Source organism: Vulpes vulpes, chromosome 13 (assembly GCF_048418805.1).
Source record: "Vulpes vulpes isolate BD-2025 chromosome 13, VulVul3, whole genome shotgun sequence".
NCBI lineage: Eukaryota > Metazoa > Chordata > Mammalia > Carnivora > Canidae > Vulpes > Vulpes vulpes.
Genome location: NC_132792.1, coordinates 147251257 through 147539614, shown reverse-complemented (window position 1 = coordinate 147539614; position 288358 = coordinate 147251257). Strand labels below are relative to the sequence as shown.

The 288358-nt window shown below is 38.0% G+C and overlaps 1 protein-coding gene across 9 annotated transcripts; it reads left to right on the top strand.

Annotated features, from left to right (window-relative positions):
* Window positions 1-87543: 87543 nt before the first annotated feature.
* On the top strand, window positions 87544-285546 carry KCNK2 (potassium two pore domain channel subfamily K member 2). 9 transcript variants are annotated; one of them, XM_072733272.1, is made up of 9 exons: window positions 87544-87972; window positions 101853-102032; window positions 160071-160381; window positions 194386-194503; window positions 227377-227537; window positions 230387-230573; window positions 242950-243089; window positions 283288-283639; window positions 284172-285546. In XM_072733272.1, the coding sequence occupies exons 2-8, from the start codon at window positions 101882-101884 to the stop codon at window positions 283603-283605; spliced, it is 1386 nt and encodes a 461-aa protein (XP_072589373.1). In that variant the 5' UTR covers window positions 87544-87972; window positions 101853-101881; the 3' UTR covers window positions 283606-283639; window positions 284172-285546. The 9 variants fall into 9 exon arrangements, with proteins under 9 accessions (XP_072589373.1, XP_072589372.1, XP_025856904.2 ...); XM_072733271.1 differs by having other exon boundaries at window positions 87547-87972; window positions 283288-285546; XM_026001119.2 differs by lacking the exon at window positions 101853-102032 and having other exon boundaries at window positions 87559-87972; window positions 283288-285546.
* Window positions 285547-288358: the final 2812 nt, after the last annotated feature.

The following is a 288358-nucleotide window of genomic DNA, read 5'->3' as shown; positions in this document are numbered from 1 at the left end:
GGATTAGAAGCAGATATTTAGAATACTAAATGCTTTAAGAGATTGACTATCTCTTAATCCTTAGCATCTAAATAAACATGTAATAGCAGTTATCTCAGGTTGAGTTCCCTGGAAACCAGAGGTGGAGACACTGATATTTGTTTGTAGGGAGTTCACTGGGGGTGCTCTCAGGATCTACGCCAATGAGGGAGTGAGGGAAGAAGATTTGGGCAAAGTTCCACAGAAGTGGAACTGTGCGTAATTGCCACGGAGGCCTCAGCTAGAGCTGCAGGAGTGCTGGAACTGGCTTGGCCCTGTAGCATTGTCCAGATTCAGGACAGGAGCCAGACAGAGGGTCTGGCTTTCTATCCCCATCAAGCAGTCATTGGGTATGGATCATCCTTATGGATGGTGGATAAACTTGAAGGAGGTGGTGGTGTTTCTGGCTCAGGGAGGGTCTCAGCTGTGAGTGGTCAGGCCTCTCCCCTCATCCCATAGGATGGGTACCTTGAGCTGGGGCGGTGGGAGCAGGTGGTGGTTCTGGGTGGCATAGCACAGGACTCACCATGTCAGTTTTTATGAAATGTTTTCTCTTAGGTAGGAGCATACTTCTAGATGTTATCCTTTGCTCTTAAAGAATAGTATCTGTTAACGTTAGGCGACCAGGCAGATTATATTGAAGGAGATCTTGTTATGACTGTCTGAATAATGTATAAAGGAAGAAAATAAGATTAAAAAAAATCAAATTACTGCTGTCCTAGGGCACATTCTCCTAATAGATACGTTTCTGGACATTCAGTAATCTGTATTTATTCTCTTATACCATTTACTACAACATCTGACCCAGTGACCTGAAAGATTGAATGCAGTTACTAAATATGCCTAATTTTCACCAGGCATTGGCTGAAGCTTTGTAACTGCCAGGCTAATGTTATGCTACGCTAATGTTGCTTTCCTTGTGACTTTCAGCTTTATCAATTAAAATGTATGGCCCCTCACGTAAGGTACACCTATGATTATCATTATTCCATAAATGTGAAAATAAGAAAGACATATTCTGGAACGTCTGGAATATATTTACCTGTTGATAATGAAAGTTGGGTTAAAGAGAAACAAATTATTAGAACTGAGAAGAAATTAAAACAGCTGTTTAATTCCAATTTGTCAAATCTCACACTAGTTTTCTTTCTTTAGTAAAGGAGAAAATCCAATGGAGGACTTTGGTCCCATATAACCTGACTTCTGTTCAGTATTAGCACTGTGATCAGTCTCTCTCCTTCTGGAGATTTTCTTCTCTTGGCTTTCAAGACATTAGTTCCTGATTACTATAGTGCATTATTCCATACCGGCAGCTCCTCCTAGCTCTGGGAGGACCTCTTTTTCTCTCTCTGCTACTTATGTGTACATGTCTTCCCAGTTTTCTTGTCACTTCTCTTCTCCATTCACATTATATTGCCCCACGTTGATGTAATCTATTGTAGAGCTTCAAATCTACTGATATTCTGATGACGTTTAAGTATATTTCTCCAGAGTTCTAGACCAATAAATCCAATGACCTAATGGACAACTTCACTGCATCTTCCACATACATCTCCACTCAGTACTTTAAAAATAACATACCAACTAAAAACAATCCTTCAGTATTCTCTACCTTGGTGAGTATCATTATCATTTATGGTGGTCCCAGTTGCCCTAGTAAGAAAACAGAATTATTTTTGTCCCTATCTCTCCCTCCACAAAGTTGGTATCCAATTCATCTTCAAGTGCTGTTGTTTCTGTCTCATTATCTCTTGAAACGACCTTTTTATCTGCATGGTTACTCTTTCAGGCTTCTTATAATTTTTTTTCCCATGTATTTCTGCACCAACTATTTCTTTGGCCACTGCTCTCCTTTCAATCATTTTTTTTAACAATAAAAAAGATCTAACTCTCCTAACAGTTGTTGTGAGAGTTTCTTCTGAGGAAGAAATACTCTTTATGAGAATATACCTTGATATGTCTGCTGGGGCTCACCTGAATCACCCCAGGACAGAGATGTCTACAGGAATCAGTCATCAAAGCAGAGGTCACACTGATCAAAAGAGGGAAAGTCATTCCTAGTTCCTGGAATATTCCAAAGGAAATGTGAAAATCACAGTGGTTCCAGGGAAAAGTAGAGATAATTGCCCAATGCAAAGCAGTAAAGCTTCAGGGCAGTGGATGGCCAAGGGTGTTTTGAGTACAATGCCTCATTTTCCCATCAATTTGCATCATTGAGACGTAAATCTTTTTGCGTCTTCCCTAAGAAATCTATTCAGGTTTCAAAACCAAACCAAACCATTAAAACTAAAAACCAAAAAACAAAAAACCCCCAAAGACTGCGTAAATGAAAAGAAACTATTGTTTTTATTATGTGTTTGAAACTGAAGGAGAAAACCGGATGTCTGATTAGGACTGATGTTGAAAGAGAACAGAGGCCCAAAAGATTGCGGATGCCAAACAGGAACTCCCTGGGAAATACAAGAGGACTGTGGACTTGGGGGAGCCCAGGGGCATTTCCACTGTGTCCTTGTGCAGGGTCAATGCTGCTGACATCTGGGCTCCACACTGGTCACATTGTGATCAGTGCCATTATGCTTTCCAAAGCACAAATACATCTTTTACAAAATTCTTCAATTTCTCTGTAGCTTCCAAATAGAAAGTAACCTAAATTTCTTAGTGTGAGCACCATCATCTCCCATCATTTCTCCTCAGTCCATAAACTCTGGTTCCATACAGCTAGTGAGCATGCCCTCTGGGCATTGATATTCAACTTCTCTTCTGTGTTTAGCTAAGCTCATATTTTAATAAGTTTAAAAATACTTCCCTATCCTTTCCCTCTTCCTTTACTGTTCCTCCTGGTTTCATTCATTCAACATGTGAACCATCTGCTTCTGCCTATTCGTCAAGTTGGAAGTTGGAGAAAGGGTATCTTCATTTAGGTGAAATGCCTAAGTACCAAAATATTTGAATGAACGTAACAAAACAGATATTGGTGACATCAGATGGAGAAAATAACATCCATTGGAAATGTTGTGGAGGGAAAGCACGTATTTGGAAGAAACTCAGTAGTAGTAGTAGTAGTAGTAGTAGTAGTAGTAGTAGTAGAAGTAACTCATAATTAAAGATGGTAGCTAAGTAATCAAAAGCTAGCTAGGTATATGTAAAAAGACAATTACAATGGCTCAGTCTCCCAGGCTGCACAAATAAGAGGCCGTGTGAGAACACAACCCCAAGGAGGCTATCTGCAAGAGCTCTCACTGGGAACCATGAAAGCTACCACCTTGATTTTGGACTCCCTGGCCTCCAGAACTATTAGTAATAAATGCCTGTTGTTTAAGCCAAAAAGAAAAAAGATAATTAGAATGCAACATGGACAATGTGGTGGAAAGAGCCTGTGCAAAGTCCTAAGGGATTACATTAAAAGGGCATCTGACCCAGTTTCAAGGACCAGGGAACTCCATTCCTTCTGAACCCCAGGTGCCTGGATCTATAGGACAACTGGAAGCTATTCTCAGTATTGCGGCATAAAATAGTCAGTAGAAATGACTCATTTACTATGGCAAAGCTGCCCATGTTAATTAAAGTGTCAACTTTCTTTGCTTTAGCCTGGAATTATAATTAGTACACTGTGGAAATATTAGTTATCCCAAAGCTCATTAGAAGCTTTGATGGGGAGTTATGTCTTTGATGAATAAAACTTAGCAAATAAATTGTTTTACTCAATAAATGAAGTTTGGTTGATAAAGATCTTTGAAAACAAGGGGTCTCAGTGTAAATATAAGGAAAGAGATCCTTATTACAAAATTGTATGTCAACTATACTTCAATTAAAGAAGAAAAAAAAGAGGTCCTTGTTGGTAGACAAACTGGAAAAAAATGTACTTTAAGAACTATTTTGGGGGATCCCTGGTGGCTCAGCGTTTTGGTGCCTGCCTTTGGCCCAGGGTGCGATCCTGGAGTCCCGGGATTGAGTCCCTTGTGGTGCTCCGGGCATGGAGCCTGCTTCTCCCTCTGCACGTGTCTCTGCCTCTCTCTCTCTCTCTCTCTCTCTCTGTGTCTATCATGAAAAAATAAAAAATAAACAAAATCTTAAAAAAAAGAACTATTTTGTACCTTGGAAACCAGGAAAATGGTATTTGTTTGATGTAATAGTAGTTTGTTCATATTGGCTAGATTTTGCCTCTCCCAGAGTGGGTTTGGTTCTTCTTTCCCATTGGGCTCCCTCCTGAGCAGTGACAGAAAGCTGCACTAGCAAATCCTCCATTTGCCACCTAAAAGTCAACTGCCTCAACTCTAACCCCCACTATACACTTGGGGCCAGGGATGGGGACCTGTTCTGTTCCCAGGCATTTTGCAGCTGATTAACTTGACAGTATGGTCAAACTGCAGGAGACTACACAAAGGAAGAGACTTCTCTGCTTGGTTTAACATGCTTGAGAGTCCTCACTTTTGAGACAGACAAACGTCACTGGTCTCTGGGTCAGTGACTGTATCTTCAGCACCTGAGCCAGCAGGTATTGCTGTGCTAACTCTGACATGCATGTGAACACTCACTTGTGTGCACAACACGAGACTTTTCTCACCCCCATCCTCCACAGCTGTTGATAGAGGCTTCAATGATGAATACAGGAGTGGGGAGAAGGAGGATTTGAGGGATCACTAGTGTCTTTAGGGTAGCACTGGGGAGTCTGCTTCTGCTTACTACCTCTGTTACTGGAGCAACTCATCTCTCCTAGGCTCCACTTTCTTCTACTCTGCAGTGGGGATTCTAACATTTGTTTTGCTTGGTTGTTTTAAATCTATGTAGGTAAAGTCCCTTATAGAGATTTGGACTTTTTCTTAACATTCTAGCATGTGCGTCTACTCTCACCAAGCTCACCTGCTGTATTATCTCCTTTGGCCCCATTCTACTACTGGATCTTTGCCTCATTCACAAATTCTGTCCATTTCTCTAAAGACAATGCCTCCTTCTTAGACTTCTATTTTAACTGCTGTGATAAAGTATAATTTCAACTGATACTTCTCTATTTCCCAGTTCTCTGATTTAAGCAAAACCTGTTTCATTACCTTCCTGGTGAGTTCTATTTGCCTCTCTATAGATTGCAGGTGCAACTTTCATTTGTGACAATGGTAGTGTTCTTCCTGGGGAAATCAATTCAAAGGAACTCCAGCTGGGGAAGAAAAGAGTCTCAGGAAAAAAAAAAAAAAAACCCAGCAGTAGAGATGTTTGCTCTTTAAGGATGTTCCAGGCCTTCCGATGTTTCCTTGGGTGCTGCTTTGGATGGAAGTGCCCTCAGAGGGGACCAAAGTGGGAAATCACCTGGATCCTGTGTTCTTAAGACATTTAGAACTAGTTTGCTATGATTTGCCATGTAATGATCCATTACCAGGCACATGGCAAAATGTTTTTTTGTTGTTGTTGTTTTGGTTTTTGTCTGTGGAAAAATGTTTTAAAGATGTTTCATATCTTATATGATTCTCCTAGCAGCTCTTTCCAAGAGCCGTGAAATTCTGGGGCTGAGAGGTAGCTTGAGGGTCATTTAGGTACGGCAAAGGAAGCTCACTCTAGAAGCAGTAAGTAGTGAAAATCTGGGGCCAGATCATCGCTGCCAGCTCTAGATCTGTGGCCTTTATTGAACAACATGCTTCAATCAACCTCAAGCAGATCAACAGTCTCATATCCCTCTCTTTACCCAGTTCCCATTATGGAAGAGCACACTCTGGATTCTAGGTTAGTTCTAGATTTTCTGCAGGCAGCGGAACCAAAGCCTTTACATTTCTTCTACTAAAACAGTTCTGATTAAATAATTCATGCTCCAAGGCATGTGTTCAACACTTTGCATTTTAACCAAATGCCAGTGATACTTCACCTAACCCAGTTATACCTTGGTTCCCTCATTTGATAACTGGAGAAAGTCATTTACTGTTAGAGAAATGGAAGGAGGGTAGGTTTGGTAATCTGCCACTCATTCTAATTCCTGTGGGAGTTTCCAAACAATATACTTATTTGATGAGGAAAATAATCAAATGGGAACTAAGGAACCACTTTATATACCACTTTATCTGGAAGAGTTCTCAATAACCCACCATCCAGGACTGGTAAAAACTCATTTGGGAATGTGGCATGGTCCTCGGAGCATATATGAGGCCCCTTATTCCTTTGCTTTTGAATCTGGTTTTGATCCCACTAGCCACCCTGTCTCATCATGGAGGAGATGAAAGAGGAAAAAAGTGACACAGGTGATAGATAGACTCTGCCCAGGTCAGTTTACCACAAGAAGTCTCATGGGGATCCCATGGTAACTTTAAGGAAGTGTAATCTTTTCTACTGTAAACAAAGACCTGCGCCTTTAGTTCTGAACTCAGATCAGCAATTCCTCCTGCATAGGAGAGGGGTTAGTTAGACCAGTGTGGGGTCAGGAGAGGGGAGGCCCGACAAAGAAGCTCCCCACCCAACAGCAAAACTGACCTCAGAGAGCAGTTGTGAAAGCATTAATGCAAGCCAGCTTCTTGGGACACGATAAAAGCCCATCGTGGTTTAGTTACTATAATTTCTGGGAGTTCCTTAATCCTCTTGGGAATTGTGATAACACCAAGATTAATCCCATCATGCAAGAAATGCAAACATGTGAACTACACTGGGGAAATGAGCCCACAGGTAAGATGAAATCTTTACATTTTCTGTTAGTAGAGGGTTCCAGTCTTTGTGGGGCAGTGATAAATGAAGCTGCAAGAGTCTTTTCATTTTTCCCAACTAGTGTTAGGTGATATCATCTACCAATTTCTATAGTTTTAGCAGGTTTGGTTCAGTTAGAGTTTACATTTTTACCCCAGAAATCTTTTAAAAGGGCTTATCTCCAGATCTTCTCAATGCTTTGCACTAAAGAGCTGTTTTGTTTGTCTCTGACTAAATCATTTGAGATTGATAGAAAACTCTCCCTCTTAATGCCCCTGAGGAGTCCCTTCTAATAATGCTGCCTATTAATGTCCTCTCCAAGCTGTGAATGCCCCTGGCTTTAGGGTATACAAATGCTCTGTTAAGTTCTAGACATTTATTAAAAATTTAGGAGGTCTATGACTCCAAATATTTTCTAGATCTTGCCACAGAAAAGCATAAAAAAGTATCTAAGAGCACATTAGCCAGGCAGCTGGAGTTCAATCCAAGCTCTACTATTTACTTGCTCTGGGGCCCTGGGCAAGTTACGAAATCTGTATTTGTGTTAGTTTCCGTATCTGCAAAATAGAAGTGATAATAGTATAATCTAATAAGATTAAAAGAGTTAATATGTATAAAGCACTTAGAGGCATGCCTAATGCTTATAGTAAACATTACCATTACTATTATTTTATAGCTAAAAATAATATTAAGATGTCTTCTCTAATTCTTTATAAGAACCATGTAATTTACTGAAATATACTGTGACCTTACATCTTTGCCCTTTAGCAACATGCACTCTTAGTCTTTGGTTACCTCATTGTTGAAAAGATGCCACAAAGTGCAAGGAAATAACCAGCAGTTTTGGAAACGAACAATATAAAGAATAAGAATAAGAATATAATAAGAAATATAATATAGTTGCAGAGTCAAGGAAGGCCTAAGACCTGAAGCATATTACATGTCCATTCTAGCACATGTTCCATGCATGCAGGGTAACAGAGGAAGCTGATATGACAGACTAGATCCTGAGACTAGAAATATCCTGTTTAGAGACCTATGTCCAATTGGACTGTACTTAAATCATCCATGTCACAGTCAAATCTATTTCTACCTTCAGAGTGATAATCTGATTTTTCTTGTGGTGTATTAAGTTTTACCAAACACTAGTGAGTTTCCATGTAATGTTTTCTTAAGTGCTTCTTGTTGGTTTAATCCTATTTGCTCCCTGGGAAGTTCTCTGTGAAAATAAAGTGGTCCTGGTTAGCACCAACCACACATTTCTTTATATATATATTTAGTTTATATATTCTTTATCTATCTATCATCTATCTATCTATCTATCTATCTATTCTAATTACTTCGCTTATCTTCTAAGAATCTTTGTTCCGCTACAATCTTAGTTTTAAACTATTACTGCCATTAGCTCTCAACAGGTTATTAACTTGAGTTTGGATTCCAGTGAGTCTCCAAAAATGGGAAAAGTAAATGCTGAAAATATCGGCAACAGAAAATGTGTCATTAATGAGACCATTTGGTAGTTATGCCTAGAGCTAGGCCTGGTGGTTCAGTAGTTGGTTTTGGGAGTTAGATGTAGGAGTTTCAAATCCATCAGCTAAGTGATGCTGAGTAATTTTTTGTGGCTCTGTTTTCTCCTATCATGATAGTGATGAGACCACCTACTAGGGTAAGAAGGAGAGGTCTTAGCACAGTGTTTAGCACGAAGGGAGCGTTGCTCACCACCAGGGCATGCTAAACACAAATCAGACTCTATCCTTCCCCTACTGAGTCTACCTTCAGTGGTTTCCCATTGGTCTTGGGATTACGTCCAAACTCCTACTGTGACCCACAAGTCCCTGTGCAGTCTGGCCCCTGCCCACCCCTCATTTTCATCCTACTCCATTGCTTCACAGAATGACTTTCTGTTGCTCCAACAGCCACATTCTTTCCTGTCTTAGGAATTTTCCATGTTCTGTATTTGGAAAACCTTGATCCCTGCTCTTTGCACAATGAGCTCTATCTCACCTTCAGGTATGAGATCAACTATCTCCCCTGGGAAATCTTCATTGACTTCTCTACTAAAGAAGGTTCCCCTGTCCCATCATCCACATTACTTCCCACATCTCCCTTTTGTTTCCTTTGGTGCATACATTACAATCTGTAATCCATATTAATTATTTATTATTTTGTTCACTTGCTTATTGTTTATCTCCAGCTTCTAAGGAGGTGATTCCTAAAGCCAGAGATCCTGTCTGCTTTGTTTAGTGCTGCATCTTCAGAGCTGAGAAGTATCTGAAAAGTAAAAGGGGTTCAATAAATAATCTTAAATTAATATTTTTTGGAATATTCCATATTAAGTAAATTGTTAATTGCTAAATATTACATTATAATTTCTTACCTTAAAATGTCATCCTTTGTAATCATATTATATGATTATCTAAATAATAATTGAAATTAATAAAATGTCCTTAAGCTGTCGTAATAATGCACACAGTTATACTTATTTCCAGGGCTTAAGAAGGAAACTTATTTCCGGGATTAAGAAGGAAAGCCAAAAGTGCAAACACTTGGCTGGGTAATTATCTGAGTTAGATTGAAGTAATTGTCACTTCCAAAGCATATGAGTTAATCCAGTCAGATGAATTGCAAACTGGTATTTCCAATAATATCTAGAACTATGTAATGCCACAATATTTCTAATAACATCCAGAACCAGGTGATGCTGATATTTTGGCATGCATAGATAGAATCATTAGATAAATATTTAATAGGCTGATTTCATGCCTATTTTTAGCAAGGTATATGAAGAGGCAAGTGAATGTCTATGCTGTATTTAAGGTTTAATTTGATGCCTAAACATCAGATTTTTTTTTAAAGGTACAGTCTAGAGGTAAGAGAAGGACAGAAAGCTCTAGATTCAAAAGAGGAAGGTTTTTTTTTGTTGTTTGTTTGGTTTTTTTTTTGTTTTTTTTTTTTTTGGTATTGTCATTCTCAAGCTGCATGAAGTAAAATAAGCCATTCCATCTCTTGAAGTCTGAGTTTTCTCATCTAGGATAAGTATCATAGAATACTGAGTAATTAAATCAGACTAGGTGCGCCTGGGTGGTTCCATTGTTAAGCATCCAACTCTTGATTTAAGCTCAAGTCATGATCTCAGGGTCATTAGATACGGCCCCCGAGTTGGGCTCCATGTCAGTGTGGAGTTGGCTTGAGATTCTCTCTCCCTCTTCTCTCATTCTAAAATAAATAAATAAAATCTTTTTTTTTTTTTTTTTTTTTAAGAATTAAATCAGACAATGGGTAGGAATTTTCTTGGCACATGGTAGTTTTCCTCTAATGAGGTGACAGGAAAAATGGTGTATTTGACTTTTTAATATGCATTTCTTATTAATATTTTTTCTTCTTTCTTTGTAGTATTTTGCATGTCTTTTCCCTTTGATTTGAAATAGCTCTGGACCAAAAACAAAAGCAAAGCAAAGCTGAAATGCTGTATGAAAACAAAAATAGGGGCACTCAAGTGGCTCAATGGTTGAGTGTCTGCCTTTGGCTTAGGTCATGACCCTGGGATCCTGGAACCGGAGTTCTGTATTTGGCTCCCCACAGGGAGTCTGCTTCTCCCTCTGCCTATGTCTCTGCTTCTCTCTCTGTGTTTCTTTGTGAATAATAAAATCTTTAAAAAACAAACAAAAAAAAACCCCAAAATAATTCAATAACTTTTTATTATATCAACAATTATTACCTGTGAACACTAAATAAAGTTCATTTAACTTAAGAAGTGACATAATTCTTCCAGCAGCAAACCTGCTAATAAATATTAATGCTATAGAGATTTTCTACTAAAAGAGAATGGAGTAAACTTTGTCCATGAGTAGGAACATTCTAGAATTCTCCACCAAGCTCTCATTCATGCAGAGATTTCAGTGTTGTTTTAAAAGTCAAATGCTTTTAGTGCTGGGTATTTCCCTATAGACAGATTTTCCTTTTTTTACTCTTTAGCTTACCTCAGTGATTATTCTCTCTTTTAGTGTGCATAAGATTACTGTGTGGAATTCTATATATAAACCATGTATACTGTGCTTTGGGTAAATTGGGATTTTTTCAAAGATAGTTTTAATTATATACAATTATGACTTTACCTGCTGAGAGGCAAGAATTAACTTGCCTAACACTGATCCTTTACAGGCTGGCTTTCCAGTTAAAAAATGGCTTTTCCTTGAAGTTCCATGCAAACTAGCTTTGTTTCAGTACTTAACATGATCAACCCTAGGGACACCTGGTGGCTCAGTTGGTTAAGCATCTGACTCTTGATTTTGGCTCAGGTCATGATCTCAAGGTCCTGGGATCAAGCCCCATGTTAGGCTCCACACTCAGCAGGGAGTCTGCTTCTCTCTCTTTCTCTCTCTCTCTCTCTCCTTCTGCCCCTTTCCCTTGCTCCCACAGCCCCTCTATCAAATAAAGAAATCTTTAAAAAAGACCTCTGCCTCTCTGTCTCTCATGAATAAATAAATAAAATCTCTTAAAAAAAAAAAGTGATTCTTTACCAATTTTATACTCTAGAAGTGAGAGGGATATCCAGATCTGCCATATTACCCTAATCTCTATTTATGTCTTTTTGTCCTCAGTATTTGGGGAAGCTTACTTTACATAAAGAAGCTTATATTTTATTTTTCTTTAAACATTTGAGGAATTGCCTATGTAGTTATTGACTAATTTTTTTCATAGAAATGTTATTTCTTTTTTTTAAATAAGAAATTTTTTTTAAGATTTTATTTATTTATTCATGAGAGACACACAGAGAGAGAGAGAGAGACAGAGAGAGAGAAAGGCAGAGACATAGACAGGGGGAGAAGCAGGCTCCATGCAGGCAGCTGGATGTGGGACTCGATCCTGGCAATCCAGGATCATGCCCTGAGCTGAAGGCAGGCGCTTAACCACTGAGCCACCCAGGCGTCCCAGAAATATTATTTCTTAATACTTTAGCCATACAACAAAATCACTTTCGGGAATAAATTTATTTGAAGTCCATTTACAAGAAGACCATTCTTAAAAGCATTGAATAAACATACATAGACCTTTCTAACATGACCATTTATCTGATTTCAACGTTTGCTGTACTTTTGAAGCATCAAACGAGTTAATGGTAATTGATGGAGGCTGGCAGTGGTAGATGACGTTCTTTTATCCTACTAAAAATATAATTTTATTTTGGTTTTTATACTGTCTTAACAAATGAGGAAGGTGACAGAAGAATACCAAAAACTGATAGGAAAACAAATTTAAGATATAAGTAGATAGTTCTACTGACCTCAGGAGACCCTAGAGTGTAATTATATTGTAGTACATTATAATAGCTAATGTTTATGTTCATGATTTTGAGCCATTACATTCTATATAAATGCTCTCTTAAAAATGATAAGAACACTTTAAATATACTTTACAAAGTTTTAATTACAAGTTAAATTGAATAGTAAACATTTTTATAATTATGAGGGTAAACCCTAAATTAGAAATCCATGATTCAGAGACACATATTTTCCAGGGATCTCTACTTCAAATGCCATGAAGAACTGACTCTACCATTTAATTTACTTCCAAAGTATTTTGGAGACATTTGGTGGACCTAATAACATCAGTCTTCTCTCCTTAGGTAGTTTGACTGCCTGTTCCTCCTTTTCTTCTCTAGGGTAGGAGTGAATGGGATTTGGAGTCAGTTCAGGTGAGAAAGAGTCTCAGCACTGGGGCCTTGGGTAACATTTTCACCTCCCTTTACAAGAATGTGGTAACTACAGATTTTGTTTGTTCGTTGCCAAGCATGGTTTCCTTTCCCACTTCTTAATGGTCATTGAACTCTTCTGTGGGGACATTCTTCATATGTCAGACCATATTCTCTCACCACAGAAGTGAGCAACATGACCCAGGCCTGGCCAGAGCACCCTGTTCAAGTAATTAGTTCAGATATAAAGATATGATCCAAGCTAAAACAATCAGACTTTTCTCCAGGAATTTTTCCCTAGAGTGGTCAGAAAAAAAAAGGCACTCTTTCTCCCTGTTGGAATTACTAGCTATAAGGGTAATGTCAGCCTGGAACTCTGGTGTTCATCTTTGAAATACATGGAAAGAGCCCATCTGAAAATAAAGCCAACTCAGAGGGAAACAGCTGAGAAAGATGAAGTGCCAGAAATACGATGATTGATAACCTTTGAACCTATGGACTCAGCCAGGCCTGAAAGCAACACTGTCCTCTTTCCAGTTATTTGAGCCAACTAAACTCTCTTTTACTTAAAATAGTTGGCATTCGATTTCTGGCAATGTCATCCTAAGAATCTTTATTCATACATTCCCTAAACCTTGGTTTTCTAATTTGTAAAGTGGTGATGAAATTCACTCTGTCATCGAGTAAGATTTAAATAAAATGATGTATGTCAGTTACACAGCACACCTTGAATCCTCAATAAACGGACTTGAATTCAACAGCCAATTGTATTTCCTCTACAATAGAGCCTTTCACTATGGTTTCCTTCTGCCCGATTCCCAGATGCTAGCTGTTCTCGCCTCCCCTGGATGGGCCACTTGATGTTGGGGTGGTCTTTTCCATGGCCAGAGTTGGTCAGGGAGCTTTATCCTGCTCTTGGCAGGCGATGTTCTTAGAAGCAAAGGTCTCTGTCCTGCTGTGCCCTGGAGTTATGAAAGATCTCACCTAGAGAAGACAGAGATTTCCCAAGAAGACCACATTTAAAAGCACAGATGAGCTGATTTTGGTCCTGATTCAGGAACATCTGGAAGAACAGCTGTGAATGACAAGAACATGTTTATCTCTTTTGAAAAGAAAAGGAGTGAAAAGGCAGGGAGCATAGCATGACAAAATAGAGAACTCTTTCCATCATCCCAACTTGGGATGGGAAATAAAAAGTGAAAACACTGCTTGTTTTTATTTAATTTTTTTTATTTGAGTATCACCGACACACAATGTTACATTAGTTTCAGGTATACGACATAGTAATTTCACAGGATTTTGCATTATGCGATGCTCCCAAGTGTGGCTACCATCTATCCCCATACAAGGCTATTACAATACCATTGACTATATTCCCCATGTTGTACCTTTTATTCTCATGTTTTATCAGACCTATAAATACAGAGAACAAACTGATGGTTATGGGGGGGCAGGGACGATGGGCAAAATGGGCAAAAGGAAAGAGAGATACAGGCTTCCAGTTATGGAACAGCTTGTTTTTAAATCGAATTCTTTAATGAGTTGAGGAGGTAGAAAAGAGAACTAAAGTCTCTTAGCCTTTCTGCCTCCCACCCATAACTAGTATTAGTAGTAAGGGCCTAGAAAGTATAACAGTATTTGATCTCTAAATTTTCCCCACTGGTGAAACCTAAACTTTTTTCTTATTATTGGAAGGTTGTCTTGGGATTATATTTAGGAGTTATTAGCAATGTCCTGAAAAAGCTCCTAAAATGTACGATACTTTTGCAGGCAGTATTTTTTTTTCTTTCTTTTGGCAAGATTAAAAAGACTACATACTACGACTTATCACAAATAAATTCAGGAGTTTGGGTTCAACCTCACAACCTTATGATCATGGCTTTTAAAGGAATTTTTATTTTTTAAATTGCCTGCCTCATATTTCCCCAAACTAGGAAAAATAAAATTGAAACATTTGTGATACTTGGGGAAAAAAAAAGACTACTTGCAATTTTATGGTCTAAATTCTGATTATAGTAGCTATGTATTTTTTTTTTCTTGTAGCCAAGTTACTGACGGTTTAGAACCTGCTAATAAACTAACTGTGAAGGCATGTTAGATTAGTTATTATTATGAATTTTCTAATCCTCCTTTGTATGGAGACTTTATAGAAAACAGTTCTAGAATACTCATCAATGCTCGAGGAAAGGAGACATTCAGCTTTATTTTTAAGAGGGAAAAAAAGCCTTGCAAAACATATGGGTTTAGCTTTATAGCAAACAGTTTCTAGACAAACATAGATGAGCGATTTCACAGCAGCAGGGCACCCGTTTATGTAAATACCGAACTGTGGGACTCAAAAAAACAAATTCAAAGAAAAACATGATTTATCAGCTTGAGTTTCTCCCCCGACAACATTCTAAAAGAATAAACAGATCAACATTAAGGAATGCTTTCAACAAGAACAACAAGCAAAGCACAGTTTAGTGTTCCTTTGGTAAAATTTTTCTGTTATTTAGAGACTTTCTCTTAGCATTTATTCGTTTTGGTGCATCGTGTATATGAGATGGTCAAAAAGCAAAAAATACTGTAATGTCCTAATTGTTTCCCTTTGAAATATTTCCTATTCAACTTCTGGTTGACCCAACAAATATATTGCACCCTTTATTAGATGAAAGTAGTACTAAATATATAGCTGACTTAGAGAACAACTTATGTACCAATATTCAAAATGCTTTACTGAGAAGTATCTTTTTTTGTAGAAAGATATGATAAGGAGCCTGGGATCTTACAGTAACTAAATTTACAAAGCAAAGGGGAGATTTAAAAATGTTCTTCCGAGTAATCTAGGCCTGAAACACTTTCACCTAAAATAATCAGGTAACAGACAGGGAATAATTTTTGTTTCTTGACTTATCACTGTAATTTTCTCCACTGACTACTTCATGTAGTCAAAAATTTGTGCAAATGTAGCTGTTCTGAGAATCGCACAAGAGACTCCAGGCACCTGTTAGACAATGTTCAGCAACGCACATCTTACTAAGCAGATGACAGGGTTACTGTCTCCATTCCTCTGTGGCCAACCATTTTCCTACCATTTTTCTTGAGATAGTACTGCTTAGGGGCAAAGAAGTTCATTGCAGGGTTAAGATGCAGAGTGACTTTTTGACATAAAAGCAGAACTGTACATATTCCTAAAATAGTGCTATTGACATTGAGGCTATGGAATCTTAATTGTTGGGGGTGGGGACATGTTAATTCGAATCTGTATTTGAACATCTTTTTATACATGTCTTTGTTAGGGCTAAAGGTTGTATTTAATGGTAATTTTCAATGCTGGGATGCTTTCATTTTATTCTTATAAATAAGTATGAACACATTAAAAAGCTCACTAAATTGTAATAGTGAGGTAATTTTGCAAACACATTTTACATGCATTTATGAAGATTTGACCCTTTCTGAAAAACTTTTCTCAATAAAAAGGTTACATAAGAAATAGTTTCTGGGCACCTGGGTGGCTCAGTGGTTGACTGCCTACCTTTGGCTCAGGTCCTGATCCTGGGGTCATGGGATCAAGTCCCACAATGGACTCCCCACAGGGAGCCTGCTTCTCCCTCTGCCTGGATCTCTGCCTCTCTGGGTTTCTCATGAATAAATAAAATCTTTTAAAAAAACATAAAAAGTAATTTCTCAATGAGACTATAATTTGTAGTGTTTCAATTAAAGATCTATCTAATATAGATATAATTTTCTAGATCAAAGTCTTATATAACTCAGTATTACTAAAAACTGATAATTCTCAATGTGTGTGTGTGTGGTGTGTGGGTGTGTGTGTTGGTAAACTCAACTTTAAAAAAAAATAAACATTCCAACTGGCTTAGTTTCATATTACTTTTATATTGAATCTTTGCAACATTGAATAAGCAAACATTTTTCTACTATTACGGATTCCTAGTAATCAGCATTTTCAGCTATTGAGAATTTGTTACAAATGGCAGTTTGTAAACTATTACAGAGTAATCCTTTGGAGAATGATACTAGCTACTTATTTTTTGCTTGTATGACAAGAAACCATTAGCAACTTTCCACAGTCAAATACCTACTTTTTGAAAAGCATTTTAGTAGATATGGGCATGTGTCCAGTTTAAAGTACCATTTAAACAGTATTGTAAAAGTGAAAACAATTTTTTAAAGATTTTATTCATTTATTTTAGAGAGAGAGAGAGCATGAGCAGGAGAGGAGCAGAGAAAGCGGGGCAAGAAGATTCCATGCTGAGTGTGGACCCTGATTTAGGGCTTAATCCCATGACTCTGAGATCACAACCCCAGCTGACACCAAGAATCAGATGCTCAACCCACCGAGCCACCCAGGTGCCCCAACTGTGAAAAAAAAATTAAAATTATTTTATTTACCTGCAATATTCTCTTTTCTACAAATCAAGCTGCATTAATTTTTGAATTTTCTACTCATTCTCTACCTGTTTACCACATCTTAAGTAGTTTTATTTACACATAATGAATTTATAAGGAATATATGTATACTGTAAGCCACACAAATTACTCCTGTTATTATTTACAGTTTGCTATTGTATTTCAGCTTTGTTTTTTATGAAGAGCTTTAGTCTGTGCTTTTTGGATATCTACCTCTGCAAATCATGGAAAGTAAATGCAGGTCTTGGGCTACTAAAAAGTTTTATAGGGGTACCTGGGTGGCTCAGTCAGTGAAGCACCCAACTTTTGATTTCAGCTCAGGTCATGATCTCAGTGTTATGAGATGGAGCCCTGCACTGGGCTCCCTGATCAGTGTGAAGTCAGCTTGAGATTCTCTCCTTATCCCCACTCACACGTGCTCTCTTTCTCTATAAATGAATGAATGAATGAATGAATGAATAGCATCTTTTTAAAAACAGGTTATATAAAAAAATTTGAAAGCAAATATCTATTTTTGTTACTTAACCTTAAACACTGCAGTTTCTGGTCATAAGGATAAATATGGAATGACACCCAAAAAGTTGGCACCAGCAAGTATTGTGATGTCTGTTCTTATGAACTTCTGATAGTAACTAAATCTAATCTGAATGTGATATTATGCTGATACTATCCTTATTCTGGCTGCCCTAGGGGACACTGAAGGATTCATCATGTCACGTTACTTCTGGAGTTTCCATTCTATAGAAAATCAAACAAATATGAGGCACTAAACAGAGAGACGCTCTGCTCTTAACTTCAGTTATTTATGGACCCAGACATAGGCAATTATTGGCTCTTTCTTGGTCTCTTCTAATAACTTTCTGGAATGACTACTAATGTAGTAAGCTCTGTACCAGATACTTGACCTATCTTTTTTTCTTTAATTCTCCTAATGAGCTACAAAATAAGTCCCATTTTTGCAGGTGAAGAAACTAAGATTTTCAAAAATTGGAAGCTTTTCCAAAGTCACTTCATTGTGGAGCAATGCAGCAGAGCCCAGATTTGATCCCAGACAACTTGACTCTACAGCAGGTACCTGTAACCATTAAAACATCCTCTGTCTAGGAAGGAAATTTTTGAGAAATTCAACTGCTGAAAAAAATCTCATCATTGTCGTTGTCCAGAGATTTAAATGTCAATTTCAAGACCATTAATCTAGAGCATTCCTGAGCCATCTCAGGATATCTTAGCAGTGTCTCATTTCTCTTAATATTATGGTTTTGTGGATTTCATTACAATATACTATGGAGCCCCTTGCATAGAGGCTCATGACATGGTCCTCCAGCATCTGCTCAAGGATTGAGTTCTTCTTTCCTGGAGGGCCTTGGGTATATATGGGAGAAAATAGATTCAAATATGATTCATTTTTCTCTAAGTAGGTGTTCTAAAGATTTATGAGATGAAAGAGAAGGTAGTAGCATATGCTGCTCTCTTCATGTCGTGGCCCAGCCACTATTGCTGCATGTTCAGCCTTTGTTACAAATGATGTAGCTGGCTTAATATAGTGGAGGTCCCAGAGCCTGTGTTACATGACATATCTAGTACCAGGAATCCAGGGTGTCAAGGACCATTGTTCCCAGGGTGAGCTAATAGTAGTCAAATCATTATACGTAGCTACTCTAGAGTCTAGAGTCATTTAAAGGAACATTTTCAGCTCAGCCTCTTATGGAGTCAGTGAAGAAGAAAGCAACAATTCATCTTTAACTACTTAGAATCCCAGAGTATGTTAATAACTATTCCTACAGAGAGACATTTTACAAAAGAGTTTACTCTCCTTAACTACATTTCTTTTAAACTAAGGATTACAGTTGGCAATGTGTATTAGTATTGCCTGGGCAAATTGTGCTTCAAATTTTTTGTTTTGTTATCCTTTGTTATCTTTATGGTGCTCCTTCTTTGAGATATTATTTTGGTAAGTTTGTCTTTCATGGCTAAAGGACAGGTGCCATACAATTCTGTGAAGTCTCTTGAACTCTCTGGAGATGACAAAAGTCAACTGGAAAAGGTATCAAAATTATGAGTTAGCTGTCTTTCTCAAAGTGGAAGTCTTTCAAGAAATAACTAGTGAAAGATTGTTTAAGATGTATTTACAGATAGAACTTGAATAAATTTAGCTAGAAATGAAAATACAAATTTCTTAAAAACAACATCATGATGTTCTGCATTTATGTATTGTTAATTTCCACTTTGATTAATTGCTTTGCGTGGTTCTGTTTACATCATTTTAAAATGTGTCTAACTACAGGGGTCATAATAATTTCTTCCCCCCCCCCCCAAAATTTTTTCTCCTGAACCATCTGTCCCTTTGTGTCTCTAGCAGCAGAGAATGGCATATTTTAGTGTTTTAAGTTATTTAGTTTCTAAGTAATAAAAAATTTTAGAACTAATATAGATTTTATAGTACATTTTCCAGTCCAAATAACACTATATAAAATCATGGAACACATTTTTAATAATTTCTCATGAATATGAACACTTTGGGTAAGAGACAATCAGAAAAAGGCATTAACTTCTTGTGCTTGTGCAGAGACTTCACTAGGAAACCATGTAAGAATTTATTATGTGATTCATTAAGGATTTATTTAATAATTACAATGAATTGTCCATTTGACTTACTATCTAGAGGGAAAATAGCACTGGATTACATGATGGAAGGTTAGGAGCTGCTAGAAATTAAGATTATTTGAAATACTGTATTTGCTTTCAAATAGCTTATCATTTTAGATCAGTGAATTAAAATATCAACAAAACACAACATGCTATTTTCTATAAGAAGCCAATATCATACTATTAGTGAGGTGTGTGTTTCACAATGGTCTTAAATTATCTTGTCAACCGTTTCTTGTATCTCTGACCACTGGTAGCAGCGAGGTGTGAGACCACATACAGGGAAGATGTAAATTCTCTCCCTAAAGTCTTCAACTTTCAATGGGTTTTGAACTGGGTTAGGTTGAGTAGGAAGTGGTCAAATAGGTAAGGAAGTGGTTTAATTTTCTAGACATTCTGATTGAAACAAAGACTATGTTTTTCTCTCTCCCTTTTATTTTTCTCCTCAATCATTGTCATTGAGTGATCCACATTTTGTAATATGGAGACACATTTAGTTATATCTATATAGATTCAATACTGACATGTTCACTGTCAACACTTCACTTCTCTCTATATATTCCTTTTAATTTAGACTTAAAACTGGCTCAGTATAGGAAGCTGAGTTTGCCCATAAGAAAGAAGAAAAATACTTTCTTTCCCTTCCATGTTTGTGTTTGAAAATTAAAATAAATCTATTGTATAATGAAGTAAAAAATAAATTAGATTAGGAATTGAATGGGTATGGATTTAGTTGCAGATCTCCTTGTTAGGAGACAATAATTAGCAGGGTGACTATAGGTAAATTATTTAACTACTCTTGGTTTGGGTGTCCCTATTTGTTGAAGAGATTGGATTGGGTAACTCCGAAGACTTCTCTCATTGCTGTGATTCTCTGACCCTAAGAATTTACTGAGTTAACCCTCTGCTAGACATATGGATGATACAGAAATAGTAGTAGACATTATCTGTGCCCTCAAGGCCTTTACAGTCTAATTATGATAAAATGATAAGACTAATATCAGTAAGTTGCTAGAAAAAAATTCAAATATAGTAGATATATCTGTATTCTGCTCTTGCTTTATCTCCTAAGAGCTCTTGTAAAGAGCTCTCTCTCTTTTCTGAAACACTTCTCTTATGGCTTCCAAGACATGCCACTATCCTGCTTTTCCTCCTACTTTACCAACTGCTCCCTCTCACTCACTTTGCTGACACCTTTTTTCTTTCCTAATATTTCTATTTCTTGCCTGGGTCCTCTTCCATCTTTGCATACTTTCTCCATATATGATCTTATTGATACTCATGCCTTTAAATGTTATCTATATTTTGCTGATTCTCACATCTATGTTTAGCCTAGACTTTTCCTTTGAGCTTCTGGCTCATATTTTAAACTACCTACTTGATCTCTTCATGTGGTTGGTTTATAGAAGCTTTGATTTCAACACATTTTATACCAAACTCTTGATTTCTTTCCTCTCCCTGTCTTCTTAATAAATGTTAAGTCCATCTGTCTTACTATTGTTGTTCAAGCCAGAAATCTTATACCCCTTCTTGATTTCTTTCCTTCTTTCTTTCTTTCATGGCCAAGCTATCAGTATATCCCAATAATTCTTCCTCTGAGTCTTACCGTGTGTGACTCTTTTTACTTCTCTTTATCACTACTCTACTATCTTGGTCCAGACAATTACTCTTTCTCATTTGGACCATCACAGAATGCCCATTGGTGTCTCATGTCCACTCTTGTCATTTACAATTCTTTTTCCAAATAGCAGCTGGGGTAATCTTCTTAATATGTAAATCGGATTATGTAAGGCATCATACCAAAGCCTACACATTACTTTTGAAAATCAAAGCACTTTACCATGGCCAGTAAAGCCCCAAATAATGAAGACTTTGACCAACTCTATGGTTTCATCTTGTGGCTCTTTCCTGGGCACTTTCCTCACCCTCACAGCTCCACTAGTTTCTTTAGTTCTGTGAATAACCCAGGTTCGTTTCTGTCTTAAAGCATTTTTGCATTTTTCCTTCCCTCTGCCTGGATTACTGTTCCTTCCATTGTATGCAAGATTGACTCTCATCTTCCCAGCAACTGTTTCACCTCCTTAGGAAGACTTCCGGGGCATTCTGTCTAATATATTTCCAGTCCCTACCAGTCTTTATAACAGCATTTGTTAACCCCTTTTTATGGCACTCATTACAACTTATATTTATTTTCTTTCTTTCTCTATTTGTTTATTTTTGTGGCTAGCCTTCCTGAGGCTGATGCTAATAGAAACTTACTTAATATCCAGTCCTACTTCTCTTGTTAAGAAACTCTTGCTATTCTTTGGATGACCATTGCCCCAAGGTAAACAAAAATACTCACTTTCCTAAGCTCTTGCTGCCAGGAGGGGCAATGTCAATGAGGTCTGGTCAATGAGTCATAAACTGTGATTTCGGAGGAAGGTCTTGCTTACCTGTACGTCTGGAGAAATTCTTGCTTACAAATATCCTCCTACTTCTAGAATCTTCATGAAATGTAGATTTGGTGCCTGGAGACTGAATAGCAATTGTGCAATCAGGACTATAAAAGTCATGAACTAAACTTGATGGAACAGAAAGAGGAGAGTCTGGGTCTTTGACAACAAAAGCTCAAGAACTGTCAGCTGTACCAGGCCTGGACTAACTAACTTTGAATCTTTTGTTAAACTTGTACTCCATACGCTTAAGCCATTGATTTCCAGTTTTCTGTTATTTGACTAACTAATGCATTCTTCACAGTCGTATTATCTCTTAAATGCAACTAACTATACAAGACTAACCATGATAACCTTTAGCCCCAGCATCTTGTCAAATGCCTGATGTACAGTAAGCTCTTAATTAACATTTATTAATTTAAGTCTAGATTTTGAAGCAAGCACAAAAAAACCTACAAAAAAGTCAAAGCACACCTTAGAGAAGAATATTTTCAGCATATATAACAGAAATAATTTAATACTTTTCAAATATGAAGATTTTATAAAGCTATAGGAGAACCATTATGATTCTAGCAGATAACTACGCAAAATATATGAAAACACTGTTCACTTGTGGTAATAAGATTGATAAAGAAAAAAAGAATATTATGAAGAATTAAAATATTAAGGATCAAAGTAATAAAAATAATAAAATGTCATATTTAGCAAAATATTTGAAAGAATCGAATGTTGTAAAATGCAAAGTGAAACTGATACTTTTTTTTTGAAACTGATACTTTTTATAGTACGAGTTGGTTCAACATTTTTGGAAAGAATTTTAGTGCTACACACCAAAAACTCTAAAAGTTATTCCCTTTGATCCAATAATCCTTCTCTTGAGAAGGAAATGGTGACAAAGGATAATATTTTACACAAGAAAATCATGATTGCATCATTATTTATCATATGGGAAGAGAGGAAGCAGTTTAAACATCCAACTCTAGCAGAATAGTTGTTCCTCAGCTTCCACTAAATATTATGTGGCCATTAGATTTAACTATGAAACCTTTGTAAAATTTAAAAATGAGTACTCCAGGTACTGGCACAATTGAAGAAGTGAGCATCGCAGTCTTTTCTTTGGTAGAACATGGATGACTGTGGGGGAGGCCTCTATGGATACCATAGGTGGCGTCATCTTTTAAGCAATCAAAGGTTTTTGGAATTGTCTAGGTTGGAATTGTAATCCACAGAATATGGAATATGTAACCAGAGCACCACAGCTGGAAGGTAGCTTTGAAATTTGAGGAGATCTTACTATCTTAACAGTAGCCTAACTGGCAACAAAACATGGAACTAGTCATGGTTGGGTCAGCAGTGGTGAGTGACATTCTTGTTTTATTAAACAGAACTGGAACCATGTGGATGGTACCTTCCTCTGCCCAGTATTTCAATGATGTTCAGCTTGCTGGAGATCTTCCCCAGTGCTTCCAGCCCAGTTATGTCCTTGACACTTATACACTTCAGGCGATCTAAATAAGCCTAAGGTCCCAGAGTTGACAGTGCATAAATTCAATATAAAATGTCATCTAAATTAACTACTACAGGTGGATTTAAAATTATCATCTGCTTTCTCCATTATACGAGTTTTGTGATCAATTAGGAAGTAGCTCTTTTCTAATTAAGCATTTGAGCAAGTATTTTGGCATTGGCTTATGTAGGCACTGTAAGCAGGCAATCTGAATAATTCAAAAGTCAGTGCTGATTTCAAACTATCTTAACGCAAAATCACTTACATAGCAACAGAAAATGTTTCCTATGGTGTTGATTGGCTTTGATGAAAACATACCTGTGAAGTTGGAAAATATAGGCAGGGATGGAAGAAAAGAAAGTGGCTAAGTGAAATGGCTGAATTGCTTATTCTGTGATGTATGAATGAAACAAATAATTATCCCAATGACTCTCTGTAGAATTCGATTCAGAGAGTAATCAGCTCAACTCTATTTCCTTCCTCTGAATAGTTTTTTTCCTGTTTTGTGTGAGATCTGGTTCAGCTGAGATTGAGATTATTCTGTTCCAATTATTTTATTTTATTTTATTTTATTTTTTTTATTTTATTTTATTTTATTTTATTTTATTTTATTTTATTTTATTTTATTTTATTTTATTTATTTTTTATTTTATCACTAGAACTCCTGTTTTTGTCTGTACAAATCAAATTAAATGGCTTTGGTGTAACTGATTAATTCTGTCCATGAAACAATTTAATAAAAACAGCTTCCGTTTATTGAACACCTATTAGGTACCCATCTTCTTTTGTGGATTATATCAGTTAGTCCTCACAATAGTTCTGAAAGCTAGATATTATTTTATATTATTATTACACATTTCACAGATAAAGGGTCAGAGGCTCACAGAGTTAATTTCTGACAGAGGATGCTGGTTTATCTGGTTTCAAAGACTATGCTGTTTGAATCACACATGCAGCCTTTTAAAAGAACTTTTTTCTTTTTTGAGACCTAGCTTTGCCTGTGCAGATGCAATTTTAGCTTTTTATTAAAGACAAGGGTGAAGAAGAGTTATTACACATGTATGGCATTTGCAGATCTTAGTATCTCTGGTTTGGGAAAGAATTGTAATGCTGCCACTCAATATTCCACCTACCACTGGTAAAAGGAAGATTAGAAGATTGGAAAATTTGACATGACTTTGATGTGTTAAATGCTAAATAGTGCTGCACAGGATGAAAATTCTCTGGAAGAAGACCATGAGTATAACTATTTTTGCAGGTGTTTTAGAGCAAAAATCTGTTCACTCAGTGATTCCACATTTTTGGGAAGGACATAACTAGGAAAAATTTTAGTTTTTATTTTTTCCCAAGGAAGCATCATGAAAATGCCAGAAATATAGAAGTAATTATTTTGATCAAGATTTTTTTGTTACTCATTATGATGGCAAAATCAATTTGTACTTCATAGAATCATTTGTCAAAAAGCTTGGAAATATGGCACATTGGTAACTGCAGCAAAAGCAATTATATTTAGTTTCTTGATTAAGAAGAAAGAAAATGAGGGGCACATGGATGGCTCAGTTGGTTAAGCATCTGCCTTCAGCTCAGGTCATGATAGCAGAGTCCTGGGATGGAGTCCCACATCAGGCTCCCTGCTCCTAGGGGTACACTTCTCTCTCTCTCTCTCTCTCTCTCTCTCTCTCATGAATAAAAAAACAAAAAATCTTTAAAAAAAAGAAAGAAAATGAGTATTACCCATTAATCAAAAAAATTACAAAGAGCCTCCATTCAAATATACACTTATTTTCTTGATGAATACAAGGGGATTTGATATTTGTAAAATCCCATTGCAGTCTGGGTAGAGAAGTCTAGACTTTCTCAATGTCAAGGGAGAATACACTTAGGCTTTCTTAGTGATTCATTCAATGAAATGCATAGGAAAAAAATTAGGGGTTTTGAGAAGGAAAATGTTGATTTACCAGAACACATGGAATTTCAGAGAAGGGACTCACATTAGAAAGCATTGATATAGTTTTGGAATATAGCTTTGTATTTGGCTATAATCCAGATTACAAACGTGTGTTTAACCAGATGACAACTAGATCACAATCTGAATCATCCAACAGATTGATTCAGACCTTTGGCGAGGCCTGTTAGCCTCTGAGACATCCCTCAGCTCCTTGACTTGACACAAAGAACCAGTAGATACTCTGTGACTGCATGGGGGAGTCTGCTCCCAAATAAGGCTCATTTCTTTTAAAATCATGAAATAATTTCCATTAAGCATGTAAGCGTTCTTTTAGAAACTTTTTGTGTGGGCTGTAGCTCATTTTCATTACTCTGTGTGTGTGTGTTTCCATCACTCAGGACAATTCATTAGAAAATCCACCAAATTTATTTGAAGTAACCAATTAATCCTTTGAGATGCAACAATTAATATGCAAATTGTACCACATTAAGAGTCTCAGGAGGAATGAATTAAATTGAAAATATACAGCTCATCAGAAATTTAAAAAGACATTGTTTTACTGTCACAGATTTTCAAAATCCATGTGAATTTTCTTTTGTGGTTCATTTTATTACCTCCTTGCTTAGAAGTACTAAAACAAATGACCATGCCTGTCTTAAATGCATTACATCAGGATACTAATAGAAGGATATTAAACATGATAGTCATATTGACAAAAGACCTGATGAGGCAAATAACAATATACATAAATAAATATGAATTCAGAACAGAATAATTACATCAAAAAGTAAATAATTATCATTGCCATTTCCTTCTCAGAAATGCTCACAGGGAAAGGACTGAGGTCATTTTGAGAACATTACCAAATAGGCAACATCTTCACTCATGCATGCAAATTCTGTGGTACAATCAGGTTTTAAATGCTTTGTTCCTGACAACTGGATAATGTGAGGGAGATATGAATATTGCCAATAAAACACCTTTAAAATAGTAACCAGTACTTACTGAGTGCGTTCTATACGTAATTTACTGTTCAGTGCTTAGCATGTCATCCTCACCTCATGGCAGCTGTTGTGAAATGGGAATTGTCGTTATTGTGTTACAGCACAGGACCCACAGGGCAAAGTGTTTGACCTGGGGCTGCCCAGGTAGGAGGGCCAAGATCTGAGCCCAAAGACTAGACACTGGAGACCATGTTTCTGTGCTGTCTCTAAGAAATGTGCCAGAAAATGTCATGGGCATTTTTCTGAGGTTAAGTAGTAAATTGTTAGAAAATTAAAAAGATGAATATTGCTGTTTAGATAATTGTCATTATGGTTACTTCTTGCTACTTTTCTTCTAAATATTCAAGAAGAAATACATAATATGGATTGTGCACAAGAGCCTTGCACAAGAGCCTTGTTTTTCCGCCTAGATCAGAAAGTTTTAAATGTCATCATCTCATTATTTTACCTTAAATTTTCTTAATAAGAGATTGAAAGAAGCCACATTTGTTCTAACAGTGTAAATAAAAAATTTTGAGTTGTCTACATAGATATTGGTAGTGGATATTTATAAGAGAATTTAATTAATTATCAACATTATTTTGAAAAGCAGTTACTTTCCACAGAACTACCCAGTACTAGATTCTTTTTCTTCTCTTTTGTATCTACTGTTATTATTTATCCTTATCGTTAACATTTCTATCATCATCATCATCATCATATTCATCTTTTTCCCCCAAATTTGAGATGACTTCTTGAAATCTATCCTTCAGGCAAAGACAATTTTGGCACAAAGTATTAATTAATTAAATTAACAAGTGACTATTAGGCATGTATTCCATGGAAAACACTACATTAGATGCTTTGTAAGAATAGTTTTAAAGTTCTCTTTCAAGAGCCTGCAATTTCATTGAGTCAGTAAATCATATATGCAATTATCATCCAAAGACTTCTCAGATGAGTACTTTAAAAAAGTACAGAATTATATTGAAATTCATAGGTTATTTCCAAGTGGAAATTAGGGATAGGTAGGAGGGAACTGTGAAGTGGTCATTGAGAAGAGGGCTTTTAAATTAAGTTGAATTTGAATTGAATTGTGAGAAGAGTAAATTGTGTGTGTGTTTATGTAAATCTGTTTATCATGTCACAGCTCTGCTAATTTTTCCCTTAAAGATGGAATAGTCTGTTGTAAAAAAAATACTGTGCTAGGCAGCACAGCTTGGAACACAGCTCTGCTGCTTAGTTGCTCTGTGATCTTAGGCAAATTATTATGCTCTGTTTCCTCATCTGTAAAATGAAGATGATGGTAATTCTATTGCATAGGGTTCTTCTGATAATTAAATGAATTAATATGGGTAAAGCAATCAACACAATGGCACTATGTAGAAGTTAACTAGGACTGTTACATAAGTAGGGGTGGCAAATTCTAATCAGTGGTAGGCATTTAGGATGTATAGATATTAAGGCAAGAATTATTTTATATATTTTAGAAATAGGAGAGAAAACACTGTGAGCTAAAGAAATGGCAAAGGCACAGATACAGAGAAACAGCTCTTACTTAATGCAACATTTCCATTCTGTTTTGTTTGGAGGAAAATGTGTTTTTCCTTTGGATTTCAAATAATTGCTATATCTTATTTATCATAAAACATATTTACAGGTCAAATAAAGAACAGAGTTTTCTGAGGACTCATAAACATTAAATGTTGGATCCTAAGCTTTTGCCCTAGAAGTCTTACTTTTTTGATGAGTCTGTAAGAGCAAACTTCTCTTCCCTATGATATTGCCTACATCAAGTGGATAAAGAACTAGAGATAAAACAGTGGGTAGAATGCACTGAAACTTAATTGCTCTTTTAAGAGGATTAAAAGCAATCATTTTCTTCTGCTCTGCATGTTTATGTATCAAAGAGGCATTATTATCCTCCCTCTTTCCAGAGAATAAAAACAGTTTTTCAGCACTAATAGAACAATATGCCTGATTCCTTAAAGAAACTTTTCTTCTTTAGCAAGTATCCATCACTCTGATCATTTTGCCCATTCAATATTGTTAACCCAGGGCAAAGGGAAAATCTGTTTCCAATCTTGTATTCCCAAAGCCTGTTGATTTATTTTTATAGGACTGCTCATATTTTTTAGAGTAAAAAGTCACTTGAAAATCTTGTCTAAATACATTCAGGTGCATGCTAATTAATTTTCCTCCTGAAATTTGCACAACAAGAGAAACAGCTGGAGACTGTTTATTAACTAATTGAAAATCTTAGCTTGGGAGATACTTGGAAAAAGTACAGAAGGGGAAACCAGCATGGGATGAAAGGAGACAAGTGTTTCTCCTGACAATGAGATATAGTATTTATCCATTTGCCCATTGACTACTTCCTCTACAAAGTTTCTGGCTCAGAAATAGCCTGGAAATTAAATTAAATCTGTCTCTTGCATGATGCTCCAGAATGATAAATGCATGTACTTTTTAGGGATTTCATATTTGATGGTTGATACTTCTATCTTATGTATTTCAGAATGCTTTGTATCAAATGACACTCAACTCAAAATAGTTTAAGCCAAGAAGGGATTAATTTATTGACTCATTTAACTGTGAACTTCAAGTTCTGATTTCAGGCATGGCAGGAACTCAAGTGATATTGTATGGGTTCTATCTTGCTATATCTCATAACCTTCCTTTGTTATTTGGCCTGGGTATGCTTTCTGGCTGGTTTTCTCTATGTGGTGGGGAAGGCAGCCCTCACAAACCCAAACTTAAATCCTTATGCCTATAGGAAATGAAGGCCTATATAGGAAAGGAAGTCCCTCTCTCTAAGATACATGTATCAAGTCTGAGAGAAGACCCTGATGAGGACTGCTCATGTCAAAGTACTCTCCTCTATGATAAAAATCTACTCAAACTTTAACATATGCACATACCATATGTATCATTTGAACTTGTTAAAATGCGGGCTCTAATTAAGCTTACTTTTACATCTGTTATATAGATAACTTAATTCCCAAGGCCAGGAATTAATAAAACGTGCTTCATACCAAGGGGGGAGATGAGTAACAACCCATGAAATAAATAGAAATCAAGAAACTGAATGAGGCTGTTACTTTTTTTTTTTTGAGTCTGTTACTTAAAAAAAGATTTACGAAAATTAAATAATTGAGATTCCTGAGTAATAAATTTAAGTCTTGAGTAAAACAGCAATGACTTTCTTTTTTCCTGGGAATAAACCAAGAGGAAAAAGAGGCATCTCGGTGTTGTTACTTAATCTTATCCAAAATAACAGTTGTAGCAATTTATACTTTGTGCACAGTCCCATTATATTTTCATAACAATTCTGAGAGGAGACTTCTTTGCAATTCTGTACTGTCAAATGCATATGGGCCCCCTTACTCTGAGCAACAACCTGTTGCCTTGCTCTGAAAACCAGGAATATGGCAGGTCAGGTCCCTAACTTGCTCCAGTGTAGTGAGAGAAACCAGGGAGCTTCCGCTGGTTTAATTCTTGGTTGTTAAAATGGCTCTTTCATTTTGATTCCCTGTGTCTGGCCTGTCTCCACTTTTTGATCTTTTTTTTACTGGTTTTGGATTTCAGAGATTAGATATTTTGGTTCTGACACTGGCCATAAATCTAGGCTTATGTTCTGTGCTATTGGTTTTACTTGATAAAGTTTCCATCTCCTGAGTCTGTATCTGACAGGATCTGGAAAATCATTACTCAAGTCAGCTTTCACTCAATTGCTTCTTCCAGTTCATTTTTAAATTCTTTAAAAAAAATCTGTTAGTTCTAATATCGGTCACACCAGTTTTGATTCCAGATCCAACATATCCATGATTCATAATAGTACAAATAATGATAATAATGACGATGAACAAGATAACAAAACAAACTTTTATCGAGTATTCCAGGCACTCTTACAAATACATGACATATATTACTATAGTTAATTTTCTTAATAATCTTAAATACTTCTCTTCATTTTACTGATGGAGAAATCAAGGCACAAAAAAATGAATTAATTTATCCAAGCTCACAGTGATAAAAAGTAGTAGAGCAGGTAGTTGGTTACAGAGCTTCCTAATACCAAGGAGAAAAATATGCTCTATAGTATCTTAATATTAATGACAATAATGATAATTGTTTATTATGTGTCATACTGACTTTCCATGATGATGATGATAATGATGATGATGATGATGATGATGATGATGATATAACATAATATAAAACTATTTGGTTTCCAAAATTATTTTTCTATGCCTTATTTCTAGAACAATGTCTCTTACCTGGAATACGAATAAAGTTGGGGGTTGGCATGGGGGCCATTAAAATAAAAAGACACATGTAGACTTGGGACCAACTGTCTAACAGGTGTCAATATTTAGAGAAGACATGCCCTGTGGGAGAAGATTAGAGGAGGAGGCATCAGTTTTATCTTTAAACTGGTAGACCATGCTCTCAGCATAGGGAAGTTGTTGGGTAAACACACCTTTTATAAAGTCAATATTTGTTGTCTTTCAAGCAATTTATCAACATTTGTCCTTTCAACCGTAAAGAATATTGTCGCTGAGGGAAGTTCCTTTTTTTTTTTTTTTTTCGATGCAAACACACGAGGGTTTATTTACAAGCTCAAGCTTGGGTCCAAGTATACCCAACACAGCAGAGCCGGGACTTGGACCCTGAGACTAAGAGGTGTAGCAGCTTTACAGGGGCCAGTGGCCAATGGGATATGCAGGTAGTTGCACAGTCATGTCGGTCCACACGCAGGTGGCCAATCGAATTACACCTTACCCTATAGTATCCATTTGAGCTGGCCTATTACTTTGGTCAGAATTGGCGCACAGTTTTGACAGGCACAAAGCAGGGTTACATTGTTATGAGCCGATTTCCGATTAGGGTGTGCCCAGTGGCTTGACTAGGGTGGGGCAGCGCCTTAAGCAATAAGCAGGTCATGTGGGGGTCATACAGGAGGTGGCAGGTGTAGCACAAACTGGAGTTAGTCCTGTTCTGCTTGTCCAGGGGTAGGGGATTTTTGTTAAATTTCCTGGGTCCCACATTCCCCCCTTTTTCAGAGGATCCTATGCAGGACCCAATCATGGGTCCAGGTTGCTCTTAGAGTGAGCCAGGGGGAATGATTAAACCATGATTCTAACCAACCTTGTTGCTGTTCTTGCTCCCATTTATATTCCAGCGAAGAAGCAACATCCTACATTTAAGGCAGCACATAACCCCTCCCCACCCTTTGTTGTAAGACTAAGTCTAATCCCCTTCTATTTTGAAAGACAACCTCAGACTAGGGAGTCTTGGAGGTGGAAAATAAGTGAGAATGGCACAGTTTTAGCTTTAGGGGATTGTCCTTGTCTGGTTGGCTTTTCCATTCTGGAACAAAGTCCTTGAGAATGGTGTGTGGGTCAGCTGGCTGGATGTGGGAGTAGTGGACCCAGGGAGTAATCCCGTCGACCTTGAGAGTGTGGGAGTGGTCAGGGTCATGATGTAAGGTCCCTTCCAGCGAGGTTGAAGTGTCTGGTGTTGGTATCTCCACACGTACACCCAGTCACCTGGCCGATATCGATGGGGTCCGGGGGTGGCCCAGTCTCATAGAGGGCCCTCAGCTAAGGCCACACCTGCTCATAGGTTCGTTGTAACATTTGGAGGGAGAAAAGAAAAGTTGGTGATCATCAAATTCAGCAAGCACCTCAGGTTTTAAATTGGGGATAACAGGTGGAGGAAGACTGAACACGATCTCGTAGGAGTCATCCCATCTTATATGGGGAGTTTTTTACTCTATATAGGGCGAAGGGGAGGAGAGTCACCCAGTCCCCGCCAGTCTCCAGGGCTAATTTAGTTAAGGTCTCCTTTAATGTTCTGTTCATCCTCTCTACCTGTCCTGAGCTCTGGGGCCTATACGCACAATGTCATTTCCAGTCTGCGCCAAGTACTAGTGCCACTCCCCTTGTTACCTTAGAGACGAATCCTGGGCCGTTGTCTGATCCGATCCTAACAGGAAAACCATACCTCGGTGCGATGTCTTCCAGCAGTTTCTTGGGCACGGTCTGTGCCGTTTCATGTTTGGTGGGAAATGCCTCTGTCCATCCTGAGAAAGTATCTACAAACACTAGTAAATACCTATACTCGTATTTTCCAGGTTTTACCTCAGTGAAGTCCACTTCCCAGTAGGCTCCAGGGCAGTCCCCTCGGAGCCAGGTGCCCGGGTTAGATCCATGGGCGGTGGCATTAGTTACCTGGCATGCGCGGCAGCTTGCCACAATCTGCTCGCTCCCTGCTCGAGAGTCTTTAATAGTGATCTTTGCGTGTCCTATGAGGTCTTCCGTCTTCCTTGTCCCCATGTGAGTACTCGGATGCATTTTGGATAGGCCTCGCCGTCCCAGTTCCTCTGGCAGGAGGATGCTGGAGTCTGTGGCCCTCCGCCAGCCACGCAAGCACCGGGTCACAGGCAAGCGTTTGATCCAGTGTAAATCAGCATCAGTATAGTTGGGGGTGTCAGGCAGGGTCGGTGCCCCCGGGTCGGGTCGCGTGGTTGCTAAGACCTGGGTCACCAGGAGGGCCGCCTCCTTTGCTTTTAAATCGGCTCGCCGGTTTGCCCTGGCTACTGGCGTGTGCCTTTTGGTGCCCCGGACAGTGGATGATGCCTAGGGCCTTGGGCAGCCAGAGGGCCCTCAGGAGTTCTAGAATCTCCATTTGGTTTTTTTTTTTTTTAATTTTTTTATTTATTTATGATAGTCACAGAGAGAGAGAGAGGCAGAGACACAGGCAGAGGGAGAAGCAGGCTCCATGCACCGGGAGCCCGACGTGGGACTCGATCCCGGGTCTCCAGGATCGCGCCCGGGCCAAAGGCAGGCGCCAAACCGCTGCACCACCCAGGGATCCCTGGCGGGTAGATGTTGAGTCGTTTACCTTCCCCCATGGTCAGCGCCTTGGCCAGTTGAGCCACGTTCCGCTGCCAGTGGCCCTGCCCAGACGGTCTCCGTCTCTGTGGTTACGGCTGCCCCCGCATATTCGACTCCTCGGACAAAACAGCTGCCGTCGTGTACCAGGTGGCACCGGCATTCGGCAGGGGCTGGTCCTGGAGATCAGCTCTGACTCCGAGCACCTGTGCCAAAATGTCTTGACAGTCATGCAGGGGGGGGGGGGGGGGGGCAGTCTGGGTTAGGGAGTAGCGTTGCCGGATTCAGGGTTGTCCGTGGCTTAATAAAATTCTGGTGGGGTTTAGCAGCAGGCTCTGATAATGGGCCAGAGGGGCATTGCTGGTCCAGCGGTCTGGGGGCTGAGTACCCCTTTAATAGCGTGTGGGGTGGTAACATGCAGTTCTTCCGGACTTTTTCTATTATAGACTCGTTCTGCTATTATCACTAAGCCCTGCAAGCTCTTCTTTCCAGTCTCTCTACTCTTTGCAATTTCTTTTTAATGTCCAGAGCGGCCTGGTTAACAAAAGCCATGATAATTGCAGCCTTTGTTTCCGGGGCTTCTGGGTTCATAGGGGTGCACTGCCTAAAAGCCTCTATGGCTCTCTCTAAGAAGGCTGCTGGGCTCTCATCCTTACCCTGTCTCACATCATAGACCTTGGCCAGATTGAGCGCGGCAGCCTGGAGACCTGCCATTAGAGTCTGGCGGTGGACCCGGGGTCCCTCCTTACCTTCAGCCGAGCTGTGTGCTTTGGGGAGTAAAAAGGGTTTTAGCCAAGGAGGGGAATTCTCGATCATGTCCTACCAGGCCAAGATGTTGGGCATCTGGTCAGGGTGGCCATCTGGTTTGTCCCTGAAGATCACGGCCTTAACCTGTAAGATAATTGGTAGGTGAAAAGTTCCTTCTTGGGGCCATCCCAGGTCAAAGGTTGGCCATTCTGATATGCAATAAATTTGGAATCTCTCTCTCCGTATGTCTATGCTCAGAATGCGAGCTCTTTCCCTAACATCCGAGAAGTTGGGAGAGCATAAGAGACAAGGGTGTGGTTTGCATCTGCCCCTTAAGTCCCCCGTCCACACTAAGGCACAGATAGTTATGACAGTTAACAAATTACACAGTCAAATGCACAGTTAACAAGAACACAGTAACACAGACCAGCGCGCAGTTAACACAGACCAGCACACAACCAGGTAACACAGACCGGCCGCAAACAGGTAACAAGAACACAGTAACAGACAAACGTTCTAGTGCAGCCGCAGAGACAAGACAGAAAGTAATCCGAAGGGCTGGCAGCCCGCCCTCCTTACAGATGAGGACCCCCGTCCTCCTTACAGATGAGGACCCCTGTCCTCCTTACAGATGAGGACCCCTGTCCTCCATACAGATGAGGACCCCCGTCCTCCTTACAGATGAGGACCCCTGTCCTCCATACAGATGAGGACCTCCGTCCCCCTTACAGATGAGGACCCCTGTCCTCCTTACAGATGAGGACCTCCGTCTCCCTTACAGATGAGGACCCCGTCCTCCTTACAGATGAGGACCTCTGTCCCCCTTACAGATGAGGACCTCCGTCCCCCTTACAGATGAGGACCCCTGTCCTCCTTACAGATGAGGACCCCCGTCCTCCTTACAGATGAGGACCCCCGTCCTCCTTACAGATGAGGACCTCCGTCTTCCTTACAGATGAGGACCTCTGTCCCCCTTACAGATGAGGACCCCGTCCTCCTTACAGATGAGGACCTCCGTCCTCCAGGCAGGGGCAAGGGACGTCTCCTCAAGACCCCCGGTCGATGGCCTGCCAGCGCGTCCGCCTAAGCCAATGCCTACCTAATACAGGTTGGAATTCCTACAGGTTAGAGCTCTCAGAGAATATGCGCGCAAAAGGTGGAAAAAGCTGAGTGCACTCACCACGCATGAAACCCTCCGGATAGGGTCCTGGGGGCATCTCGGATCCCGGACGAGCCCCCAGATGTTGTGCCCAGGATTGCAAATCTGAGAAACCACCAAGGAGCCGACACTGATGCAAACGCACGAGGGTTTATTTACAAGCTCGAGCTTGGGTCCAAGTATACCCGACACAGCGGAGCAGGGACTTGGACCTGAGGGAAGTTCTAATGAGCACAATTTCCTAATTCTTTTTGCCCATCCAGGGGCATTTCAGTATTCTGTACTGATTGGCACCCACGGCCCCTGTTTTGCTGGATTGTTGCTTCATCCAGTTTTGTCCAGACTCTTTGCCAGAAGTATATCATTAGAATTTCCAGAGGTGGTTCCAGGCATAGGTATGTTTCAAAAGCCACCCAAATAATTCTGATGAGCAGCCCTGGTTAAGAAACACCGTAGTAGAATCACAGAGCCAGAAAGACTTGGGCCAGACCTCAGAGAGATGGAGTGACTGGCCACACCCAACCACAGGGCTCACTGCTGCTTCCTTCATTGCTTTTGTCTCCTGTTTGATACTAGGGTATTCCCAACAAGTGAGAGTAGAGCCCTTTCACCACTACTCTTCTCCCACTTTGCCTTGGGAATGGCCTGAAAAGAGCAGAGCCATTTGGTTTGCCAGTTGGACCAATGTCTATGTGCCTGTGAACAGTGAACCATATGCTCCTTGTGCTCCACTTCAGAACAGATTCTGGCTCCTGTCACAAGAGTGCCACTCAAGTATTGTCCATTTGCCTCCCTTGCCTGTTCTCTCTCTATTCTGGTTTACCTTCTTGGAATGGGATTCTCCTTCCCCATCATTTTTGTGAAATAGCTCACGTTTTTCAACATAAATTTAGACCCCAAGGTAGGAAGAAGTTTATCCTGAATCTGAAAACCTTGCAGTCTGCTCAGAATCTGTAATGTTTGTACCATGTCACACACAGTATTTCTCATGATAGGTGGATCTTTTCAGTGAGTCTTTCTTTTATTTTTGCCTGAATATAAATTAAAAGGAAAGTGGAGACATACTTTCTCATGTATTTTTTACTTCCACACACCACGTATCTTCTTTGATACAGAAGATCTGCCACGGGCAAAGAAGAACATGCATCTTTGAAATATATAATCTATTCCAGCTTTAAAATCATGTGACTTCCACTTTTGTCTTCACCCAAGAGGCATTAAAAGTCCAAACTTTCCAAAACTCAACTGGAAGGGGCAGGGTACCCCAGCATTTGTTAATATCAGGTATGTAGACTTGTATCTCTTACTTATATTTACTCTGGTCAATAATTAATTATCCATAAACCCTTGGAAATATTTCATTAGGACCTCAACATTAAAGTTACAAAGAAAGAAGAACCACTCTCCCTGATTCAATATAGCACTGGAAGAGAGCGAGGATGGGGTGAGGTAGGTAAAGGTTGATCATTTCAGCTAAGATTTCATATTAAGACATGCCATATTGGCATGTGGCTGCTGAAGATATCTTTAAAGTCATATTATTTTTAAAAAAGAAAGATAAAAAGAATACATGGGGGGAAAAAGACAGGTTTTTTTCCTAGCAGTATTACCTGAACAGGCATACCACTGAAAACAGTGACACATGAAGGTTGAAATATTTCATGTGTGTTGCTGAGTTGTGAGATGTTTTATGGTGAGGCAGTCAGAAATCCTTAGAAGCCAGAACATTAGTGCACGCCAGAAACCCGTGAGGCAAGTATACATTTAAGTCACTCTTCTCTCGAGAGCAAACCATAGTGCCTGTGCTAAGAATTCGATGGTCACACAAGTCACAGAATATACTCACAAAGCCTGGTTCTAAAATATACCTAACTGGAGATTCTGAAGTCTAATGCTATGAAAATAATAAGAAAGCAAAATATTTTAAAAATACGGTTGCTGAGAATTTTCCACTCAGAGTAAGGCTTTTGAATCTTATAAACCTAGGCCCTTATACATCTAGACCGTCAAATGTTTGCACATCCTTAGTGTAAGCATAAACTAGAAATAAATGTATTCCTCAGAAGGGAATAGTAAAGGATCTTGGCTATCTTAAGTATTGCAGTTAACTAATGGGGAAGAAAAGAATCCCTTGAAAATCTATAACTACAATCAGCCCTCATACAGATATGTGATCTGGATTCAACCCTATAATCGCTTCTCGGCCTTTTGGCTAAGATCAAGTGGATCCAACCCTATATGTGTGGCAAACAAAGAAACAAAAAACTTTAACTGAGATGTCAGTGAAAGTGCTCCTGGGATCATAATACTCCAGAAAGCTGCTGGCAGGAGCAAACACAAATTGCCTCAAGACAATCTTCGTTTTAGCCCTCGAAATTCCCACAGGTCAAGATTAAGTTACGTGAGTATACAAATATTGCAAAACACACCAGGACATATAGTATCGTAAGTTAGAACCAGCAGAAAAACAAACAGGCCCAAAGAGACTTTAAATGTCAACACAGAATGTTCAAGAGGGAGTTGAAAGTATAATAGGAGGACAAGAGACCACTAAAATGTTCTTTGTAGGTGGGAAAAGAAAAAAACAGACTACTAAGGAGTGAAAAACAAAATCATTAAAATTTAAAGATACATAAATTCAACAGTAGGCTTGACACAACATAAGGGAAAATTAATGGAGTAGAAGATAAATATGAGGAAATAAATTTCCCTGGATTCAGGAAAATGAAAAAAACATGTTTAAGACCCATAGAGGAAAAAAAAAAAAAAAAGAAAAAAAAAAAGAAAAAAAAAGACCCATAGAGGATTTTTAAAAAAAGAAAAAGTGTGATGTAATCCAGCTTTGGGTTCAGAAATTGATGGTATAAAGACAACTGAGAAGAGTAGAATATTATAAGTTAATGGCTGGCTGAGAATTTCCCAGAATGGATCAGAGGTACCAATCCTTATATTCAGGAAGCTCATTAAATCCCCATCCACAGTAAATTAAAAGAAATGCAAAATTAGACACATTGCATAAAATTGTAAATGGAGGAGGGGGTGGACAGAGGGAGGTGGGGAGGAAATCTCCTTAAAAAGAAGAAAGCAAAGGAAATTAAAAATATAGTTCAACTGGCATCTAAATTTTTAATAGCCAGGTATGCAGTGTCATAATAATTGTAAATTAGAACCCACTGAAACTATCTCTTAAGAATGAGAGCAACATAAGGATACTTTTAGGTAAACTACAACTGTCAGAATTTGCTTCTAATAGACCCTCATTAAAGGAAGTAGTTTGGGCAAAAGAAAAATGTTCCTAAAGTTCTAAAACATAAGGAATGGAGAGCAAAGAAATTGGTAAACCAGTGGGTAACTCTAAAAGTCTACTGAAAGTATAAAACAAAAATCTTTAATCCCTTAGAGTAAACAATAGAGTTGAAGTTAGGAACAATATGAAAATAATTCAAGGATACTTAGAGCCTATATTTTGTTAAAATAAGTATGCATGTTAAATTGTAGGGGAATGCTAAAAAAACAGAACTATAGTGCCTGGCTTCTAAGCTGGAGAGGGAAGAAAAGGAATATAAAAATCTCATTCATTGAAACTCAGAGTTCCAGAAAAGACAGAAAGGAAACTCAATATTATAGAAACAAGTCTACATAGATCAGTCATCATAATAAATTTAAATGGAGTAAACTCTCCATTTATGGGAGAAAAATTGGCAGGCTTTATTTTAAAAAAAGAAGAAGAAAAAAAATTCATCTATCAGGTAACAGATACACCTAAATCTCGGGTCACAGAAAAGTTGAAAGACTAGAAAAAGATCCAGTTATTAAGACTTCAATAAATGCTAAAGAGTTTCTCCATAAGGTCATGGCGATTAATTTTTTTTTGTTACTTTGAGCCATGATGAACATCACTGTCCCTTGTCAATTTATTCTGTTGATGGCATTGCTTACTGTGAAATAATAAACATTTAAAATACACACACATTGGGATGCCTGGGTGGTTCAGTGGTTGAGTGTCTGCCTTTAGCTTAGGGCATAATCCGGTTTGGGAACAGTGCAGGGACAGTCAAGTAGGCATGTCCCCCTGGCTCCGCCAGTCAATGGCACTCATGCCACGCTTGAACTCTGGAGCTGGTGACCAAAAAGGTGGCAAAGGCAACTGTGTCAGGTGATGGAAGTATTTGCAGCAACATCAAGTTCAAGAGTAGCACATTCACTGCTTGACTGCGGCGCCAGGAAGTTCCCCATCAGACCAGTCCTGCGATGTGATGTTGGATGTTTTTCCTGGACCGTTACCTGGAGCTAGGAGCTCTGTGAACTGGCCTACATCCTCCAACAAACAAACGCACGCCTGCTGTGATGTTGCACTCACAGTCAGCTCCTCTTACTAGTCACTGAGAATCCTGACTGATACAAAAGATGCCATCTGTCACCGCAAAAAAAAAGTTATTACAACATCATTGACTGGATTCCCCATGCTGTACCTTACTTTATAACTCCAAGTTGGTGAGAAAAGGAAACCTTGCTGCACTGTTGGTGGGAATGTAAATTGGCGCAACCGGGTGGAAAACGGTACAGAATTTCCTCCAGAAATTTTAAAAAAAAATAGAAATATCATAGAACTCAGCAGTCCCACTTCAGCTGTTTTTGTTATCTAAAGAAAACGAAAGAAGGGGAAAAATCTCTCCTAGGCGCTTGCTTCAGGCTTTGCAAACTGGGACCCCATCACTTTGATCTTTCCTGCAAAGGGAAGGCGCCTTTCTGAATTGTCCCATTTTGCCATGATTTTAACTTCTCCATTTTCCAGCAAAATGTGAAAGATCAGGATCTACGGTCAGAACTATATCAAAGGTAGAAATAAACAGAGGCAAGGAATACTCCATACAAGGCAGACTTCGGTTTTCAGAATTTTGTAAAGATGGTGTAAGAAGAAACTTCAGGGGCGCCTGGGGGGCTCAGTGGGTTAAGCATCCAGCTCTTGGTTTCAGCTCAGGTCATGATCTCTGGGTGGCGAGTTGGAGCACCTCGTGGGGAGGCACTGACTGTGTAGCTTGCTTGGGATTCTCTCTCCTTCTGCCCCTTCCCTGCTCATGCTCGCTAAAAGAGAGAGAGAAAGAGAGAGAGAGAGAAAAGAAAAAGAAAAAAACCCTTCAGCTAGGGCTAGCAATAGCCATGGATTGCCTTTGTATTTCAAAAGTGATATTCAACTTGTTTGGAGATTTTATTCCTCCTTTGTCACCTGAATTTTTTTCTGAAATTGAGTCCTATGGTTGCACCTCAACCCAGTATTAGTTTTCTTAAATAGTTATTCATGTAATTCTTTGTTTAATGCCTACCTCCCTGGAAGCCTGTAAGCATCAGGAAAGCAGAGAAAGTGCTTGTTTGTTTTCTCTAATGCTCCACATGCCCAGCACACAATAAGCAATTGAAAAAAACATTCTAAGTTAAGTGAAAAATAATGAATGAATGGAATATGGTAGGAGCAAAAATTTAAAAAAAATTTTTTTTTTACTATGCTATTGACAATTTCTTCTTTCCTCAATTTTCCCCGTTTTCCATCAAATGACCAAATCGAAGAACTGTTAAAGCCTTTGGAGTGTGGAAATTTGTGGTACTAGGTCTGATCAGTATAAAAAAGTATCTGAAAAAAAATAGTAAAATAATAACTTTAGTCTGAATGGTTTTAAATATAATGCCAGAGAAAAGAGCACTTTAAAATATAACGTAGTTGACATGGCTGATTGGGAATGAAGAATTATGTATTATGTTTCCCTATCTCTAAACCAACAGGATGACTTTTGATTTATAGACAGGTTTAAGATTCTCATTCAAAATTCAATTATTTTCACAAAAAATTGTTAATTAAGTGGCTTCAGAATGTCGAGATTTTACATCTCAAATAGGCCCTCTCTCAGGAATTTCTTTCAGGATGGCCATTAAATCTTCCATATTTAAGGATGCTGCCTTAGCGCAGTAGGCACCACATTCGTTAGTCTCATAAATCTTCCATATCTGAACGACAGATTAATTTCCAGAGCTTTCTTCTATATGCTTATCTAGCAGTATCTGCTCTAACAAACCTGCCTTTCCTTAGGAATTACTCTTTTTTCAGTCTTTAAATGAAATTTCCACTTTTTGCCAGGACCTTCTTAATTGAACAATTCATCTGTCTGGACAGTGCCTATTTCTTCCTTTTCTAGACTAATAGCTATTTGGAACATTTACTTCAAAACCTTTCTTGATATTCATGCTAAAAGTGGAAGAGTAAGTCAAATCCACAGTGGGTTTCCATGACTGACATTGTAATGAGTGTATGTGATGGTGGGCATGATGGAGACAGGAGGATTAGCCTTTGTTGAACATCACTGCAAAGGGACTATCTTCCATGTGGCTCCCCTAGATCCAGTCTCCTCATTTCGGATTCCTTCTCCAGCACTCCACTCTTTCACACTTCTGGCCTCTGCCTGAATGAACAACCCCGAGCTAGTCTCCTGCAGGACCAGAGACGTCTGGAGCTTTCTCCATTCTTATTAATCTATTTTTATGGCATAAACTTGATGGATTCATTTTCTAGGACTGCTATTAACAAGAACCATGGACCTGGGGTGCTTAAATAACAGAAATGTATTGTCTTAAAATCTGGAGGTTAGAAGTCTAAGGTCAAGGTGTCAGCAGGGTTGATTCCTTCCGAGCTCTCTCTCCTTGGCTTGGAGGTGGCTGTCTTCTTCCTGTTCATGTAGTCTTTCCTCTGTGCTGGTCCGCATCCTAAACTCCTCTTCATAGAAGGACACCAGTCATAATGAATAAGGCCCACCCTAATGACCTCATTTAATCTTAATTACCTCTTTAAAGGTCCTTTCTCCAAATGCAGTCACATTCTGAGATACTGAGGGGGTTAGGAGTTCAGCATAGGAATTTTGGGGCAACATAACTCTGCCCACAGCACTCTATCTATATCGTGCTTCTCTGGGCTTCAAGAGTTGATTTGTGAATCATAAAAAATCAGAACATTTGTTGCTTCTTCTGTCTTTGCCTTCATCAGAGAACAATCCTAATTTTCTTTGAGAAAATGAGCAATAAGATTATGCATAAAGAAGAGCAAAAGGGGTACTATTTTAAGACAGTATTTCACTACCTTCTAAAATTAATGATCTCCATCTCATAGGTGCTGACAGTGTCAGTTTATTGCAGGAGGGAGCAGACCCACAGTTTAGGTCAGGTGCACAAGGTCAGGGGGCACGAGGGAGGAATATCTGTCTCTGAAATCCAAGCTCCAATGATAAAAGTGGCCGTTCTCAGTTTAAATTGGGCAAAAATGTTTCCGTATATTTATATGCTATTATAGTCTCATACTGCTTATAGTTAATGGAAGAGCAATATCAAAAGAGCAAAATGATGGCTTTCTTTGAAATTGGCATAAAAATAATTACTCTGTCCATGGTCAGGTCCTCTTAATGCCATAGGGTACTCAGTGAAGAATTAATGAACCTCATGTCCCTTCCCTGCGGTTCTAAGGCCTTTGATAGAGCAGGTCAGAACAGGGTAGGAGAGAAAGTGTTTCCTCTACACTGATTAGAGCAGAGCCCAGGCCACTCAGATCTCTAGGCCCATTCCTGGGAGAGAGAACCAGCCACGTTAGACCCAGTATCCTTTGCCATGTTTTTCTACTCCTTACAAAACAATACCAAGAAGTAACAAAGGGAGTAGGTATATAAGCGACTGGGATAGAAAATAGTTTCAATAAATGTGGAATTATTTTCCACATTCAGGGAATATTTTCCTTTGCAGAAAGGAAAAGGAAAACGACCAATCTAATAATTTTGATGATGATAATCATAATGACAATGAAACGGTGGAAATTATTACCATGTGTTAGGTTTTGGGCCGTGCATATAATTCTATTAGTGAGTTAAAAAAAATGATCTTGACAGACCCATTGAAATGGAATAAATCACAAAATTAATTAAATCTATTTGTTGTTATTCCTGGCAGATTTTATTTTTAGATTTTATTGGTAACAAAATAAGCAAGTTTATTCATAAGAAAATAAGTTATTTATGTGAATTCCAAGTCACATAAATTACTTGTGTCTTTCTTTTGGAACAATGAAGAAAATATCTGTTGCTACTTTATTATTACCTTGTTAATAATTAAATTTTAACCAAGAGGTTGGAAAGAATACTTTAAGGCAGTGGCTTATTTGCTAGACCAAAGGGGTCTGGGTGGCTTGGGGATTGAGTGTCTGCCTTCAGCTCAGGTCGTGATCCTGGAGTTCTGGGATCAAGTCCCGCATCAGGGTCCTTGCAGAGAGCCTGCTTCCCCCTCTGCCTGTGTCTCTGCCTCTCTCCCCATGTCTCTCATGAATCAATAAATAAAATCTTAAAAAAAAAAAAAAAGCTACAGGGAGAGGAGTGTAAAATGAAGGTGAAAATGTGGGAAGGAGCCTGGGGATTCTGAACCAAGGGCTTGAGGTTCTGGGACCATTACGTGGGGGTTGATGGCTTGGGCTCAGTGATATAACAATAGGAGAGGGGAAGGGTGAATCAAAAGAATATTATGGAGGAATAAGATGTGACCATCATCTCCAGCACAGATGAATTAGAGAGGGGTTTCAATTGCAGGTTTTCATGTGCTTTAAAGAATTTTTTCCAACGTCAAACTTGCAAAACTCAGATAAAGGTTCATAAAGGAAAATAATGCATTTAGCCAAGATTTGTTGGGTGTCTCTTTTGTGTCAGCCCAATGCATGCATCCACAAATAAGAAGGAGAGAGTCATTGGCCTTATTTTATCTCATAGTCTTGTGGAAGCTGTATCATCTTCCTGGATATCCTGATGAATAGGACAGAGGTCTTCAACTGGATTACTACTCTGGGATTTTTATGTTTGAATTAAGTCAAGGAGGGGGTTTGCTCTGTTCTCTGAGGTTTGCTGTTACTTCTGAGGTGCAGAAGAGAAGAAGCACTGTCTCCAATCCCACCAGGGATGGTGGACAATAGTGCCATTCACGTGGCCCCGAATTACAGGAAGCTTTTAAAAAGAGCTCACTGGGGACACAGAACATCAGATTTAGGACAAATACCTTGCTTTTTTGGTGAGGTAGAGCATCCATTTCTTTTATGCACCAGGGAGCCAATGAGCTGAAGAAGCAGAGGACAGACAAAGGGGAGAATAGAGGAAAGCCTTCCTTGTGGTGAGGTCCTGGTCTTAGTATTTGTTTAGTATCTCAGTGCCTTGGATTTTAGCTTCCTCCTGGGACTCCTTCTTTCGTCCTTCCTCCCTAGAACCGCAGTTCCCATGACTGGTCATCATCTCCTCCCACGAAGTAGGTCCCTCTGAAGCCACTGCATCTCGGTTGTGGGTTTGCTGTCTGCTGGCACAGCCCCTGACTTCCTCCTCCATCGTACTGGTGTGCGGTTGCTGCCTGGGTTTCGGCCCTTGTTTGGTAAAGAAAGATTTAGGGAATAATCCTGAACTCATCAGAGCCCTTCGTCTTTTATATTCCATTTGTAAAGACGCTGATTCTGGCTCAGTGGGATTGTGGAAACTGTGATTAATGATTACTGTGTGTGTAAACCATAAAGCTAGAAGCTGTATTTGTATTGGTTGAATATAAATTCCCCACGTTTACCTTTAAGATCATGGGAAGCAAGAATGCTAGTTGAAGTATCAAGCAGAAATTGGGAGATGACAAAGTATCTGTAACAGTGAGAACTACCTGTCAAGGCAGATAAATTGAGTAGGTGGGTGCAATTGGGTACCTGATGAAGACTGTCAGATGCTTATCCAGGGCACAGGGTCTAAACGCTGGACCCACAGGCCAACTTGTGGTCTTAGAAGAATGAGTAAATACTGAGAGTAAATATTTGAGAAACCCTTTTTAGGATGGAGCAGCTCCACGGTCTGCTCCCTCTCAGAATTCTGTGAGGAGTCAGTGTTCCTTCCACTCCCTCCCTGCTTGAGCCCAGAAACTCTACTCTGCTGGGACCTGTCCCGCCTCCCCTGGGGGTCTCTAGCCTTTCACAATTCTAAAATCTAAGCTTTATTTCGTGCCCTTGTTAATTAGAGGTAGAAGAAAGAAGGAAGAGGCTTCAGCTTTCCCTTCTCTGCTCCTCTAAATCGCCCTAGGGCCAAACTCTCCCGTTTTGGAAGGAGAAAGGAACTTTAATTAGAGTTTTGAAATGCAAATCCAACTCACTTTGCTTGCTGCAATGTTGCCTTAATACTTGAGTTTCCTGTCCCAACGCTACCCCATGGTCTTCCGATGGCAATTTCCCCCCTTATACTTCGGACTCGAATGCATCGGCTATTTTATTCATTGATTTATTCAATTTAAAAACAAAAATATTTTTAAGTAACTGTATCAGTTGAATAGAAAAGCAGATAATGTCCTTGATTTTAGAGAAGGAAATTAGCAGATGAACCAGTAAGTGACATCAAGTGACACAGAGGTCATTAAAAAAATATATGTATAGGATAAAATAGAGACAAAAAGAAGAAAGGCCAGGCATCATAGTTAAAATGACCTTTGGGTGAGTTTTGAAAGTCCCCTAAGTCAACCTCAATGTCCTCTGAGTCCTGGCTCTAACACTGGGGCCAGGCCAGGCCAGGCCAGACTTGCTTCCCATAACAAAGTCCCTTGGCCTCTGGGATTAATTGTCCTTGTCCACAGAGTAGCAAAGAAACACCACTCCAACGTATTTGGCTCTCTTCAGCTTGAAGCTTTAATTAATCAGGTTTTTGCCAGTTTATCATAATATGAAACAAGCATCCGAAAAACATTATAGTAGAATGGAGAGGCACATTTCTTTTCTCAGAATTCACAGAAGATTGAAAGCTTTAAGAGGCAGCTTAGAACTGAGCTTTGTTTACTGAGGTTTCATCAAGTTGAGAATAAGGATGCCCACTGCCATTAAATGCAAAAACAAATGTCTGCCTTGCTACTGGCATTTTAAGAAACTGGCATTCAGCGTGTTTTGGGGGAATTGACATTGGGTTTCATTTTCAGCATCTCAGCACCTGTGCCTCTAAGGGTTGTCTGGTGATTAGACAGTCACAGTGGCTTTACTGAAATAGTTTTTCAGTCAGGTTTGGATTACCCAATACTACAGGATATATGATACTCTTGGTGACAGAAAAGAAAATCATCATACCCTGAGATTGGGAAGTAGGTCTTTTTCAAACATTTGATGCATTTGGCCTCAATATTTTCCCTGAATTTGGCAAAGCTTTTAGAAAGACAAAACAAAGGTTGTCATAAATAGACAGATGACTGTCAGTGACCCAACAATAAAAAAGTTTTAGGTCAAGAGCAAAATCATCTTGAAAATTTTTCTCAGTGCTCCTCAACAGTTAAGTTTCCCAAAGAGACATCCTGTTGGACAATTTTAAGTGTGGCTAGGTAGAGATATTTTATTACTATTATTCAAATGCTATCCTCTTATTTGACCCTCATGTGAACTGTATGTAGAGGGTGCATTACCTCTGTTTAATGAATGATGAATTCAAGAGCAAATGAAATTGGTGGTTTGTTGAGTCTCAGACAGGTGGCACGGGGCAGACCTGGGATTGGAATACCCCAAACCCACATGCTTTCCATGATGTGACACCACAGTTGTTCAATGGATATTGTAGGCCCCCTGAAAACAAATGATTATTTTTAGCATTCTTCTTTCTTATTCTATAAAATAGCACTCTGGGAGTAGATGGTTTGATTTCCTCAATTTATGGCAACTCTACCAAACAAAAGCCAAAATACACAACTATCAAATCCCAGTGACTAATATTTTATGGCTTTAGAACTGAGTATTCTCAACGACTATGAAGGGCTGGATTTTACCCTACTTGCAAGTTAGGAAGTTAGCCCCTCGCAGTTCCGTAGTTGTTGGTGGAAGACATGGATTCCTCGAAGCAATTGCAGTAGCCAGAGCATCAGTATTTTTCATGCCATTTCTCCAGACTTCGTTTCTTATTGGGTGATTCCGAGAGGACCAAGTAACACCTGGGTGGGAACTTTGAGTTCAGGTGGGAACTTTGAGTATAGAAAACACAAATCCTCCATAGTGGATAGGAAGCATGCTTGGCATTGACTCCAGAGGGAGACACTCTTTCTAATTTTTTTCCAACTATTCATGATACAAACATCCCTGAAAAGGTAGTCTATAGTGAATGGAAGGTAAGCAGCTCACAGGATGGTAAACAAGGTCCAGAGAGAATAGTCTCCCAATACACACTCTCCTTCTTTATATGTCAAGAGGGTTCTGCACTCCATCCCAATGTATGAGGAGGGAAGCTTCCCCCACATCATCTATCAGACACCAGCCGAGTGTCCTCCAATTCAACTCAATTCTCACACCATCTACCTGGAGGTGGCATCAGATTCCACAGGTTCAGGGCCAGTCCCATAAGACTGCCCCTGTTTCAGATGCCAGTCACAAGCCCGTGTTGTAACAGATGCTTCTGACTGGCTGGCTATAAATCAGAGGTTCCTATAACTCCCTCCTTGGGTTAATTTGCTCACAGAACTCAGGAAACCCATCTAATCACTAAAATTGTGAGTTTATTACAAAGGATATTAAAGGATACAAGTTGATAGCCACACAGAAAAGATGCATAAGACAATGTACGTGAGAAGGGCGCAGAGTTGTCATGCCCTGTGCAGCTGCTGGCAGCACCTCCACGTTCACCAACTCAGAAACTCTCTGAACCCCCCTCCTCTGAGATTTTTATGGGGGCTTCATTACATAGGCATGATTGGCTAAATCATTGGCCACTGGTGATTGATTTAACTTCCAGCTCCTTCCCCCTCCTCAGCAGTAGAGGAGGATTGAAAGTTCCAACCCTCTGATCACATGGTTGGTTCTCCTGGCAACCAGTCCTCAACTTTAGGTACTTTCCAAAAGTCGCCTCATTAACATGACAAAACACACCTTTGTTGCTCTCATCACTTAGGAAATTCCAAGAGTTTTTGGAGCTCTGTGCCAGAAAAAAAGACAAAGATGGAATATATATTTCTCATTTTAATCACGGTATCACATATGTTTATATGATCAAGCCCCTCCTTCCCTCTGTGGCCTCAAGTAGAGATCCTCCCAGCCTTACTTGCTCTGCTCCCCTCACTCCAGTCCTCTCTCAGCTCCTGAGTCTGCCATGCTCCTTTCCTTCAGAGCCCTGCTACATGAGTTCTCTCTGCCCAGACGTACCCAATCCCCACTATCAGCTCCTTATTCTTCAGGTCTCATTTTAAACTTGCCTTCTTCAAGGAGACCTCTGACTTCCCACCAATTCTCCCAATGCTTTGACTGGGCTGAAATTCTATCTTACGTACACGCTGCCATGTTATCTGGCCTTAGTTTCACAGAAGCTGATAGAAGATGTGAGTCTCCTTAGTCAGAGGCAAAGGTCTATATGACCACAGCCCAACAGGTAGAAGAGATATACAAGTCCCCCAAGTCTCCCTGGGGGTGATGTAGAACACTGGAAGCCAATTCTGTATACACGATGGGTTTGCCTCACAGCCAAGGAACCTGAAGCTGAAGAAACCTTCTAAAGGGGACTTCCAGCAAACCTGCCCATCCCCCACTATGGAGAGAGACACTGTCTTTAATGTATTATAGGAAACAAATCTTCCCTACACTCCAGAGGGAGGCACTATCTTTATCTTCTGAGGCTGCTTATTATGCTAACATCCTTGAAAAGAAACTATGGAGCCAAAGCTGAGGTAAGGAGTACAAAAACTTGAGAGACCCATGCAGATTGGTCTCCCAACACCTCCTCACTACCTCACTTAGAGTGTAGTAGGTTTCTTTTGTTATAAACTCTTATAAAACTCTTTTTTTTCTCAATATCACTTATTTCAATTACGCTTAACCAAGGATTAGTGTAATTACTTGTTTAATTTATGTCTTTCTCACTAGATTCTAAGTTCCACGTGGGTAGAGATTTTATGTATTTTGTATCCTAAACACTTAAATTATAGCAAAGCTTAGAATGGTGAATGAAGATGGTTGGGGCCTACCTAATGGCTTGGAACCTCCTACAAGAAGCCTTCTTCCCAGATTCTCTGGGTATTGGTTGGTGTCCTGCGAGTCCTGTCACAGCCTGTGTTTGGTCCTTTCATAGCATTCTATGCGTAATTAAAATGATATCTTTATTTCTCTAACTCATTTACTAGACTTTGAGCTTCTCCTCAGCAGAGTCTCTTTTCTTCCCCAATGGTGAGAACCATGTCTTGCATAGAATAACAGCTTAATGAATATGTGCTTTTATGTGTGCAGATCTAAGGCTCCACATTCCAACAGTCTTAAACATACATTAAACTGCTTTTTCTGCTCATTTCCTAATGTCCTGCACCATTTTGATTCAATGTGTGATCCATACTTGACCCAAAGAAGATAAAAGTAGGTAGCTTATTTGAACGGCAGCAATTATTTGGTTTGGGATTAACAAAACTTAATTGAACACAATTGCCAGCTTAAGATGTTTTCCTTATATGTCTGACATTTTTTAGCTAAAAATGATCACTGTGAGGGGCACATGGGAGGCTCACTTGGTTAAGTGTCGGACTCTTGATTTCGGCTCGGGTCATGATCTCAGAATTGTGGGATGGAGCCCCACATTCATGCTGAGCATGGAGCCTGCTTGAGATTCTCTCTCTACATCTCTCTCTGTCCTCCTCCATCTTTCTCTCTAAAAAAAAAAATTAAAAAAATGATTAGTGTGGTGTTTATAATATTGAATTCAAACTGTCTTATTTTAATAAAATTTTAATAAAATAACAGAATAGCTCAGTTGAAAGTGCATGGACTTTTGAATACAAAAACTAGGTATCCGATCCTGATTCAGTCATTATGAATTCAAGAAAGTTATTACCATTCTCTTGTTTTCTCAATTCAAAAATAGAAATTGTCATATCTATTTTATTGTGTCTAGAAATTGACATTACATTTTTATTGTTTTGTAAACACATCTATGCCCCTTCCCTTTTTAACATTTGAGAATTCTTTACCTTGTGAGTTTTGGTAGGTGGCAAAGACCTCCTTCACCTTCAAATCTGGACTGGACCTCGCTACTCGGCCACAAGGACGTGGTAAAGCATCTGCCAGTCAGATTCACCTGCTCCAGTGTTTGACTCTGTGGCTAGTGACATAATAGACGCACTCACGATCTGTCCCTTTCTGTCAACACGAGCAGGAGCCACGATTATGAGGCTTAGTTCTTGGCACAGAAATGACGGCGATGTGCCCAGGGTTTGATGGTGGCAGCAACCTTTTCTTCATCACATCACATCACATCACATCACTTCAGGTCTGAGGTTCAATTTGGGGCATTGTTCCTGGGAGCTCAGCCTCAAGTCTGCTTCCCTAGCACTCCCAGCGATTCTGGGAACTACTTGATACATCCTTAATCTCATTTTCTGTCTACTCAGTGAGAGTCTGCCTCTGGTGCTTGAATCTAAAAAACCTCAAGTGGATACAGTGCTCAGCAGACGTGGTGGCCTCAGCCTGTGTCGAGCCAGTGGCTTTGAGAGTCAGGCTGATAAGCTCAGGTCAAGACTGAGTTGAGAGGCTGCCAACAAACCCAGATTTTGGGGCCTTCCATGCCTGATGCTCTGAGCATTGAACAATTATTTGGGTTCAGAAAGGTGGAAATGAGGCAGTCGTAGACGATTCAAGCACACACATAGGTTCTTTCTCTTTACTTTTGTCTCTGATTTTTGGTCTAAAAGCTTAGAAGAGATTCTTATTTATGTATTTATTTACTTTAGAGAGAGAAAAAGAGTACAATGGGCAGAGGGAGAAAGAGAGAAAGAGAGTGAGAGAGGATCTCAAGCAGACTCCACACTCAGCATGGAGCTCGATACAGGGCTCCATCCTGCAACCCTGAGATCATGACCTGAGCTTAAACCAAGAGTAAGACATTTAACTGATTGGCCACCCAAGTGTGTCCTAATGCCCAGAAAAAATTCTCTTTCACTCATTCACCAAGGGAGCATAGATCAAGGTGTTCAGTAAGTATGAAATGGGGTTCATCTAGAAAGCAAAGGGCATTAAATAGATAAACAAATAACAAGGGGCAGCCAGTTTGGGGGACATACCAGACACTCAATTGAAATGGAGGCATTTTAGAAAAGTTCTCACATTTACAAAACTTTGGCTCCAAAGTAAGGCATTATTTAATTATAATGTATCTTTTGGTGGAAGTGTTTAGGTTCTCTCACCATAAGTATTAAACTCTTTTGTGCAGAGTTAGCCTATAATTTTGCTTTTAAAGACCTTCTCAATTTCCCTTAAGCTACAAAGCTATAAAAAAAAAAGTCCTGTACAATACAGGCTTAGACAAAAAACAAGGTATAATGTGTCTTTTAGGGACTTGGGCTTAGAGTCATGAGGGTCTGGTTTCTGCTCCCCAACCTGCCCACTCCGCAGCTGTCTGATAGATAGCTGATGATTAGACTCTCCTTGCCTCAGTTTCCCCCTTTATGAGTAAGTCATAATCCCCGCTTTACAAGGCTGTTTTGAGTACAAAACACTCAAGATCATGTATATTAAAGCCTCTGCCTGGAGACTGACACAGGAGGTTCTCAAAGAAGGTGACTTGATTTTGATTTTGAAATTATTCTGACCTAACTGAAGATGACTTTATATAATGAAAAGGAGAAATGCTAGGTTCTTCTATATTGCAATTAATGAAGATTTTCAGGAAATTGCTCTTTTTGTTCTTGATATTTTCTCATACTGTTAAAAAAAATCAGCCAAAAATGATTGTTCCCAAATCCTTATTACAAAAAGGAATCTTTTTTTTTTTGGTTTGTTTTAATAGGAGTAGTAGGACTGGGGGCAAAGGGAGTGAAGATTCAGATTATGATAAATTGGGACTACAGAGGCCTAAATTTGCTGCTTTGGGGCGGAGAGAAAACTGCGTGGGAGGTGTAGGGCAGCCAGGAGGAGGAGCAATCGTTCATTATGTCTCTGTTTTCTTCCACCAAGCAGCAACACTAAGCATGCAGCGTGTGTCTGCACTCCTTCCCTATCTTCTCTTCCACACATGCGCGGGAATGATTTGCTCTCCTTCTATAGAGCTTTGCAATTACCGAGGGTCCGAACCTGCAGGTGCATAAAGAAAGAGTGCCCTTAAAGAGCTGACTGCCTCTTAAAACTCCCCTCCTCCTTTGAGTGTGAAGGATTGAGAGATGTGGGTGTTACACAGAATGTCTTGCAGAGGAGAGGGGGGATTTGTTTGTGCTTTGATGTGCAGCCAGAGCTCTTTGTAAAGCTTATCATTGTGTGATGTTGGCCTGAAGCCTTCGCTTGATAGGGGCCCATTCCCAGCTTCTCCTGCCAGGCCGCTGGTGTTGTTAAGCACCATCTCTGGAATTGGGAGACAGCTTTGTTGACAGCAGTGCCCCAACGCACCCCAAAGTCATTCCTTCTGCCTGCCGAGTTTCTACTCAGGCTTTTCAACTTTCCTGACAGTCTCTTGTCAGAACATTCTCTTGGAGAATGAGGTTCTTCATCTCTGGCCTGAAATTCTAATTCTAAAAAAGCAAAAGTTGTCCAAGAACCTCAAGGGAAGTCTTGAGCCCCAGAATCTGGCACCAACCTTCAGGCCCATAGTTAGTACCTTGAGCGGAAGGTGTTTCAAAAGTATGTTTACCACTTACTTGTGGCCCAACCTGACATGCCTGTGGACTGACTTGCTTGTGACAGAGGTGGCTTCTCTGGGAGTCCCTCACCAACGTCAGGCAGCTTTCTGTCTTCAGGCCTCTACTGGTTTGACCTTCAGACACTTCTAACTATCTGGATGCTCAGTCAGAGTCCACACAGCTCTGGAAGAGTTCAAGGAGGAGAGATGCCTCTTTTTTATGGCCAGACCATTGAACCCACTTTGTCTGTCCCTCCTGGACAGCTCGTATTTGATTAATTTTGCTGAGCCTTGGTTTTTTCATCTCAAAAACCGGGAATAAGATTTTCAATGTTGCAGGATTGCTTTAAGGATTAAATGAAATAATGAGATAATGGTTGGAAACCACTTGACATGTCATTGGCCTTGAGTTTCCTTCTCTTCGTGTTTATAATGACTGTCACAATTTGTCATCCTTAGGGATGATCCCGCCATCTGTTTTCTGTATGGGTCATGCTGCAAAAAAATGGTGCTAAATTATACATAGAAGAATGACACTCAGGACTGCCCAGTAAAAAGCTAATGAGACCTGTTAATGAATTTTTTTTCAACCCTGTGCTTTTGCAGAACAAGAGAAATGACAGAAATTAGGACATGATGGTCGTATCAGCTGAAATGAAAAGAGAATTTTACATTGCGCACTGAGTGCTCTCAATCACATGTACATTATTGTACGAGGGTCACTAGTGACATATTTTGCATATTGACTCTGAAAGGATCTAGACCCTTAATTACCAAAGGAGTATTACATTCATTATTAGCTCTCCTGTGTAAGGGGCCTAGAAAATTATGATGATCAGAGGATTCCAGATTCTTGAATTTCCAATCATCATAGTTTTCTTAAATAAAATCCAATCAGCAATAGTAACCACTGCTTCATTTAGAACATGGAAATCAGTTGCCAGAGGTGGATCCTGACTCTTTGATAATTAAGTTCAAGACCAAAAGAGAAAACATCCAAAAGCTTCTAACCAGAGAGTAATTACTAATCGTAACCAAGATTTCATTTGAAATTTTAGCCACATTATACCTCAAACTATGTATCTACCTGATTTAAATAAGAATATTAAAGATTTGCTTGTGATTTATAGTAATGTGGGGATGAAAAAGGTAACTGATGACAAGTCAAAATTATCTGTATAATCACAGATGTATAATCATTTCTGATTCAGAAGAGCCACCTGAGTGACAATTATAATCACAGGTTTTATATTTTCTTAGATGGCCGAATTGCATTGTTGTATGTCTGTGGTGTTTTCCAATGGATCGGTAAATTCATTAGTAAGTAACCAAAGCTCTATCTCAAGATTTAGCATATTTAGTAGAAATTAGACCGGGGGTGTGATGGCAGGGAGGGAGGAAGAGGGAAAAGAGGAGGGGGAGGCAGAGGGACAAGCAGACTCCATGCTGAGCACAGAGCTTGACACAGAGTTTAATCTCATAAGCCTGAGATCGTGACCTGAGCCAAAATCAGGCATCGGATGCTCAAAAGACTGAGCCACACAGGCGCCCTTCCCCAAGTCAAATCTTGCCAGGGAGATTCTATTGGCTTTTCACATAAAAATACTTCTGCCACTAACCCTCAAATATTATAAAAGCCATTTGGGTGTAGGGTGTCTTGGAAATTACTGGAGACAGAGAACATGACAGTGCATATGCCTGAATTAATGCAGCCCAAAAACAACCCCGTGACTTGTTTCTTCTACCTTTACATAAAGGCAGGGATATGGAAGTTCTAGACTCACTGCTCTTGATTTTGAGATAAACTCTAGTGAATTAGTTTAATTTTTAAAAAAAAATTTTCACTTATTTATGATAGTCACACACACAGAGAGAGAGGCAGAGAGAGAAGCAGGCTCCACGCACCGGGAGCCCGTCGTGGGATTCGATCCCGGGTCTCCAGGATTGCGCCCTGCGCCACAGGGAGGCACTAAACCGCTGCGCCACCCAGGGTTCCCACTAGTGAATTAGTTTAATCAAATGTTTCAGGCTTCTAGCTCCTTTTGACTCTCAAACACCCAGCTAGGGTCTTGTTTCTGCTGAGCTCTCATCCCAAATTAAGGCAGGCAAAAAGTGATCTGAAAGATTCTCCTTCTCCTTCTCCTTCTCCTTCTCCTTCTCCTTCTCCTTCTCCTTCTCCTTCTCCTTCTCCTTCTCCTTCTCCTTCTCCTTCTCCTTCTCCTTCTCCTTCTTCTCCTTCTCCTTCTTCTCCTTCTCCTTCTTCTCCTTCTCTTCTCCTTCTCTTTCTCCTCCTCCTCTCCTCTTCCTCCTCCTCCTCCTTTTTCTTCTTCTTCTTCTTCTTCTTCTTCTTCTTCTTCTTCTTCTTCTTCTTCTTCTTCAAGATATTTATTTACTTGAGAGAGAGAGAGAGAGAAAGAGAGCACAAACATGGGGAACATGCAAAGGGGGAAGCAGGTTCCCCACTGAGCAGGGAACCTGATGTGGGGCCTGATCCCAGAGTCCTGGGACTGAGCCAAAGGCAGACATTTAACCAACTGAGCCACCCAGGCGCCCCCAGAAACAGAATCTTAATAAAGAAGCCAAATCTGAAAAGTGCCATCTTGAAACGTGGCAAATTAAATCTGAAATAAGCAACAGAAAGCAAAAAATGTCTGTGTCACGTTAACTCTAATTAGATAATCATAATGTCATGATTACGGAAGTAAAGTGTCCCTTTCTGTGGGATATGTAACACTAGGAAGTTTTGAGCATCTCACATAAATTGGAAAGAACTTGGACATGAGTAATAAAAATGAAGGAGCTGGAAGAATTGATTTATGGGGGAAGATGAAAAGAATTTAACAGGGATAGCTTGGCTAAGTGAAGAACAGATCCTTTGATTAATAACTATGCATTCTTGAAGTGCATAAGCACTAAGAAAAAAATCAGTAAGTTTCTGGGTGTGGAAAACATGAATAATGGAATCAATTAAGTACAGGAAAATCGGCTGAATATAAAATGTAAAATATCTATTTCTGGATTTTTCAGATGTGCCTCTTGAGGTACTTTCAATGTTAAATATTTTCTCGTAAAACGGATAAGTTCTTAATATTTTCCATCTTTTTTTAAACAAAAGAAGCGAAATCTCCCAAGAGTTTGAAGGGATGCATTTTGCTCACAGAGGCATAGTAGTTAGATTCTGGGGGTCCATGATCTTCAGAATAAAATTTCTTAAATCTCATATAGTAGTCCTACAGCCACAGAAGGGGTTCTACTTTTTCTCTGGGAAGTTTCTGTCAGGCCTCTGAGAGTTGCCAGGACTTTGACACCCACCGGTATAGGATGGACCCAATGTACATTATCAGCTCTTAAAAGGTATCTGGTTCCATTAAAATTTATCAATGAAATATGTCAGCCTGGTTATCCTAGGGGTTTGATTTCTGAGACAAATCCACCTGAGGTGGTGAGGAATGAATCCAGGGATTCCAGGAAGGCTGGCGCAGTGCTTTAACATACATACCTAGGTCTCTGTCAACCCAAAAATCTTGAAATCCACTTACTAACCATTTGATCTTGGGCAAGTGCCTAACCTTTCTGCAGCTTACTCAGTTTCCTCTTCTGTGAAATATCAAAGATTATCAAAGATTATCTTTTTTTTAAAAAGATTTTTGTGGCTGTTTTTTTTTAAGATTTTATTTATTTATCCATGAAAAACACAGAGGAGAGAGAGAGGCAAAGACACAGGCAGAGAGAGAAGCAGGCTCCATGCAGGGAGCCTGATGTGGGACTGGATCCCAGGACTCCAGGATCATACCCTGAACCAAAGGCAGGCACTAAACCACCCACCCACCCAGGGATTCCCAAAGATTATCTTTATGGAGCTCATCACAGTGCCTGATTCCTAGTAAGTTTTCAGTAAGCCTTAGTAATTATTCTTGCTGTTACTAGCTCTGCCCTTTACCCTGATTATATCCTCCATCTATGACTACCCCTCTCCTTCCAAAGGGTCAGCAGTGGGCCACTCTAGGGGGAGCTGGGAGACAGAAGATATTGTCATCATTCCATGAGAAAGCATGGGGTATTTCACATCAATATTGTGATGGTAAGGCCTCCACAGTTTACACTAAAATTTGAATAGTCTGGCATGTCTAAATTATAATATTCTGATAGAAATTCAGTTTAATTATGTTTCATTATGAATAAAATCACTTTGCTTATTTCTCTTTTCTTCTTCCAAGTCTTAATTTACCAGTTTGATTTGTTCTGTTAGTGATATTTTAAATTCTAACTTATATTCTACTGTAATGTAGTGGCTCCTGGTTTTATTATAAGCCACCATAAATCCTTTGTGTAGGAAGTAAGGATATAAACAAATAAGTGAAATACACATAGTTGAAATACTTATAAAACCAAATTATATATAATTTAGGAATATATGCTCATTGTGTTAAAGAATCAAAGAAATTCATGTCAATGAAAAATAACAAATTAATGATGCTGATTCACCCTGAGGGAAAAGGAGAATTTGAGAAGGAAAATCAGAGGGGCTGTAGCTATCCTGGGAACATTTGGAATGGATGGATATAGGGAGATTAAAGTAGAGTGTCGATTTCCATACAATGACATAATTTTCACTGTGAGTGATCCTGGGAAAATTGGCATGAAGACTGACTACTAAGACAAATAAGATCCATCCAAAGGTGATGAGAACTTTAAAGCACAGTTGGCTTTTGCATGTGTTGCTCGTGACTTGGTTCTCTGTGCTGAAAGAGCTTGTACTGTCTGATAGTGCTAATGTTCCTTGCTGGTATGAATATTTTCTGCCCTTATTATTTTATTTTCTGGGAACTTGTTGTACATACAACGGTTCTATTAACAGCTTTGACATCTAAAGTTTTTAACACCAAATGCTTACAAGTACCGTCTAATCCAATGACTACTCTCATTTCGTTATTCTCTTCTCTTAAAATCTCTGTGATTCCCTACTCAGAATCAGCAGAATCGACTTAATTGAAAGACCATCCCTTCTAGGAAGCCTACTGCCACCATCATGTCAGAGACTGGGTTTTCCGGTACAAGGTGGGGCTGAAATGTCTTGCCTGGGTTCATTGTTGTTGAAGGCATGGTTCTGGGTTAGGAAGACCTAGAAAGGGCACAACTGGAATTTAGGGCCTAGAATTGGAAAATAAGGACCTTGGGTAAAGAAGATAAAGAACGGGGAAAGAGATCAGTGACATAAGATGGAATCTCTTCATTAGGCCCACTGGGATCCATGGGCAAGGGATTAAGTTTAGTAAAGAATAAACATCAGAAGTCGGAGTCAGATGAGGATGATGGTATGAGTCACATGCTCACAGCCACACAGCTGTAACTGGGACAGCGGGCTTCAAATCTGGGTCTGCCTTACACTAGACTTCCTGTCCTTTACTTTTATGTTATGAACTTGTGTACATATTTTACAGTTACTTTTGCTCAGGTGAGCAAATGTGTAAATTCTAAGTTTTAAATGAAAACTTAATTTCTGTCTCAAACTCCTATTGTCTCTGATGCAAACATCATAATGGAGTCATTACCAAGGAAACACAGTCATGTTAAGTTGCTGTCTGTCATTTCAGGTTTGAGGTTAGTCAACTACATTCCTCTTGTGCCTGGAGTTAATATGATGCTTAGAGGGTGATGCAAATGGTGGAGAGAGGTTTATTTCATGACTTGGGTTTGTCTTGGTGGCCTGCCATTGTCCATTCATTGAAGGATCTGGCTTATCTCTACCATAATGGCATTTGAACAGCATTCTAGGTGAACCCTACCGGACAAGCCACTTTGTAGTCTCTGCATTAGTGCTTCTACCATAATTCTTCTATAATCCACCAATACTGTCTTTGGGCTGATGGCTGCACCCACTCTAAGTGACCACAACAGCCTTTGGGCGTACCCCTGCTGATTCCAGGGCCAAAAGAATCTCCTAGGTTGTCCCCAGTCCTCTCCCTTTATACTCTGAGATGGCCACACCATCTGCTGGCACAGTCAGCTGCTTTCCAAAGACTTCCCTTGAGAATTGAGGCTCAGGTTCTCCTAACTTTGAATCCAACAACTTAAACGGAGGGCTGAAGGAATTTTGGGGTCCCCGCGGAGGCTGAGGTTGAAGGAGGAAGGGGTTGGAACATAGTCTCCGCACTTCTCTCCTTAGTGGGTAACTCTCATGGCTTGTCTCTGTTCTGTGTCTACTATCTTTTCCTTCCTAGCCACAGCATTCTCTCTCTAGACTGATGTGGGGGTGAAGAATCAGGATGACAACATCTACTTCCTAATTCTTCGGCCTTATTCATGGATCTGAAATGTTTGAGCTCACTCGTTCAGCTGTTCCTTTTGAAATTCTTCCTTAGAGCAAAGTGGCCTCTGGGTTCCCAGCCTGTCAAGGTGGGTCACTTCTGAATCGGGCTGAGAGGCGACAATGCTCCAGTTTGTGCTTGCATTTTATTTTCCAACTTCAATGAAATAATTACACTTGGTTAGAGGCATCTTTTTTAGGGGAGATCCCAAGAGTTCATAAAAGCATTTTGTAGAAGTAGCTGATGTTGATAGCTGGCCTAAATAGCTAGGACTTCGTAAATTCAGTAAAAGTCACTTAATCTACTGCTTTGCTGTTACTTTGGAACAGGAACTTTGACATTTAAGACACATCAAAGGGAATAATTATGTAACTTATAAAATTAACAAGTACAGTGGCAGTTCACAAAATACTTGAGCCAAGTCTCTCTTCGTGCAGGTGTTGTTTCAAAGGTGAGAAAAATTTGGCATTGACAATGGATGTCAATTGTGTGGGCTTGCGCTACTTACACTATCAATCACCGCTGTGTGCACACAAAAAAGCTCTGTTACAATAATCTTGAAGGTACTGCCCAGATTCTCTTGTTCACTCAAATTGGTTTCATCCTAGACTCTTCCTTCAACTCCATATCTAAGCAGAAACCAAATTCTATCTCGTGAATATTTGTCCTGGCTTCTTCATCCCCATTATTACTGCCTGAGCTCAGACCTTTATCATCTCTTGTTCAGAACATTATTACAGCCTCTTGTCTCTTCCTGCCTCATCCTGTGCATACTCTGCTTACACACAAGTATTCTTTATGAGATACAAACCTGATCTTGACTCTCTCCTTTGGAAGCTGTGATGCGTATCTACAGTTTACAGGATAAAATACCAACCCTTGAGCAAGATGTACAAGGCACTTTACCACCTGTATCTGCCCCGTGTCAGCTTGCATTCACTCACTCAATAGATTTTTACTGAATGCTTTATGGGAACAAATATAAGTGGGCATAGTTTCTGTCCAGGTGAAAGTGTGAGTGTGAGTGAGGAGTAGGTAGAAAGGAAAAAAGAAATAAAGGGAGAAACTTTTACATGGGAATATGCAAAAGATACATTTCTTAGCTAAATCCTTCCAGGTAAATTGAAGGCTCACCATCCACTATACTCACGTATCTTTTCCAACACTCCTTTAATCCAGCCATTTCAGAAGCAGAATCTTTCACTTCTGCTAGGTTATGATTTTCTTGATAAGCAGATTCTTTTTTCTCATCTTTGTATTTCCTGAGTTGCCTAACACAGTTACTTGGCACATTGGCGCCCAGTACTCTATGATTGAATTAAGGCATTGTTCCAAATTTTGCCTGAAAGGAGCTGAGGCTTAGCACTACATTCGCTACTGAGGGATGTTCATTTTAATGCCAGTTATTTATGAAAAATAATGTATTTATTATTTCTTCTTAGTACACCCTTAGAATTTTGCCTTAGTATCTTTTAAAATTTTTGAACCATAGGTGAATCTACCCATTCACTCTCGACACCCAGACTCTGTACTTAGCATTTTCAAAAGACAGGTTTCTGATGTCCAGAAAAGGGAAAGCTTCCTGATTGAAAGAACAAAACCTAAGATAATAGAGGACATACTGTGACAAAAGCACTGGGTGAGAAGCTGAGAAAGAAGTCAGACTGATCATAGAAAGCTTTATGGAGGAGGTGAGCTTCTAGCCTAATTTTGAAAGAAGGGAGAGGTGAAGATGGATAGAGGCAGGAAAAAGAACATTCTAGAGAAAGGAACCTCTATGCAAAGATGAGTACTGTGTATGGAGCACGAGATGCAGATTGGTTAGGCTGTGGTGAGGAGAATATTTAGCTTTTTTTTTAAGTGCTTGGTGTATCTGCTTGCTTATTTTTTTTTAAGTGCTTGGTGTATCTGCTTGCTTATTTATTTTTTAAAGATTCTATTTTGCACATATAAGGAACTTAACAATTTCTTGATTGCCTGGATTGATAGAAAAAGGGTTTAAAAAGGCAAGAAAATTGAAATCTAGGTAAAATCTCCTAGAAAGTACATTAAATTAATTTTAAATGCATAATATTCCTTTCTGTAAAATCAGAATTTCAGAATTAAGTGGTATAGTGGACCATTATTACTATCTACCCAACTGCCTTTCCTACTTCTGGAATCCTATCCCCTTCCCTTTTGGAAATGTCTCCAATATCCACTTGTATCAAGTGCTCCTGGTGGAAGTTTTGCCACCTGCCAAGTGTAGGATGGGCAGGGGACCCAAGCTGAGCCAGTCCATCCCAGGCTGCTCTCCCTTTGGATGATGGGTGAAGCTGGGAGATATGAAGGGAGGAGTAGTAAATGGATCTGCTCTGACCCACTTAACCAAAGCCAGTCTGAAGGAAGGTTGGAACTCAAGAGAGAAGCTAACTTGAGACATTAGAGAACATCCTGGATATTCTGGGCCCCACCCCAATTTTCTCTAAGGCCACCTGCAGCCTAGAGCTATTCACAGCTGACTCCCTAGCCCCCCCAATTTCCCCTTTTGTCATGCAAGTTTAAGTTATGTTTCTAGCATTTTCAGCAGAAGCTGATCAAGCGAATTTAGTGACTTAAGATCTACAGAATCATAAAAGAAATATTATGTTATTGTGAGGAGGCTCTCAAGAGAGCAAACCAATTTTCATTTTCTACTATCATCAGTACTCTGATTCAAAAGAAGCCTGATTATTTTTGGGATAGTCTAGATTAGAACACCACTATCTCAACTTCTAGAAGAGGAGGGTCATTAAGAGTCATCTTCTCCCATCTGGGTCTGACTATCATGATGCCAGCTTTCTCAGCGTGGTGAAAAGGCATTAGAGCATAGAAAAGAGAATCTGTTTCCTGGCAACACAGAGTCCAATAGGCTCTTGTTGCTTTAGGTGCATCTGACATTCTACTGGGGCACAAATGGGCCCCTGCAGTGGCCAGATTGTTTTCGTGTTTTATCTGTTTTCTTTTGAAAAAGGTTGTGCTCTCTACTTTGTTTTGTGATGTCTAGGGATACTGTTTATGTGGTTTTTGGCAAATTCGCTTGACCCTGGATTCCTCAAAGTGTCGTTCTCTGAGGCAACAGAATGTGCACTAAAGACTCTTTTAAAAGTACAAAGGGCTTTTTTGGGGGGAGGGCATGTCCTTGATTGGTTAAGGTATAATTATTTGTTGGAATTAATATACTATTACTAGAACATTTTAGAGCAGAAGCAAAACTTTAAAAAAATTTAGCAGTAATAACTGTATGTAGGGAAACAAAGGTAGGTGCATTTTGATGATCTCTTTGAGATTCATATCACCCCAGGATCTAATGGAGAACATCTTGCCAAGGTTTGGAGATACCAAATGAATATGATATATATTTTCCAACACCTATGGGATTGCATTCTTATACAGAAATCATGGCACATACTGGTATAAATAGCCAGAGTGTGTCTGGGCTACACATAAAAACTAATTAGTAAAAAAACCAAATACCCAAGCCAGCAATACTTCTCTGGCTCATCTACTATGTATAGTTTGGCCTACCATTCCCTCCTCAAATTTCTCTGCATTGGTTCAAGAAGCTCTGAGGGAGTATCCCACTTGTGCTACCCCACATAGATTTCTTGTCTACTAGGTAGTCTGGAAGTTCTTCATCACACCTTATTGAGACAGGTCTCTTGGCTACCCTGGGACACTACCATGTTCTCTCTCCTGCTTTTGGTTCTTCAGGGATGTCTCTTGCCAGCAATGATTTGTAATGTCCTCTCATCTGCTTCCCACGTGCAGGTCGTTTAGCTTCCTAACCAGGCTTCTACGGTCTTCTTCCTTCTCACATCTCATGATCTCTGCCTCCTGGGTCACTGCCCTCCTCAGGAGAAGAAAATGCTTTCTGTGTCCACTTGATGCTATGGTCTATTGCCTGGGCTAAAGAGAAGCAGCACTTGGTGTGCTCTGGGCCTTACAGAGATCTTCATAAAGCAGCCCTTTTATTTATTTACTTTATAAACTCTAAATCCCAGGGATTTCTGTTGAGTTCTGCTAGGGCTATTGGGTAGTATGGTGATTAATGGCCAGGGATAATGGGAGCAACATATATTAGGTGGCACTTAAAACCACCCCTCTCCCACACTGACCTCTTAGGCCTGGATTAATCTTTGTTGACAAAAATTATTTTCACAAGATGCTTCTTTGGCTTTTAGGCATGTAGATCTTATCCTTCTCAACCTCAACATTCCTTTCCATTTACATTTGTTTGATAAAAATACATTCAGTACCCATATGTAACAGTTACTCTGCTAGGCCTTAGGGTTATGCTGGTTGGGGAAACATCCCATCATACATCTTAGCAGAAAGGATTATAGCCACAAACTATCTGTATATTCAGTGGATAAACAGCTTATATTAGCCTCTAACCCCTACTGCCCAACAGACAAGCAGCAGAAGGTTGCATTTGTGAAATGCCAAGGAAAGAAGCACCATAGGATTTCAGAGAAGTAACCGATTCTTGGAAAGGCTGGATTAAGCTCTGTGGAAGACTTGAGGGAATGAAAGGACTAGATGAATGGAGTGAAATGATGAATGGAAATGCAAAGGAATGCCACTCCATGAGGAATGCATATAGTGAGGCCAAAAAGAGAAAGGCAGTGTATATTTGTCCATAGGCATGCCAGGGAGAATGAGCAGGACACTATGGAGTCACACAGACCTTGATTCAAATCATAGTTTGATCACTTAGTAGGCATATGTGTGACCTTGGGTTTGCTAATTAAATTCTCTGAGCCTCAGTTTCCTAATCTGTAAAATGAGGCCATCAGGACCTACTTCATGGGTTTTCCTATGGATTCTAAGAATACAAAGTAAACAAATGTAGATAAAGCACTCAGAATCATGTGCGGCAAATAGTAAGTGCTCAAAAACTGATAGTCTTGTCGATTTGGTTGGAGCAGATGATGCGTGTAGGGTAAAGGAAGTTTTGATATTTCATTTTTTAGTTTACCCATTGCTATCGAGTGGGAGAAAATGCCTGAGGAACACTCTCTGCTTGGGTACTCACACGGGGAGAAAAAAAATCAGATGGAAAAATAAATGGAGGAAATGGACTGGTTTCTTGTACTTCTTCCAACCTCTTAGCAGATGTGTTGAGCACCTGACTGACTCAGCCCAATTCTGTCCATGCACAGGACACGTGTGCCCCAACTGGGCACTGGGAAAGGACATTCCCTTTCTTCCTTTGTCCTTTCCTGGCCATGCAAAGTAGAAGAAAATGGATGTATGAGATGGCCTGACCATATCACTGCTATGTCCTAAGATCAAGTTGAGTTGCTTTAGTTTAAAAAGCCATGAATAAACAGGGCTCACATGTTTATCCTTCCCCCTTATAAAACACCAGCTTACAAACACTCAGCTTTATTTGCTCCAATTTTGTCTTGTCCTTTGTAGCACAATAAACTTCACTGACTGATTCGGCTGGCTCAGTCCCACTGTTGGCTTCTAATCTGTTTCCTTTGCAATCAATTGAAACTCAAAATCAACGGAGTGCTGTATAAACAGAGGCCTCAGAGGGAAGGTGCCATTTTGCACTGAAAGGATAAAATAGATCAACATCTTTAATTTAGAGTCTGCACACACAAGTCCTTGTTGAAATCTCACCTGAGTTGCTACTGCAGCTACAATAAGGTAAAATTAGCAGAATCAGAAATAATATGTCTGGCTCTGTTTGGTTCTCAATGTCTCTTTGCTAAAAGAAGGCAAACTTGTCCTAGAAAATCTGAGAGAAAAGCAGAGACTTATTAGTGGGAGTGGGACGTTTAAAAGTTGCAATAAAAACAACTAAAAGAGGAAGAAAGTGAGAACATTTGGTAAACACAAAAGCATAAAAAACCACAAGTAGGAAAAAGAACTATTTAGGATAGGGGCGCCTGGCTGGCTCAGTGAGTAGAGTTTGTGATCTTGGAGTTGTGAGTTTGAGCCCCACGTTGGGTGTAGACATTACTTAAAAATAAAATCTTTATTTTAAAAAAAGAGAGACTGGGATGCCTTGGTGGTTCAGTGGTTGAGCATCTGCCTTCAGCTCAGGTCATGACTCCAGGGTCTTGGGATCAAGTCCCCAATCAGGCTCCCTACAGGGAGCCTGCTTTTTCCTCTGCTTATGTCTCTGCCCCAATCTCTATCTCTCTCTTTATGTCTCTCATGAATAAATAAATTAAAATTAAAAAAAGACTCATTCAAGAGAAGTTAACAGTTTGCCAATGAGACAAATCACAAAGAATTGTTGAAAGAATGGTACCCCCATATTGGGTGGGGATTCAAGAAGTCGTCTGGATTGAATGGGAGGGAAATAATACAGCCTAAAGGATTGATTATAAGAGAGAGAATCAAATGGAATTATACTTCCATTCCAGTGAGTGAGTCTCCTTTATTATGAATCAACAGCAGACAGAAGAGCTCCTATCATGATTTAATTAAGCAGGGCATCCCTAAATGTGTAGCCCTTGTCCTTTAGTTCCTAATCGGGCTGCTTAGCCTTTCTTCTGGTGGAGAACACCTGAGCACCATTGCGTAACAGTGAATTAAGTGTCTCACTGGGGCATGTCAATGAGAACTTTGAGGGCACGAAGCATACTGTGTCTATCCCTGAGTTTCCCATGCCAGGCCCAAGCCTGGGCACACGTCAGGTCTTCTGTGAATATTGTGACATAAATAAATGAGTGCCCCTTCTGCCTGGCTGAGCCAGCTTTCTACCCATTCCTTTGAGTATTCCTTAGATCGATTGCTTATCCTCTCCCTTCCTCTGAAGCCATGCATTACCTCTGACATCCAAGAAACATTAAAAAAAAAAAAAAAAAAGAAAGAAAGAAAGAAAGAAAAAAGAAAAAAGAAAGGAACCAGGAAGCCACAGGTCTTTGATTCCCCAAAGGGTTTCCCTGCAACACAAAGTATTTCATGTGTTTGATGAAAGAATCAAAATCACTCTGGCACCATCGTGACAGTAACTAACAGGCTGACAAGCTGTGCCTCTGCCTGATAAATCACAGAGGGCTGGGGTGTGTTTTTCATACCCTGACAGTTTGAAGTTTCTACCTGACACACGTCTGTCAGGCTGCGCCAAGAAGATTGAGCCTCAGGGAAGCCCCACGCTGCTGCTCACACGCACGACTGCCCATGAAAATTAGCCTCACTTTCACTCCTATGTGATCTCTTCCCTGGGCCTAGAACCAGAGGTCTTTTCATCATCCTAATTCAAGAAATTAGAGTCATGCTAGTTACAGAACTTGAATGTCCTTATTCTAGAGCGTGGAGACAGCCTAGTAAAAGATACAGATTTGAGAATCACAGAGACTCTTCCTTGGTGTGTGAAAGCAAGTGAGTATCAGTGGGTCCCTGCCTCCCGGTCAAGGAGAAGTGTGTGTGCTGGCTCCATAGCATTACCCTTAAGGATGCAGATAATGTGCTTGGGGTTTATGAAATGGAACATGCTAGAGACTGAAGATTTGTGTCTCTCCAAACTCATAGGCTGAAACCGAATCCCCAGGGCAATAGTATTAAGAGGTAGGGACTTTGGGAAGTGATTAGGCCATGATGGTGAAGCCTCCATGAGTGGGATCAGTGCCCTTATGAAGGTGACCCTGGAGAGATCTCTTTTCTCTCTCCCTCCCCCAGCCTAAGTGAGGAACCAGCAGGACAGTCTGTGCATGAGGAAGGAGGCCCTCACAGACACTGAACGTGTCAGGGCCTTCATCTGGGACTTCCTAGTTTCCAAAATGGTGAGAAATAAATGTTTGTCGTTAAAGCCACCCAAGACTACTTTTGTTCTAGAAGCCCAAATGGGTTAAGACAGAACCTATGGAGTAGTGGTTCTTCCCTGGAACAATTTTGTACTCCTCTGCCTCTGGGGACATTCGGCAATGTCAAGAAACATTTTTGGTTGTCCCAACTGGGGACAGGTGCTACTGGCCTCTAATGGAAAAGGCCAAGGGTGCTGTTCAACATCCTACAGTGCCTAGGATGGTTCTCCCACCATACCGGGAATTATTCTGCTCACATGATCAGTGATGCAGAGGTTGAGACATGCTCCTGGGGAGCATGAATGCTCTGGCTCAATGCAGAAGCTGATGGATTTAACTTCTAGAAGGACTACTGCCTCATTCTGCTTAAATAAACTCCCACTCAGAAACCTACCAGCTGACACTTGCTCCCTATTTAAAAACCTTTTGGGCTTTACCCTATTAAAATTAGGTTAAACTAATATGTTCTGCAGCAAATCAATTTTAGAGACTCAAAGAACCACAGTACTCTTCAGGTCTGAAGGCCCTGCCATCTTCCCATGGTCTCACAAAGTCCTCTGGAATATTTCCCCGTCCTGCCTCTCATCCTTGGACACACTCCATGTAGTGATGCGTAAGGTGTCTGCTTGTGTGTGGGATTTGCTTTCTGGCTCCTGGCTTGCTGAGATTTCTGTCACTGTGTCGGCAGAGTTGGCAATTCATTCTCTGAATGATGTCCCTCTCCAGCCCCCAAATTCGCACATGGAAGCCCTAACCCCTAGTCACTCAGAACCATGGCCGTACTTGGAGATGGGCCTTTAAAGAGGTGATTTAGATAGCAAGAGGTCATTCGAGTAAGCCCTAGTCCAATATGACCAGTGTCCTTACAAGAGATGATGAGAACAGAGATGAGTGCAGAGGGAAGACAGGCAGCATCAACATCTCTGGGGAACTTGCTAGAAATGCACATCCTTGGCCCCAATCCAGATGTGGCGAATCAGAAACTCTCTGGGTGGGACCCAGCCACTGGTGTTCTTATCAAGCCCCCCAAGGACTTCTGATGTTCTCTCAAGTTTGAGACTCTGGTCAAAGGGTCTGCAATTCTCCAAGAATTCTCTTTTTTTGTTCTCAGCACAGTTACTTCTGCCTGCAAGAACTCTCCAGTAGCTGAATCCCTCCCTAGGGTGACATCCTCTCCTTTCATTAAAACACCCTTCGGCTGCTTTACTAAGGGGAAACCAACAGTAGGTTCACAGGTTCAGTGATGCAATGTTTGGCTCTCTAATCATCCCTCCATTAAAATGAGCATGTTGGCTAGTTCTCCCTCTGAAAGTTCTTTTTCCCAGACCAGGGTTATAACATCTTTATCCCCGGTTGCAATGTTAAATGTTCTTTTGTGATATCACTGGGCTGTAAGTTCCAAATTCATGTAGTCGAAGAGGAAAGAAGGTGGGGAGCAGATCTCCTCTTACTAGTTCTAGATAAACAGTAATGTTAATAACTTAAATTCATAAAGCACCTTTCAATGTGCAAAGCTCTTTGTACATGCTGAGACATTAATTTCCTCACTTGTAGAGTAGGGATATTTAGCTTATAGGTCTTTCTTTTTTAAGATGTATTTATTTAATTTCTTAAGATTCTATTTTTTTGACACAAAGAGAGAGCAGGGCAGAGGGGAAGAGCAAGGGAAAAGGGAGAAGCAGGCTCCCCGCTGAGCAGGTCACTTCACGCAGGACTCAATCCCAAGACCCTAGGATCAGGACCTAAGCTTAAGGCAAATGTTTCACCGACTGTGCCACCCAGGTGCCCCACCTTATGCATCTTTTGAAACAAGCCCATGAGCTTGGTTTCCTACTTCCCAGATGGGAAAATGAGATTCAGAGAAGTCACATGACACAAGAGGCCTGGTTCTCTCTGATACCATCATAGGAAACTAAGAAAAAACCCATTTGTTCCCACAGTATATACTTTTTAGCACTGAACAGGAAAGGTCCACCCATCCAGGGTTCTTGCTGCTATGTGCTTGGGAAAAAAAAATATGTTTCTTTGCTCTTCCGGCTGTGGCTCCTTGACCTCACTATAAATAACTAAAATGTATAGCCCAGAGGCCCCTGCTTTCAATTCTCTTCTGTAAATTTAGAGAAGACCGAATTCTCACTCTGGGTAATTAGGGCTCGAGATGATTTTTAAAACTGCATTGTGACTAAAGCAAACCATCGGTGGCACGGTATTGTCAGCAGTGGGAGGACTTTGGTGATACTTAGCTGCAGGACACCCTGGAGGTAAGGGTGACTGTTTTTGTGATCGCTGATGCCAGCACAAAGGAGCCTGAGGACCACTGGGGAAGCCTGACGACCTCTGTCCCCAAGCTGGACAGCTATTTCTGTATGTGACGCAGAAACTCTCAGTGACGCTACAGATCATTGACAAATAATTTCCAGCAAAGCACCCAGATAGATTCATGTGAAAGACTGCGGGAAACTGGAGAATGCCTTGATGGAGTAGCAGAATGAGAAAAAGTGTGCATGTGTGCCTGGATATGTGTGTGTGTCATGCTTGCGTCTGTGTGGGAGTGCATGTGCATGGATGAGTGTGCATGCATGTGTGTGTTTAATATATTTTTGTGTGTCTTCTACAGCCCCCGCAGATGTTTAAGGGAAAGCATTTTGAATGATGTGTAAGCATGGTAGGGTGTCTTTAAGAAAACCTAAATTTCTGGGAGCCATGGAAATTGAGATGGAATTTTTCTAGGTTCTCCTAAGGAGAAATGAGTGCCAAGATTTAGGGTATAATTAGAATTTGTTAAAGTGTATTCTTGGCAACCACCTACTTAATAGGTATTTTATGTCTTTTTTTTCCCCCTTTCTTTCAAGGTGAGAGTCAATTGTTTGCCATCCCTTAGTGTGCTGGCACAGTGTTGCTCTGACCTCTGAAAACTGCCACCTAGCCCTGGTGTTTTTGATGCTGAATGTGTAAGTTATCGTTGCCCTTTGCAGCATGACGATAGAACTAAAGGTCCAAATAACTCATGATACTGATACAAGAGTTAACATTTATTGTTTACTGTGCACTGGACATCGTTCTAAAATTTTACAGGTAATATGGAATTTAACACCTATAATTTGGAGGCAGCCTGAATACCTATACTTATTTTCCCTCATTTCTGTAAGCTTATTGTAATGAGGGCAGAGAGATAGTTATTTTAAAAAGGGAGACAAACTGTAAGAGACTTTTAATCATAGGAAACAAACAGAGTTGCTGGAGGGGAGGGGGCAGGGGATGGGGTAATTGGGTGACGGGCACTAAAGAAGGCACGTGATGTAATGAGTACTGGGTGTTACATAAGACTGATGAATCCCTGACCTTTACCTCTGAAACTAACAATATACTATATGTTAATTAATTAAATTTAAATTTTAAAAAATTAAAAAATAAAAATAAATAAATTTTAAAAAGATATCAATCAGAGATTGAAAACTGGCAAACCAAGGACTGGATCTTGCCAGTGGACATATTTTGATTGGCCTTTGGAATATTTGGAAAAATATTATTTCCTGACATTTAAAAACTATGTCTCATAAAAGTTAATACTTCTGTCAAGTCTGAAAAATCATACATTTTACGACACATATTTTTTTCTCACAACAGGCTGGGGGATAGATAATGGTCACCATTTCAAACAAATGACAAGTCTTCAACAGCCTGCTACGCAGAGTTGTTTTATCTTCCTGGCCCTGGTGGTCATTTGTTTTTATAATTCCTTATTTAAAAAATTCCGTAACAGCAAAGGGAGCGGGAGAGAGCATCAGTGAATGTGAAATTTCAGCATATATCTGGAAGACCGAAAGTAAATAGAAAGTTTTGTTTTGGAAGTCATAGATTAAAATACTCAAAGGGGCGCCTAGGTGGTGCAGTCAGTGAAGCATGTGACTTTGGTTTCAGCTCAGGTCATCATCTCAGGGTTGAGAGATCAAGCCCCACATTCAGCTCTGTGCTCAGCACAGAGTCTACTTAAGACTCTCTGCTGCTCCCTACTGTGCTGTATGAATGAATGAATGAATGAATGAATGAATGAATGAATGAATGAAATATTCTCAGGTTGAACTAACAGAACCCAGGAGAAGCTACAGAGTCTCTGGGTTAGTTGGTAAATGGAGGGTGGGAGGAGGCAGAGGACTGAAAATGAAGGATGTATTTGATAATCTGTATGGGGAGTCAACCTGTCCCCCCAGGCCCATTACAACGTGTAGATGTCTTCACTCAAGTCAGAAACTGGGTTTCTCGTCTTTCTTGGCTTATTTTCTTGGCTTATTTTTTCTCTCTCTCTCTCTCTCTTTCTCCTTTATTGAGGTATTATTGACAAATAAAATCATAATATATTTAATGTGTACATCATGGTAGTTTGATACACATATACACAGTGAAAGGATTTTGATACAGGTTTCCCCTGCTATCCGCAAGCAGAGCATTCCCTTGAAAACTTTCATAAGCCAAGATAGTATAAAGTGGAAAAGCAGTTACTGTTTCGTAAAAGTGGAAATCCTCTTTTGGTGAGGGAAACCAGTTACTAATTTAGCTCTTTTATAAAGTGAAGTGCTGTAAGGCAAACTTTAGGATAGCAGAGGAAGCCTGTCTATGTGTATACATACGTTGTGAAGGGATTTCCAACATCTAGTTAATTAACAAATCCTTCATTTCACATTTGTGTCTTTGTTGGTGGTGGTGGTGTTTGGTGAGAACATAGAACTTCTATTCCATTAGTGAATTTCAGACTTTGTTCATCTTCTAGCTGAAAGTTTATACCCTTTTACCAACCTCTCCCTGTCTCCTGTGCCCCTACCTAGGTTTTGGCAAACACTTTACTACTGTTTGAATGAATTTGACGCTGTTTTAGGTTCCAAGTATGAGTAATACCATGTCATATTTGTTTTTCTTTGTCTGACTTATTTCACTTAGCTTCTTTCTCATGGCTGGATAATATTTCCTTGTGAGTGTATGTATGTAGGTATACATCCATGTACATATATATATACCACACATATATAAATATGTTCTCTATGCATTCATCCATCGATGGACACTTACATTATATCCATATCTTAGCTATTGTGAATAATGCTGCAGAGAACATGAGACTGCAGATATCTTGATATCCTGCTTTCATCTCCTTTGGATATGTACCCAGATTATATTATTTATATGGTTCTAGTGTTAGTTTTTTTTTTCTTTCTAGTGTTAGTTTTTTGAGGAAGCTTCATACTGTTTTCCATGGTGGCTGTACCAATTTACATCTCCACCAATGGAGCACAAGTTTTCCTTTTCTCTACATCCTCATCAGTACTCATTATCTCTTGCCTTTTGATGATAGACGTTCTAATAGGCGTGAGATGGTATCTCATTGTGGCTTTGATTTGCACTTCTCTGAAGATTAGTGATGTTGAGCACCTTTCCATGTATCTGCTGGTCATTCGTATGTCTTCTTCAGAAAAATGTCTATTCAGTTCCTCTGCCCACTTTTTAACTGGACTGTTTGGTTTTATGCTATTGATTTGTATGAGTTCTTAATATATTTTGCATATTAACTCCTTATCAGAAATATGATTTGCAAATATTTTCTCCATTCATTGGATTGCCTTTTCACTTTTTTAGATGGCTTCCCTTGCTATGCAGAAGCTTTTTAATTTAATTTAGCCCCACTTGTTTATTTTTGTTTTTATTGCCTATGTGTTTGGTGTCAAATCCAAAAAAATCATTACCGGGACTGATGTTAAGGAGCTTCCATATTTTCTTCTAGGAATTTTATGGTTTAATGTCTTTAATTCCCCCCTTAGAAAAGAAGCAAAACTATTTTAGGAAGAATTGGAGCAGCTGCTGTGTGTATTAGTGCTCTAGAGCAAATCTTTCCTCGTTCTACCATATGGAGCTAGAGTGCCCAGCCTAAGAACCAGCTCTGCCATTTTTCTGCCCATAGTCACTGAACTTCAAGTCAGCTAACTTGTTGTCCCATTCTTTTGTTTGTTTGTTTATTTTTATTTTTGTTGTCCCATTCTTAAATGTGAATCAACAGCCAAAGATTACCACTCACTTTTGAAAAACTTGCAAAATGAATACAAGATACCAAGATAAACATGTATGAAACCTAGTCTGGGAGTATATAGATAATCATGCACAAGAGATAAAGTAAAAACAAGCAAAAACAACTGAACAAAAAAACTAATCTGTATCATGAAAGAGATCCAAGAATAATGCCTCCACAAAATAAAAACAGAATGCTATAATAAGGGAAAATCTAAAAGCAAGAAAGATAAATTAAAAATTAAGCATGTAACTTACACAAAATTTAAAATCAGTGTTGGTAGATAGGTCTGTCAAAAATCACTCTGAAGTAAAAAATATAGAAGCATGGAAGATACAGTAAAAAGGAAAAATGAGTTGGCAGAGGATCAGTTTTGAGCTTCAATACCCAATTTATGGAAATTCCAGAAAAATGGAACAGAGAAAAACAAAGGGATAAAATTATCAAAGAAATAATAGAAGACAATTTTGTCAGGACTCAAGAATTACATGAGTTTTTAATACTTTGCACACCTAAAACCAAAATTAGATTGTATACCAAGAATACTTCAATAACAATAAAAAATAATTACATGAATTTTTACATTGAAAGGGGACCACTGATGAGTGTGTAGAATGGAGAAGACACCTAGACACGTCAGTAAAGATGAAATAAGTGACAGAAAGCTCTCAGAGGGGAATATGCAATGCAAATTAAAACAAAAAATCACATCGCCTTTCTCACTGGTAACAGTAGGCCTCCAGGTCCTGAAGAAGGATTTGAACTTTAGGACTTGATTACCTATAAAAATGATACATTAGGTATGCCAAATGAATAATCAGGTGTTCTTTTCAAACATGCAAGCAACTACCCAGAAAAAACTCTCCTAGAAAGTTCTCCAGAAAAAGCAAACAGATAAACTAAAGAAAGAACTAAAAAAGTAGGAAGGTGAATTAGTGGAACTAACCCAGGGATCCAGTGAAAATAAAGTATAACTCCGTGATAATGAGATTGGAGATGGACTCAGGGACCCCCACTGAAAGAAATCTGGGCAGGGGTATTTCTTTTCTGTTGTGGGGAAAAGGAGTGAGGAAGTGAATGCCTCTTAATGATCAGGGATTTTCTCAGTTCTATTAGTTTTGTACCAGGCCCCTGTCCTCCCCTGCCTGAGTCATCACGAATACCTCCTCCTCATGGTCACCCTGCTCCCTGTACACTATTCACAAGACAACTGCCAGAGGGATCTGTTTAAAATGCAGACCAGGAAAAAATAAATAAATAAAATAAAATGCAAGCCAGGTCATGCCTCGTCACGGCTTTAAACTCTCCCCTGGCTTCCCACTTCACCCAGAGAAAAGTCAAAGCTCTCTCACTGGCCTTCTAGGCGTTTCCTGTGAGCCTGTGGCCCAGCTTCCACATTGCCCCTCTGGGCCCCTCTGCTTCTCACCCTCTCCCCTGTCCATGCCCCTCCAACATAGACTGCCAGTCCTTGCTTTTCTTTAGACTTGCCGGGTCTGCGCTAGTCTTGGAGTCTTTTCACTTCCCGTCTGGAATACTCCTCCTCTGGTATCTCACATCCCTGCCTCCTTCATGTCTTACTGAAATAGCACCTTCTTGGTGAGGACTTCCCTCACTACCTGCCCTGTTTTTCATTGCACCCCAATCCCCCTTTCCTGCTTTATTTTTGATCTTTGTAAAAGTTATCACCACCTCAATTATTATATGTATTTATTTGTTCATTGCCTCCTTCTCTTTGAACTGGAATGTAGCTTCCAAAGGTCAGGGTCTTCTGCTCATTGCCAAATTCCAAGTACTACAGTGATGCCTGGTACTTAGTACATGCTCAGTAAATACCTGTTGAATAAATACATGAATAAATAAGAAGTCTCCAAGTCAAATATTTTCAAGATGGATTGAATAGACTCAGGAAGAGTGGGGTCAGCATCACCTGGAACCTGTTAGAAATGCCAATTCTCAGACCCCAACCCACTCTGCCAAATCAGAAACTCCAGGGGTGGGGCTCTGAAATTTGTGCTTTAACAAGTCCTCCGGATGATGCTGATTTGTGCTAAGGTTTGTGAACGATGGATCTGATCCAATCTGGCTCTCCAGAGGACCAGACCTACTGCCATTACACTTTCTTATATGTCATTAACCTTTGTCTTCTGCCTCACGTGCAAACAACATAATATTTTCCCCATTTTAAAACACAAAACAAAAATTTAACAATCTACCCTTGAACAACTTCTTCCTTCTAGTTATTGCCCCACTTCGCACCTTCCTTTTACAGCAAAACTCAAAACAATTCTCTAAAAATTCTATGTTTTTCTTTTGAACTCACTAAATCAGGCTTTGACTGGCAGTGCCCTGCTAAAATTGCTCGTATCAAGGTCACTTTGCTTTGCTAACTCCAAAGAGCAAGATTTAGGCCTCTCCTTGTTGACTTGTCAGCAGCTTGAGGGGTGATGGTTTGTCATGCCTGCTTCCTCAGAATACTTTTTCCCTTGACATCAAGCCACCACACTCTCTTGATTTTCTCCAGCTCAGTCTCCTTTGCTAGAACCTTCTCCTGTACCTGAGTATTAGACTGATTCCCTGAATTCTAGAGTTCAGACTTACACACCAATGTCTATGCACCATCTCCATTTTGTTGATTATTGGCATCATGAAAAGAGCTTGTCCAACCCTGAGCCCCTTTTTGTTCTTTTCCGGGTCTACTTCTTTACAATCTTTATTTTTTCGTGAATGGTAAACCCCTTCTTTCAGTTACAGGCCCAAAACCTTGAGTTATCCCTAACCCCTCTTTCTCTCTTGTGCCTCATCCAGGTCAACAGCAAACCCAATCAGCTCTACTTTCAAAATCCATCAGAATTTGATTGCTTCACATACCCTTCACTGCTGCCATCCTGCTCCAAACCGCGATCACATCTCGTCTGGATTGTGTAGTGGGCTCCTAACTGGTCCCATTTCCTCACTTGTTCCCCACCAGTCCATCCTCAGCACAGCCCAGGACTGATCCTGCTAAACCTAAGTCAGACCTCATCACTCCTATACTCCAATGCTTTAGTGATTTGTCCTGTCACTTAGAGAGCAAAACAAAGTATTTAGAATGATGTAAAAGGTCCTCTGTGATTAGCCCTCCATTACCTTTCTAGTCTAAATTCCTGCTCACTCTTTCTTTACCACACCATCCTCTTTACTATTAAACACTTTGGGCACATTTCCACTTTAGGGTCCTGCCCTGCATTAGCCACTTTCTTTGTCTGGACTGTCTTCATCCACGTATCTGCCACACACTCCCCTCTCTCCCTTCCCCACACCATGACTCAAAGATCACAATTCTGGTGGTCCTTATCTAACATTTAAATTTTCTTTTCATTCTCTCTCACCTTTCATGTATTTTTTTCTCTCTTTACGACTTAGAACTATGTAACATATAGTTTATTTTATGTATTTGTTGTTCATTGTCTCTCTTCCACAGTCAAATATAAACTCTTTAAAAGTAGAAACATGTGTCTCTTTTTCTCTGCCCTAGTTTCCAGAGCTGTGCCTGGCACATGGTAGGCAGTTCACACCTATCTATTGAAAAATGAATGAAAACTTGAGCTCTTACTTTCAAAAATGTATTTACACTCTGTCACAGGCCTAAGGGGTAATATAAAACTCTTGCATTATTCATGGAAAGAATTTACATATTTTTGTGATAACTTTGTTAAGGTCTATCCTTCTTTCCACTTGATTATTAGCCCCATGAGGATTGGACTTTTGCTCACAACTGTCCGGGGCCAGGACTAGGTGATGTAAGTGAGGCATGTGCTTTGGGCATAAAATGTAGTTGGGGAAGGGTACATCAAGTAATCAAGATAAGTAATATTTGATCAGTAATCAAGGTAATATTGTAATGCAATATTTTTTAAAGTCAAAATTAGAGTAAAAATCTATAATGAACAGCACATCAAAATTTTAAATAAAGACAATTCATATTACGGACTTCCTTTAGCCTCAGTTATCAATACGACTCCACTTTGGTGATGATTTTAACTTGTGGTACATGACAACCATTTGCTGAGTGAATGAATAAATGAAAGCCAGCAAGGGGTCATATAGCAAGAGGAATCTGCCTCGTGGAGGCCTTTCTTTGTGCCTTGGCTTTAACTACCAAAGAAACAAATGCTTAATTATGTGCCAGGCATTAACTGAGTGCTTTATAAATATGTACCTATAACATCTTATTTAAGCCTCCCCTCAAACCCCATAAATAGTTATTACTGTTATCATCCCCATTTTGCAGATGTGGAAATTGAGGTCTGGAAAGATGAAGTGATTTATGTGAGTTCATACATGAGGAAGTGGCAAAGTTAGCTTGATAGTGGCTGTGTGACATCTCCTTGGATAGGAAGTCTGATGAGTCTGCAAGACACCAGGAGACATTCTAGGAAGGGGGAATCTAAGCAAATTCCTTTTACTGTTATAGAGCAAGTTCACATGGACACCAAAATAAATCATGAAAACATAGGAAAAAAACAGATGTCATGATCCAAACACCAGGCTAGGGAAACTAATGTGGAATTATTTTATGAAGCATGTCAAACATATGGAACAAGTTAGAAAGCAGGGCCATTATAGTTTTTTTTTTTAAAGTACCATTGGTTTTGGAAACCAGAGTGTAAGTATAGAAGACAGTGAGGGAAAGAGAGAAATTATCCTAGCCTCCACAGTAGCAGACACAAGTTGCTCCGATAATTTTCTCATCATTACAAACCTTTAAAAAATGATCTTTTCCAATGAGAAATAATTCATACTATTCGTATGGGAGTGCAAGCAATCCAGTAAGTTCTAAATGGTTTTGTATAGAAAGGATAGGCTCACAGGTGGGGATCACTTGCTAGAGATTATTTGCAAGTCTATTCATAGCAAATGCCATTGACGTTAGCCACACTAACTTGAAATTTATGGTGCAAGGGCTCTGTTGAGGTTTATCCTCAAAAAGAAGATTTGCCATTTAAAATGTGTAAGCAAGTTTTCAGAGAATAACTAACACATTTAATAAAGTATAATGTCTATATCCTTTATAGGAGCATGATCGTCCTTTATTTTGTGCAAAATAATGAAGTTTTATTGCATGTGGTGAATGTTGGCAATGACATATATAAAAGTCTTTGGGAAATATGTCAAGGGTGAAAAAATGGGAGAGGCTTTCATATTTGCAGTCTCTATCTTAAAACAAATTGTGTAATACTTGGGGAGTGACATAGATTTGAATCACAACTTCTCAGACAACAACTTCTGATTTCCTTCTCTTCTTCTCAAACCTTGCTTGCAGAAGCAGACTCCACACGGACCCTGGAGCCACAAGCTTTCTCTCTTGAGCTCCTAATCTATCCACCCTGGCAGCTCCACCAGTACGTTTTGACAAGAAAACAATAAGAAAATAAAGGTATCTATCCTTGGGCTCCAAGGAGAAATTTACATTTCAATCCAACTTCTTTTAAGATGTGTTGAAATAAGGTAAGATGTTTTATACTCTCCTTCTACTTTTACCTGAATTTCTGGGGCTCTTTGGAGTCCCAGAGGGGACTAGCAGCCCTATGTAGTTGTTTTTACAAGACTTCATGAGTGCTTGTCCACCTGCACCATTTTGTTCTATGTGTTCTTGAGAAGTGGAAACTCAGCTCTTGGTGCATTTTGGTGTATCTGAGGAATGATTCTAAATCACTCAAAGCTCCAGTGGAAATAACAGAGGCATTTTAAAGTACTGATTTCCAAGAGTGGGGGTGGAAGAAGGGATAGCCACAAAATATCATGTTTCAGTGTATTATATAAACTAATTTGATATCTCTCAACAGGAAAATAGGAGTCAAGTAATCCTCCTTCCTCAGCACTGCTGGCAGAGATAGCAGCAGCATCTCCTACTTGGCATCATGGCTACCCTCAGACCTCTGGTGAAGCCCAAGGTCATTAAAAAGAGGACCAAGAAGTTCATCTGGCACCAGTTAGACTGATACATCATAATTAAGCATGACCAACAGAAGGAGATTCAAGGGCCACATCTTGATGCCTAACATTGGTTATGGGAACAACCAGAAAACAAAGCACATGGTCCCCAGTGGCTTTCAGAAGTTCCTCATCCACAACATCAAGGAGCTTGAAGTGCTGCTGATGTGCAACAAATCTCACCATGCAGAGATTGCTCACTATGTCTCCTCCAAGAACTGCAAAACTGTTGTGGAAAGAGAAGCCCAGCTGGCCATCAGAGTCACCAATTCCAGTGCCAGGCTGTGCAGCAAAGAAAATAAATAGACAACTTACATGCACATCGTATTTGTTCATAAAACTACCAAAAAAAAAAAAAAAAAAGAATCAGGGAATCCTATGACCAGACTTCTTTGATATTTCTTTAGTCAAGCATATGGGTTTGAGGGAAGATGCTAGCTTTATAAGAGTGCTTCCATTAGGTAATATGACAATGAATTTACAGCCTAAAATCCCAAGAAGGCTGAGGGACAAACATGGCAAACTTATTAAAACACTCTGCTATCAGGTGTATGAACTTGGGCAAGATATTTCACTTTTCTAGACCTTTGGTTTTGTTTTTCTCTATAATTTTTTCTTCTGCATATGCAAGATGAAAATTAATAAGTTTGCAGACATAATTTTATTCATTCATTCATTGAACAAATGCTTTGATCGTCTACATTTGTGCCAGGCTAATTACAAGGTACTAATGATTCAGTACCAAGAAAGATAGATTTGGTTGCTACGTTCTTAGAGTTTACATCCTAGTGTGAAGAGGCATAAATTAATCAAAAATCATGAAAATAAAGGGAAAATATAAATATAAGTATAGTGAAGGGAAAGGGAAAATGCTAAGGGAAAAATGCTTTGAACTAGGTAAGCATTTAAAAGGAAGAATTGAGCTAGTCTACCATGGGGATTATATTTTGTGCAAGGGATAGTTCAGGAAAAATAAAAGATTTATGACCACATTTTTTTTCAAAAATAGTTTTATTGAGTCGCGGAGAAAATTTCATATTCTTATTTAATGATAAAAATTTAGTAGCTTTTTGAAAACTCTTTACAGGTACAAAACCAATTTTGTTAGGAAAAAGGAAACCTCTAAGAATGAAGAACGGATGGATCTCTTTTGTGTGAGAGAGAAAATGGGCTGCATGTGTGAGCTGGCTTCAAGACGTGGAATGAGAGTGAGCATGTGGAATCTAGTGGGCAAGATGGAGGATTGTGAGGCAGTGTGACCTGTGTCCCTCTCCTGATCCCTTAAGCTTTAAATCTACTCAACTCACATAGTGCTTCAGTGGAAACTGATGTAGAGGTTGGACTCTATAATTCTCGGCAGCAGGCCAAGAAACAGAAATACTTAAGGATGTCAACTGCCAGGAATATCCACAGAGGCAAGGCTGGGAGTCTTTGGGCTCACAAAGGTATGGCATGGGATTGAAGGTTAACTTCAATAAGATTTCTGTGGGGAAAGTGGGCCCAGCAGGCATTGGAGGTACACTACAATTTCAATTACATGCCATATTAAATAGAAGAATGCTGAAGAGAAAATTGGCCCTGCTTTTTAACTACTAAAATGGTACCTGGTGTCTCTCATAGCTGTGTGCATATTCTCTTGCCTCACCTCCACGTGGGCTGATCTCATGACAACAGCATCTTCTGAGTGCACATTTCTTTCTACAGCCACTGATGGAAGCCTGCTCTCATCAAACACTTGTTTGTACATACAAGCAGTGAGGGGGGTGCCTCTGGGGGAATTGTTTTTATACAGCATTTGCATGCTTAAAATGTTTTTTAATTTATATTCAATTTGCCAACATATAGTATAACACCCAGTGCTCATCTCATCATGTGCCTTCCTCAATGCCCGTCACCTTGTTACTCTATCACCCCATGCACCTCCCCTTCTGCAACCCTTTATTTGTTTCCCAGAGTTAAGAGTCTCTCTGAGAAGGTTTGTCTTCCTCTCTAATTTTTCCCCGCTCAGTTTCCCCTGCTTCTTGCACTATTTCCTATGTTTCATGCTTTTATTTAGAATTGAGTGAGAAGAAAGATGAAAGTAAACTCATTTTAAAAGGTTGTATTGTTTTGCTATGTTGTGAAAATATACTACAAATGGCATTGTGAGTTTACCTTATCATCCACCCAATATGTCATAAAACAGCACACATGTAAAGAGCCACCAAGAGGACATTTATTTTAAAATATGTTTCTGCAACTAAATATGTTTCTCAACTGATATGTTGAGCAACTAAAGCAGAGCATTGGTTTCAGAACTCACAACATTTCAGAGAAAAAATATTTTAAGTTGAAAGTCTTCAAGGTGCTCATCTCACTCATATATAATTTTTGAGAGTCTCAAACCCTACTTTCCTAAAGATCAGTGTAACTGATCATTTCCCAAAGTTTATGCTGGTGTGTTACAAAGTTTGTATTCATTACTCTATGTAAAGCTTTTATCCATTAGAAAAAAATCGGAACAAAACCATAAGAAAACCTGTGGGATTCATAAATTCTTTATATTAATACCTTATGTTGACTTCTACTTGGGTCTCAGCAAACACACACACCCACTCCAAAGCTCAGCTCAGTGGCAGTAATGTCACTGTACAGTACTTAAGGATTTTATGTGGCATGGCATTTTATACAGAGTAGTAAAGGGAAATAAATGATTATACATGTGATAAACCATATATATCTCTATGGAACTATATACAAGCATATACACACACATATATACATACACATACACAGATGTCTTACCCTGGATTCCCTTGAAAATTAAGCTTGACACAAAGTTTAAGTGCTATTCCTTTATTGGAAAGATAATCCCAGAGTAATTAGAGCGAGAAAAAAAGAAGTGTGGCAGAGAATAGTGGGAAGCAAATGCAAGATGCTGTGTTAGCATTCTGACCGCTGCTTCACAAAGAGCCACAAAGAGACAGCCATTCCATCAGCTGTGCACCTGCTTGACCATGTGTGGCATTGTTTGGACAGACAGCATGGCAAAGTCCTGCATCTAAAAGCCCATCTGGGGGAAGAAGTGAGATATTTATCTGACAGCTCTCCTTCATCTTCTGCTTCCAATTGGTCACAGTGTGCTTCATAGGAGTTGACTCATCAATACTTAAGAAGTTCTATCACCTGGTCCCTTTGGCAGCTTCGGGGAAGCCAGATCCAACTCCATGTGATATGTGCTTCTGGTTTCTAAGTCTGGAAATAGTGGGAGGAACCAAGACTCCAGACATGTTGCTTGTTTGGCTCCAGACTCCAAGATCTCTCGGCAGCTGAGATGGAGGAAGCTGCTGAGGGCCTGGGAAACAGGTAGCACCAAGAGAATATAGACAGAAGCATACGATGTGTATGATGCAACAGGAATAAATGTATTGAGACACAACGATAGTATCAACATAATATACAGTATAATGCATTCTCAGATTTCTGCACTGAAGGAGGAAGGAGAGGTAGTATAAGCTTCTACGGAATAGAATTTAAAAATATGCTGAGCTTTGGAGTGGGTGTGTGTGTTTGCTGAGACCCAAGTAAAAGTCTGAAAACAGAGTAATGAAGATGTATTAGGAGACTTGGCTCAGGAAGCTAAAGAAAGCCACCTCTACTTGCACTCCTCTCTTTTGCCCTTGGGATTTCACTTGCAACGAAATCATGTTTATCTGGAAATAGACGAGACAGTTCTCCAAAAGATGTGAAAAATCATATGGCTAGGAAGAGATGTCTTCCCAGAGCAAAAGAAGTGGTTAGGACTTTGGGTTTCAAATATCTTCCCTGCAGGCTGCCTATAGAAGTAAGCAAAAAAAAAAAAAAAAAAAAGAAAGTAAGAAGCCAGCAATGCAAGTGGAGAAGCTAAATCAATAAACTTGAAATCCAGAAAACTGCAGTAATAATCTTTCAAATGAACAAGACTGAGAATTATAAGTGCTTAATTGTAAGTATATTTTCTAGATGCTATAGGAAGAGATCTGTATATGAAAAAGTGCATTCTAGAAGTCAACAATGTGAGGGCTCAAAATAAAGTATACTTATAACAGAAAATTATTATGTAATAAAGTTTCACAGGTAAGTTGGTCCTAAACATAAGGGGCAATTAACTTAGGGGTGAGATTCTGGAAGTATCTATTAGATTCCCATATAGAGAATGGAAGAATGCAAACTCTTGAAGCACAAAAGCTTGCAGGAGATAAAAATATCTTTGGGAGCCCTTTAACTGTGTTTGGTGCTCTAGAATGATTCAAGCATTTCTGCATTAGCTATTTATATTCTAATTGCAAATCATTTGTTCTCATTTATTAGTGTAGGCCCTGAATAAATGAATATGGAGAATCTGTTTAAGATAGAGATTGCCTCAGGGGAGTGACACCTCCACATCTGGAATTACAGACTAGTGGCGTGTGGGGGTAAATCACGACTGCATATTTTTTTAAATCAGGAAATATTGCATAACATTTTAATATATGGCCATACTAGGTGTTCAGTCTTTTGAGGCTGAAAGTGTTGGCTGGAAGTGTATATTGACTAGAAGGGTCCTCACCTTGATGCAAGCATACCCTTGATACTGGTGCTCTCTCATTTTCTCACTCCCATTCATGTCCATGACAATCATTCTTGTCTTCTGTGGGCAGATGCATTTGAAACTGCTCTCCTACTCAAACAACTATCTTCAAGAAAATTACTCTGGAGAGATGTCACCCAAGTATTCATCTTTAACTTGTTATTAGTGTTTGCTAACTTTGGTTTCATCATGCTTGGTGACTTTATTTGGCTTTTTTGTGCTCTTCATTGCTGTCTCTGGCCATATCTCCAATTCTGCCTTTGGCACAGGTGTCATGTGTTGCCTTTTCTTTCTTGGGACACTCTCCAGTTAGTCCAATTGGGATTTGATTTCCCTCTTCTTCCTTGGTACTGAAAGCATACTCTACAACTCTTATGGTTGAGGCTCCCTGATATACATGCAAGGGATTGAGTATGGCTGACTTTTTACTTTCAGGGTGCGTGCAGTTGATAGATTGCATGAATGGCCCCAATTTTCTATGCTTCCCTGTATCCACACTCTGTGGCAGTAGATGTCCAGGCTTGCCTTCTATGTTGCTTTGGCCAATGTGACCCTAGCAAGTTGACCCAAACAAGCTCTAAAATGTACTTGCACATTTCTACTTCCTCTTGATCTCTAATTGCCTTGAAAACATACTCAAGCTGGCCAGAGAACAGACCAAGGCTAGTCTCTTAGAGGGACATGAAAGATACATACAAATGAGAACACGAGAAGAGCTCAGTAGTCCCAGCTGAGGCTATCCCATATCAGCCTACGGTCAGCTGACCTTCAAACACATTAAAGATCCCAGCCAAGATCACAGAATCATTTACCTGACTTGCAGCTGATGCATACATGAGCTCAGATGAGACCAGAATTGTCATACTGGCCTGTACGAAAATTAACAATAATAATTCGGTAGCTTAAACTACCGAATTTTGGAGTAGGGGTGTTACATAGCAATGCCTAATGGATATAGTGTCACAGTGAGATTTTGGTTGAATTTATGATATAGTCTTCTCATGAAAAATGAGCCTATGGGAAGAGCTTGAGTAGTTACACACTTAACAGTATGCTAAGAAAAAATATTCTTATTATATTATGAAATGGCTCGGAAACAAAACAAAACAAAACAAAAAAGCAACCAGAAAATAGTTGAAGGGTTGCTTTGGGGTAGGTTGTTTGATTTGGAAGAATGTAAACATGTCTCATCTCAAAAATCGATCATGTTCTGGAGACATTCAAACCCAATGTTTGTGTTGTAAGTGGCATTCCAAACCCATTCCCACATAGGTAGGGGACCTTGGGCTGACATACAGAAGAAATTTCCCAACAAACCATTGCATTCACTGTAACTTTGAGGTCTCTGTGCAGAAATGTGAGTAGAAATAAGTGCATTGGGGACCTCAGAAGGTTTGGCACTGCATTTTAGATGCTTATCTGAGCCACACGAGTTAGGAATCTGGGATGGAAAGCTCCTAAGAATAACCATTCTCACGAAATTTCCAATCCCTCTTGTTTTTGGCAGAATTTTAAATTCCGTGGAAATGGCTCATGTCGCAAGACTTCTGTGTGGTGCTGGCCAGCACCAGGAAAAAGAGCGGCCCAGGAAAGGAAAACCAAACCAATGTGGCTGCATGTTTTCACGCCTTTGAAAAGGTTCGGGTTTGGCTCAAATCAAGGAAGAGCACTTGGGGTTTTTATTTTCTGCCAGTTCCGTCAAATACCATTCACCTGACTCATGGGGCTTTGAACATCAGGAGGAAACAAGGGAGTGAATAAATTTTCAATATTCCTCATGTTCAGACATCCTCTGAATGAGACTTCTTCTTACTGGGAGGAGACACAGAACACAGGAACTCCTGGAGCAAGATGTACTCATACCATCCCGAATTTGCTGAGGGGTGGAGTGGCAATGCAGTCCATTTATCAGTCAATTCATGATGTGCAAGGAATGTAGGTGATACCACGGTGCACCAGACTTAGTTTCTCCCCTTAGCTCACGTGGTCAAGCACCGGGGACAAACCTGGACCAAGTTATCTTGCCCATTCTGAAATTTCACTGGAATTTTAAGATCCACCAATGCACATCATTTGTGTTTTTGAGAATAATTTTGCCATTTTACCATTGCAGATGCTGATTCCACTTGTCTGGAATGCCCTACCACCTGTTGTCTGCCTAGCAAATTCCAATCATCTCCCACATGCAGCTCAGACATCAACCTTTATCTTGCCAAACTTAATTAACATCTCCCTCATCTTTGCTATCTCTCTCCTTTGTACAAATTCATATTAATGCATTTAACATGCAAAATTGTGTTCTTAGCACAGTGCCTGGGGGCATGGTAGATGTTTGATAAATGGAGCTGGATTGTACAATACACCTCTATACAAGCTCTCCTTTCCAAAATACAAGAGCCTCCATCAACATTAGCCTTTTCCTTATCTCCTAACGCCATGCTAATCAACCACTCATTATTCCCAACTTAATTTTTAGGCCTGCAGCTTCCACACACCTTCTCCATTCTCCAAGTCACTCTGTCAATCTCTCACATGCAAACATAAAAGGTCAGCAAACACTCATGCATTAGTACTTTTCCATCAACTGGTCTAATTCTAAGGAGCTCATTTAAAGGGATCCTAACTTCTGGACTCTAGCAACATTTAAAACACTGAATTATTGGGCATCTAATAATATGGTAAAATCTGGATTTGAAATACAGAAACACTTTCTCATGAAGTTAAAACAGGATAAGGATAATCTGATGTTCAAGTTGCCAGTGGCTGGCTGGGTACTTGATCTGATGATGGCATCAGTACATGGTACTGATGAAGCAAAGGTCAAGTTTCACATCTCTGTCTGGTTCAATTAGCATTATTATTTTTCGCATTTCCCTTCCCTTCCTCGCGATCTCAGCCAAGTCTCCTGCAATTTAGAGCAGTTGTGCAAAGGGGTTCCTGAAAAGAGGATAAGAGGGGCAAAAACTCACTCTTATTTCTGGAAAGCCAACTGACAGCTTATGCTTATTGCACGCATGCACATGTGTGCTTGTGCACGGGAGGGTCGTTGTTGGCCTGTGCACAAGGATAAGTGTCTGTGTCTCTACTCTCTCCCTCTCAAACGATTTGAAAAGCATTCATTGTTTTAGTCAGAGGGAAGGATTATGTTACTTGAATACTGGTATTTAATGTACATTATCACATTTGTTATCATATCAAAACCAGATGGTTAAAATTTGGGCTAGAAATTCCATAATACGGATTGTATTACCTCAGGGTCACCCTACCACCTAATGTTCACTGCTCAGCTGTATTTTGTTATGGCTTTAATAGAGCAATAATGTGTTTCCACAAGTCTTAGTCTGGTATTAGATGACATGTGGGCTAATTTTGGTGGGTTGAGCAGACTGGTAGGGGGTTATACAAACCAGAGCAATTTGCTTTCCCAACAATAAGAAAATACATGAAGAATTGTTGCTAAGTCAAGGCATCACTCTCTCTCTTTCTCTCTCTCTTCCTCCTTACATCCTCTCTTCTTTCTATCACCTTTTCATTATTTACCGCTTTCATTCTTTATCTTTGGTTCCTTTATTTAAAAAAAAAAATGTCATTTTTACTGTCTCCAAATGTCCCTCAGACTTCTTCCAGAAACGGAATCTACCTCCAATTACTAACTTTCTTATCTCAGAAAAAGCTATTTGAAACCTTCCTCTTATTTGCCTTTCTTCCATGGCTTCTGTACTGACAAAATTAAAACAAGCAAGCTCAGAAAACTGATAGCATTCTCGATTTAAAAAAATTATAATCAATGCTATTTAGATAAGGTTAAAAAGAAAGAAAGAAAGAAAAGCTTATGTGGAAGCAAGCCAACGATTCATCTGTTCGCATTAATAGGTTCCAGCAATGGTCCTACAGGCACGGAAAGCCTGTTTGCCACTGCACTTAGCAAGCACATGAGCTTAAAAATAAACTTTGACAATGTAGATCTCTTTGTCCTTTCAGGAATGGAAAACATTATGTACTTCAAAGCATACTAAGCCTGATTTTAAAATTTAGTTGGGATATTGTTACCGTGGCAATTGGGAGGGTCTTCAGGAGGCACACAGTACATGGATGCTTCATGTGCAATAGTACTCAAGCCACAAACTAGTGAGAATGAATGACGCTGGCAATTTTAATATGCTCCTTCATGAGGAAGAAACGTCTGTCTTTAAAGCTCCCTGGAACAACTGGGATATAGTTCCTCATTTCAATCAGGGAATTTCTGAACCAAACTGCTAAAACAGAGTATCTGAGTAGCACATTTCACTTGCGTACAGCAGCGTTTGTTCATTTTTGAGTGTTTTTGGACAGGAAATTGATCTACAGGGTAACATTCACACAAGAAAGGAAACAGTATGGGACGATGGCTTGTTAGTACAAGTGACTCTGTTTTGGAAATTACGGACAAGAAACCTTGGTGGAAGAACGGCACTAAAGATCAAAAGCATGATGACTCCTGATGAAAACATCCCCAAATTATGAACCCACAAGCAAAAAGGAACTTCTACTGTAAGTATCTTAGCAATAATCAAGTATCTCATTTGTTTTCAAAATTTCTGGAGTATGTAGAGTAGATTTTCCAAGCAAGTATTTGATGTAGGGAGTCTTCATAGACAAGTCTATAATTAAACTCATTGGGTGGTTCCAACAGAGGGTTAGTTACTGGAATTTTTTCCATGACCTTGCAACACTGAAATAAATTGCACGTTCATGTGGGCATGTTTTATATAATAGACATGTTATAGCAGGCTTTTATTGTGTGATGTATTAATTCTGGCAATGCAAAGTTGATGAACAGAAGTATCTACACATTCCATTACGTTTGGACTCTGGTCATTTAAACTGTCTTTGCTTTGGTTTCATGTTACGGTTAATCTTGTAATCAGTTTTTCCATATATAGATTGATACATATTATTTGCAATTTACTTAGAATTTTAGTTGTTTCCTCAGTGAATCTTATTTATCAACTAGGGAAGAGATGGCTCAGAATCTTGGCAATGGGGAAGAAAAGTTATGACAGTTTACACTAAAACTTGGGAACTCAGACACTTCTTTATCTTTTACATTTCCTTATTTATTTGATTAGTTGCTTTGTTTGAAAAATTGTTTAGATGTCTCTATGTAAGATTTCTCACTTCATAGGAATAGGGTTGTGATCTTGAAAATGTGGATCAAGTTCATCAACAGCATAACCCTATGTATATATTAAATATAGCTGAGCCATCTTTAGCTGAGCCTGGCAAAGTACATACTTAATAGATAGTTTTTTAATGTGGAATATATATGCTGGTGTTGGGTAATAGGACAAATGGCTTGATTGTACAGTAATCATTTCATATCAGGATTCTATTTTATTAACTTATCCATGAATGTGATTGAATTCTGTTTAATAGGAACTGCACAATAATGTGGTTACATTGCATTACTGTTTTCAATAAGGAATTTCTTTAAAAATCAGATTTCTAACCAATTTCTATTCCTGGCTATTTTTCTTTTTAAATACATGGATTTGTTCTACTCATTGTTTATTTGAAGGGATATAAAGTTTTTGGAGCACTTACTTCAGTATGTAAAATATCAGCTGATTTCCAATTAGGGTGTAATTTCCAGGTGTTAATTTGTAGCATTGGAAATTGCAATTAGCTATTTTGGAGGCCCCTCTGCTGAAGACTGTTGGGTAAGCCAAGACATTGGCCAAACCCTTGAATGGGGAAGATCAGTTTTTAGGTGTAAAGAGCATGAAAATAAGCTGAAAGGCAAGTGGATGAAGAGACTCCTGGAGTCAAACCAAGTTCCTGAGTGACAGAAGAGAAGCAGAAAACACAGAGAAAGGCACTGAGTGGAAAAGAGCTAGAGAGGTAAGGAAGATTTATTAGAGCTGCCATTTCTATCTCCTAGGATGCCAGATAACACTGTTCTAGGTCTCTAATTTTGTTCTAGATCACTTGCCATAGATACTTGTTAAACTGAACACGTGTCCCTCTGCTATAACAAGTAGCAGGAATGCTATACAGGTGATTTTATCACATCTTAGCAGAAGTGGTGGTTGGATCGTTTGGGTAGGAGCTGACAGGAACTGTAACTAAGCAACAATTATCATCAAGGTAAAATACTTTGGGGTAATCATATATAACATTTGGATGAGCTTAAATTATCCCATTAATAGTTCAGTTCTGTCTCCTACTTAGAGGTATATTTTACATATAATTTATACAGGCAGATCTGTCAGGATATAATTCTAATTAGAATAAGATATTTTACAGGAATCATTTGGAAGTTCTCTTAAGAATTAGAAGATTTGTTGATATCATCTGCATAAACACTTTTTTCAGGGTAAAATCATCTGGATTTATTATGTAGAATTCTGGGACCTCAATCAAGAAATGATGTGACATTAGAGAAGTCCTAAAGCATTGGATTATTTAAAGAAAGCCAAGTCAGTAATGTATGGTAGAATGATTAGGATTTTGAGGATTATCTTCAAAGGGAAAATGTCAGCTTAGAACCCCTCCACCCTCCAGAAGGATCAGGATGTAGTTACTGATGACAAACGATAACTTGAATTTTTATGACGTGTTATAATTTTTTTCTAGTTAGTTGTTGGACATCAGAAAGATCTGTAGCCAGAACTGTTCAAAGTTTGCGGTACCAAGAGGAACGAGCTCCCTGCCCCTGGTGATATGATATAGACAAGGGGATTCAAAATAGAGGGCAGAGCAAGTTATTTGGAGTAAGACAAATGTTTCTTAGAATTCCAGACCCTGTATTTATAAACTATGTGACCTTGAGAAAATACTTAAACTCTAAGTTTCTGATTCTTCATATATAATTTGAAGTTAACAAAGTTAAATTCTTCCTCCTTAAAATTACTACTCTAAAGATTAAATGAGACAATTTGTGCCATGGCTTGGCCTATAGTAAGAATACAATAGGATGGCTAAACTGCATGAGCTTTAGGGGCCTTTCTGATTTGGTGGTTCTAGTCATTCTAGTTGTTTAAAACCATCTAAATACCTTGGTTGTGCTAGATGCTACTCAAAGATATGACCCAATAGAAATATCTATTCTTCACTTAGGGGGCTACTAATATAAGAAAATTGTTAAGCAAAGCCACTACAAGTGCATTGAAAGAATGAGTAAGGCAATCAGAATGTACGAATTGAAAATAATGAAGTTTTTTTTAGATGATTTAGATGTTTTAGGCGGTAAAATCAATTTGGTTGACTGTCTAGAGTCCTCAATGACTAAGACAGTGGATACACTGGATTGGCTATCACTAATTTTCTCTTCCATCCTGTGTCTAATCATTCTTAGGGAACCCACTGTAATCAGCAAAATTATACTCAGCAGAAATGACTTTTATACTCAGTTTAAGGACTGGCAATGTTCATCTTCAAAATATTTTCTATGACATCTTTCTACAGTGCCTACAAAAATCAAAGTTTTATATGGACAGTGGATTTTGATGATTTTGCTTATTGTGTTCATTTGTCACAAGTGCAAAGCACTTGGCAGAACCATCATTCTTATACTACTGCTTAAAAGGGCTTAAGCATGGGGGATCCCTGGGTGACTCAGTGGTTTAGTGCCTGCCTTCAGCCCAGGGCTTGATCCCATGGTCCTAGGATCGAGTCCCACATCAGGCTCCCTGCATGGAGCCTGCTTATCCCTCAACCTGTGTCTCTGCCTCTCTCTCTCTCTCTTTCTCTGTGTTTGTGTCTCTCATGAATAAATAAAATCTTTTTTTTTTTTTTAAAAAGGGCTTAAGCAATGTTTCCACATCATAGATAGGAAATAATCTAGCTGTCAGATTCACTATGTGGAAAGTTGATATGTATTTGGGAGAGCATCAGTAATGGCTATTAAAGAAAATACTATCCTGCGTCTATGTCCTGTCATTTTCTTTTCAAAACATTTCCACATATATTATTTCATTTGTTCTCACCTTTAAAGTAGAGAGGGATGCTACACTTACTTCATTTGATGTATAATATGAATAATAAAGCAGAATGAAGTGGAATAGTCTAAGGAGAAGGTTCAATACGGAGAAATGAGACTTTGCATCTAGTATAATTTGTCTAATGGTTTTATGGCAATCTCTGATTTTTATCCAGAAATATATGATTCATCTGCTTCTTTGATGCTTTAATGGGAGCCTTAAGCTTAGGCAGTAATTATCACTTACCTTGCATTGCGCCTTCCGCAGAGACCCAATCAACCAGGTACGCACACTGAGCAGACCTAGTGCAACTAGGTTCAACCTCAGTCAGGTGTGCAGAAAAACCGGAGCGTGTGCAGTTCTGTCCTCTCCACTACCAGTATATCCCAGGCACTTCAAGAAAGCAGAAGTATTCATATTTACTCATGTAAATTTTTTATTTTACAAAGGAGGCAAGGCCACAGTTGTGATCTTGGCAACCTTCCTTGGCTGAAATGATACGGATTGGGACAGTTGGATTTTATACATTTTATATTACTTGATTTATATTACAGATATTATAAGTTAAATATTTTTTATTTAATAAACATATCTATTAAATATGTTATTTAAATAAAAAATGTATATACCTGTTAATGAGGTGACAATGTCAGGTAAAACTCTGCTCCATAGCTCCTCAAAGGCTGGTAAGCTACATCTTATAGGCATAGATTCCGAGACTTAGGGCATAGTTATATCAGTTGACTTGAGTCTAGTAATCAGAAGTCTTCTTTGGTATGACTGAAGATTTTAGCCAGCATGAGCCAAAATTTATAGGTGCAAGAGAAAAACCGAAAACTATATAGCAGCAGAGTCCAGCTATCTCACACAGTTAACCACTAGGTGATTTTGAAATGCAACATGTTGCTTTTTTTCATATTAGTAGCTCTGTCTGTGCGAGATTCTTTTAGCCCAGTTCCTCCTTTTCTTTTCATTGGAAAGGTTAACATTGCCACGTTGTGCTGTGCAATAGTTTTGGTTGGCGGTTATTTCATGAAAATGTAGACTTAAAGAAGAAATAGTGGAATAGAGGGCTTTGATGCATTCGAACTGAATAGAATGAAGCTTCGAGAAGCCCTTGTTCTGCATGAGCATTGCTCAGCCAGTATTATCCTGACTGCTCCTTCCCCCTGCGAGAGAAATGGCCTCTGAGCTCGAGTAAGTCCAGCAGAGCTAACAGAAGTGTGATTACAGGTCATTACATAGTATGATGCCAAAGTGTTTTGTTTCTCTCATGCTGTTTTCCTCCTTTTGAAACCTGAGGTGAGAGGCCAAGATGAGTAGAACGATCGTGTGCAAAAGCCACCAATTTCTTTTCACACCTTGGTAACTTAGAGTTCTGAGTAGTGCAGTCCTGAAAAAGTTCTTGCTTCTTTTCCTTCATGTTCTTAAGCTTTGTTTTATTTTGAGAAAGGTGTAGGATTCTTACTCCTTCAGGGTGAGATCATCTGCTCACTGAAAACAGATTTTTGTTTTGTATATACTCTTTAAGTCATTTAAAAACCCACATAAAGTAAAAAGTCACTATTTTTTGTGTGCGTAGTTCTGTGAGTTTTGACAAATGTATAGTCTTTTAACCACCACCACCATAATCAAGATAAAGAACAGTTCTTTCACCCCTGAAACATTCTCTCCTGCCACGTCTAGGTCCTGGGACTATGTATCTGTTTTTTGTTTTCATAGTTCGGCCTCTTCTAGAATGTCATATAAGTAAAACCAAACAGCTTGCAACCTTTTGAGTCTGGTTTCTTTCACTTAGCAGAATGCATTTATGATTCATCCCTGTTGTCATGCCTAGCAGGACTTTGCTTTTCCTATATTGCTGAGCAATATTTTATTGTACCAGAGTTTGCTGATTGATTCAATCAGTGAAGAACACTCAGGCCATTTCCAGTTTTGGGTGATTCTGAACAATGTTTCTCTACGTACAATTTGCTTTAAACATAAGTTTTTGTGTGAATATGTTTTCATTTCTCGAGGGTGAGTGAATACCTAAGTGTGGGATTGCAGATCATATGGTAAATGTGAATCTTCAGAGTGACTTTACCATTTTGCACTCCTACCAGCAACGTATGAGATTACTCTGTCTCCCTGTCGGCACTTGGTGCTGTCCATTTATTTGTTCATCTGCTTTCATCTTTTGACCATTCTAATAAGTGGGCGATGGCATCTCATTATGGCTTGAGGCGTTGAACATCTTTTCATGTGCTTGTTTGTGATCTGAGTATCCTGTATGGTGAGACGTGTTCAAATCTTTTGTCCAGTTTTAACTGGACATTTGTTTTCTTATTGTTGGTTTTGAGAGTTTTTAAAATTATGGGTATGAATCCTTTGGTAGATTCATGATTTGAAGATATTTTCCATACTCTGCTTTTCATTGTCTTAACCATGTATTCTAGAGCAAAAGGTTTGAGTTACGACGAAGTACAACTGATCCATTTTTTTTCCTCTTATGTATCAAGTTTTTAGTGTTGTATCTAATGATGCATTTTCTAACCCAACTCATGAACATTTTCTTTTGTGTTTGCTTTTTTCAGAAGACTGTAATTTTATGTTATACATTAAGGCCCATGACTCACTTTAATATTTTTTACAAAGTAAGAGATATGTGTGGAAGCATGTATATTTTGCATGTGAATGTCCAATTATTTCAGCACCATTCATGGAAAAGACTATCTTTTATCCATAGAATTGCATTTGTACTTGTATTAACAGTCAGTTCCCTACATTTTTGTAAGTTAATTTCTGGACTCTCTATTTGTTCCCATTAGTTTAGGTAAGTATACTTTCACTAATACCATACTGTCTTGATTAGTATAATTTCATAGTAGGTCATGAAATCATGTGGTGTGAGTTTCTTTAAAAATGTTCTTCCTTGAAGTTATTTTTCTACATCCTTTGCTTTTCTATACAAAATTTAAAATCAGGGGGATTATATCTATAAAAATCCTGCTGGGATTTTGATTGGGATAAGTGTTAAATCTAAATTTGGGGATAGTTGACATCTTACTAATATTGAGCCATCTAATCCATTTGTTTAGTTCCACTTCATATTTATCCTCAGTTTTATAGTTTTCCTCATATAGACTCTGCATATTTTTTGTTAGATTTATATTTGCATATTTCATTTTTTGGAGTCCTTATCAATGATACTTTTAAAAATTTCTGTTTCTACTTTTCATTGCTAGGATATAGATATATGTTATCTCATGGACAAAGAGATTGTATATGCATATACAGATATGTGTATAGAAAGCCTACAAAACCAACATGAATATGCCTAACAACCAAGTAGAAAATGGCCAAACACATACACAGGAAAGAAAGTATAAAGTAAATATAAATGATTTCCAAACATAAAATGAAGTTCAATTTCACATGCAGGAAGAGAAGGGGAAAACATTTGGGAGATCATATGGGAAATATTTGATATCTGTATTATCAAAGGTGTGGGAAAAAAGATGTTTTTATAAATTACTGGTGGCAGTTAAAACTGATGCAAACTCTACAGAAAACACTTTTGAATGCATATGAATATTATTGATGTACATAATCCCAGACCTAAAAATTCTGCTTCTAGTTCATTCTATAGATACGTAGATGGATGATGTCAGACATCCAAGGGGATTTACTGCAACATCTCTTAATATCAAAACATTGGAAATAATGTAAATGTCCATTATTATGGATGTGGTGAAGGAAATTGTTGTGTGGGCACACTGTTGTATAGTTGCGAAAAAAAGAATAAAGCAATAGAGTATGTACTTATATAGAATGTCTCAACAAGACTGTAATGGAAATTCCTCATTAGAATATAATCTTCGTAACTAAACTGAATGCTCCACAGGTGCAGATTTTTTTGCCCTTTAATTCGCTGTTGTGCCTAGAACTATCTTGGTACATAATAGAGCATAATAAATACTTATTAAATGAACTAAATGGATATACTAAGAAAAAGAAAGCAAAATTCAGACTATCTTGAGTTTGAGATGTCAGAAGTCCAGGAGGTGGAAGATGTCAACTAGGTCATTGGAAATTTGACTCTTGAGTTGGAGATAAAAATTCAAAATTGTCAGCTAAAACCATAGATGAGGCTGAGAAAGATGTGGAGAGGTAAATGTGTTGAGAAGGGGCTGGGCATTTCTTTTTTTTTTTTTTAAACAAACACATTTTCTTTTTTTTTAATTTTTATTTATTTATGATAGTCACACACACACAGAGAGAGAGAGAGAGGCAGAGACATAGGCAGAGGGAGAAGCAGGCTCCATGCACCGGGAGCCCGACGTGAGACTCGATCCTGGGTCTCCAGGATCGCGCCCTGGGCCAAAGGCAGGCGCTAAACCGCTGTGCCACCCAGGGATCCCCGGTGCTGGGCATTTCTAAGTGGGTGGCATCAATTTGTAATTGGCAGATGGAGAAAGTAGAGCCAGAAAGGAAGCTGAGAATGAGCCACACTATAGGTGGTAATCTAGGAAAAAATGGTGTATGGAGCCAAAAGAGGGACTTTTAAGAGAATGGTCAACTATATCAAATGCCATAGGTGATGTAAATATAAAGACACCCCCTCACCCCCCAAAAAAGTTAAAATATGTTCTTTGGATTTGGTAATTAGGAGAGTAACTTCAGTGGTGTGCTGGCAGCCAGAAGGCTGAATGAGGGACTGAGAAAGTGAGTAGTGGTAAGGATATTGAGGTGGTGAAGTAAAAGCAAAGTGAAACACTGAAAGTTATACTAGTGTTTCAGATGTTCAACCATCATAGAAAGGAAAGAGAAAGGGAGATGAATTATCTGATAGAAAAAATTATGTTTTAATTGCCAGAAAATTTAGCTCAATTTTTATGTTCATAGTAGGGAGCCAGAAAGAGAGATCAATTTAATAAAATGATGGATGGGCTGAGGTTCTAGAGGCACAAGGACAATACGGTCTAGCTTTCTGAAATAAATAGTTTGATAAAAGTATTGGCCAATAGTGAGTACTAGAAATGAAGCTGTTTACCCAAGGTAGAATAAGACTTTTGTGTATATGGGGTGTGGTGCTCCAAGCCTGGGAATAATGTATACTTAGGACTCATGGGACACAGTTATAATAGAAATTTGATTTTCATATTCCATAGTCTTTTTAGAAATATTCAAGGATGCTAATCCTCCTTGTTCTTGAGGGAACAAACAGAACAACCTACTCCTTCTTAGGTAATAAATGTGCCTAGGATCCCAGGAAGAGGAGGAAATGGGTTTGTTATTGCTATGGAACTCTAAACTTTTGAGTAGATGGAACAAGAAGAAAAGCCCTTCCAGACAGGAAAAAGTGCAAGAAAAAAACAAAATATTAAAAGTATTTATTTCATAGCATAATGTACTTTTCCTTTATAGCACACATGATAATTACATAAGTTTACTTATGGGATCATTTTTGTTTGTTTAATGTTTCTGGTAGGTACCAGATATATAAAGGGTTTTTTAAAAGAGATCTGTGGGAACGCCTTGGTGGCTCAGTTGTTTAATCATCCCACTCTTGATTTCAGCTCAAGTCATCATCTCAGGGTCATGGAATTGAGCCCCACATTGGTCTCCCTGCTCAGTGTGGAGTCTGCTTGTCCCTCTCCCTCTGCCCCTTTCCCCTCCCACATTGTGCTCTCTCTCTCTCTCTCTCTCTCTCTCTCTCTCTCTCTCTCTCCCTCCCTCCCCCTCTCCCTCTCCCTCTCTCTCACACAATTAAATAAATAAAATCTTTTTTAAAAGTCTGCACAAGAAGAAGCAGAGAAGAGCAATAAGTCATCTGATGGTTTTGCAAACAAAAGAAATTCAAAATAGTTGACAATAATTCCTGAAAAGCATGGCAGGCCTATTTGAGAATGTCAGATGAAACTGGAGGGGTTTTGCCCAAACTAGTAGCAGACAAATATAAGCAACTCATGAAAAGATCTAAAGGGTATAGGGCAGAGGTTTAGATCCAGTGGTGAATTCTTAAAATCAGTAAACTGGGGCTCCCTTACAGAACTGATTGTCTTGTAAGTTCACACTTGGAAACATTTCTTTTAAAAAATAAAGCACTTTATCTATTTGTTCAATGAATACCTGTGGAAAGCCTCAAATGTATTGTTAACTTGTAGAATCACAATTACATAAGGATTGAAGAGTAGAGAATACAATATGTAATGAGTTCATGCTCTGATAATGTATGTATAATGTAATTATTAAAAATATGTGGAAAAAAAAATAAAAATATGTGGGAGCACCTGCATGGCGAAGTCAGTTGAGCCTCTACTTTTGGTTTTGGCTCAGGTCATGGTTTCAGGGTTGTGAGATTGAGCCCCATATCAGCACAGAGTCTGCTTGAGATTCTCTCTCCCTTTCTCTCTGCCCCCTCCTGCTTGTGCTCTTTTTCTGTCACACTCCTTCTCTTTAAGATAAAGAAATCTTTCAAAAGATAAATGGATATTGGGGATAGTATATGTTAAACAAATTGTTCAATGTATTCAGTAATCATATTATTGGTAATATTTATATTGCTATTTTTGAGATTATTCTGCATGCAATATGAGGAAAACAAATGAAAAATTATAATATATTCTGATTCTATCATTCCCTGTGACCTTGAGAATCAGGATTCTCTTGATATGGAAAAAATTGAGATACAGATGAAATATACTTTAAGTAAAACATTTTAGTGCTGAATTTGAACTGGAAGTATCATTATTAACTCAGAAAGTATTTAAAATACATACATATATACAACACATATAGTATATAAAGTGTATTTATATGATTAAGAACATATGTACTAGGAGAGGTATGTAATACATTATGTATGATGTAAGATATAGGTAGATGTATATTTCCCAACCACCTCCACTGGAAAAACCCAGAAAAACATTACCAAGCACCCAGTAGCAATGAAAATCTTTAGCACCAATATTGTGGTCTTCCTATACCATTTTCCTAGTAAAAGAAGTCAAGACATTTTTGAGAAATGTGACTCCAAGTGTGAGCCAAGAAATGTAGAAGATGAGCATGGAACATTTTGTCCTATTATAGAGTGAAGAAGCTCTCAGGACTAATAGGGCTATGTCATTGGCTCATGACATACACTCAATCTTAAAAGGCTACTTATTAGCTAAACATGGATGATTTGAGCAGGGTAATAATTGAAACCCATCAAATGTTTAAATCCTTGAGGTCATCATGATAAGAAAATAACTAATGAGTTTCAGGGAGGGCCTCTTTAAAAGTGATAGGTAAGCTGAAACTGAGGGCTAAGTAGGAAAGAGCTGATGAAGACAACAGGAAATGTATATGTACGCAGCTGGAGGATGGGAAGAACTCAGTCTCACGTGGCTGGAAGACAGGGAGTAAAAGGGAGAGAGTTTCAACATGAGGTTGGAGAAATAGGGCTGATCACTCAGGGACATGTAGTCGTGTTAAGGGTTGAGCTTTCCTTAGAAATGTGATAGAAAGTTCTTGAAAAGTTTTATGCAGAGAAGCGACATGATTGAAGTTGCTGCTATGGGGCCCAGGGATTGGAAGAGTCCAGAGCAAAATCAGAGAGAGGCAGGGAGAGTTAGGGGTCGCTGCAAGCAAGAGATGAAGCTGGCTAGCTCTGGGAAGCATCTGGAATTCAATTCTCCTTCAACATGAGAAAAGGAATCTAAGAAAGATCTGTTGCTCTCTGGAGTAACTTTATAATCTCCTATGTCCTCAGGATCTGATAAAACCAGCCCTTTTATCCTCATTCCACTACATCAGTAACAGGATGTAGCCTACTTTTCTCCTACAGAATCTAGACTCCATGTAAGTTTTTAATTTATAATAGAAAATTAGGAGGCCCTTATTTTTAGTGAAGTGATATCACTTTGCTTTTAAAATCTTCCGAACCCATAAAACTGCTTTCAGTTTGTTTTTACCTTTTTTTGCAACAAAGTATAGACCTTCCAAAAGATGGGTTGCAAGTAGAGATTGTGTTCCTTACTGAGTTCATATAAAAACAAAAAATAAAAAACAAACAAACAAAAAGCTTTGTACAAAGGAGCTATCTCTCCCCTTGAGAAATACCCATGAGCAGGGCGGAGCCTCAGTTGAGACGCCCAGTATGACAATATCAGTTGTTAATAGTGCTCATTTGTTGCCGCATCTGTTCTGATTGGTCAGTGCTGAAAAATTCATGTTTGTTAAATATTAAAAACTCAGTCTGCTCATGGGTAGTAAAATAACATTTCCAATTGTCATTTGGAACACTTCAATTCATCTTCTAGATGGTTGGGATCAGAGGTCGAAGATAGGCAACATTCAGACATTCCACATACAATCCTCTTGAGGAACTGGGCAGAAGGATTGTTAAAGAGATTTATTTTAGAGACGTTATTTTAGATTTATTTTAGGTCATCTCTTCTCACTTCTCTATTTCTTGGTATGTTTGGGTATTCTGTGTGGAGAATACTCCAGCTAGTTTGCCTCTCTTACGCTTTTCTTCTTTGACACTACATTATTGTTTTGTTTTAAAAAGGAGACCACTAGGTCCTAACACATTTTATTAAGAAAAAAAAATCTGGGAGAATTTTGCTTAATATGAGGCATCGAAGATCTATTGGTCAAAGTTCACAGTATTAACTTTTTCTCCCCTGTTGAATGAGTGTGCATTTTCTACCATTTCCACCTTTGATAGTTCGTTTGGTGCCTTTCAGAAGTGTGATGTTTGGCATATTTTCATCGGTGGCATTCTTTAAGGATGTTTTGTGCTATGAACTCTGTTAATAATGTTTGGGACCAAATTTATTGAATAAGTGTATCAAACTTGAAATATTGTTAGTAATCAAAGGTAAAGTGTGACTTACAGACTTTCAGGCTGCTTTTCTTGAATGGCTTCAAATTGAGAGATAGCACTTATTTTCTTGTCAGGGCTCATATACTGTCTTAGAAGCCAACTTCAGAAGAGGGCTCCCAAAATTATTTTCAGCATCAATACCTTTAGATCACAATGGTCTTCTAGCGTGATTATTTCAGGATGGTACTCATTTGGATGTGTGAATTCTAAAAATTTTCTTTATACTTTATTCTTTGATCTTACCACATACACTCAGACAAATAATTGGGATTAAAGACTCTCCAATTAGGGGTTCCTGGCTAGCTCAGTTGGTAGAGCATGTGATTCTTGATGTAGGGGTTGTGAGTTTGAGCCCCATGTTGGGTGTAGGGCTTACCTAAAAAAAGAAAAAAAAAAGGAACCTCCATTTAAAATATCATACATAGGCTATTACTGCTTAATTTCCTTTATAATTCTCATGGTCTGCCTGACTCTAACTTTCCAGCATAAACAAACTTATTTCAATGGTGATGAGAAGACTGAATCATTTTAACAGTTTTAAATGATCCAAGTTGTTTTAAATCACTGGATATATATTTTCATTGATAGATGATAGTTGGATTTGGGATATTAAGAACATATTTTTTAACTTTACAGTAATTGCCAACCGTCTCTGGACAGTGAAAAAATTATGCTTGAGAGAGTCATATGAAGCGTGTATGATTCTCAGCCTATTCTCAATCTGAATGCTTAAGAAATATAATTTAATTTTTCTATAAAATGAATTTGACTTTTGTTCCAGTTCTCCATTTTCCTTGATAGGAATCTAATCTGGGGTGAATTTGGGGTTTCTTTCATGTTTTAGTCAATTTTGCCTTTTTTTGTCAATTCAGGAACTTCCCAAATCCCACATTCTCCTCTAGGTTTTGGTGCTCTCAGTGGGTCCAAGTCTTTGACATGGATGTTTTGACATCTGCGTTGGTAGCATTTGCTATGCTGAATGTGGTTACTGAGTCCTCACAACTTGTGTCCGCCTTGTCCTGAACGTCAGGCCTCATCAGGTCTGTCTGGTAGACCTGTCTGGCATCTCCTGTCTCTTCTCAGGAGATGCAAGGAATGTGGGGCTTTTTCTCTTCTATGACTCTGGGTCCACAGTGGACTCCCATGCTATCTCAGTCCCCTTTTGGCTGGACGTCTTATGTAGCCACTGCTACTCAAATGCTACCATGGCCAGCAGAGCATAGTGCATTTTAAAAACACATACAACCAGACTCAGATCTGCTGAAGAGGGTTCCAGGTTCCTCTTGGATCCCCAAACCTGTCTGGGGCTGTGCTTCGTCTCTGCCACCTGACTTGGCGTAAAATCAAGGGAATATACAGGGCCCCCTTCCCCAGGATTCAGGAGTATTTAATCCCTCATCTTCTCTCCTATTTTTCTCTTTATCCAGCCCAGATAATCTTTATGTTCTCTGAAATAGAAAAAAAAAACAAAAAACAAAAAAACTTGCGTTTCATACCTCACAAGTTTTCCAACTTTAATGTTTACATAAGGACTTTGGCTTTGGCAACTCAAATGTCAGTGATTTATTTCTTTGTTCTTCTTTCCTTCCCAGAGGCTGTAAGTCTAGAAGTGGCTTCATCAATGGGGGTAAAGTCACATGAGTATAAAAGAATTACTAAGAATGAAGAAAAAAGAGCCCAGTTACATAATATCAAGTATGAACAGTATGGTTGTGTACACATGGCTTTCCACAGCCTACAGATTTTTAAACTGAAGGAAGTGACCCTAAAATGTGAGTAGTCCATTTTAATGGAGCTCTGGCTACTGTGAAACAGCTGTGTAAATCTTTTTCACATTACCAGTCTTGCATTCCAGGAGCTTTCTCTAAGGCTTAGTTTGTTTTCTGTTGTTGCATTTTTTTTTTTCCTGGTACAGTTAGGTTAGGAAAGAAATTTATTCTTAGAAATGCATGGACTCTTTGGGCTCCAGCCAGCCCTCTATTACAAAGACATCTTCTGTGCACCCCTCTTTGACAAAGAGAATTCCTGCTATATTACCCAGCTGTGCGTAACTGAACCTGTCAGTTCAGTGACCCTTAATGAATCACCTTTTAATATCTGCCCCCTAGCCATAAGTATGTCACTTCAATATTATTTTATAGTTTGAATTGAGTTACATTGAAGCACTAAAAACGATTTTCTTTTAACATTGAAGCATTTTGAGAATGGAAAGGCATGACAGTATTTTACTTTAAATAACTCTACAGCAACTGTACCCAATAGTTGAGTGCCCTCATTAGAGAGCCTGGACATGTTATAAACAGGTTTGATGTTTAAGTGTATATATATTATAGCTAAAGTCCATCAGCCAGCAAATGTCTTTTAATGAGCACCAAATTCCTAGATTTGTCTTGACATCTATTTTCACTACCAATGGGAGTGGCGCAAAACAAATTTCTAAAGACAATTTTTGGTCTGCAATTTTTATCCTGTTGATAAAATTTAGAGAGGTCACTCAAAGCTAGGTTGAGCTGTTGGGACAGTCATGCTTGATCCTGGGTAGTTAACCTGATGTCTTACCTCATGCTCTGTTTTGCTTTGTTTTGTCTCCCATCCACTCCACCCTACTGCCTTTGATGCTCTTGCCAGTAAGACACAGAAAAGAAGTGTCAAATCTGCATTCCCGGCTCCAGGAATAGTCCTCCCGTGCCAGGAAAATCCAGATGGGGGTAGAAGTAAAGTTGTTGCCAGGAAGGGGCCTGGAGAAAGGAGAGGTGGCTCCTTTGTGGATGGAGACATTTATTTTGCTTTTGCCAAAGTAGCAGTGAGGCAAGGTACCTGAGGAAGGTCAAGGGGCCTGATGGGGTGAGCGCTTTTCTCAGGCACAGCCTCATCTGGACACCCCATGCATTCTGTGGATCAGAGGCGACAAGTGGCATGGAATAACACAGTTCCTGGATGGGGCCAGTATTTGGGCAAGGGTCCCCTGGCTGGAGCCCAGGCTGGGGCTTGTCAGGCGTCCACATGTCATCCATGTCAGCTTCTCACAGCACTTGTTCTAGTGCTAAGAGGCCTAGGGTTGCAGGTGCCCAGTCCACTTGCACAGAGAATAATATGCTCCCAGTCCTGGCATTCAAGGCTTTATACACCTACGCAGACTTCCAGGTTTATTAGCATGTTTCCATACCGAAATTCTTGTGCTAGCTCAGGCTCCTGAGGCAATCAATATATGTTCTAAAGATGACTTGTGGTTTTCTGCCCGAAGCTTTTTCTCATATTATTCCTCTGACCTCTCAAAATCTTACCTATGCGCTAGATACCACCTCCTTCATAAAGCTTTTCGTGTCTGAAAACACCCACTGAACAAATGTTACTTAAATATCAAAGAGCCCTACATGAGAAAAAAAAAAACCCTCAGTGATTCATTAATTTTTTTCACCAAGAGACTGACTGTTTATCATGTATGTTCCAGTGATAATCTAAAAGCAGAGTGAATCGCCCCATCATCGTCCTTGTATCCATCCCCACCCCCATCAGAACTAATAAACTAACAGCTTACACACAGATTAGACTCCTACAACTTTCTTCTTGCTCCAACAAACAGATATCCATAGGAGTTTATTCTTTACCAAAGTGAAATCATATTATCCACATTACATTGCAACTGTCTATCTAGCTTAATGATGTGTCCCAGACATACAAGCCAATGCATCTAGTGGTTGAGAGCCTAAGACTTTATGGTGACATTACCTGGGTTCAAGTCCAAGCCCAGAGGCTAAATAATCATGTCACTTTGGGAACGTTATTTAATGTCTTAGTTTCCTCATTTGTTAAATGAGGATAATAATAATTTGAAGCTGGGGTGGTTCTGAGGGTTAAGTAAATTAGTACATATGAAGTGCTCAGAAAAGCATACACAGTACCTTGCCCGCATAGGTCAGAAAATATGCATATCCACACAAACATAATTTAATGTAAATCAGTTTATCATAATGATTGCATTTCAGTGTGATATTTGCTTTTTTGTTTCTTCTTTTGGTCCCTACTTCTCTTTCTCCTTCCTCTCATATTTGACTCTCCTACTCCAACCACTTGAATTAATATAAACATTAGCAAGCATAAACCTACTCTTAACAAGTGTAGTCTTATATGTAGTCTTCTGTAATGCTTCTAGTGACTGTCAAACCTGCTGTCACATATGTACATGTAATAATATGTGTATATGTGTATAAGATACACATGTGTACATGTTTACACATGTGTGTATGTTTTTGTTGTGGTTTACTCTACAAAAGTGAAATCATATTATATACAGGTTTTCTTGGCCCCTTTTCTCATGGAGTAATTGCTTTTGGAAATCCCTGTGGGTTAGAAGATACGAACAATAATATTGTGTTCTATGGATTACCATAATTCACCTCTTTGTGTATACATTTTTGCCACTCCAAAGAGTGCTGTAAAAATCAACTGGGCTCACATATCTTTACTTTTTTGGGGGGGTTATATTTCTATGGGATATATACCCCAGAGAGAGATTGCTGGGTCAGAAGGCTTATGCATTTTTTATTTTAATAAATGTTCCCAGATTACTTTCTAATGGAGCTGTACCCATTTACCTCTCCACCAGCAGTGCAGAAAATACTTTTTCCACATATCCCCACTGACAACGTTACCACTATTTAAAATTTTTGTCAGTCCAGTAAGTTTAAAGTCATAGTTTATTGTTAGCTCACTTTCCATTTCCCTATTAGACAATTTTTTTTAATTACATGTATTTGCTGGCCATTTGGGTTTGCTCATCTGTGAACTGCCTATTTATATCTGTTCTCATTTTTCTTAGACTGTTGCCTGTTTATTGTCAATTATTAAAACTCTCTTCATATAATCATAGCTTTTAAACCTTTATCTGGCATCTGCATTGCAAATATGTTTTCTAAATTTGTTTATTGTCTTTATTTATGGTATCTTCTGCACACAATACTACTTTACTAGCTTCCAACTGTTCACCAGAAGTCCTAATAAAATATTAAAATTATTTTTATATCTCACACTTTATCCATTTTTTTGCATATGACATGAGATAGGATTATAAATATATAAGCACACAAATATACATATATACATTTTATATAAAGTATGCTTCACACATATATATTTTAAAAGGTATATATGTATATTTTACGTGTGTGTGTGTGTGTGTGTGTGTGTATATATATGTATATATATATACTTTAAAATGTACATGAATTCATACTGGTATTGATGATTATAATCTAGCATCATGGAGTTCATTCTAAACCTCCCCAACCTCCCGCTTATTTGTGACTTCTCTCTCTGACACATAGAAACCTGGTTCCTGTTATCACAATTTATTTACTTATTTTTCCAACTTCTAGCATACACTTAGTTTCAGAATTGCTAAACTATACCCTTGTGAGAAATAAATTTGCTAGTTTGACTTAATATTTTCAGACAACTCATCTTGTCTTTGTACCTACAGTGTCTAGTAAAGACACTGTTTTCCAAAGTTAGGTCAACAACTTTTTTCCATACCCCCTTTAGTGATGTTAAACACGTATGACATACATTAGTGTATAGGTTTTTGTATGATTTCAGTTCACTTGGAGAAATACTTAGGAGTAGAATTGCTGGTTTCTGTGATAAGTGTATGTTTGTTTAACTTTACAAGAAAATGCCAAACTACTTTTTAAAATGGCTTGCACATTTTACATTCTCAGAAGCAGTGAATGAGAGTTCCTATTGCTCTGCATCCTTAGCATTTGGTATTGTCTGGCTTTTGATTGGCTGACAAAAGTTCTTTATATATTCTAGACACTAGTTCTTTTTAGATACATGCAAAAACAAATATGTTTTTCTTACTCCACTGCTCATCTATTCATTTTTGTAACAATATCTTTTGATAAGTAAATTTTAATTTTCATGAATTTCTTTTTTTTTTCATTTTTTTATGGTTAGTGCTCTTTGTGAACTGTGCAGGGAATTTTTGCCTACTTCAAATTTGTGAAGACTCTCCTGTGTTTTTTTTCCCAATCTTATGATTTTATAAAATTAATTTATAAACATTTATAAAATTTTAAATTTTATACTATTATGTCTGTAATCCACATAAAATTAATTTTCGTATGTGGTAAGATAAAAATTGTGGTTCATTTATTGGATAAATAGATAAATGGATATCCACATGTTCCAGCTCCATTTTTAGAAAAGACTATCCCTTTCCCCATTGAAATGCTTTAATATCTTTGTTGAAAACCAGTTCTGTACATGTGTATGGATCCATATCTGAACTTTCATTCTGTTCCATTGATCTATTTTGCTATATCTACATCAATATAACACTGTCTTAATAACAATAGCTCTTATAAAAAGTCTTGAAACATTTAAGTCCTCCAAAATTGTTTTTTTCAACTTTTAAACCCATTTTGTATTTTCAAGGTTTTAGCCTTAGCTTGTCAATTGTTTCAAAATGTCTGCTTAGATTCTGAATTGGTTTGTCTTGAATGTACACATGATTTGGAGGAGAATTTGCATGTCAGCAAAGTTAAATCTTCTAATCCTTGAACATGCTGTAAATTGCAGTTTGCTTTGTCTTTAATTTCTATCAAGAATATTTTGTAGTATTTAGTGCATAGAGCTTGCAAATCTTTCATTAAATTTATCCCTTAGTATGCCAGAGTTTTTTGCATATTTTTATCCATGGTGGTATTTCCTTAATTTTACTTTCCAATTGCTTTTCACTAATATATAAGATTGCAACTGATTTTGTATATTGACCTTATATTCTACAACCTTGATAAATTCACTTATTTGTTCTAATATTTTTGCTTTGTAGATGCCTTAAGATTTGCTAAGCTGGTAATGATGTCATCTGTGTGTAGACATTATTTCACTTCTTCCATCAATTCCTTATGCCATTTATTCTTCTTCTTGCCATATTACACATGGTAGGACTCCAGTTCAATATTGAGTTAAATGGTGAAAATGGACATCCTTACTTTGTTCCTGATCTTAGAAGGGCAAAACATTTGTTGCTTCATCATTAAATACATAATTAAATACACTATTAGATGTGGGGTTTGTTTGTTTGTTTCACAGAGAATTTTTATCCGGTTGAGAAAGTCACCTATTATTCCTAAGTTGCCAACGGCTTTTTCTTTTTATTATGAATGGGTATAGAATTATGTTACATGATTTCTCAATATCTACTGTGATGACTCTATGAATCTTATTTTATCTTGTATTATTTTAATATGGTGAATTGTGCTGATAAATTTTCAAATTTATGTCAATCTCACATTCATAAGGTAAACTCTAATTGCTTGTGATGGGTTGACTATTTACATATTGACGAGTTTAACATTGATTTTGTTAGGGATTTCCAGTCTCGCTGCATGAGGGTGCATGCGTAGTGCAGTTCTGTAAACTTTTCTGTAATGTCATTGCCAGGTTTTGATATGAGTTTATACTGACCTTGTAGAATGTATCATAAGTATCGCCCTCTCAACTATTTTTTCAAAGAATTGTGTAATACTCTATTATTTCTTCTTTACGTGTTTAATAGACTTCACCTGGGAAATTGCACAAGCCTAGAGTTTTCTTTGTGGGAAAGTCTTTAATTACTAGTGCAATTATTCAACAGTTAACATATAATATATAGATGTTGTTATTATGATAGTCTGTTTTTCCCTATGTCAGGTTTGGTAATTTGTGTCATTCAATGTATCTGTCAGTTTCATCTAAGTTATTAAATTCGTTGGCATTGTAATTTTTTAAGCATGCCCTTAAAGTCTTCTTTTTTTTTCCCTTAAAGTCTTCTTGAGGTTTATAGAATCTATAGTAATTGCTTTCATTTAGAATATTGGTCATTTGTATTTTCTCTCTTTTTCTTGAGAGGTACCCAAAGTGGTAGAAAGTAGCCATGTGTGTTCAGTGGTACAGAGACAGGTAGATTGCTAATCCTTTTCTAAGACGAGAAGGTGTTCAAAACATGCTAGCTGCCCATTCTCCTTGTGTTCTCATCTTGGGGATAGAAAAAACTCAATCCTCTGTTTATCTCTTCTTCAAATCTTAGAGATGAGAGAGACCCAGCAACTCACCAGTCCATCCCTTTCAGGATTCTAAGGGTCTCTCGAAGGCCAACCTTCTCCAGGATTTATTTCCTTCAATTTCCTGCCCTAGGGTACTGTCCTCTCAGTTTAAATCAGGCCGTAGTGGATCAGGTTCACAACGCACTGATTCATGCCCTCCAGGCATATTTTGCTTGCTGGTCCCAACAGCTGCTGGTACCTCAGGAGAGGTATGGTTGCTTAAGAGTGGAAAGTGATGGAATTAGCACATGTCAAGGTGTACTTCCGTTTCAGAGTACAAACTGTGTGCTTTAAATTTAAGTTTGTGAGCATTGTCTAGAAAGGTCTATTTAAAGATTCACTCAGCATTTCTGGTACTGTAGACAAACTCCAGAGTCACTTCTCATTTTTATCTCCATATATCAATCCCATCTTGTCCCCAAAGAATTTACAAAAAGACATACACACTGAATCAGTTGATTGTACTCCTGGAGCAGGGAAGTTTTTTCCTTTGTTTCTCAGTAAATTTTAAAGAAATATTCTTTATTTACAATATCTAATCAAGAGGTATGGCTATCTTTTGACATTCTCTTTCAATATGCCCCTTCTTTAACATCACTGAAACCACCAAAAAATGTTTTATTCCAAGCACTTCTGCTTGCTGAATGCCACTTTGTTTGCTTCTATTTTATTTCCTTCTCTCCTGCTATAAGGTCATTTACATGAAAATGGTATCTTAAGATGGTTTATCAATATGTTATGATTATTTTCACCTGCAGCCGAGAATACTCTCACAGCTTTTGTTGTTACCATGGAAACAATTATGCTATCAAAAGAAGAGAATTAAGATTTCAGTTAGGGTAGAAATTAAGTTGGACAGATAATGTTGAAGAAATGAAAAGGTGCCTACAGTGTGTACCTGAAGAAAAACAAGATACAAATTAGATAGCAATCCGTCATTTTGTTTTAAGACTATCTGTAAGAATGTAAAATCAAATTTGGAGCCATTTGTGTGAGTTTTGCCCACTTAATAAAGCTAAAAAGTGTATCATTATGTGCCCTGATTGGTCTTTAATCATTGTCAACTGCATTGAGTCATGCACAAAAATTACTCTCACCTGAATACACTCCTGTTTTAACAAACTAAGCCATCACTTTCACTGGGATTCTTCCAGTAAGGCAGAGACAGTGCTGTTACCTGTTTACAAAACTTCTCGCTTAAAAACAGAATTAGCCTTGAAAGATAAAGAGTAGATTAACCAGCCATTTACCACAGTGGCCACTGACTTATACAACACTTTTCTTAAAGTTTCCTTCTGGAAGATCTTGTTTCCTGCCAGTTTTCCAATAAAACCATCCATGATTGTTTATTCTATGACATTCTAAACTAGAAATAAATAATTGTCAGATAATGTAATACTGGATATTGAAAAGAAGGTAAATTATTTTGTGAATTGATAGAGGGACTCAATTTAAATGGAAAGGAAAATCACACCACCTAACCAGGAGTTGAGCAGAGTAGGGAAAACTTATGACTTCCAAGACATTTTTTAAATGATTGTCAGAAACCAAACACAATTTTATTTAATGGAATATTTTGGAATTTTTTTCTACAAGTCCTCGTTCTATAAGTGTTCTCTCCTTTTAGACACTATGGATAGTTCATTACTTGGATTATTGTCATCACGTGCAATTTGCTTTCTAATAATTTTTTCTTTATCTTCTGGTGAACTCATCGACTCTGCGCCTCCTGTGTTTGGAGTGTTTTGGACAAAGAAGGCATGAATGAAGGCTTTCTTTATTATCATTTACTGCCTCTCAGGAGAGTTGATTTTCTGCAACACATTGTAATATAAACCAGGGACTGAGGAACCTGACTGTGCCACTTTGCAGAAACATTATGGAATGTCATTCTTTGGGCATGGTGTGTTAGAAGCAGCTCTGAGTTGAGTGTTTAATATATTCTGGTCCCTGTACCATGTGCTATACATTATGTTTCAGTAATGTAGGAGTCATAGGCTTTTGAGCCAGATAGTCTGGGGTTGAATCTGTACTACCCATACTTAGTGTCTTGGAATGTTAGGCAAGTTATTTAACCTATCTCTATCTTTCACTCCTACTGTTAAGAAAATAGTACTTTATCCACCTTAGAACTTGTTGCAAGGCACATAACCAGTGCTGCATAGTATCTGCAATTACCTTTAATTCTTAAAAATAACCCTAATAAGACAATACTATTATTACTTCCATTTTATGGGTGACAAAGGGAGGTTAATAGCTTGCTCAAGTTCATAATCCTCAGTTAATAACAAGATCAGAATCTGAGCCTAGATCTGATTCTTTTTAAAGACATAATTCTTGGGGCACGTGAGTGGCTCAATTGGTTAAACCAATTGATCTACATTCATCTCAGATCATGATCCTAGGGGCCTAGGATCAAGTCCCACATTGAGCTCCCCGCTCAACCAGGAGTCTGTTGCTGCTTCTCCATCTGCCCTTCCCTTTGCTTGTGCTCTCTCTCTCTCAAGTAAATAAATACAATCTTTAGAAAAAAATAAACAAAATCATCATTCTTTATATAGGATGGGCTTTGATTCTAAGTAACTATGCGATACTGGTAAAGACAGTTAACCCTTCAGAGTAGCCATTTACACAACTCTATGAGCCCTGGGATCCAGGGACATCACATAAACAGAAAGACTGAGTCACTTAGTGGAAGTCTTTGCTTATGAAGTGAGGAAGTCAGTGTCACTAGAAGTGAAGTGGAATGATATAGGAGGAGGCTGTTTGGGATTTTAGACAGTGTGGCTACTTGCTCGCTGTGCGGTCTTAGGCAAACCAGTTTGTTCATGTCCAACTGGGATTCAGCCAGCTATCAATTTTCAGTGCCCGCCAGCACTACACCAGGTGAGAATAATATCCACCAGACATGTCAGCTCTAACGGCTGTTGAAGGATCAAATAAGACATTTGACATGAAACTGTTGATTGCACAGTATCTGTGCTCTGCAGACAAGAAGGGACTATGTCCTGTGTGGACGCTCCGCAATCCTTCCCTGACTCAGAGCCAGCCAAGCAAAACAGACTTGTGCAAGGCTAAGACCTTTGACCCAAGGCTTGCCTTCCTTTTCCACATTTATATATATTTTTTATGTTTCTCTCCCCTATCCTCATTGCCTAGCTTATTTCTAGCTGGATTAAGAAAAACCATTAGAAGTTCAGCATCAGTGGTCAATGTTTCAGGAGCCAAATGCTCAGTGAGAAGATTATGCCTCATTCCATTTTTCCATTTTGTTATATTTGGGGAGCTTAAGTAAGTAGCTCTGCCACTTCTTAGGGATTTACTTTGAGTAAATTATTTTCCTCACGAAACCTCATTTTTCTTATCTGTAAATGGAGGATAATAAAAGCCACTTCCAAAAGTTAAATATGATAGTAGAATTAAATATGATAGTACATATACAGTGCTTAACAGAGTGCCTGGATTATCATGTGTGCTAGCTTGTAGTTAGCTGGTGAGAAGAGCTCAGAGAATATGAAATGATGTGAAACTCAGACATAAATTTTGTTTCTTGCGAGCAACTGATTCAAGGTGATAGGAAAGGGCAACTTTTTTTTTTAAGATTTATTTATTTATTTATTCATGAGAGACACACACACACACACAGAGGCACAGACACAGGCAGAGGGAGAAGCAGGCTCCATGCAGGGAGCCTGACGTGGGACTCGATCCAGGGTCTCCAGGATCAGCCCTGGGCTGAAGGTGGCACTAAACCGCTGAGCCACCAGGGCTGCCCAAGGGCAACTTTTTTCCCCCCTAAAATGGAATTTGGCAATTTTCTGTGCTTCAGGCTGTCCCTATCTATCATTAATATGGACGCTCAAGAAAATCATATAGTCAAATTTTAATATATTTTACCAAAAATGTTGGTTTTTAAACTCAGTTATTTGTTTTTAAAACTGTGTTGTGATTAGTTTAGATGTGCCTGGGGAGATAGAATTAAAGCATCATTTCTACTGTTGATGAATTTCAGATGAATCAAGGAGTTTACAAGTTTATTTTGAGATATGTAATTTAATCAGGAAGGAGCATAACCTGTACAACGTGATTTTGTCTAGAGTATCAGATTTGGGGCTTTTCAGAAGCATACTGAAAAAAATGTCCTTTTTTTTCCTGTGGAAGTTCACAGTTTCATAAACAGTATTTATGAATAAAGTCATAGAGAGGACATAAGGACAAAGAACAAGTGCTGAAGAAATCATTTAATTTCATTTGGGGGCATGGCTTGTCCAGAGAGGCTGTTTTATTGCAGCCATTGTTTTAGGAAACAAAGGATAGGAAAAGAAATTTGGGAAAGCTCCTATAGAAGCTAGAGTTTTGTAAGATGTGTCAGTGATGGAGACAAAAGGCCGATGGTTAACAGACATGAAGAAGAGCATATTCTTGTCCAAAATATAACCTTGAGAAAGAGCATCAGCAGAAGTAGAATGGAAGGACCCAGAGAACCCTGAGCTGATTTGCCTAAGAGTAATAGCAGAAGGATAGAAAGTACAAACACATTGTCTTTACATTCAGTTTAAAATTTTCTGTCAGCGGCCATCTTGCTTGATAATCACCCAAGATGCTAAGCTTAGAGTCATCTTTTACTTCTTTTTTGTCAGATTCTGAGTCTTATTTTACAAACCCTCTTGGGTTGATTTTACTCTAATCTATTCTCTCATGAATTCATGACTGATCTTGCCGTTTCCTACATGGTCTCACCTCCAGAAAACTTTTTCCAAAACAAATACCCTTTTTTTTTTTACCTCATTTACTTTTTCTAAATTCACAGTGGCTCCCGCTTAACCAATGGACAAAGTACAGACTCATCTTTCCATTCTAGACTTTCTCCTTGAATCTAATCTTATCTCTAACTATATAATAAATGTTTACAAATCATCCAGTATGTACCACATCCTTTGGTAGGTACCTATGATCATTTGGTAAACAGGTGCATGTCTTCAGGGGCTAACACAACTGGTATTTGAATTGATCCTTAAAACACATATCACTTCATAGCCACTAAGTGACTATTATAAACAAACAAAAAATAAAATAACAAGTGTCACAGAGGATGTGGAAAAATTGGAATCCTTGAGCACTCTCAGTAGGAATATAAATGTTGCAGCTGCTATAAAAAATTGCATGGCAGTTCTTCAAAAATTAAATATAGAATTACCACATGATCCAGCAATTCCACGACTGGTATATACCCCAAAGAATTGAAGGCAGGTAATCAAACAGATACTTGTACACCAGTGTCCATAGTTGCATTATCCATAATAGCCAAAAGGAAGTCAACAAGAATGTCCATCAACACACGCATGATAAACAAAATGTAGCACCTACAGACAATGGAATATTATAATAAATAATTATAAATAATTGAAAAGGATGTGTTGTTACACATGCCACAATAAGATGAACCCTGTAGGCCTACGCTCAGTGAAATAACCAGTAACAAAAGGAGAAATACTATATGATTCTAGTTATATGAGGTACCTAGATTAGTCAAATTTACAGAGACATAAAGTAGACAGGTGGTTTCCAGGGGTGGGGTCAGGGGAGGAGAAGGAATGGGGAGTTAATATTCAATGAGTATAGACTTTCAATTTGGGAAGATAAGAAGGTTCTGGAGGAGTATGGCCTTGTTGTTGTATAACAATGTGTATATACTTAATGCCACAGAATTGCACACTTAAAAACAGTTAAAATGTAAATTTTATGTTATATATATTTTACCACAATAAAAAATAAAATAAAACACACCTTGGGTATTAAACAGCAAGCTAGTACCCCAAAGTTGAGTTAAAAAGGTAGATGACAAATTCAAGATATCCATACATGATGCCAAAAAATATTAACATTATGAAAAAGACAAGAGAAAGTTAGATGAATAAGGATTCCCAAAATATGTAGAGGATAGGAGGATAAGTCAAGATAATGATTAAGAAATAATAGAATAGGGGATCCCTGGGTGGCTCAGCGGTTCAGCGCCTGCCTTTGGCCCGGGGCGTGATCCTGAAGCCCCGGGATCAAGTCCCACGTCGGGCTCCCAGCATGGAGCCTGCTTCTCCTTCCACCTCTGTCTCTGCCCCCCCCTCTCTCTCTCTCTCTTTCTATGTCCATCATAAAATGAATAAATAAAATATTTTAAAAAAAGAAATAATAGAATAAAACTTTGTTAAATTGAAGAAGAACACAAGTTTGCAAATTGTATAGGCTCTTTGAATACAATAAATCAATGAACACAGAAGAACACATATATTTCAGTGCTATTTTTCCCAAAGTACATTCAGGAAAATGCAGTCTGAGTCAGGAGAAAGGTTGACTACATATTAATACTTAGGAATTAGTATAAACAATAAGTAATTTGTACCTTCTCTTAGTAATTTGTAAACCTTATTTGTTCTGGGAATTCTGATAATGAAGAAACTGTCAATTTTTGTAAAACCCCAGCAGTTCCCAGTTTTATTTGAACAAAATGCCTATTAATATCCTAAAACACACTTTGGAAAGGGTGATATAATTGAAAGTGGATGAGATTTTTTACCTAGGAGACCTGGGTTTGAAGGCCAGTTTTCTGAGTCCCAATTTTTTCAGTTAGAAAAGTGAGCATAGTAATATCTATGGTTGCTTGGCAAACTAACCTATTAATCTACGTACTTAATTGATAACCAGTTATATCCTACTGTCACACCCATGCAGTAAAAGTAGTACCCTGAAAAGGGACAACAAAAGGACACAATTTGATGGGAAGATATGACAATTGGGCCATGCAGGAGATCCTGATTGGCCATAGTGATGTTCTCTAACCAGACACCTGGGAGTGTGTGTGTATGTGTTGATTGTGAGTTGGCAAGAACTTCTGAAAAGATGAAGCATAAGGGGCACCTGGGTGACTCAGTCTCTTAAACATCTGACTCTTTTTTTTATTATTATTATTCATGAGAGAGAGAGAAAGAGAGAGAGGCAGAGACACAGGAGGAGGGAGAAGCAGGCTCCATTCTGGGAGCCCGACATCGGACTCGATTTTGGGAGTCCAGGATCGCTCCCTGGGCCAAGGGCAGGTGCCAAACCACTGAGCAACCCAGGGATCCCCCAGCATCTGACTCTTGATCTCAGCTCAGGTCTTGATCTCAGGGCCCTGAATTCAAGCCTCGTGCTGGAGCCCACTTGAAAAAAAAAGATGAAGCATTAAACACAAATTTGGGATTAGCTAACCTATGAGGTCGTGACTATTCAAATAAATAAAATAAACCTTAGTGGTCTCACATGAAACTCAATATGGCTGGGTGAAGTAATTTGTCTGTGACATTAATTATGTCCCTGTATAAGCTGCCAGAGAGATATAATCTCTTTTCTGAATGTGACAATTTTCCTTTGCAAACTAAAATTCAAAGAGAACTGTAATCTTGCTTGTTGCTGTTCATCAAAGGATGACCTTGTGAGTAATACTTGAGATAAAAATGTTTAAGGATTATGCATATCTTGGGTTTTTTCCTAAATTGCATATGAAATAACTCAAAATATGCATATAACCTTGGCTTAATTTGATAGATAGCATCTGAAAATCTGTCCTTGAATTATTATCTCAAAGTCCTGTTCTTCCATCTATGTATAGTTTGGCCTTGAATAATTTTTAAAATAAAAAAATGCCCTTGAATAGTTTTCCAAGGTGGTCTATGTGTTCTTGATAGGTTTTCCTGGGCACTCACCTATAAATAAAATTCTCCATTCCCTTGTTCCTCATTTTGCCATGCTAGCAAATGTATGACTTCCATAAGGGTGTTGATGTGCGTTCTATGAATATGTCCCTTGATGCTAATATTGGTACAGTCAATTTGTAGTAATTGCCCTGTTGAAGGACTCACTATTGGCAAAACACACACATCCATTATGTTGTGAAAACAACTCTAGAATGTAACAAGTGGAATTCTACAGCTTTCTGTATGATTGATTATACATATTAATAGTTCAAGTAATCATGGAAAAATCTATTATAACAAAAATTAGTTACAATACAGGAGTGATTCGCAAATATTTAGATCTTAAGCTATACTCAGACTGTAAATTCTAGGTCATAGCCAGGAAAATAGAGCCTAATGGAATTGTCCCCTGGGGCAGATAAAAATCTCTTCTAACAAATGGTTTTGATTAGGAAAATACTGTTTGAGAAATACAACAGCTCTACATTTTATAGAGATAGCCTTTGGCATTTTATACACACACACACACACACACACACACATATGTATGTATATATAGGTATCTAAGAAAAATCTTTAAAAGATTAAATATATAAATATTCATGCACTTAATTTTCAATGTTATATCAATTTAATGATTTCCAGGTGAACTATATTTGGCTAAGGTCAAATTTGATCTTACATAAGAATATGGAACTTATGGAGACTGCATTTTCTGTAGAGAATACTAGTTCTGTATCTTTCAACTTTGAAAAATCATAGGCAAATAATTACATATAGCAATGTTAGAAGAAAGCTGACCTTATAATAAAAAGATATAGGTTTTGTTGAATTATTACCAAATTCATAGGCTCAGATCAGTTTTCTCAGCCTTTTAAAGCCTGTAATCTTCTATATAAATAAAATTTTATCTCCTCCTTTTATATTATATGAAATTTAAAAATACGTAAGTAACATGACTTAAAAATTAGGTAATGGTAAAATAAATTTTACATCAAAAGATATATTTTTGTCGACCTTACCATGTGATATAAATTTGAGCCTTGATCTTGCTTGCTTGTCACAAGCTTTTCTATCCAAGGAAGAATGAAGTTTGAGCAGAGTGTTTTTGTGTTTCAATTCAGTGTTTTGTGGCAAAAAAGAAACTAATATCTGTCTTTATAGCGGTTTGCTAGCAATTATCTAAGATAAACAAGTTAAACTTAATTTCAAAATTTTTTAGATAGAGCCTGGAAAAGATCGAAAATAACTAAAAATATGGCTCCTTATAAAATTTGAAATGAGAAACTTCAGCATCATGATTGGAAAATATTACCTGAGTTCAATTTACACAAAAATTAAATATAATTTAATGTTTTACTTGAGAAGATTTTTTTCACAGAATATGGGATACATTAGCATTAATTCCTATAGTAATAGTTGGTTTGCACCATAGTGATAAAAATAATACTTCATTGAACACCTATCACGTGGCTATTATGCTAAGCATTTTGCATTAATTTTGAAAGAGAACTTTGGCTTCTTTGAATTTGCTGACTTAATTTTCAAAACAACTGAATCTTTATTTTAGAATGAGGTTTAACAAGATATAGGAACTGAGACCTTGAGAGATTAACTAACTTGACCCAAATCACACATCTGGCAAACGACAGAATCTAGATTTGAACCTGGCGCTCTTTGATTCCTGAGTCCCTGATGTTGATCACAATTTCACAATACACATGGTTAAGCAATAGATGCACATTAAGCAATGATATGGTGTTTGTGTTCTCTATTAATGCACTAGAACTTCAAATATCTCTGGAAAATTTGCTAAGCTCTCTTAAAAATTGCTTTTTACATTTGGGCTTACTTAAACTTTTCTCCTTGCTTTAACAATGCAGAAACTATAGATTTTTTTTTTTTTGTCACAGATCTAATTAAACATATTTTCCTATAGCAATCACTCCAGAGTTAAATATCACAATACAGATATGTTTTCTGTATATTGACAGAAGAATTTTGTGAACATAGCCAGATCTGTATCAAATGAGGCAAATAAACAGTGGTTTGAAGGCTAGTGTTTGCACATGAAAATGCAGGGAATCTCCCAAAACATTAAATTTTCTTCATTTAATTTTACTAAGAATATCAATCACAAACCCAGCATTTTTGGAATAATGTCAGTGAACATTCCAATAATATATTTTCCAATTCAGTTTATTCACTTTAATTTTGACAAACCTTCAAATATACTCCTGGGTTTTTTATATAGTGATGTCCCTGGATTGTGACAATATGACTTCTCTTCCATACCAGGAATGAACACAGAACTGCGCATAATTATTCTTCAACAGATACATCACTACTAGTTGCAAAAAGGGTGATATGGTTTTTCCTTTTTGTAAATCATGAACTTGGCATCGACTCTAAGTCATCAGTGTAGCACTTAACCTAAAAATGAAAGAAAAATATTCTAAAAAGTCTCTTGTGTTTCCACTCCAAGCAAAGTATGGGTAACATTCACTCTACAGCCTTCCTGAGAGTCTCCAGCAGTAAGAGGTTTTGTTATTGCTCTTTGACATGCTTAGGGATTCAAAGGAAAGCTTCACATGAAATTTCCATAGCCCTTGTCGTTTCCTGCATATATATATTTTTAAAAGATTTTATTTACTTATTCATGAAAGACATAGAGAGAGAAAGACAGAGACGTAGGCAGAGGGAGAAGCAGGCTCCAGGCAGGGAGCCTGATGTGGGACTCGATCCTGAGACCGTGGATCACGCCCTGAGCCAGGGGCAGGTGCTCAACCGCTGAGCCACCCAGGCGTCCCCCTGAATATATTTCTAACACCAGCTGATCTTATATGCTGCACAGAAGCATGCTTTGCAACAAAACAAACAATAACAAGTAAAACAAAAAAGTCCCTTGCATTCTTGCATGATTTTGGATTCAAATTCTAGTCAGCTCAAATGGGCCACTAGTATTTTACCCAGAGTATATTGTATTCCCTTCTTTGCTAGGGCTGTGACTGCTGAGCACCCAACCACTGAAATCTACCTCGCTGGTCCACCAAACCCAGAATTTCTCTAGACCTGCAGATACATCCAAGTTTTGTGTTTATCAATAGTTTTCACCTTTCATTGCTGAGTATTACTCTCATACATGATGTACCACGGTTTATACTATTACAACCATTTAGAGCATTTGGGTTGTTTCCACTGTTTGGCTATTATGGGTAGGGCTGCTCTGAACATTATGTATAGATTTTTGTGTACACATATTTATTATTTCTCTGAGACTGAAGAGAATAACTGCTGAGTCATATGATAATTATATGTTTTATTTCATAAGAAACTGCCAAACTATTTTCCAGAATGAGTGTAACATTTTACATTCCCATCAACGATATATGAACGATCCAGTTTCTCCGCATCCTTGCCCACACTTGATGTTGTCACTAAGTGTTATTTTAGCTGCTCTGATAGGTATATAGTGATATCTCATTATATTATTGTGTTTTTAATTTGTATTTTCATAATGGATTTCCTAAATAACCTTTAACAAGGTTAATCATATTTTCATGTACTTATTTGCCATCTGTATATCCTCTTCAGTGAAAGGTCTCTTCATGTCTTTTGATCATTTTCTCTCTCTCTCTCTTTTTTAAGAGAGAGAGGGAGAAAGAGCAGAGGAGAGGGGGATGGAGCACCTTTTTTTTTTTTAAGATTTTATTTATTTATTCATGAGAGACACACACAGAGAGGCAGAGACACAGGCAGAAGGAGAAACAGGCTCCACACAGGGATCCCGACTTGGGACTCAATTCCAGGTCTCCAGGATCAGGCCCTAGGCCGAAGGCAGTGCTACACCCCTGAGCCACCTGGGCTGTGGAGAGGGAGAATCTTAAGCAGGCTCCAGGTGAGTGCAGAGCCTGACTCGGGGCTCCATCTCACAACCCTGTGATATGACCTGAGCTGAAATCAAGAGTCGGTTGCTTAAACAACTAAGCCACCCAGGCAACTCCTTGACCGTTTTCACATTGGATTTTTTTAAACTGTGATTTTGAGAGAACTTTATGTATTTAAATAACAGCCCATTGTCAGATATGCGATTTACAAATTTTTTCTCCCACTTTGTAGCTTGTCTTTTCATCCCTTAACAGGATCTTTCACAAAACAAACATTTCTGAATTTTTGACGGCATCTGAGTTACTAATTTTTTCATTTATAGTCTGTACTTCATGACATCAAGTCTAAGAACTATTTGCATGGCCCAAGACCCCAAAGATTTTTTTTCCCCAAAAGTTGTGCAGTTTTAGATTTTACTTGAAAATCCATGTTTAACTTTGAGCTACTTTTTGAATAAGGTGTGAGGTTTAATTCAAGGGTTTTTGGTTGTTCTTTTTTTATCCCCCCTCAGAAGTCCAATTGATCTAGCCCCATTTGATGGAAAGGCTATCCTTCTTCCATTAAATTGCCTTTAGACTTCTGTGCAAAATCAGTTGGGCATATTTATGTGAGTTTATTTCTTGATTCTCTATTCTGTTCAATGAACCTTCACTGTTTTTATTACTACAGCTTCACAGTAGGTCTAAAGATCAGAGTGATTCCCTCTATTTTATTCTTACATGTCAAGATTGTTTTTGCTATTCCAAAGCCTGTACCTTTCTACATAAATTTTAGAATAAGCTTGTTTATGTCTACAAAAGCCTTGCTGAGATTTTGATAGAAATTTTAATTAAGCCTATAGCTCAATCTGGGGAAAACTGACATCTTTACTACATTGAATCTTCCAATTCATGAACTTCTGCTTTCTAAATCCTCTTTGATTTCTTCCATCAGTATTTGTAATCTTCAACATGCACATCCTGTACATATATTGTTAAGTGTAAATCTAAGTTTTCATTGTCTTTGAAGTAAAGATAAATGGTACCATATTTTAATTTCAATTTCTACACAGTAGTATTTAGAAATGACTGAATTTTGTGTGTTGGGCTAATTTTTTAAAGTTGTGTATAATTCAAAGGTTTCTTGTAGTATAATAACTTTTCATTAGTTAATTTATTAAACAGATATTTACTGGGAGCATCTGTGCGTCAAGAACTGTTCTAGATGATGGAGTAGAACAATAAAAAAAATAGGTAGTTCTTGTACTATGCCACTTACATTCTAATAAGGGGCTAGGAAGAGAGAAAGAACATGACAAATAAATGTATAATGTTCCAAATGATGATAAATACTGTTGTGAAAAATTGCAGATTAAAGGAATCATGATTATATAATTTATCCTCCAAATTGAAACACTTTTGAGAATGAAAGATTGCATTGACCTAATGACACACATTAAACAAAAGGCTTTATTAACTTGGATTTTCCCAGAAAACTGGGTTATATGGTCATTTTACTTAGTCTTACAGATTGCTCTTTGAGGTCAGAGGTTGCTTTATTGATGTCCTCCAGGCAAAATCCACCATAAACACACCTGTAGTTGTACAAAGTTGGGTTTATTAACTGTGCAACAAGGGAAACAACACTATAGAGAACTGTGGAATGTCTCAATTACAGGTTATTAATTAAGAGGGGCTTATTACTGGATTTGAGCTTGTGTTAGGTGGCTTTAAGGAAGGTTCAAGAAAATGTGGTTTTGCTTTTGACTGACTACTGTCAGAAAGTTAAAGCAATTCTATGACTGCCTTAATAATCTTAATTTTAAGTGTAAGTGGGGCTGAGGCTGAATAGAGAGCAGCCACTTATAATTAACAGCGACAATGAGAATATTTGACAATGTTTATTCTCTCTTTGCTCACACACAATTACCGAGTAGTCTTGTTTATATCTTGATCTATCATATCACAGAGTAGCGTTGTCTAATGTTGGTGTTCTATAAAATTGTTCATATACAAAAGAAAATGCTTTTGCTGGAGTTAGGACAGCTCCAAGCTGATGGTAGACAAGAGTATTTTCTTTCTATTCTATATAAAGTAGTCAGAACTAGCCCTTCTGACAAGAGGACACTTGACCAAAAACCCGAAGGATGTGAGACAGTGAGTCCTAGGACATCTGGTATAAGCACTCAGGCTGGGAAAGCAGTGGGTGCAAAAGTTCTGAAATGGGCACGTACTTGGTATTTATAGGAATAGAAGGAATGTCAGCATATGGCTAAAGTGTTGAGATGCAACACTTTGGAAATCATGTTGGGAAGATAGTAGTGGTCTAGATCACGCGGGATCTTGCAGGTCATTGGAAGTGCTTTTGCTCTAACTCTGGGTGAGATAAGAAAGCTTTGGATTGCTTTGAGTAGATTTAATAATATAAATATTACATGTTATTTTAAAATCAAGAATATGTTCTTCAAACAGAAAGCACTTATTATTATTTATGACATTCAGTAATTTATTTATTCAACAAATATTTATTAAGTACCAATTACATTCCAGGTTACTGCTCTGGGCCACGGGAGATATAGCTATAAACAAGATGGACAAGATACCTCATGTTCTAGAGCTTGCATTATGGTAGATAAGACAATGAAGAGTAGTATCATTTCAAACAGAGATGAGAGATGTAACTACAATGAAAATTAATTCAAGGTAATGGCATACGACATTTGGGGAAGTGGAGAATTATTTACACAGGATGGTCTGAGAGGAACTCACTAAAAAATGATATGGGAACAGACTTTTGAATAGGACAAAAAAAATCATTAGAAGGAGAGTGTGTGTAAATGTCCTGAGGGAGGAAACCTGGCAATGTTCGGAAAATGGTATACAGCCAGTGAAACTAGGGATCTATGAATGAAGGGAGAGTGCTAGGAGATGATATGGAGAATAGTTCCAGTGTCTTGAGAAGCCACTGGAAGTTTTTTAAAAGAGATATGATAGGGATGCCTGGGTGCCTCAGAGGTTGAGCGTCTGCCTTCAGCTCAGGTGTGATCTCGGGATCTGGGATCGAGTCCCACATCAGGCTCCCTGCAAGGAGCCTGCTTCTCCCTCTGCCCATGTCTCTGCCTCACTCTCTTTCTGTGTTTTTCATGAATAAATGGATGAATCTTTAAAAGAGAGAGAGAGAGAGAGATGATAGAATCTGCTTGAGTTTTTTCAAAGATCACACTGACTGTGGAACATAAAAGGTACTGAAGGGAATGCAGTGAGAAGTCATTGCTGTGGCCCAAGCGAGTGCTGAGGGCTGAGCCCTGGGCCAGATGTGGATTTTGTGGGAGATATTTGGATTCAGGACAAATTTTGGAATTTCAGGGCTTACTGTTAGATTCAGTGGTTTTCAACTGGAAATGTTTCTTTACCCTCCAGGGGATATTTGAAATTGTCTGAGGACATTTTTGGTTGCTGTGACTGACTGGGAAGTCCTAGTGGTATACAGAGGCCAGCAATGCTACTAATCATCCTACAGTGAACAGGACAGCCTCTCACAACAAAAATTATCCAACCTGAAATGTCAATGGTGTTGAGGCTGAGATTTCCTGGATTAGATGTTGTGCGAGAGGAATCCATGATAATGGATAGTGCCCTAGGTTTTGGGCATCAGCAATGAATGGTGTTCTGTGATGAAAAGGAAGTGGGGGAGAACGATTTTCCACCATGACTATCACATAGAATTAAGTAGCATTCTATGGATGAGAGTAATTATACATAGTTCTCTAAGTTCTTGCCATAGTACTAGATTCCTCTTTCCTCTCTGCAAATGGTAGTTATGTTAAAGTCAACTGGCTAGATGTAGGAGATAAGCAATAGGTTACTTGCTTCCCCCAAACCCAGAGGGATGAGAGCTTCCCATGTCTTCCCTTGCAGGATTTTTTGGTTTTTGTATTTCTGGGTTAGGCCATTTAATGGTGACCTTGAGGCTCTCATCATAAAATGGAAACAAGTTGAACAAGGGGAGAGACATGGAAAACTAAACTCTCAGGCAGGAGGATGCTACCTATCTCCTGGAAATTGTCCTGGGAGAGCAGTGACAGTGACTGGTGTCTTTTCTAGATATTCTGGGTGATGGATAAGGAGGTATTAAAAATAAATTAATTGACAAGTGTCTAAAGTCCTCGTATATATGAGGGCATGAGGTTAGACATTGGAAAATGTGTTGAATTAGCAGTGGATAAATGGAAAAACAAACAAATAGGTGGGAAGATATAAAATAGACAAAGCAGGGCAGCCTGGATGGCTCAGTGGTTTAGTGCTGCCTTCAGCCCAGGGCCTGATCCTGGAGACCCATGTCGGGCTCCCTGCATGGATCCTGTTTCTCCCTCTGCCTGTGTTCTCTGCCTCTGTGTGTGTGTGTGGGGGGGGGGGGGGGGAGGGTGTCTCATGAATAAATAAATAAGAACTTAAGAAAATAGACAAGGTAAATTATAACAGCTGTACAAGATGTTAAATGTATGTTGTTGGTTTTTTTAATAGAAAATTCACCTGAAAAAAGTTACGTTTCCACACTTGAACTCAAATCACTTTAACCAGGAAATTCTAGAAAATGGAAAATGGAAAAATAACTGAATACTTTCTCTGTTCTGTACTTTGTTTCTAGCTTACAAAGGTAGAAAGAGTTAGAGAAAGATTTGTGAACTATGTAGAGCCCTGGCTATTGTGTTCTGCTTTCATGTATTGTGACTATTTTTTATCAAGACTTTCAATGCTGCCTTAGTAAATCAAAATGGCCCTCCACCTTAAATAAGTGATGGCATAAACAGCACAAAGTCTGCAATCTTTGAGCTGGAGCTATACTTTTTGAGCTTTGCCATTTCTGTTAGTATTAATTCCATGATTAAAGAAACCTATCAAAAAGAAAAAAGAAATCTATGATTGCTAAGATCTCCCTCTATTCGGAGTTGTCAATGTTACATTCTTTGGTGGAAAGGATTTGGATAGTAAGAGACTGTGAAAAGGAGATCTGAGTCTTTCTCCTCCAAGTCAGAAAGGCTCCTTTTAAATGTTAGCTCTGATGGCTGAAGCCCCCAGGCCAAATTGAAAAAAAAAAAAACATTTGAGAGGTCTCAAAGGTTGCTTTGTTTTCAGCACCATCCCTCCACCACATAATCCAGACACATAATTCATCACATGAGTATAAATGGTACTATATTCTGTTCAGTGTAACTTAATTCCCAGACATATACCAAATGCATGTTTGAAATGGTTGATTCTCCTATAGGTTGCATTGCATACCTTCCAGGGTTGAGATTTGCTGGGAACAGGAGTGCACCAACCATGAGTTAATGTACATGAAAAAAAGTCTGCAAGTTCTGTTTCCAGGTTGCCAGTGTGTCTTTCTATAAATAGCAAGTGATATAGCAAACCATAGGAAATATGTGGAGACAAGAAAACCATTACCTGACCAGGATGTTTTTTGAGTTACAAAGGAGGGCATTGTGGCCTTTTCCATACAAACCAATCAAGGCTTGTTTAGAAAGACTATTCTCAGTGCATGTGTGCTTTAAACCACTTTTCAATATTTCTAATATGTTCTTTCCACTCAGTTTGCTTTTACTTGTCTTTACCAAATACTAGGAATGCTTATGAAACCATATCTTTAAATCACTAATATAACCAAACATTTAAAGAATTAATACTAATCCTCCTCAAATTCTTCCAAAAAATAGAAGGATAACACTTCCAAACTCATTTTATAAAGCCAGAATTACCCTGATACCAAAACCAGACAAACATGCCACAAGAAAAGAAAATTATAAGCCAATATCTTTGATGAAAATGTATGTAAAAATCCTCAACAAAATATTAGCAAACGGGCAAATTCAACATTACATTAAAAGGACCATACATCATGATCAGGTGTTATTCTATTGATGCAAAGAAGGTTTAATATCCACAATTAATTAACATGATACAGCACATTAAGAAAATGAAGGATAAAAACCATATGATGATCTCAATAGATGCAGAAAAAGTATTTGACAAAATTCAACATTAGTTTATGATAAAATTCTCAACAAAGTGGGTATAGAGGGAATGTACCTCAAGATAATAAAAGTCATAAATAACAAACCCACAGCTAATATCATACTCAATGGTGAAAAGCTAAAAGCTTTTCCTGTAAGATCAGGCACAAGAAAAGGATTCTTACTCTTGCCACTATTATTCAACATAGTACTAGAAGTCCTAGCCAGAGGAAAGGCAAGAAAAAGAAACAAAATAGGAAAGGAAGAAGTAAAGCTGTCACTATCTGTAGAGTACATACTGTATATAAGAAACTCTAAAGATTCCACCAAAAACCCATTAGAACTACTGGCTGAATTCAGTAAAGTTGCAGGTTACAAAATCAATATACAGAAATGTCTCGCATTTCTAGATACTAATAACAAACTAGCATAAGGAGAAATTCAGAGAACAATCTTATTTACAATTACATCAATAAGTATAAAATACCTGGGAAAAAATTCAATCAAGTGAAAGACCTATACTCTAAATAAGACATTGATGAAAGAAGTTGAAGAAAATGCAAATAAATGAAAAGATATTCAGTGCTCATAGACTAGAAGAAATAATATTTTTAAAATGTCCATACTACCCAAAGAAATCTACAGATTTGATGCAATCCCAATCAAATTCCAATGGCATTTTTCACAGATTTTTTAAAAATTTTTTTTTTATTTATTCATGAGAGACAGAGAGAAAGAGAGAGACAGAGACACAGGCAGAGAGAGAAGCAGGCTCTATGCAAGGAGCCCGATGTGGGACTCCATCCTGGGACTCCAGCATCACGCCCTGGGGCGAAGGGAGGCGCTCAACTGCGGAGCTGCCCACGTGTCCCTGTCCCACATTTTTCACAGATCTAAAACAATCCTGAAATTTGTATAGAACCACAATAGATCCTGAATAGTCAAAGCAATCTTGAAAAAGATGAACAAAATTGAAGGCATCATGCTCCCCGATTTCAATCTATATTACAAAGGTATAGTAATCAAAACTGTATGATACTGGCATAAATACAGACACATAGATCAATGGAACAGAATAGTAAGTCCAGAAATAACCCATATAACACATATATGGTCAATTAATTTGCTTACAAAGGAACCAAGAATATATAATGGAAAAAGAACAGTTTTGTCTCCATTGAAAATCTGCTGTTTAATGTAGCTATCTTCATGAATTCTCTTAGCTAGATCTTCTGGATAACTTGCTGCAGCTTCTATATTCAGCACTTGCTGCTTCCCCTTGCACTTTGATGTTATAAAGATGGCTTTTTTCCTTAAGCCTCATGAACCAACCTCTGCTAACTTCAAAATTTTCTTCTGCATCTTCCTTACCTCTCTCAGCCTGCATAGAATTGAAGACTTAGGGCTTTTCCTGAATTGGGTTTTGGTTTAGGGGAATATTGTGGTTGGTTTGATCTTCTATCCAGGACATTCGAACTTTCTCCATATCAGCAGTAGGCTGTTTCACTCTCTTACATTTCGTATGTTCACCAGAGTAGCACTTTTAACTTCTTTCAAGAACTTTCCCTTTGCATTCACAATTTGGCTAACTGGTGCAAGAGGCCTTGCTTTCATCCTGTCTTGGCTTTCGACATGCTTTTTCCACTAAGCTGCATCATTTCTAGCTTCTGATTTGAAGTGAGACGGGTGCGGGTGACTCTTCCTTTTACTTGAACATTTAAAGGCCATTGTAGGGCTATTTACTGGTCTAATTTAAATACTGTTGTGCCTCAGAGAATAGAGAGTTCTGAGGAGAGGGAAAGAGACTGGGAACGGCCGGCCGGTAAGTGGAACACACACAGGACACACACAATATTTACTTGATTAAGTTATATGTGCCTGATTCATAACATCCCCAAAACAATTACAATAGTAACATCAAAGATCACCAATCACAGATCACCATAACAAAATAATAATGAAAAGTTTGAAATATTACAAGTACCAGAATGTGACACAAAGACATGAAGTGAGCAAATGCGGTTGGAAAAATGATGCTGATAGACTTGCTTGATGTAGGGTTGTCACAAAACTTCAGTCTGTAAAAAGCACAATATCTGTGAAGCACAATAAAGCAAAGTATGATAAAATGAGGCAGGCCTATAATTTGAAAAATGAACATAGAATTAAAATTCTGTGATGATTGGATTGGATGAACTGCTTATTGAATCATATTACATGACTATCATAATTTATCATTAAATCTAAAATATGACAGAAAGTTTGACCTTGGATAATTAGTTAATAGTGTGTTAAGAAATGTCAATGACACTTTGTCTCCTAAAGTAGATTACTATTATTCCTGAGCAAACAGTAGAGCAACCCTTATGATTTATCAATCAATATCTGGGTGTTTTTATACCACCTTCAGACAAGTGTTTTATATTCCCCAATCACAGTATGTGATTAGAAATCCTCGCTACATACTCAGAATGTCTTTTCATTTCAGAGAGAATAAGACACCTATCAGTTCCTCACGCTATTGATAAAGTCTAACAAATGAATATTGCACTGTTCATTGGTTTTAAACAAGATACAATAAGACATTCCTGAAGAGCTGCCATTATAGTCACAGGTATATTCTTAGGAGCTTGGGTGGTTTGGCAGAGCAAAGGGATATGCTCTTCCAACTACCATTTGAAGAATTTTGATTTTATTACGAGGTAGTAAAATAGGCTCCCAGAATGCCCTTTGCAGTTTCCTATCTTCTCTTGGGTCTCATTTTTTCCCACTTGAATAAAGAAGGACAATATTTCTAGTCTTTCTTCTTTCTAAACTTTCTTCCTTTCCTCCATTCATTGTAGTTTAAACTTTTCACTTAATGATTGAATTTCTGTATCTGGTAGGAATCCTCATTGGTCCTGTAGTAGGAACTCTCATCACCTGCCATTGAGCTTCTGATATCCTAAGAAATGGCTACAACCAATTCACATGGAAATCTGTATTCAGTAATAACACATTGCACTGTTCTTGACGGATTCCAGTCTGATGACATAGCAAATGCTGGAAATTTCTCTTTTCTATACCATGGCTAATGGGTTACAAATTCCAAAGCCCACCTCAAATATAAGTTACTCCATGTTTAATTTCTTAAAATGTGTCATATTACCTAATGGTATGGCTTACAAAAATACTAAAAAATACGGACAGCTAAGAGCATAAGGATATTGAGAATAGCTTGTTTCATAGAAACATTATCTATTACTAGTGTTTATCAAAAGTGCTAATTAAATATGAAGTTCTTACATAACGACTTTCTGAAAGTTTGTTTAGAAAAAGAGAAACAGGTTAAGACAGTAATACCATAGCTATCTAAATGTTTTAAAGTATAAAACATTTATTTTAAGAAGTGGTATCCAAACTACATTTGTAAGACAGAATGTCCTTTAAAAGCTCACTTGGGCTGTAGAGACAACAGAACCAGATCCAACTCCTGGAAACTTTTTTACTATCCTGGAGACTCATCAGTAGAATTGGAATAATATTAACAATGATCAAAAATGTTTGTGGTAAGAACAAAATGTAAATGGTTTACATTTGCTACTTCCCTAGCTCAGGGCAAGTGACATGTAAATTTATTATCTCTATCGCCCCTTTTTAGATTTATATTCTGCTGCTCATTTCCTAACCTGTCCTTAACCATTCTCCTGCTACCTGCATTATGTAGTTGGGTTACCCGATACTCCGTTGAAGACTGTGTTTGGGACAATAGCAAATCAGAGGTACAAATACTTTTTTGGAATGAAGTTGAGCTTTACATATTTAAGCATAGAAATAGTATAGAATAATTGTGATTTTTTTCAAACATTTCTGCTCTTACTTTTCGGCTGTGTTATTTTCATTTTGAATTATACACGGTGAGTAATATGGAGAGAAGAAAAATGATCTTTCAAGTAGTTATAATCCTAGCTGGGCATGTGACAAATGTCCTACAAGTGCAGAAGGTAGTTCCTCTGTCCTGGAAAGCCAAGACTGAGAGTAATCTCCACAAATGGCACACTTCAGAGCAGGAGAGCCAAAGCAGGAGCCACACTGATGACAATGGAAAAAGATGGCTCCTACCTCAGTCTGTATTTATATGTTAGGAACAATGATTTTGTGGAGTAGAGACTCCATCAACCTGCCTTGAAGTCTTGGCTCTGCCACTGAAGTTCTTTGAGCCCTGATAGTCTAGGACTTGTATTTTCTATTTGTAATAACACCAAATTTCAGATTTGTAATAGCAAGACTGTAGTGAGGGACCAGGCAAGGCAGAAGAAGGACCAGACAAAAGCAGAAGAAGGAAAAAGGAGGAGAGAAGGAAAAAAGGGAAACAGACCAGGAGAGGGGACAGAGAGACAGAGAGAAAGAAGAAGGGGCAGAGAGAAAGAGCAGTGAGTTGAAGGAAGGAGAGAAGCCACAGAAGAGAGCACAGGCTAAGGACACAAGCTTCAGAGTCAGACAAACCTGTTTTCACACTTGGCTCTGCCACTTCCTGGCCTGGTAACCTTGGGCAGGCTGCTTTATCTCACCAAGCCTAAGGGTACCTTTCAAGAGAGCTAATCATATCTCCCCAAGTTGTTGCAAGAAGTAATTCAGACCATATGTGTATATTTATTTATTTAATACTCAATAAAAAACTGGTAGCCATGATGGTGATGATGATGAAAGGGCAAAATTAATAAAGTTTAAGAAGAAAAATAGAGATGGAAAAGAAGCTTGGGGGATGGGACAGTAGAATATAAGGAATAAACAGGAAAAAAAATGAACATGAGATTGATGTTTTCCACCAGGAGGACCTAATGGAAGATTTGCGCCCCCACCCTCTTCAAGGAATATCATCTCTTTCTCTTACCCACGGTTATGAGCCTCCACCAGATGAATAATTTTCATGTACCCACTCAGTGGCTGACAGAGCACTCACTGACAGTTGTGATATTTGCTCCCTTCTTTCCCTTCTAGAAGAAACAGAATTGCACCTTACACTGTGCCTTTCAGTACCAAGACTGACACTTAATTGAAGACAGAACCCAGGACCATTTGTTGTGCATGGTTGGAAACACATATATGCTCACCTGAATTCTATGTATCTTTTCAGAAAATGCCAAAAGCAGAGTAATAATTCTTGATTCCTTTCTTTCATGCATCAATAAATCCTGTTAATTTTACCTCCAAATCATGCACCAAAATCCACTTTCTTTGTACCACTACTCCATTAGTTTAAGCCACCATTGGTGATCACCAAGATTTCCCCCCTAACCTTTCCTTCTGCTTTTGCCTCAGTCAGTGTTTCTCCAAAGATAAAATCATTCTCTCCATTAAAACTAGCCAATGGCTTCCCTTTGCACTATGTAGAAAATCCAAATCCTTTCTCCTTGTTTACAAAGCCCTACATAATTGCCCCCACTGACCTTTCTAATTTCATTCTACTTTTCTCCTTGCCATTTGCCCTTAAGCCACACTGAAGATGTTTTCCTCCCTGATTCTTGAGCTTGCCAAGTTTTGTTTGTTCCCCTCTAGGGCCTTTTGAATGGTTATTTCTTTTCCCTCTTATCTTCATATGCCAGACTCCTTCTTGTCATTCTGATTTTAGCTTAAAACTCATTCTCCCAGCAGCTTCAGATTGCCACTCCACGTAAAAGTCACCCAATCTCCTTGATCATGTTACCTATTTTTTTTTTTTCTTCAAGCATTTATGTTCTCACTTCTGTCTTTCTGGTGTATGTTGGGTTAATATATATATATATATATATATATATATATATATATATATATATACACATTCTGTTCCCAGAATTTCAGCTCAACTCCAAGATAGCAGAGGCCTTACCTGTCTGTTCACAAATCTTTCCCCAGGACCAAGAGTTGTGTCCAGTTTATAATAGAATTCAATAAATAATCTGTTAAATTAATGATTCAACCTGTGAATACAGATACCTTGCCAGTACTTAAAATTCCTCATAGGTAATCAGCATTCCATTCAAGCCATTAATTCAGAAAGCCTTCCCATCCCTCTCCTAATTTGGAAATGAGTAAAATTTACTAAGTCAACAGTGATAAAAAATGACATGAAGGCTATTTAGAGGGGCGCCTGGATGGCTCAGGGGTTGAGTGTCTGCCTTGAGCTCAGGTCGTGATTCCTGGGTCCTGGGATTGAATCCCACATGGGGCTCCCTGCAGGGAGCCTGCTTCTTCCTCTGCCTGTGTCTCTGCCTCTCTTTGTGTGTCTCTCATGAATAAACAAATAAAATATTTTTTTAAAAAAATAAAGGCTATTTAGAAAAAAATTAATATGATTTTATTTTTTAAAACTCTCAACATACAAATATCTCAAGACATCTACCTGCCTTATGCTGAAGTGGGGATTAGAGTGTTAGGGGAAAAAAAAAGTCATTCTATGACTTTCAAGACAAAATCTCCCCACATATCAGTGGCTTTAAAAGACAGACACTCTTGAAAGAAAAAGGATTTTCTAAATAACTATAGCTTCCATTTAATTGTTCAAATGCCAGTCCTGGCCAACTAGATCGCAGAATTTTGGATATGGGCAATCTGTGCTAGACAAAAGGGAGAAGTAAAAGAAAAGTCCATATAATCTAGCCCTAGAGAAGAGGAAGGAAGAAAGAAAGATGTGGGGGGTAGAAAGTCAGACATGCATCCTTTTCTCTCCCCTTAGTCTAAATCCCAGGGCTATAGAAGCTTAGGGAACACCCGTGGCAGACATTCTCTGGTTCTGCTCCCTTTTTGTGATGAAATTCTCACTCAGGGAGGTGCTGAGGGAATGCAAAGACGGGCTTTGGGCCTCTAACACGGTTGACAGGACAGCAAGCGTGGTCAACATGCCTTAGGATACTGCAATCTAGACACATATAGGAAGCCTAAATTGCTCTATACAGCCTAGTTTCAGCTTTCCTGTGGCATGGGATCTGAGGTGAGGACAGACAGGCCTACCTGGGGTCCCCTAGGCTTTACCATGGTCTAAGGGGTCCACAGGGTCTGCAATGCCAGACAGCAAGATAGAGTAAGTAGGCAGGGCCTGAGCCCCAGGTGAACAGAGAGAAAAATACTCTAGGTGTATTGACTAGACAGGTTAAGACTTGATACCAGCAGAATGCTCTGGGAGAGAACAGCCTGATGATACTTCAGGAGAATCAGTGAATCTACAACAAAGGAGTACCATGTCCTCAGTGGCCTCCTTTCTTTCAATACCAAGAGGTGATGTGAACATTTTCCTGGCCCTAGGCACTAACTAGCTCTAAAAGGAAGAAGGAGAAGAGAAGACTCTGAAGGGTAGAGCAAGTATCCTCAGAATACCAGGTAAAACCTAGATGCCTGGTATAAATTATTGGCTCAGATGGACTTTTACACTGACTTGGATTCAATTTTTAACCCCCTCCTTCCCTCCTACTTTCTCTCTTTCAGTCTCTCTCTCTTTCTTTTGCTTTCTTTGCTCCTTCTTTCTTTTCCTCCCTCCCCTCTTTCTTTTTCCTTTGCCATGTAGTGGGGGACAGATTTGAGGAAAATGAGTGGTTTTAGACAAAATTAGGAATCTAAATTTTCTGTACATTCCTTACTATAGAGTATGAATTACTTTTGTAACCCATTCTATAATGTTGAATTGAAACTTCTTTCTCATCCTAATGTTTTGGGTGTTCACTGAATACAAATTGTCTTCTCTAGAAAACATGACCAACAATATTAGCACAAAATCTGATTTCTTAAATTTATTACCATTTGTGTGGATAAAAAAGATATACAAATAAACTTAGGAGGAGACTTAGCTATTTAAGCTAACTATTCAGTTTCAGAATATATGATTTATGCAACTAGAAGACTATATGCACATTAATTTCCTTTTTTTACATATTAATTTCTAAATATGTTTTCTGATTACAGAAGACATGAATATTAGAAAAACTTGGGTCATACAAACGTGTTAATAGAAAAGATCTAGTACAAACTGTTAGAATGTTGTATATTGTTTTTTACCTCTTTTTAAAATTTGGCATTATAGTAGATAATTTGTATATCATGCTATGTATTATGTTCAATTTCCAAGCACTTATTTTTTTTTTGAAGATTTATTTATTTATTTTAGAAAGAGAGAGAGATGGTGGAGGGAGGGGCAGAGGGAGAGAATCTTCAAACAGACTACTGACTGAGCATAGAGTCCAACATGGGGCTTGATGTGGGGCTCAATCTCATGAACCATAGATCACTACCTGAGTTGAAAACAAGAGTTGAATGCTTAACTGACTGAAACACCCAGGTGCCCTAATTTCCAAGCGTTTTATATATTCATTTTATCCTATTAAGAACATTTTCCCATGCCACTGAAACATCTTCAAAAACAATTTTGAGGTATAGGTAATATCCAACAATGCATATATATTATTATTTATTTAACCATAGCTCTAAGATGGACAATTAACTTAGAACATTTTTTCTCTTGGAAATCTTCTGTTTATACATAAAACTTTGTGTCTATTACCCAGTCAAAATATGGTAACATGTTGACTAACTTACATGAAACTCAAAGTTTAATGCTAATGATTCATCTGTTACCACCTATTGTCACCTTCAAACAATATGGCCTTTGCTTATTCCCAAAATGTTTTGAAGCAGCTGCTTAAGCTTCTATGTAAAAGGAATGAGATTTAACATACTTTAAATTTCAAAATTAGTTATAAATGTATCTCCATTATTTATACAGTTTGTTTCAAATTAAGCTTCAATGTTCTTGATAAAAGTTTTTTTTTTTTTCAGAACTTTAACATCACATGCTGCTATGCTTACAAGTTAAAACATCAAAGAATGAGTTTGTTTTTCTTTGTTTTGTTGGTGGAAGATTCTGTGATTCAAAAATTATTGATGCTGCTTTAAAAAAAAAGCGTAACAAACAACTTAGGCTTGTCTGTCAAATATGCAAGTAGTCTTGTGGATTAAAAATTAATCAATTAAAAAAAAATTAATCAATTCACTAGCACTAACTCTTAGGGCCTTGTCTAAAACTATTCTAAGAGTTAGTTTGGATAACTGAATGGATTTAAAGGAAAGTGAATTTCTTTAAAAATATTCCAGAAGTACTATTTTTCTCTATGAAAAAAATGATAGTCCTTATAATTAGTTTTACCTTCTGAGGTTAAACCAGAGACACTGTGGCTCAGGCTGTTTCCTTGGGAACAGATTATTTAGGAAATAGCTGAGGGGTAGGTTAAATCAAAAAGGAATCATTAGTATTTGTTTTATTTTTAAAAGGAAATAACCTTGAAGTTTTAGAAGATTTCATTAAACATGGACTTTAAGCTCTAAAATTTATTGATAAATTACAGGACTGTTTGAAGTAATTTTACAGTGTAATAATAGATGCTAACAATCTTCAACACAATATTATAATTTTCATGGTAACATTCTCTTTCTTACCATATGCTCTAGCCAATGTGTGGCTTTCATTAAATACCACACAGGTGTCAGAGTTAATTGCGTAAGCTTGTTCAAAAGGCCAGAAATTACTCTCAGGGAATCAAAACATTATGCTGGAAACCAGAGACACAGATAAGAGTGTAGACTCTAAATTAAAGAGAAGAAGTAAGTCCTGGGCAATAAACAAAGGCAGGCAGTATTGGTTTGAATAGCTACCATCTTTTTTTTTTTTTTTTAAGTACCAGTTCAAATTAGTTTAAACGCTTGAGTTATAAATAAGACACGTGATCCACTCATGAGCCAAACTTGTTGAATCATGTGGCTAATACCTTAGTGATTCTACAACATTGAATATTTACACATAGATGGAACACACAGGGAAAATGAATATGGTGTCAAGCTTTGAAAAGGGCAATTCTAAGGGGGAAGGTAAGACATACATAGAATCTGTAAGCACCCTAAGTTAGAAATACTTAATAAAATCATTAAGCTAATATTTACAATTAGACATGGGGTGGGCTAATTCAGCACGATCAAGTAATAATTGGTTAGACAATTGTGCAGATAAGATCACAGAAGACTTGTTTAAACCAAAGGCCTGCTTTTAAAATCTTTTGGTATATTTTAAGCAAGTTTTACTGATCCCAAAGTCTTTATTGCTCTTCAAACATTTATTACAGCATTTAATATGTGTTGGGCACTGGTCAAAAATTTAGGGATACAGGAAGTAAAAGAGATAGCCCCTGACTTAAAAGAAGGACGAACACATCAAAAAACTAATGAATACAGCACAGCAATAAAAGAACTACAAAATGTTTGCCAACAAATAGGACACCCTAGAAGAAATGCAAAAATTCCCAGAAACATATAATGTTCCAATACTGAATCATGAAGAAACAGAAAATCTGAACAGACTGATGACTAGGAAGGAGACTGAATAAGTAATCAAAAACCTCCCAACAATTAAAAAGATGAACTTGGTGCTAGAAGGAGGAGTCCAACAAGGTTCTGTGAGAGAAGGGAGAGAAAGTCATGCTAAATCTTAGAAGGAATCCTGAATGATGAGTGGAAGTTAGCCAGATGGATTTGGATCAAGGACTGGGATTTTATGCAAATAGGTCCAAGCTTTGGAGAGCTTGGCTTCTTTGGGGGAACATAGTAGTACTAAAGCTGGAAATTAGGGATAACACATGGCAACAAGGTAGAACATGAAACTGAAGAAATATGTGATTGAAGAGTCTTCTATTTCTTGCCAGTAGCTTGAATTTTATCCTGAGGGCCATGGGAAGCCCCTGGACAGCTTTCAGCAGGGTTGTATTCTAAAGATTAGAAAGAGGACCGATGCAAGGACACCATCTTAGGGGGTCTTGTAGTAATCCAGGTTAAAATGACAAGGTAACACATCCATCTTGCTTAACCAGTTCCCATCCACGTCTCCATATGTGCTTGCATTTGGGATTCTCTATTTCAACATGTTGTGAGCACTTGAAAGCTACTTCCCCTGCCTCTTTGGAGAGTGTGCCAAAAATAAGTAATATCTGAGATAATTGAGCTTTCACCATATGCCAGACACAATCCTAAACCTTTACATGTCACAAATTATGCAGTGCTCATATATAGCCTTGGGAGGAAAGTATTATTGATATTAATGTTATTATTATATATTACATATAATATATATTATTATTATATTGTATTATTTTTGAGAAGAAAAAAGAAAGGAACTAAATGGTCACAAAGCAAATAAATGACAGAAGCTTGATTTAGCATCTGATTTTGACCAACTTGCCAATATGTCTCCTTGCTTTCCTTACCATCTTCAATAACATAATTCTTTGGGTCATTATTCTCCTCTGTCCTGATTACTCTCCCCAGCGTTATTTTGATTTTGTTTTCGTTAATGAGCTTTCAGCGTTCCAGTTTCTGCCCCCCTGGACTTGACCTTGTCAGGACACTGGGTTGATCTTCCAGCTGGAGTTGCCTGCCTTCAGTTAAGACTTGAGAACCTAAGTAGTGGGATGGAGAAGAAAGGGGGACTTTTTTTTTTATTTTCATGAAGGGCAGGAGGAGAGAGAGAGGAGGGTCAGAGAGAAAGGGAGAGCGAGAATCCCAAGCAGGATCCACACCCAGCACAGAGCCTGACCTGAGGCTCAATCTCACAGCCCTGAGATCATGACATGAGCCACAATCAAGAGTCAGATGCTTAACCAAGTAAGTCACCCAGGTGCCCAAAAGGGAGACTTTTAAAACCACTTATGACTTAGAATTTGTGAGATTTGTTGACTAAATGCATATATTGGGTTAGGGAAAGAACAGACACAAGGATGTTATGCCACAATTATTGGTTAAGTCCATATTCAATGTTTACATTATTATGATTAAAAAGTATTATTACTTGGACCCATATAGGAAAATGCTAGTGTATTTCTTTTCCAGTACTACTTGCCTTTTCTCTGGAATTAGTAATTGTCTTACTTTTTACTTGCTTAGTTCCCTGCATCTATCATTATATTGGTCCTCAAGTCTCTGACAGAAGTATAAACCTTTTCTCAGTGCGTCACCTGCGAGGAAATCTGTCAAAATCATTTTTTCACTTGCAGACATTTCTCCAGCCTTACTTCACTTGGGTCCAACTCAGGTTATTTTCTCCTATCTGATGTCTCAAGTTGCAAGGCTTTCCTTTACCCTGTTACTATGAATTGATTTTGCTTCACTTCTATACTCTGTGCTCCATGTTTTCCAATTTCTTATTCTATTTCTTAGCTTGGTTGGAGCATATCATCCCACAGCTGCTGAGAAAGAGTTCATGGAAACTGAGCAGAGTCCACATTATGACCGCATGTTAACAATGGACTGCATCCTGGTGTAGGTCTTCTGACCTAATTGGAAGTGCCATGTCATGCCAGTTTTTAAATTTCAAATGTCATCTCAGCATAGGACTTAAATATTTTGAGAATTTTCATGTCTGAAAATAACTGTATTTTATATTGGCATATCATTTAGTTTGGCTAGATACAGAATTTTCATTTTGAGAACTTTCACTCAGAAATTTGAAGTTATTGCTAAATTATCTTCAAATTCTGGTATTAACATTCATAAGTCTAATATCACTGAATCCTGATTTGTGGTATATGATTGTTTTCTTTTTTGAGGTTTTATGGGTCTTCTTTTTACCTCCAATGTTCTGGTAGGTTCTAGCCTTTTCATTTATTGAGCTGTATGCTCTGTGAGCTTTTTCAGTTTGGTGACTTTTGGTCTTCAATTCTGGACATTTTTCTTGTGTCATTTCTTTGATAATTTTCTCTGGTAAAATGTTATCTATTTTCTTTTTGTGGAACCACTATCATTCTGACAGGGGAGCTCTGGAGCTAATCCTCTATTTTATATTTTCTTTCCTATTTTCTGTTTTTTTGTGTTTTGTATTATATTTGGGGGGCAATATCCTTGAATGTATCTGCTTAAACTTTTTTTGCAACTTTTAAATTTCTGCTGCCAAAATTTTTATTTCCAAGAGTATCTTTTTGTTCTCTGAATGTTCCTTTTTTATGCTCTCCTGTTTTTATTTTGTGGATGCAATATCTTCTATTTTTGATTATTAATTAATTTATTGCATTTTCACTTAAAAGATATACTTCTATATTCTGGTTTTATTGAACTATAATTGACAAAAATTGTGTATATTCGAGGTACACAATGTAATGATTTTGTGAATGTATACATTATGGAATGATTACCACCATTAAGCTAATTAATATGTCCACCATCCCATCTGTTACTTCTCTGAGCTCTCGGAATAATAGTCATGTTTTCTCTGAAAATTTCTTTTGGTCTCTGGATTGTCTCTGTTTCTCTGAGATTTTTGTTTTTCTATTGTTTTGATCTTATCTGTGTTAAAGAATTTCCTCTTATATTTGAAGATCCCTGGCAGTCCATTTATATTTCTGAGAACTAATAACAATGTGCAGGCATGTTGAGGACATCTTGTGGAGTGGTAAGTTTCTGAGTGGCAGACTCACTGTAGGGATCAGACATACAGTGAGCAATAGACCTGTCTTCTTGAGCTTGTCTGCTTCTCCATAAATTACCTAATACTTGGCCTAGGGAGGTGATTTAAGCCTGCTGTCAGCATTCTGGAAGCCAAGAAAGGGAAAGGAGTATTTCTTTAAACTACCATAAAAATAGGACTGATTTTTTTTTAATTGGATCTGTATTTCTTCCCAATTTGTTAAAGTTAGTGATACTTTTCTTCATGAACAATTACTAGGTATTTGAACCAGCTCTATAAACTATGATTCTCACCATATACTTTAAGGTTTCTAAGACTTTAAAAATCATCTTTGCATATAATTAGGCTATTTTATTGACTTGTTATGATGACTGAAATTTTTACCATTAACCTCTGTGAAGAAAGCTTCCTTTAAATGCACCTATGCTGCCGGAAAGAAATATCCATCATCGATTAACATATCATGTTACCTAGTCAGCTCTTACTCAGGATCCTCTGAAAAAAATGGCATGCAGAATAGGTTGCTTCTAATTGAGAGGAGAATAGAAAAAATATACAAAGTATGATAGACTAACCTCATTTCCCTAATGGAGTATCATAACAGAGGGTCCTAGGATGCATTAGTAACCTGGGGCACAGAATGCCAAGTGGAAATAGAAGAAAGAACACGAAGAAACAGAGTCGCTAGAAAAAATCTCCCTTCGCAGTATTTTCAAAGGAAAACCCAAATTAACAGCTGGTTAGATCTGTAAAGGTGAGGGCTTAAAGGTGAACAGAATGGTAAGTAGACTATGGAATGTATCTAGGAAGGTCTTATGAATGAATCCACTTGAGTAGAGTTCTAAAGTGTGAAGAGTAACATGATGTGGGGGATGACGTGACAGAGAAAAAATGTATTGTTATCTATCAGATTACTAGCATTTTATTGTAATCAAGTAGGCTATGCAGGTTCACATGTGCTCATACAAAGAGAATTAGAGAAATGAGATTCTATATGAGGCATTCAAGTTAAAATATCTTTACCTGAAATATCTGAAATATCCTGATAACAGAGACAAAAGTGCATTAGTTTTGCGTTTTTAAAAGCTTTTGTGCTACAGGCAATTGCCTCAGTTGTGTGTGTGTGTGTGTAATATGGATCCAATCACAGAAAATAAATAACTAGATCACAGAGTTTAGAAAATTTGGAAACTACCCCAATGCTAGACACAGGACATTTGGCCACACCGCCTTGGTGATGAGGTTGCAGAATCCAGTGTCTAGAACAGTGTTTGCTTCCCTGGGTGATTCCAACAGGCTTGGACTTGCTCAGTATTTTCTTGGGAGCTCGCTGCTCTGATACTGAGTTGCTCCATAAAGGGATGGAAGTAACTGGGGAAGCCTTGGCTTGTTGTAGGTACAGCTGGAACCTGGGTCAGGGAAAAAGACAACAAAACTATTGCTGAGTCTGGCTCCCCAGGAGCCAGGAAACAGAGGCCACTCTATTTTTTCTTAAACATTGAGGCCAAACTTCATTAGGAGCTGTGTTGTTTAATATTCCAACGGTCAGGCTGAAGTCCCTCTCTGGTAATTGTATTACTTATAAGTAAATTGCTTTGCAGTTTCAAATAGAAAAGACCTAACTTCTTCTTCCTGTTAATGCTTTACTGCCATATACTGTCTTCAATTCTTGTGTTTGTAGGTTGTATAGTTTTGTGGAGCGATGTTTACATATTAGCCCTGGTTTATTAGATTAGGTTATTATTTGATTCGGGAAAACTCTAGAGGTGAAAAGCGACAAGGGATTACAAATTTACATGTATTGCAACATGACACTTAAAGTAGTTTTAATTAAAGGAATTAAACATTCTATTATGAAGGCCATGCTTTCTTACACAGAGATGTATCTCAATACTTGAAGCAGATGTTTTAAAATGTTGTATATACAAAACTTTGAAAACAGAACAAGATTTTTTTTTTCAGAACAAGATTTTTTTAAAAAGATTTATTTATTTGAGAGAGTGCACGCACATGTATGCACATAGGGGGAGGGATAGTGGGTGAAGGAGAGAGACAATCTCAAGCAGACTCGCCACTGAGCACAGAGCCCTGTGCAGGGTCAGTCTCACAACCCTGAGATCATGACCTGAGCCAAAATTAAGAGTTGGAAGTTTAACCAACTGAGCCAACCAGGCACCCCAGGAAACAAGATTTTTAGAGAAGCCCTAAGATAAATACTACGAAGCCAGAACCTACTATCCATTTTATCTATTTTCAGTTTGGATTTTGTACATGGGTATCTTCAATGAGCCATACCTGTGAACCAGAAGTTGCAGAGAAACTTACATGTTCTTTAAATTTTTTCAAAAAATTTTTTATTGATCCTTAGTGTTAGCCAGATTTTCAGGGAAGAAAAATGAATAAAAGACAAGAAATGGACTTTGACATCAAATTCATGAATTGATATATATGAAATATATATGTATTGGAACATTTAAGATCTCAGAAACAAAGTCCTTAGCAGCAGTCATCTGGCAACTGACTAGTGGTAAATTATGACTTCTTAATCTTTCAGTTTCACATTAAATGAGAATTAGTTACCCAGGAGCCATATGATAAAAGGGACTTTGTCTTGGCAAATGCTTTTAGGAAATTATGCATGTAATTCACTAGCAAGCCTCTTTTTCTAAGCAACTGCTTTGTTTTTCACAAATACTATATACATTCTTATTTGATGGGAAAATTTGGATAACTTGCATTAGCAACCCATGTAGTGGGGCTGGCCATTAACAAGTCATATGTCTTTGGAAGAAAAGTTGAGATGAAGGGAAGGAAAGATGTCTCTTCTGAAATTTCAAAAGAGAAGTTCCGACCTTCTTTCCCTGCCAGTGCTCTAAACAGTGAAAATTTGGTGACTGCTGGACTGTTTGTGATGTGGATCTGTGGGCCGGGGTGCACAGTTCATGCCTCAGCTGTCCTTTCTAATCCCTGGCTCTTCATTCAGGAGTTTTTGCTTTGATATAATAGTCAGTTGAGAGGGCTGGTCAAGGTAGTCTAACAAGGTAGAAAGGCATGGAAGAGACTCTTGGCCCCTTTTTCTTTGCCTCATATTCATAGGGAATTCTTTCATTATTATATAAGTTAGGCCAACTCTCAGATTTTAGATAATAGAGATTTTTATCCTAAATTTGATCAAGGAAGATGGGTCATTCTGAAAAACTGCATATCTCAATATTGATAAATCTTAACAACATAAATTCTAAATTAAAAAATAACCAGTTGAAAAGAATTCATATACAATAATTTTATTATATATAATATAGAATATGTGATTATATAACATGTAATATTATTATAAATAATATATTTATTATTATTACACTATTGTATAAAAATTTTAAAACTTTGTATTTTTACAGCTACATATATATATATATTGGAAAGACATAATTAAAGTCACAGGAAGGATGAACACCAACTTCAGAAGAGCGGTTATTTGAGGGAGGAAAAAAAGAAAGGAACAGGGGCAGGGGGTGGGGAGGTGGGCTAAGGTCTACTGGGACTTTGGCTGTAATCTGTTATTCCTCAAAAAAAGAAAAAAATATATATACCTAAAGCAAATATGGCAAAATGTTAGTACTCTTAAAATCCAGGTTTATGCTATTTCCTGTTCTTTTGGAATTATTAATAATTAAAAATTTATACAATTTATGTAAATAAAAGTCTCTGAGGTTGCTGAAATAATGGAGTTCATTTCAGCAAACCTTTGTTGAGAATCTGCTATGTATTAGGCATTAGGGACACAAACATGAGGGTGACGGGGTCCCTACCTTAAGAGACTCACCATCAAGAGGGGAAGAGAGATGTACAAATACAATCACATGCACTTATCATAATCATGTTATGCATCATGGTTTCTAATAGAATGATTGACTCTATGATAACTTTACTAGGAAAATGTTGAGGAAAACTAGACCAAATTAATGACAAAAAATCATCATGAATTGAATTTTAAAAAACTTATATTCATACATAATTTTAAACAAATTGCTAACAGAGTGTTCTCAAAGAGAGGTCCTCAAGATATGACTGGAGATGCTCCCATCATAATTTATTTAAATAAATATTTATTATGTACCTTAGCAGATGTTTCCTTTGTGGTCCATTCCAAGTGCATCTTTATAATTTTTTTTTTCATGGAACTGTCGTCTCCCCAGCTAGATAATCAGATCTTTACAAGGAGGACTGTCCAGCTTTCATATTTCTATCACCCAGTCTCTGGAGTTTTAGTATAGTCCTTTATAAACAATAATGTTGGTTCGATTTTTGTTGAATGCATACTCTATGTTATAAGATTACAGTAAGGGGGTATTTGACTCCGAACTCAGAATTCAGGGCCAAGGGCAGCAGGGAAGACACCAGAGGTTAAAATCTATACTGTCCCAAATATGCAGATTTAGAATATGAAGAATATAATGCCACATATAAAAATGGTGCAAACGATATCCATCACTTTAGGCAAAGGAAACACTACAGTTAATTACCAAGAAGGTTGGCAAGGCATTTTGGAATCTCAACAATGCACCATTGGCTCCCCTTCTTCAGAAAATATTAATGGAAAACACTAAAGTTTTTTTCCACCCAACTTTCTTCCAAAGAAAAACTGCCACAAAACTTAGCATTCCACTGTTGGGGTAGATATCAAAGTGAAATAAGGCAGTTTATTTTGTTCACAGCTGTACTTGATGGCCAACAGATTTTCATCAACAATTGTTAAAAATAGAACAGTAAATACTCGATAAAGCTGAGCATAACGTGATACGTTAATATTGGGTATGTGTATATTAATATGTGAGCATAATGTGAGAGGAATAATAGAAATCCCTAATAAATCAGCAAGGAGGGAACAGGTACTATATCATGTCACAGTAGTAAATACACCTTGCACCTGCTGGCCCAATAGTAAACTCCATTCCTGGGGCCTTTGTTGTGTTTGTAGGTTATTTATCGGTCCCCTTAGCAACCAATAACTTGAGGATATAACAGTTTTACTTCAACCAAAAACCTGTCTGTGGAAAAGAAGAGTTTTATCTGTGTCCAGAAAATAACATCAATAATAATGAAAGGGAAAAAAAATCAAGCAAACCCAGAAGCATTTAAAGTAATCATGGTTGCTAAGGAGATACAAAGTCAACACAATTAAAGAGACAGTTCCAGATAGCAAAAGTCCAAAATGCTGGGGCCAGAGCCAAAGGGACGTCTGAGCATGTGCCTGGTAAAGAAATGGTACCACCAGATCTGTAATGATTAGAATGGACCTTTAGTTCTGTTACTGGGCTCCCGGAGTGGCCCCACGGACCCACCTGCTATCTCCCTTCCTAACCTAATTGGATCCCACTTCCCTGTCCTTTGTGAGCCATATCTTGGTAAGGACTTCACCCCCATCAGATAGATGGGAAAGTCTCTCTGCCCTAGGAAGGAGCTGCCTGATTTCTTCCTAAAACAGAAGTTCTGGAATCGGACTCTATCTTTTGCAGTCTGGATTACCTGATTCCTTCCAGAATCCCGATTTTGCTCATTTGGCTCCTAAAAGTCACCTTCCAGCTGTTTGCTGGACCAAGCCCCACTAGATAACTGACTCCTTTTTGTTTGTTTGCTTCAATTCTTATTTCAGATCCGTGTATTCTTTCCTCTCTCCATGGTTCAGTGCTATCAGTGGAAGTAACTGTATTAATAGTGACTAATGTTTGTTGAGTTCTTACTATATTTCAGACTTTGTTCTAAACATCAGCTCATTTAGGTCTCATTAAAAGATTGAGGTTGATACACTTTTCATCGCCATTTCACAGATTAAAAAAACAAAGCACAGCTCATACATAACTGGGGCTGGACTTGAATCTAGGTAGCTCATAATCTGCACCAGTGGGCTATGCTGACGTTCATATAAATCTGTGTGATAATAGAATTACATGAGATAATGAAAGGCATAGAAGAAATATAGTGACTTTCCATGTACCAAAGATACCTTGATGAGAATTAAATGCATTTTGATCATGAATGTCACAGTTACCACACAATCCTTGTTCGTAGGTCATAAGAGCTGATAATTTTTCATGTGTTGGGATGGGGTAGTCTGGTCACACCAATTCAACAAATGTTGGAATACCTACTCTGTGTTCTAAGATATTGAAAAGAATTCAGATAAGATACCTGACCTCAGAGAACTTTTAGTCAGTTAAAGGAAGCCAGACATAAAGACAAATACACACAAGTGTAAAAGGTGCTATGAGAGTGTATCAGGATACATGGGCAATTGTGATAAAATTTATCACAGGTTAAAAACAGGGGAGATTTCTCAGAGAAGAATAGTCAGATATATGATCAGGTGACTGTCTTGCACAAATTAAATTAATTATGTAATTATATTTTTGATCTTTTAATGTCTGAAGAAGGAGATTTCACAGCAACTTGGGGCCACGTTCAACTTACTGCATCATATCTTGTTCTTATTCAAAGTATAGTTATAGGAATTATGCGGTATTGAAGTTTCTAGGCTGGTTCCAATTGCTTTCTCAATGGGTGCTTTGGCAGTACCTAAATATATTTACATAATTGGCTATGTTAGTCCTGGTGTGATGCTGACATGTCTTGTGACTCTTAGGATCTGAAAGAAGCTTATGGAGATTGTGACAACCCTGAATTAACATTTGCCCTCAGTTATTACCTAACCGTGCACATTAATTATCTCATGGAAGGGTTTGTGGTGATGATGGATGAGAAGGTCTGTATTTTGAGTGGCTGCTTGGGGAAGGTCAAAAGTGCTCTCTGTAATATCTAGCCTTAAAACACATCAGATGTGATTTCCAAGCTGAAAGCGGAACCAACATAAGAGCATTCCATGGTAACTAACCTGCAGCGTCTAGGATCCAGCAGCAACTCCTGTTGCAGGGCTAGAGTCAGATCCCCATCTGAAGTATCTGGCAGTGCTTACGGAAGTAAGCAGGTATTAAGCTAAAACCTGGGAGAAAAACATAATTAAAGGCAATTCCATCAGAACGAGGTTTAAGTTACTTCATCAGATTTGTAGTGCAATGCATATTGGGGTACAGAATTTGAGGTAGGTGAGGGGTTGCTTCTTCTCTAGCCTAGCACAGCAGTTGGAGCTCCAGGAAAGGGGAATTTATGTAGTAGATGAGAGTTCCCATATGTGATCTAGTGGGGCAGGGAGGTGAGTGTTGGTGAAAGAGAGCACCAGGCTAGGAATAGGGTGAGGTGAGTGAGGCTAACTCATTCAAATGTGGAGTTGGATGCAGTCTTGATTTAAAATCTTGATCATCATGGATTTTAATATTACTACCAATTTTTAAAAAATTATTGTTTAAAATAGTATTTATCTTGATTACTGTTTGTGACACTCCTTTAAATGTTGTACCCAGGGGGAGTGCCTCACTAGTTTCACCCTGGCAGCCTTGCATGACTGAGGTAAAAATAAGATGTTTCAATGCTCACTGTAGCCCATATAAAGTCAACACAATTAAAGAGACAGTTCAGATAGCAAAAGTCCAAAATGTTGGGGCCAGAGCCAAAGGGACATCTAAGCATGTGCTCAGAAAACAGAATCACTGCATTTTATTACAGATGTGACCTCACAGGGCATCTGATGCTACCTGAACGCAGAGGCTAAAGCAGAGAACCTGAGGACCCCATGCAGCTTACAGACATGGTTTATTGGTAATTTTGCACTGTTAATTTTGAAAATTGATCTAGTTGCCCTCATTTTGAAATTGAAAGATTTTGTCCCAAGACACTTAAGATATCTGATTTTTCTTGAAAAATTAGAAGGTCTAGTGCACTGGATCTATGTTCTTTTGGGGCAGTCATCAACTAAAGCCAACTAGAGTCTCTTCTCCTTAATATGAGTACATTACTTCCTGGTGTTGCCAGCATTTAGATTCTGGGCCCTAATTAATTGTAGGATTCTTTCAACAATACCTTTTAAAAAATGAGCTTCCATTCATTTAGTAAATATTGACTTTTGTGCCTGCTATGTGTAAGATAATGTGCTGAGGAACAAGATGACAAGATCCCTTCCCTCCTGGAACTTGTTTTAGTTTCATGGGCAATGTTATGGGTTGAACTATAGCCTCTCCAAAAGGTATATTTAAGTCCTAATCCCAGTACCTCAGAATGTGACTTTATTGGGAAAGAGGGTCTTTCAAGAGGTAGTCAAGGTAAAATGAGGTCAGTAGAGTGGGCCCTAATCCAGTAAGACAGGTGTCCTTTCAGAAGGGAGAAATTGGGACATAGAGATAGACAGCGAGGGAAAGCAGTGATGCCCATGAGACCAGAGTGATGTATATACATATAAGCCAAGGAACATCAAAGATTGCTGGGAAATACCAGAAGCTAGAAGCAGCAAGGAAGGATTCTCACCTAGAACTGTCAGAGAGAGCCTGGCCCTGCTGACACCTTGATTTCTGACTTCCAGCCTCCAGAACTGAGACCAAGATTTCTGATGATGTTAGCCACCCAGGTTTTTGGTATTTGGTTATGCAGCCCAAGGACAAGAATATAGACAGTTACTAATTAATGACATAGGCAAGTAGCTTAATAACAATAGTGACCAGAATAATGAGGAGAGTGTACATGTAGGGGTGGGCTGATCTTGTTAGGAGTTTATGGGGCCTCTTCTGCAGAAGGTGTGTTTGAGCTGAGATCTGAAAGACAAGTGGAAATCATTTTCTAATAGTGAGGGAAACAAGTACAGTCAGGGCTGGAACCATTGATGTGTGTGAAGGCTCTAAGGCAAAAAAAAAAAAGGTAAGAGATATTCAAGAAATTGGAAACCCCGCTGGTGGCTGAAGCAGAGAGAGGAAACTGTAGAGCCTCGTGGTGGGCTCTCTGTAGTAGGATGCATTGACTCACCAGCTATGTTACTTTGGGGGAAGTTGTTTTAGTTTCTCCAGGGATATAAAGAGCAGCTACTTCATATGGTTAGTATGAGGATTAAATGAAATAATAAATTAAACTGGCACATGTGCCTTGATAGATGTTACTTGTTAAAATTCCTGCTGTTCTTGTTACCATTATAATTGACAGGACAGGGTATTCAGGACCCCGAGATCCCCTTTGAGCATTGGTCTCTATCCTGAAAGCAATTGGAGCGAGAATATGCTGTTAATCAGGACTTCAACTTCACCAGATTTTATTTTTAAGAGATCTATCTATCTGGCTGCAGTGTGTAGAGAAGGGATGGGAGATGTGGCGATGAGGCCACTGGCAAAAGGTCCAGGGGATAGGGGCGGTGTGGTGGCAGGCTTGTCATGATCACTTTGTGGAATTTGGACAGATAGACACAACCATTGAACAATTTTTTTAATTCTACCAAGAGTTACTTTCTTCTTTGTTTTACAGCTTTCTTATGGAATAAACACACCCTGGGTGATGCATGGTTTTTAATCTCAATTCTGCCATAAACTTAGTAGACGGCCATGAGCAATCACAGACACAAAAAGGTATAAAGGAAAGCTAGATTCTTGAAATCTCCATATGGTGAAATTAAAATCTTTGGTTATTGAACACATTTAAAAATATCTTTAGGAGATTCCCAATACTCACATTCCCTATTTGCTTTTTGATTGCTTTTATGTCTTTGACTTCATTTTAGAAGAGAAATTGAATTGATTTGTTCTTCACACACAAAAAAATTGATTTGTTCTTCATTGCTGTCAGATTTTGTGATCTCAGGCGAAGGCAAAATGCTGGGCTGGCAAATGTTCACAAAAAATATAAGTTTTAAATAAAGCACTAGATGTGCTGAAAACTCATTAGGTAATGAAAGCCATCAAGAAAAATTGAAAATGCTCTAGTTCTCTCCAGATTTATGGCTGATTTTAATAAAAAGCATCACATTTGATGTAATTAGTTTGCCGAATATTGGCAGACTTAAAAAAAAAATGCCTAATGAATTCATTGTTGGTGGAAGATTTACCCGTGATGCCAGAGGTAGAGAATGTTAAAGTCTAGATACATATTAGTTAAATGTTCATTTCCTACTGATAGCTTATGATACTCAGCTTGGAAAGGGGAAAGAAAATCTAGAGAAGAATTTCTTCTTTGTAAACTCAGTAAATTCTAATGTGTTCTGAATTTATTCAGTGATAACAGAGTTCCATTTTATCAGGGTTTCTTTACTTCCCAGGGCCCTTATTCAGTATCTTATTCCTAGTTGAGCAAAATTATATATCAATATCAGCTTATATTTAATAACACTGGTGGGTACATTCGATTAAAACACTGATGTTTATGTATAAAAGATGGGTGTATCGACTTACATGAATTTTCAAAACTTAAAGGAAATCACACAGAACTAAGAATTATTATAAAAGAGATTCTTGTACATAAGGAAATCTTACCTGTCTTCATATTTTTGCACGTATGCATTTATTTGAAAGTAAGCACACGTACAAATCCACTAAAAAATATTGCTGAGGATTAGATATTTTACAATGACTTTCGTTTTTGCAAAAATGAACGTCCTGATTTTGATGAATTTTGCAAAAGTTTAGAGGAAAAAAATGACTTTTTTTTTTTTAACTTTTCAGAGTGAGGCACTTTAATCTGAAACCCTCACAGCAACTCAGTGATGTTTTGCTGAATAGGCATGACATGGTTTCATGAGTGCTATTCTTTCTTTACTTCAACTCCCCAATTACAAAAAGATTTGGTATATCTTCTTTGTTCCTGTATATCCCCAAATGCTGGGAAAATGCCTTTTGGGTACATAGATGGTACTAACTAAATAAATAGTTGGATGACTGAATCAGTACATTTCTTATACTACAAGTGGCATAAAACATGTAAGTGGTATTGTGGATGGAAAGAACTTTTAAACTGCACACCTTTGAGAATGAGGGTGAATGGTGATATGTGCCCATGCCTGCCATGATTTGTCAACCAGATCATGAACTGTCATCTAGCCCAATTTCTCACCACTCCAAGAGACGGTCTCTGTCACTGTGAGCTGTCAGTGCAGAGTGAACCCAAATCCTACTTTCCTCCCTGGATTTTCAAAGTGTGCTCCAAGGACTAGCAGCTTCAACATCACCTGGCAACCAACCTGTCATTCATCCCCGTTCTCAGGCCCAATCCCAGATGTAATGCATCGGACACTCTGAGGGAGGGTTCAGCAATCTGGGTCCTATAAATACTCCAGAGGATTCTGCTGCATGCTCAGGTTCAAGACCCACTGCTCTAGAAATCTTTTGCTATTATTCCAATGATGTCCAACTTCCCTTGTAATTAACAGATCCTAATTTTAGGGTTATGAATACTTCAGATGAATACATTTTGGCCTTTGAGAAATCGCCTTCTTAAAGTAATTTGCAGAGCTCAGGTCTGAGTGACACTTTATAAGTTTACTTGGAATTTCACTCTTAGGAGTTATACTATTGTCTGTTGCCGCATAGCAAGTCACCCCAAAACTTTGCAGGTGTAAATAGGAAACATTCATGCTCCCCCAGCTTTTGAGGCTCATGAATCTCACAGGAACTTACTTGAGTGGTTCTGGTGCAGGGTTTCTTAAGAGGCTGTACCCAGATGCTGTCTAGGAATACAGACCTCCTGTGGCTTGACTGGGGAAGGATCTACTTCCAAACCCACTTACTTGGCTGCTGGAAGACCTCAGGAGATCCACTTCAGGCTCACATGGGTTTCTCCTTGGAGCTGCCTTATCACATGGCAGCTGGCTTCCACCAGAGGGAGAGATCCCAAGAGAGAGTAAGAGGGATCATATGGTCTTTTTATAACCTTATCTGGGAAGGAACATCCCATTGCTTGTATATATTCTATCCCTTAGCTGCCCACAATCAAGTGGAGGGTATAACATGGGACATGAATACCAAGAGGCAGGAATCACTGGAGTTCAACTTAGAGACTTCCCTGTAGGTAAATTTTTTCCCAATTCTTCCAATTCCTTGCACTGCAATTTATAAAATTAGGACTCTTGATTTTTAGTGTCAGAAGTCTCAATACAAACTGGCTTATACAAAAAGAAAAAGTGTGTGCCTTATGGTGCAGTTTGGTGTAGAGGATCCATCAAACTTTGTCACCTGGACCTGGTCATCTTGGTTTTGTCTGCTCTGTTTTCTGCTCCATTTCCTGGTACCTTCTCCTCTCTTATAGGATTAATAAACTCCAAGGCTTATGGGTTTGAAGTCAGTGGTATAGCATGAAAGTCTTTTCTCTCGCCAACCATGGCCTAAATTTCACTGGCTAGGTGGATCACAGGCTCATGCCTGAATCAGTTGAGAGGCTGAGGAATCGTGACTGTATTGGCTGAGACCCAGGAAACACACTGTACCCACAAGAAGGATGAGTCCCACAGGAGACACGGCAGCTATGAGAGGGTACATAAGTGCCCTCGGAGGGACCACATCAGGCAGGCACTGCACCGAAGTACTGTCTATATAATGGTCTCCCTGATTTTGTAGTGAACCAGAATCTCTTGGAAAATGCCCACCCTCTCCCTCATCATCCACTCCCCTCTCCCTACACCAGTGGATCATAGAGTCCTCTTGATCTACTCTTGATCGGCCTCTCCTCTCCTCCCTTCCCCTCCCATCCCATGAATCTCTCACCTGGGATAAAAGCAGTAACATCTGAATTCACTGCCTGCATGCTTACATTTTTGTTTGCCTTCTGTCTGTGCTCCCTGTAGCCACCAGAGTGATTATTTTTTTTTTTTAAAATGCCATCTGATGAGGTTAGCGCACTGCTGAGAATTTGTCAAAGTCCCATTAATTAAAACCCAAGTACCATATGACCTGCCTCTGCCTGCCTCTCTAGCTTGATCACTGTCTACCACCAATCCTCTCCCTCTGAGCTCTCCAAATTCTAATTGCCATGTGTCTGCCTGTCCTGGTCTTTCTCCGTGTTCTTCCTTCTCCCAAGGAAGCTCTTCCCCTACAATGTGCCTCTCTCTCCACCCCTGCTCTCCAATTTCCCCCATTTTTGGGATCCAACTGTAATGTCACCTCTTTAGACAGGTCATCCCTGACTCTTCAACATTAGACACTCTCATGTATCCCACACCTTCTCTTTACTGCCTTTACCAGAATTTAAGTTTTATTCTTGTTCAGCACCTTCCCTCTCTAGGCTAGAAGCTTAATGAAGGCAGCAATCTTGCTATAACCACAGAGCTCCTGTTTGGCAGCTAGTAGGCATTCAATAAATACTTGATGGCTGTGATTCATCCTTCCTTATCTCAGATATGTGTGATGACGTTATCCAGAGGATTAAGTAAATGGCAAGAATTACCATAGAGTTGAAACTCGTGGGTGGTCTGGCTTGGCCTGGTTCATGGGGTTAAGACAAGCACAGGAGAGAATAAAATTCCCTTGAAGACTCAACAGTGATAAAGTCGTATATGTGGTCTTACTTTAATTCTTATGACAACCTCTTGTGAGTTCAGTATATTGTCCTTTTTTTTGTAGATGAGGAAAGTGATGGCTAGAGAGGTAAAGGGACTCCCTGGAACTCACATGGTTCACAAATGGTAGAGTTAGGACACCCACAGAGGTCACCTGGACTCTAAAATTATAATTGGAATTATGGCAAAGACAGTGGCATGCTTTTTTTTTTTTCTCATAACTCTGAGTAGGCCAAGGTCAGAAAGCAAAATAAACATAAAAGTGAAGTTCTGTAGATTTCATGCTGCCACTTGGAGCAGAGCATAAGCTCTGGAAGCACCAAAACGAAGGGAGCATAGACTTTGGGGGAGCTCGATCTTCTTATTATTCATTTCAGGTTTTTCTCTCCACTGAAGTCAAATCGAGGGGTGCTGAATAGTCCTGCAGTGTGAAGGAAATAAAGGCCACCAAGTCTTTCTATTACACGTTTGCTGGGATTTATATGTGTTAAGAAATGCAGGCATCACATTAAACAGGATAAACCATCCCATTTCCTTGTTTCTCCAGCCTCAGTGATACACAAACTGGTCTACTTCCTTTTCTCCCTCTTACCTCAAACACAGTAAGTGTGTATTTGGCACAAGAAGGCTCTCAAAGAGGTAGGGGGATTTAACCTAGGGGGCTGTGGGGGGGGGGGCTGCAGTGGAAAGCAGGGCTCAAGTCAGTGTGGAGACTGGTTTCTTGGTTCTTTCAAGTTCTTTGTGAGGCTGAAGCTGAGGTTGGCTTGTTGGAGTGATTCCTGCTGATGTTACAGTTTGGAATTTTTCTTTTGATCTTATTTAAATGTCTCTGTAAAGTAAATCTGTGCCCCCTCCCCCCACATATGTATGTGAGAGAGAATAATGCGAGGGGGATGATGTAAAACAACTACCACAGGTGCGCCGATAGAGAGAAGCAGGGGAAAAGACAATTCAGCATTTGGGATTGGCGGTGAGTCCTCCATTCCATTGAATCTGGGAAAGGGGACACGATGCAGGTGTACGTAAACTCTGAGCTAATCCCCCACTGCAGGAAGCATGAGCCAGTTTGACAGAAGACCAGTGCCTGGCAGGGTGTAGTTAGATTTACAAAAGACCCAGATGGAACAAGAATCACCAAATTGTCAAACAAAAGGCTAGGAGTTACCAAACAAGCAAACCAACCGTAAAGTGTTTGGGCTCACTTAATCTGGAGAACATAAAAACCCTTGATAGGTAAAAATGATTCTGAAGTGAATTCATCCCATGTCCTCCTATACCTGGGTTTCAAACACCTGAACAGAGGCCAGGTGAATGATGTCCACAGCCACACTTTCATTCCGATGTTTATCAGACATCTGTTTAGGACCAGTCACTGGTTATTTTGGATACTATGGAGGAACAGAGAGATCCGGTTTATGCCCTCACTGAGCTTGCAGTGTAGTCGGAAGAAACACAATGCAGTGCGACAAGTGCAAAACTTGAAGCATAAGTTGCCTGGGAAGCAAACAGTAAGACATCTGAGTAGCTGGGATTCAGGAGAAACTTCCACACAGCTGGGAGATATGAAGGATAACATCTGTGATGATTAGTTTTATGTGTCCACTTGACTAGGCTATTAACACCCAGTTATTTGGTCAAACCCTTACCTAGGTGTTGCTGTGAAGGTATTTTTTATAGATGTGGTTGCAATCTATAATCAATATTAAAGTTGACTTTGAGATTACCTTTGATGATGTGGGCAGGCCTCATAATAATCAGTCAGAGGTCTTATGAGCAAAAACTGAGGTTTCGCAGAAAAGGAGAAATTCAAGACTGAAGCATCAACTCTTGCCTGAGTTTCTAGCCTGCGAGAACCACCCCAGGAATTTCAGATGGACTTACCAGCCCCCATGACAGTGTGAGCTGATTCCTTAATTATTTTATTTATTTTTTTTTTTACACACACATGCCCTATTGGTTCCGTTTTTCTAGAGAACCCTACTAATACAGTGCCTTAGTCATGTAAAGCTGGGGGAAGGTGTGTGAGGGAAGATGAAAGTACCCAGAAAGGCCCGGAATGAAATGATTCTAGCCAGATCAGGAAGCAAATTATATGTAACGTAGAGAGTCTGAAAAGGTTTTAAGTGAGAGGATCAGATTCACATTTCAGAAAGGACATCCGATTATATCAAGAGCAGAAGTCGAGAAAAACATGTTTCTGTTCCGGCAGGAAGGAATTCCTAATAAGGAAGACATTTTTTTTTTTTTTTTTTTTATTAGGAGAAAAGAGGTTCTGCATCTATGCCGGAATTTAAAAAATCACTTGGCATTTTTGCAAAGCATCGATGGCCACAATTCTGCAAAAAGGTTTATAACGTTGGCTTTACCCTCAAGAGTGCTTGTGCTCCGCCTGACCTCCTTGGGGTCTGTGGCTTCCCCTCGGTTCTCACATCCGCAGCTTTCACTAGGAAGCTCTCCCTGTAGCTGGCGAAATGCTCCGACCTGGCCCCGCAGCCCTTCTGGAAGAGAAAGTCTGTACCTCGGCGGCGGCGGGGTGGGGGGTGCAGGTCAGCGGGGGACTCCCGCACCTGACGCTCCGAGGGGAGCTGCGCTGCGTCTCGGGCGGGGCGAGGGCACCAGGCTCTTCCAGCCGCAGCCTGGACTGCGCGCGCCCCCTTCGCCTCCTCTGCGGGTTCGGGCCCCGCACCCCCGCACCCCCGCACCCCCGCAGCCCTGCAGCCCAGGCGGTCAGCTGCCCCCGCGCGGCCGTCTGCGAGCCCGGGCGGGGTCTGGCAGCCGCCGGGCCGGGGGCCTGATGCGGGGGTGTGCTGGGGCGCCCGGTTCAGTCTGACGTCCCGGGTCTCCCAGTCCGCATCCGCAGCCCGCGTAGCCCCCGTCCCCGTCCCCTTGACCTGAGAGCCTCCCGATTTGCCTTCCATTCCCTCTGCATCCCCAGGTGCCTTCTCCACCCCCAGCTCCCGGTGCGTTCCCCATCCTTTCTGGTTTGGAACCTTCTGTGGATCAGAGCGCGCTGCCCAGGTCAAGCACCCTTGGGGGCGGGTGGGGGGGTGCTCAAGACTCGACCACACTTCCCCAGGCGTAGGCTGGAAGAAGCCAGCAGCCCCGTGCACCGACCCTCCGCCAGGGTCCCAGGACGCCAATGGGGGCAGTTCTTTCTCCAACCCTGGATGGGGCGGTGGGCAAGGCGAGCGGAGGAGGAGGATGTCCACGCGCGGGGGTCCCGGGACCCGCGCCCCGGAGCTTAGTCCCGCCCCGCGCCCCGCGAGGGGATAGGCTGGAGTCTCTGCGCGCCAGGTAGTGAGCCCGGGCACGTGGGGAGGGGCTGGGAGCAGCGGAGGCGGCAGGTGAGCCCCGGGCAGCGCCCCCCCCCACCCCGGGCGGGGAGGCAGGGGCGACGGCGGCGCGGGCTGGGTAGGAGGGGGTGTGGGGAGGCGAGCCCGGGCGGGGAGACGGAAGGGGGGTGGAGGCGAGGGGGAGGGAGTTCCGAAAGGAGGGAAAGGAGCGGCGGGCGAGGGACGCGAGCGGCGAGCCCGGCAGGGAGAGCGGCGGAGGGCGGCCGAGCTGCGCGCGGGGCCCGCGCCACACCCCCGCGCCCGGGGCCCGAGGGCTTTGGCGGGGGAGACACAAAGACATGCGAAGAGCGGCCGAGCGAGGCTCGCGCACAAAGACGCCGCCGGGGCGCACGGCCGCTCGGGCTGCACCGACCGCCCCCGCGCCGCGCCGCGCCGCCGACTGGCCAGCGCCGAAGCCGGGGCGGAGCGCACGGCGGCGGCTGCCGGCCGGCGCGGGACCCGGGTCGCCCGCGCGCTCGGGGTGACCCGGGCCCGGCCGCAGGCGCGTGCGGGGGCGGCGGCGCCCGCGCCCAACTTGGCCCGGGCCTCGCCCTCTGCCCAGCCCGCCGGTGTCCCCTCCTTCCCGCGATTTCGTGGCTTCTCACGCTGCCCCCACCCCCTCCCGCGTCCAGCCCCGCGCTCCCCACCTTGTAAAACAAAGCCGGGGAAAATGCCTGCCCGTGCAGCTCGGAGCGCGCAGCCCGACTCTGAATAAGTGAGTACAATGGCGTGTTTGTAAAAGCTTCAAGTCCGTCTTTTTCAAAAAAAAAAAAAAAAAAAAAAAAAAAAAACCAACATTGTGAATGCTGCATGCCTCATGCTTCCCAGCGCCTCGCGGGAGAGACCCGGCTATAGAGCAGGAGGTGAGACCCCCGGGGACCGCCCCCCCCCCCCCCCGGCCGCCCTGCGCTTTCCCGCCCCGGCCTGGACTGGGAGGGCTGCGAATGCCCCGCCGCCGCCGGCAGACGCCCTCCACCTTCGTTTCCCGTCCTAGGTGTTGGGTCATATCTCGGCTTGGAGGCAACCGGTGCCCGGCTCCTCTGCTGGCTGCTTCTCCCCCCTCTCCCGCTGATGCCTGGGGCTTTTGCATCTGCCTCGGGGGGTGGGTTTGGGACACCTTGGGGGAGTTTCCGAAGGCGGAGGAGGGTCAGCCCTTGGGAGCAGCCGACAGGCAGGACGCAGGGTGACCCTGATAGCACTTGTTGCCCATTGCGTGGTGGGACAGGCAGTGGTGCTGAAAAAAAAAAAAAAAAAAAAAAAAGCTCGTTTCTCCTCCTATTGAGTCGTGGGCTGCGGGCCCCGGAGCGGAGAAGGCATACCTGCGTGAGGATGGGAGCCTGGGATCCAGAGGAGACTGCGATGTGCTGGAAGCAGAGGGGGAGCTAGTGATGGTTGATGACAGTGTGTGCAAGGGACGACTCTTTGATTCCTTGTTCTAAGGAGCATCTCAGCCCGATCATACATCAGACGACCTGGAGCTGGAAACACACAGGTTACCCATGTTAGACTGAGAGGAAGAGCTGGTTTTTTGGTGTTGTTTTTTGGTTTTTTTTTTTTTTAATTTTGGTATCTGACCAGTTGCTGTCCATTCTGTCTGCCAAATGTGCATTTATATATATTTCTGCTAATTAAAAAAATAAGGCAATAGCTTAAAAGAATTAAACTTCATCAGCAAATGCATTGGCTTAATACACACGATCTTTTTTGAAACGTATCTGTTCCATTCCCCCACAAGCATATCATTGTAAGTGTTAGTGTGGCATTGGGATTTAGGATTGGGATTTGGGTGCCTGTTCGAGTTAAACAGTCTTGGTGTTTTCCACTTCTATCGACTAGAAACACTGGTGTGAGAAACTAGTAGTATGAGACCCAGAAAATTGGAAAGGATGAGGCTTGGAAAGCTTCCTTCAGAGAGATAATGTGGATATCCTGTTATTTTTATTCCAAAGATGGCTTAATTTTAGATTATGACCTTTATTTTTCACTCAAGACACTCCAGGTAGTTTGGCGGTGGGGTGGCGTGCTAGCCGGAAGATGACAGCAATATCAGATGTTATCAGCATGTCTATTAAAAAAGTTTTTTTCTGATAACTAAACACATACCCAGTGCTAATCTTGAGCAAAGTTGCCTGTATAACTATTATGTGACGAAAGTGTCTACTAGTTTGTGGCTTAATCGTGAGCAGGTGACTGTGTCAGGAGGGAAACTTGTACATGCCTGTATACGGCAGGTTGAACCACTGGAAATTGCTGAAATGAGCAATTCAGTATGTATGTGGAATCTCCACTCAGAGCCATGGGTACAGTTGCTTCATTGGAGCTCTGACTTCTTCTCTTTAAAGTCAGAGCCATCTGGGGCTCTGCTGGTTTGAGGAGCCCTCTGTTATGTGCCACCACTGAACAACACTACTTATGTCTAGTGCCTCAAGTAGCTTTGTTTGCAAAGCTTCTTTGGGATGGGGAGCTGAAGATTTATTTTATGAACTCAAACTGTGGTTGTCCTACGTCAACTCAGAGGTAGTCAGGGGGGGTTACGGTATCTGGCCCTGTGAAAACTCTTTCTCCAGTCTCTTCTTATCCTCAAGTAATTTCAGGTTCACTGTAGGGTACTCGGGTGCAATTCCATAGGGAGTTCTCACATACTAACCTAAAAGTGTCTTTTAGATTCGGTTATTATTTTATATCAAACCTGTATGATGTCTACCGGAGGAATTTTACTTCTGTCTATAACAATAGTGGACTCTACTGATTGTTCTGGTTGAGTTGGTGTTTTTTTTTTTTTTTAAGTCCCTCTGTTTTTGTTTTTGTTGTTGTTGTTGTTGCTGCTGTTTTCTGCTACTCTTTTAACCTTTTTGGTTCAATGTTGTCTTTCCAATCAAACATTGTGCAGTAAATAGCTTATTTTCCCCTTAGCAAGTTTGAAGTCTAGCATCTTTGTATTTTCTCAAAAGAAATCCATTAATGATGTTTTTGAACAGCTAAGATAAATAATAAATGGATTTACAGTCACCTCAGAGTATATGGGAATTTGTAAGAAAACACATAAATCCACTCTAATGGAGCAATTAGCTTTGTGCACAGCATGGAGGGTCTAAGGTGTGAAATAAGGTTTTACTTTTTTTTCTGGATAATGTTCCCTGTTGAAATGGAAGGAACTTGTCATGTCTTGGCTGTACCTAGGATGGCGCCAGAAAAGGTAGCACTACTTTTGTTTTTTTCAAGATGTCAGAGATCGAATAGCAAGATACAGAGAACGTTTAATCATGAACCACTTCAGAGGGTAGGTGAAAAGAAATGATTGGGCAATCGAGTGGTTTACTTACCATCATGTTTTACCAGAAAGTGACTAATGTTTTACTTTGAGCAACAATGTTTGGATCACAAATTCTCCTGTAATACCATCCCTTTATGACAATGAATTTTTCCGTAAAAAAATAAAGAATATTCCCTATGTTGGCTGCTGCTGGTGTAGAGGGTTAAGTTCTTGAGGACAGGAATAATCCGTGAACCTTCTTCATGAAAATGCATGAGATAGTTTAATGCGATCAACTCTTAGCAGTCTTTGTTGACTAGCCTAGTGAACGGATGTAAATTTTACAATCAATTAGGAAGACCTCAGGCATTTATTATTTATTTATTTATTTATTTATTTATTTATTTATTTATTTATTTATGTTTCTTGGTCCACCTCCTTTTTCTTCCTCCCACCTGGAACCCCAGTAGCAGCAGAGAGCTGAGACCCAGCCCCTTTGCCTTGAACCTATATATGAGGTCCTGGGTGCGACCCAGTGGGGGCATTCTGGTTGGTTCCAGAGCTTCCACCAGGAGAGCAGTGGAGTTCACTCAGCCTCTGCTCAGCCCCTCAGGAAGCCCGGCCTCGACCCCCTGGCCGCTCCTCCAACCTAACCTTCATTCTCTGTCGTTGTCAGTGGCGGCACCCGACTTGCTGGATCCTAAATCTGCCGCTCAGAACTCCAAACCGAGGCTCTCGTTTTCCACGAAACCCACAGTGCTCGCGTCGCGGGTGGAGAGTGACACGGCCATTAATGTTATGAAATGGAAGACGGTCTCCACGATTTTCCTGGTGGTTGTCCTCTATCTGATCATCGGGGCCACCGTGTTCAAAGCGTTGGAGCAGCCTCATGAGATTTCGCAGAGGACCACCATTGTGATCCAGAAGCAGACATTCATTTCCCAACACTCCTGTGTCAATTCGACTGAGCTGGACGAACTCATCCAGGTAATGATGGCACAGAGGATTGTTACCCGGCTTCCTCCTCGGGAAAGGAAATCACGGCGAGCGGAGGCTCCCTGTGGCACATGGGCCTACCTGTGGGGCCCTTGTCTGCTTGCTCCTTAGCATTGACTTGTTCCAGCCTGTTTCAGATTGTTCCCTCTTTTCTTTCTGCGCTTTTCTTCTCTTACTTCTCTCCCTTTTTTTTCTCCTTCTCCTTTGTTCCTCCTTCCTTCTGTTCCTTCATACCGTCTTCTGCTCCTTCTGTCCCGGTGTCTCCCTGATTTGTCCTTCTCTGCCCTCTCTCAGACCGTGGACATGGGGCTGCCTTGCCGGAGGCCCTTGGGGTTAGGTTATCATTGCCGACTGAGAAACATTGCTGCAGCAAGTGAGGGGAAGAGCTAAAGCAGAAGAGTGGCTTTAATCTTGCCAGGGGGCATCACTAGATCGAAGAGATAAGTTTGTGGGGTGACACTCTTGAGATGCGTCCCTCTCTTGGACACTAAGTTGAAGCTCACGCCTTTAACCTAATCAGTGTAGAACTCTTGAACTGCCTTTTCGGGGTCTAGAGAAATGATTGATTAATCCTTGCTTCTCGAAACCCCAACTCAAAGCAATTTACTGTGACACAGAAAAACAGAGTTTTTGAGTGTGAGACAATAATTTCGTTTTCATGTACTCTACAAGGGCTGACCCGTGTTCTTAGGGAAAATATTTTGCTTTGAAAGTGAATCACAGAATGATTTCAAAGTTTCAGGTAGGCTCCTTGGAGATGGCTGTATTTTTGTTGTAGATTTCTCTTACATGAAACAGTTCAGTGATCAAACCAAGAATCTGGTCAGAAGACAGCCCTAGAATGTTCTTTCAAGGAGAGATCTATCTGGCTGGTTGTGGAAAACCCTTCTAATTGTACAGATATTCATTTTCCTATAGAGCCTACTTTGCTTAACTGGTGTAAGTCAGATTGGACTGAAAAGTACCTGAGGCATCCAAACACGTTCTTCCTCATATTATATTTGGTTTTACATCCTTTGAATGAGTTGGAATAGTAGATCAAAGGAGGAAATTCTTACTGGTTTTAATCCCATTTCCTACCCGGAGACCTTTTCTCTCTAATTTCCCTTTTGGCATGGATGCCCTGAGTGCTACGTCTGCCCTCCACACGGCTCTCTGTTTGTAGACCACACGTACAAGTTCTTATTCAAGCTTTACTGAAAGCTATCAAAGATTGTATTCTCTCAATCTCGGTTAGCTCCTACTGTAGTCAGACACTTCTGCATCTCAACTGTTTGACTTAGATTTTGAAAAGACTCTTCAGATACTTTTATACTGAATTCTCCACTATTTTTAGATGATGGCAATATTTTCAGTATTGACAGTGAACCTGCCACCCCATTGCCTGTTCCTACAGAAGATCACTTTCACTTTGCTCTCGTTTCTGTGCCACAGAATTCTAAGAGGTACTAAAAAATCTTAAAGAATTCCCATTTCCCTAGGGCTTTAAAAGACAAGCTCTAAGTTGTCCTGGAAGTAGCATCAGGTAGTGGTAAAAGCCTAAACATTGGAATCAGAGAGAATGTGTTTTAAACTCCAGTTGAGCACTTTTCTAGAGGTGTTCTACTTTCTAGAATAAGTAACTTTGCTCTCAAAGCTTTCAGTGATCTATCTGGAATGCGGAAAGAAGATCTGTCAGATGGGGTTGCCCTGAAGAGTAAAGAGATAATCCCCATAAAGCATTTAGGATGTCACAAAGTGTTAGGTTTGTTTGCTGTTGTCCCTCACTCCCTTTGCCCCACCCCCACTCCATCCCTTTATTGGGTTAAAGTATCTGATTCTGGCAGTTGCATTCTTAGCATCTGAAGTGGTGTCTTGGGTTTGGGGCAGGGGAAAAAAAAAATGCCTGGAATTTCAGGACAATGCTGGAGGAAGCCCTGTGTCAATTTGAAAAATGGTCCCACTGTTCAATACTACCTAGATTGATTCATAAGTGTGAAAATAACTTGAAGGTCATGGCAGGTGGAGACAATCTGGAGGTGGAAACTGATCATTTTTGCTCTATTGTTTTTGGAGTGGGTACAGACAGAGCTCAACAATGACCTAACCTTTTTCTTTCCGCCCCACACAGGAATCTGTTTTAGCTTTATTAATATTCACTCTGCTGATGAGAATCTTTGCTTTTTAAAGATCTCAAGTATTTTTGTGCTTATTCAGAAGTCTGATGTTTACTGTCATGTCACTCATCTTTATAACTGCATGGCTTTAATAAATTATTTAATTCTCTTTGAATAAAGTTTCTTCTGATAAAAGAAATGTTTATAGTGGCATGGCTTCAAGGCTCAAGATCAGTATTTAAATAGGGAGGAAGGCAAATGATCCAGTAATCTTCGGTCAGAATTACATTACATTCATATGATTCTTGTCAATTTCCACATGTTTTTTTCCCACATTTGTTTTACCATTTAATCATCCCTTAAAACCTCCTCGGGAGTAGGTATGTTAGTGATATCACAGCATAAGGATTAGAGAGCTAACACACAGCAGTCCCAGGGACTGACGCCAAGATAGCATTATGAGGATGCGAGTTTAGGTCTTCAGAACCTTGATCTGCTGTTATTCCCGGGAGTCTCTGCTCTTTCAGGGTTCAGCATTTTTCAGTGCTGAGAGAGGGAACCAGGTGAAGAAGTTAGAAGTTCAGTCCTGGTGTTGGTGGAGAAGACTTCTGGATTCCTTTTTTGAAGAGTGGGGAAGGAGGAAGAAATGGGTAGCCAGACTGTAAGGCCAGGGTCAGGTACAGTTAATCTAATTTGGCCCCGGGGCCCCAGGTTATTAATTACACCTCTGGATGAGTTATGGTAACCTCATAACAAGCTGTGCTTGCATCACAGGGTGGAGGAAGCGAGGGAGGAGAGAGAAGAAAACAGAGCTTTAAGGCTCCTGAGAGCAACTGCTTCTTCTGCTACATAGTCCCACCTTGTACTTCCCCTCTGAGCGCTGTCTTGACATCAGCCCTCCAAGGCAACATTGAGGATTGAGGAGGGGGCAGAGATATCAAGACAAAGGAATCTAAAGGGCCAACGTATTTTGAACACTTTGATTCTCAACATCCTTTACATTTAAGTTAGTGTAATGTCAGTGCAAGAAAACATAGGGGAACACTTTGAAGTTTTAAGAGTCATGAATACCATTAACAATAGCCAAAATTTAATGAGCACTGACTACGTGCAAGGCACTATTCTAACCTTTTGTGTGTATTGTCTCATTTAATTCACACACAACCATATGAGGTAGGTGTCTTATTAGCTGCATTTAACTTAGGTGCAAATTAAGGCAGAAGGAGCTTAATTTTCTAAGAGTATAAAGAGCTTGAGTGCACTGCTATTTAAACCTTAAGTGGACAGACTCCAAAACTTGTGCTCTCAGCTCCTGTATTTACTGCTTCTAAAAAAAACTAATAAATGTTAATTTTGCTGTAAAGCTTCATGTTATTCCATGTGTTAGACTGGAATGAATATCAAATTACAATCCTCTGTACATAGTGATGTATATTATGTAACATATCTCTTCCTCCATATAAGAATGAAGAGAGTATATGACCTGAGATTTTCATTTTTGTTTTTTTGAAAAAGAGAGAGTGCTCATAGGCAAGGGGAGGGGAGGGACAGGATGGGCAGAGATCGGAAGAGAGAATCCCAAGCAGGCTCCACATTCAGTGCAGAGCCCACTGCTGGGCTTGATCTCATGACCGTGAAATGATGATCCGAGCTGAAATCAAGAGTCAGACGCTTAACCAACTGAGCCACCCAGGCACCCGTATAACCTGATTTTGAATATTCTTTTTAGAGAACATTTCCTGGTTTTCTCCTGTTTGAATGTGGTAAAACCAGGAGAGACATGGTTATGTTAGATACACCTGATCTTCAATCTAGTTATTTCCATATTTGCTGAATCAGTTCTGGGATTTAAAAATAGGGCAAAATCTATGATCTCTATGCTGATAATAATTAGTTTCTCACTTGATCCACACAACCTCTGTGAGGTGTAAGTAGGGAAGGTATTCTCTGCAGTTTTGGGTGAAGAAATGGCCACATTTGTGTGAAGTCATATGGTCTCAGGACTAGATCTTTTGGAGTCCTTCTCCTGAGGTGATTATGTTCTCTTTGCGCTATTCCTTTTTCTTAGTTTGGTTTTTACTCCTTCATTCAGGGGCATTTGTTGAGCACTTCCCATGTGTTGGAGAGTATCAGTGCAAGTAAAATGATTGGAAAAAACATCTTAAGCACTCCTTCCTTCAAAGTCAAGGGCAGAGACCACTATAAACACAACTACAATAGAAGTTTTTTAGAGATTGGAGCTAGACTACTGAGGAAGAGATGAACCACTTAATAAGAGATTGGAAGACACACAGAAGAGGTAAAATGGAAACCGGAAGTTAAGCGTGGAATCAGAAAATTTTAGGGGGAGGCAAAGGGGATCAGCAGATGTTCTAGGCTGAAGGAGCATGAGGAGCTCCAGTGACCGAATTATCTAGATTGAGGAACAGGGGCATCAGCAACTGTTACAAGGTAGAGCAGGGCCTACGGTGCCATACCAGGGAGGTGGGCTTTATCCTGAGCCCATTCTCTACCTGGGGTGGCCGTGACTTTGGGGCACTTGGTTGTGTCCCAGGGGGTACCTGGAGCTGCATGCCTTCCTAGAAAGCCAGTGAACTTTTAAAACAAAACCAAAAACATTGTTTTGTATTAATTATATGAACATTCATTCACTCAAAAGCATTTAGTGAATTCCTGCTGTGTGCATTGTCTCAGGCACAGAAATACCATGGAGAATAAGAGATGAAACTTCTTGCCCTTACAGAGATTCCATGCTGCTGAGGGAAGATAGTACGTTAGATAGTGGTAAGTCTCAGAAGAAAAAACAAAGCAGTGAAAAAGGATAGGAAATGTTGAGTGGTATTGGTGATTAATTTTACATAAGGTCACTGGGGAAGCCTCACCAATAAGGTGACTTTTAAGTAAAGGGAGTGAAGAAAGTAGTCAAGTGGTAGTCTGGGGAGTAACACTCAGGGAGAGGGATCAGCGGTGGAAAGGCCCTCCCTGGAGTGAGAGTGCCCTTGGCAGGTATAGGAACAGCAAGGATGCTAGGAGGGAGTATAGAAGATGACATCAGGCAGGTAACGAGGGCCAAGTCCTGTAGGGCCTTGTAAGTTATAATATGGGGTTGTCTTTCTGGTGCAGATGAATGTCCTGCTCTGACTTGTTTCCCCAGGATCACTCTGGCTACTGAGTTGAAAATAGACCGCAGATGGCCATGGACAGAAACAGAGGAAAGTTATCTGGCCACTGTGATAATTCTGGTGATGAGGGCGGCTTGAACCAAGGTGGTGGCAGTGGGTGCTGTGGGATCTGATCAGATTCTGAGTATATTTTAGGAGAGCCAATGGGACTTACCAATGCCCAAGACTTGCAGTGCCAGGGTGAGGAGTCAAAGAAAACACCAAAAGTTTTGTTCTAAGGAACTAAAAGAATACAGTTCCCACTTTCCTGACATGAGGAAGAATATAGGAGGAGCTGCATAGGGGATGATGTCAGGCACTTAGTGTTGGAGATTGCATTGATAAGTGTCATCTAGACAGGGTTCGATTATTTAAAAAGATTTACAGGACCCAAAATAATAGGACTTACAGATCTCTGTTGCGGGAAAATGATAAAAAATAACAATGGCACCCAATAAAGATGCATACCACAGGCCAAGGTTGCATCACAGCAGAGACCTCCCTCTGCCAGGCCATGCCAGGACATACTTCTTTCCTAGATCAAGAGCCACCAATGTGTGCATGGAATACCTTGGAACCAGGGAGCCCAAGATGACATCTTGGCTGAGATCTTTGCTACCCTGTTGGTCACAAAGGCATTTTCTTGCCAGGTAGCCAGCCTCAGTGGCAGAGCTTTCTGAGAGTCTCACCAAGACCAGGTGCAAATCATTCATCATGCTGTTATCAATAAGTAATGTGACAAGCTGGTCCAATCTCCCAGACACTCTTCAAGCCATGGCTATAAAACAACACTCTTGGTCAACATGTCTCACATTTTTACCAGGGGACAGGTCTCTGCAAAGTAGCTTGGGCAAATTCCCGCCAGCACAGTGATGTTAAATTTGAGATGCCAATAACTTGTTGTTCAGAAAACTTCTAAAAGGGCTTTCTTTTTTTTTATCAGTGCCTTTATTTATCTTGTCCCTTGGGTTAATCTCTGGAAAAAGCCCTGCAGATAGTGCAGATAAACTTCTTGGGTGTGTAATAACATAGTAGGTTGGATTATTTTAGCAGATTACTTAGGAGCTATTTAAAGGACTGGGCTCTAATGTTGATGATTATTCAGGAATGCTATCTTGAGAATTACAAGACGGATTTATGTACCAAAGGAGCTACAGAACTCTTAAGAAAACTTCATCAATTTCCAGTTTCCCAAGGACTCTCCCAATACTACTGTCTTAGTGAACAAACTTATGTTTGCCTCCCCTTCCTGTCCATATGTTCATGCTATTTTGACTTGCAGAAAGAAAGGATTAAAGCAAATACCTTGTCATGTGTAAGCACATTAAATAACAATTGAAATATTTTTATACACTGTTTCCTAATTATACTTGGGTTTTTATGATAAAACATTTAAGTAGCTTGTCAGGAAATGGTTTTATCTCCAAAAGCTATATGAAGATTAACTAGTTAATATTGGTGGAAGAAAGAAAGAAAGCTATGTGAATATTGTATGTTAATAAAATATTACTCAAGCTGAGGTGATTAAAAAGGATTATTACTTAAAAACAATGGCTAGAATATTATTTGATGGTTGGAATGGTTATTTGAGGATGAGAGAAAGTATTCTACATATACTTTGGAAGACATTGAGGAGTATTTTTTTTGACTGAGGATTTATTTAGTCTAAGCTAAAAACAGACCTCAAATGTAAAGCTCAGTCCAGTATTATCAGAGTGAAATTTGACCAGTATAGATCTGCTAATAGCAATTATAATGATGGCTCTAAAAATCTTAGACCATGTTTATATTCAGTCATAGATTTGTATACTGTCTTACACTTTAAGGCATATTATATTGTTTAATTCCCACATCTTAGATGATATATATTTTTAGTTTACATTTGTAAAATGTTCAGCGAAAGACAACATGGCATCCTGATCAGATTCTTCTGTTGATTCCATCTCCAATGCCTTTCTCATAGAAGGGAATGTGTGCAACACAATGTCTAGTGATAATAGCTAACCGATAAATTTTTAGTCTAAGTCTGCATCTTTCTAGAAGTATAGCCATATATCCTCTCTCTCATTTGGTCAGGAAGCAGGTTATGCCTCATCATCTCCCTTTTACAGGTAAGTAAACTGAGGCACAGACTGTGTAACCCAAGTGCCCTTAGCCTTTTTAGCCTGAGATGCTCAGAGTGGCGCGGCAAGCATTAGAAGGACAGAGCTGCTGTTCAGGTGACTTTAGGGCTTCCCTGTTTCCCCTGTACCAAAAGACTTCTCTAGAAACTACACTATTTTGTGTTTTCTCACCTTGGGCTCCTCTTTTATTCCAACCAAGCAAATCAGATTTCCAAAATGTGCGCCTAGGACACACTCTCTGCCTTTTGAGTTGCGGGTGCATCGTTCTGCTCTTTGTTCCTACCAGCAAAGATCAGCAGTGGGAGACACAGCAGGTCTGTAGTTGTGAATGCAAAGTATCTAGTTGTGGAAAACTAGAGCACAATAATGAGGCCACAAATGAGCAACTAAAATACTATGCTTAAACTTGTATGGCAGGGCTCTGGTCATGCTGAGGCATGAATAGGTGATGTAAGTCAGGGAAGGCCATTTTAAGCTGGAAGATTCTTACTAGAAGGAAGAAATGGATTGCGATGGAAAGGGGAGGAGCATGAAAGAGGAGGGAAATAGTTGCAGGGACAAAACAAGTTAACATTCTACGTGTAGAATTACAAGACTTTTTACCCCTTTCTTGCTCTTTGACTTTCACAAAGTAACACAAGTGCCCTGTACAAAATCCAGGTAATACAAGAAGGTACAAAGAAAAAAGCAAATATTTGAAATCCCCCTGTCTAGAGTTGGCCAAGACCTCTCTTGTGTGTGTGCGTACATAAACACACCCACACACAAGCACGCACATACACATACGTATTTCCACACAGAATTTTACATGCATGGGATCACGTATGCATGCCATCCTACCAGCTCCATTTTTGTTCACTGCTGTGTAAGGGATGCTTCGTGAATATTTCAAATCTTGACTTCATTTATTGTTTAAATATCCTCATAGGTTAAGTGATATCCTTATCAATAAGAGAACAGATGATTTTTAAAATCTCTTTCATCTCTTTCTCTGCCTTTTATTTTTATGAACATTTGAATATCTTGGCTGGTTCAAGAACAATAAAGAGTAGTTCATCTAGCTCAGTATTTCTGCTCTTCACTGTGTTACCCAGGGACATTTGAAAACAGTGCCAGAGTTCCTCTTATAAACCAGCTTTAAAAGCGATGACTGTACCCTGAGCATCATGATGTTATGAAAAATCTGGCATGGATCTAATATTCATAAACTTATTTATCTGAACTGTTTGAATTCGACCACATTTCGGCATGTATCTTCTCTTGATATGTGTCGTACATTCTACTCAATAAAGTTTTTCTTTTCATTTGCACTTTTATAAAATTACATCCTTTATAAAGTTTAGGCCATTTGCCTGGTGAATTTTGTGAACTAAGTCATGTAATTCCCTTCTAAAGATAGCAACGTTATCTTTCTTATTTTTATCCCCTACCACATCTAGAATTCATTCGCAGTCAGCTCCTTAGGCTTTGATAATCTGTGATGATGTGCATCTTGGGTCTCTGCCTTCCTAATAGTCTTGCTTTGTAATCTCTTCCTTAGCACTTAGAGCGGCCCCTTGATTATTTTATCTTTTTTTGAACTGCTTTCTGCTCAGTTAAAACTTTGATAAGTGTCGATTTGAGCTGTGGGCAGTATTCCAGAAGAGGAGGGATCATACTTTAGCACAAGATGACTTTCTGTTTTAATTTCTTCTTTTTCCTTTTCTTTCCCCCTGTTTTATTTCTATTACATCTCTGGTAATGTCTGCTGTTTACTATGTTGGCATTGTTGAATAATGTCCTCAGGCAGGGTCCCAGTGACTCCAGAGGCTCCTTTTAGGTTATTGAAAACACTGTTTGAAAAAGAGAGCGTGGTTTATTTTTGCCCAAATCCATTAGTTTTCACTTAACGAGGATGAATCTCAACCCTCATTTGTATGCCTTTTTACCCAGGCTTGGAGGTTTTAAAAATTTAATTGAACATTGGATATTTCACAATCTTCAGGAACATGGTATTCCCACACCTTTATATTTTCCTTTTTAGTGTTAAATTAAAAATTGTACAACAGATACCTAGGTTTACTTTGATCCCTTTAAATATATATTTATTTAATCTACATTTTTAAAAACTTAAAACCTTATTTTTAGATCTGTAACCAAACATTTTTTTGAGGATTTTACTTAGAGAGAGAGTGAGAGAAAGAGCTTGCACATGTGAGCAGGGAGCCCAACATGGGGCCCGATCCTGTGACCCTAAGATCATGACCTTAGCCGAAAGCAAAAGTCAGACATTTAACCAGTTGAGCCACCCAGGCGCCCCTGTAACCAAGCATTTTTATATAAGGGATCAATTTTAATCTAATCAGTCTTTAATAGATTAATCTCTTTATGACTACTTACATTTTGTCAGTTGATTTTCTTATATTCTTATGTACCCCCTTACAATAGCTATTTGAATTTAAATTTAAAAATGAACAAATAAAAATAAATAAATAAATAAATAAAAATGAACAAATAAAATAAAATTCATATACTCTAAATAAATAGCTATGTGATTAGTGAAACATACTTTCTCTTTGCAGAATGGTTATATTTTTCCCCTATGATCAGTTAGCTTGTATGTATTCAGAAATATCCTTAATTGCTTTCACTGTGTATTGCCCTTAGTTTTTCTCAGGAAACTCCAGTTTATTTAGAATTTATTGATATATGTATGTGGGAGAGCTCTAATTAGCTTGCCCTCAGTCTATAATAATGTTGAGAGAAAATGCCAATATTTGTGGACTGTTAAGTTAAAAAGTATATATTCCTTTTAGGGGCATCTAAGAATTTCCCAGACGCTTGTGAAGTATAATGTGTTCTCTGGTGATGAAGCAGTGAAGGGAGCTTCAAGAAATAAGCAAAGCAATGAAAGGACTGTGGAAGAGGAAAAGAATCTCAGTAGACACCATCACATGGCTTACATTGATGCACATTTCAGGGAAAAGAGCCTTTAGTTCTTGAATTTTCTATTTTTAGGGTCCCCGCATAGTTTCTTGACTATTGTAAAGTTCCTTTTCTACAGTTATGCATCTGTTCTTATTTTGCTAAAACTCACTTAGAGAATATGGGGATTCATCAGAAACTCATAATTGCTAAAACAGGATATGTTCCTTTTGGGCAAATGAAAAAGTCTCCTTTCCTGTCATTATTATTCATATACTATATACGTTGGCTAAAAAACATTTGATCTCAGTGACAGATACAATGGAATGAATTCCTCTTTTCTTGGATATGATGTGCTTTCAGCACCAGGGTGATATTAATGGTACCATGGAAGTGGATTCTGAAATTTATGGGTGAAAAGACACTGCTTTGTGTTCAGTTAGATATTTTGGTTTTAACCCTGAGATCAGAGTACCTCACATCTCCTCCAGAGTGGAAGGGGAGTTCTCAGGGAGGTTTTATGTTAACCCAAGAGTCACCACACTGTGATCTGTGGGGCTGTGTGTGTTCCCAACAGGGTGACCATGTGGTCAGAATTCACTAACAGATTTCCAAGCAGGGCAAGTCCAGGTGGACTAGAAAGGAGAAGTGGAGTTATTACATGGATTTCGAGTTCTTATATTTTTATTTTGCATGGGGAATAAAGGGAAGGTCTCGTTTTCCTTAAAATGGTCATGGAGATGCTTACAAACTAGGATTTTTAATGGGCAGCATATTTTCATATGGCAGCATCTCAGATGATCAAGACCTACGTGTTTCTCAAGCAAAGAAGCTAATGAATATGGCAGATGTCTTCTTAGTCTCAACTTCAAAGCTCGCTTTGGTGATCATGCTTCTTTTAGGTAAAATAATATTCACAGTGTTAATTGCATAACAGCCCCATAAGAGGATTTAAATATTCTTGGATGTGTTTTTTAAAAAGATTTTATTTATTTATTTGAGAGAGACAGAAACAGCATGAGCAGGGGGGAGGAGGAAGAGGCAGAGGGAGAAGAAGACTCCCCACTGAGCAGAGAGCTGAACACGGGCTTGCTCCCTGGACCCTGAGATCCTGACCTAAGCTCAAAGCAGGTGCTTCACCAACTGAGCCATCCAGGCACCCCCTGGTTGTGGTTCTGCCCTTCCTGTTCATGAGGGGTTGGTGACAGTTTCTCAGCACATTTGACTTACTCTTGCTTCTCCGACAGTGAGGTAGTCTGCTGCTGTTTTCCATTTGTCCTGCTCCATACACAATTCGCTGAATGCAGGACAAAAATAGAGATCATTATTCCTGGATGTCACAAAATAAAAATTTGTGAGACAAAGTTACATTTAATCATTGGTCAAAATAGCTTATCATTCTTACAAGGAAAAAAAAAGAATTGATCTGTAACATAGTTCTGAATCTGATTTTTTTTTTTTTTTTTTTTTGGACATTTGACCGCACTTTGAACATCCTGAGCTCTTTTTCTAAATCCCTACTCAGAAATATTTTTGTATTCATCTGTCGTATTCAGGTAACATACTAGTGCTTTTAGAGACCTGAGGTAAGACAATTGGTGGGAAGGTTTATTCATCTAAAGGAAGAAGTAGTTAAAATGCACATTCATTCATGTATTCATTCTGCCTGTAATATGTTTTGAAAGAAATTGTCTGGGGCACTGGGTGGCTCAGTCGGTTAAGTGTCTGCCTTCGGCTCATGATCTTAGGATCCTGGGCCAGAGCCCCTTTGAGGCTCCCTGCTCAGTGGGGCAGCTGCTTTTCCCTCTCTGCCCCTCCCCCTACTCATGCTTTCTCTCTCTTTCTCTCTCTCTCTCTCAAATAAATAAATAAAATCTTAAAAAAGAAAAGAAAAATTATTCTAAGCAGAGGGCATAATCCGCACAGATGACACAGCAGGACTGACCAGTCCTGCTTTCATGAAGCTGCTATGCTAGTCAGGGATAGCTACAAACAAAGAGGCATCTGAACAACATAATTTCAGAAAGTGCAGATGTTCTGAAGACTAAACATTGGCCTCATGAGACAGAATGATGGGGTAGGGTTCCTCTAGATGGGCTGTGTTCAGACAAGCTTTCTCTTGGAGAGGTGACATTTGGGATGAAATCTGAATGAGGAAGAGTCAGTCATGTGAAGATCTTCAGGGGGGAGGGGAGGTGTTCCAGGAAGAGAAGACAGCACACACAAAGCTGAGAGCATTTTGGTGTGTTCTAGGGCCCATGCAGACACTGATGTAGTTGGGCCATCATTAGTGGTAGGAGGGAAGCAGGCCAAAACTTTGTAGGCCTTGATAAGGGGTCTCGGTTTTACGTGCAATGAGAGATCAAAAAATAGAAAATTTTAGAAGGAAGACGAGTATGTCTTAATTGTGCTAGGTAAATACTCTGGTGACTGGTGACTTGGTTGTGAGGGTGTTGAGATCAAATAAAAATAGAAAAATTAGTTGGAGAAGTTGTGTAGTTTTTAAAAAAGATTTTATTTATTTGAGAGAGAGAGAGCACCAGTGAGAGAGAGCACAAGTGGGAGTGAGGGGCAGAGGGAGAGGGAGAAGCAGACTCCCACGTGGGGCCTCATCCCAGGACTCCGGGATCATGACCTGAACCAAAGGCAGATGCTTCCCCCCGCTTTGAGCCACCCAGGTGCCCCTAGTTGGAGAAATTTTATAGGAAGTTGATTTTGGGAAGAATTTTAAGGAAGTAGGTTGAGAGGGGACAGACTGTTTGGGTTAATAGAAGACTCTTCTCTCTTCTGAAATGTCAGGAAGAGGGGCTCAACGGTATTAGATCCAGGTAATGTGTGTACTTTTGGGGAAGATAAAGAAAGAAGGGGAGGTGGTTTCAATATGAGGTTGAGAGTTCTTTTTTTTTTTTTTTTTTAAGATTTTATTTATTCATGAGAGAGAGAGAGAGAGAGAGAGAGGCAGAGACACAGGCAGAGGGAGAAGCAGACTCCATGCAGGGAGCCTGACTTGGGACTCGATCCCGGGTCCCCAGGATCACACCTGGGCTGAAGGTGGTGCTAAACCACTGAGCCACCTGAGCTGCCCTGGTTGAGAGTTCTGAAGCTGATTCCAGGTATTCACTTCAATGCGTCTAAGATTCCTTGAGAAGAAGATAATTTTAATGAGCATAGATAACTGGTAAGTCAATCTTTTGCATGGACTCTGTTTTGCAGAAGTGCTTTATTTTATTTTAATTGTCTCAAAACAAATTCTACTCTCTCTTTTAGGTTAGGAGACTTTTTATTTTACTATCTTTAAAAACTTTTTTTTTTTTTAATTAAAACACTTCCACAACTCTACTGATATTTTTGGGCATGTTACAGCTTACATGCTACTATAAATAATTGGGTAATTACTTTTTCCCTAATAAATATAGATTTTTCCTTTTTTTTCCCCCCTCTAGTTAACAAGTTCCAAAGCTTCACAATGTTTTCATTTCTGGAAGATGTTTTATCAGATGATGACATTTGGCTCTTGATTTGAGCTGGCCTTAAAATCTATTTCATGAGGCTAGTTTTAAATGAATTGGTTTAATTAAAATTGTCAATAATCTTATTTAATAATAATGATATCATTCTTGAGGCATATTTTTCTTAGATGCTGTCCTATGCTGTTAGGCAAAAAAGTAATTTTTGATAGAACAGGAACTCTTGCCTTATTTTCCATTACTCAGCACCTCATAACCTTATTATTTCTTGATCTGCAGAGAGCTTGTGTGTATGTTTGTGTGTTTGCATTGTGTTTCATTCCTTGTGATTCTTTCCTAATGCAGGATTAAATTGTTTCAGGTAGCTTTTTTGATAGGCACCTAAATGAGATATTCTCTTCTTGAGGGAGAAGAAAAAAAAATAAGTTAATATGATATATAAACCTAACTAGCATGTGTGTCTTAGAATCTAAAAGAAAAATGCAAAGAACAAGCACAAGTGGTAACTGTCTAAAACGTAGGGATTTATAGAAAGTATCAGAAAAATTTTATCATGATGCATTTTCAAATATTTGCATGTAACATTTTAAGGAATAAACTCATTGGATGTAGGCCCTGGAATCTATAATGCATATTATCTAGTCAAACTCTGTCATTTTAGAAATAAGAAAATAAACTATTCATTTTCCTAAGAGCGTACTACTGGTTAGTGACAGAACAACTACTAGATACGTGACTTCTAGTTCACCAAACTTTTCTCTTTCATCAATTTCTCTTTTTCCTTGCACTTATAAATATCGGCATGTTTCTAAGATCAGAGCTGCTATTCTAACATTTTTTATTTTGTTGAAGTTAATAAACAAGGTATTTATTCATTGCCCTCCAGAGCTACAGTCTGCATACAGTCTGTGTACCAAGAGGTATGACTCATTATTCTGAATTTATCATCTCAGTTTTCCTGCTACCATTGCTTTGCTGCCTCCCATGCTAATGAATGAATGAATGAAAATCTCAGAATTTTAGGATTAGGGGAATCCTGAATCTTGAGCAAATGAAAGTGAATAGTGTCTCTATGAAGCTTCTTGCCACCAACGTTGCCAGATGGAGGTATAAATGGATTTTTTTAAGTTTAAGCTTTTCTCTCTTTTTTTTTTTAAGATTTTATTTATTTATTCATGAGAGACACAGAGAGAGAGAGGCAGAGACACAGGCAGAGGGAGAAGCAGGCTCTGTGCAGGGAGACTGACGTGGGACTCGATCCTGGGTCCCCAGGATCAGGCGCTGGGCTGAAGGCAGTGCTAAACCACTGAGCCACCCGGGTTGCCCAAGTTTAAGCTTTTCAATTGAAGGATGATAAACCAAAATGCATTAGGAAAAGAGAAACAAGACAATGTAGAATTTTAAAAAAATTTTATCTGATAAATGAATAAAAATTCCAGGAATTCCACCTGTTAAGTGATTATGTATTTAATTCTTACTGTTGTGTATCCAGTACTGTATGAGACTAAGGGTTTTTTCCCCTCAAAATTATATTTTATAATACATATTTTATATCCATACTGTCTCACTTGGCAATATGTTATATATCTACATCTTTGACTATAGAGTTATGGAATTCTTTTCAAAGGCTTTGTACTAAGCCGTTTATGGATATACCATAGTCTTTTAAAACTCTTCTTCATGTCAGGGACTTTATCTTTTATTTCATTCCTTTATTGTATTAAATAACATGAGATTTACCCTGTTAACAAATTTTTAAGTGTACAGTAAAGTTTTTGTTGTTGACTATAAGCACTATGTTGTATAGCAGCTTTTCATCTTCCCTCACTGAAATTCTACACACATCAGTGACTCCACATTTCCCCCTGCCCCCAGTCCTTGGCAGCCACCATTCTGCCTTCTGCATCCATGACTTTGACTACTTTAGATACCTCATGTAAATGGAACTAGTGTTTGTCTTGTTGTAACGGACTTATTTCACTTTGCATAATGTCCTCAAAGCTTCATCCATGTTGTAGCATATGGCAGGATTTTCTTCTTTTTAAAGGCTGGATAATATTCCATGGTATATATATATTCCACATTTCTTTATCCATTGGTCCATGGATGGACATTTCAATTCTTTTTGCCTCTTTACTATTGTGAATAGTGTTATAATGAACATGAAAATAATTCTCTGAGATCCTGTTTTCAGTTCTTGTAGATAAATAATTGGAAGCAGGATTGTTGTACCAGAAGCTAATTCTATTTCTGATTTCTGAGGAACAGCCTTACTATTTTCTATAGTGGCTGCTCCACTTTAGATTTCTACCAATAGTGCTCAAGTTTTCCAATTTCTCCAAGTTTTTGCTAACACTTGTTTGTTTGTTTTGATAATGGCCATCCCAAGAGGTATTAGGTGATAGTTTATTGTGGTTTTGATTTGGATTTCTCTGATGATGAATGATGTTGACCCTTTTTACACATACCTCTTGACCATTTTTATATCATTTTCAGATAAAGTCTAATCAAATTCTTTGCTCATTTCTTTTTAACCAGAATATTTTTTTTTTTTTTTTTTGCCACTGAGTTGTAGGAGTTCCTTAGATATTTTGGATATTACTTTTTTTAAAGATACATGGTGTGCACATATTTTTGCCCATTCTGTGGATTGCCTTTTCACGGGAAGAAGAAGAAGCTTTTTTAATCTGATGAAGTCCCACTTATCTATTTTTTCTTTGTTGCCTGCGCTTTTGGCAACACTTTCAAGAAATCATTGCCAAGACCAGTGTTATGAAGCTTGTCTCCTATGTTTTTTTCCAGGAGTTGTATAGTCTCAGGTCTTACACTTAAGTCTTTAGTCTGTTTTGAATTGATGTTTGTATATGATGTAAGATAAAGATCAGTTTTATTCTCTTGTATATGAATGCTCAGTTTTCCCAGTACTATTTGCTAAAGAGACTATACTTATAGTCTTGGCAGTCTTGTTAAAGATCATTTGACTATATATATATATATATATATATATATATATATATGGATTTATTTCTGAGCTCTGTTTTGTAATGTTAGTTTATATGTGTCTTTCTGCCAGTACCATACTATCTTGATTAATGTAGCTTTGTAATATGTTTTGAAATCAGGAACTGTGAGGCCTTCAGCTTTGTTCTTTCTCAAGATTGTTTTGGTTATGTGGGGTCCTTTGTAGTTCCATATGAATTTTAGGATTTTTTTTCTGCAAAAAAATGCCATTTAGATTTTGATGGGAATTACATTGAATCTGTAGATCATTTGGGGCAATATGGACATTTTAACAATATGAGGTCTTCTAATCCATGAACATAAGATTCCTTTCCACTTACTTGTCTTCTTTATTTTCTTTAAGAAAAGGTAATATTTTTTTATTATTCAAATCATTCAGTTCCTTGGTTAAGTTTACTCTTAAGTATTTTATTCTCTTTGATGTTATTGGAAATGGAAATATTTTCTTAATTTCCTTTTGGATTGTTCACTGTTAGTATAGAAACACACTGATTCTTCTGTTGATTGTGTATTCTGTAACTTTGAATTAATTTCTTGACACTAACAGTTTTTTTGTAGAATCTTTTGAGTTTTTGCATATAAGACCATATAATTTGAACACAGATACTTTTACTTTTTCCTTTCCAATTTAAATGCCTTGTAGTTCTTTTTCTTGCTTAATTGCTCTAGCAAGGACTTCCAGTAGTATGTTAAATAGAAGTAGTCAGAGTGAGTTTTTTGCTTTGTTCCTGATCTTAGAAGAAAAACTTTGAGTTTTTCATTGTTGAGTGTAATGTTAGGAGTAGACTTTTCATATGTGGCCTGTATTATGTTGAGGTAATCTTCTATTTCTAATTGGCCAAGAATTTTTATCATAAAAGGATATTGAATTTTATAAAATGCTTTTTCTCTATTGAGGTGATCAAGTGATTTTTATCCTTTGTTCTGTCAATGCAGTGTATCATATTAATGAGTTTTCATATATTGAAACATCTTTGCATCACAGCAATAGACACCACTTGGTTATGGTGTATGATCCTTTTAATAGGCTATTGAATTCAATTTGCAGTGTTTTGTTGAGGGTATCTGCATCTATATTCATCAGGGATATTGGCCTTAGTTTTTTCTTGTGTCTTTGTCTGGCTTTGGTATCAGAGTGATGCTGCTTCTGTAAAATGAGTTTGGAAATGTTCCATCTTCTTCAATTTTTTGAAAGAGTCTGAGGAGGATTTCTGTTAGTTCTTAAATGTGGTAGAATTCAGTGAATCTTCTGGCCCTGAGCTTTTCTTTGTTTTGGGAGATTTTGATTACTGATTCAATCTTTATACTAGTTTAGGTATGTACATATTTTATTTTTTCATGATTTGGTGTTGGTATATTATTTGTTTCTAGGAATTTATCTATTTTTTTCAAAGTTTCATAGTAATCTCTTTTAATCCTTTGTATGTCTGTGGCATTGGTTGTGATGTTTACTCTTTTATTTCTGATTTTATTTAATTTGAGATTTTTTACTTTTTTCTTAGTCTAACAAGATTTGTCCATTTCTTTTATCTTTTCAAAAACCGACTCTTATTTTTGCTGACTTTTTTGCTATATTTTTTCATTTTCTATTTAACTTATTTCTGCTCTAATCTTTATCATTTTCTTTCTGCTAACTTTGAGTTTGGTTTGTTCTTTTTCTGGTTCTTTGAAGTATAAAGTTAGGTTCTTTATTTGAGATCTTTCTTTTTTTAATATAGTTTACCACTGTAGACTTCCCTTTTATTGCAACTCACATGTTTTATTTTATTTTATTTATTTATTTATTTATTTATTTATTTATTTATTTATTTTTTACCCACATGTTTTATTATGTCATGTTTTAATTTCCATTTGTCTTAGGACATTTTCTAATTTCCCTTTTGATTCTTCTTTGACCCATTGGTTGTCTAGGAGTCTGTGGTTTAATTTCTGCATATGTGTGAATTTTCTAGTTTTCCTTCTGCTATTGATTTCCAGTTTCATTCCATTTTAGTCAGAAAAGATACATGGTATGGTTTCAGTCTTCTTGAATTTGTTAAGACTTTTGTGTGACCTAATATGTGATCTGGAGAAGATTCTAAGTGTGCTTGAGAAAAACGTATTTTTTTTGTTTTTTTACTTTTTGTTGAGTGGTATGTTCCATATATGTCTGTTATGCTCATTCGGTTTACAGTGTTGTTAAAGTCCTCTGTTTCCTTATTGATCTCTGGTTATTCAATCTATTATTGAAAGTGGAACATTGAAAACTCCTGATATAATGGTGTTGCCATTTATTTCTCCTCTCAGTTCTGTAGGTGGTTGTTTGATATATTTGGGCACTCTGATACTGGATGCATAAATATTTATAATAGCTACATCTTCCTAGAGAATGGGCCCTTTTATCATTATCTAATGCCCTTCTTTGTCATTGGTGATGGTTTTTTAATTAAAGTCTATATTATCTGATATAAGTATGGCCACACGTGCTGTTTTTTGGTTACCATTTGCATGGAAAATCTATTTTCTACTTTTTCATTTTCCATCTAGGTATCACCTTAAATCTAAAGTAGTTTCTTATTGACAGCATATTGTTAAATATTTTTTTTAGAAAATCCATTCAACCACTGTGTATCTTTTGACTATATCTTTGAATCCATCTACATTTAAGATAATTACTGATAGGAAAGAACTTACTATTAATATTTTGTTAATTGTATTCTGCTTGTCTTGTAACTTTTTTGTCACTCTTTTCATCTTTTGCTGTCTTATTTTTGTTGACTTTTTCATAATGATTTTTTTCTTTAGAAAATTTTCTGTAGGTATTTTCTTTTGGTTTCCATGATGTTTATATAAAACATCTTGTCAATACAGTACTCTATTTTAAGCTGATAACAACTTAATTTTAATTACATACCAAACTCTTCTTTCCTCCCGCCCCAAACACTTTGTGATATTGAGATCACAAATTACATTTTTATTTTGTATCCATGAACATATTTTTAGTTATATTTATTCTTTATACTCTTATGTTTTAATTTCTATATCAGAATTAAAAATGATTTATGCATCACCATTACGGATCAACAGAACTCTAGTTGTCAACCTTTTACCTGTACCAATTAAGTTTATACTTTCATGTGCTTCCTTGATTGCTCTTTAATAACCTTTTACTTCAACTTGAAGGAATCCCTTTAGCACTTCTTATAAGGCAGGTCAAGGGGGTGATGAACTCCAGTAGCTTTTGTTTATTTCGGAAAGTAGTTGAGTTTAATTTTTGAAGAATAGTTTTACCAGGTACCATAAACTTAGGTGGCAGTTTTTTCTTTCAGCATTTTGCATATATCATCCCATTCTTTTCTACCCTGCAAGTATTCTGCTGAGAATATGCTTATAGTCTTATGGGGGCATGCTTGCATATGATAAGTCACTTTTCTCTCGCTGCTTTTAAAGTTCTCTTTTTGTCTTTGACTTTTGACAATTTCATCATATGTGTTTTGGTGTGGACTTCTGTAATTCATTCTACTTGGAGTCTTTCAGTCTTCTTGAATTTGGATGTCCTTTTTATTCCACAGAATTAGGAAGTTTTCAGCCATTATTTCTTCAAATAAGCTCTTTGCCTCTTTCCCTCTTCCACATCAAAGGCTTTGCGTATATATTAGTATGCCTGATGGTAGTCCATAAATTCCTTAAACTTTCTTCACTCTTTTTCATTCTCTCTCTCCCTCTGTCTCTCTCATTCCTTTGGAATAATTTCAAATATCTTGCTTTGGAGTTCCCTGGTTCTGGTCATTCAGGTCTGCTGTTGAATTCCTCTAGAGTTTTTCTAATTGGGTTATTATATTCTCCAGCTCCTAGGTTTCTGTTTAGTTCTTTTCTATATTTTCCATCTCTTTGTTGGTTTTCCCATTTTGTTCATGCATTGTTTTCTGAACTCATTGAACACCTTTATGATGATTCTTTTGAATTCCTTGAGGTGATTGATATACCTTTGTTTCTTTAATGTTTGTTTCTGGGCATTTATTTTGCTCCTACAGTTGAACCATGCTTCCCTCCCCTGTTTCTTCATATGCTTTGTAACTTTGTGTTGTGATCTACTCATTTGATAAAATAGCCACCTCTCTCATTCTTTACAAACTGTATGGGGAAGTGCTTTCTCCAATCATCCCAGCTTGAATTCTACAAGCTTCTTAGACCTGTTCTGTGGATGTGTTTCTCTGAACTTGTGCATGTAAATTCTGTTACTTGGATTTGCCAGTTTCTTTTTTTCAGGAGCTTGTAATCTCTTGCTACCTCTGGTGTCTGTCTGTAGTACTGCAGTTTTTTCAAAGCTGCTGCAAGCCTCCCAGGTTTTTGTTATTCTTGGTGTTCCTAAGGTTTTTTGAGTAGGCTGTATCCCCATCAGTCTGTGCTTTTGAGTTGGGTGAAACAAAAAGCAATCCTTTGGATAGCCATTCCAAAAATCAGAGTGTTTAACATATACTCCACTCAGACTTTTTCCCCTGAGGGAGAGGTTGCCAAGCTCTATTGGTTTCTGTCTGCTGTACCATGGGTCCTCTGGAGCAGATGGAAGCTGCCTGGCTCACTTGTGTTCTCACTAATTCTCCCTAGGGATCTAGAGTGTACCAGGCCCCATCAGCGCTCTGACATAGGTAAGGCAAAAAGCAGTCCCTTGGGGACTACTGGATAGCTCAGCAGTTGAGTGTCTGCCTTTGGCTCAGGGTGTAATCCTGCTTCTCCCTCTGCCTGTGCCTCTGCCTCTCTGTCTCTCATGAATAAATAAAATCTTTAAAAGAAAAAAAAAATCCCTTGGGCAATGCCTCCTAACATTTGATGCATGTTCCAGCTCTTTGCCTCCCCAGGGAGAAGCTGGGGACTGGAAGTTTTCTCCCATTTGCACCATGCTGAACTGAGGGAGGAGTATTGTGAATAAGGGCCATGAATTTTCCTACCAGCTTTGATGTGACTGGTTTTGTGCTTATTTGGAGTTCAGGAGCCTCTTAACTGGTTTCTGGATTTCTCATTAAGGGAATTGGCCTGTACATTGTTGAACCAGTATCTCTGCTGGAGGAGGAGGATCTGAGGCCTCCTCTTTCACCATTTTGCTGATATCACACCACTTGAGGTTATGGGTTTTAAAGCCATGAGCAACTCAAGTAAGGTTCTTATGATTATAGAAACAAAAAAGAAGTGAACTAATAAACATATACGGTAATTTCAAACAGTCTTAAGAGTTTTGAAAAAGTAATATAGATTACATGATAGAGAATTGCCGTCTTGGCTAATTAAATTAGCGAATGAAGGAATTCAGATATTTTAGCACAACCTGAAAGATATTTACCAGTGCATAAATGTGTGAATACCTGGGGAAAGGCATTCCAGGTAGAGAGGAGGGCAAGTACATGATCTGACTTATGACTTAAAGGAATCACTGTGGTTACCTGTGAGGTATAGATGTAGGTAGGCAAAATTGTAACCCCTCATGGGACCTAGTAGTCTAGGGTTGGGGACAAAAGTGATGTATAGGATGAGACATGGTCAAAGGGATATTTTGAAGGTAAAACTAATGGTATTTGATATGAGGTGTAAGAGAAAGAAGTCAAGGATGATTTATAGGTTTGGGACCTTAAGAACTGGAAAAATAAAGTGGCCAATTAATGATTCAGGTTTTAGGGAGGAGCTCGAGAGTTCAATTTGGCATATGATTGATTTGAATTTCCTTTCAGACATCCAGGTAGGGAAGCAGTGCAGAATGAACAATACATTTGGTAGTTATCACATATTGATAATATTTAGAGCCTTGAGTTTAAATGAAATCACTAGGAATGTGGATGGATGAGGGACAGAATTATAGGCTCAAAGGTGAAGAGGATGAAACATCCTTCAGGGAGACTGGAGAAAAGCCAGAGAATGTAGTATTTTGTGGGCCACATTGAAGACATGTTGCATGGTGAAAGAGATTAGCTGTGTCAAGTGTTTACTTCAAAGTCTTACTCTCTTCACCATGACCTGTAGAATGCAGTTAGTGCTCTTTCCTATCAGTTCATGATAGTGATTATGTGTGTACTTAGAAATCAGTAAGCACAAGATATGCCACAAATAGTTAATTCTTGAGCAGTTAGTATTATGCTAGATGCATAGGCCGTATGTGACATACACATTGAAGACAAGGCCTTATGACCATTTGGGATACATTATATACATATGGATAAAATAAACAAGATGTTCACCCAGCTTCAAACTTACGAATGGATTCTTTTAAACAATTTATTTATAAATATATTTATTGCTTGGGACTTCCCATGTGTTTTCACATAAAAATTATACTATAAACGAACACTATAGTCCAACACTAGGCAACCACAGCTATAATACAGCTAACTTGTATCATCAAGACAAGAGACTGGTCTACCAGGTTAATTATTGGGTTTACTTATTTTGAATTAGTGATCCATGTAGCCTCTTTATGCCTCAACTTCTTTGGAAGGTAAATAATACGTGTGTGATTACCGTTAAGTGATACTGTATTGATAATGGGCACAGGGTTAATTTTATGAGATTGTGAAGCACCTCAGGTCTTACACTGCAAGTTTCAGATAGTTACTTAAGGAGACAGAGCTACCAAGGGACACCCATCAGATGCACAGCAAGTGATTTAAAAAAAAATGAGTGACATTCAGGTGTATTCAGTCATCTCCTGATGCCAGCACTCTGGACCCTCCAGAGACAGGATGTTGCTTTAATGTGATTATGTGTGATTATGCATTTCTCTTTCTCTCCCTGCCCAGTTTAAACCTATCATGCTCATTCCACCAGCATAAACACATGCTTAGTTGGAAAATGTTCAGGGGCAAGAAAAGCAAAGATCACTATGGATGTTGGGCCAACTTGCCACCTCTCCAGGCATTGGACCCGTTCCCCACTAAATGAGGGTAATGGTATATTCATACTCTAAGCCTCTGAGCAGGAAAGACCCTCCAGTCTCATGCTTATCATGTGGATTTTGGAGCATCTTCTGTTTCATAGGTTACTGTGCTCTGAAATGCCCTTAAGATTGATATCCTCGTGTGAATGAAGATGAACAATACAGCATATGTGAATGACTAATGTAGAAAACATGAGGAAAGATGCCAGGCTCATTTTCAGTGCTGATGATTGTGGTGTGACACTCTTAAATCAGTCTGAGAAGTGCCCAAGGGGAGGGTTTAATTGCATTTTTGTGCAGTAACTACTGGACAGGTGTCAAAGGGTAGCTCTATCATTCCAGTCGGCTTAGAACAATATATAAAATTCTATCAGGTTCTTGTTTCTCAAGAAAATGGATTTCAACCAATTCAGTATTCGCTATGACTGGTGAGTGTATGGGTGTGTAATTGAGAAATATGGGGAAAAGTTGGAGAAGAGCTAAGGATGGTTATGAATCACTATGTTTTGGGAAGTTATTCATATACTATTTTTGCCGCCTTGATTTTGTGACATTGAGCCAAGAAATATAAACATATTAAGCAGTTTTGCCAGACTTCCTTTTTCTCTGTGTAATGTTAGCAAGTCATTAGTAAACTTACTCTGCAGTGTATTAAGAAATCTTGCCTGGAACCTGGAAGCGTAGCAATTTCTTTTAGATTTAGTAATGGCAATGAGTCAACTCTGTTGAAGTAAGAAATACATAAATTGGGAGGAGGGGAGCTAAAACAGAGGAACTGCTGATCAGAATGTTATTGAAATGTTTTAGTATTGTGATATTTTGCCTTTACTGATGGCTGATTTGCGTTATGGGATGTTTGATTTATTCAAACACAAATTTGATTAGCTGGCCACTTTGTTGGGTGTGTGTGTATGTGTGTGTGTGTGTGTGTGTGTGTGTGTGTGTGTGTACAGAGCCTGAGATTTTCAATACTGTCAATGATCTTTTAGTTACAAATTCAGAAAGGGCAGGAAAAAAATCATTTGTTTTTAAGACCTATAATAAAAAAAAAAGTTGCCTTTCTATGGAAACTGGAATAATTTCCCTGTTTCCCCTGTGATTACTATTATATTAAAGGTATAAAGCACTTTTTAGTTTAAATTTGTATCTGTTATGGAAATATAGGCTTAAGTGTACTGGAAAATCAAATGAATAGAGATCAGGGGCATTTTACTGAAAAAGTCATCAGAATCTCTAAATGTGGGAATTCGGTGGATGCATGTAATTGACAGAGGAAGACTCCCTTTGCTCCATTTTGAGCTGTTTTTTTCTCATCAGTTTTGAACTTCAGACCTTCAAAGCAGTGCATGAATAAATGCTGGTTAGTGTGGTATGCCCGAGGCAAAACTTCTATAAAAATATTGTCTTAGATGCTGTGTCTTTTTGATCTCAGATTTCTGCCTACTCAAATCCTATTTTAAGGACAACCTCTTTTAAAAGAACTTCCTAGATAGAGTGACTATGACTTGAATTAAGTTCCTATCTGATTCTTCTAGAACTGTCTCTTCTTCATTATCTAACTAACATTTAGCTTTTCCCCTCTACTTGCTCTTTTGTGTCTTGCCGACTTCTTGTTCCACCTCCTTCTTTCTCTATATCTTCCTGTGCTTTTATTAATCTCTTTTCCTAATGCTGAGATGAAGTGGAAGGAGCCCAAAAGATAGACAGAGATGAATATTCTGGTAGAATATTAATATACCATAGAATAATATGGAATCCAGGAAAACATGGAAAAATGCACAGCTGGGGAAATGCAGATGTCAGTATGCTTGCTTCACATGTATTTTCCTGGCTTTCCAGAGTTGCAAGCACTCAAGGGTCTTGACCACATTTTATTCATTCTATACCACAGTGTCATTTCATGCAGGGCTCAAAGAACAGAATTTTAGTGTTTCACATGCAGTCCTTGTCTGAGGTATCAATCATCTCTGTAACAACTTTGCAAATGGTCACTTGAGCTTGGATACGGTGGTACAAATTGATTCATTAACAGAGGGTTGGTTATGTAAACTATTTTACATGTAGCTCCTCAGTGCCCTATTGATGGCTATGAAGTGAGATATTAATGACTTCAAAAGGCCTTGGAACGTGTTTATGTTATATGAAAATAGTTGAAAGCACACTTTAGTATTATAACGATTAACAAAACCAAAAACTGAGCTGCCCGGGTGGCTCAGCGGTTTAGCGCTGCCTTCAGCCCAGGGCTTGATCCTGGAGACCCCGGATCGAGTCCCACGTCAGGCTCCCTGCATGGAGCCTGCTTCTCCCTCTGCCTGGGTCTCTGCCTTTCTCTCTCTCTCTGTCCCTCATGAATAAATAAATAAATAATCTTTTTAAAAATATTGAATATATGCATGTTGCAAAAACTGTTTTAGGGCCTATGAGTGATCTTTTTTATTCTTATTTTTCCAAATGTCTGATAACTTGTATATTCATGTTATGATTAAAAATATCTTCCAAAATGGATATAATCAGGGAAGACAACTTTAATGCCAAGTGGTTTGGCTCTTGCTTTGGGCCCTATTGGTGAAATCCAGCTCTAACTCTCTGTTCTTTCCTAACTCTGGATTTTAAGCTTTTGTTTCTCCTAGGAAATAAATTTATACTTTCAAAAGAGCAAGAAAAAAAAAGCTGTACATTTCATTAGTGTGTATAAAAATAGCTTTGACATGCAATGGTGTAATCCCTAAATAGAAGGAAGGACAGGGGAAGGTAAGCCAGATGTTTACTTTTAGACGTGCTTTCTAAAGTCTGGTGCATGGAAACCACTTCCCTTAGGAAATACTTTCTTTTTTAGATTATAAGAATTAAGTTTTTTGGGATGCCTGGCTGGCTCAGTCTGGTAGAGCATGTGACTGTCAGTTTGGGGTCGTGAGTTCAAGCCCCATGTTGAGTGTAGAGCTTACTTAAAAAAAAAGAATTACATTTTGTTTTGTTTTTGAATAAAAGGATGGTTCTTTATAAAAAGTTTCTAATTAATGTGTGGTTAAACGTAGGTAATGGATTACTTGGAAACACATTCAAGGATTTTGAAAGCCTTTCAAAGAAAACGCAAAATGTATTTTGATTCAAATTGTTTTCAACAAGAACAATAGATGAAAAACATTATTGGATATTACCTTTCTCACTTAAAAGATATACACCGGAGAAACAGTGAAAACTTGCTTCTTTACCAGACTCTAAATATAGAACGCTTTAATCACCTGTGTTCTGTATAAAATATGCAAATATACTACTCCATCTTTTTTCTCCACAGAAATCAAAGATATACTTTATAAGAAAAAAGATTATCAATGTTAGGTTTAAAAAACCTAACCTTTGTCAATTCTTATAACAGTTTATTTAATTGTAGAATGTGATTTTAGGTTTCCTTTTTCTTTTTAGAATTCATATAGATTCCTCTATTTTTCCAAAACAAAACATTTGTCCTCTCCATATAACTGTAAAATTTTGGAAAAACAAAGTTACATGTAATGTGTCTCAAATTCATTTATCAAATTGGAGGCTAGAATGTATATTAGTATGGAATATTTGAATCAAATGATGACTATGTAAATTTACTTGTGCAAAATACAAGCATCTTAAGTATTAGAAAGTATCCTTTGACATATGAGGTACGTGCAAAAGTTGGACACAACTTGAATTTCCAATAAGAATTCAGTAGTACGCCGTGTTTTTTCAGAATGGAATTCTCAGCAAATAGGGTTTTACTTAATCTGAAAAGTATATATTCTTCAAAAACAAAAAAAAGTACTACATGAAGTATATTCTTCATGTAGAACTATGAGCAAGACCATAATAGATTGATTGATGTTAACAGTTTCCTGCTTGTGGGAATTAGCCTTAATGCTGAAGTAATAGATGTCACAATGAAATCAGAGTTAGCATGTTATTACAAACTATTTACAAAAACATATGTACCATTCTTTTTTACATTAATATAAAGTTGTCATTTTGTAGACCAAAAAGGGCTCCGATATTGGCAGTTTTACATGGTTCAACTTTGTACCATCATTAGCTGATAGCTGCCCTGAATAGTCTTGTGGAGCAATATGGTAATACATTGTGATTTTCAAGAAGTTGTTTGATCCCTTGTTGGATTGTCAATGGTCCCAAGAGGTATTCTGACTGAAATATTATCTCATACAAGGAAGCCAATGTCAGTCATTACTTTAGTTTCCAGAATACCATGAAAGAACAAAAAAGGGAAGAAGATGGGTTTGGTTTCTGGGTATTTTCCCCAGTGGTAGGCAGGATGTACCATGGGCTACCTTTGTATGCAAGTTTACAGTAAAGCTTCTATAATAGGACTTCTCTATTGAACCTAATTTGTTATGTCTAAGAAGCAGCCCCAGTAATTAAGACTACTACATGTCACTGAATTAGAGGGGAAGCTTCTTTTGCAAATGATGTCTGTAAATAAAATTTCAGACAGATATGGCCAATAAAGTTTTAAAAAACTACTTAGGAAATGGATAAACAAATGTGACTCCTCATTGATTCAAACATGCCAGTCAAGGTTGCCTAGGCTTCACCAGTGCAATATGTGAATTATGAGCCTGTAAGAGTAAAGGCCATCTTGAGACTGTCTCTGGTTTTATTAGCAGGACCTTTCAAAGCAGATCATATCATCTGACATTAGGTGATAGTGGTGGTGATGTATAACCAGAAGGTTAAGAATGAGATATATATATATATATATATAACGATAGCCTTTGGCAACAGTACTCATATGTTACTGCATATAATTGATAGATGATGATTATTTATGTGGTATAACAATTAATAGATTAATAGATACCACTGTATCTTCTCAAAGTTCTTCGGCAATGAGAGCATCATTTATTATTTTGCTTTTCTCATTACACATTCTTCAAGTCTTTCAAAATAATCTTGCTTACATACTTCAGGTGTTCAGATGTGATGTTGTGAATATGTGATTTGATTCTTTTCCTAAAGACTAGTTTCCTCTCAGGATGAAACTGGGTTCCCCCACAAGGAAATAATGGCAAAAAGAGAGAGAAAGAGAGAGAGAGAGAGAGAGAGAGAGTTGTATAATTATTCATTACAGAAATTTGGCAAGATAATACTTCTCTTCCTCTTTAAGCAAGTGTGTAATAGTACAGATGTCAGTTTAATTATAACTGGACTTGGCTATTATATCAATTTATTGGAAGTAGTGTTCTTTTCCAAATGAGAAAAAAATGAAATCAATCTTAAATACCCAATTATAAGAACTTGCCAGGCCCAGTCAGAAGAGCATGTGATTCTTGATCTCCAGGTCATGAGTTCAAGCTCCAGGTTGAGTATGGAGATTACTTAAATAAGTAAATAATACTAAAAAAGTTGTCATTGAGCCAGTTACACATATATCATTGATGTAACTCAGCTAGGTACTAATATCTAATACCTGCAGTTCAAAATTTTTACATCACTTAAAACCTTCAAATTATTAATGTGAATTTTAGAATTATAGGTATGAAAATATACTTTTAAATTAAATTATGATTATGGTATTAACAGAAGGAATTTATGGAAGGCATTCAGAACATTCTGTATTGTTTTGATGAACATGAACATCTGAGCATCTGAGTAAAGGGGGAAAAAAGCAAAACCAGAATTTCTGGTATCACTTGTAAAATCTATGATATAGCCTATTTTTAAAACAATGTATTCATATCTTCCCTGGGGTTATTTAATTTTTGACACATTTTCCTTCAATGACAAAATAACTAGTCAAGAACTTTCTTACACATGAAAAAGTTGTTCCTAGGCATTGGACTCATGGAAACATTTTCATGATTGTCAGTGATTGCTTTGCATTCCAAGGCTAGTTTCGTACAATTGCAAATAAGTGTGTTTTATCGGTGTTTGGTGTAAGAGATGAATATAGTTCCAAAATGCCAAATGACATTGAGACAACCTGTTACAACTCAAGAATGCACAAAATCACAGCAGAACTCTGTGAACTTCTGTTCTAAAGACATCACTGTCATGGAAACTGAGATTTTTCATCATTACTTTTATGACTAATTACCTTTATCATCTCAATGTGTGCAAAGCTCTTAGAGCTCTATTTCTGAAGTTTCAATTTATACTCTTGACTAGAAGCATGTATTCAACTTATTTTTCTTGATGTACATTCTATGATTGTCTATATACTGAAGATCAAAATTAAATGTGAGTCCAAACAAGAGTATTTTATACAATCTCTATTATAGATTTTAAGTTTGGAAGCCCTCTTTAATCAGTACTTCAACTAATCATAGATTAGGATTAAATTCATAGATCCAAATTTCCTTTAATCTAAGCAATTCAGCATATTTGTAGGTTGTCAACATGACTTGATTGTTTGCAAAAGTGACCTTTTATGGAAAAGTGAATTTTTATTGCTGATGAAGTTTTACTCTAGTCACATAATATGGCACATGCAGAAACAGTTCTAAAGAAGACATTTGTTATGTACTTTGATAGCCTGAGTTGATGTTGAAATCAGAGAGTTTTAGATCTATACCGGTACTGGGCAACCAGTTTCCTGTGGATGTAGACAAAGAGATCTTGTACAAAAATATAAAATAAATTCAAAAGAATAATCCAAATAAAGAACCTTGTGATAGACTCATTCGCATAGTGATCTGACATATTCCCAGTTCCGTCTCAAGCCTCTGTTGCAATAATCACCGCTCTGTGGTAACTATTTACAAACCGTACATTAGGTCTACATTTGCTTCTTTTGCATTTAAATAATTTGTGGATGTTATCTAAGTGTCTGGGTAATGTAGCACCTCATCATTGGCAACAAAGAAATGGGGTAAAATAATGGTGCTGACCGTGTAAGCTGTTTTGTCAATTTCTGGAAAGATTAGCTTGCTTCTAGTCAATAAAATAATTAATTGTATTTAATGTGGTGGAGTCTAAAGACATGCCTTATCTTCTCTTGTTTACAACTATATCACCCATTTTTTAAAAATATACTTGGGATATATTTATGATGTATCTAAATCCACCATCCTTTTCCTTGATTATTTTACTGGAAGCATTAGTTTTCCTGGGAGTTACAAAGGTAGAAATTATGAGCCTATGCTTTCAATGTTTATATGCGCATCCCTTCTGTTTATTGCTATCTGAAAATATTTCCAAAAACATTTTTAGATCTTTAAGTTTTATTTATAAGTCCTTTTACTTGCTTGTTCTTATAGTTATTTAATTAAATGCCATTTTCATGCTAATAGTATATTTAATGATAAAACACTAAAAACATTGAGGATTTCATGTCACAAAAATACAAAGAAGTTTTATTTTTTAATTTTTATTTTTTATGATTTTTATTTAACATTGCTCTGGAAATACTGATGAACGTAATAAGGGATGAAAGGTAACAAAACATAACTTTTGGAAGATACAGAGGTAAACTGCCATTATTTGTAAGCTGTAAGTTGCTTACTTTGGTTCTCAAGGTAGAAAGCAAAATCAAACAAAAAATTTTCAGTGTACAGCCGTGGTTCTCAAAATGTCATCTCAAGACCCTTTCAGAGGTCTGTTTTACTAAAAATGCTAAGATGATTTTGCCTTTTCCAATTCCCTTGTCTCATGAGTTTACAGTGGAGTTTTTTGAAGGCTGTGTGATGTGCTCTCCAGTGGGTTAAATGCAGAAGCATGTATTAGAATCTGTTTTCTATTAACCCAGAAATATAAGATATTTATAAAATTACAAAACAGTACCTCTCTTCTCACTAAATATTTTTTGAATTTGGAAAACATAATTATCTTCATAAAAGCAGGTTGCTTATATTAACATGTAATGGCCGCCTTGTTATTTTTACATGAACTAATCAAAACATCTTGAAAATTAGAAATTCTAGTAAATATAGTAAATATCAATAGTTATAACTCACATATAAAAAGCTCTTTGATGTCTTCAATAATTTTTGAGACTGTAAAGTGGTTTTGAGATAAAAAGTTTGAGAGTTGCTTGTGCAGAAAATGGGCAGTATATATTTGTGTATACAGCAGCAATAACCAGTTATAATTCAAAATGGGGAAAAGTAAAATGCCTAAGAATGACCTAACAGACCTGTGTGAAGCATGAAAAAGTACTCTATTTCAGGATATTAATGGATTCAATAAATGGAGATTCATACCATGATCTGTGATAGGAAGTTCCACTATTATAATAGTGTTCAGTTTCCTTAATTAACTTATGAATTTCACATGTATCCAAATAATGGAAATAGGTTAAACCTGTGGAAATGAAAATGACTGTAAATTTTAACTAAATAATTGTAAAGTAATAATAATTGCAAGAATAATAGATTAGTAACTACAAAAATATTTTTAAAAGAAAGTCAGCGAGGCCTGCCTTATTTTTTATATTCAAAAAATATTTTATATTTTTTATTTTCTATATTTAAATTAAATAGAAATGTGAAAAAAATCAAATATCTCAAAACTAGCTTTATTGTGTTGTGTACATATATGCATATATCTATATTTGTGTGCATTTAATATATAATAAAGGAAGCATTATTTTTTAACTTCACTCACAATAAAGGGTTTATAAATATAAACAATTCTTATCAATTCACTAAAGATAAAATATTAATATTAGAGGTAATAGCATTGCTAAGCATTTGTAAATTGTTAGGGGGCAACTGTAAATTGTAACAACTTTCCTGGATAACTACCTGATACTGTAAATCAAGTTCATTAAAATATTCATAATCTTTAATGTGACAAATTTATTTCTAGCAATCTCTCTCAATGAAATATTCAGAAATGAAAAAACATTTATACATAAATATGTTCACAGCAGCACTTTTCATAAGAAATTTTAGAATAGCATATATGTCTACATATCTGGCAATGATTAAGTAAAATGGTAATGACAAAGAAAAACCATACGTAAAAAAACACTGAGTAAAAATAGAGAATACATATCATATATTTCATAGATCCAACCATGTAAAAATTATAGCAAAAAACCAGAGGTAGGTACCCTAACATGTTCACAGTGGTTTTCTTTGGATTCTGGAATTATAAATAATTTTTATTATCTTTGTTAATGCCTTTCTGTATTTTCCTAAATTTTTTTACAATAAATATACGTTATTGTTAAATTTTTTTTTAAAAAAAAGCATTACCGTTCAATTAACTTTACACAGAACTATTGAAGTTTTAATTTCTAGGGTGAAAGAAATCAGACAACTGAAATTTTATATTGCATTTCAGTTCTGGATTACATGCTCTTTTCCATAACTTCCTGGGGTAGTGCTTTCCATTTTCACAGTGTAGTTTTTGTTTGTTTGCCAGTAAACTAATCTTAAACAAGTCACTTTACCTTTCTCTTCATCTTGCTTATCAAAAGAAGCTCCTTCCAATTTTAAAATCTGGAAATTAAATGATAAAGTTTTTCTAAAACTATATGCAGAAACCTCTTTTCCTACAATCTGTATGTTTCTCTTTTACTACACAATTTTCTCCTATATCCTCTTCTATGTTTTGTGCTTCTGCATTTCCCCATCCCTTGCTCAGGATCTAGATTGAAGGGATTATAATGTTATCTTTCTGTCTGTCTCTCTAAACTACTCAAAGTGGCATCCAGATCCTACAGTCCCTATATGAATGTTGTTGAGTGATTGTCATCTATGGATCTTTGGTGATATTTTGGTGATGCTATATTTTAATAGAATTTATAAAAAGTCTGCAGAGATTCTAAGAATCTAGATAAACATAGACTAAGTGAAGTGTGATAGTGAATTGCTGTTGCCTTTCCTTCTCATCTTAACCTGTTTTGTTGGACCTTATTGATAAATACGCTGTACAGTCATATACAACCCAGGCTTGCCTGCATGTGTTTAACATTCAAAATGATGAGCACTTTGAAAATAGTTGATAGCTTTTTGATGAAGCTGTTATGTATTATTTAAATCTTAATTTTGCAATCTGATATTTTAACTGTGGTACTTACTAAAAAACATGGCTATATGTAGTAGTTAATTCAAGTAAGTCACTGAATATATTAATGGATGAGATACGGTTGCAAATTGGTACAATATGATGTGCTCCATACAGATCTATTCACTTGATATCAAATACAATTTTCTTATCATTTAATTTATTACATTCTTTAGAATAAAGTCTTAATCTATATTGTATACTTCAAATGGGAAAGCAAGCTTTAGAATTGATTCTCTTTGTCTAATTCGTCAACTGGGTGAAATATACACTGTTTGATGCCTCCATGTGATTCATGTGTACTGATAAATTTCTTTTTAAACTTGCAGCAAATAGTGGCAGCAATAAATGCAGGGATTATACCTTTAGGAAACACCTCCAATCAAATCAGTCACTGGGATTTGGGAAGTTCCTTCTTCTTTGCTGGGACTGTTATAACAACTATAGGTAGGAGACAACTTATTTTGTTTTTTAATTTTGGTACAGTTTGTGAGCTAAACTTCATGTTTGCATTTTGCTTTTACAGTTGGTCAAATTGGTCTATGGAAGGTAGAAAAGTAGATTTTAGTAAATTGATTTGGAAAAGAGGGTTTAAAGGTTTGAACAAAGGAATGATGGAAATGAATTAGTTATTGTACTGGAATACTACGTTAAGTTTAAGATGCATATGAACCCAGGGAGCAGCACATTTGAGTCATTTGACTAATGGATAGTAATGTCAAGAAATGGCTTGAAATAATGATTTTGGGGAGGGCAAGTAGTTTCAAATTTCCCTGCATCTTTGATTTTTTAGTGTAGAAAGAAAAAGATTTGCGTACAGTTTTGACATTCTTTTCATGAAGCTCTTATTTGATACCACCTTTTTCAATTTGTAAATTTTAACTCTACATTTCAACAGACTGTTTCTGTTCTTATATGCTAGTCTGTTATGATTACTTTAGGGCTTTTAAAATATATATTGTTTTTGCAATAGCACAAATGTATAAAAATTAACAATGAAATAGGAAAATTACAAAAAGAATTAAAGTTAAAACCCTTGCTGTTTGCCTCCTATTTATATTGTCTGTTATAATGTTAAAAAGGACCACATAATGGAACATGGTCTCTTTTTTGGGTTGACTGTGCATATGCTCAGCACCTTCTAGGAAGCAGAATGGGTATATATGGATGACTTTTCTTCTGGTATTTAGGCATTCAGTGCCCAAGAAATATCCAGAAGCTATAAATACAGACCCATAGTGAAAACCACACTTGCCATGCTTTGGGGATTGGGAAGGGTTACAGCTGTCTTATTTCATGAAAGGAGGTGGGTTTAAAGCATAATTTTCAAGAAAGGGAAGGAAATGACTCATCTCAGTTATGAAGGAATTTTCAGTGGAAGAAGAATTCTTCCCTTCTACATAAGCTTGTGATAAGATTTCCCATCATGGGCCTGATTTCGGGGTGTGAATTATGATTCTAAAAGTTTTCATTTTCTTATGTGATACCATTGATAAATTATGGAGTGGATAAGGTTTCAACTCAGTACTTTATATTGAACTCCTAAGTAAGAGGACATGGACAGTGTATAGATGAACTCCTGCTTAAAATTTTCCTTTAAAAATTGAGTTTGTAGAGTCCTGTCATTATCCGAAACTACTGTAATGCCTCTTTGTACCCGATCACTTGCCAGTGAAATAAATACCTGAGCATGTTGATTTTTGCCTTTGTTAAGAGGTCAAGGAGCTATATTTACTCTTCCATTTCCACCAGCTAGGTCAAAAGTTGTGTGGCTGTGAAAACCTGGAAGAATGGCAACCTTGATTTCTAACCATAATGACAGGTTAACTTTGGAGCTTAGACGTCTTGGACCATTTCTACTATGGAAATGACTGTTTATTGTGTAAACTACTTAGAGTCTAGAAGAGGGGGAAAAAAACCAACCTCACAGACTGAGTGAGAATGGTTTGTTTCTGCCCCATGAAAACTCAAAAGTCCAAGTTCTAACTCATTATGACCACCACTAAATCATTCTGCAAGAGACTTAGTCATTATACTGACTTACAGTTGCATCATATGTTTGTAAACAGTCTCATTTTTTGAATCCCAAATTCAGTAAGTTTTGCAGACATATACTTCAACACATGAAAAAAATAAACCATTATTACCAGCCTTACCCCAAATTATAGCCATTAAGCACAGGAGCTGATTATTCCGGTTGTTTAGGTAGCTGCCCAACAGCCCAAACCCCTGCTGTTCTCTCAGACTTCAGTCTTAGGTGGATTAAGTCATTCTAGGTCACCCACATCTCCTCCACGGTCTTTTACTCCTAGGTCAAGGTTATCTCCTCTGACCTTAGACGAGACTGTGGTCTAGGGTAGGATAAAAATGTTGGCCTATTTCATCCGTGTCCATTTGACAAGTAAGCCATCACTCAGCAAAACTCAAAGTATAATTATTAATCTTCATAGTGATAATAATGTGAGCTTTGAAGTGGTTTTTAGCAATCACAGAAATTGTAACCTTTAGCACTAGCCCTATTGCATTAGTCATTTTAAAAAAAGGTTTGAGACAGTTTGGGAGGATAAATTGCAGTGGCTTTTATGGGGTGCCTGGTACAGGCAGTGCTTCACAGAGCTGCGTTAGCTGCAGCTGTTCAAGATTCATCTATTCAGTGTTCCTAATTTCTCTAAGAAGCCACAGGGACTCTTACTATGCATTGGAAATATGCCTGAGGGAAGTTCAATCAAACAAAACAGATTATTAAAACCTAAGGCCCGGGGCAGCCCGGGTGGCTTAGTGGTTTAGTGCCGCCTTTGGCCCAGGGTGTGATCCTGGAGACCCAGGATCGAGTCCCACGTCGGGCTCCCTGCATGGAGCCCGCTTCTCCCTCTGCCTGTGCCTCTGCCTTTCTCTCTCTCTCTCTCTCTCTCTCTCTCTCTGTTTCTCATGAATAAATAAATAAAATCTTTAAAAAAAACCCTAAGGCCTAATTGTAGAGAATCTCTACAATTAGAATCTACATACTTTTCCCAAAAATCATATACTTCCAAACTCTGCACAAATTCCATTCCACAGTTGCAGACTAAAATCCAATCTTGACTGTACTCATTCCCTCAGGCCTCACTTCCAGTCCATCGATCAGTTCTGTTGGCTCTGACTTGAAAGTACATCCATAAGGTAACTACTACTCACCATCCAAACCATCCCCATTTTAGTCCAAGGCAGCATTGTCTCAGTGTCAGCACCCTTGCAGAAAGAAGCCTTCTGCTAAGAGCATTTCTGTGCTTTCAAACTCAGAGCAAACACTGAACTTCTCCCTGTCTCACCTAGTAAGATGCACATTCTATGAGGTTAGGGTTTGAGTCTTTTCTGTATCTCTGGTGGTTGACCTATAGTGGGTGCTTAACAATTGGAATTAATAACAAATACGCATTCTAAAGGGTATAAACTATGGCTTGTTGTAAATTACATAACACTAAATTGATAGCTATTACACTATGTTCTTAGCGCTTTCAACAGATTTTAATGTCAGCTTGTTTGCTAGTTCGATCCTTTATCTATTCAACAAATAATACAGCACTGTCACTCTGTTACTATAAAGATGAAAGATACATTACTTGAGCCTAAGTTGCCCACAGACCAGTCAGAGAGGGCAATGGACAAATAGTCATTTATAATGTATAGTGCCACATACTGTGGGTTAAGAGTATTTAATATATATACGAGCTACACTTTAGGTAGATAATGGTATTTAGGTAGATAAGTGGATGGGTAAGGAAGCGACAGTGTTTTCCTTTTCTTGGTAAATGTTGTCCTAGTTGCGACCCGAAAGAGAATTAGGAGGTTTCCAGGTGAATGAAGGCGGAAAGGGAACATTCTAGGCATTGGGAGCTTGTGTGGGAGAGATTAGGGCTAAGGAACATTATGTTCTGTTTGGGAATTGCAAGGTATCTAGAATAGTTGTTTTTAGTTGAAGGGATTCATCCTCAGGACCATGTAAATCGGTAAGTCACTATAAGTGGCTCCTGTTGGATCAGTGCTATTTCTGCCACTGACAGGATATAAAGGACACAGTCGCTGCTTACAATCCAATTTGGGAAATTAAACGTACACTTATGAAATAACTGAAGAATAAAAGAAATAAGTCTGTGTAACTAAATGTTATATGGAACAGTGGTTTAAACAATGGTTTAAGAATTAAGAAAAAGGAAAGTACATGTGGGCTGGAACTGGGAGGGGAGGGTTAATTAGAGAAGTTGGATTTGATCTATGCTTCGAAGAAAATGTTTTGGTTTAGATTGTTGGAGGGGGAAAGGGCCTCTAAGTCTGTGACATGGCTAAGCAATACAAAGAGAGGTATGAGCTTGGTTTAATTTGAGGATAGAAAAGTGAGTATTTGAGTAGACTACAGGGGTTGTTTAAAGAGTAGTGGGAAATATTGAGTGATTCAGATGGGAAGGATACAGTTGAGTAGAATGTGATGTTTGAGACTTGCTGTAATAAGATAGAACATGGGTTGGTTTGGGGTTTAGCTGTTGTTGGAAAGTGAAGTGACAGGTTAAAAGTGACATTAGAAGATGCATCTGTCAAGAAGAGGATAGGAGGAGATGGATGGTGGAGAGAGCAATTAGGAGCCCATCCCAGGCACCCATGAAAGGGGAATGGGAAGGTTGACTGGGATGGTTGAAGTTGATGCTTCAAGAAGAGAGGAAGACAAAATGCTGAAGTAATTCCATGCGAGACTCAGCACCTTAGTGACTAGTACAAGTTGAATATTGAAATGAATATTTAAGCAGCAGGCTTGCAACTCATTGACAGTGCTCTTTTCTCCTGAAGAGAAAAGAGTTAACAAATGGCCAAGATTTCCTACTTTGTGTCCTTTTTGGACGCTTTCTTCCCCCGTTCCCCAACTTTTGCTTATTTATTCTTTAAATCAGACAGATTAGGAATGCAAGGTGGATGGGATCCCTCCTGAAGCTCTTATAAGGGCTGGAGAGACCAGCGATCAATCAGGACATTTAAAAAAACAGCACCATTACGGATGAGAATAAATGCTACCCAAGAAGTTCATGTGTGGTGATAGAGAGTAGTTAGAGGAGCCAGAGCAGGAAGAAGGAGATGTTCTAAAGAAGATTGATTTAAGAGCTCTCTGAGCAGGTGACATCGAAGCTGAAATGTGAAGCATGAGGAGAGATCAGCTAGGTAGAGAAGAGTGTAAAGATGCATTCAGGCAGAGGACCAGCAATGGCAGAGATCCTGAGTGGGACAGATGTGAGCATATTTGAAGAATACAGATGAGTCCTTGTGGCAGGACCTGGAGGAAGAAGCAAGGTTAGCAAGATTAAGAGGAGCCAGGGCATGTGGGACTGGATAAGTCATGGCACCATTCTGAATTATTGGGAAGCCCCTGAAAGATTTAAGCACAAGAGAGGGATGATGTGACTCAACCGCCATTTGTAGGGATTGAGAGGAAGCAAGAAGACCAGTGAGAAGGTTATCCTATTGAGGCATCTGGGTGGCTCAGTCCATTGAGCATCTGACTCTTGATTTCAGCCCAGGTCATGATCTCAGGGTCTTGAGATCAAGCCCTGCATTGGCTTCATGCTCAGCGGGGAGCCTGCTTAAGATTCTTTCTCTCCCTCTCCCTCTGCCCCTCCCTCTTCTCCCCCTCTCTCTAAAATAAATAAATCTTCAGAAAAAAACAACAAAGAAGGTCATCCCATTAATCCCTATGAGCGAAGACGATGCCTTGAACTAACGAGATGGCAGTGAGGAGGGTAAATCATGTCCACCTTTTACCCTCCTCACTGCCACTTTGACAGATACAGGATTTAAAAAAGAAATTTTACTGGTAGACCTATACTTATCCCTGAGCATAGTGCCAAAGGGGGACTATTTGTGTCTTGTATTTTAAATTATTTTAAAGCCAATAAGAAATCACTTATACTCTAGAACAAGCTGTTGGCAAAAATGATGTAATGGACAAGTGTATTCTATTTTGAATTCAGTTTAAAGATCAGAATAAAATGTCAGATGATTTTATTACCTGAAGGCATTAAAATATAATGAAATTTTCCCCAGTGGAAAGTAAAGTGGAATGCCAGGACCAGGATTTGCCCAAGCTTATCACTCAATCGTGATCTCTGAGCATCAGAATGCAGATAACAAGGGCACCATTATAGTCTCTAGCAACTGTGAGATCCCAAAGCATCATGCTGGGAATTATGGAAGACATTTCCTTGGAGTAGCGGTTCTCCTATTTACAAAGGACTCTTGTTTTCTACCACTTGAGTGTAGGGATTGAAATCAATGATGTAGCATCCATGTTTATTTTTCCTGTATTTCGAATCAGCCACCAGAACCTTCGATTTGTTTTTACCTACACTGAATTGCTAAAACTGTTATGGCAATGCTCACAGATTTACTGCAAACCCACATTTTGCCTGTTTAACATAAATGCTTAATTGATTAGAAAAAGAACAACACTAAACAACCACCACCAGAAAAGGGGAAAAAAAAAGAAAGAAAGGTTTAGAGTAACTGTCAAAAGCAGTTCCAAATAACAGAAAAGTTAATATTGGAAAGGCAGAGGATATATCGAAAACTGTGAAGCCTTATGCATGTCTTTTTTTTTTTTTAAGATTTTATTTGTTTACTCATAAGGGACCCAGAGAGAGAGGCAGGGAGATAGGCAGAGGGAGAAGCAGGCTCCCTGTGCGTGAGCCTGATGCAGGACTTGCTTCAAAGATCCCTGAGCCCAAGGCAGACGCTCAACCACTGAGTCACCCAGGAGCCCCAGCCTTATGCATGTCTTGAGCAGGGAATCTACCATTTCTGTTGGATATGGCAGGAAACTATAATTTAAAGAGTGAGGGAAAAATTGTAAGACTATTTTCTGTCCAATGTTGTGATTTCATAAAGCTACTATCAGAACTTGGAAATGAATAGACTTGAAACAGTGGTGTAGAATTTGACAGAGAGCATTCTCCAAGGGGATGATGTTATTGCAGCTTTGGGTGTTGGGTGTTATCTTATTAATTTAGTACACTCATGCTTCTGTGGCATTTCACTAGTCTGTTGGCTATTCTCAGAGAATTGCAGACTGGATTTTGGAAAACCCCCCCCTTTTTTTAAGAGAATGAGGGTGGGGGGACGGATTACAAACGGAGAGGAAGGGAGAAAGAATCTTAAGCAAATTCCCCGCTGAGTGCAAAGCCCCATGTGGGGCTCAGTCTCCCAATCCTTGATTTCACAATTCTGAGATCATAACCCGTGCCGGAAATTAAGAGTCAGACGCTCAACTGCTTAATTGACTGAGCCACCCAGGTGCCCCTAGAAACCCATTTTAAAGGAAAGTTGAACTGATTTCAGGCAGCTTAAAATGCAGAGAATCTTGGAAAGTGACTTCCAGCACTGACCCTGCGATCTACTTGTGTTTTCTTTACGCCAGTTTGTTAAAGTGGATGATTATTTTTTCAAAGTAATAGTGGTGCAGTTGAATTCTGGTGTGGTGCGGTTGAAATACAGACATTGAAATTAAGAAATTGTTTTGGGTATTTGATTCCATTTCTCTTCCCATCCATCTAAATTAATGAAAATAAAGCCTATCTCAGGGTATTAACATATGTTCCTGCCATTTGAAATCTTCACATGGGTTTATTTATTTTCTAAGTTAACATGCATTTCTCAGAGAATATGTCTTATGAATGGTAGTTAAGTTTGCAGAGTGCAAAATTACATTTGATAGGCAATAAAGCAGGATTATTGCATAAATATATTAAAGACTCCACAGCAGTAATGAAATAGCCATCCTTTCTGCATATGTATGCTACATCAGTCACAAGTAAGTTCAGTTCAGAGCCCCCAGTTCTCAGAATCCTGTGCTGATCGAAGGGAATTGGGCAGCATTAGGGATACAGTCTTCCCAGGAGTAAGGCAGCATTTTTGTTTGTTCTGTGTGGTAGGAGAAACACAGCAAGGTAGTCCAGATCTAACAGAAACCACAGGGGGCTGCCTACAGTATCAGCATAGTGGTCATTCATTTTTTGGCTATGTTCAAATCAGGAATTGCTTGTATTCTGAAAAAAAAAACCACTTTTATATATTTCTGCATACTTTTGAAAAATTTGCAATAACATATTTTTAATCTTCTGGAAAGCCGTCACTATCAAATGTGATCAAGAAATTACCCCAAAATTGGAAGCAAGCAATTGTCACGGCATTCATGCCCTGAATACAGAATCTATTTTTTTTTTTCTCATCTTCTCCCCCTTCTCAACCATTGACATGCAGCACTCTTTATCATGGATTATAGATTTTATAGAGCATCTGACTGACCACCAAATATGCAAGTATTGCTCTGAATGAGATTAAAACTAAGTGAGGTGATTATCAGAAAAATACTTTTTGTAACTGTTTCAGATATTTCATTTGATAAAGAAGGAACATGATAACATTTGTCTGGGCCTATCTACTTTTAGCTAGTAATTATGCTACATATTTGTTTTCTTCCCTATCCTTTTTGAGTGTGTTTGAAAATTTTTAGACTTGTGCAAACTCACTCTTGGACAATGACAATTGGCTTTATTACTTATGTGGTACTATAAATGTAGCATGATATTTACAAAAGAAGTACTTGTGCCAGGTGAAGTTCATGTGTAAGGATGGTGGTCCGGGTGCATGTGAGGTACAAATGCACAATACAGATATGTATTTCAATTTCAACTTGGAATTTCATGCAGTCAACTCTTGGTTCTAACATAACATTGGGTAAAACGTTGATAATAGGAACAATCGAACTGTCACAGTTCATCCAAAAATGTACACTAATTACTAATCTTAAACCTCTTTCCCTTTCAACTTGGTTGTTAAAACAGAATATTACTCAGCCATTAGAAACAACAAATACCCACTATTTGCTTTGACATGGAGGGACCTGGAGGCTATTATGCTGTGTGAAATTAGTCAATTGGAAAAGGACAAACATTATAGGGTCTCATTCATTTGGGAAATATAAAAATTAGTGAAAGGGAATAAAGGGAAAGGAGAGAAGATGAGTGAAAATATCAGTGAGGGTGACAAAACATGAGAGACACCTCCTAACTCTGGGGAATGAACAAGGGGTGGTGGAAAGGGAGGTGGGGGGGGTGGTTGGGGTGACTGGGTGATGGGCAATGAGGGGGACACTTGACAGGATGAGCACTGGGTGTTCTGCTGTATGTTGGCAAATTGGACTCCAATAAAATAATTAAAAAAAAATAGAACAGAAACAACAAATGCACAGGTAAATTTAGTTGACGTGTTATACCTCTTCCTTCTAAGCTTAGGTTCTTCTCTTTAAAGGTAATAAGGTGAAATTTCCAAGGGCAAGTGGCAAAAGACAAAAAAAGGAAAGAAGGGGGTATGAAATAAATCATAATCTGCTCAAGTAGCTTGTTCAAAGAATGTGTGTTTTCATAGTTAATTTCAGTGGCATCTATATCTAATGGAAGCTATGCTTTAAATAAAAAATTAGATGGGATCCCTGGGTGGCGCAGCGGTTTGGCGCCTGCCTTTGGCCCAGGGCGCGATCCTGGAGACCCGGGATCGAATCCCACGTCAGGCTCCCGGTGCATGGAGCCTGCATCTCCCTCTGCCTGTGTCTCTGCCTCTCTCTCTCTCTGTGTGTGACTATCATAAATAAATAATAATAAAAAAAATTAAAAAAAAATTAGATATGGGCATAGCCTCCTAATATACATTGTACTATAACTAAGTAATGTGCTAGACATACTTATGTAGACACTTCACTTAGCTTTACTTACATACTACAACTTAGCATAAAAATATTTTTCTTTTTTTAAAGGAATGATAGAGTAGAAGGAATATCAGATATCATTGCAGAAAATCTAAGTACAGGTTTTTGTTTTTGCCACGAGCTAGGGTTGTATTCTTGAGCCACTCACCATTCTGTTATCCTTAATTTTCTCTTTTATCAGTGGGGCTAGTATATCTCACAGAGTTGCTGGAAAGGTTAAATGAGATTATGTATGTGAAAATAGTTTGCATCCTGAATGACAGTTATATTAATTTAGAGTAAACTGATTTTATTAGAGCAATTTTTATTACTTTACTATTACAATAAGCCAATATTATTTTTGCACCTTTATTTATATTACTAATGTTAACAGAGAAACACATTTTTCTTAAACCTTGAATGCACACATTTTCATTCTTATAATAATGTAGTATTTGCCTTCACATAACTTTTTAAGGTTGGCTCAAGCCAGTTATTAGATTTGACTAATTTCTTCATGTAGTTAACTTGTATTTTGATTTAATGAAATGAGTTGACTGGTTATTTAAGCGATTTATAGATAATCCAAAGTGTGATCATTGAAATAATATATAATGTAACCTTGAGGTGTTATTATTAACTGAGTATAATAAAAATTACTATTTAAATAAATCTGTTTTCTATATGATTTTTTAAAAATGTGTGCCTATATATTCATTAGGATGTGCTAAGTTATTTTCTGTAACAAACAATCCCGACAGTTTGGTGGTTTTACAAAATAAAAGTTTATTTTTTTTAATTCATACTGTATAGCAATGTGGATTGACAGGAGTGCCCTGCCCATTGTTCTTGCTCAGAGACTTAGGATGATAGCTCTGCCTTTTTCAGTGTCCTTTCCTGATGGCCCAGGGAGCAGAACACACTGAGTAATCAGGTTTCATGTAAGTGTGCACATTGTTTTCACTCACATGACATTGGCCAAACTGACTTCAAAAGCTTAAGTGGGGAAATGCAGTCCTACCAAGTACTCAGAAGAACCCAGATATTTGGTAATAGCTCTAATTGACACCATAAGCAAATATACTCATTGAATACCCCTTCATAAAGGTTTCTTGATATCCAAGCAAACTAAACATTATAAGAAATATATTTTATATTTTAATTTGCTTTCCCAAACCTTGTCTCCTTTAACATCATTACTAGAACAGGATTTTTTATTTTTCGCATATAACATTGGCTCCTGTTGTATTATTGAAGGAGACTTGTTCCCAAACCACCTCCCTGTGCAATGGTTTTACTAGCGAAACTATCTCAAAACAAAAATAAAAACTAATGTGTTAGCTTTTAAGCAGAAATGTTGCTGTTATTGGTGATATTATTTAGGCATTCCATTAACATGTAGAGTTTTTTAGTAATGATCATTTAACAAGGTCAAAATCATAATGATAAAAACATTAAAACCAGGAAAATAAATTAAAAGGCTGAGTTATTTTTGATGTAGAAGAAAAATAATGCAGGGGTCAGCAAACTATGGCCTGTGGGCAAAATCCGGCCTGCCACCTGCTATGCAATTATTAGAGCACAACCACACCCATTCATTTTAGTATTGTCTTTGGCTGGCTTTATGCTGTAACAGAAACCATATGGCCCACAAAGCTGAAAGTATTTACTATCTGGCCCTTTATAGAAAAAGTTTGCCAATGGTTGACTGAAGGAAGGAGTGGAAAGCAAGGTGAAAGGATAGAGCTTGTAAAGAGAAGCCCTAGATTTGAGACTTGATTCTTATATTTATTCATTGTGTGATTTTGACTACATCATTGAAATTTTACAAGTTGTTTCCTCATGTGAATATTCTAAATGGCTTCCTAATAGGTGATTAATAATAAATGTGCTTGCCATATCACAGGATTTGGTGAAGACTCAAAGAATAGTATATTTAATAATGTTTCACAACCATGTACAAAATATTGATCATTTTTCAAGAATATGCTGGTTTTTCCCCTCATTGTCCAGCAAAGATTGACGTAAGTCTTGTGACAAGTTCTGTGAACCTCTGGAAGGGAGAAGGATAAGCTTCAAGGGTTTATAATCATGCTTTCTGGAGAGAGGGTCCACAGATTGTATCAGATTCTTGGAGGGATCCACAATCCTCAAAAGGATTTAAAACCATTGGCTGAGATAAATTCTACTTTAATGCTCAGGACATAAAATGTAATTTCTGTGGCACTTCAACAACTCACCATATTAGAGACATAGCAGCAATATGCTCATGTAGATAGCACACTAGCACACTAAATAATTGCTGGGAGAGCTGAGGCTCGTGCTCGGAAGGAAACCATGTGAAACTACGTTTCTCAAAATAAGAAAATCATTCTGTTGCTGAGCTCTGAGTGATATTATAATGTCAGATATTTTCAGTTTTTCTCAACTCTGGCATATTCTGAGTTGTTTTCTGTAAACATGATAAAAAATGGTACATTTTAGAAGACTAGAGGGCCACCAATTCCAGTCTATGACATTCTGCATTTCAAAAATTCAGACTTTGAGAACGAACTTCAAGAAAATGAAATAAAAGTGCCAGGAAAAGGAGCCAATATATTTTTGGGGGAATACATCCCCCAAATAAGGGGGTATAAGTTGTAGATCTGTGATAATAGAAAGGAGATTATTATAATAAAGATATTCTTGGTATGGATAATATTCAAAAGGAAAAAATCGCACAGACCTGATTATAAATTATGCTTCATAAACTTTATCTTTCTGTGCTGTTTCCTGATTGACTTTTATAAATGCTGAAAGTCTGAAGATGTACCATGCTAATTGCCTTACAAAACTCATAGAAACTCTAGGAAAGATATAAATCAAAGTAACTCAAGATAGGGCTTTTGTTTATGTCAGTATGAAAAAGAATATTCTTTTATGTGGCAACATTGGGCATGAAAATGAGGAATTAATGGTATGCTTGCTTAAAATTAAATGCTATATAACTTTATTTAAAAATTTAATAAGGAGTACATGTGCATGATTAAACAAACAAATGAGAAACAAATAAGCGGTATAAAAATTATAGATTGACAGTATAAAAATTATAGAGTGACAATTCCCACCTGCAGCTGACCCCTCAATCTCACCCTCTACAGAATCAACCACTATTGCTCATTATTCTAGATATCATGTGGATGTATGTGTGTATGTAATTAACATTTACATTATCCCTTATTTTACAAGTGCAAACAGTTCTCTACTTTGCTATCTCTGTGTAATAATGGTCTTGAAAATTTTTTATCACTTCCTAACAATAAAGCATTATTGTTTTAGCAACTGCATAGTTTTCCATTTTAATAATATATCATATCTCTACCCCTCTGGTGATCATTATTTTTTGTCACTATGAACAGTGCAACATTGAATGTTTAAATGTTATATTATGTATCTATTTATGTATATAGATATATAGAAAATATACCTGCTATCTGTATATGTGTGTACATATATATACATATATATGTATATGTGTGTGTGTATATATATATATATATATATATGATTTCACATTTCCTTGATCCAAAACCACTTTTAACAGTCCTTTTGCTATGCTTATTTTTTTAAAAATCATGATCGTGACTATTTTATTGATCAAATTGCAGCTATAGATTGGTCATTCCTCCTATAGGATTAATCCTAACATATGATTAATAGAAATGTGCAGAAATGTATGAAAAAGGAAAGTAACTAGGGATGCCTGGGTAGCTTAGTGGTTGAGCGTCTGCCTTTGGCTCAGGGTGTGATCCTGTGATCCCATGGTCCCAGGATTGAGTCTCATATCAGGCTTCCCACAGGGAGCCTGCTTCTCCCTCCGCCTATGTCTCTGCCGGTCTCTCTGTGTCTCTCATGAATAAATAAATTAAAAAAAAATTTTTAAAGGAAAGTAACTAGCTATGGTTACATTTCCTTATTTTCCTGTGTGTGCTTTCTTGGTAATAGTTGATGTAGTTGATATCATATCATAATCACTGATTTTTTTTTAAAGATTTTTAAAATTTATTTATTTGAGAGAGAGCGCTCACGAGAGAGAACACAAGCTGAGGGAGAGGCAGAGGGAAAAGCAGACTCCCCTCAGAGCTGGTAGCCTGATGCAAGGCGATTCCAGGTCCCTGGAATCATGGCCTGAGCCAAAGGCAGATGCTTAACTGATTGAGCCACCCAGGCTTCCCATAATCACTGACTTTTACAAATATTTAACATGATCCTTATGGATATTATAAACTTGAGTTGGTTGGCATAAGATTCTGTCATTGAATAGGTTATTAATCTTTCAAATTAAAAACTAAAAGTAAAACAGTGGCTCAGATCTTTTAAGATGAATTTCAAAGATCCAGAAGGTCATTCCTTAATCTACTTGTCATTTGTAATGGCTACTTGTTATACTGTGCCACTTTACCATTGGAGAAGGTAAAAAACAATTTTGTTCATTATTCTCTAAGCAACATGATCCAGTCATCTAAGTTGTATAATTCAATATAAGATCCAACATGTGTCACTCAAACTATGAGAGAAAGAATTCAGCATGCTATATAAATACCTTGTTATTATGAGGATTTATCTCACAATTATTAGGTTATGTAAATCGTCAAAGAGACAATTTTTTCAGGGAAGCTACATGAGTAGAATAAATATTTCCATGTTTGCAAATGGCTTTCTTGCATAAAAGATAATTTTGTCAGATACAGAATCACAACTTTTTCCCATCACAACCTCGAAGATATTTCGGTATTGTCTTTTGGCATTTGCTGTTAGAAGTTTGATACTGGCCTGATTTTCCTTCCTTTATTGGTAACCTCTTTTCCATAACTGCCTCTTTTTTAATTAAAGATTTTCATTTAATCTTACACCAGTTTCATTTATTTTGGTAGTTTTTTAACCTTTGTTTAATTATATTTTTGACTATTCTATTCTAATGATTATGTTTTTCCACCTCCGGAGACACTGATAATTTTGTGTTGTTCTTTGTTCTCACTTTTCTCTGTCTATAATTTGCCTTTTGAAATTCTTTCCACCTTTATTTTTTCTGTAATTCTGGACATTCTTTGTGTTCTGTAAACTGCAGCAATGGTTAGGATATCTATTTCAGTTCTCCTTAATTATCTTAAATACAGATTTTAATTTTACAATTACACAGTTTCTTTTCAATATTATATTGTCCTACCCATCTCTTTTTCTTTACTTAATTTAGTCTTTAGATCCCGGTGAATTCATTTTTTGTTGGTTTTAGGCTCCAGATTTATAGATCTAAGGTTTTATTCTTTCCTATTGTGATTTCCAAATGTATTCTGGGTTCTGCAATATACCACTTTCAGAGATGCACTCTTCCTAGTATTCATTCATTCACTTGGCAAATATTTATTGAGCAACTATTAAGTAGTGTCTAGATGGTTGGAATACATCAAACAAACAGACAAAAAACTAGTGAGAGATTTAACAAGGAACTAAATTACATGGCATGTTACATGTTAATTATATAGCTGTGGGGAAAAAATAGACTAGGAAAATAGACTAGGAGTGGGAGGTATAATTTTAAAGGAGTCTAAAAGATGATATCTCTTTTCCAGTTTTCCATATGACTTGCTTTCGCTTTGGATCTGTGTTTCTAACCAGTGAACATAGAGGTGCCCAGAAGTTCGTTCTCCTTAATTCCATGTGGGTAGCAGGATAACAGAAGTAGAGTTGCTACCAATTAGAGCATTTCAGTCCACTTCCCTCTCCTGAGTAGAAAATCCTCCCATATTCTCCATCTATAGGCTCTGAATTGCTATAGAAACAAAGAAATAGTCTTTTTCTAGCTATTGTTCTGAGCTATCTTTGAGACAGTCCTATTGCCTTCCAGGGTTATGCTTTTCTAATAGACTGGATTCAGGGTAAGGAACTTAACCCCAGGTCATCTTTGTAGCTGTGAGAAGATCACAGAAAGGGGAAAAATGTATTAAGAGTCCACTTTTAGGGCAAGGTCAGGCCTTCTTATAATTACCTCTTTTTGCATGTCTTCCTGTTTCACTTCAAGGTCAAATGAGGGTGTGCAAGAAATTAAGACATAAGAATGCTGCGTGGTGTCGAACAGTGGTTTTCATACTCCCTCCACACCCCACACCCCCTGAATCTTCTTTAAAGTAAACCTTATGAATTTCAAACAGATATAAAATGGATAAGTGGATCTGTGTGTGTGTGTGTGTGTGTGTGTGTGTGTGTGTGTGTGTCTGTGTCTGTCTGTGATGGGGCAGGGGGTGGTGGGTTGTATCCAAGGGCAGGCAGCTTGTTTCCACAGCAGGGCAGGACTTTGAGATCAGACGTATGTATATGTAAGCACTGGCTGTGCCACTTTTGATTAGCCCTTATTTGTTTTATTTAACATTTCTGAGCCTTGGCATAAATAAGTCTTAAAACACCTTTTCCAGAATGTTACTTTGGAAGTCAACTGAAAAGAAGATACCCATTTTTGGATTAGCAAACTAAGGCATTGAGAGATTAAATAACATGGCTAAATCATGCAGCAAGTACATGGCATTAGTGGGTTTTAAACCCACAGAGCCTGGTACTTTTAACCTCTGACCTATATATTGTATCCTATGTTGAAAAAAAGTAGAATATATATGTTTTACCATAAGTTTTGAGTGAATTGATATCTGTTTATCTCTCCTTCCTAATGGTTAAGGATTTAGTTATAGGCTACACCTTTCTAGGTGAAGGGACTATGCTATGGTTACCTTTGAAAAATTTATAATTGGCAGAAAATTGGCTTAAAAAAGCACTGGGCTCTGATGTGCCCTCCAGAACTCTTTTACTTATAAGTCCTGAGTTAAGCAAGGTATCTCTAGCTACCTTTACCATGTGTGTGAGAAAACCTTGCATGACATTTAGGGTAAATGGCCTTACTATTTCGATGTTGAGAATATAGTTTTTAAACATGTAAATGCACATCCTTGGTTTCTTCTGTTGTATATCTTTAAAAAATGAGATACACAAATAAATGTTTGGGGAAATTTAATTTGTCAAAATCAAAGAATGCATGGGAATCTAATCTCATAGTAGTGATGAATCTTAAAGATAGCAATGGCTGTTGAAATTAAAGTGCCCCTTAATGGTTTTCATGATATATTCTTTCATCTAAATGACCCGACTTCAGCTGTCATCACTCAGGGTCACTTTCTGGATAATTATGTATCTTTCAGATAGGTTGACTGTCACATTCTCTTCTGTCTGACACAGGCAGTTGATGAGTTTTGCACTACTGCCCAAGGCAATAGCTAAAGCAAGCGTAGTTCTTACACCCCAATTTCCACTAAATTGTATTAAGTATAGACATTCAGCACTTGAAAACTTTGCATTTTATGTCTTCAATCTGTGCTACCTTGTGACCACCCAATACCCAATACTTGACTTTTCCTGGTCTCAGTTTTCCATGTTTGTGTAATGATGCAGTTGGAATTCTGTTGGCCATTGCAACTCTTAAATTTCCCATTGTTTAAAAACATGCAGATGCCTTAAGAATTTTCAGATGCCTTTTCTTCTTCAATTTATGGCACTTTATATTGTGAATATTGAAAAGTAGTTGGCCATCTCAGACAAGATCCTGCCTAGTAATCCTCTGAGAGATGTGAAAGTAGTTCCTCCAAAACAACAGCCTTGTTGTGAGGATTATTAAGTTTACCACTCGGAAAAGGGAGGAAATACTCTGATGGCTGCCAATGCCTCTTGGCTGTGTTAGTGAATGGTGAACTGCAAGAACTTAGATCACTTCATTTCATGCATCACTTTATTGGTTCAAGTAGCTGTTTTTGTTTTACTGCATAATCTGCAAAGTGAGGAACATAAAAAGAAAATGTTGGCTCAACTCCTTCCAACTTTAAACATGTTTTGAGTGAGAAAGTAAAATCATCCTCAATGTCACATTATTTTTATCAGTCAATAGCTGACACTTATTCTGAGCATCAGTAGTGGTACCTGAGCCATCAAAGTGACTTTTTATCAGGAAAGTGACTTTAGCTGGTTGATACTCATGGACTACTCACCCCCATGGACTAATCACCATACTAAGACCTTTATGAGTATTTTATCACATAATCCTCATCACTATTTTACATCTGGGGAAACAAAGGCACAGAGTTGTTTGGGGTTTTTTGTTTGTTTTTTAGTAGCTTTCTCAGTAATAGAGTGGTGAAGCTAGCATTCAATCTTAGATATTTGGGCTCTAGAGCCCATAGTCTTAACCACTGTGCTATAACTGACCTTGATATACTTGAAAATAAATTTGAATGCATGTGTTTGACTTATTTTAGGAAAATGATTAGAAATCAAAGATAGTATAGCTTTTGCTGGCAAATCAGATTATTAAAGTCCACCAAGGTCCAACTTTCTAAAATGCAGAAAAATTTAATTTTTTGCATTTATTGTGTCATATTATATTTAGGGTGGTTTGACGAGAGATGAATTATATAGTTTTATCTTTATCATTTTACTGCTCATAGTGTTAAAAAATTGTTTAATGATATTTGTTAAAGAAGATAAGGCGAATTTTCCTTAGGACCATGGGTGATAGGCATAAGGACTGCTGCCATGGACTTTTGTGGTAGGGGAGAGAGATTGGGTTCAACTCTGAATACAAGACAAAGTGGGAATTTACAGCCAAGGATCAGGGAAGGAGTCAGTGGATAGACAATTACTAAAAGAAAATATTAAGAGTAAGGGAAAATTTGAGCTAAAACAACTATTGAAATTCTTGCTAAAGGCCTGTTGGATGATCAGATGTCACCTTGGCAATGGTGGAGAATGAAGAACCCAATCAGATATGGAGAATGATCAGATATTTAGGATGGGGAATTCTGTCTAAATTGACTTAGCAGGATTCTTGCTAGAAATGGACTTTACAAAGAAGGACACAGAATCCCAAGATTTAGTCAAAAACGAGAGCTCCAAAGAGCCTAACCTGGTCAATGATACACTTTTATTTATTGCTTGGTTTGTTTTGTGTTTTGCCTTTTAAGTAAACTCTATGCCTAGCATGGTGCTTGAACTCATGACCCCAAGATCAAGAATTGCATGCTTTACTGACTGAGCCAACCAGGCCCCCTATTTATTGCTTTTATAGTTTCTTGTTTGACACTATGTATGATCAAGAATATGACATCAAATTATAATGAAGTTTCTACAGAAAAATTCTTTTAACAATAACCATTAAAAGTATGATTTCCAGGAAATGCATTATTATCATAGAAGTTCAAATCATCGTTTTATAATCTGTCTCAATACATGGGAAAACTAGGGGCATCTGGATGGCTCAGTGGGTTAAGCATCCAATTCTTGCTTTTGGTTCAGATCATGATCTTATGGTGGGGCTTTGCTCTGGGTGAGACTCCTTCTCTCTCTCCCCTTCTGCCCATGCCTGCCTCTCCCTCCCATGTGTGCTCACATGCTTGTAGTCTCGCTCTCTTAAAAAAAAGAGGGGAGGAGAACTTGTCACTCACATTTTTTTTTTACTAAAAAGTAATTTCCCATTTCTTTAATGTTGTTGGATCACTTTTCTCCTTTCTTGGGATAAAGGGAAAATCAGATAATAGGCAGTTAAATAGCACACGAATTTGTAGCCATTTATAGAAATATTTCATTACACCTTGAATAGATCTTGTTTATTGGCTTGAGCTCCAGACAAAATAGTTGGCCAACATTTAGTGGTCATGTTTTATCAAAAATGCATGTCTTTATGGGGCCCCTGGGTGGCTCAGTCGGTTGAGTGACAGACTCTTTGTTTTGGCTCAGGTCAAGATCTCAAGGTCATGAGATTGAGCCCTGATGTGGGCTTCGCACTCAGGGGGGAGTCTGTTTGAGATTCTCTCTCTCTCTCCCTCTGCCCTTGCCCCGCCCCTCCCCCCACTCACACACACTAACACATTCTCTCTCTCTAAAATAAATAAATCTTTAAAAACACTCAAAATCAAATCTAAAATAGTTCAGCGTGCTCTCTAAGTGGCATGTGGGAACTGACAAGGACTTGAGATGAGCTGTTTCCCTTCTCCTGGTCATCCTCACTTGGGGCTCTTCTCACCAGGGGATGGCAGGCAGTGCTCTAGAACTGAAAGTATTCTTACTTCTCCCCTGGCAGGCTCTCTCTCTTCCTCCTCCTGCCCCCTCACCAAGCACATCTTTGCATGGGTGAAAAGGGGATGGGATGTACTTCCAAAGCACTAAAGAAAAAGCTGGGGAAGTTAGGAAACAATGTGCAGGTAGATTATTATTGGTTTCTGGCAAAATTCCTTTGCAAAGGGAATTTCCTCTCAACTTTGAGCTTTCGATGTAGGTTATATAAGAGAATCTTGTTAGCACAGAGTGTTTGGTAGCAACTTAATCAGATGTTCATGATTTTTAAAAGTTCAAAAACCAACTTAAGAAATGTATGTAACTTCCTATAGATCTGCAACTTTACAACGTGATGTAGGATTGTATTATATAAGTTGCAACTGAGGATAGCAAGGGAGCCATCTTGTGAAATACTGTTTGAACTGCAGGCCCATGGCATCTGAGCCAAGAGGAAGTGTGATGATGTTGAAATTAAAACAAAATGTCACATAGTCCTTTGATTTAGTGACTTTAATTGACACATTTATTTTGATGCATCTATACTTTCTTTTCCAGTCTAACTAGCATAGCAACTGTTGGCAGAATGGCATGTTCAGGTATGAATTCATACCTGGGGGTTATATAACTGAGAAGAACTCTAAGTTTGAGAAACAATATCTATAGTCTTGATCCCAGATACTTAGCTCCAAGCAATTAAGAGTTTAAATCTCAGCCTTAACATTTAGCCAACTCTTTAAAACTGAACATAGTGTTTCACTTCAATAAACCGTAGTTTCCACATTCAGAGAGCGGGGACAATTAGTTGTGTTTTATCTAACCAGGTGGTGAAAGTTTAATTAAATATGCATGTGCAGGGATGAGCACTATGTCTAGCACATAGTGAGAGAGTGATGTTCAGTAAATAATAGTTTTGGCTATTATTTTTGGTGGGTAATGAAAATTATTTTATTATTTTTTATTATAGGCAATAAAAACATAGAGTAATATCATAGCCAGTCTAGACGAGGTGCTGTGATTTAGGTCGTCCTAAGTACAGAGGGACAGAGGCAGATTTCTTTGAGGCTAATAAAGATTTCTTTCTTTCCCCCACTTACATGGGTTTACTCCCTGATTTTGTATTCTTTTTCCTAAAGAGTCCCTTCCCCCACATTATATAGCTTTAGACCCATAAACCCTGTCCCTGTCACAGGGGTATAAATTAGAATCACTTCTGCAGATATTTAAAAATACATGTGTACATTCCCTTCCCCTCCCAGTGGAAGACAATAATTTTGTTGTTCTGGGGTAGTTTTTTTTTAAGTTTTATATGTTATTCTGATGTGCACCCTCATTTTAAACCCAATGATCTAGAAGAACAATGCACAACTCTGTGAAAGTTCTGAAATGGATACATCTTTTTATCAAGACACTATTTAATTATCTTTTAATTAGGATCATAGTTTTCTGGAGCCATGTTTTTTCTTTAGTGTCTGGTTCAGTTCTTTGCTGTATAGCAGAGCTATGACTTTGACTAGTTTCTTAAAAAAGACCAGATGTGATTATCATTTCACTTCGATTTCTGAAAGACTTGCTCTTTTTTAAGTTGCTAAGTGAGCGCATCCTGAACTTATATTGTTCTTTTTCTCGCCTACTTCTGACATCTTATTCTTATGCCCTATGATGTTAATGCTTTTTCTGCATCTAAGATAGTTTAAATTGTTTTGTATTAGAATAATATTTTAATTATTATTGTTAGAGGTAATTTTTAAAATACCGTTTGCACAGATCAAGAACTTCTTTTCCTTGTCAATCCTGAATAAAATTAAAAGCAATATAAAAAAATAGTACTGTAGAATTATTTAGATCTGAGTACATCTATTTCATTAAAATATGAGGCATTAATGAAAGCCCATAGATAATTATTTTTCATCCAACCAATTTTCTTGAAATCTGCTCTAAGCAAAGCACAACATGAGGCATGTAAAAAAAAGGAAAAAAAATTGACACAAAGTCCAAAGGAGTTTATCAGCAAGAAGAGGAGTAAAAGCATGTCATTAAATGGCGAGAATTCATGTTAGAGTGATACGAATTCCTCCAAAGGCAATAGAAGGAACTATGTTTGCTGAGAGAAATCAGGGTCCCACCTGGTTGGAGGGGTAAAGGAATGGCCGGGTATTGGTAGAGGGAACAGAAAGGACAGACAGGATTTCAACATGATAATTGAAGGGCCAAATTGGTACCACCATTGGAACAAACAGCATAAAACATATAAAGAATCAGAAAAGTCTGCTCATTTTCTTCAACAATTATGACTCTGGTGTTACTGGAAGGTAGGACAATTGTATAACAAGGAATCCTGAGAAATAAGGAGTGGCGATTTGTGTGGGATATACACGTTTAATAGGAACACCAAGACTGAAGCTGCTGTGCCTTGGGGAGAATGAACTATTTTGAGATGGATTTGGGTGAGAAAAGGCCACTTTCTGGCTGTTTGGAGGCCTTGTTGCAGTGGCAGTAGAACTGTTAAGCAGGGAAGGGAACCCAAGAGTGGTGCTGATGGGCCCCACCTCACTGCCTACAAAGTTCTGTGGCTTTAGGATTTGGGCACGAGGGAGATTTGAGAACTCTGGCTGTGCAGTGATTGATTTAAGCCCTAACAGGTTGTGTGAGGTTGTGAATGTTGCAGGGGGAGGAGTGTAGTCCAGATGACAGAGCTCAGGGGTCCCCTCACACATTTTATGTGGGAGAGTGGGGGCTGGGGAAGGCCTAGGATAAGACATATATATACAAAAACTTTGTAGAACAGCCCGAGCTACTGTAGAATGGGATGGAACAAAACAGAAAAGAGCAAAATAACATACTGTTTTCTTTAAAAGATCACGTGTAGGTTGGAAATGGAGTAATTATTCAATTGAAGTGTTTGATTCAATTGAAGTAAATTGATCACTCTTCTGGAGGGACAAATATTTCACCCTGTATGAAAATCCATACCATGCAGATGAAAGACACGAAGAGGTTAACTGAACTGAACTGAACCACTTTCTTACTGAGCCCTCCTGATGATGTTTCTTGAATGCACACCCTCCCCTCACCCACTCTTTACCTGGCTCACCCCTAAGAATCTATCATTACTTAGGTTAGATATTAATTGCTTCAGGAAGTCTTCCTACAGTAGCTCAAGCTGTTCTCTAAAGTTCTTGTATATGTCTTGATCAGATAACTTACAGGTCTCTCATATTTCCCTTAATATTTTAAATAAATAATTTTCCATTTCATTTAGCATATTTGAGGTAGTGCTCAAATACTATAATGCTCTTGATTTCTGCATATTTATCGTGCCTTCATCTATTTTGCTGAGCTTTTCTCTATACAATTTTCAGTATTCCCCTGTATTTACTGGATATTTAATTCCACCCACAACTAATATATTTGTCTTTCTTTTTATAATAATTATTCCTCTTATATGTTTACTGCCATTACACGTGTTAGAACTTTCCGAATAATACTACTTAATAGTTGTAAAATGGATGTCCTTGTCCCCCCTAGATTTTAAGGGAATTCCTCTTGTGCTTTAATATTATGATATTAACTGTTTTGAGATAGACTTCTGTGTCATGATAAGACAATTTTCTATTTCTAGCTTTCAGAGAACTGTAAGAAATGGTGTAAAATATTGTCCAATGTCTTTTTGATTTATAAATGTAATGTATATATAGGAATTCTTTTTTATTATTGTGCAGTATTTCAAATAGTAGAAATGTCTACAAAGAATTACACAACCATCTATTCATCTGCTTTCATCAAATCTAACATTGCTTCATGCTGTTTCTGATTTTACTGTTTTTGAATGAAACAATATAGGAAGTTGAAGGCCCTTTATTACCCTTCCCAGTCTCACCAGGTAGCCAACTCCACACACCCATTCATTAGCATTCATTGACCCCTTGATCTTTTCTCCCCCTTTGGCAGATACCCATGCTTCCAGATATGTTTGGGTCTGTTTCTGAGCTTTTGGTTCTGTTTTGCTTGGTCTGCCTCTCCCTGTCCAGTACCCCATTGTCCTAATCATACTGTTTTTTAATACCTACAGTAGGTTTCGATATCATGTATGACAAACCTTCCCAGATCATTTCTCTTCCCAAATATTCAAATATTTCTAAGCTATTGCTGGCCCTTTACCTTCTTACAGATTTTTATAAAAGTTCATAAAATTCCACTGAAAACCCTTTCAAAATATCTATTGCAATTATATTATATTTAGCATAAATTTAGTAACATTAACATACAATATTTCTTCATCTCTTCAGGTTTCTTTTTATGTCATTTATTTTGCAACTTTTTTGGTAATTTTATCCATAAAATACTTATGTGTTATTTATGATATTTATTCTTAGCTATTTTGGTTGTTTTTGGGAGCATAGGAGTATTGTGGTATGTGTGATTAGAGCCCAGACATTGGACCTAAAATACCTGGGTTTGAATTCCAGGTCTCCCACTTCATTAGCTGTGTATCTTTGGGAAAATGACTTAACCTCTCTGTGCTTCAGTTTCTTCATTTGCAAAATGAGAATATTAATACCTACCCCACAGTGGTTATTATGGGTATTAAGGGGATTAAAATCTTTAATTACTTGTAAGAGTGCCTAGCGCATAATAATCACATACAAATTATTGTATTATTGTTGTTTCTCTTTGAATCTAGAAAACTTCTTGGCCTTATTTTTTTCTTGGCTTTATTATATAGAAAAGTATTTCATCTAAAAAACAGTAATAGCTTCAACTTTTATTTTCTCATTTTACATCTTCTTTTAAGCCTATAGCATTGACCTACAATAGACTGTAACGGAGTAACGGAGAAGTCATGAGGATGATGTATTTGTCATGACCCTTATCTTAAAATCAGTGCTTTCAAGCTTCATTTTAAGTATAAGGCAGCTATTATTTTTTTAACTTAAAATCATGTTAATATAATTTCCTTCCATTTCTTATATGCTAAAAGTTCTATCATCAATGAGTATTCAATTTTATCAAATGCTTTTTCTGCATCCTTACATCTATAAAGCTTTCCAGATTACACTCAGGCTCCCTCAGGTCTATAATTTTTTAATCTCATTAGCCTTAAGAGTACATTTAGACTTAAATTTTGTGATAGATATTAATATTGTTGTGTTGACTTTCTTTGGATAAGGATTTGCTGACAAATCTTTTTTCATCCCTTTATCTTCATCTGATCTGTGATATTTATAGAAATTCTAATCTCTATGTTTAATGTATTTACATAAATAGTGATTGTTTATATATTTGGATTTTTTCTTGTTTATGTCACCCCCTATCTTTGTCCTTTTTTCATTACTCTCCCACTCTTTTGTTGGAATGCTAGTAGTTACCATTCTTCTTCTTCTTCTTTTTTTTTTTTTTCTTTTTTTTAAAGGGAAGCCTGGGTGGCTCAGTAGTTAAGCATCTGCCTTGGGCTCAGGGAGTGATCCTGGAGTCCTGGGATCGAGTCCCACATCAGACTCCCTTCAGGGAGTCTGCTTCTCCCTCTGCCTATGTCTCTGCCTCTTTCTCTATGTGTCTCTCATGAATAAATAAATAAAATCTAAAAAAAATTTTTTTTTAATTTTAATGACTTTATTTATTTATTCATGAGAGACACACAGAGATATGCAGAGACATAGGCAGAGGGAGAAGCAGGCTCCCTTCAGGGGAGCCCAATGTGGGACTCAATCCCAGAACTCCAGGATCACGCCCTGAGCCCAAGGCAGATGCTCAACCGCTGAGCCACCCAGGCGTTCCATTACCATTATTCTTGAACACATTTTTGGCTATTGCTTTATATCTCTAACATTTTAGCTAAACTGCTTATTTATTGAACTTCCCCATTCTCCCATCCATCTTGTTACTATTGAGTACTGTTAACTTACAGTGTTTGTGTACATTTTCATGTGTGTGCATATATTTTGCAGTTAATGGTTGACTATATTTTCTGATATTTTTTTTCCACTTTCATGCCCACTTCTGTTTCTCTTATGCTATGATTTCCTTCTGGGTTCCATTTCTTCTTTCTGATGTATATAATTTCCCACGCACACCTAGAGAGTGATTTTAGAGAGAGTTCTCTGGGGGTGGTTTCTTTGGACTTTGTATATCTGGAAAATGCTAAAATAGGACCTTTCGTTCTTCTTTGATAGTTTAGCTAAATATAAAGTTTCAGAATAATGGTTATGTTTTGTTAGCACTTTGAAGATATCACGACTCCATTATTTTCCAGTGACTGTTCTTGCTCATGTATTGTTCCTTTATAAATCTTTTCCCTGATAGCTTTTTAGATGTTATCTTTATTTGTATGTTCTTTGATTTTCTGTGATGTGTCTAGGCATGGGTATATATTTATTTAGCATGTTTAACACTAAGAGTACGCTTTCAATATGAGTCCACAGGTCTTCAATTCTTGAGTTCTCAGCTAACAGTATATTAAATATTGTTTCCTTGCTAGTCTTTCCATTTTCTTCTCCTGGAACTCATATATAATTGTTGAGGTCTCTTTGTCCTCCTTGTCTCTGGTCTCTTAATATTTCTTTACGGTTTTATTTTAAATCCCTTTTCCTTTGTGTTAAGTTCTATGTGAATTATTCAGTATCACCTTCAAATTCATCAGTCCTTCCTTCACCCATATCAGTCCATTTCATCCATTTTATTTCCCTAAAAGAAGTTAATATGATTCATTCCCAAGATTTCTCATTTATTCCTTTTCTTATCTACCTATTTATATTTTTGTGCCGATTTATCGCATAATATTAATAAAAATTTTATTATTTTTTTAATCTACCTCTTTCAAAATTTAGCTCAGAGTGTCCCTTGAAGTTATTTTCATTTGGAGTAAATTCCTGCTGCAGGTGTTGATTGTGTTTGTGTTTCTTAGCATTTGATTTATTTATGGACTTATTCAGAGGCTCATGTTGAGTAGGATGGTTTGTATTTCTTTCTCTTTTTCTTTCTCTTTACTCCTCACTCTTCATTTGTCCTTGGGTCTTTGCTGAATTTCCTGATACAGTACATTAACATTTATTGTCCCAGCAGGAAATTATTTCAAGCTTTCCTTGCATCTATTCTGGTTTTAGTACTTAAATGCTGCATATAGCGAACAGTTATGGCCTCTTTCTAGATTCAGCATGTGAATAGACCTACCTTCATTTCAGATCAAAGTAAACGAATTAAACTTCTGCTTTTTAAGTGCAATGTTTTAATGGGATATTTCTCATACACATACTGTCATTCTTAGTTTTCTGTGTAGTAAGTCTTTATCCATTTATGTACCTTCATTAATATTTAAAGAAAAGTTGGTAGGGGTGACTGGCTGGTTCAGTGGGTGGATCTCAGGGTTGCGAGTTTGAGCACTGACTTGGGTGTAAAGATTACTTAAAGATAAAATCTTTTTTAAAAGATTGGTAGATAACATATTTATTTGATTTTATTAAGAATTTGGAGTTTTTTTAATTCTAGTGTTTTCTTCATATTTTTCTGTCCCAGGTATCTAGCACAGTAAGTGGCATGTAATTATTATTAAATAGTTTGTCATTGAACAGAATTAAATCATACTGTTTGCTGTGATGATATTTGATTTCTTCTTTTTTGCATGTAACTTAGTGCTTAATGATATAGAATTGGTCAGAGTAAAATAGTAGAATGCAGTATTTTTCTTACCTAAATTTTCTCTCCATGGGGTTGGACTAATAGAGTCCTACATCCTAAATTTTTGATCAGAATTACTTAGATATTTTTAATGTGTTTAATTCTAGAAGGATCCAGATAAATGCAATTTCAAATTATTGTTTTTACAATTACTTCAATAATGTAATCACAAACTACAGTCTTCACATTATTATTTTTTTTTACAGTCTCCACATTAAATGCTGGCTAAGAGAGTAAAGATTTTCATGAACTATGTATTAGTCAAGTAAAACTCTTAAATCTGGAGTATATACACTACAGCTGATGAGTCCAAATAGTTTAACTGTGTTACTTACTACCAGTAAGTCTCACTCAGAGAGGGTAGAAAGACTACTATTATCCCAAAATATTGCTTATTACACATTTAGCCTGACGTTTTCCAATGGAAATAAAATTGTTTTTTGAAGTTGGCCAGTTGACAGGCTTTTAGTAAATCTCAAATACACAAAGCCAATAATGTACTTGGGGTTTATCAATTTATCATTATGAATATTTGATATTTCCCCACAAAAGATATATCTTTAATAGTCCAAGTTTTACATAATAGTGATGGAAGGCTAAATTAGAATATCTCAGATCACAAATGCAAATATGATAGATTCAGTCCAACTTGAGGCCTGAAAATAAAATGAAAGCTTGGCTCTTTGACCAAGAGGAGCCCTAGGAAGACTCATAACAGAGGTGTTTGGGTCTCTCTTCTCTGCTTCTTGGCAAAAGCATTTAGCCTTTATTACATAGAATTTATGCTCTTCTTTTGACATACAGCATCATTATATTTTTTGCATAGCCATATTTATCTTTAACTTTTTAATAATTCTGTCCTAGAAGTTGTGCTTAAAGAGTCATTCTCCTGCTATATTTTTTATAGTATTTTATGGTCATATTCTCTTTATATATTATGATATAATCTATTCAAAATTATTTAGTGTATAATGTAAGGTAAGGACATCATTTATTTACAAGAAGCCTACCGTTTATCCTGTTCCTAGTTACTGGATGATCAACTCCTTCTATATTGATTTGAAATATATTTATCAACTATTCATTTACATGCTGGGGTCCTTTTCTATGCTTTCTATTGTTTTACACTCTTAATTTGCCACAAGTTTTAATTGTTAAAACTATAGCTAACATCTTTTTTAATTTGGAGGTAAACTTTGCCTCACCTTAGTCTTTTAAAATATTTATTGACTATTATTGTTAATTTTATTCCAGATGAATTTTAGAGTCATCTCTTAAGTTGTAAAATGTTTAAAACTATGGAATTTTGATTGCAAAAATAATAAATTTATTAATTAGTGGGAGAGAAATTTAATTTTTTTATTAGTGCCCACACAGAGATATTCTATTTCTCTGTATTTTTTCTTTACCCTCTTTATAAAGTATTGTGAGTTTTTTAGGTGTATGTGCCAGTCAACCAGTGAAGAAATACTAATTGATCGCCAATTTTGGACTAATTAATAAGTCAGGAAGATTTTGGAATTATAGTTGTAAAAATATATATAAAAAATAACAAATCAATTTCTACACTCATGGAACTCAAAGTCAAGTAGAGAATACAGACATTAAATGAACTATTGCAAATAATTAAGAGATTGCTAAATGTGCACAGTGCATGAACAAGTGTATTATTTATTTGTAATATTAATAAATGATCCCAGAAAATGGCCTGTTCATTTGACTTGAGATTATTCAAGTCAGAGTGGTATGTTTGGGGTCCTGCTAGATGATCCACTTACAATGGACTTATAGTAGCTTTTCAGGGAAGGCCCTTCCCTTAGAATGATGTGAAGCAGCAATGATAGCTGTTCTAGTGATATACTCACCTAAATATTAAGAGTTGACCTATAGGCTTTGGCTTGGCTTCCCTCCAGGTCTCTGGCATAGACTACATACAGTCTCTTAAATTGCACTGTATTTTATTCTGTAGTATATTGGTAAATATTAGGTAATGGGAGGGGAACTGTAAATTATAGTGCTTGCCAATTTCTGTGGTATAAATATTCCTACTAGAGCTGATTCCAAGCTACCAATGTGAAGTCAGCTGACTTGTAAAACTCCTGAAGATTTAATAGTTTATCTCTCAAGGTTGAGCCCTAGTATATACTATTGGAACCTGCCTCCTCAACCCCTAACGTCCTATCCTCTGGTTTCTGCCTAATGCCACCTCCTCCAAAGTCATGTCTCATCCCTGGTCAGTCTTGTCTATTCCCCCAAGCTCTTTGGAAGCCACTCCTTTTCCTCTCTAATTTTGCATATTTTATGCTATAAACTGAACTCTGCTCTCCTCAGGGGATACATTTTCTTGCTTCATACCTTAATTTAGGAGTTAAAAGAAAACAAAACTTAATACTGTTTCTTTAACCTTTTCTTCTTGCTGTAACAATCCATTTCACCCTGAGGCAATGAAGATGCTGCTAACGCATCAGGGAGAGTCAGGAAATCTAGACAGTCACAAGGATTAATATTCTAAAAGCTTAGCATACTGCTTAGAATCAATGGATACCTTTGATAAATCCATTGATAGTATTAAGTCATTTAACCAGTGCCCTTTGATTGGTTAGAATGTGTAGTGAATCTGTGGAGGGAAGTCTGGTCTTATTTTACATAGGGAAGAGAGGGAAGGAAGCACAAGGAACCATCCTCTGAAGAGCCATTTCATTCTTTCACCCAGGGAAATGTTTGGGGAGTTATAGGCATTTCCTTTATGTCAGATAACTGCTGGGTCTCTGTATCTGTATGTCCATGCGAAGTGGTCAGTGTGTAAAGGATGTCACCTAGGAGGCACAGATTCATCATAAAGCTCAGTATGATGGTAATGAAAGACATACTTGGAAGGCAAAACAGAAGACATGCAGAGAAGATTCATATCATGATGCTTCATTCCTATTCCCTCAGTCTCTCATACGCTAACTTTGACGTGGAGGTAGTAAAAATGAAGTATGGAGATGCCACAAGGAACCGGTCTCCATTTTTTTGATCAATGAAAGGTAGATTGGCTTTCCTTATATCCTGAAGTCTCCTTGAATTTTGGGTCATTGCACTGGTGATGTAAACAGGCTTTCTGAGAAATCCTCTGTCAGCTTTTCTGAAGATGTTCCAGTGGCCTCCAGGCTGATTCTGAGTCAATGATGGATGAAAACTTGGAACCTTTGTTTCTTACGCCCCTTTAACTTAAGTAGAGCAGATCAAATTGAGCTCTCTGATGGCTAGAATTTTATTTTTGAAACAGTAGAGCCTATTTATAGCAATGCCACAATCAGAATTTTTTTTTAAGTTGTATTATTACCGATCAATCTATCACAGCTGCTAAATCAGGAAACAACTGGCTGAGCTCTGGCATGCTGCCCTGGCCAACTGCTCTGTCCCATAGAACCAAGGGGCCTGGACAAATCAGAAGCATAGCTCCTGGCTTGTTTTATTAACACTGTTGCTCAAAAAACTCAGACAAACTCACCACAAGAGAAGCCAATAACTCAAGAGTTATTGGGGGGTTGGAAAAAAGAAAGGCAGAAATTTATTTCAGGTGCCGTCAACCAGAGGAATGGCAGGTTCAAGTCTTAACAACTGACTTCTCCACCAGTAAGATGGACACCTAGAGTTTTATAAGAAATGATTAGGGGTAGGGGATTACATTCAGGAGACCAGGCAGAGATGAATGATCATGGGTGAGGGTCAGTAGGTGTTCAACCTATGGTCATGGGCAGGGAAAGGGGACCTGTGGGGTGAAGTCTTTAGGCATTCCATTGCTATCAGTGCTTTTCTGGTCTGGTGGTTGGAATGTTTAAAAATGGTAGTAAGAAATAAGCACAATGTATTTTAGTTAAGTCATGATTTAAGCAATCTTGTCTATTTCTGGTTTTAACTGTTGGAGTCTACAGTTGAGCAAGAGGGCTCACTGACAGTATCCTTTATTTTTCATTTCTGGCCCTTCCTAGAGGTAGGTTACTTCTTATGGATATGACTCTGAAGACCTCTTAATCGAAAAGAGAAAATGGGATGGAATAGGATAACTCAGATGTTGGCCCTACCTCAGACCATGTAGTTATTCATCTGGAGAAGCAACAAAGAACAGGGTTGGATCTTAGCAAGACTCTCTGGAATGGTCAAAGAACCCATGTCAAAACAGCCTACCCTGCTGATTGAGCAAACCTTTCTTGTTTTTACTACTCTACTAATTGATGTTAGAATAGAGGACAGGGTTTAGATTCTTGAGTTCCATTCCTGGATAGCATTCAGAAATGATACACTGTCCCAGATAGTTCAGCTTAAAATTTTTCCCTTAAAATTACCTTGATATAAGATTTCTGGGCCCTTTTCACACTTGCCCTGGATGGATCCTTTGCACATATTGCTCTGGTGTTCAGCACTCTAAGGCATTAGTAGATAAGAACAGATGGGAGGTAAATGAGTTAGATGTGTAGATGCCATATGTGAAAAGTTGCCTTCCTCTATCCATGCTATTTTGTCAATGCTCCTTCTCAATAAATGACAATGAAAGCTCTATAGTTAACAGTATTATCAGTATAGAGATACAGAAAGAAATTTAATGAAAATATTGGCTTTATTGCATGTGTTACCCCCTGGTTTTCATCATCTATTTTAATTGGAACATTAGCTATACTTTGTAGATTGTTGAAATATTTGCTTATTTGCTTATTGCTTATTTTACATTAAAATATATTTAAAAGGGATTCTTAACTAGTTGAAACCTATGAGTAATATCTTTTGATATTGGGGAATTTCTGAATTACTCTTGAGGTTGTTAAAAAACAAAAGTTAACTGAGTAAATTTGAAGATCTAGTTGGTTTTATTAAATGATTCATCAGTTAGGCAGTATGCCATCTAGCGAGCAGAGGGGAGCTCCAAGGAATCATACAGCAAGCAACATTTTTAAAGAATAAGGGTGGGGCAAGAAAGTTATTAATCTAAGAAAAGGGTTTTCCAGGCAAGGTAGCTTTCCCTGAGAGGGAAGAACAGGGGGTCTTACGAAGCAGATCATCTCATCTTCCTTTGGGGAAGAGGGTGATGGAGAAGGCCAATGTGGCTCTGATAGGATAATTCCTAACCTACTGGTTAAGGTTAAGACTAAGATTGCATTTATGGGTGAAGTTGAAATTGCAGCTAGATGAGCCATTAATCCCCAGTTTGGGGATTTAGCCTAAGTGGTGCCATTTTGGGTCTATTGTTTTGTAGCTGGGGCACGGGGTTGCAAGAGCATCTGGCTCCAGGGGCCCCAAACAGACCAGGATCAGGCACTCACTGCTGACAAAATCCAAAGGCAGGGAGATGAGTGGTGGTGAAACCAGAAAGGAATTTATTTCAGTGAGGTCAACACCAGGAAGACAGAGGACTAGCCTTCTCAAAGACTGTCTCCAAAACACCACTAATACTTACAGGTTTACATGAGAAATGTGGGACAAAGGTAGGTGGGTGTAATGCAGGAAGGTAGTGAAGGTTAAAATCCATCCTTGTTTTGGAGTCAGTTATGGGCAGAGTCTTGCTGGCTCAGGGCAGACTTTATGGCTTGAGGGGGTAGTTTCTGTCTTCCACTTGTGCCAAGCCCCAAACTGGAAAGAAGAAACCAACCAGAAAGTTTGAGGTCAAAATGGATATAGCCCAAGTCCTTTTTCAGTTGTCTTGTTGTTTTTTTTTTTAACAAGATCATATGTTTTAAACTATTACTCATTTATAAACAACTGAAAACAATTTTTTTTTTGTATTTAGGATTTGGAAATATTTCACCACGCACAGAAGGGGGAAAAATATTCTGTATCATCTATGCCTTACTGGGAATTCCCCTCTTTGGTTTTTTGTTGGCTGGAGTTGGTGATCAACTAGGGACCATATTTGGAAAAGGAATTGCAAAAGTGGAAGATACGTTTATTGTAAGTATAATAGCCTTTTAACTACATATGTTGTTTAATTTTTTTCAATTAAACTTTTCTGTCACCTCAGATATGTTAGGCAATCAAGTTATTGGGTTTTCCGTAACCTTTTATGTGTACCTCTCTTAGCATGAAACTCACTTTATTTTTATACTTAATTTGAATGAGTAAATTAGTGCATGGGAAAAATCCCCAAATATGCAGAAATGAAATAGAAATCTGACAATCCTTGGTTCCAATTCCGGATGTCTTGTCCTGCTGTATTCTCTTAATCTAGTTATTTTACCCTGAAATCCCCATTTTGTTATTTGTGTAATGTGAATAATGGTACTGGCGATGGAGACATCACTTTGAGAGTTAGAGATAATGAATAAAAGCGTGGGGCGCTTGAATGGCTCAGTCAGTTAACTGTCAGACTCTTGGTTTCACCTCAGGTCATGATCTCAGTGTTGTGAGATGGAACCCTGAGATGGGCTCCCCCACGCTTAGGACAGTATCTGCTTAAGATTCCCTCTTCCTCTCCCTCCCCTTCTGCCTCCCCATCCCAACTTATCCCCATTTATGTACATGCTCTCTGTCTCCCTCTTTCTCTCTCAAATAAATAAATAAATATAAATTAATTAAAGCTTAACAGCTAGTAAATGACAGTGTTTTCTAATTTAAAATTTGCTTTGGTACCTTTGTTCATTGCTAGTGACATTCTAAACTTATATAGCCCCTTTGTGAAGGACACCCTATTCAGCAAACATAATAAAGGTGATCATATACTTTAATTCAGTGATATCATTAACAGAAACTTATCTAAGGGATGTAATTCAGTACAACCAAAAGTAATCTACAAGAAGATTTTCATGGCTATATAATACTCAATAGAAAAAAAATAAGTGAAATGAAAATGCTTTTATTAGAATGGTAAATGAAAAATAGTAATAATACCACTATGATTACAAGCTTCTAGTCTTGAAGAAAAAAGTTGCATGAGAGGGTGGGATTATAAAGGACATGTTACTACCACCTCAGCATTACAAATACATTTTATTGACTCTTCAAAGATCTTTTCATCTTTTCACAAACATTTCAACAAAGTATTTTACATTTAATTCTATTGACGAAATAAGACCACTGAGTATTGGTTTTTCAATTCATAGTTCCAGTTTTTGGCATTAGTCATGATTGATTGATTGATTGATTTTTTAGTTATGTTTTATTTTTAAGTTCCAAGTTCACACTCAGGTATTTCTACAGTTGGAACGGAGTAGGTATGATTATTCTAAAATAGGAGTTTCATCCTGTTTTGGGTATTATACTTTTCTTATAGTGATATAAAAGTTATCTCCTATTTATATTAATTGACAGGGAAGATTAGTGGTATCAATATTAACTTTTTTTTGCTTAAATTTTCTTTAATTTGAGTATCATTGACACATAATGTTATGTTAGTTTCAGGTGTATGACTTAGTGATTTAACAAGTTTATGCATAATGCTATGCTCACCACAAGTGTAGTTACCATTTGCCCCATTGCATTGCTATTACAATATCACTATTTTTCTTACATTGTGCCTTTCATTCCCTTGATTTACTCATTCCGCAAGTGGAAGCCTGTATCTCCTTCTCCCCTTCACCCATTTTGCCCAGTTGCCCTTCCCCTACCCCTCAGGCAACCATCAGTTTGTTCTATGTATTTACAGTTCTGATTCTGCTTTTTGTTTTTGTTTATTCATTTTATTTTGACAACAAATTTTGGGGTGCCTACTGGATGCCTGATAATGTTTTTGATGCTGTAATTACATCAGTGCATAAAATGCATCCTGTGCCCTGGTGGTGAATACATTCCAGTGGTCATGATTCCGGGCTTAGTACTATAAACACTGCTGTGAGAACTTTACAAACATGAATTCACTTAACCTTCACTTGTGCTTTAAGGATGGTGGACTAGAGAAACTTTTTTTTTTTCACTTTCCACCCTATGATTTCATAGATCTTTATCTCTAGGAAATTTTCAAGTTCTAAAACTCAGTGGTTTTTATATGGTGGGAATGTGACCTATAATTTTAATAGCAGATAGGACAGATCCAGTTACAGATGAAAAATATATAGTGATTAGCTTCAAACGAAGATCTGGAGATAAACTACTGTATGTACAAACCTAGTATGTGATATGGTGGAGATTCTTGATAAGAGAAGAAGGTGAAAAGACAGTTGTAGCATAGGGGTGTTGAAGATTTTTCCTTGCCCTATGTCATGTTTGATTTATCTAGTTGTACAATTTAAGGCCATGGAACACAGACACAATTCATCTGGGGAATCAACTGTGGACTTTAAGTCTGTAGGTGTTTCAGTTTAATCGGTTGAACAATGAATGATAGGAAATCAACAGGAGTGGGAGAAATTTTTCATAAAAATAATTTTATCAATTCTCAATACTAAATATTTAGCCCATCATTCAGTTTTGTTTATTTTCATATATTTCTAGATTATGTTTGGCCCACAATCAGTAGTATACCTATAGAATAGAAATATTTCAGAAGTAATTCAAGTAAACAAAGAATGATGTACATCTGAAACTGCATTCTCAGAGCAAATGTAATTTATTTTGAAAGTATTTTACCTGTTGTAAAGGTATGTAAGGGTAAAGTAGCACCATCATTAGCATTTGATTGTTTTGTTATTTGTGTTATACCCAATTTTTATAAGCCATTTGAAAATGAATTATAAAAAGAAATAAAATAACATGCTCATTTTGCTAATTCACTGAAAACAGTGTATTAGGTTAGCTTTGCAGGTATGCCAGTAATCAATAAATCTCAATCAGTTTCTCTCTCTTGCTTTCTTCATTCTCATCCTTAGAAGTGGAATGTTAGTCAGACCAAGATTCGCATCATCTCAACAATCATATTTATACTGTTTGGCTGTGTACTTTTTGTTGCTCTGCCCGCGATCATATTCAAGCACATAGAAGGCTGGAGCGCCCTGGATGCCATTTATTTTGTGGTCATCACTTTAACAACCATTGGATTTGGTGACTACGTTGCAGGTAAGTTTTTCCTGGCACCGACACTACTCACCTAACCCAGGTCCTTCAATTAGACTTTTCGCTTGGGTTTGCAGTACAACATAGTGTCTGTCTTCATTTCCCAGGCCTGCTGTAGCCAACAAAGTGCTGAAACTGGGTGGCTTTAAACAAAAGAAATTCATCGCCTCACAGAATTTCAACATCAAAGTGACAGTAGGAACAATGGTCTCTCTGGGACCCTAGGTGGAATCCCTCCTTGTCTCTTCGGGCTTCTAGAGGAGGCCATCTGACCTTGGCCGTCCTCCTCTGTTACTCCTGTCTCTGCTTTTGCAGTGTCACATGGCATTCATTCTCTCCGTGTCTCTGTTGCTGTGTCCAGATATCCCTCTTCTCATATGGACACTGGTCATACTGGACGAAAAGCCCAGTCTATTCCAGGATGAGTTCAGATTAATTACATCTTTGGATGTTCTGAGGTTCTCAGGATTAGGATTTGGGAAGACCATTTGATCTGTCACAGTGACAGAGAGACAAGTCGTTCTGTTACAGTGGAGATAAGCAGAAGGGTGCAGTTGAACATTTATTTTCATTCTAGGAAAGAAATGTAAGCTGCTATTTGTTCAGAATCTTATATTCCCACCCTAATTTCAGAAACCAGACAATCTGCCTCTTTTTTTTTCTTTTAGTGTTAGACAAATTCGAGTTTAATTTATCTTTGCTCTTTTTACTTAGGCCTTTTCATGTCTCAGTTTTAAAAAACACCTGCCAACTTCAGAAGATGTTCTAACCTACTTAAAACCTTTTCTCTAAGATATTTACCTCATTTAATTTTCAATTCTCAGGACAGTATTGTTTTTGTTAACCAATGTCCACACTTTTTATTTGTGTTTTTGTTATTTCCTTTTCTGCGTGCCATTGCAATTGCAGTTTGCTTTATTGTTGTATCGCTTAGGTCTTAACTTCCTATTACTTTAACTCTCTCCTTATCATTTATATTATCCAATTATCATTATTGTTCTAATTCCAATTTTAAATTAATTATAATAATGGTGGTAAAAGTAAGCACAGTGGTGTTCTGTCATGGATTGTTTTGACCATTCATTCTTTTTTAAAAAATCCAATTTCAAGTATTAGAAAAACATGCTAAACACTACAGTAAGAATGTGCTTTTAAATTTTGCAGGATAAACTCACCAGCCTAATTTAATTTTAGGAGAGTTTTATACTTTCTGGCTGTTCACTGATCTTTCTTGTCTCAAACTTCTTAAATGTTTACAGAGAAAAAATATTTTGCACAGTTCTATAAAATCTCAGAGAAGGCTGAGAGTTTATCTGTTTCTATTGACTTGTTAATTATTGTTTAATCTGGCAAAGCCCAAATTCCCATTGAAGATGGAAATGTTTCCATGAAGGAAGCTTTGCTTTTGGTCAAAAATACTGTGCACACATCTCTGTACTGATGGAGGCCCCAGAAGAGGAGAATGCATCACTTTGCTGGAAATCCTTTAGTTTTCTAATTAGCAAAATGTAGCGAGAAGAATATCATATATTTCTAGCTCTTTATAACTTCTGTCCTAAAATATCTATTTTTCTACCTCTCATAGAAGCTGTATGGTTGACTTAAGTAGAAGTGGCAAGTGCATTAATGTAGGAGAAAGTAAGACACAATGAGATGATAACAAGATTCAGACCTGGGATATGTTAACCTTGGCCTCTTGCACCACTTTATAAATATCATGAATAAAGTCTTACAACAGCTGTGGAATATAGAGGTATTTAATGAGTAGTCTAAGGCCAACAGCCTTGTACTGCATGTGTTATTTTAATTTTTATGTCACATTCTGTGACATTTTATTCATTTATTTTTCAGCTTTCTTGAGATATAATTGAAAATAAAATTATAAGATATTAAAAGTGCACACCATGGTGATTTGATATATGTATACATTATAAAGGGATTCCCACCATCTAGTTAATTAACACATTTACATGTGCATCCTTGCACATATTTATCTCTTGAGGGAGTAGTAAGAGAATTTAAGTTCTACTCCTAATAGTTTTCAGTACTATAATACAGTGCATGTGTTATTTTAAGAAATTTACAGACCCTGTCAGTCCAGTATGTGTCCTGGGCTGGTTAAAAAAAAAAAAAAAGGTTATAGATTTTTAAAAAATGGGTGGAATCCTAAAATAGTGTTGTATTTGTGACCACAGTATAAAATGGCTTAGAAAAAAAGAACAAATATTTTTACTTTGTGGTTTTGTAGAAGATGGGAAAAATACCTTTTTTTAAAGATTTTATTTATTTATTTAGAGAGTGTGAGTGCACACACAAGCAGGGGGAGGAGCAGAGGGAGAGAGAGAGAAAATCTCAAGCAGACTCCTGGCTGGACAGGGAGACCAATAAGCAGCTTGACCTCACAACCCCTCATAACCCTCATAACCTGAGCCAAAATCAAGGGTTGGAGGCTCAACCGATTGAGCCACTCAGGCATTCCACCTTTTTTTTTTTTTAAAAAAAAAACTAACCTTAAGAGATCAGCATTTTGAAACTGGCTAGATCATGTGAGAATATCTTGTTTGTATGAGTGGGGACCCCAAATTCAGAGTCATGGCACAGCACTGTCGGGGAACATGGTCACAAAATGACATGTGTGTGACATTAAGTATCATCTAACAAACATCTTTATTAGTACTAGGTTTGTATTGTATTGACCCCCTCGCTAAATCCATCACTGTGATTTTATTTTTATTTTGCAGAGGAGGTAATAATCAAAAGCACCAGAAATATGTCCTGCAAAAAATTAGCAAAGGAATGAGATTGGATTAAAGTGACAAATGTTGAGAAAGATACATTAGAGAAGTGTTCTTACATGCCAGGTCCTTGTGACCAGAGAGTGGTTTTGGAAGGAGCGTGTGGATGAGGCAGGTATGGCAAAGGCTGGTAGGAAATGTGTACTCTTTGCAAGGTTCTTTGGAAAAAACAAAGATCTCGAGTTCTTTTTTAAGGATCTGAGAAAAGAATTGCCTCACTTAATTCAGTAGAGTGAGTACACATAAATAGCTTTTGCTTCTGGGTACTTTGTGGCCGTGAAGCAAAAGTCAGCTATTGAGCAAAGGCAAGTATCCTATCTGGGAAATACCAGTGTTTACTTTGTAGAACCTTCCCTTTTGAAGTTCCATGTCACTACAGATAGTATTATCACATAGTTTTGGTATTTTTGCCAAGGAAAAAAAGGATGTATTTCTCCAACTTGAACATCTTGCCGATTAGGCTTTAAATCTCAAAAGAACACAAAGATATACCTCCTGTAATGCACACTCATCGTCTGATGCCCTTCTCACACCCGCCAGCCCTGCTTTGAGTAGGATGAAGGCTCATTCACATTGTTTTATTGAATTCCTTTGAAGACCAATCAACATATTCCTCAAACTGATGCTATTAAGGGAAACTAAGTAAATTTGGAAAGTGATATATAAATTTTTAGGATACAAGTTGTAATCTTGGTGTAATTATTAGAAGCATTTCAAAAGCAACAAGTAAAGATGTGATGTTTTAGACCAGAACTCTGAAACAGAGTGCTCATTTTCAGGGTATAAGCAAGAAAATCCATGCCAGGTATACTTTCTGCAATGGGAGGCAAACAGGATGACTTCTGTTTTCATGTATTGTTAAGCCTCATTCCTTACTTTTTCTTTTTTATATGTCATAGTGTTCATGATATAATATATAAGAGCATAATAGATTTCTTTTTTTATTAAGAAACAGAGCATGAGTGAGGAGGAGGGACAGAGGGAGAGGGACAGAGAGAATCTCAAGCAAGCTCCATGCTCAGCACAGAGCCCCACATGGGGCTCGATCTCATGACCCTGAGACAATGACCTGAACAGAATTTGAGAGTCAAACACTTAACCAACCCACTGAGCACCCCGAACATGATAGATTTCTGGTTGACAAATAAACATGCATTTAAATTTGCATGTGCATAACCTTTTCACTGTTGGTGATGTTGAATCAAAAGCATTTGCAGATCAGTAGTAAAGACAGATTGACATAATGTTCAGGTCTCATTGTGTAAGTGACTGAACATAGGAATTCAGCATTTAGTAATTTTTCTGCAAGAAGAGACCTGGAAAATTTTAATTTTATCCTTATATTTATGCAAGGGAGGTGTTTTAGTTCCTGGTTGGTTACATTAGTGGTTGGTGTGTGCTTCTTCCCAATAGGCTTTTTTGTGTTCTTTACTAGCTCTCAATGTCCTAGAACTCAAAAGAACCCAGGAGGCCACAGAGTACTCCCGCATTTACTTTACACATGAATAAGCAGACCCCTATTACTAAGACTAGTGCTTGCACACAGTAACCCTACCTAAAAAGTAAAAAAAGATAAAGTCAATAACTTAGCAAAGTGTCATTTACTTGATTTTAGCAGTGCCTATAATTTATAGTTAAATTACACAGGCAAGTTAAAGTTAATGGCAAAAATTATGTTTGAGAATTAAGTTAATATCCTGTGTTCTATTTCTTGACTTTTGCCATTTTATTTTTCATTTGATGAAAAGTCTGAAGTGCTAAGTTGTTAAATCATGCTTACCTTGTGGACTGAGAGCTAAAACAGCCTAAGCAGTAATATTAATTATGTGGAAATGTGGGACAGATTAAGTTCTATTTATTCAGGCTTGCCTCTACTGGTCTTCCAGGTCTGCGATTTGTTTTTAAGTGGTGATTCTTCAAGTTTGGTGAGAAGTCAAATAATTACCAAATTTAAAAATTCTTTTCCAAAGCCAGTATCTTTATATATGCTATTAGGGTAAGAGTGTCATGCAAGCCAAGGAAAACATTTCCACATCTTGTTTTGAAGCTGTGTAAAGAAGTTCTCAAAAACATCCCTTTCATAAACCAGATTTGTTCATAAGACATAATTTGAATGAGTGAAAGCCAGATAAAAAATTATAGTTTCACAAAGTAATGACCTCACATTACCTACTCTTCTAATAAAAACCAAAAGTTTGGGATCCCTGGGTGGCGCAGCGGTTTGGCGCCTGCCTTTGGCCCAGGGCGCGATCCTGGAGACCCGGGATCGAATCCCACGTCGGGCTCCCGGTGCATGGAGCCTGCTTCTCCCTCTGCCTGTGTCTCTGCCTCTCTCTCTGTGTGTGTGACTATCATAAATAAATTTAAAAAAAAATTAAAAAAAAAAAACCAAAAGTTTTAGCCAAAAATTTAGATCTTCTAAGAAATCTTCATAGTTGATCTTAGGAAAACACATTTTCCATCAGAGTATAAATTTATTTGGCCATCCAAGTATATCTTCTTGGAATTTGGATCAATGAAATTTAGTATATTTAGTTGAACAGTGAAATTTTCCATATCTCACAGGTAGTTATTGAAAGTGTAGGGGCCCAGGGCAGGCTACCCTGAGATGGACCACTGTGGCACAAAGATTATTTCAATTTAAAAGTAATCAAAACCCAACACACGTAGAAAAAGCTTTCTGCCTCCCCCAAAATTGCCTAAAGACGTCAAAAAGGAGAGCCTATACCAGAAAGAGAGCTATTAACAGAGACCCCCCTTTACCTAAGAAATGTACCTGCATAATAGGACAATCCTTTGTTTCTCCAAACATCTCTTCTCACCTTCCTGATAATGGCCTTGCCCTCATATCCCTACCCTCTCCTTGCTCACAAACACTTCATGTTGCCTTATTGTCTTCGGAATTTCATATTTGCATGGATTCCCTGCTTGCACACCTATTAAACTTGATTTTCCCCTGTTGAATCTGCCTCCTGTCAATTTGATTCTAAGTCCAGCCAGAAGGACCATTGGGCAGAGGAATGTCTTCCTCTGGACTAGAGAGCTTGCTGAGTTAATCAGGCTTTATGCTCCTCTATACAGAAAAAACAATTTAGGACCTCCCAAGTTAAAATTCTTCTGGTACTTTTACCTTTACTAAATTTTTACAAATTTTCACAGTCGTATAGCCATTTGACATCACATTTTTTTTTAACTTGGAAAGAACATATTTGTATATCTCATATTAAGAATAATGTTTCCTTGGAATTATATTTTCAAAGTCATTATTGGAAATGAAGTTTTTAGTAACCAAACTATTGCTTTTCCTTATGCCTGAAAAGATGACTCATTCGGTAGAGTGCTTAGAGCAGGGGGATTTTATCATGAAAACATATAAATAAATCTCTGCTCGAAAATCATAGCAGATTTTTTGGAGAGACCCACTAAAAAACAGTTCCTGATGTTGCCTAAAGGTTTTGCAACTGTGTCAGTGGCCAGTTCTTAAACTTCCTGTTATTGAACTGGTCAATAACAGTAAAAATTTGCCAAGAATTCAGTAGATAAGAGGGAAAGTAGCTGATGAGGACTGAGATCTACTGAAGAACTGTCATCACCACCACCACCCCAATGTCTCAGAAAAATCACTTTTACCAGAAAGGGTTTATGTAACTGCCAGAGAAATGTATTATATTCATCTTTCTTCTGTTTCTTCAGATATTTAGTGAGCACATATTGTGTATTAGATACTATGCTTAGCACTTAGTGATAATGACTGCTCTAGTTCCTTTTCCTTTGGGAAAGAATGTTTGAAATTCAGAAGCAAAAACTAAATTCAATAGGGAACTTTTCTTCCTGGTAGTCATTCTGTTTTATAATACAGGAAAATACTGCTAAGTCTGGCCACCTCCTGATTCAGCCAGCAACTCTCAGAGAATTCACAAGAGAATGGCTAACATCTGCATGATTAATTAAATGGGATTTGATCCAAATGGTCCAGAAGTCCTAGGATCTGAGGAGAAACTAGGAAGTTATTTAACTTTACAGATTCAGAATGGATATATAGAAGCATTATGAAAATATATGCAGAAAAAAATGAAAAGGAAAACAGTCAGTGATGGATAGTTATGGCTTAGTGAGACAGGCGGTAAATTGTACTAAGTGTAATGAAAAAGATTTCAAATTGCCCTATATTGAGACCTGATGGTAATTTCTAGGAACAACAACTGTGCACATCCTAAATACTATCGGTCTCCTTCCTTGTAAAGGATGAGTGAGTGACAGTGTATTGATCTTTCTTTATGATCATGAAACTTATTGCTCTTCTAATGGCTATTTTCCTAAATTTAAACCATGTACCTAGCAGGAAATGGACAACATCTTGAATGCTGAAATTAAAAACCCCCAAATATAGGTTCAGGTATTGGAGAGGTTTAGTTACCAGTTTTTGCCTTTTGTTTTTCTGACTTATTAGCATATGAGAAGTTTGACTTAGGTGAGTTATGGTTTAATACTGAAGTCATTCTTCCATTTGTTAAAAAGAAAGCAGAATTTACAACATTATTGAAAGAGCCTCTTAGTTCTTGAAGCCCTGAGAAAATTCTTCATTCAGTTTAACTGCTTAATATAAAAAAGAAAAGCATACTAAAACATAAAATAAGTTCCCCTCTTTATATGGCAGGATAGTTTTATTTAATAAAAAGTAAAGCCAAACAAAAAATTAAGATCAGTATTTGATATCTAAATTAAAATACTTAAAGACCAGTATAAAGAAATGATGCCCATTTTCTTTAGAGCAAAGTTCTATGTTTGTATCTATATTCTGTAATACAAATATTACTTTAAACCAGAGGACGGGGGACACCTGGGTGGCTCAACGGTTGGGTGCCTGCCTTCAGCTCAGGTCCTGATCCCGGAATCCGGGATCGAGTCCCACATCAGGCTCCCTGCAAGGAACCTGCTTCTCTCTCTGCCTATGTCTGTGCCTCTCTCTCTCTGTCTGTGTCTCTCATGAATAAATAAATAAATCTTTAAAAAATAAAATAAAATAAACCAGAAGATGGGGTCATGGAGTTGATGATTTCAGTTCAAAATAGCTAGATGATTCTTTAAATCCAGAATTTAGCTTCTTTTTTTCTTTATAAATGTTCTGTGGTTCAGAAGCATCTCAGGGAAAGAAAATTCAATATAAGTAGGAGAGGGCATCGCATGCTCATGTTCTTTGGAGAACAGGGCCAACTGCTAGAAACTGTTGAAATGAGGACAGAAGTGAGGTAGTGAGGGTCCTGATAAAATAGTACTTCTCTTCAGACCCACCTGGTTTCTAGGTAAGACTGTTGAGGGGAAGAAGGGGTAGAGGCACACCTCATCTGACTTAGTGTTTCTAGCCCTAGCTAAGTGTCTGTCATGCAGTATGGACACCAAAGGCTGGTGGATAAATGATAGGAAGAACAGCTGCTGAGATCATAGGTGACATGGACAACCTGGCCAATGAATAAAAGCCTGTGTTTTGGAGCCAGGGAGCCCTGGCTTTGAATTTTACCTCTCCTGCCTCCTTTCCTGTGTGGCCTGACATATGTTCTTTTACCTACTGAGACTGTGACTTCCCTATTGTAAGTGGGACTACTTACTGTTGGGATTTCTAGGAGCCAATATGAAAGTGGTCCTCTACTCCTGAGTTCTGAACAGACTGTGAGAGTGATGGCAATTGAATTATCAGTGTCTACTGATAAAGGCAGCTGGAGATGTGGCTTCCATCTATGGCAAATGGTCTTACTAATAGCCCTGTCCTGTATCAATGGAAATGTGAAGAGTGGGAATACAACCCCCCTCAACACCTGCCTCCCAAGGCTTTAGGATGGAATGATTTCATTTAGGTGGGCAATCAGGAAGCCTTAATTTTCACTCTTCTCTCTCAACCAGATTTTGAATATTTTGGAAATCGGCTGAAATGAGCAGAGACTGGGCTATATAGGACTACTAGGCCTTTATTTAAACAAACAAACAAACAAATAGACAGACAAACAAAGCTGGATGTGCCTGCTGCAGCCTGATGGGCTGTTCTGGCCCCTAATGAGTGATTCTTTGGGGCCAGGTAGGAAATGGCTTTCTTAATGCAAGATGGAGGAATAGTTCCAACGAAATGTTTAGGAAACCCACTATTGCTAAAATGAGTTCCAGCAATAATGCCATAAGTAATAATAATAATAATAATAATAATAATAAATAATAATAATAAACCTTTCTTGAGCTATATTTTTAGAAGTTTAATCTGCTAGATCAGATTAGATTCTGGCTAATTTCCTTATTTAAGAACTTAAGAGAAATCCAGAGAAAAATGGCACCATCACCTTGATGAGAGTCAGGAAGAGACTTATTTTTAACTACTTGGAACAGTTTGTAAGATTCCTAAAAACTTTGTACCTCCACCCCTCTTTGCTATTTTTATAATCATTGTCTGCTCGCCTACAGTAATTAGCTAGAAAGGTCTGAAAATGGAAAAGACGTGCATCCACATTTTCAGTAGCCACAAGCTGCTGATCCTGCCAAGTAGGTGAGGAACCCAGGAGGGGAGAGCAGGTCATAGCATCCTGCAGGCTGCATCTCAGGAGTCTGTGGAGGGAGGAAAAAATGAGAGAGTGGCTGAGTGGAGATGGGGGTGGAGGGCATAGGCAGTGAATCTAGGACAGAGAAATTACCGTAAGTTCTTAATCAGCAAGAGACCCAGGTACGCTAGACTAAAATTGACGCTTACAACAGCCAAAAAATTATTTGTTGACATTTTCTGGTTTAAAAATAAGACTAACAGCTCCTTTTAAGTGAGTTATCTTAATATTTCAGCTATTTTAATTTGGATTTATGGATCAAGTGGTCGAAATAATTTAAAAATTCATTCATAAATCTTGGCTATCAGAAAGTAAGTAGGACTTGTGGGTTATTTGACAACACTCTTGTGTACATTAGTTTTACCTAGATCCTTTGATGGCTGATATTTTATCCTAAAAGTGGCAGTACAGGATGGGGAACATTCCCCATCCCTGTGCTCAGGCTTAGAATACGCTGAAACTTGTGGGATGAACATTTTACCCAAATATAGACCTTTTGGTGATTAAGCTAATTTACTCTTTTCAAACTGTGACATCCTGTTTATAAGAAAGAGGGCTTATAAAAGTCATCTTGAGTATGAACTAACTTTTAAAATCAACATGTTGGTGAACTTATGTGTTAATAAGTGAGTCACAACTATTTGGATGAAGATTTTCTGGTTTTGAAAGAGAAAGTACTTGGGAAAAAATGTCATTTTGGTTTCATTGAAATGGAAACATTTGAAAAATGGAATTTTCTAGTGAGCCTATCATATAACAAGTTTCCACACACACTTCTTAAGTCACTTCTGTGAATTTGTAGAGCTGCTTCTCCCTTGGGCCAAGTCTTAACCATCATGAGATGTGTTTGGGCCTCCACAGTCCTTCCCAGAAATGATATTTTAAAAAAATTTACACAAGGTAAAATTTCTACAATATTTTGAAAATAACATTGTTAATTTTTGAAACTATGTTTTTCAAATTATTATTTGTCCCAAAAGAAAACTGAACTTGTGTCTATTCATATTACTTGCCTGATAGAAAAATGTTCTCTTTTTACTCTGACCCTTTGATATTTGAAAATGTCATCGTGGGTAACTCAAAGTCTAATTTATGTGTAGTGATGCTACATTTGATATTTTATGTTTGACTTTAATGTATACTTGCTATTTATTAGCTGTTCTTCTCAATGCATAGATTGAATTTTTGTGAATTGAGTACATCCATGACCCCTCTAAGCATCCCACCTCTGTGTTGTTCTTACTACAGTCTTTGTCTCCTGCTCTGCTCTGTTGAGCATTAGATCTGTAATTTAAGGATCCTACTATGTACCTCCACTTATTGACACCTCAAACATTTCAAACTTATCATGTACCAGTTGAAATTAATATTTTTTTGAGTTTATTTGTTTTACTTATGAATCTCTACACCCAACTTGGGGCTCAAACTCACAACTCCCGGATCAAGAGTTGGTATTCTTCTGACTGAGCCCGCCTTTTTTAAGTCACTGTTTCTTCCTTTGTGTTTCCTGTTCAGTTGCTGGTACCATCTCCCAACAGAGGGATTCTGATCATCCCAGAGCCCTTCTTTGATGCCTCTACTGCCTTTTCTTTCCATTTCAACCCTAACTCAGGCACAATAAACTCTTGGCTAGTTCAGAACAAAAGTTTCTTACAGGACTTCTCTGCCAGCCTTCCTTCTCTGCAGCTGGATCTTTCTGTGCATATGGTCAAACATGAATGATAAGATGACTTATCATCTATCAACTTTACCTATGCCCCATCTCATTAGGAACAAGTTTTTACAATCTGATACAACTCATTTTTTCTAGATTCCTCTCTTCTACTCATCTACTCCCTGGCTGCCATCCATGTGTAGTCTTAGCTACGAAGAGTCCTTTGAATATGCCACATCGTTTTACACTGAATTTTTCTCTGTTTTTATCTTCATTACTGAGACGCCCCTTCTTTTTTCTTCCCCTTCTCCTTCCAGAAGTAAAAAAAATCATTTCTTCCATGTCATCTTATAAGCAGGGGACATGTTTTTGCTTCACTTGATCTACCCTATTATGAGTAATTGTCTATGTGAGGCTTTCTCAGGTTAAATTGTGAATTTCTCAAGAGAGAGACTGGTTCCTGTCTCTCATGAAAAGAAGGAACTGTTTGGGAATTACTAAGTCCCCCATTAATATGTGCTGAAGTAGGGATGTGTTGAAATATATTCAGATTCTCAGAGCTGCAGTTTCTGTATCAAATGGATGGAGAAGTAACAAGATTAGAGTAAAACTGAAGAGATTCTTTGATAAATTTTTCTAGAAAGCCAAGGATTTAAATATGTGAAATATGTGGGAATTCCTCTGAAAAGTCAGAAAATAATGAATGGCAGTATATCCTCTCTAAATTACTCTTTGTTCCAATTAGACCCACCGAGGCATTGTCTCAGGCATTCGTTATCAATCCATTGTATTGGTGATTTTAGACTAAGAACCAGTTTCTGTCCAGGTCAACTTTTAATTGATCAGTTAACATGTATTGACTGGGTAGCATGAATTGATTGGCAGTAACATAAATATGCTAAGTTAAATGCATCCCCAGGGAAGTGTTATTTCTGTCTTCTACTTGTTACAGTAGAGGTGGAAAGAAATACTCATGGAATACTTAAGTGCTAGACTAGTTGAGGCAGATTATAATAAACAAAAAAGAAACATAGAACAAAGAAAGATTATGATCTAGAGATAAATGAAAGATCTCATTAAGAAGAACCTAGTGACTGAATATAACACTTGGATGTTAACTAACTGGGATTAAAATAAAAACTTAAAGGAAAAAAAAGAAACCTAGTGACTGGTTCTTGAAAAACAGATAAGGATAGGAAAGAATCCCATATGAAGAAAATAATGTGGATCAATTAACAAGGATTTCTGTTGTGTAAGCCAAAATTCAGTTGATGCCTTTAGCAAGTATCCATGTTGTTTTCTTTCATGAATATGAAGTTATTTTGTTCTGCTTAATTTTTCTCACACAGGTGGATCAGATATTGAATATCTAGACTTCTATAAGCCCGTCGTGTGGTTTTGGATCCTCGTTGGGCTTGCTTACTTTGCTGCTGTCCTGAGCATGATTGGAGACTGGCTCCGAGTGATATCAAAAAAGACAAAGGAAGAGGTAAGAGTTAAGGAAAGTGCGAAAAACATTCCCAATTAAGGGGCACCTGGGTGGCTCAGACGGTTAAACGTTTGCCTTAGGCTCGGGTCATGATCTCAGGGTTCTGGGATTGAGCCCCACTTTGGGCTCTCTGCTCAGCAGAGTTTGTGCTCTCTCTCTCTCAAATACATAAAATCTTTAAAACAAAACAAAACCCCTCTTATTTAGCTAATTCAGTAAAAGTTATTTTTCATCATTTTTGACATTTAAAAATAAATGTTACTTAAGAGTTTTAATATTTATATGTTTGGTGTGAATTTGATGTATGTTAAGTGTAACTCACTTAGCAAATACTGGCTGAACACCTCTACGTACCAGATGCTATAGAGGTGCTGAGGCTAATTTATAATGAAAAAAGATGTAATTTAAAATATTTCCCTCAATATTTTTCCATTTTCTTTTTATATTTTTCCTGAAGAGCACAAACTAAATGTTATTCCATAAAAAGAAATACAATAGAAAATGCTTATGTCAAGATCCCAATTGCATTAAAAGTGAATGTATCACATTATATTGAATTGTTTGACTATATTGATTTACTTCTTTCTTATAAATATCTCTATAAATGTGTGCAGGTACACAGGTGCCCAAAGCTGTATGCATTATGGCCAAGTTCCCTGGGTACAGAATTCATATGTTCAAAAATACATTCTTTAACCTATTTTATAGCAACTATACCTATAGAAATGAGCATTAACATTTTGACCCATAAAGATTTGGAAAGTTTAACATTTCAGTCTTCTTGAAATTTTATACTTTGGGAATTACATTATGATTTCATAGTTACAGGCCCAGAAGTATTATCAGTTTGAGTGTGACAGAGTTGTGTCTTATTATGAATTTTGTATTTTTGGTTTCTAGGTTTTAGCCAACTTTACCAATTTTTTTAAAGAACAAATCTGTAACACCTGTAACTGTTGTGCCTATTGTCTTCCTTTACTTATCCCTCCATTTCATTATCTGGTGGTGATCATATGCCAGGAGACACCAATGTCAAAATCTTTGATACAGCAAACATGATTCCTTAAACATAAACACAAAAGAAATAGAATAAGATAGGAAACAATAAAATTAAGTTTTTCCTTACAAATAAATAGTTTCTTTGAAATTCATCAAATCATATAATTTCTTAACAGTACCCAAGGTGCCTATAGTATTTAGAAAGATGTTGTTATCCAGCACTTCCCTTCATGGATATCATATTCCTCAGTTAGAAATTCACATAGTCTGTATGCATTAATCTATGTCTTAGTTGCACCATAAAACCAAAATCTTTTACTATAAACATATAAGCAAGGCAGTGTGCATGACATTCTGGTTTAAATCATGAGAAAAATTTTGCTTTGAGCAAGACCCCAATTGATTCACCTCCTTCTTAGATTCATTGTGTGTGTGTGTGTGTGTGTGTGTGCGCGCGTGTGTTTGTGAGAGAGACAGAGAGAGAGAGAATGAATGTGAAAGACAGAGAGAATATTATAATTGTTTTAACTTCACTGTACTTTTAAGGATCTTGAGATGCTAAGGGAAAAAGGGAAATTATAACTAGGAAATGTTTTGGGTAACATAACTAAAAAAGACTTCTCAAACATCTAGCTATAAATTGGCTATTAAATGGATTTTTTAGAAATATCCACAAGTGTTTATTTTTTAATTAATTTTTAAAATTTGACACACAATGTTTCATTAGTTTCAGGTGTACAACATAGTGTTTCAACATCTCTATACAAATGTGGCTACTATTTGCCACCATACACTGCTATTATAAGATCATTGACTATATTCCTACGCTGCCTTTTATCCCTGTGGGCTTATTCATTCCATAAGTGGAAGCCTGTATGGAGATTCACACTCCCCTTCACCCATTTTGCCCATCTCCCCAACTCCCTTTCCCTCTGTCAACCACCACTTTGTTCTCTGTATTTATTGGTCTGATTCTTCCAAGCATTTATTTTGTAAGTAAAAGAGAATTCAACAGAACATATCTTCTACAATTAGATCGGAAAAGTTCTGTGAAAGGCACATGCACACATATTATAAATGTACTATATATTATATGCATACATGCATCTGTAAATACTAAAAATATTGTGGAGCACAGTCAAAAAGTTTGAAAGCCACTAAGGCATGTAGAGAACAGTGGGAAATTTTGTTTTTATGACACTGGTATAGACTATTTGATCAAAGTTTAAAACCTGTGTTACTAAAAACCAGTGTTTTCTGTGATAGGACTAGCTGGTACAAAGCATTAACACACTTCTCCAGAGGAATGAGATAACAATCTGCTTTAGTCTGCTCAGGCCGCCATAACAGAATATCATTGACTGCAAGACTTAACAGACATTTATTTTCTCATGGTTCTGGAGGCTGGAAATTCATAATCAAGGTGCCAGCAGGGTCAGTTTCTGGTCATATCTCTGTCCTCAGCTTGCAGATGCTGCCTTCTTGCTGTGTCTTTGCATGTCCTTTTCTCTGGGCAGCTGCGTGGAGAGAGAGCCCTGGTGGACATCAGCCCTATCCATTCAAGGATGCACCCTCATGACCTCATTTAACTCATGTTACCTCTTTAGAGGCCCTATCTCCAAAGAGAGTCACATTGGGGGTTTAGGGCTTTATAGGACACATTTGGGGTCATAACACAGTCCTTTGAAATAAAGTTAAATTTCTACCTTATGTGGTTTATTTAACATGAAAGACAAGTTCAATGTGATCTTCATGATTCTCAAACAGAAGTATGAGTCGGATCAGTGTTTTCATGCTATTAAACACTGAAAAGTAGTAAACTTTTTTTTCTTACTATAAGTCTTTGAGCTTTCACCTAACCTTTTGAGTTACCTGCAGTTTCTGGTGACTGCATGTAGAAAGCTCATGTGAGTAAAGGCTATGAACAAAAGTTACTGTGAGCCCTCCTGGAGCTGCAGCTGCACCTGCTCTGCATGATTGAGCCAATTGCAATAGAGCCTCAGTTTGAGCAGATGTGTGTTTTCTTATTTATTTATAATGCAATTTAGGGAAATGACAAAATTGAGTTACAGATTCAGCAGAGGAATGTGAAGAAAGAAGGGATAGACAATTTATAATTTATCTATAGATGATCAAAGCCAAAGTTTCTATAAACGGAACTAGTACAAAAATGTCTATGGTGATGGAAGAAGGGTTATTCAGTTATTTTATTTTGAAATAACTCACGAAAGGGTATAATGAAATAAAATACAACTAAATACAGTCTAGTTGTCATCTTTAATAGATGGACCATGCATACTGGGTGTCTGCTCACTGTGTATTCCTTACCTTCTGTACCTAAACTATTCCAGATTCTGTAACCTTTACAAACTTCCTGCATGTTCAGAAGCAACAAAATTATGTCTAGTTTTCAGTTTTGATAACTAAAAAATGCTACATATTTTTGATAGCTTGAAATTCTCTCTATTAAAAATGTAACTAATACAGAATATACGAAATATTATATAGCATTAAATTTGCAAGTGATAATATTAAAGCACATGCTTTCCCATGAATGAAAATATTTTGACCAATAATATCAGTTATGTATTTTTTTGAGAAACAAATATTCTTAAACCATCTCAGTTGAGTATAGATACATAAATCTAATCATATGTGGCTTTATTTCTGTCTTTTTTTTTTGTTTTTTTTGGTTTTTTTTGTTTTTTTTTTATTTCTGTCTTTTTTTATCCTAAAGTATATTTCGTTCCCAAAGATGACAAATTTTACTGAAAATATGGTTTGAAATAAGGAGAAATTGTTTTTAGTGAACATGTTGATATAAAATATGTTGGTATAGCTAATCCATTCTGAAATGTTTGCAGAAGAAATGGTTAGTTGAAGCAACAGTGCATTGTTTCAAAATGTCACACATAATTATAGTTGATCGGCATTCCTTAAGGGAAATAATAATGACCTCAATCATTTTTCCATGGAGACACAGGAGTTTCTGTAAAAGTATTTGTTTCATTATTTTAAAAAAGTTTAATGGAGAGTAAGCACATGGTCAACAAGAAGAATTGGTATGACTAATTAGCTTTTCCTATTAAGCCATGTACCCTCTTCTGAGAAAATGGTGTTTGCATTTAGAAAAGAAAGGTTACTTAGGTAACCTTTAAACAACTAGCTGAGGTAGGTGCAATAAAAATAAGATGTGACCACAAAAGTCAGAAGGGAAAATTTTAAGCAAGCACAGAATAGTGCATCCTTATTATGCATAGTTTCCTACTGTTTACATCCCTTGCTTTGAAAAGCCTGTGATTTCTATATAGTTCTTGTAGTGATTAATGTATACATTCCAGCTTCTGGAGTGTTCCGTCCATATGTGAGACAAACACCACCACAGGATGCCAGTGTTGTCAGACCACATGGCGCTGCAGCTGGCCCCAGTGAGTGGACAGCCAAACATCACTTCTATATCAATATCATGTTTTTGTACTCTCTGGAGGTGTTCATTGTAATGGAGAAGCTCACATTAGTGGGTTGGCCTTACATCATAGTCAGCTGCCTTTGGTTGGGAAGCTGTAGTGCCAGCAGCCTTGCAAGACTGTGCCTGGAACTTAGTCTACCCCCAGGGACCTGAAAATATGGAGGAAGACGGTTTTCTGCTGCAGCTGAGCTGGTGGCAGCATTTGGTCTTTCCCGAACCTCACTCGGGACAGTGAGGCCTCCCTTCTGTGGAAGAGCTGGGACTTGGCAGCCCTTTTTTCCTGTCCAGGATCCGCAGTTAAAGAGCATTTGCAGCCTGAGTCCTGGAAAGGTAGCAGCAGACCACCTTCAGTTATTTCTTGTGGGAGAAGTGCTTTTAATATGAAAGGCTTGTATGCCATTTGAAATAGGTTAGACTTTATTTTGAAGACCTCAGGGAGCCACTGAAGGATTTTAAGTAAGTGGAATGAATGAGCTTGTCAACAGTGAGGAAGATGGATTAGAAACAAAGCTGGGTGCAGGAAATCATTCGGGAGAGCTTAGTGCAGGAATCCAGGTACTGAATGAAGGCTCTATTGTGGCAGTGGGATGGAGATGAAGGTATGGGTTTCAAAATTATTTGGAGGATAGAAGGAATAGGATTTGGTAACCCATTAGCTTTGGTCAGTAAAGAGAAAAGGGGTGACATCCATGGTTCTGGCTTTGGATGGAATTACAAAACACAGGAGAATGAGAGATTCTGAGGGAGGAATGAAGATGCCATTTTGGAGATGATGTGATGTGATGGAAGGATGTGTTGGATAGTAGGTGGCTAATGCAAGTGTAAACAAAGTTAGAAGGATGGGAGCCGGAGAAATAGTTTGGTGGTGATGTGGGGGTGGCCATCGCTACATAAATGACAGTGTAAGTTGTGAGTATAGATAAATTCACCCAGTTGAGATTTGTAAACAAATAGAGCTAAAAATGAAACCTGGAGTAATAGCTTCATTTAAGGAGGAGGGGGTGGAATACAGAGACTATAAAGGACAATCTAGTAAATCATATATTCAAATACATTACTTCAGGTGTGCCTGGGTGGCTCAGTGGCTGAGCATCTGCCTTCAGCTCAGGTTGAGGTCTCGGGGTCCCAGGATCAAGTCCCGCATCGGCCTCCCTGCAGGGAGCCTGCTTCTCCCTCTGCTGTCTCTGCCTCTCTCTCTGTGTTTCTCATGAATAAATAAATAAAATCTTTAAAAAACAAAAAAACAAACAAAAAAACCCAAATACATTTCTTCACAGTAGGGTCTGTTGGAAGGACAAAGGAGTTGAGATTTTGAAGAGAGAGTAATTGAAGTGATGGATCAAATCAGCTAAAGACAATGGGATTCGAAGAAAAGGAATCTAACATAAGGCAGATAAGTAAAGTAACTAGAATTCCCTATGAGGTTATGCTCCAGGGGTGCCACCCCTGTAGGGAAAAAAGTGTAAGCATCACTTCCTGGAATTGTGCCATGGAATGGGTATTCTAAGACGGTTCTTTGGGCATATCCAGCACAATTCCCAAAACCAATATATTTTTTAATGGAAATAAAAATTTTTTAATGGAAATAGGAGCCTTGGAGCACAAGTAATAGAAAACTGTGTGCATGGTGCTGCCTGAGGTCGAGCAGCATTGGCAGCCCTGATCCTGGGCACTGCTGGGCATGCATACATGGTGAGTATGGGTGGTGATGGGGTGGCAGGTGAGCTGTGGAACGGTGGTGTCAGGTTGGCAGGACAGGAAAAAGACTGGAAGCATGGAGACCAGCTGGGAGATTATTTAACGTTGAATTCATTCCTAAATCATTCATTTAAAAAATACTAAGTACTCTATGATGAGTGCTGCATTAGGTTCTGGGAGTAACTTCATTGGTGCTAGTTTGAGGCTGATGTCTTTCTTGGGAAGATTCCATAGGTGGTGCAGTCCCTAACTGATCTTTATAATGTTTGCTTTTATTTTCCTTCTAGAGATGGAAAAGGGAATTTTGACTAAAAAGGCGTAGTCTTGGATTAGTTCCTAAAATATCCTGCTTTACTTTTTTCTTTTCTTTCCACCCCACACCCTACTTCCCTCCCCTTCCTTTCTTTAACCTTCAAAAAGCATATCAAACTTTGTAGTTGTTGCTTTGATTTCCAACAGGTAGAGGGGAGGAGCATTACTGTTTAGTTCAGATTCTTTCTTGGTATATTTGTGGTGTTCTCTGTTGAGATGCTAAAGTAGTTATAAATGATTGAAGTTGGGCTATGGGCACAATATACAGTGATCATAAGTCTTCACAGGTTTATATTCCAGTGCATATAACTCTTTGTCTAAAGGGATAAAATAAAATAAAATAAAATAAAATAAAATAAAATAAAATAAAATAAAATAAAAAGAGGCAGGCAATATCACAATGTGTTACTTAAAACAAGGCAGAAATAAATAGCTCTTTTCTATCCTGTGGGGAAGGAGGTATCTGTCACTGTGCTATGGGGAAAAGCTCAGAACAGTCAGACTTTGAGGTTCATCTGCTGTTCTATATTTGACTCTACTTGGTTGTGCCAGTGAGAAAGATCCTTCTCATTCCAGGTCCAGCCCCTTTAGTAAACAGGAGATCTAGCTAGTAAATCAGATATTTTTAGGAAATAGGAATTTGGGAAGGAGAATCAAAATAAATAAAAGAACAAATAACAATGTAAAACTTAAAGTATGCTTTGAGGAAACAGTAACTCTTACACACCAGTCAGTATGTGTCTAATTTTTAAATGAATTTTATGGACAGCCATTTCTATAGAACCAAGACCCCAAATTATGTCTCTAGATCATTCCAGGATTATATTGCATACCATGAACCTTTGCAGATCCAACGTTAGAAGTTCTTACAAGTCAAAATAGATGCTAAAAACAAAATAGGATTTGAGAGTGGTAAAAATGGAAATACTTTTCTTCAACAGTATACTTTATTTTTAAATATTAAATGAGATAATGATGCAGAGAGCTCGGCTGTCAAATAGTAATTGCTAATAAGAAAACAAGCACAGAGAGGTGCTCAAGCAGTGACTTGCTTGAGGTTATAAAGCTGGTAAGTGGTAGAATCAGTCATCAACCTAGATGCTGTATTGCCTCCCCAGTGCCTAAAAAAGTTAGTTATGTGTTGTTGTTATTGTTCTTTTTTCTTACTATTATTTTATAGGTTGGCAATATTCACCCATTACAAGTAAGCACCCAAATCTGACCCATTACTGTGCAGCTATAGATAAGGGCTTTGTGAATTTCCCGTGGTCACTGATTGTATTATGGTACACGTCAGTGATCTCTTGAAGCCCTAAAATTTATACATTCTTTAAAATGAATGGAAATGATTTGTATGATTTCTAAAAAGTGCATGGGCTTTGGAGCCTTAGAACTGAGATTTAATACTGTCATAACTATTTACTAGCTTTGCAAACTTCACCAAAATACCTAATTTAGGCCTGAGTCTCCATGTTTTTATAAAGTGAGATTTAACCTTCTTTATGAGTCTGCTTTATAAAGATTCAGTGGGTAGAGTGTGGGATGTGGCTAAATGCTTACTAGATGCTTGCTCTTTTCCTCCTGGATTTCTGAAGAAATTAGTATCAAATTACTGTCCCAAAGCAAATAATCCTGTAAAGCTCTAAACCTATCACCTAGATATCATCATATATTATTCTGAAATGCTATGAATCTTATATGCCCAAATATCTCATCTGGTTGAAATAAAAAGTAAACATAAAAGAAAAGGTAAACAAGAAAACATAACAACTATGTATATTGCTAGAATTTAATCACAAATGCAGAGTCCATTTGAAAAGTCTAGGAAAAATGGATGCAAGAATTTCAGGTATGTTGGATGTTCTATGGACTTGAAAACTAGGTTCTGCATTAAAAGTTCCTTAAATCTACCCACATTACTATTATCTTCATTTTTTTCTTAAATTAGAGCTATAGCTTTTCTGATATCTTGTGGTATGGACTGACTGAGGCACAATCTATTTGTATTTTTCCTTTTATTAACCTGGGAAAGAGTAGCTCAATTGTTACTTTAAAAAAACACACATGCGGGAAGATTCCTTTTTTTCTCTCTCTCTCTTTTAGATTGAACCCTCACTATTTCTAAATTGTAACTTTTGGCTCCAGGTATTTCACGGAATGTCATCTCGTAATGGAAATTCAGAGTAATTTTTTCTATTCATTTGTACATAATAGGAAAATAACTTAAGTTAATAGTTTTTGCCTCAAAGCACTTTATAAGTAATTTTATTTTCTTTCGCTAGAGAGCATATTATGGGGATTTAATGCATCAAGATATAATGTTATCTCCTTTGACTGTTTTGATACCGTCCTCTGTTCTGAGAATTTGTGTTAGGAAAAGTGGTCACCATGAACTTTGCTTTCAAAATTGTTTTTGGACTTTCTTCACCAAACCAACGTATTTGCTTGCCTGTATTCAGAGCTAAAGTCAATCACATTTTACAAAACATCAAACTTGTGTTTGCTGAGAACACAAGCAAGTGTGTTTTCAAAGATGGATCAACAAAATAAATTTGTTTCTAGTTCCTCTCCATAAATGTCTCTTCGTAAAAGAATATTTGTTTGTGGTTGGTTGGAGCTGAGTAGGGGGCCCACTCTAAAGTTTAATCATGGATTATTTTATCATCTTTTGCAACAAAGTGTGGTGATTTGTTTAGTGTTCACTGGATGGCACCCTAATTGTGGTAAAGGAATTTAGTACTTCCTGCCTAAACCTGATTTGAACCGAAAGTATGGTTTCCAATTAAAGATACTGTGTGTGTGCGCGCATGCACACACACACACACATACAGATATAAAATCTGTTTCCAAACAAGGAAGATTACCTAGTCCACCAGTGCAATTCATGAAATATGTGTCTCCTTCCAGACACATGAAGATTGCACTTCCTCTTCTCCTTGTGGTTGGTGAGACATGCATAAATCCTGGCCAATGACTTGTGCCCAGAACTGATATGAACAGAATAAGATTTAACTGCACCTGTGAGCCCCTCAAAAGCTTACTTGCCCCTGGCACAATGACTACAGGAGATTGTGGTGCAATGTCAGCCTGGGTCCCTGAATAACCACAGGGAGCAGAGTCCGCTGCTAATTACCCTGAGTGAGAGATTAACCTTTGTTGCTTAAAGCCACTAAAATTAAGGGGCTGTTTGGTAGAGATTATAACCTTCTCTATTTTGACTGGTCTGGTAAAACATAAACATTGGTCTAATAAAGGAAAGAGTCACAATAATAATAATTTGGAGGATTAAAATTTTATGTCCCATGCTCTTATTTGGTTAATTTTGTATTAGTTTCTAACCCTCTGATGGACTTAGATATATTGTCTGAATTTATAATATTTAAGATATGATGTTACCTGTTTTTATATTATTTGAAATTCACTAATGGTTTTGTTAAAACAGAGGCATCAAGGTAACATTTGAAGCAACCTGCTTTTTAAGGAAACTATAGATGGACTTTAAATTGTACAGAGACCAGATATTCCTGTTTCTGTAAAAAAGCAATCTCTGCTCTCATTTAGGATTATATATTCAATCAGGATTGGGTCCAATGATATTGAGTCTGTTCTATATGTAAACTTTCCAGAAGAAAGACTATTGAACTGATGTTGAATTTCATAAAACCAATGCATATAACACCAGAATAATCATGATATAAAGTGGCAAATATCCTTATATTATTTTTGAAATTTATTAGGTTGACCTGTATCAAATTGTTGACATTCAGCCATTTTTGACTTTAAGAATCACAGTTCCAGGGGTTCAACCTATTATTCTAAGGAACTGTATTTACAAACCAGTTTCTACAAATATAATAATTTTTATATATATTAAATTATATTATAATTTATATTATAATATATCCTATATTATATAATCTGTATTATAATCTATTGGATTATACTGTTGGATTATGATCCACACATTAGGCAAAAATCATATTTGGCTAGATATTGTTTATTTAGTAGTGGCTAAAACTTGCCAAAATGCCATTCAATTACGTATAAACTGTAGACTGGTTATCTCAACTTGAAGACAACCCAATTGGTTGTACTTGTATGTTCCACAAATCTGTCCTCCTTGCACTTGTCAATTGTCACTCCATATTGTAGTTCTGGATTTCTCTTTTCTTTTCTTCCCTGGCTATGTCACAATTGCTGAAGCTGTCTCTGGAGCCACTTCACTCCAATCATGGATATAGATCACTGTATGCAGCTAATATGAGCCTGAGACAATCTATAAGTTTGTGGAAGGCTTGAGGATAACCTAAGGGAATTATAGAGCAGAAGTGAACAATGTAATGCTAGGTGGTCAAAGTGTACTGCTCCTAGAGTCCTTTGGTCATCTTCTCAAAGTGTCCTGCCTCAGTCATTTTTCTCCTCAATTTCTGGCATGGTGGCATATTGTATGGGTCTCTTTATTGCTCTAGACAAGTTTATTCTGTTGGGTATTCCCTCTCCTGAGTGCAGGGACCAAACCAGCAAAAAACCAACTGACATGATAATATAATATACCCAATATATAAAGAATATACAATATATGCAAATATATTTCTCCTGAATGAAGATATACATTTAAATTATTAAACGTCATATAGGTTTGGTCTAAAACAACACCATTTGGACTGCTTCCTCAGGTAAGAGTGTCCAAGAACTAGGAATAGGTACTTGACTTCTTTGTCTGTGATTAAACAAAACACTCACACATGCTCTCCAAAGTAGTCACTTTCATAATGAGGTGGATCCAGCTACAAGGATAAACTCTAGCTCCAGAATATCAGTCTGATTCTGCTCCCTAAAATGTCTGTTTTTTTCATCTTTAGAGTTAAAAAGAGAGAAAAGAAAAAGCTTCTTACATCTTGTAGCTAAGTATCTCTGCTACACATAGTTGTTCATTACTACTCTGGTTTTACTACTTTCATAACTTCTCTCTTAACCAACAAGCACTTAGTTATCTTTTGATGAAAATGTTTGTATGAAATATTTGGTAGAAAACTTAGTAAAAATCAATAATATTGGGAAATCTTACCATACAAAGCAATTTATTCCCCAAACTGGAAGCTTTATATATAAATATGATGGTACTCTTCACAGAATTTCTCATAAATGCCAAGGTTTATAATGTGTTGGTGGTCCTTTCGGTTTCCCGGTGCCTATTTGTGAGAAGCTATAACATTTATTTTAGTGAGGATACTTTTATGCTATCAGGTGACACATACATAAAAGTTTTGTGCTGGCCATTCATTCTATTGGGAATGCCCTTTGCTTTTCTCCAGGATTATCTATCAGGCTCACTTACCAATATTTTCAAGTCTTTTGTTTGTTTTTTAAGATTTTATTTATTTGGGAAAGAGCGTGCGAGCACGAGTAGGGGGAAGGACGGAGGAAGAAAGGGAGAGAGAATCCTCAAGCAGACTCCCCACTGAACATGAAGCCTGAAGTGGGCTCGATCCCAGGACCCCGAGATCATGACCTGAGCTGAAGTTGGAGGCTTTAACCGATTGAGCCACCCAGATGCCCCAAGTCTTTTTTTGTTGTTGTTAAACAACTTCAGTGTTTAATCATGAAAACACCTTTTTTTATATAAATTTATTTTTATTGGTGTTCAATTTGCCAATAAATAGACTAACACCCAGTGCTCATCCCATCAAGTGCCCCCCTCAGTGCCTGTCACCCAGTCACCCCCACCCCTCTACCACCTCCCCTTCCACCACCCCTAGTTTGTTTCCCAGAGTTAGGAGTCTCTCATGTTCTGTCTCCCTTTCTGATATTTCCCACTCATTTTTTCTCCTTTCCCCTTTATTCCCTTTCACTATTTTTTATATTCCCCAAATGAATGAGACCATATAATGTTTGTCCTTCTCCGATTGACTTATTTCACTCAGCATGATACCCTCCAGTCCCATCCACATCAAAGCAAATGGTGGGTATTTGTCGTTTCTAATGGCTGAGTAATATTCCATTGTAGACACAGACCACATCTTCTTTATCCATTCATATTTCGATGGACACCGAGGCTCCTTCCACAGTGTGGCTATTGTGGACATTGCTGCTATAAACATTGGGGTGCAGGTGTCCTGGCGTTTCATTGCATCTGTATCTTTGGGGTAAATCCCCAACAGTGCAATTGCTGGGTCGTAGGGCAGATCTATTTTTAACTCTTTGAGGAACCTCCACACAGTTTTCCAGAGTGGCTGCACCTGTTCACATTCCCACCAACAGTGCAAGAGGGTTCCCCTTTATCCACATCCTCTCCAACATTTGTGGTTTCCTGCCTTGTTAATTTTCCCCATTCTCACCCGTGTGAGGTGGTATCTCATTGTGGTTCTGATTTGTATTTCCCTGATGGCAAGTGATGCAGAGCATTTTCTCATGTGCATGTTGGCCATGTCTATGTCTTCCTCTGTGAGATTTCTCTTCATGTCTTTTTCCCACTTCATGATTGGATTGTTTGTTTCTTTGCTGTTGAGTTTAATAAGTTCTTTATAGATCTTGGAAACTAGCCCTTTATCTGATACATCATTTGCAAATATCTTCTCCCATTCTGTAGGTTGTCTTTGAGTTTTGTTGATGGTATCTTTTGCTGTGCAAAAGCTTCTTATCTTGATGAAGTTCCAATAGTTCATTTTTGCTTTTGTTTTTCTTGCCTTCGTGGATGTATCTTGTAAGAAGTTACTGTGGCCAAATTCAAAAATGGTATTGCCTGTGTTCTCCTCTAGGATTTTGATGGAATCTTGTCTCACATTTAGATTTTTCATCCATTTTGAGTTTATCTTTGTATATGGTGCAAGAGAGTGGTCTAGTTTTATTTTTCTGCCTTTAGGGAAAAAAAATCTTCCCCATTAAGTTAATCAAAATTGCAAATACTAGAACTTTTTACTTCTTCAAAAAATAGTTCGCTGCAATACTGCCCCTCCATTCAGGATCTTTCCTGTATGTACAGCATCACATTTCGAAGAGAAATCAGTATCATAGTAATACTTGATAATTTCATTTGACATAAGTATTTGTTCAATGATTTTTTTCATCTTTGGCTTTAGTGGCCTTTCCTCTTTCACGCATTAAAACTGCTGCTGCAGTAACCAGTATCTGGGAGGGAACATTCACCTTTTTACCACATACCATTTTGAGGCCTCCATCTTGGCCATCCCATTCAAAGTGGAAACTCCTCTATCCCCAGCACTCTTGATTCTCCTTCATTTGCTGTATTTCTTTCATCATATTTACCAGGTTCTAATATCCTATGTGATGCACTCATTTATTAGATACCATTATTTATTTGCTTAATTCTCATCCTAGAAGGTCTTGTTCATAAGAGAAAGAGTTTTTGTAATTTTACTACATCAGAATCAGGTAAAACAGTCCTTGGCATATAATAGACATTCAATAAATGTCTGTCTAGTTGAATGAATGATAAAGGATAGAAATAAAATGGTTCAGAATTCAGAGGAAGTAGAATTCAAAATCCAGAAAAATTTGGAGAAATCTAAAATAACCCAGGGTTTTTGTTTTTGGGTTTTTTTTTTTTTTTTCATACTTACCTTCAGGATTAGTGTATCTTGGACTACTTTAGTGGTAAAAGAGGAATGGGCTAGATTTTCCTCTCTGTCAGGTCAGAAATGCTAATTTAATTTAGCTCATTTTTTACATTTTCAGTGTAACCAAAGTATACCTATTTTGGTTGCTTTTATTCATTCTACTATTGTTTGCAGATATAAATAAATTATAATTAATATGTAAGGGATGATTAACTTCGTGATTAAATAGCTTGACTTATAAACTACTTAGAAGTTTCAATGAGCTAAAACTATTTGTATTTCAATTTTAAAAACTTGAGCAGCTACTCTAAGATATAGTACAAAGTTTGATACCATCAAGCTGGAAGCTAGTTCAAAAGTTAGTCTCTAGCTGTGATCAAATGTCAGGAAAATTTCATTTTTATATCTGATGCAACAGTTTTATGACCGGATGCTTCTTGTCAATTTTCATCTTTTATTGTTGTTTATTTTGCTTTACTTTAAAATAATTGGTCCTTATTATTCCTTTGCAGCTACCTTAAAGAGTACCCTCCACTCCCAGCCTGGACCCATGTGAAATATTGCTTATAGGCAGTTGATTTTATTTTAAGCACCAGGAACTTTTTCCAGAAGACTTTAATATTTTTAAACTTTCTGTGCTATGTAAAATTGGAGTCTTGCTGATTTGAAGGTCATTTATTTTATTTGAAAAGTGAAATGTATGCATGAGTGAAGAAAAATGCAGACAGGAAGGGGAATTCGTACTTAACTGACCTGTTTCTAGAAAACACTACACATAATGATAGTACTGGATAAAATGAAGAGAGTGCTTGGAGAAATTATTTTCTTAACATGGAATTAATTTAATATGGTGTTCTAAAAGAGGAATTGGTATGTTTTCCAAGATCTATAATTGGAAAATATAGTTACTTCTAATGCATCATGCTAAATAATCTGCTGTCTGTTTTTTTAATTAGAAAAATTTGGGCTCAAAAAATGCTGGCCTCAAAATAGCTTTTAATTTCAAATAGCGCAGGTTTTCTTCTCCCATTAGAACTAGCGGGAATATTCTTTATTGGAAATGGTATATCTGAGATTCGATTTAATTCACCTGGATAGTAATGAATGAGCTTTGGGAAAGAAGTAGTACCACTTCCCCTCCTCTCAAAAGTCTTACACACTAAGAGATCCTCAGAACAGGGGTGCCTGGGTGGCTCAGTTGGTTAAGCATCCAACTCTCCATTTGTACTTGGGTCATGATCTCAGGGTGGTGAGACTGAGTCTCAAGTCAGGCTCCATGCTCAGTGTGGAGCCTGCCTAAGATTCTCTTTCTCCCTCTGCCCCTACCCCCTTTTTTTTTTTTTTAATTTTTTTTATTTATTTATGATAGTCACAGAGAGAGAGAGAGAGAGGCAGAGACACAGGCGGAAGGAGAAGCAGGCTCCATGCACCGGGAGCCTGATGTGGGATTCGATCCCGGGTCTCCAGGATCGCGCCCTGGGCCAAAGGCAGGCGCCAAACCGCTGCGCCACCCAGGGATCCCTGCCCCTACCCCTTTATCCCCACTCATACTTTCTTTCTCTCCCTCTCTTAAAAAAAAAAAAAAACCCTTAGACCACTGATAAATTTCTGGCATTTGCAAGCTAAATTAAAATTATTGTGCCTCATTAATAACTACATGTAAAATAAAATATTTATAGTTTTTATAATTTGAGAAGGAAACACTTGGGAATGCCTACTTGACTGGAAGAAACATGTTCCTGGCTTTGAGATATTATGCAGTTTAAAGCCAATCAAAAAATGAAACCGTGGGTTGCCTGGGTGGCTTAATGGTTGAATGTCTGCATTTAGCTTGGGTTGTGATCCAGTATCCTGGGATCAAGTCCCACATCAGGCTCCCCCACAGGGAGCCTCTTCTCTCTCTGCCTATGTCTCTGCCTCTCTCTCTGTGTCTCTCATGAAGAAATAAATAAAATCTTTTAAAAAAATGAAAATGTGACCAAACCAAACCAGTTTGTCCACCTGATACACAGAAAGCCATAGAAACTGACACTGAGCTTTTGCAGTGAAGAAAACTAGGCTGTTAATTGGTGTGGTGCCACCCAGCAGAACAGGGAGGTAATGCTCAAAAGTCCTGAGCTCCCTGATGGCTTCCAAGTGATGGTTTTTAAAGGCAAAATTTTGGGCATGGGTCTCCCGAGAAGCTGAATGCCATTGATGGAGGCCCATGAGCTCATGTTAGCAGGTGTTCTGGTGCCGCTTCACCTAGTCTCCCAGAGGTCTTTTCCATCCCAAGAGACTTGGAATCTAAAAGATATATTCTTTATGTTAGCGATTTCATTCATTCATACATTTGGTGATTATATCTTTAAGGACGTGTTAATTATCTACTTGTGAGCTAGTGGCGTTGCATTCTGACTTGTTCCTTGGCCAATCCAGCCATGCTTAGGGGTGATATGACCTCTAATGTTCATTCTTTCTACTAATGTGACAAGATTGATGCTGCCTTCAAAAATGCTTCACATAGTTTTATATCCAAGGCAGACAAAGGTTCTGTTATCCTGCGTTTGACCAGTGGGAAAGCTCACATGCTTTGCACAGTCTTTTCATGCAGTGGGAGGGTGATACCATTATTAATAGATTTTTTGTAGGAAGCTTAGTGAAAAATGGCAAGTTAGAGCATCCATCTTATCCAAATAAGCAGATTCAATCTTACAAAAAGTCCCCTTGATTTTACAAGTGTAAGCTATGGAATTATTATAAATGTTATTGTTAAATAGTCATATGCTAAAGCTGGGTCTTGTAAAATAATACTTCTTTAAAATAGAGGAAGTTTAGAAATATAAATTTGAAGTTGCTTCGAGAGCCCCTACCTTGACAAATAAACCCTAGGTTCTTATGATGAAAAGTGTGGGTTCTGTAGGTTGAAAGCACAGAACTCAAAAACATTTCAGAGGTTCTTGGGAAATGTTAGTTCTAGAATTGAGTATTTGATGAGCATTCTCTGTTTAACCTGTTTGTCCTGTTGTCTATTTGTGGGTCCTTGCATGCATTCTAATTCCACTGCCAACTGACCCAGAAATAGTGTGAGATGTATATATCTACATCATTGATTGTTTGGCCCTGCTTACTATTACAGATACATTCCATTTGTCCACATTTGGCATCCATGAGTAGCATGATATTCTTGCATTTACTGAGGTCTCAGGTAGCTAGATGATTTGTCTCACAGGGGAATCATATGTATGGCCTGTCCCCATTGGACAATCCGACAATTCGAAGAGATTTTTAAACTAAAGAAATTGAAATTTTTCCTGGAAGTTTCCACCTCCATTATTTAAAGTGCACAAGCAACCAACTTTACATCTGAAGGAAAGGAAGAGAGAGAAGCTAGTGAGAGGGGGACCTGGGAATAATTGAAGCCTTTAACAGCCCTTTTATGAGTCCACAAGATGTTAAAATCAGACCCAAGTAAAAAGTTCCATCTCCTCTCTTTTCTGAGCATTGGTTTAATGTGAGTGGTAATGGAGCAAGGCTTCCTTAGTCAATATCAAATCAAAAGCAATACGTAATGCTGGCAAGGTGCCTGGAGAAGCATTTGGATTTGTCATTGCTTTTCCTCTGCCTTTTCTCAACCTTCTTGAATATTCCTTGCCCCTTTAGTGACTGATATAATTTAGGCTTCATAAAAGAACCAGACCAAGGTATAATAGAGACCCATTATAACACAGCTCTCTGTTAAATGGATACAAACAAAAATGGGTCAAATTGTGTTCTCAAAAGCATGAGGTGAGATCATGAATGCTGTACATGAAAGTCAGCCTGTCTGAGAATTTAGCAGTGAAGAGAATGGGTTCTACTTCACTCTTTTTTGGTATAGAATTCCTTACTTTTTATGGAGTATGAGTAGATGCTTTGGACAGCTTCTGACTGCCACAGGCAAGTGGTGTTTGTGCCCAACATGCTACCTTTCCACATACTCTTTAGAAGCATTTGTTGAGGGTGCCTGGGTCGGTTAAGCATCTGCCTTTGGCTTAGGTCATGATCCCAGAATCCTGGGATCCAGCTTCTCCCTCTCCCTGACTGCTGCTCTGCCTCCTGTGCTCTCTTTCTCTCTGTCAAATAAATTTTAAAAATCTTCAGAAAAAAAGCATTTGTTGAAGGGATATTAAAGTATAGCTCTTTGACTTTACTTTCACAATGAGTGCTTCCTACATTTTATTCTTCTATTCAGTAGTGGTGGTGTTTTCCCCTGAATTCTAAATTCATAAGCCACCAGTGGATACACTTGCAGAGACAGGTTCACAGATTTCTGATCCGTATATACAATACTCAGGGTGAGCCCCCGCACTCTTCTGGGGCAAGAGGCTAACCTGTGTCTTTGTCATGCCCCCAATATTTCCATCGCCCCGTCTTTTGCTTTTTATCTTTTCCTCCTGTTTCTTATGTAGCCTCATTACAGTTTGGTCACATTAACTGAAATACAGTGTCATGCTTGTAAGACAGATCATGTCCTACACAGTGAACAACATTTCTGTAGAACTAATTTGGCAATGCGAGATTGGGTTTGGAGAAAGGCAGCTGTGAACACTTGCTTCATGGGTAGTGAACACTGCATTATTAGACCCTCTCTGCTCCTTTTGTTGAAATAGAGAGTGAAGAAGAATTCTAATTTTGCATTATTTTCCAAAACTACATGACCACTTTTATTTTTTTCCTAAATGTTTGGTTTATACATTCATTTAAGAACAAAAGCATGATTCTTTGTAATCCAATTTAAAGATGGCAATATAAGGGCATCCTATAGACTGGGCTGTCCAATAGAAATATAATGCAAAGCACAAATGCAAGCCACATACGTAACTTGAAATTTTCTTATAGGCTCGCTAAAAAAGTAAAGAAGAAAAGATGGAATTATTTTTAATTATATATTTTATTTGACCCAATATATCCAAACTTGGATCATTTTGATCTATAAATGAGATATTTTACGTTTTTTGCAACAAAATTTCAATATCTAGTATGTATTTAATACTTAACAGCACATCTCAAATCAGATTGGCCATGTTTGAAGTGTCCAGTGTCAGAATGGTAGCAGTCAGTGGAATGGACAGCCCTGCCAGACTAAGATTCGAATATGGATTATAGACAATATTACAGAATATAGACTAAGATCCTCTGGCAGTGACCTGTTTTAAAACAAAGCTGCTTCTTCTGTGCCAATGATATAGATTGTGTTTTTCCTTCTAAACAGGTAGTGTCCCTAATCAATATCATTTCAAGGAATTAGAATGGAGAAGAGTAAAGGGCAAATTGCAAAGGCAATGAAATAAATATGCAAATTCACAATGTTTATTGCACATTACCCAAATGTGTAAATTACTTACGCTTTCCCTTATCTGAAGGAATTCTTGGAGAATATCTTTTTTATATTTCTGTTGATACCCCAGCCTTTTGTCTGATGTGTCAAAGTGAAGAGCTCTACAGTCATATCAGAGGATTTCCATAAATGCCAATGACCCACACTCATGCAGTTGTACATAGGAGAGTTTATGAGAGAAAATTCTGGAAGCAGTATCCCCTTTGAAAAACAAGTTGGAATATAATTTTCCTGGTTCCACTTGGACAATAATGAATATTTTCTCTTACATTCCATTTGCTTAAGTATAATAAAGATTTTTTTAACTGATAGAGGATATACTCAGAGAAAAATGTGTTAACCTCTAAAAATAATACCAGCAAAGAACAACATGAAGACTTGTTCTTTTCTCAATTCTTTGTTACTCATGTCTCATCTTTCTTTTGTATGTGTATGTGTGTCAAGTTTTTATTGAAATTCTACTTAGTTACCATATAGTGTAATATTGGTTTCAGAAGTAAAATGTAGTGATTCATCACTTACATACAAAACTCAGTGCTCATCACAACAAACATCCTCCTTAATACCCATCACCTTTCTAGCCCATCCCCTCCCCTCCAGTAACCCTCAGTTTGTTCTCTATAGTTAATAGTCTCTTATGGTTTACCTCCCTCTCTGTTTGTATTTCCCTTCCTCTATGTTTATCTGTTTTGTTTCTTAAATCCTGCATATGAGAGCAGCTGGGTGGCATGGTCAGTTAGGTGTCTGCCTTCGGCTCAGGTCATGATCTCAGGGTCCTGGGATCGAGCTCTATATCAGGCTTCCCGCTCAGTGGGGAGTCTGCTTCTCCCTCTCCCTCGGCCTTTCCCCCTGCTTGTTCTCTCTCTTTCTGTCAAAGAAATAAAATCTTTTTTAAAAGTTCTGCATATGAGTGAAAAGATATGGTATTTGTCTTCCTCTGACTGACTTATTTTGCTTAGCATAATACATTCTTGCTCCATCCATGTCAAGGGCAAGATTTCATTCTTTTTGATGGCTGAGTAATAGTCCAGTGTGTGTGTGTGTGTGTGTGTGTGTGTGTGTGTGTGTATACTACATTTTCTTTATTCATTCATCAGTTGATGGACATTTAGGCTCTTTCCATAATTTGGCTGCTATAACCATCAAGATGCATGTGTCCCTTTTATTCAGTATTTTTATAGCCTTTTGGTAAATACCTACTAGTGCAATTGTTGGGTCATAGGGTAGTTCTATTTTTAACTTTTTGCAGACCCCTCATACTGTTTTCCAGAGTGGCTGTGCCAATTTACACTCCCACCAACAGTATAAGAGGGTTCCCCTTTCTCTGCATCTTTGCCAACATCTGTTATTTCCTGTCTTGTTAATTTTAGCCATTCTGACAGGTATGAGGTGCTATGTCATCATAGTTTTGATTTGTATTTACCTGATGATGAGTGATGTTGAGCATCTTTTCTTGTATCTGTTGGCCATCTGTATGTCTCCTTTGGGAAAATGTCTGTTCATGTCTTCTGCCCATTTCTTAAATGGATTGTTTTTTTTGAATGTTGAGTTTGATAAGTTCTTTATATATTTTGGATACTAAGTCTTTATCTGATAAAACAACTCCAAAAATCTTCTCCCATTCTGTAGGTTGTCTTTTGGTTTTGTTGATTGTTTCCTTTACTGTGAATAAGCTTTTATCTTGAAGTCTCAATAGTTCATTTTTGCTTTTGCTTCCCTTGCTTCCAGAGACGTGTCTAATCAGTTGCTACAGCTCATGTCAAAGAGGTTGTTCCCTGTGTTTTCCTCTAGGTTTTTGATGGTTTCCTGTCTCACATTTAAGTTTTTAAACCATTTTGAATTTATTTTTGTGTATGGTGTAAGAAAGTGGTCCAGTTTCATTCTTCTGCATGTTGCTGTCCAGTTTTCCCAACACCATTTATTTATTGAAGAGACTATCTAGTTTCCATTGGATATTCTTTCCTGCTTTGTTGCAAATTAATTGACTGTATAGTTGTGGGTCCATTTCTGGGCTTTCTGTTCCCTTCCATTGACCTATGTGTCTGTTTTTGTGCCAGTACCATATTGTTTTGAAGTCCAGAATTGTGATGTCTCCAGTGTTGCTTTTCATTTTCAAGATTGCTTTGGCTTGGAGTGCATGGGTGGCTCAGTCAGTTAAGTGTCTGCCTTCGGCTCAGGTCATGATCCCAGGATCTGAGATTAAGCCCCAGTCAGGTTCTCAACTCAGTGGGGAGCCTTCTTCTCCCTCTCCCTCATGCTCATGCATTTCTCTCAGATATAGATATATTTTTTTTACAAAAAATAGTTTTATTAGAGCAACATGATATTATGATATAAAGCACTACACCATTTGACACAAAGTGCTTTTATAAGTGAGCACCAGTGTACAGTTCTATAGCTTCCTCCGCAGTCCTTATTACAAACAGCTGCCTAATCTCAGCCTAAAGATGAAGTGCAACATTCTTTCTACAATATGCTGAACACTTACTTCAGTTTATTGTAGAAGTTTTCTAAACAGACATCCTTCTTCTCGCGGGATGGACATTTCATCTGAAAACTTACAAACGGTCTTGTGCTTATCTGACAGTACCCAATAGGCTGGTTCCACATCCGTCCCACAGCCATGGCACCAGATCCACTGGGCAGCCACAGACGGACTTTTTTTTTTCATAAGCACAAAAAATTTATTTTGAATATATCATTTTATACAGTAATTACTTGAAAAAATGTTCATTACTTTAGCTATTTACTTAGTGAATCAAATTATCCAAACAAAATAAACATGGCAATACAAAAACGTAAGAAATTTACAAAAGCTATACAAAATAAATTATTTAAAAATCAGACTGATACAGTCTGTAAAATTTCTTCAAGAGAATTATACACTTACAAATCTATGCAGCTTTTTTTAGGGGATAAAAGAAAGGATGCTTTAAGGCTTCTTTGAGAGTAGTCCTTTTAGCTGGATCATACTCCCAACATTTTCTCAATGAGGTCAAAGAGAAGATTAGATTTTATATATATATAAAATCTACTACCCTATATATATTATATATATATAAAATCTACTACATATGACTATGTAGTAGTACCCTAATAAATATATATTATATATTTATATATATATATATATAAAATCTACTATCTACTAGATAGATAGATAGATAGATAGATAGATAGATGATAGATAGCTTTGGCTATTCAGGGTCTTTGGGGTTCCATACAAATTTTAGGTTTGTTCTAGCTCTGTGAAAAATGCTGTTGGTATTTTGATAGGGATTGCATTAAATCTGTAGATTGCTTTGGGTACTATAGACATTTTAATAGCTTTTGTTCTTTCTTCTTTTTTAAAGATTTCATTTATTTGAGAGAGAGAGCACAAGCAGGGGGAGGGGCAGAGGGAAAAGTGGACTCCCCCACTGGGCAGGGCACCCAAGGCAGGGTTCCATCTGAGGACCCTGAGCTCCTGACCTGAGCCAAAGGCAGGTGCTTAGCCGACTAAGCCCAGTTTTTGTTCTTCCAATTTATAAGCCTGGAATGTTTTTCCATTTCTTTTTGTCATCTTCAGTTTCTTTCGTAAATATTCTATAGGTTTCACAGTACAGATCCTTTACTCTTTGGTTAGGTTTAATCCTAGGTATCTTGTGGTTTTGAGTGCAATGGTAAATGGGATCGATTCCTTGATTTCTCTTTCTGCTGCTTCATTATTAGTTATAGAAATGCAACAGATTTCTGTATGTTGATCTTCCATCCTGCAACTTTACTGAGTTCATGTATCAGTTCTAGCAGTTTTTTGGTGGAGTCTTTCAGGTTTTCTATGTAGAGTATCATTTCATCTGTAAATAATGGAAGTTTGACTTCTTCTTTGCTGGTTTGGATGCCTTTTATTTCTTTTTGTTGTCTGATTGCTGAGGCTGGGACTTCCAGTACTATGTTGAATAGCAGTGGTGAGAGTGGACATTCCTGTCTTGTTCCTGACCATCGAGAGTAAGTTCTCAAGTTTTTCCCCATTGAGGATGATATTAGCTGTGGATCTTTCATATATGGCTTTCATGGTACTGAGGTCTCATCTTCTTTTACACACCCTACAACTCTCCAGCCACTCACCTATACCTTGCACTGAGAGTGATTCTGGTAATATACCTGAGATGGGTTTAGCCCTAGAAACATAAATAACTTTTTCCTTTGACTATCATAGGAAAAAATACCTATCTGGCACTGCTTGGAATAAAATTTCCAATATTCTTACATTCAAAAGTTATTTAATGGCTTTAATTTTTAAAACAATCACCCCCTCAGTTTACCTATTGAACCAGATTGATATGTGCAATTTAAACATTTTCATAAATTTAGAATAAATGGCTTAAAGAAAAAGCAATTAATATTCTCTGCACAGCTTACTTTTTTAAGCTCTCTGGGGTAGCCACTGTACTTCAGGCAGAGATTGGATCCAGCAATAAAAAGATGACACATTTAGACATACTTTTGGGCTCAGTGACCAGTGTCCAATAGGAAACAGGATAGACAAAAACCAGTAGCCACAGTACAATACATGGCTATCAAAACATGTACACTAACAGGCTTTGAGGGCATCTTTGGGGTGGTGGGAGAGTACAGGGAGGAGTGGAAGGGACTAATGGGCTAAGACACTAAGGGACCAAGTGTCTATGAGGTTCAGTGGGGTCGCAGTTTAGAATAGTGATGGCCAGAGAGCAAACAGCTAGAGAGTTTGGAATTATGGTCAGAGATTAGGTCCAGGATAGGGACCTGTGAATGGGTGCCTGTCTACAGCAAAGGTTAAAGAGCCAAGAATGATGGAGGTAGACATGAGTGAAGCTATTGTGCAACATGAGTAAGTCACGTAGAGGTTGAAAGTCCCCCAATATGGTGGAAGGAGCTGCAGAACAGCCTGCCTGACCCCACTCCGCAGCATCCTACCTACATGTTTGCCTTCCCTCTCAATCTCCCAGTGATCCATTTCCTTTCTGCAGTGGTCTCCGGAAGTTTTATCATGAATCATTATTTGCAAAAAAAAAAAATTCTTTGAGCCTATGTCTCTACCATATGCATGTTTAGTTACATATATGTAAGTTACATATATGTGCTACCATGTTCCTGCACCAACATATTAGATATAGACTTAAAACACATGCAAAGGGAGAAATGTTAAAAGATGAAAATGAAAAAAAAAAAGATGAAAATGAAGTCATTGAAAAATGTTTAAATTGTGTTCACTGATAATAAAAAACTTTTTTGCTTTTCCCCAAAAATTATTAATAATGAAAACAGTATGATTTGAATGTCCCATGGTCTTGGATTTAATGCTCCATGTTATGGCCATCCCTAATTCTACCTCACAGTGCAGTTTATTTTGATTCTTGATTTAATGGCTGTCGTGTCTGGGAAAGGTAACTCACATAGATCCAAATGTAAGAAGGACGCTTTTTTAAAATTTTGCCTGTTGAACATTGTACTCACTTTTTAGTATCATTTCACAAATTGTGCAAATGGCTTTCTTGCGCTAGGAAATAGCCATTTTTACTCATGTCAATGAGTAAATCTTTTTAAAGATTTTATTGATTTGTTTGACAGAGAGAGAGAGAGAGAGAGAGGGCACACACAAGCAGGGGGAGAAGCAGAGGGAGAGAGATGCAACTCCTCTAGCCAGACCCCTGCCTGAGCCCAGGGACCACCACATGGCACCACTTGCCGGATATACTGCCCCTAGGATTTCTGCTTGTCACTACTACAGGTCCAGCCCTTCTGGGATTATAACCTTCCAGGTGGAGGAGAGAGGGGCCTTGTTCTGGTGTAGGAAACAGGCCTACTAGCTGCAGAATTCAGAGATGTTGTTTGGGAGAAAGCATTTCTGATCACAACCAGCCACATTGAAATGTCCATCTGGAAAGTCATTTCTAAACACCTATTTTAAAAAATTCCTCTTCTGGGGCCATCTAGGTAGTTCGTTCAGTTAAGCCTCCCACTTTGGGTTTCTTTCTGTTCAGGTCATGATCTCAGGGCAGTGGGACTAAGCCTGAAGTCCCATGTGGGGCTCACGCTCAGTGTGGACTCTGCTTGGGATTCTCTCCCCTTCCCTCTTCCTCCCATTCTTCCCCTCTCCCTGCTCATGTGCCCTCTTTTTCACCCTCTCTAAAATAAATTTTTTAAAAATCTTTAAGACAAATTCTTCTTCCATTGTACATATTTTAAAATATTTAAAAATTTTTATATTTTATATATATCTTCTATTCCTTAAAGGGATAGAGTAGATGGATTTGTTTGTTTCAGAATATCTACCCTGTGCATCCTATAGAAACAATTTGTCATCACAGCGAGTCTCATCAAATTTTAAGAAAAAAATTGCATAGGTGATCTTTAAGTGTTATACCAGGAGGCAACTGTTAGTGCCTGAGATTTTCATGGCTACCTCCCTCCTTTTTAGTTAGTATAACAGAAATTCTACTATGTAAAGGTGATTTTCTAAAAGTAACCACACTGCTCATAGCCTGTGGCCTGTAAATTCTAAGACATCTGAATACATGGACATCAGAGAGGTGAGGGAGCTCCTGCCAGCCTGCCCATGGTGCAAATCCTGCTCTTTCCTCTTCATTCCTCCACCGTCCACAGGCACCAAGCAAGAGCACTAGTGTTCCATATATTAAATATTAGTAATGGTCTAACAAAAATAAATAAAAATTGAAGTCCTATCCTTGTCTCTGAACTTTCAGGACTTTTCTGTCAACATATGTGGTGCATGTACAGAAACCAAAACTCAAACCTGACACTGTTATTCTCTGCTTCAAACTTCTCAATTGTCTCGCATTGTTCTGAGAATAAATTCAAGATCTTTGAATTAACTTGACTTCCGTGGTCATGCACAATTTGAGCCCTGCCTGCCTCTCAAGCCTCATCTTGTGGATACATTAGAATCAAGCCACATGGGCCTTCTTTCAGTTCTCTGATTACACCAAGCTCTTTTTCACATGTATCCCTTGCCTCCCGCCCCCTTCTCTCCCTGCCCTCCCCTCCCCATGTGCTCTGCCCTGGCCTTGAGCACTCTTCTCCAGGCTCATCACCTTGGTGACTACAGAGATCATTCTGATTTCGGATCAAATGTCACATCTCTCCAGACATCCATCGGACCCCACCAATCTAATATTCCTCCTCCTTATATGCTGTATGACATTCTTTACTTTGGCTTAACTGCACGTAATCATGATTTGTAATTATGTATTTACTTATGAAATTATCTGTCTCACCCAGGAAGCACTATAAGGGCAATAGCTTTTCTCTTAACACATTCCAACAGGTCTTTGCATCATGACGCTCAATGTCTGAAATTTACAGCATTCTCCCATAATACTCTCTACCATCCTCTTGTCTTTTATCCGCCAGCCTCCTTGTGACACCCCCAAATTCCTCTGGCTCCTGGGACACTTATTTGACAAGCTCTATTAAGTGCCTACAAGGTACCTGTACTGGACTAGGTGGTTGAGATAAAACAGTGCACAAAATACTGTTTGGACCAGTCCAAAACATAGGAGGGGTCTTTCACTTGTATTAGCATCAATGTTGAATTTATTTCATATAGCAGGAGTTCACAACCTTTTCTGGGTCACATACTCTTTGAGAGTTTGTGAAGAGCTCTGATCCCCTTCCCCACTAAAAAAATGCACAAATTCTCCTAGTGTATAATACAGTTGCAAGAGTTACACATAGTCTGTGAAGCTCATGGTTGGGTAACACATCCTAGGTCAATCATGTTAAAGAATACCAAAATATTTACTTACTCTTTGCAAAACTGTGGAATAAAGAGGAATAGGTGAAGTGGAGAATAAGGAAGTGAGCTACAACTTGTGTCTCCGAAGGAGGTGACTGGAGTGGGTGGGAGGAAAAAACCATGCCACATGTCACTTTGATGTCTCCCTTGTTTTGCTTCACCTAACTGCTTAAGGGCTGAGTTCTTTAGGAAGGAAAAAAGAAGAGGAAAGGAAGCAAAAACCTTTTTTTAGTGAACAGGTCTTATGGTCATAACATAAAATGCCCTTTTGTTATAAGTAAGCTACTATTAAATCCAGATTTCTTGAAAGAGTTTTGAAACGTCATAAGATGTTTTTATTTTAATTTTTTTAAAGATTTTTAAAATTTATTTGAGAGACAGATCAAGCAGAGGGGAGGGGCAGAGGGAGAGGGAAAGAGAGAAGGAAAAGCAAACTCCACACTGCTCCTGACTCAGGGCTGGATCCCATGACTGTGAGATCATGGCCTGAGCCAAAACCAAGAGTCAGAGGCTTAAACGGCTGAGCTACCCAGGCACCACTGCTTTGATTTTATTAAATATATAATGAATATATTTTGTGGAAAATGCTTATAAAGTTTCATCATCCCTTTATTCAGTTATTACTTTTGACTGGTATTTGTCACACAGCTAGGTACTTTTAAGAAAAACAACAAACACAGCATGACCCCACCATCAGCCCCATCCCATCATAGAGTTTCCTCATTGTACTGACAAATATCTACCTACTGTAACCCAATCATGAGTATGTGAAATTTTATAAAAAATACATAAATTATTTTATATTGTTTTATGAATTTTAATATCTCTATCTTCACACTACAATAAAATGTTATGTAAGTTGGAGAGCTCCATAATACAGATTGTTAAAGTAACTCCAATATCAGACCACTGGGGAGAATTTCAAGAATGTTCAGTGATATGCTGACAATATGTAACACCTATAAGAAAAACTAAGAAATTGGGTCTACTGTACAAGTGAGTGTCTGATTTTACAGCCCCACCTTATCATTAAAGCAGTTAACATTACATATAATACTTTTATATTTTTACAAGAAAGGTATTTTAAAATCACGGTATTAATATTAGTATTATTATTTTCCTTGACATTGTTTTATTAAAACTATTGTACTCAGTATTTGCACAGTTATGTTAATATGTGTGGTATTAAGGAGTGGAGACATAGCTAACTAAAAAAGGTAGTTTAGATTAAAGAGGCCTTATAAATATTACATATGCTTTCCTGAAAACCAGAGAAAAACATCATGTACTATTCTGTCAAGATAATGTGACATTTAGTAATCCTTTTAGCTGTGTTTTTTTTTTCCAACCAGTGAGTAAAGAGAATATTTGAATTGTTCTTTTTAACAGTGCAGTTCAACAATGCAACGCAATGTCAATACTTCGGAAAATGAATTAATAATAATTGTCAGGAATTATAGTCTAGGCAACCTCTGAAATTGGAATGCAAAGTAGGCTTCACATTATTTTTATACATTTCACCAGAGGAATGCTTTCAACCCAGCTACCTCAACTCAGCTTTTAGTATTAACTTGCCTCAAGTCACTAAGGTATATAAGCATTTGAGCACTGAGAAAAATTAACATCCCACTATCAAAGGGACAGAAAAATGCATTGGACAAAGACAAGAAAAACCTCTTTAGTTTTATTCCTGGTAAAGAAAATTACATAATGGCCATTAAATCCTAAATGGTCAGCTTTATTTTAGATCCTTTTGAAGACATCCCTTAGAGGGGTGCCTGGGTGGCTCAGTCGGTTAAGCGTCCAACTGTTGATTTCAGTTCAGGGTTGTGAGATTGAGCCCCAAGGGCTCTACGCTCAGTGTAGAGTCTGCTTGGGATTGTCTCTCTGCTCCTCCCCTGGTCATGCTCTCCTCTCTCTCTCTCTCCTTTTCAAAAAAATATCTTTAAAAAAAATAGGCCCTTACAGAGAAGATTCTCTATCCATGTTATTTTGCCTATGTCAAAAACAATACAATGGAATATTACTCAGCCATAAAAAAAGAATGAAATCTTGCCATTTGCAACAACATGGATGGATCTAGAGAGTATAATGCTAAATGAAATAAGTCAGAGAAAGACAAATACCATATGATTTCACTCATATGTGGAATTTAAGAAACAAAACAGATAAGCTAGGGGGAAAAAAAGAGAGGGGCAAACCAAGAAACAGACTTTCAACTGTAGAGAACAAAGTCATGGTTACCAAAGAGGAGGTGGGTGAACAGGTTGGTGCAACAGGTGATGGGGATTAAGGAGGCCACTTGCTGTGATGAGCACCAGGTGTTAAATGTAAGTGATGAATCACTATATTGTACACCTGAAACTAATGCTACACTCACTGTATGCTAACTGGAATTTAAGTAAGAATTTTAAAAGAAAACAATGGTTAGATCTGCACATAAAAATGTTTTTTTTTTAAAAGAAAAGTTGAAACTCTTCCAAGTATTACCCAGTACTTGAGTTGGCTTTTGTTAATTGGAAAAAACTTAGAAAAAAATCTTAGAGTTTCAGATAGAAATTCCTGTCTAGTTATGACTCTATGAAAGGGACTGGCTTACCTATAGTGAGTGATTATTATTCATAGTTAAGTGAGTATACATGAGAAGAAAAAGCCAATTAGAATAGAAAAGTAGAGATAAGGTAGGGTAAGGTCTGTAGGGAGACTGACAGAAATTGTAGGATTGCAAAACATGGCAGTGTACATGCATGATCTGAAGGGGGATTCAAGGGGGATGACTGGTGGAGAGATGTGAGGGAAAGAAAATTTGAATGGCTACTTTACCACAAAGGACTAATGGAGTCACTGTTGCCAGATTTCTAAATTACACCACAAATTTCCACTCTAAAGTACCTGCCTACAAATAACTGGGAAAAAATGTTGCCAAGCTATTTGGTCTTTGGAACTGGACAATTTTGAATATTAGTGAATTTTTATTACTACTCATCTATTAATGATGTGAAAACAAAATCTCTATAAAGAAAGTTGTAGAATTTCAAAGCTCGTGGGTAGGTAGGGAAGTAGGGTAGGTAGGGAAGTAGGGAAGTTTTGATTCTAGGCAAAAATCTGAAGCAGAGAATGCTAGGTTTTCCAATTTAATGGAAATGTATAGAAGGGCTAAGGACTTGTTTGGTCAAAGTGATATACAGAGGTAAGGTAAATAAATAATTCAGGTTAGACTTATTCTAAATTTGAGGAATGTCACAAGTTAATTTGATAAATTAAGCAGCAGATTAAAATGAAAAAAGTATTTAACCTCTTGGTGATTGTTGAATTTTATAAAAAACAGAATTTATGCAACAGCCCTTGCATTCTAGTTAATAATCAGCAACACTTTTTTAGGTAACTCCAGCTGGTGGGGAGACAGTGACTTTTGCCATATTCAAAGGACATATAGATGTATGCACCCTGGAATCTTTTCTCTATCAAAAATCATGTTTCCTGTTACAGAAGCATAGGTCAGAAAGAAAGCAGAAGGGAAATGAAAGTATAAAGAATTACTTCTCCCCATAAATCAGCTTTGCTCTTCTGGAAAAAAATATGTGGCTGGAATTTTGCAGAGTTGCTTGAAGGAAAATAACCTTACCAGTGCAGTTGATAAGGACCAAGCCTTTTAAAGACCTGCAATTAGGGGCACCTGGCTGGCTCAGTCAGTTAAGTGTCTGCCTTTGGCTTAGGTCATGATCACAGGGTCCTGGGATCCAGCCCGGCGTTGGGCATCCTGTTCAGCCAGGAGTCTGCTTCTCCCTCTACCTTTCCCCCTGCTCGTGCTCTCTCTCCCTCTCCAATAAATAAATTAAATCTTTGAAAAATAAAAGACCTGCAATTTTAAAAAATTGTTTTTCAAACTGAGAACACTGAAAATTCTCTTGAGGCCCTTATACTTTCTACTACTAGGAAATGACTACTCTGGTGAAGATTGGCCTGGAGTAGAGACAGGAAGCTTTCTGAAGTGAAATCATTAACAAATATGAAAGTCATCACACCCAAATGTATATAGTAAAGTATAATTAATTATACTTTAGTAAACAAGGTAAAGATTAAGAAATAATGACTCACAGTCTAAAGATTCAGAAATGACTCAAACGGTCTCACTCTTTTTTTTTTAGAATTTTTTTGAAATTTCTTTATTGAGGTATAATTGGCATACAATATAACATTGCTGTTATGTGTACTAAATAATGATTCAATATTTGTATATATTGCAAAATGATCACCACAGGTCTAGTTGATATCCGTTACCATACCTAGTCACAGAACTTTATCTTAGGAAAACTTTTAAGATCTACTCTCTTAGCAACTTTTAAATATGCATTACAGTGTTACTAATCATAGTTGTCGTGGTGTACATTACATCCCCACGACTTATGTATAACTGAAAGTTTCTACCTTTTAACTCCTTTCACCCATTTTGCCCACTCCCCCCCACACTCCTTGCCTCCAGCAACCACCAGTCTCTTCTCTGTCCCTGTGAACTTGCATTTTGTGTGTGTATTTTAAGATTCCACATGTGAGATCATATGATCATATGATATTTGCCTCTCTCTGACTTATTTCATTTAGTGTAATGCCCTTAAGTTCCATCCACGTTGTTGCAAATGGCAAGATTTCATTTTTTATGGCTGAATAATACTTCAGTGTATGTGTGTATCACAGTTTCTCTATCCATTCATCCATTGACAGATACTTAGGTTATCTCCATGTTCTGGTTGTCATAAATAATGCTGCAGTGAGCAGGGGAGTACATATATCTTTTTGAGTAAGTGGTTTCATTTTCTTTGGATAAATACTGAGAAGTGGAATTGCTACATCATATGCTAGTTCTATTTTTCACTTTTTGTGGAACCCCCATACTGTTTTCCACGGTGGTTGCAGCAATTTACATTCCCACCAAAAGTGCAAAAAGGTTCCCTTTTCTTCACATCCTTGCCAACACCTGTTATTTCTTATCTTCTGGATACTAGTGGTTCTAACAGTTGTGATGTGGTATGTAATTTTGGTTTTGAATTGCATTTTCCCTATAAGGAATGATGTTGAACACCTCATTTACATGTTGGCCTTCTGTATGTCTTCTTTGGAAAAGTGTCTATTCAGGGGCACCTAGGTGGCTCAGTCAGTTAAGCGTTTGACTCTTGATTTTAGCTCAGGTCATGATCTCAAGGTTGTGAGATTGAACCCCACATCAGCTCCCCTGCTCGTGGGAAATCTGCTTGAGATTCTCTCTCCTGCTTTCTCTCTGCCCCTTCCTGCCCCACGTGCTTTCTCTCTCCCTCTCTAAAATAAATAAATAAATCTTTTTTTTAAGAAAAATGTCTATTCAGATACTCTGCCTATTATTTTAATCAGATTATTTGTTTTTCTGCTATTGAGTTGCATGAGTTCTTTATGTATTTTGGATATCAATCTCTTATCAGATAATAGGATTGGCAAATATTTTCTTCCATTCTGTAGGCTGGCTTTTCATCTTATTCTGTCATTTTTTATTTCTTTGTTACATTAAAGATTCCTTCAAGGTGTTGTTGGTTTTTTTTCACTTTGATATATGGATAAGAAAAACTCCCAATGGCAATTGCAGTCCAATTTTGATGCATGTGTCAAGCAAATAGAAAGCTTTCCAGAGAGAACTCTGCCCTCACAAGCTTTATTCAGGGCTGAGTGTGCTGGACACTGAATCTGTACAGGTAGTACTATAACATCAGTAAGGGGGTGATTTAAAAGGAAAAATTTCTGCAATTCAAGAACATTAGCACTAAGCCCAGGGCCTGATCTATAATAGATATTCAATACAGTTTCCATTTTTACATGCTTTTATTTTATTACCCTTGCCTATATACATTCATTATTTTACACAGTTGTAATCAAAATAAAGATATAATTTTATTTTCTTTATCACTTTATCACTTTATTTAACACATCATAGTAGGAGAAAATAGTTTCTATACCTGAGGATTCTCATAAACACTGACTTTTTAAATGACCTTTATTAATCTCAATATTATGCTATTAAATATATGGTTCAGGGACACTGGGAAGGCTCAGTCGGAAAAGCATGTAACTCTTGATCTTAAGGTCATGAGTTGGAGCCCCATACTGAGTGTCGAGATTACTTAATTTTAAAACTTCAAAAATATGGTTCAGAGAATATCTTCATACATATTTTTTCCTTTGGTGAAAATTCTTGCCCAGAATAAATTTCTATGAATTAATTGACTTTTGTCAAAGGCTCTGAACATTTCAGTGATTAGTAAAATTGATTTATAAAATTGCTTTCTCTTCAGGGTGTACCAATACACACTGATACTGAACTTATGCAAATAGCTTTATAGGAGAGTATCTGAGACTGTATACAGGCAGAGAGCTGTGTCAGTCAACAGTCACAGATTTCTCACCAGTCATCAGTTAGAAAGTATGCAGGCATCTAGTCGGTTCAAATTACCATGTTGGGGTACTTTTATGAGAAGAAATAAATAGGATGGATAGTCTCTGTCATTAAATTTACCACCTTGGTTGGGGAAACTAAACTTTATTCACTCTATTCAAAGCATTGTCCCCGATGCTGCAGTATGGAGTTAGTGGGAGGAAAGAGTGAGCTTGATAAGAAGTTGGCCAGTAATCTTTACTGTCAAATCTGCCATGTTGCTGGTTGGAGTCAGTGGGGTGATAAATACTCCTTACAGTTACATATGAGCTTCCTACAAACTTCATAGATTGCAAGTTTCTATATTAGTGAACTTCTATCTTTCTTAGGCCATCCTATCAACCTTGTGTGATTTAGGAAAATTGCCCTAAAATAGTTGAAATATGGCAAGTAATTGGTTTTAAATTGTGTTGCTACTATTCCAAGGAGGCCTTCTTGGTATTGTTTGAGATGCTATGGAGAACCTGAACTGTAGAGCTTGGAACCACTACCAAGGAGACAAATACTGGACCTCTGTAATCATGAAACTTTGCTACCTTGGAAAGCTATTAGATGTTTAGTAAGTGTTCATAGTTGCTAACAAAGGTATTGGTGATTCTTTTAAAGTAAAAGCATTAACCCTTCTTTAACTTTAAAGGTTACATTCCATAAGGATGGTGAAGCCTAGGTTCTGGGGTGGCCTAGTCAGGTTTTTTTCATGCAAAATGGTGAGAATGATGACAAAGATTGGGGGCTGGCAGGGAGAAGGGAATCTGCTTTAAATGATCTTTACAATGGACATGATTTTCTTCACATTGAGGATGAGACATTAGTAGCATCACAGACTTTTTAGAATGATCAGGAGATTTTACAAAGACTAAATTTAAAATTTGAGGAAACATACTTTGAATTTCTACTATAAATAGACCCAGCTGCCTCTCTCTCCTGAAAGGGACAGGATCCTCCCCTCAGAGTCAACCAAGAGGCACACTCTTCTTCTTGGAGCATGTTTCCAAAACATGATTGATTTGTCTGTCATTCATTCATTCATTCATTTGTCCAGCAAATACTGAATTCCAACTATGGACACTCTTCTAAGTTCTGGGAAAGCTGAATAGGATATAGCAGACTTATCCTGTCTATCTTGCCATGAAGCCAGGAGAGTAATTAAACTAGTAGTTGTAATGCATTGTAATGACAGTAATGCTAAGAAAGCACAGACTGCTGTAATGACCCTGATGTAGTCTGGGGGCCAGGGAATGGCTTCATGAAGAGGTCTAGTTTAGGATGGGTAGGACATGCAGGAGGCACTAGAGAAGGAGTGGAGAACAGTATTCCAAACAAAGCAAATAATGAACAATGAGTGAATAAAGGCAAAAAAAATTAAAAAATGAGTGGGATGTTCAGGAAAATAAATGTGGTTTTTGTTTTCATTTTTTTTTATTGTTTTTTTAGACTTTGAGAAGAATCATGGTTAGAACTGAGGCTGAAATAGGTAGACCCCAGAACATATGAGCCACTTTAAAGAGTTTGGACTTTATCCAAAATGAAACAGGAATCAATTGAATGGTTTTATGCAAGGGAAAGTGCCCAATCAATATGTTTTTTTAAAGGGCACTCTGGCTGCTAGGTGGATAATGCATTGGGATGGAGGTTGACTTAAGTCAAGACTGGTTAGGAGGCTGCTGAAATAATAATTCAGGACAGGACCACAGTTTTGACAATGGGAATGGAGAGGAGTGAAAGGAATTGAGAGAAAAGAAGATGTAAATTAGCAAGGCTCAGGGCTGATTTGATCTAAGATTGAATGAGAGGAAGAACAGAGGATGATATTGAAGTTCAGCTCAGGAACCGTAGTGGTTAAAGGTGCTGTTCACTGTGATAAGAAATTAGGTAATAACAGATTTGAGGAGTTAAATGATTTCATTTGGAGATAAGCCAGGTTTGAGATGCCTGGAAGTCATCTAAAATGAAGGTGTTCACCAAGCTGCCAGTTTATACAGATACAGAATTCAGTAGGGAGATTAGACCTAGAAATATGGATTTGGAGGTATTCAGCAAGTAGGTGGTAATTGAAACCATTGGAAGGATTTTGTCATCCAGAGAAAATGAGAATAATAGAACCCTGTGGAACAAAGCTAGACAAGGAAAGGGTTAAGAGAAAGTGAGCCCCCAAGATGACTGAGAAGAATTAGTCTGAGTGGTAAAGCAACACCTTGAGAGGGTGCTGAGTTGGATAGTACCAAGGATTGATTGGGAGGGAGGGAGAAGCCAGCAAAACTCTGCAGCTTGTGAAGGTCAAGCAGCCCAGGGACAGAGAATGGTCCACTGAATTTAGTGACAAGGATGCAAGTGTTACTTGCAGGGGCGAGTTTAGGGGGTGAGTGACTTTAGCACTCCCATTTTCTTCCTTTCCTTAGCAATCAGATCACATGGCCTATGGGCACTGTGTAAAAGTCAAGAATTCATGGAACTGGGGGGAAGACCTCTTCTCTGAGTCAAGTGTATGAGCTGTAGGAACAGTGATTGTGATCCTTTAGGAGCTATTTTTGCTCATTTTCAACCCTCCACTTTGTTACTAAGTGGTATAGATTGCTTAGTCTTAGGGAGATAAGATATTTGATTAAGTTATTGAAATATTTCTTTTTAAAATAAAAATCCAATGAAGCAAAAATGTTTTAGTGCATAAGGATTAGCTGTAATTCTCCAGAACTCCACAAGCATTAACATTTCAATCAAGGAAAGTTTTGCTTATATAAATGTGACATTCTAATTTCATTGAAAACAAAAAAGCACCTTCAGAGTTTGAATATACAATTTTATCCTCATTAACAGAAGGGGATCTCCACTTTAGGACACTGTTATTTGATCAATAATGAATATATTGTTATGGACAATTCTAAAGGTCAAGATTTTTTTCAAGGACCAGGAATAAGTCATTCTTTATTTTGATAGCCTTGCTTTGGTTTTTGAGGGACTCTCTTTTATTTTTCTCTTGTTTTTCCTCCCTTATTTTCAAGCTTTGAGTTTTGAGTGGTGACATTCCTTAAATCCAGTATCATGAAGAATAGTAGAAAGATCAGGGCACAATAGACAGGGAACAGGTACCACTGTTGGTTTAGATAAGCAGCCCTAGTGCAGATATTGGAAAAACTTTGATTCTCCCAGTACTTTTAGGAAATTATGGCAGTCTGCATCCTAATATAACCTGCTATAGGATGGATTTCCATACAATGTGAATTTGCCTTGTGCATCTCCAAAAGATGTTTAGTCCTTAGAATCAATAAGATTTTACTGGCAAGGCAAAATAATAGGGTAGAGCTTGACCTCCAAATTTGAATTCTGGTTTCAAGACATATTTACTGTGTCTCTTAAGTTTTTTAACCTCTCTAGCCTCAGTGAAATGAGGGAAATAATAGAGTCATCCTCTTCAAGTTGGTTAAATAAGTTAACATTTTTAAAAAGAGCAACACGTAGCGTAGTAGGCACAATATATGTTACATGCAGAATTTTCCACAGTCCCATGACAGACCTGTGTTAATAATGAGAGTGCTTTTTATTATGAGTAAATGTTTATTGAGCTCTACATTGAATGCATCATTATATTTAAAAATATTATTCCAGTTCTAATAATGAGTAGAAGGTAAACATAAACACTCTCCTGCTTTGGCCTTCCTTTGATGAAATAAATCACCCAGTGTATCTGGCCAGGATGACTGTTCAACTGTATCTTTTTTTTTCTTTTTAAAGATTTTATTTATTTGAGAGAAAGAGCACCCATGCCCACAAATGTGGTGAAGGGGCAGAGGGATAAGCAGGCTCCCTGCTGAGCCAGGAGCCTGAGGCAGGGCTTGATCCCAGGACCCTGAGATCATAACCCAAGCCAAAAGCAGACACTTAACCAACTGAGCCACCCAGGTGCCCCTGGTCAGCTCTATCTTTTATGTATGCCTTCAACATGCCCAAAGCACTTCATGACTTTAAAGATCCATATAACTCAAGGGCTAAGTAATCCACTGCATTCCTGCAAAGAGACCTCAGATCATGGTGCCACTGGATGCTTAGAACCTGTGAGTTATATTCCAGAGGGAAATGCCCCATTTTTTCAGTTCTGTATCACTTAGTCTATATCTGGTATTCTCCTTCAAGCTCTCAAAGTACCCTTGGCAAGCTCTATTATCACCAGTGTCATTGTCATAATTAGTCATGGTGTGGACCTTTATATTTTAAGAATACACACACACCACACATACACACACACACACCACTTGTTCTCTTGTGAAATGGATTATTATTCTTGTTTTATAGAAAAGGAATCTGAAGCTCAAAAAAGGTAATATTGCAGGATGCCTGGGTGGCTCAGAGGTTGAGCGTCTGCTTCAGCCCAGGGCCTGATCATGGAGACCCGGGATTGAGTCCTGCATCAGGTTCCCCACAGGGAGCCTGCTTCTCCCTCTGCCTATGTCTCTGCCTCTATCTCTGCTTCCCTCTCTGTCTCTCATGAATAAATAAATAAATCTTTAAAAAAAGTAATATTGCTTGCCAGTGGACACACAGAACGGGAGTGATAGAGCTGGACCTGGAGGCTGTCATCCCCCTTCCCCTGTTTTTATCAGCTGATATAAAATTATGAGGTAGGATAATGGACACTAATCAGGAAAAAATGACTAAAATTGGTTAAGGGGGAGGAAAGCCCTTTGCAAAGCAATGTTTAATATAAGGCTGTTTTTGTAAAAATATTAATGATAATCAAAGTGGAAGAGGAAGAAAGTATGGTTAGTATGTGGAAAAGGTGTGTCCTGTAAGGGTGCCTCTTCTACTCCCCGGGAAGTGGTGGCCGGACAGGCTGAGTAACTTCACTGATTCCACAGACATTCATTCAGAAACTGTTTGTTGGACATAGCCTCTGAATGGGCCTCCAAGTGGGTTTGCCAGTTCCCATTCCTTTGCTTTCCCTGAAAGCAGAAACAGAATACTCTCCTGCTTATTTGGTAAACAGAGAGTTCCCAACTAACCAGTGTGGGGCTGGATACAAAGTTCTTGCACACACCACTTCCACTCTCTCAGACCTGTGTTTGCACCCCGAGCAAACAGCCTGGCTACCAGAACCAAGTAGGTCACCTGGGTTCACAGTCCAGGCTCTTATGTAGGCTTGCTGCTCCTGCTGGTCTCACTGCCTTCACTGCATTCCAATACCTCTCAAAATTACAGAGGAAAAAAAGAAATAACTCCAGACATTTGAACGAGTTAGATATTGCCATTTCACAGCTGCAGAAGTTTCGATGGTAGGATCCGTGTACAAAAATAAATAGATAGATGATAGATAGATAGATAGATAGATAGATAGATAGATAGATAGATAGATAGATATTGCCATTTTAGAGCTACAGAAGTTTCAATGGCAGGATCAGTGTACAAAAAGTAAATAGATGATAAATAGATGATAGATAGATAGATATTGCCATTTTACAGCTACAGAAGTTTCGATGGCAGGATCAGTGTACAAAAATAAATAGATGATAGATAGATGATTGATAGATAGATGATAGATAGATATTGCCATTTTATAGCTGCAGAAGTTTCGATGGCAGGATCCGTGTACAAAAATAAATGATAGATAGGTGATAGATAGATAGATGATAGATGACAGATAGATGATGATAGATAGATAATAGATGATTAGATAGATAGATAGATAGATAGATATTGCCATTTTACAGCTACAGAATTTCGATGGCAGGATCAGTTTACAAAAATAAATAGATGATAGATAGATGATACATAGATGATACATAGATAGATAGATAGATAGATAGATAGATAGATAGATAGATGATAGATAGATATTGCCATTTTACAGCTGCAGAAGTTTCAATGGCAGGATCATGCATAAAAATAGATGATAGATAGATGATAGATAGATGATAGATAGATAATGCTAGATATTGCCATTTTACAGCTGCAGAAGTTTCGATGGCAGGATCGTGCATAAAAATAGATGATAGATGATAGATAGATAGATAATGCTAGATATTGCCATTTTACAGCTGCAGAAGTTTCGATGGCAGGATCATGTACAAAAATAAATAGATTAGATAGATAGATAATAGATAGATGATAGATAGATATTGCCATTTTACAGCGACAGAAGTTTCGATGGCAGGATCATGTACAAAAATAAATAGATGATAGATAGATGATAGATAAATGATAGATGACAGATGATAGATAGATAGATGATAGATAGATAGATAGATAGATAGATAGATAAAAACAAAAAAATAAAACCAACACCCAAGCACATGTGGTATCTCTGCTGCAGCCTGGGTTAGAGAGATTGAAGTTCACAGGATCATTTCGGGAGCCTTAGCTGCAGAAATGGGGGGGGGGGGGGGTGCAGCCCCAGCACCACGTGCCTGAGCACAGCAGCTCCCGGGCCTCCCGCGTCACAAAAGGCTCCGGTCTTGTCTCTCGTTGGGTCGGGCCAGTGAGGTGGTCCGCAGACCAAGCACACAAATGCTGACCGTCTGTTGGTGTCCCTTTGTGTCTCCTCCGCGTGGCGCTCCAGGTCGGGGAGTTCCGAGCCCACGCGGCGGAGTGGACGGCCAACGTCACGGCCGAGTTCAAGGAGACCCGGAGGCGCCTGAGCGTGGAGATCTACGACAAGTTCCAGCGGGCCACGTCCATCAAGCGGAAGCTGTCCGCCGAGCTCGCAGGCAGCCACAACCAAGAGCTGACCCCCTGCCGGAGGACCCTGTCGGTGAACCACCTGGCCACCGAGAGGGACGTGCTGCCGCCCTTGCTGAAAACGGACAGCATCTATTTGAACGGATTGACGCCGCACTGTGCGGGCGAGGAGATTGCTGTTATCGAGAACATTAAATAACCCTCTCTTTGAAGAACCTTAGGCCTAGCCGTAGGTGAGGACCTCTGTATGCTCTTTATGACTGTTGCTGGTAGCGTTTTAAAAAAAAAAAAAAAAAAAATTTGTGCATGAGCTCCAAAGGGGGAACAGAATATAGATAACACCCGTCAGGGCCATGTGCCATCTGGCGAATTTGGAATTCTGAGCCAGCACGATCTTTCTGATGATGCTTGTGGAGCGGTCCACTCTCTTTGACAAGTGGAACAGCACAAGCAATGTCTGATGCCTTTTTGTGCCCAGACTGTTTTTCCTCCCTCTTTTCATAATGTGCCATAAGGCCTCAGAATGGATTATAAGTGTCTCTGGTAGTAATGTAGCTTCGAGGGATCAGTCCTTAACTTTTCAGGGTCTACCTAACTGAGCCTAGATACGGACCATTTATGGATGACAACGTTTCTTTTTGTAAATGGCAAGAGATTCTTATGCAGCCTTTTACCTAAGAAATTTTCTGTCAGTGCCTTATCTTAACGAAGAAACGGAACCTCTCTAGCTAATGTGTGGTTTCTCCTCCCCCGCCCCACCCCTAGGCTCACCTCTGCAGCCCTTTATCCCACCACTCCCGTTTGAATACCATCCCTTGCTGGAAACAGCGTGTAAACTGACTGAAGTGATGATGCCCGAAGAAGGAATAGATGCCAAATTAGATGGACATTGAAGCAACACTCAGAAATTCTAGCATTAAAGGCACTGCAAAGAAATGAGGTGTGCAGATGGTCCCTCTGAGTATTTATTTGACTCAGGTACCAGTGGTACATACACACAGCGTAATGGTTTCCAGCCTGGTAAAATTGGCTGCTCCAAACAGTCCCTTCTTTCCTGGCAGTATTTGGAATTTATCATTTATTAAGAACTACACATTTTGAAAGGTGGAAGCAGAAGAAAAAATAACATATGTGCATATGTTATTTTTATATATAATATTATATATATTATATATATAATCTGACAAAAGAAAGCTGTTAAACATGGATCTTTTGGAGGCGATTTAAAACAATTGCTGTGAATTGCCCTTCTGAGGAATAGAAGATAGCATGATAATGTGTTAACGACCATTTGCTAATAAACGTTATACTGCCAGCACCTATTTGCTTTTTTTTGATGGGAAGGCTTATCTGATTTTCTCTCCCCAGGTGACTTTTGCCAGACAGGAAGGTGATGCTGTAGTCAGAGTTGGGTACAGCCTTGCCTTGTGTGGGTGTCCCTCTGGAGCTGTGACTGAGCATGAGAGCAGTTGAAAGTGGGATCATTGTGATATTGCACATGGAAAAAATGCAGATTGCAGGCATAATTCATCTTTTGACATTAGAGAAAAAGCTGTTCTAGCACAATTTAAATCTTGAGATCTTGAGAGCTTTTTTTTTTTTTTGATAGAAAAGGCTGATATCCCTTTTTAGTTTAATTTTATATCCTGTAACTCTTTGGATGTTTCCAAGATTCAGAAGAAATTCATTAAAGGCACCTAGTAGATTGCTACTCTTTTATTTTCATACTTAGATCTGCTGTACATTGTATATATAATTTTTCAAATGCAGAAAGATGACTTCCCCAAATGCAATTGCAAAGCATTTCTTTTATTCTGGGAACAAGGGTGGTGGAAATATCTGAATAAGAGGCATTCCAATTAGGATCTTAAAAAATAACCGAGGATCTTAAAACAAACATCTAAATAGATGCTTATTTTCCAAAATTTACATTTAACCTAGATGTGTAAATATTCATTTAACTTGTTGAAGGTACTTTTATAAACTTAAAAAATTCTAACCAAAATTTTAGAAAGTCAGGCTCTTTTAGAGAGAAAGCTACACCCATTTCCTCAATAGCTGTTCTGAAAGTCCATATGGTGGAATGCACCATGTATAAACTGTGAATTGTATTGACAAATAAAGTTTGTAATTAAAGTCAGCATTTTTCTGAGTCTCCTGCTTGCTGCTGAGAATGTAGATGGGATTCTAGGGGAGTGGAACTCCAGGATGTTGCTTTTCATGCTGAGTTTTCTGTGGCTCCTTCGCTCACAATATTCAAGAAATATTTTTGATGAAGTCTTACTACCCTTGTTAAATATGTGCAGAATGTTCTTCCTCGTGACTGTTAACCAAGAGTAAATATCCAGAAAACTGCCTTTTGAAATAGGATATTTTAAATGGCATGTAAATTCAAGATTGTTTCTATTAAATTATGACATGTTAATATCTTATTTTATCATTGTTAGACCTTGTCTCGACACTGAAGTAATCTAAATGCCAAGCACAGGCACCTGAATATTTTTTGCAAGGGAAAAAAACAATCAAATATCCTGGTAGTTGCTGAATCTAGTCTTCTGGACCTCATACCCCCAAATATTTGAACAACATACCTTATCTGTATCTTGCATAAATTTATTGATTGATGCCCAAACACCTTCATTCTCAGTAAATATCCTAAAACTGGTTCCCAACATTATCCTCAGAATTGGGGAAGATCTAAGAAAAACTGTACTCTAGCAGTTTTATTTCCTCAAGCTTTAATGTATTTATTTACTGTGGAGAAAACATAGAGACAGATTTTGACATAGTCTAGAATTTTCTAGTGAATTTTTTTTTCACTGGACTAGTTTAAGAGTAAGTAGTTTTACCCTGAGGAACATCTGAAAGAAAAAAAAAAATAAGTACTAGAACCAGCAAGGAACCCTTTGATATGAAATCTTAGACATGGATTCTAGACAAGAAATTCCTCTATCTTACAGCTATTAAATGTAAAAGGATTGGAGTTCTTTCCACTTCTTATACAAATCCATATATTTTGCTATCTAGTTAATGTCACCTATCCTTTTTTCAATAATATTTCACATTCATAATAGAGGAAGAAGTGAAACTGCTAAAGCCAAGATGGAGTTGAATCACTGTGTCTTACCCGTCAAAAAAGTGGGAGCAGTGTGTGTGTAGGACTTTGTTTTTCAAATTCTAAGGAACGCACGACATAAAAGAAAGACTAAATACCACCTCACGTTGTATAAAAAAATCTGTAGAATTCTTTGATTCTTAAGGCTAGAGTTTTAAGCAGACTAAGGGAAATTTTAGATAGAATACAAAAAAAAATAGCCATTCTGAAGACTTGAGGTAGCTATTTATGCCTAGGAACTACAGACTTAGATCAACTTATATTTTTGTTTTCCTTTTTAAAAAAAATGTTTGCTGTTCTAGTAAAATCATAACTTATTTGTGATTTGCATTCCTTATTATTAAAGTGCAAGTATAAATTTGCTTTTGTATAAAGTAAAAGATGTCTCTATTTGAATACTCATAATTCCATTAAAATTAATATATGATTTTGCTCCAGCATGAGTTTACTTAAATGTCCTTTTATAGTGAAACTTACTGGCCTTGCACATGCTCATGTGTCCGTTTCAAGATGGAACCTGGTTACTTTTAGTAGGGCCTTCTGAGGGTAACTCACTTACTGTGGTTTTCTTAATAAGGGGAAAGGTTCCTAAGCTTCCTGTGCTTCCTTCATCCCACCCTACCACAAAGGTTTATCCAGCTTTTGTTTCACACATGACACTTCCCCACCCAGATCTCAACTATGCCTTCTCAAAAGACAGGGATTAGTTCCAAGGAGCAGGAGTTTTGATTCTGCTCCTTTATTTGACTCAACACCATTTGTTCACTAAACTTCAGTTTTTACAGTTTCTAATATTCATAAAACCATTGATTTTCCTAGTATTAGCATTATAAAACATTTTCACTATGTCATGTTTGTCTCAATTTTCAACTATTTTTTATCTGTAATTCCTTTCCAAAGTAGTCCTCACTGCCTCATCTTTATTCTTTCTCTTTTGCACTCTTAGGCTTGGGTTTCTCTCTAAGCCCCAAACCATCTAGCCAGTTCCCATTGGCTATCTCCACTTCTCAAATGCATTTCAACATATCCAAGCCTCCTCTGATTTTTCCTCAGACCTGGCCTTCTTGGTGTCACCTTTTTCAACAAATGGCACCACCATCCATCTACCTGGCTGTTAGTCTTGATGTCCTTTCCCCTTCAACTCCACACCCACTTTTTTTTTTTAATTTCTTTTTATTGGTGTTCAATTTGCCAACACATAGAATAACACCCAGTGCTCATCCCATCAAGTGCCCCCCTCAGTGCCCGTCACCCAGTCACCCCCACCTCCCCTTCCACCACCCCTAGTTTGTTCCCAGAGTTAGGAGTCTCTCATGTCCTGTCTCCCTTTCTGATATTTCCCAATCATTTTTTCTCCTTCCCCCTTTATTCCCTTTCACTATTGTTTATATTCCCCAAATGGATGAGACCATATAATGTTTGTCCTTCTCTGATTGACTTATTTCACTCAGCATAATACCCTCCAGTTCCATCCACATCAAAGCAAATGGTCCACACCCACTTTTCACCAAAGCCCTTACTGACTTGCATCCTGAATATGAATTTGAATTTGTACACAGCCACTACTTTTATCCAAGCCATCACCATATATCTCCTCTTGTACTAACTGCTTTTGCATTATTCTCTGCTCCTGACATTGATGGTAGAGTGATCTTTTTAACACAAATCTGATTGTGTTACTCTCCAATGTAAATCCACTAATTGTCTTTCACTTTTATGGAAAACCTGAACCCCTCACATGGCCTACAAGGCTTTCTTTTGGTCTACTTTATGCCATCATCTTCAGATTCATCTTGTATCACTCCCTAACTTCTCTGTATCCCAGCCACTGGATTTC

Coding starts and splice junctions, on each gene's coding strand:
- KCNK2 (XM_072733272.1), top strand. CDS start 101,882: ATGGGGGTAAAGTCACATGAGTATAAAAGAATTACTAAGAATGAAGAA. Junction 160,382..194,385: donor AGCTGGACGAACTCATCCAG/GTAATGATGGCA, acceptor TTAAACTTGCAG/CAAATAGTGGCAGCAATAAA. Junction 230,574..242,949: donor ATTTGGTGACTACGTTGCAG/GTAAGTTTTTCC, acceptor TTTCTCACACAG/GTGGATCAGATATTGAATAT.